Consider the following 239,917-nt stretch of genomic DNA (forward strand, 5'->3'; position numbering starts at 1 on the left):
TTGTCCTGAGCTATTTTTGTCCTCCTGTCACCATCCTGAGGCATACAGGCTTTTGTATTGCTCTGGTGTAACTTTACCCAATTCCCCATCCACTCTACACTCCTCACCCTTCCTCATATTTACATTTGTTTTCTCAATTTAAATAAATAAATGTGGAGCAGGCAAGCCTTCTGCTCTGTAAATGTGTTTTGGCTGAAGGAGGTAAATGGAATAAACTTGACTGACAGAATAAATGAATACGAGATTAATTCATTTTCCTCAAATATTGTCAAATCTTTTCACTGATGTAAGATTCAATTTGAGATATTCTCTCGTTAAAACTCACAAGGAAAATCATGCTGCTTTTTCATTTTTACTTCTATTAAGGATTTATGTGAACTAAATGTGGTAACTCCCCAGTGTTTCTGCACACTCTGCAGCGATGCTTTAAAAAAAGACACAACAGGAAACGGCACGCAGTGACAGGACTGCATGCAGCCGAGTTTACAACAGCTTTTGTTTTTAATGTCGATGCAACAAGATGTGAAAAAATGAATAAAACGCTTTCCAGCGAGAGAGATTTAATTCATCTTTAAAATGTGTTTTAGGTTCATGAGTTTTCACCCATTATTGTGTAAAAGGAAAATCCATCCACAATCCCAACGTAAACCAAACTCTGAAACACAGAATTAAATCTGCTGTTGCTCCCTGATTGATTGGCAGGTCTTCTAGTAATCATTAGATATCGACAAAATCTAAGCCACTGTGTTTTCTAATGAAGCCCCTGAAAACTCAGTAATATTTCTCTCTAACTTTAAATATTTATGACCAAATAAATCAAAGTTCAGGAAAAACATCTCTGTCTATTTTGAGTTCAGAGCACTTCATCAGTATGGTGTGGTTTTATCAAAAGTTTCTCACACCACAGGAGTTGCTGATTAGTGGTGACCTGGCTTGCTAATTGGTGTGGAACCAGTTATTCAGTGGTGGTGGTGGTGGTGGTGGTGGTGGTTGGACCGAGCTGGTCGTGGCATTCAGATGAAGTTTCGGTATAAAGCCGGCCGCTGTAGTTTAACCTGAGCACATCAATGTAAGGTCAAACTGAGTATCTGCGCTTTGCTTGGGCGAGTCCAGGAGTTAAAGGCAGCTTAAAGGTAAGTGGGGTCAGAGCTGGAGGGTGCTTTTGTCTGTCGGGGAGCTCAGAAGATTAATGCAGCACAGCCTGTTACCCGCTGCACGACCTAGTGATGGTTCAAAACATCATTTAACATGAATACTTCCCGAGGAAGGCTCACCCAATGCTTTACTGTGCACATTTGATTACTGACTTACTGTGGCAACAACCACAAACCCTTAATACTGATACATTCTGATTAATCTGATTCTGATTGATAAATCAATAGATACTCTTGAACCATTAGGGCTACTTGCATGATTTTGGTCTCTTAGAGAGGTAACACTCTGAACTTTTATCCCCAGCAGTCAGAATCACTGTAAGTGCTAAAGGCATTGAGTAATAGAAGTTTGAACACAGTGAAGGGACAGGTTTTTATTTCTGCCTGAATAATTTTGCACATAGACGCTAGCAGATAATTAGAACTGGGCCTTATTAGCTGGAAAACGCAATGGTGCCACAGCATGAAGCCTCACCCCAGTCCAAGTTCAATAAAAAAAAGAAATAAAAGTACTGAGGAAACTGAACATTTTCATGTTTTCTCTAATGGTATTTTTAGGCATCCTCAGGCATTTTGGCCAATCTGTATTTATTTATTCAAGGTATCTATACCTATATTTTGACTACCTATCTTTATATTGAGGCCATTTACCATTGTCATCACTTCAAAATATGTGTTAGATCCCTATTAGTACTGAAATCATTGATTTGAGGTGACTGCAGACGGTAAATGATCCACTGAAGGGCATATTGGCATGTTCAGAATTTCATTGGCTAATCAAAGCATCACTCATCCACAAAATCAGTTGCGATTGGCTCAATCTTCACATGAACAAAGAGAAGGAGCCCTTCTGTTCAACTCAGACTGTTATTGGCTTGTCTAGTTGCTAGGCCTCAAATGGCAGACTGTGATTGGTCAAGTGAAGTTTCTATTGAAACCTGAGTCTTCACAGTTTAACTGGAGACAAGATGGCGCCCGTTAGCTTCCGGAAGTTGTAACAAGGGACAGCACAGAAGACAAGCGGAAGACGAGCACACTGCCTGCTAATTTGAAAGGAGAAAACATCTTTTTGTGGATTATTGTCGTGTTTTGGGCTAAATATTTGTACTGCAGCGGATCGTGTGGACCTTTGTGGATGTTACCAGACCGTGTTTGTGGGAGTGCCATTGGTGAGTTGCCTCCATTTTGAAAACTCTTACTGTTCTCTTGCTGTTGGAGTTCATTATTATTATTTACCTTGTATGTTAAAGTGGTTTGATTCAATCGATTCATGAGGATTTTAGCTCTCTAATGGTGTTTAACGTGAGGAGAAATGTGATAAAAAAAAACATGCTCCAGCGCTCTGCGGCCGGGCCGTTGGAACGGTAAGGCGTTCTAGCTTTAAAGTCAGTTAAGACAGGCGAACTTAAATGGATTTATCAGCACGTGTTCAGTTGAATGTGCCTATAATAGATCTACATTTTTAAAAGTGAGTGGGAACAGTGTTTAGCTTCGCTATGTTGTGTTGCTCTGAGCCACTGGCTAACATGGCTGCTAGCCCTGTAAGCGGTTGCATGTGTTTTCATCATTGTCATTGTTACTGTCTGGAGTGAGTCCCCATTCTGCACTAAAAATACGTGTCGTCTCACTCGTATATTCTGTTTGCAGCCCCCCCTCGAACTTAAAACATGTTCAGTGTGCCTGGCACAGACAGAAAACTCTCATCTGAAATGACAAAAGTGTTTTAAGTTTGGCAGAACTTTTTGTGGTTATGTGGACTCCATCGCTCATGGAGGGGAAAATAGGTTGTCAGCACTGTGTGAAGTAAGCTTTTAAAGGATTATCAGTGTAGGAACTCCAACTTCAGTTTTTTTCTTATATATCAGGCTTCCGTCATCAACACAAATCCAGAGGTGATTTAAATAAGTGGTTTTGTGCCTTTGACTGTGTAAAGTATTCCTGCAATTTCTGCATCATTTTCACACATTGCAGCAAATTGCTTGTTGAAGACCCATTAAGATTTCTGTAAATCTTCCACCACAGTCCAACAAAACAAAAGCAGCAGTGTGACAGGATAAATCACACCAAAAAAAATAAATAGCATTAAGATATAGCATTCAGACATATGATGGTTTTACAAAGAGCTGGTCGACTCTTTTCACTTTGATTTACCATCGCAGGAAAAGCACAGATGGAGCATGAATGAAGTGAGCCGTCAGCCACAGCTGCTGGGGTCCTGGGAGGGCCAATTAAATGCTTTACAGCAATGATTAGTGTTATTATACAGTATATACCTGTGCTTTTTGTGTCGCGACATGCTGAAATGTTCGGCGTGAAAAAGCCACTCAAGAGACGCATTTCCTCTATGTTCAGGGAAAATGACGGTATTTTATTTTGAATTTCTTGATTTAAAGGACATAAATTAGTTTGTTCCTTCAAACCCCTGAGTAGGTGAATACCCCCCACCCCCAAAAAAAGTTTCCATAGAGGGCCTTTGTGTGAGCTCAGATTATAATGACTCTGACTGCGTCACACCAGAACTCAAAACAGCATCAAGCAGTGTGACTTCTGAGCTGTTTCCACCTACACATGCTGCATATAACCCACAGCTGGATCCGAGTTCAGGTGTCCTCTCGGGTTCGCCTTGAAACTTTGCATTTAAGTGAAGCGAAAGTCAGCGACAACAGCGAGGAATTGATTCAAACTGGATACACCACAAATTAAAACACGTCCGAAAATAACTCCGCAAACATCACAGATGGGTGATATCATCTGTGTAACAGGCTCTCAGGGTGGGTTTTAGTTTAAAGGGGAAAAGGAAGGTCAGCCATGCAGAACCGCCCCTGGGAAATGTCCAGTACAACCACAGTCTCGTACTGATTAAAGCGAACAGCTTCACTGGAGCAGCTGGGAGGCTGAAGCACATCATTTCACCTCGGATTGTTCGATGTGCGGTTATCTGCTGAGTCTAAGCAGGTGTCGGGGAGTCTTGCTAGCTCTGCTTTGGCTGCTTTTCACTAAGTTTTTAAGCACCTCAGCCTGTTCTGGCTCCCGGCGACACATCACATCTTTTAATCCCACTGAACTGGAGCCAGAGGGCCATCCTGGCCGGTCCTAGCACCAAAAGGGACAGAGTCTTTGATGTTGGGTCCCCAAAGCCTTAAAACAGCACGGCCCCACGAGCTTTAGCAGCCAATGTCAGGTAAATATTTTGACTGAACTTCCAGAAGACATTTTTTCAGTCTTTATCTCATTATCTGTGCTGGTTTTAGTCTACCGTCACCGCTGTTGGATCAGTTTGTGGTCGTCTTTCTGTGAGTTTTAAAAAGCACTTTGCTGCCTAGTTTAGAAAAGCGATATTAAGATGCATCTCTCAATACAAGTGTCTGTCTAATTTAGACCCTGAGAATCATCAAAAATTGCTTTCAGTTTTGTTTTTTTGACGGATTTACAGTTGAGGTTTTTGATGATACTGAGGTTTTTCCAGGTCAGTGAACGCTGATCAGTGTGGGAAAACTTGACCACACCTCAGTGATTTCCAGCCTTTCCAGGAGATGAAAGGATAACAAAAAATAATTCTATATTTTGCTTGTTAGCAACAAATCCTGTTGAAAGACAATCTCACAATACTTTCTGACTTGGCCACCCTGCCTGTGGCACTCAGCCCCTGGTCCATTGGGGACTATTTTCAGATGTGGATTTATACACTTCTGGTGGATTAGCGAGTTTTTCCAACAGCAGGACAACGTAAATGTGGTCAACTCAAAATGAATTGCACTGGCTGTTTTTAGCAGTTTTTAATCAACAATTTAGGGACACAGAGGAATGAGCTGCATCAGGAATCTGCTGATAATAAAGAAAATACAGAACAGCACCACTCTTAGTGGAGCCAAACAAGTCTCTCACGGTGGGGTCAGCCGTTCTGATCCAATACATTTTTTTCGTGTCAAATTCAGTAAATGTCTCTTCACGGTCCGCTAGCTGTCTGTTCTGCGTGTCCGCGCTGGAAAAAACATCCAGTTTTGCTTCACGGCTCGGCCTGTAAATGGGAAACAAACCGAGTGACTGAGCCACACACCTCTATTCCAGCCAATCAGCAACAGGTGGCATCTCATGCACAGGACATGTTCACGCCAAAATCCAAAAACATCTCCCCACTCTCACCTGTATTGCTGTTTATCCACTTAGATGGAGAGATTCTCTGGAGAGATCGGCTGCAGACATGTTTGCCTTCTCGCAGTGATACGTTTGGCAGGTGTCGTTCGGGAGAGAGAAAATAGTTCCCACATGCACATGAGTTTTTCCAATGGATTTTTTGGTGTATTTCCCATCATGCATCTTGATATAATCTCTTTTTTAGACCCTCTCTGCCTAATGAACACCCATGTCTCCACCTTGTTTGGCTTCCTGTTCGGTTCCCTGAAGACTTAATGCTGAAGCTGAGAGAGCCCTGATCATTAATTAATCAATATGATCCAGTATTTCACAACAACATGTAACACAGAGAAAAATCTGAAAACATAAACACATGTTCAGTTTTCTTACATTTTGTCTTGCTATTCATCTCAAAACTCCCCAGCTTGAGGTCGAGACCTCCTCTAGGGGTCCTGACAGCCAGAGTTGGAGCCACTGCACAATACCAAGTCCAGTTTTAGACCCCCAAAATTCAATTTCCATATACTTTTCATGTGAAAACATCCTGTTTTCCACCAGCCGTCTGCTCCTGATTCCCCTCTCAGAGGTGCAGCACTCACTCAAAGTGTGTTTCAGTCGTTCATTGGCTCGTTCACCCAAAGAAATCCTGAGCTCTTTGTCACCAATTCAAGTGAGTGAAACTCCACATTGTCCCTGGAAGAACTCTGTGTTTTCCCTGAGGACACAAGTGGACTATTTTATGGAGTCTAAACAGCATGGTTAATGCATTTGGCCCTGGCAGGGGGCCCCCACTTTCTGGCACATGATTTGTTGCTGCCATTCGGGTCCTGCAGCAGCTGAGAGGGAGTCTTTCCCTGGTTGCTGTACCCTTCTGCATGTCTATGATCCAGCCGGAGTAAATCTGGTCCGAGGTGTTTGTTTATTGTCTTTGTTCAGTTTCTTCTGCCTTAAAGTGTTTTTCCACACTTACCAGGATGAGACCACATTCTCTCTGCTTCTGCTTTTGGTATGGCCTTGCTTTGTTTGCAGGATTTTGAATCTTATGTTATCTTATGAAATGGATTCCTTCCGGTTCTGACTGAGAGATTTTTGAATGGAGAAATATCGAGATATTTTTTCATTCTGCAGATGCGCTGAGACTTGAACACCCTGCAGAACTATTGTGGAATTGGATTACAAGAAGATTGCAGTGTTGTCTTCCTTAAAGATTGTCTGCTGCCTTCCCATACCCACAATAGTCCATAATAACACAGGAGGAGGAAGATGTATACGAGCGCTGACACAGTGATGTGGAGATTTCAGGGTTGAACCACACGATGGTCCAGCTAACAAGGAAGCTGAGGGCTCCTCTGCATACGAGGAGTAAGAAGAGCTGACATCTCTTTAAATGTAGGGGCTGAAATGACCAGAGCTTACTCCATGAAATCACATTTCATTGTGGAGATAAAGTTTGATGGAAAACTGTTCTCAAGATCACAAATACACACTCTCTGGAATCATTTCCACCCAATTGTGTTAATAATGTAGCGCCTCTAATCACATTAGCTCGACGTAAAATGGGATTGGTTTTGATGCTCGGGCTGCAGACTGCATGAAATATTCAAATCGAGGTGCCCTACATTAGGCAGTGAATCTTAATTTTTTTTTTTTTTTAGCACACTGGAGGCGAGTGTCTGATAACACAGCCTTTCTCTGATAGCCATGTTGAGATGCTAATCTGGTTGTCCAAACATATAATTATGCAGCGGAGGGAGAACCTAGCCATTTCCTGCCATTGTTTAATTACAATATGGAGATAAGTGTGCGCTTGCTAACAACAGAGAGACAAAACAGTGAGCTCGGGATGTAGCATGTTTTTGTCTGGGCAGAGAAAGCTGCCTGTGGTGTTGGGTTTTGTCATCACGATGACCTCTAAGTTAGTTTTGTCTTTCAGAAACAACACTAAAAGAGTCTAACTGTGCTCGTGGCTCTATGAGGCTTTGCCAAGGCCCTTTTTGCTTTGAGCTAAATGCTAATCAGCACTCTAACGTGCTGATTTATTGATGAGTTTATGTGTTCAGTTGGTGTAATGTTTACAATATTCAACATCTTAATTGATCTTAGCATGCTAACATCTGCTAATTGGCATCATACACAATATAATGGAGGCTAATTAGCCTTTAATTTTGCCCATATGTCGTCATAAACAGCACTGAACTGATAATTGTGACTTGATGACGGCGTCAGATGAGTTATGATGATTCATCCTGAGGGGGATATGAATGCATCAGATGTCATTGCAATTCTGTTGTCAAGACATTTCAGTAAAAACCACAAATGTCAACCTCACAGAGGCACGAGATGAACCCTCAGGGATGACCAAGATCAGACCAAGATGCCGGATTAATCCTTTGAGGAACATGAAAATTTAATCTTAATCCATCCGATAGCGGTTGGGAATGTTCGGTTGTGTTAACGGGACAAGAGGAAGCGTCTCTGGTTTGTTTGTGGTCTTGTTCTGCTGTCAGGCGTCACTGCAGGATTCACTTTCATTGGGTGGTTGAGAGATCTCGAGCATACAGGACTTCTTCCTCAGCTGTCAGGCAAGCTTTGGTCGGATGCTGCTTTGTGGATAAATATTTAAGACCGTGAGTGTTTCCTCACGGAAGGTGAGCAGCTACTTCAGGGGATATAAAACTGGATTTCAAGATGTGTGTAAAATTATTTTAGCAGCGTCTGATATTTGTGAAACCAAAGCTGTCGGAGCCAAGATAAATAGAACAAGGGCCAGTTGACTTGGAGACTTTAATCTTCTCTTTCTTTTATAAATTGGTAATTTCTTTGCATTCACTGTGTTCACAGAGCAGGGCTGAGTCTGCTTTCAGAGGAAGACATGACCAAACTGATGATTAAAGACTAAAGATTACAGATAATCTCTCCTCACTTGTTGGCTTAAACTCTCACATTTGGCCGTAACATTATGACATTATAATGTTTTGCCGCACAGAAAATAAGAGAAAAGGTGAAAATATAAGGCAGCAGTTAACAATGATCTGTCAAATAGCTCATTACTGCTCATATTATTATCAAACCGTGCAGTAATTTGGCCTCATGAATCCAAATTAATTAAGAGAAGCTCTGCTGACTCTTCAAGGTTTTGCCAAAGCAGCGATGTCTGTTCACTTCTTGGCAGTATCATCGACGCTGGCATCACACTTACACATACGAAGAGAATTAATGGATTTGGGTTGTGGATCAAAGGTTGCACAAAACTCACATTATGTAAAAGCAACTGGAGTATTAAAATGATGACTAACGCGTGTTTTCAGCCTCTCGTCTTGAAAAATGTAAACATTCATTCATGTAGGTTATTTTCTGCTGCTTGTCATTCGTTGTGCCAGTTGATCGGTGGAGATTCAAACAAACCAGGCCAGAGTTTGACGGATGGCCATGTGCAGGAACGATTTGGACACATCTTTGAGGTGATCATCAGAAATATTTAGGCCCTTGATTTGTAAGCTGTTTTGAAAACTGGGAAGTTTCCTTTATGAATTAGTGGCCACCGGCCCAGCGCTGCTCCTCTGCTGCGTATGAAGATCCATGATGTGGCCAAACTATGTGGCTAATCCTCGTAATTAGTAGATTCAGCTGCCTCAGCCACTGCCTTTGCTAATAGGTGTATAAAATCACTGTTAACAGTGGCTCGGCTCCATCCTGTGTCCCAGCAGGCCATGTCAGTGAGCCAGCATTAGCATCCACCCTGGAACAAATTCACAGGAATGAAATTCAGCCATTTTTTATGTTATCAGTTCTGCCTGTGCGTTTCCTGCTATGACGAGTCAAAATGCCTGCTTTGAAAATCATCTATTGACACACATTTGCAGTGGAGGGCTCAATAACTTTCAACATCGCGTCACCAGAAGCTGCCATCTCTCCAGTGAATCGCGTAGATTTGCTGAGTTTGCCAAAGCAGCGCGAAGTGAAAGCGTCGAGCAGCTGCAGCTCAGAACAGGCCCAGAGCTGATCTGATCGACGTGAAGACTCTTGACATGCAGTCCACGAAATGACTGAGGAACCAATCAGTGACGGTCTGATAACTGACCAATCGTTAATGAGTAGCTTCTGAATAGCTTTGAATCAATAATTATGTAATTGTGCTGGAGATAATGATGACCGGGATACATTATATTCATGAATAATGAAGTAATGATTAGTTCATAAATCTTTGTGGATCTTCACCCTGAGCGCTTTCCTCGCGAGCCGTCCCGATAAACTCTGAAAGACTACAAAACTACTGATGCCTCATTAATTACTAATCACTTAAAGATCCCCTTCAGACATGTTTTAAGATATATAGAAAACGCAGTACTTTGAATAATAGTTTAAAAGTTCAGTTATCTTTTTAAAATCCTTAAAATGACATCTGCTCCTTCCCCCTCATTTAAAATGCAGAATCTGTGATGAATGAATTTCCTGAGTTTAACTGAGAAGTCGAGCCTCAGTGTTTCCACAGTCACTCCTGTGCAACTTGAATATTGGACCAGAACTGCCTTCCAAACTGTATGTGATGCCATAAATCACTCTGCTAGTCCCGCCTCTTTAAAACTTGATTTTCAGTGAGCGCAGAGAAAATTTCCACCTTCAGCAGATGAATGTGAAAGCAGCTTTCAAGAGTCAAACTCTGCACATACATCATTCTGCACAGCCACGCTCAAACATTCGACTGCGAAGAAACTGGAGGGCGACTTTAAATATTACTTACTCTTTGTGTGCCCCTCCAGTAAAGTCCTACATGCTTCTGAGTAGTTATTAAGTAATCCCTCATTACCTCCATTAGTCCCTCATTACTTCACGATTATCTCACTGTTATCTACCCAGTTTGTGCCCCCTCGAATAAAATGGATGAGCTGTGTGCCAGCTGGTGAAATGAGGCCATCGCAGGCCAGACCTCACAAATCCCTGCAGCCAGGTTCCAAAATCTTGTGGGGCGGGGGGGGCTTCCCAGTAGAGTGGAGGCTGTTATAGAAGCAGATTAATGCCCAGGGTTTTGGAGTGAGATGCTCAACAATCACATGGAGCTGCACTGTTTGGCGACTTTGTGCTTTTGTGCTGTATAGAGTTCGGCAGTCAAGTCAAGATTCCAGTTTGACACTTCTGTGTGAAAGAAATGAGGGATTTTCTATGCCGGCCCTCCCGGAGACAAATGACAGTTTTCATTTTGCTGCAAATGCCTTCAAGGATTTCCATCAGTTCAAGTCATCATTAATTTCAAACACAAGAGCGATTGTGTACGTGGGCATGTCCTCTCCAGCAAAGTCCACATAATGAATGCAGGCGTTGAAGTGGAGTACAGAGCGTGTGTGCTCGACTATGAGTGGCGCAGATTACGTTTGGTCTGTTTTAATACTATAAACTCCATTTGAGTGTCTGGAGCGGAATGTGTTCACCTGTACTCAGCAGAGCTTTAGCCAAGCCAGCTGCTCGTAAACTTATTCTGCAGTGCTAAAATATTCTGGGCTGTGCCTCCTCTTTGGAGTGTGACACACACACACACACACACAAAATATCTCTTGTAAGCGTTTTTTGAGGAGACACGTCATTTGGATTTTGGGGGGGGGACTCTAAGCCAGTGACAGTGGCAACTACAGCTCACGCAGGCGAGAGAGGGCCTGAATTGTAGTCATTTTCTCCCAGTTTGAAAAGGCCATCCATCTATGCTGTTTCATCAGCTCAGCGTGGGCTCACGGTTTGGCTTCAGGAGCAAGACGAGAGGGTGGAGAGGTGAGGGAGCAAGAGCATGGGAATGTTTTATTGATCAAGCACAAGATGGGAGAAAGCCCGTGAACATGAGAATGAATAATTCATGAGACAAGGGGAAAGGAAACAGATCTGCTGAAGCGGTGAGGTGAATTCAAGAGGCGACGGAGGGACAAGAGGAGGCGCCGGGGTCTGGAGAGGCCGCGCTGTTGGAACCACAGTTCCCACAGCGATGGAGTCAAACCGGCACCTCATCGTGTTTGCAGGACGTTTGCAGTCGTTTGTGTGGTCATCAGTGCAGGTTGAAAGTTTTGTCACTCTTGTCATGTGTTGTTTGTTTCAATCCAGGGTGTCCCACTCTGACCAGGGGGCCTGAGACAGTGGGTCCCTGAGCAGAGACATGTAAAAGACCCCCCCCCCCCATTCCTACTACGCAAAAGCAAGACACGCAGACTGAGAGCGACGTGAAATGACAGAACAACAAAATCTTTTTGTGTCTATGGGCATTTTCTGTCTCTGTGGTTGTTTTCTGTCTCTCTGTGATCACTTTGTGTGTCTCTTTGTGGTCATTTTGTGTCCCTGTGTTCTCTTTGTGTGTCTCTTTGTGGTCATTTTGTGTCTCTGTGGTCTCTTTGTGTGTCTCTTTGTGGTCATTTTGTGTCTCTGTGGTCTCTTTGTGTGTCTCTTTGTGGTCATTTTGTGTCTTTGTGGTCTCTTTGTGTCTCTGTGATCACTTTGTGTGTCTCTGTGGTCACTTTGTGTCTCTGTGATCACTTTGTGTGTCTCTGTGGTCATTTTGTGTCTCTGTGATCACTTTGTGTGTCTCTGTGGTCTCTTTGTGTCTCTGTGATCACTTTGTGTGTCTCTGTGGTCATTTTGTGTCTCTGTATCACTTTGTGTGTCTCTGTGGTCATTTTGTGTCTCTGTGGTCACTTTGTGTCTCTGTGATCACTTTGTGTGTCTCTGTGGTCATTTTGTGTCTCTGTATCACTTTGTGTGTCTCTGTGGTCATTTTGTGTCTCTGTGATCACTTTGTGTGTCTCTGTGGTTATTTTGCGTCTCTGTATCACTTTTTGTGTCTCTGTGGTCACTTTGTGTCTCTGTGATGACTTTGTGTGTCTCTGTGGTCATTTTGTGTCTCTGTGATCACTTTGTGCGTCTCTGTGGTCTCTTTGTGTCTCTGTGATCACTTTGTGTGTCTCTGTGGTCATTTTGTGTCTCTGTGATCACTTTGTGTGTCTCTGTGGTTATTTTGTGTCTCTGTGGTCACTTTGTGTCTCTGTATCACTTTGTGTGTCTCTGTGATCACTTTGTGTGTCTCTGTGGTCATTTTGCATCTCTTTGTGCTTGTTTTGGGTTGTGGGCCCCATGACTCCCTGGCCCCTGGGCTCGTACCTGCTAGACCACACATTTTATGTTTTATTTATAAGCCTTAATCTAGGCACCCTTACTTTTCAGCTTCACCACATGCTCTGTAAAATATTTCCACTGTGTTTTTAGGGTCACGTCGAGCAGTCGTGTTCAAGGCTAATTTTCATGAGCAGAATATCTTTTTTCCATGTCATGGCTGCTGTAGTAGAGTCACACTCTCTGAGCCATGCTGGCACATGCTGTACAGCGGATGGTACTGTACTGTGAGAGCTTGTGCTCATTTGTTTTTGCTGTTTTTCCAAGTTTTCCTTGAAGAGATACTGTGGGTCTGCTTCGTGTAATGAGGGCTTTTCTTGCTGTTATGGAAGGCCTGAGGTTGCGGATTGTCATTTTCATTTATCGTTTTCATTTATTGTTTCATAATGCAGACCCACTAAAGCCTGCTTTCAAGGGCTGTACACATACACTTGACTTACACCTTAATAAGAGCACTGAAACGCTGTGTGAAAACAAAGGTGTAAAGGTCCAGAGGTTACCTCTGGCCAAGCACCCAAAATGAATATGTGAAAAGCTGATATTTGGTTTGGTGGAACGGGGGCTGAGGAAGAAGCAGGACTATAAGCTTGTGGATATGACTGTGCCTGGTCCAGGGGTCCAGGCCCATTAGCCAAACCGACACCTGACATATTTGTGTTTCCAGAAATTGCAAATTCATATTCATTTATTCAGTTTTAGTACAACCGACTGTGATCTGACTCAATCTGAAGTCCCCTCGTAGACTTGTCTGTGTTACATATTTCATGAAGTGTACGTAGGGCACGTCTCCCGCAGCCTGACCGGTGTCTTGGGCAGCTCGTTAAGTTTAACAGCATGTTCCTGAAAAATGGAGGCAGCTGTTGCCATATTCTGTGGGTAACATCTCGTGGAGAATCACTCAACTTAACAGGATTATGCTGTATAAATAAGAGCTGTATGGATGTGAGGGTGAATGTTGTGTCCGTATGTCAGAATGTGAGACTGGCTGTTTCCCAGCGCATGCTGGGGTGGGAGGCAGCCCCCTGTAACGCTGACCTGACGGGGGCACGATAAGAAAGCCGTGCTGTCCGTCACCACTGGGTCTCATGAGTCCATGGTCACTGCTTTCAGGTGATTTTTGGCGTTTGACAGCAGTCAGAATTGCAGGGACACCATTTCCTAATAGGCCTTTTCTCAAATGCAATCAATGAATACATCTCACGCTGTCACTGTACACTCAGTGAAATAACTCTGCATAATCACAGTTTGATCCACTCGGTACAGTGAGACTCGAGAAGTCCTGGAGAGCCCTATCAGTAAAGTAGCTTTAGCTATTTTTATACAATTCATATGAGCTGGGAGCCAGCAGGAAGTCAGCCAGCTCAGCCAGAGGAAGTCTCTAATTAGAAGCCTCTAATGTTCACACTCTGTGGGCCCAAAAAACATGGATGCCAAAGAAAGCCTGATAAATGCTTTCAGTGTATGCGAGCGGTGAGCAGCTCGTATCGGTTGTTGCAGCCGGAGGCGGAAATGATGAGAAAAGTATGAATTACTTGAATTTACTTTACATCTTGTTCTGTGATGTTCAAAGATTTGTGCTATCTCCAGACTGCGTACAGGTGTACTGACTGTCGTCGCTTCAGCGCTAACATCAGTGGCTTCGCTTCAAACTCTCACATTCAGCTGAGTACAAAGCACAAGCACTGTTATGTGTTGCCATTTTAAATTCAAGTCTCATTTTCCACAAAATAATTACATGGCGAGCGTTGAAAAACCCAGAAGGCGGTTTAACAACACTCGCCGTCGTCGCTCTGAAGACATTATCCTTAAAACACGAAGAAGTCTGGATATTTGACGTGTTTCTCGAGCTGTGACAGCGATACCTGTCCAGGTAGCCACAAATAACATATGGTCTCGCACATTTTGTGAAGCACAAGTGAAATATTGAGTAAAGATTTGTGTCGTTTCCATTTACCATCCGTGTTTGGATTAGGAGCAAAGAGAGGCGAGATGGGTTAAAAATCCTCTTTGTCTTCCCACAAACAGCAAATATTTTTATCCACATGATCAGAGGAGTGTTTGAAGGTTCTTAAAATACCTTCACATCACTGGCTAAGTGTTGTTCAACAGCCTTTTCAAAGATTAACTGGTATTTATTTTTCAGAAGAAATGGATGCTTAGATCTCACATGTAATGTGCTACATCAGAGGCTCAAACTAGGGAAATCTGTACGACTATTAGCTGCACAGCTACATATTTGCAAACTGGCTGTCACCTCATGATCGATGAACTGAGCTGCGCTTTCAGTCGCCGCTGACGGGCTGAAAGCTTCTGACTCTGAGGCTTCAGCATCGTCACTTCAGTTTGAAGACTCTGCGTCAAAGCTTTGTTCGCACATGTTCTGAACACCTGCAGCTGCAGCATCACAGCGGGTTATCCAAGCTTCACTGCCAGCTTAGCGTTGTCCCCGTCAGTCCATTTGCGTGATGGCCAAACACTAATCGAGAGCATTTTCAACACAACTCCGCCTCTTTGAAACACCCCGATCTTCACTTTTCAACACATGGTGATAATCTCAGCATGTGTGAGGAAACTATTAAGAAAGATGTTTATTATATTTTTTTAGCCAAAATATCAGAAAACCTTCTGCCAGGAGGAAAAAATGGTTCCCATCATAGCTCCACCTGCTGACTGATCTGTGCACCGTCTTCAGGAGCAGATCCGAAACGCTTCCACAGATTTGATTCCTCTGGGACTTTTGATCTCTCAGGTCCAGATTGTTTGAGAAAAGAATAAGTCAGGGAAGAAAAGTCCTTACAAATACAAAAAAAGGGCTGCAGCAGCTGCAATGACTGGACCTCAAACTGCAGCTAAAAACACCTCTTAATGCAATTTTCCTGCGGGGCTATTTAATCAAAGTGTGTCTCTAGTGTACTTATGGCCTGGATTATACTTGACGGCCCAAGGTAAAAAGGAAAAGAACTTTAAGAGTCACAAAAGGGCCAGAGGAGGCTTCAAAGACTGCAGATGAATCCTTGTCATTGGAGCTCTGATTGGTGCTGGGAGGGAAATCGCCCCAGGCCAGTCTGGAGGATCCTGCTACTTGTTCATTTAAATTCGTCTGACAGAATCTTTTTGTTGTGGTCGCTGCAATTCTCACGTCCCGTGTAAATCCACCACATAAAAAAACCACGTGCACGAAGCTGCGAAGCCGCGAAGTGGCGAAGCGCTTCGTTTCAGTAGATTTATCTAATTAATGCCTGATTAGTTAGGTGCTGCACAATATTTTAATGACTCCGGCGTGTCTCAGCGGCGGGACCACACAAACGATTTTGCATAGCAGTTCGTGGCAAATTTCCCCCGTCCCCCGTGTTTGTCATTGGGGATGTCAGGCAGGATTACACATAAAACCCTTCGGCGATCCCGGCTGAGCAATGACAGGATGACGTGCGCTTTTTAGTCGAGCCAAAACATTTAATACACACCATCGCAGGAGACATGCACTTGCAGCACTTCACACTGTGCACTTTCCCAACTGTTGCTCTCATTTTGAAAACACATACAAACCATAAAATAATTTAAAACAGAACACATATTTAAAAAAAACAAAAAGGGGGTTACACTTTTTTTTATACACGTTCATAATACTGCTTCGTAAAATGTATCACAGAAATTAGCTTTTGACACAGAGCAAACCATAGGAACAAACTCAGGTATTACACTGACACTGTGCTTGTTGCTAGTTAGCAGAAAAACTGTGAACTGGTGACATCTGAGAAGGAATGTCACGGAGAGGACAAGCGTTGGAAAGAAGAGTCTGTAGGAGGAGGAGGAGGAGGAGAGGAGGAGGAGGAGGGTGGGTCTATATCTGTCCCCCTCTGATGAGAAACAATCCAAGTGTGCTGAAGGGCACAGAGGTCAATCGCTAGGCGTAGAAGGTCTCTACTTTCACTGACTGACAGAACATCGTCATGGAGAAGACCAGACCCAGGATCTGCACAAACACAAGAAACCAGTCAGCCATGAGAGGGTTCAGATGTCCACGGGTGAAGTCACAGTGAAATGAGGAGGAGCGCTTCTTCCTCCTTGGCTCATTCTCAACCATCGTAACGTACATCTGTTTGACAGCAAATGCCAAAAGCATTAACTCTCTCATACCGCTATATCCAAATCTCATTACGTTCATTTCTTGGATAACAATAAGAGGTTCATCCACACACTGCAAGCTGTGCAACATTCATTTATTACACAGATTGTGAATCCCCCTTTTTTTTTATTATTATACATCATGTCTCTGCTCCAGCATCTCCAACACATCAAGTGATGTTTGTATTTCTTTGATAACCTCAAAAGCTTTTCAGTAGTTTGTGAGTTTTTGTATTTTCAAGTGAAAATGCAAATATCTATCTATCTATCTATCTATCTATCTATCTATCTATCTATCTATCTATCTATCTATCTATCTATCTATCTATCTATCTATCTATCTATCTATCTATCTATCTATCTATCTATCTATCTATCTATCTTAAAAAACAGCTAACTGCAGCTCTGATTCCAGAAATGTCCACACTGTAAAACATAAATAATATTTATTTGCAATCATTTGCAAACAAACTGTGTTTACCGACAGCAGTTTTATGAGGTGTTTCTAAGCTCATGTAATAACATCCTTTATCCAATCATGTGTTCACAAAGTGGTGAACTTCGCTCCATCCTTGCTTGTGAAGGACTGAGTCTTTCCAGGATGCCCCTATCACACCCGATCATGATACACCAAACAGGTGTTTTTGGAGCAAGAAGCAGATATGTACAAAAATCAATGAAGCTGAGGAGCTCAAACATTAAATATGTTCTTTCTACTGTGTTCAACTGAGTCTATGTCACGAAGGACTAGCAAATCATCACATTCTGCTTTATTGATGTTCTACACAGTGTCCAAACTTTTTAGGAAGCAGGGTTATAAGTAATAAGTGAGTTCAGCTCCACAAAATTCAATGTTGCATTCGTTATCAAAGCATCAACAGTTAAATAGAAATGGAAACATAAACTTTACTCTGCCCATAACACAGAATGTTTCCTCATATTCATGAAGCGAGCTCGAGAATACGTCCACATTAAGCCGATTAAATGTGTGAACTTTTTCTCTCTGTTTAAGCCCTGCGTCCAGACCAAAACAGCGTTTTTCTCCCCCCAAAGTGCAGCTTTACCAAAACAGCCTCTGGGGTGCGTAAATCCTAAAACGCTGGCTTGGTGTTTCAGTGCGTACGGGGGAAACGGAGCTTTGGCAAAGCGGTGATGCAAGCCAGCCCAGTGAGGGTCCTGCTCGTAAAGCTAAGAAGTCGCCTGCAACATTAACCCTGGTTTTTAGGATGAGTTTGTCAGAAGCAGCTCGGTTGCTTCCAACTGAGAAGAGGGCAAAGAAGAAGAGATTTAGATGTTTTCATTCAGGCTGTGGTATTTCACTGTGGATGCAAATTGTCCTCTAAATTTCAGCCTGAAGGAATTTAATGACATGGATCCAACTTTGTGCTGTGCGATGAATGTGTGCGTCATTTGAATTTTGATTCCATACATCTTACATAGGAGACTCATGCCTGAGCCGGTTTACACTTCACGGCTACTGTTGATTGGATCTATACGGGTTGTTTTAGCGCTTTCCTGCACACCCTCCAGTGTTACTCCCATTAGCCTCACAGTCGGTTCTTGTGGGAAATCATGATGAAACACTTCCTTGAAGGCTTCTTTCCCAAAACTTCTTCTCAGTGCACGGCCAGGATACACAATATTAATACTGCAGTTTCCTCACCATTCATAGGAGGATGTTTTTAAAGGGAACATCTGTTTTTGGAACAGATTTTTGTCAACATGGCGTCTTGAGATGTAACTGCTTTTCATTTCAGTTCCCTGCATTTATGTAAATTAGTGAGACTCTCTCTCCAGGTGAAATGAGGTATGTTTGAACTTTCTATTCCCCATTCTTTCTTTTATTTTAAGGAAATATTTGGATTGATGCACAAAAATATTCTTAGATCCATTAGAAGTTGTTTTCCCATCCCTATTCCCTGTGTTTAATGCCTGAAAGTACATACTAGGGTTTATCTAAAGATCACAACAATCCTCAAACGCTCTGAAGTGTTTTTTGAAATGTGCACTTACGTTTTCTGACACATCTTGAGTTGTAAAAGCTGCTGTGCAACAGCAATTAAATAGCTTCAATTTGCAAGCTAAAGCCTAAAAACAACACAACGTGTTTTGCAGCATCAACTGTTGCCACAAATAATAATTAAAAGATATTGATTAATCTCAAAATGTAGTGTAACAGTAGCACAAGTATTCAAAAAAAGATGGACTCAGTGTGTGCTGTTCTGTAGTGTGCTAACATTAGCCACCATAAGCTACTGGTCATACCAGACCAGGTGAGGCTGCGGCAAGTAAACGCTTTAATGCATTGAGCTAAACTTTAATTTGCCTTCCTTGCTTGAGCGTAAAGCATAATTATACAATTCTTTGTATACGGTAACACTGGGAATCAGCTGGCAAATGTCACAGGTATTTGAGATAAACCTGGCAGCGATTAAATCTTTCTGGTTTTCATTTCGCTGCATGTAGGATTTTCAAAGAGGTCACTGACAATCTAACGGGTGACAAAAACTGAGCCTGCAGCCTCACAGGAGCCTCGTATGATATTCCTCCTCTCGGATTGTGGAAGCATATCACGTAACACCTGGCTGGAAAGGAGATAAAGGAGTTTTGTGGAAAGTCAAACCCTCCTATGTGGTCTTCAGCGGAGACACAGGAGGCTTACACGGGCCCCTGTTGTCCGGAGGAGCCCTGCGTTTGGAGCTTAATGCAAAGGACGCTGCATGCATTAGCTTTATTTATCACAAAGTGAGAGCTTCCGTCTGAGGCTGCAGCTAGCAAAGGCTGAGTTAATGACTGCTGGAAAAAACAACAAAAAAACAACAACACACAACTTAAAAGCTGTAATTACCTGAGTAAGTGCTGTGCATAGAGCAAAGATCCAAAGTGCCACCAGGTTCTCATTAAGCCAGTCCTTCACCCGCTCGTAGCACGGCTGTGGAGACGCACAACACACACACACACACACACACACACACACACACACACACACACACACACACACACACACACACACACAGAAAATGGGCAAAGATTAGCTGACAATTGTAAACTCTCCATTTAATGTCCAGTGCCATATCAGGCGATGTACCCTTCACAGCGACTCCTCACCTCCTGTATTGGGATGCTGTTCTCTGGCTAAAAGATCCCCTGTGGCAACCTCCTTATCTCCCACTCCTCCTCCTCCTCCTCTAACCTAATATTCTTTGGGTAAACTTCCAAAATTCGAGAAGGTCCCCGCTGTCCTTGTCTCCCTTCAGCTGTACAAACAGGCTTACAATGTGAATACGGGAGCAGCACATACACCGGAGGCATCATTTAGACATGAGAACGGGCTGAATTTTTCATGTCTGACATTGCTTGAATACATTCTGAAGCAACTTGACAATAAAAAAAAAGAAAAAAAATCTCCACCTGCTCACTGCTTCACCGTTTTTTTGTAACTAAGGCATTCTCACCACCTGGAGTACATTTCAAGATCTCCTTTCAAATACTGGAAAATGTCCCTGAGATTCGAAGCACCCAACATGCAGAAAGAAAGGCAAGACATTATTATCAATAGAGGGAACAGAGCACTGCCCTTTTGGATCAGGCATGTAAGCAAGTAATGAAAAGGAGATGAATCGTCAGAGCTGGGACAGTGGCTCTCTAAGAACAGCCGAAAGCTGACATTAAAAGTGACGGGAGTGGCATTTGCCTCGAGCGCAGCGTGGCACATGGTCCCTTCCTCCCTCGAAGACAGTTTAAAGATGTATGCTCAAAACTGCAGTGATGCAATGTAACTTTGACGTACTCGGACGCCACTTTCAAGGAAATATTGGATTTTTTACTCCACTACTTTTTGATTCAGTTTAGTTGATTTAGACTTTAGTTACTAGTTGCAGGTTTAGATTATTAACACAAAATATAAATCATCTGATAAATGATCCTTCATTATTACAGGTTAAGATATCCAGCGGTCTAATTAAAATGAACTCCACCTTTACATGTGATACGCACATTAATTCATCCGTAATTATACAGTAATGCAGTGATCTTGTATGTGTCATATTGAGATGAGCCATTATGCATAATGGATACTTCAAGTTTTGGTACTTGAAGCATATTTTAATACTAATGCTTTTCTACTTTTACTTCCAGTCCAGTGTGTAGGTCTCAGTAGCATCTGATAGTGAGGTTGCACATTACAACCAACCTCTTCTTATCCTAGGCAGACTTTAGATTTTAATCTGGGAAGTTGTTTTGTTGCAGTAGCAATGAACAAAAGATATACCATAGACTAAATACAAGAATTTAAAAAAGTAAACAAAAAAAGTGACAAAAAATATATGCAGAAAAAGCAGCAGTGAATTCAAGATAAAACTAAATGTAAATATAATGTAAATATAAATAAATGTTGTGAAATATTGCAGTGGTGCAGATAAAATGTAAAGTATTGGGGTTGTGAGGTTGGATAAGATCTACACTAAAGAAAACATTCTTTAGTGTAGATCCTTCACACTGGTTCTTTAAAGTAACATTTTGAATGCAATCAGTATTTCTACACTGCGGTACTGTGACAAGTAAGAGATCTGAGTACTTCTTCCATCACTGTCAAAGCTTGTGCTTGACTATGTTACACTGGAGGAAAAAAAAACTAGCAAAAGGTAAGGTGCTATCATAACAGGCTGTACTGCTGTTCTAATTTAATAATTCATTTCTGCAGACATGCCTTCCTGATTGTGCTATTTTTTAAAACTCCTCACATCAAGAAGCTGAGTCAGAGCCCGGGAAGCCAAACATAATATACTCTCTACGATCTACTCTGCATTTCACTGCTGCCTGAAACATCGGTGAACCAAAAAATATATTTTCTTTAGCACAAGGTGAAATAATTCTGCGCTGGATCAATATGGAAAGTCATGCGGTAAGCCAAAATTTACAGCAGCTTCAGTGTTATTTATCAAACTGCCGCCAGACTGCAGCCCTCCTGGACCACAGAGCTGCAGCTGAAAATATATAAATTCATATTTTTATTGTTTGATGTGCACTGCAGGCTGGAGACATAAAATCAGGAGAAGAAAACACAGACAGGTAATCCTGAACCTGCGGTTCCAACACAAGGGCTCATCCACAGTGCTACAAGGCTAACAAGTCATCAAAGCTAAACAACAAAGCAGGTCTGTGGAACAAAATAGGCGAAGATCAAGGACCCACTTAATGGCTTTTCTGAGCATTCAGTCGCATCTTGCAGCCTTCATCTGTAAAATGAAGTAGCTCACATGTCATCATAAGAGGTTGTGCATAACTGCTGTCAGTCAGCGTCCTCCTTGATCTCCTTCTCCAGCCCCGCGCTGACTCCTGGTTGATGACTTTGACCTTTTCACCGCTGTTGTCTGTTTCTGGTGTGCATTCGGTCCTTCAGGTTCTCGCCTTTTTCAACAATCTTGAGGTGGTGGTGGTGGTGGTGAAAGGTGGTGAATGGTTCGCAGGGTAAATGTTGACTCCCTGTGATTTGAAAACTCCTGCCGCACCACCGCCTGTCTCTCTATCCTCCTCCTCCTCACTGATAAGGTGTTCTGCTCTGTGTAGGGGGGGGCTGAAAAAACACCTCCACAGGAAGCTTAGATAAGATGACTGTAACTGGGCTTAGATTATTTTGTGGTACAAAGGTCAAGAGCGAACTTCCATCCCTAATGAGTTAGTTTTTAGAATCTTCCACATCTGTGATAAAGGTTTACTCAATGTCAGAAAAGTACTTGTTGGAGAGAACGATCGGCGTCATGGTTAAAGAATAACTTAAAGGATCGGTTCAGTTCAGCAATGAGAGCCCATATGAACACTGAAACAGCTTTTGCTTGCAGTAATTATTCCTCCTGTTCGTCCTGGATGTTCACAGATCCTGAACATACTTCCAATGAAAGAGATGGGCTACAAATACACAGCTCTCATTCTGAACCTGTTCAAACGCTTATTTGAAGCTCATATGATTCTTGCGCAGTCAGATCAATCTTCCAGAGTTTGTTTCTGTTCTGAGCTGCAGTGGAGGGACGGTAACACAAAGACACCTGCTTGATGTGTCTAACTCAGACTGCTGAAGCCTCACAGTGACTTCAGCTGAAGTTTAGAAGGTGTTTTTTGCTCGGAACAAAGACGGTGGATGTTGTCCCACATCACTTACACTGGGAGAGCATTAGGAAGGGATCTCTTAATGGCCAGTCTGAGCAGGAGAAGCAGGATGATCACAGCAAGCAGAAACTGTTCGAGTGTTCACGTCGGGACCTGATGATGTTCTTAAAAATGGTTTGAAAAATATCAACCTTAAACAAAATATCTGCGTTTTTGAGGGAGGACATGAAACAACTCTGATTGTGAAACAGTTGGGATGCTGTGTAAAACATCAATAAACCACAATGGGATAACTTGCTAATCCTTATTAGCATTTTCTCATCAACTTCATTGATTTTTGTAAATATCTGCTTATTCTGAATTTGATGCAGCAACACGCATCAAACATGTTTGGACAGGAGCGACTAAAGACTGGGAAAGATGTGGAACGCTCCAGAAACACCTGTTTGGATCATTCCACAGGTAAACAGGTTCACTGGTAGCAGGTGAGAGGATCATGATCAGGCATGAAAGGGGCATCCTGGAAAGGCTCAGTCGTTCACAAGCGAGGATGGAGAGAGGTTCACCACTTTGTGAACACATGACTGTTTTCATTCATGTTTTGCACCGCATTAGAAATTTAGACTTGTTCTATGTACACTCACTTACTCTACCAGTTGCTCTTGATCCCAGTCTGTAGTGTTAATTTTATTTTTGCGTTTGAATGCCTTTTCTTAAATTGTGAATGGTGTTCAATCTAAAATGAGGTGCTCTGCTGCTCTTTGAAAGAAACCATCGACTGTTGGAAGGAGATGGGACACAAACCGTCTTTGCTGAAGTCTTGCAGCTGTACAAAGTCACATCTGGGGAACGTAAACTTAGATTGTACATGGATTTTGTGGATTTGCGAACTTTTATGGACAGAGCCTTCAGTGTGGCAGCCCCCTTCCTTTGGGACTGTCTCCCAGAAGAGATCTGCGACGCTGCATCTGCAGACATCTCAGAAAACTGTTCTTCGAGGCCTGTTGTTGTGGCTAATTCTGTCATCCCTGGCAAATGTTGCTGCTATTATTTTCTTGTGTTTTGTCTGCTTTCATATGTATAAAGCGTACCTGGTTCCTTTGAAAGACACCATAAAAATGCAAGTTATTATTATTATTATTATTATTTGAAGGCTTTCAAACTGAGTGTATATTTGCGTATGCAAGCCTCTATTTGTGTGTGTCCTTTTGTGTATTTTTCTGCTTCCTATCAACGAGAGAGTGAAGATTTTTTTTTTTTATTATTTGTAGAGAATTCATTTGCACAGCTCGTGCATTCACAAACAGTCGGCTGCCAATGACAAAAAATCACAAGAATCAAAAGCCGACAAAGACGATCAGGCTTCAGTCCAACTTTATTCATTACTAAACTATTTACTGAAGAGAATTATGAGGCATTTGTAAGATTTGCATCTGTCAAAGTCAAAATTTCATTAACGCAATCTTTTCGGTGGCCTTGAGTGACTTCATTGACTTGTTTTTGTCACTTGGAGCTCAATGAAGAAGAAGAATGATTTAATCTCATGAAGAAGTGAGGGTTAAGAGTGACGCTCAAACTGGACATTAATGATTTTCTGCGGGAATCACAGAAACATGAAGGCAACTGAAGTAAATACAATGTGTATTTAAAAAAAGAAGAGTGGGTAGATATAATTGGTAGAGAGCTTCAGCGGCTGAATCCTTGATCTGCAGGGTAAATATCAATCACAACATCAAACTAGCCAGATGAATTTCTTTTCAACGCGTCTTTCACACCAGAAGGGCCAGTTGAATTCACTGGTCTGTGTGAAGGCTGACAAGCTGTCATCTGAAGGACATAAATATGCGTACTTCTAGAAAAATGGTTTGTGCACAACTGTGTTTCAGGAAAAGTAATGGAAAGACATTTTAAAAGGTTACGTCTTTCATTTTTAAAATCAAAAACAGCTGCAGCTTGACCTCAGCTTGACCCGCTGAATGGACAAATTAAATCGAGCTGCAAACAACAAGAGTAAGAGGTTTGTACTTAAAGATGAGCTCCCAGGTCTGCACCCCTGACCGCAATGGCATCACATCTGCCCTTTACTGAACATTGACTTTAGAAACTGAAGATTGACATTTAGCAAATAGCAACCCTGACTCCTTTGACCGAGTGTGTCTCATGATACTTCAAAATGTTTAATCACAAAGATAATGATAATGATTATATTCAGTTATGTGATCTCACCATGAGGTCCATTCAGTGTATCGCATTATCTTCAGCAGATGGGATTTGCCTTGTTGTCAGAACATTCAAAGCAACATGTTAAAGTGCTCATGAACAGCTGGACACTTCCATCTGCCGATGAAGACCATGTGATATGATCGAAAGCCCCAGAACAGCCGGTAAACTGCCCTTGTGGTGAGACTGTGTCAGCTCAAATTCTGTGATGTGAAACATGTTGTTATGTCTGGTTTTAAAATTGCAATCATCCAACGAGGGATGACGTTTTTAAAGCAGATGTGTGACATCGACAGCATCTGGCACATTGGGTATGCTTTTTGAGACAGGCCCATTTACCATTTCACCACACTGACTGAATAACATCTGAAGCCACGCTGAAATCGTTGCCATTACTGTTCATCATCGTCACTCACTGCGATGTGCGGTGGCGGCTTAGCGCTGCTGGATGACAGAAGCACACTTCTCGCTGTGTTAACTGGTCCCAACATGTTTTGTCCTTCATGACGACATTATGTTGACATCAAAACTTAATTTTACTGACCGTGCCATCGCATGTTTTCGTGACACCTGTTTTTCTTATCTGTCGTGTTGCCGGCTGCGAATAATGTCACAATAATCAGCTTTTGCAGCCGGCCGAGCTGAACAACAGCTGTTGTGTCGGTTTCCTGCAGTTGTCTTTTTCATATTTTATTTTATTTTTTTTTTAGTGAACTGAATAATTTATACGAGAATTGAAATGTTAAAAATTTGATTTCCCAAAGGGGATAAATAAATAAATCTCTCCTCTCCTTCCTCTTTTAGTTGATGCAGTTTTCAGCCCATACACCTTGTTTACCAGGTGTCTGAATGTGGAGTATGTGTGTAACTGAATAAAATGCTGTTGTCGACATGTTATCGGATAAACTGCACATATTAGACACTGGACAGTGTAATGTATTACAAGTTAGCTGAGGTGGGTTTGAAGGTTGCAGACTTTCAAGGCTTACTTGGTGTGAGATTGACAAAGACTGACCAAACTTTTTGACGTGAGGTGAATTCATTTCCTTGCATGCTAGTCTGAGACGGCACTGAGGTGAGAGGACTGGGCCAGTTTGACCTCTGCTATGATGTCCTTACTGACAATACCCAGATAGCTTCCTCTCATGGCTTATTGTTGGTGGTGTGTGACAATGTGCCTTTAACTCCTAAAAAAGAACATTTGGAGAATCTGGTACATCAACAAGAAAGTCAATTAAAACAGCCATGGTTGAAGCACAGATATCAAGGAAAATGACCAGAGCCAGAAACTGAGCAAGTCAACAAAATCAGACAAGCAAAACGCTCTCCTTCTGAAACGTGCCCAGTGGGTTTGAGGAATCTCGGGGTCAAGCGCTTGTCACTGGAAGTCGTACCCCAGTTGGACAGTACAAAAACAGGGGTTGGGGGCACAGAGTGGGAATTAAAGAGGCGCCATTCTCCCTATTATTAGTCAGTGTACCTTCAAATGACTTTGAAGCTGTTACTTTAAGGTAAAATAGATGCTGTTGCTTTAAACAAGGAACTTTTAAAGTGATTCATGCCCTGTGTTTATTAGTACGTACTGTTCTTTGAGAAAAAGCAGTGCAGTCTGAGCTGTTAAAGCAGTGAAGAGACACAGAGCATCAGGAAACACTTGTAGAGGCAGACTGAGTAACAGCAAACAAAAATCAGCCAGCTTGATACTTGAAGCTTGGTAGTTTTGAACTTGATGTGGATAAATCCATGCAGGAATAAAATAAAGATGCCCTGATCAATGTTTTCACATTGACCATTAAACACATGACTGCTGGTACTATAGAAGTGTATTATTGTCCAACCCACAGACAATCATCATCTCCCCTCGTCTCAAGCGTTCCTACACATAAGGCTGTTGTCATTAAATTCATTGATATGGTTTTACAGCTAGCTACTTCACTGTAATGGTTCACTCACTGCTTACATCAGCCTTGTTTCCACCTGCTGCAGGCAGCTGTTTTCAGCAAAAAAGCTCTGATTAACCTACTGCACCTTTCCTTTCGAGTACTAAGCAGCAGACAAAGTTACCAACAACTGCTGAACATAATGGAGCGTTAAGCAGCTAAAGAGCCAGATACTTTAGTTGGTGGAGACAAGGCCAAAGCTAAAAGGAGACTGAATATTAGACTTACATTTGCAAGATTTGCAAGATGGCCTGGAACACAGTTTTAAATGAATGCAGATGTTGCTCTGTACATGTAAATAAGAAACTCTTGACTATACTGTTCATATCAGCATTATATGGTATGTTAGTGTTGTGTTTCCGGCTTGTTTTGGCAAAAAAAACAGAAGAATTAATGCAGGTTTAAGCAGTTCTTTAGCGTTGCTACCAACTTTCAGATGAAGGTAAACCAGCTTATATGTAACGTACTTAAATGCTCTGCAGTTGTCCTCTTAAAGCCTAATTTTGGATCATGTAACTAAAATGTTTTCCTAAGAAACTGTAACACTATGGAAGTGACTGAAGATCCCAAGTAAAATGGTGGGAGCTAGTGGGAGCATGAATTGTAAAGAAAACAGGACCTAAAATCGAACTCTGAGGGATCCCGCAGGAATCAGTGGACTTGAGATAAAAATGAATTTTCAATTCAGACTGAGAACTTCAGGATAAGTCTGATGAAAACCAGCCAAATGTTGAGTCAGACTGACCTACCCTGTGTGTTAGCATAAGAACTGTGGAGTCTACTGCGTCAAAAGCTCATATGAAAACTAGAGGATGGTAATTTGATGCATCAGCTGCCAATAGATCGCTAGTCAAGAGTGCTGATTCTGTTTGATGGAGGTCGACCTCGGAAACCAGACGAGAATTTTCCAAGATGGTGGTGAGAAGCAGTTCAGCTGAAACCTTTCTCCTGGACTTTGAGCAGAAAGGGAATTTTTGATGATGAGGCTGTGGTTGTACAGGAGTGAGATTTCCTTTTTTGAAGTACAAGCTGAACTCCTGTACTGGAAAGAAAATGGGCAATTGGGGTTTTCTAGCTCTAGCTGCATTTAACGACTGAAACGATGCTGGGACAAATTTTGTTAATGACAAGTTTGTCGGAAGAGTGTCAAGAGAGCAGGCTGTTGCTTTCATGTGGGACACAATTTGCTTCAGTTCAGAAATGCTAATGATACTGCAGTAAAAGAGTTCAGTGCAGCGGACTTTGCCAAGGGTGACGAACAGGTCACAAGTAGGTGAAGTACTTTTACTTCTGAATGAATGTGTAATTAATACCAGCTGTCCCTACATATTATCTCAGCACACTCAATTACCTCTACAGCAACAACTTCCAGTCTTTTGCATACCGCAAGAAGCACCCAGCGTTAGATATTCATTAAGACAAACCTGCAAAACTGATATAGCTTGTATTTTTTATCTTTTGACTGATGCAATCCTCTGCACACCCTGTTCAGCTTTTTCACCAGCGCTAATAGTCATGCTCACACTTACGCAACATGCAACCCCTCTTAGCGGATAGGGCTGTTTTTCCACAAGTTTAAAATGAAGGGCAAATCCTTTTTATGTCTAATTTAGCTGAAGCAAAGAATCATAAATTGTTGGAAAAGTGGAGACTTAAAGAGGTGCATCACAGGTGTTTTGTCTGGTTTTATGACATAGAAGCTGTGTCGTTTTGCTTCTCTGAAGGTTATATCACAGTCCAACGGGAAAACAACTCTGCACAGTGCAGCTGCTAAAAAATAAAAATATGGGACTTGTACATCAGATGAACATTAGTAGCACCAGCAGCCACATCCTTCCGGACAGAAATAATTAATTCAATATGAGTAATTATGAAGATAAATCTTTCAATGTCCTGCTGTTTGCTTGTAAGCTAAGGTCCAAAAAAAAAGAAAAGAAAATCCCCAAAAAAGACAGAAAAATAGCAGGGCTTGTTTGTTGGCTTTGCTGAATTAGAAAATTTGTGAGATAAATTGTTTTTCAACAGATAACTGATGAGTCATGTCGGATATATATAGTCATATTAATTATGGTCCCGTAATGAGTGCAGCTCCAATTAGAAACAACATTCCAAATTTGCATTTAAATTAAATATGGCCGACTCTGTGACGGCCTCGTCCTGGTATCTTCTCTTCTTTCTTTTATGGCCTTTAGTGGGATGATATTGAAAATTGGTTCTCCTGAACAGGTAAATTAGACCCTCACCAGTCCAAATGACCACTTTAATGTGTTTAATGAAGTGGTACATAATGTCTGTATTAGTTGGTCATTTGTTTGGTCTGCCTTCAGTGTCTCAGCTTTCTGCTCTCGGTGGCAGATTTTCCTCAGAATTTCGAAACACTGGATTCCTGATTCCAAGGAGACGTTTCCAGCTGATCACTGTCAGATTGGTGCGGTGAAATGGGAATTTACTGCTGGTGGATTTTATCAGCTGTAGGTAGCTACCAATAACAAGTTGAATTAAGATGAGTTGATTCCTCTAAATTCCAGTATGATGTTCGCCCTGTGGTAGAGCAGCATTTAGCTCCCAAAAATGTTAACTGTAATCCTGCAAAATACTGTAGTGAGCTAATGATAGGCTAATGCTTATAACTGTAGTAAGCTAGTTTGCGGGACATGCTAACTTTAGCAGTTTACAGTAGAGCAGATAAACACACTGTTTAATGCATTCCTTACGCTTTTGCTCTTGTGTTTTTGTTTTCGGAAAGGCTAAAAACAAAAAACGCACCACCCTCTGAACTCTTTATATACCAACTTTCTCTGTTATTATACCCCCATGCACGCCACTTCAGACCTGCTGTGCTTAATACAGCTCCAAGGTTATGATTTGATGCTGCTTGGGAAAAGGGTTTAGCATATGGTGAATTTATAAAGCTCTATAAATATGAAACACTTGCAGCACTTTTTGCAGGTATGCTTTGATTTCCAGTACTCACCGCTGTCCACCACGTGCCCGGGTTGTCCAGGCCACAGTTGTCGCTGTACTCCAGGCAGCAGGAGTCCGGCACACGGCTGGCATTATAAACTTCAAACCAGTCTGTGTGGTTGGTTACTCCACAGCAGCGAAACTGCACCAGAGAAAGACAATGAATCAAGAAAATCCAGCCTTTTATTATCATCATGCTGAAATCCTGATGCGGAAACCGAACAAACACCCTCCACTGATGGAAGCTGAAATGATTTACATGCCAAGAATGAGATTTACCAGACAAAACAAGTCACATGTGCTGAAAAGGCTTCATCATCCTGTTATTGAGCCGCAGCCCATTTTGTACAATCCGCATCTCGTTTGTCTCAAAGTCCTAAAATCCCACTCTAACTTTCCTGCTTCTTTTTTTTTATCTACATCTTCCCCTTTGTGATTGGTATGGATTTTTGATAAGGGATCATGGCTTTCACCACAATTCAATTCATCAGTGTATGAAAAGATAAAGCACCCCTGATGTTTTGCTCATTCAGTGGACCTTAATTCCACACAGGAATAATGCTGGCCGAGCCGTTCCCGACGCCGCTCCGTGCACAGAATCAGGGATTGTGTGTTAATTTAAAACTCCTTCACCCGCTTGAACAATGGATCAAGTTTGCAATTTATCATGAGCTACAGCAGAATTCAAATAACTAGAAAGTGTTTGAAGCATAGTTTTAATGTGTGAGAACAAATCAAAGGCTAAAAACCGCATAGAGTCACAATATTCAAATGTTATCGCCTCTGAACGTTAACAACCAGTGTGGCATGTGACCCTTTGTGATTTATTGCACTGGCATTTGGCACCTTGTGGACGCTTTTACTGCTTCTTCTCATGTATGTAGATCCTTTTCTATTCCATAAGCGGCCATTAATAATATTCAGGCTGAACTTTGCTCCAGGGACATCTGCTGTATTATCTATTCAGTGACTCAGCATGTATGAAGGAGGCTTGGGAGGGAGAGCGGTGACAGAATGAGAGCTGCCTTTTAATGGTCTTCCTCTCAGCCAGACTGCATGGAGCCCCATACATACACATCATCTGACAAGCAAAGAAGTGCACATTCACGCTTGCACACATACATTTTCAAATGGTGCCTCATTCAGGCAGGTTCCCCTCATGCTATCATCCTAAAAAAAAAAAAAGTCTGCACATTAACACCCACACATGCAGACACACTCGCACATTTGCATATATTATGTGCCTGGCAATACATTTCTCTGTCATCATTTATGCCTTTTCAGTCACCGCACACACAGACACACACTCCGCCTGCCAGACACTCGACACACACTTGCACACAGACACAGACCATCCACACACTCAGTGTTTACTGCACATTTGCTAATGGGACAAAACTACAAGCCATAACAGTGGATCTGTGATGTGAAAGCGGTCCAAGGAGCCCTGAAGTCTCCGATCTATCATTCGCCGTCTCCCAAAGGCATTCACTGGCAGCGGCGTCCATCCTCTGCAATCCCTAATTCCAAATCTCTGCTCCTCACATTGTGTTTTCTTTCAAATTTCCAAAATATATATAAATTATACAACGGACAAAGCACATCAGAGTGAGAGCTGGAAACAAAGATTACCTCAGAGAGTCTATGATGTTTGCATTAATCTCTCTGACAGCCTTTTACCAAAGCTTTTAAACTTGAAAAGCTTGGAGTGTTTGCTGCTGTCGGTGGAACATTTCACACATTTTTTAAGATGGCCAGTTTTTCTCACCAGCCTCCTTGTAAATGTCCAAATCACATTAACTACAAAAGGGATTGCAGTGTTTTATTCAAATTTTACACAAAATGGAGAAATGTAAAATCAAATGGCCCTTCACCATTTCACTACTCCCTTTTAATTTAATGCGATCGCAGTGGTACAAAGGAAAACTTGCCCATGGCGAAAGTAAGCACTGTCATGATGAATAATGCAGTCAATATGTCATGTATCTCAGCTTGTGACGAGGTATTTTGCATGACTTGACTTGCTAAATGGCACTGAATTTAATATTGAATGGGCTGAGATGTTCACAACAGCGTGTTTCAGTTTTTTAAAGCAACCTGACCTCAGCAAACTGTGACTAAGAGAACGAACCATCTGAAGAACTTCAGGGTGTTTTAAATGTCTCCCAGCCTCTAGATCACCGCCCGCCCCCTCTGTTGATCTCACATCTTACATCAGTTTGCACTATCATCCAGGCGTTGGTCAAACCCACGTTGCCCTCTGTGCCGAAGAGCTGCAGGCCCTTCTTCAGATCCCTCTGGGCGTAGTGATCAATCTGGGAACGCAGGACGAGAGAAAAGGTCGGATCAGAAAGGAAAATAAGGATAATTCAACACATCTCATTTCCACCTGCGTGAGTTCGAGTGAGGCGTGATGGAGGGCGAGCTCTTCTTAAGCATCAAATGTTTGGAGAAGCTTGTTTCCATTTTCACGAAGAGGGAAAAAACGAACTCAAGTGGAGCAAACTCAGCTGTCTTCTAAGGAAACTGCAGTGCGATCTGTGAGAGGGAAAGTTTGTAATGCAAACTTTCGATCATTTGACAGCAAATAGAACAGAAAGGAATGACATTTTGTTGTCTCATCAGGCTTTAGCTCACAATACAGACACACATAACTTAAATATAAAAGACAACACACATCAGAAATCATCATCAGTGCAGCAACATATGTGCAAAAGTTGGTACAGCTCATGAAATCTCTTGGCACGGGGTGTTTCAGTGCTGTTTGTTGTATTCATTGCACACCACCGCACAAAGGATCCCTTACGTATCTTTGTTTACCAAATGTGCTCATTGTTCAGAGGGCAGAATGTCAGCGTGGAGGAGACAATCAGCGTAATTAGAAACAGCACGTTTTCCTGATTACAGCAAAAAATATACAGAGCATCTGATGATCTATTGTGGAAGAGGTGTTTAGATGTTAGAACACTAGTTTCCATGGTGTCCATTTGGACTTATAGTTTATGTAGCAGACCTGTGATTTTCACATCCAGCGTCGGTGTAAAACAGGTTTACCATCAGTTTTGATCCAAAGTATGACTGAAGCAGAAGACCTTGTATAAGTGGTTATGTTTGAAACGTTACTCTGATGTGGAAATTGTTGTTGTCTCTCAGGAATGTCTGGATTTTGGTGATTTCCCTGCTGGATATATAGCGGTATTGCAGTTTGGGACACATATGTTTCCAAGGCTGAGCTTTGAATGAGTTTCATAAACATTTTCTCCAATGATTGCTGCGATGTGCTGGCTCATTTGGGAGGGCTCAGGCATGTGAGACCCCCCCCCCCCCCCCCTTTTGCCATAATGCTGTGGTTGTGTATGGCCGTTCCTTTTCCCCTTGTAGTTTCAGGTCAGCCTTTTTCTTTTTAACATCAGCCACAGCTCTCTCTTCCCGCTTCACCTCGTTCACTGCAGCGGTGACACTCACAAGCTGTGTGTTTGCCTTTGTTTTTCAACCCACTCTTTATTCCACTGAATAATACGTGTTGCCTGGCTTCGATCTGCTCTACCATCGCTGTGATCTCCGCCTCTAAAAAGTTTGTTTTTCTCTTTTGGCCCATGGCTATTTGTGACTAAACCCTCATTTGTACTGGCATTGTATAAGGGGGAATTGCAAGGCAGGTGTTGATGTGAGATTTGTAGATCACAGGTGGATAAGTTACGAATGGGACTCTTAGAACCTGATTATGGAAATGCTTATGCTCACCATCTTTTCTGAGTTAAAGGTATAAGCACACCGTCGGAGATGATCTTAAGGCTTCGTTCAAGTATAAATCTAAGAACGTTTTTCTAAATGAGGCCCAGGGTTTGACAGGTAGAACAAAGTGGATGTTGATGCCTGACCGTCCGCAGTTTCTCCTCCTTAGCGAGAGGCTGCAGTCTGTACTGATGTTCATACTCGGCTCATATTTCCTCAAGTGTTCTCACATGACATTAAGACTAATAAACCAGAGTCAACAGCGGAAACAAGTTCACTTTGCTGAACTTAAAGGGGCTGAATTGGATTTGCTTTGCCTGAACCAACACACCGCGGGACGGCAGGTTACTGAGCCGTTGTTCAATAAAACAAACAAGCTATATTCAGATCCATGTGGGTTTAGTTCAGCAACATGAACCTAAACAAACAAGATAAAAACATTTAACAAAATCAGCTTTTGCGGTGAGCTTTGAATCAAAAGAGCAAACTGTAAATGTGAGCACAGTCACAGACATATAAACACGCTGAGATACACTGAAGCGTCGAGCTGCTGCATCTAAAATACATTCATTTAAAATCGGCAATACAATCAGAGAGCTTGGGAGATGTATGCAAACAGCAAACACAAACTCAACGTGCACGCACACACACACAGGAGCAGCTCAGCCTTGTTTACACATTTGGATGGTCAATCCCATCAGACATCAATCGCATTGATCTGCGCTGACCTTGCTCTCTCCTACACTGCAGCCTTTTAGCCTGTGAGCTGCTGCAGACACCAAACACCTTGTTAAATCTCAGTCCTCAAACACAATGAATGAATACGGCCTTCACTCGGCCAAACAACCTTTAGATGTTGAGCGCGGTTTTGCTGTATGTATTTCGCTGTGATCCTTGACACTGTGTTAGATGCATTAAAGGGATGAACAGGATGTTGCCTGCAAAGCCTTTCTGTGAATTTTGCTCGCTGATATCTGACATGAGAGTTCCTTCTAAGTAGGCGGTACAATATTAATTAAGTTCTCTACTTCACTCAGATGTGAACACGCTCTGCCTACACCTGATGGGATCTCTGACACACAACCCTGATGAAGTTAAGAAACAGGCTGTGCAGTTGCAGAATCCTGCTTTCAGGTTTCTCCCGTGGGGTTCTTGGCCACTAAGAGCGCCATGGAGCCGTGCTCACTCATACAAGGATTTGATGATGCAATATACACCCCTGCCAACAATTTCACTCCATTACGCTAATCGACAGCTGGTGGAGGGAGCATGCTAAAAAATGCAGCAATGTGCCGACAAAGGTACGAAAGAAGAAGAGCGCAAGCGAGCAACCGTAGATGTAAATGATGGAAAATACTTCAAAAGTCACCTTTGTGTGTTTTGTGAGGAGGGAGATGTGCTCAGCATGCTGAATGTGTTTCTGTCTTTGGCTCATTTTCATGTGTTTATAAGAAAACTCCACAGGCTATATGATAATGACTTACTTTACATCTGCAAAGAGTCGCTTTAACAGCTGCTAATGCACTAATGTGGAAAGGTGAGTCACTTTACCAAAAAAAAAAAAAAAGAGACAAATTTCCTGAATTTTACACAACTTGTGAATGCAGCTGGTTTGTTAGGTGAGTTGAGGCATTTCTTGATCCCTCTATCAGGCAGCTGTTCATAAACTTCATCACAGTGGCAGATTTAACCCTCAACTTCACACATTCAGCGTTTTTCATAAAAAGATCGCGGCTCTCTGATAACGCATCAGTGGTCAAAATGTAGTTTTACAGCGTAGTAAAACACCAAGGAAAATCTGAAGTGAAATATGTTTCATGTAGTGTTTGTTCATTATATTTGTATTATGCAGTAAGAACTGTTTTAGTCAATGCATTGATCTGAACTGATTATGCTTCCTTTGAATGCCCCTGCCTGTGAAGTTCAGTGCATATGTTCATACAAAACATTGACCTTCATTCATATTTATGTCCCATGACAAGTCCTTAAGAGGCTCACACACATGCAGGCCTTCATTTTTTCCACTGTCAACTTGCGTCCCTTTCAACATGCAAAAGACTGATTCTTAGTCATCATTTCTGCCGTCCAATCAGACCATGTGTGCACTTCCCCTGTCCCCTGAAAGGAGCTCCTTGTCCCTCTTCATACACACCCACAACGGACTGTTTATTAACACAACAACACATTGACATTTGTAGGAATAAAAAAACATGTTTGCCTGAGGGCAAACATGTTTAGTGCAGGGTTAAGAGAAAGCGTTCCTTTCCCGTAATGTGATGGACGAGCTCACATGAAGAAAATCTTAACAGAGCCACATGGAGTAATGTAATGCTTACCGCAGCAGGTAAGTTCATCATGCTAAACAGTGGTATCTACCTGCACATAAATGCATTGGAGGGTGTTTTACCAATTAATTAAAGATCATTAGCATGATTGCAGGTTGTAGTAGTCATGTGAAGCAGTATTGTTAAACGTGTGCCTGCGGGGTGACACGTTTCATACGCCCTGCGGCAAGTTGAACCAGGTGTTCTGCTTTTACTCTGTTCACTGTCATTACATTGCATTTCCACAAGTGCTGTAATGTAATACTGCAGAACAGACAAAAAGGGGCTCATAATGTTTCCAACAAATAAACCAGCTGAAACAGAAAAAAGACAAAGTTCCATTAAGTTATATTGAGGAATAAAAGATGAATGAGTTATGACAGAAACACAGGACCAATCTATCCCTCAGCTGTCTCATCTGAAAACTGTCTGTGTTTTTGTTTTTGTCCTTATGAATGTGATTTAACAAACAAAACATGTTTAATGCAACAAACCACGGTGACGGTTTCATATTTTCACTCAAAACAACAACTGTGAAGATTTGCTCAATAAAACTGCCAGGCACAATTTTTGTGGAGGTGTGGTGACTAGATTAAATCCCAGAATGCCAATGTGACACTTGCATCCTTTTCTGAGAGAATAAAAGTAAAGAATGGAGAAGCATTCACACAGTTCGAGACAGACCGTGTACTTGACAACCAAATGTTTCAAGCTGTTCCAAACTGCTTTTCAATTCTATACGGGACCATTTACTGAACAATAACAAGCTCTTATGTACCTCTGAACCATTTTCAGCGCTTAGTCTGTTTCTATTGCCATGGGAAACAATCAAAGAATCAGATTTTTAGCCTCCAAACAAGCCTCCTTGGTCATCCGGTCAATGCCTGCCGAAAAATTGTAATTGCACAGAACACAGCTGCCAGATCAGTTCCTCGTTCTGACCGTACCACCGTACCGAGCCTGAAATGCAGAAACGAGACTCTATATCACATGTGTCAAGCTCGTTCCACTAAGGGCCGAGTAGCTGAAGGTTTTCTTTCCAACCAAGCAGCAGCACACCAGACTTGACTCAATTCATTAGCTGATCTCAGTGTTCAGGCAGCTGATTGGTCAGACTGCGTGCTCTTGATTGGTTGGAGGAAAAACCTGCAGCCACACGGCCCTTCGTGTCTCCTAATCATGTCAAAAAGGTCAAAAATAGATTTTCCTTCAGGAAAAGTAACTTACTGTAGATATTGGTTCTATTGCTGTTTTGGTACCTATTTATTTGTTGCATTTTGTGTGTTTTTGTGTCTATGTCTACTGTTGGTGGCTTTATGTGTAGAGTTATTATCTAATAGGTTTTCTGATTTTTGCTAAAACTGTAGTTTTTAGTCTCAGTGATTCAGTGCGATTTTAATCTGTTTTTTTGTTGATGTGTCAGTTAACACCCCATAAAGGATGCAAGAATGAAAAATAATACTTAAGAATAATCAGACAAGTGAACATGATTAAAGCTGCAGTAGGTAAGATGGAGAAGAGAGCAGACAGCATGAAAATTTGAACCAACACAAGTTCCACGTCGCTCCCCCTCCCTCTCCGCTGCGCTCACGCCCTGCCTCCAAGCCCCTCCTCCCTGCTGCATCTGAGTGGCTGCCGTGACAACCAGTAACGTTAGCCTTAGCATCGGAAACAAGCTAACTCTGCCCAGCTGCTACATCACAGTTGCTAACATACCGTACGTGCTGAGTGTTACTGTAACAATCACCATATTATCTTCATGGTTACTTGTTGTCTTAGCTGTATATGCTGTTGTAGGCAGCGGCGGTATCGGGCAGTTTCTCCTTTGCGGGTGGCTGTTGCGCCGCCATAGCTTTCACTAGCCTCCTGATGCCGCTCACAGAGCTGTCTGTCTGAGCGGCAGCCGGCAGCATGAGCAGAGGGTGATTGACAGATGTCAGACACTCACTCAGACGCTCCTCTGGCTCTGATTGGTTGTTTTGTGTCGGGCACAGTGGATTCTTGTAAATCACAGTAGGAGCAGTAGGTGGGACCAATGGAGCCTTTTTTTTTTTTTTTTTTCACAGATTACGTTTCATGTACTGCTGTCTGGGCATAGGGACAGTTTTAGCAAATATGACAAAAAATTACTTTTATACAAGTTACCTACTGCAGCTTTAATGCTGGTGAAAACCTTTCTAAAGGAGGACAAGTAAAGTCCTAGGTTGGGAAGTATTGTTAAAAAAGTGTTCTTTGCAATTCTGTAAGCAAGCACAACAACCTTAAAGCTGTATTAGTTTATTTCAATCAGAGCCCCATTAGCATTTATCTGGAGTTGTGTTTCTCGCTCCCAGGTGAGTTTAAGTCCAATCGTCCCACGCCTTTTAACTCTGGTTTGGTCTCCACCGGCTCTTAAGCAAAATATCTGTTTGTTTGTTTGCTTTTTTGCTGTCAGCATCTGTCTGGTGCTGAGCTGGTAGTGTCTGCTTTTTAGAGATTACTTACTGAGGGGGCTGATGAGAGCTGTGAGAGAGTGAATGTGCTGATAAGAGGCCAAAAAGCTGATAGGGCATCAGAGTTTAATGATAATTCCTGGTGCGTTAAAATGAATTCACAAGTAATTTGACTTAGCTGTTCAAATTACTGATGAGTGGAGCTTTAATATTGTGCACATTCATGTTTCTTATACTCATTATTTCACTTATTGCACATCCACCTTTTTGCTGCATAATGCCATAGGTGGGATCCCCCTCGGCCAGTCACGTTGCTCAGTCAAAATCAGATGTTGCATTAGGATCTGTAAACACGATTACATCACAATTTGGATCCCTCCAAGAAACAGAGATGAAAGAGAATTGTGAATGACAAGAGAAATGACACAAAACGTAATTTCTCGCAACAATAAAGAACTGCTGATCTGATTTCTGAACTCACTATAAGCTACTGCATGGCAACATGCAAGCTATCTCCAAACTGATGTAAGAAGCTAGCACAGGGAGCCCTTATGTCCCATTTGAGTGGACTGGATGAAGCCGTAAATCTTCTGAAGTTGTGCAAACAAAAAAAAGGAAGAGAAAAATGCTTTTTATTCAAATCTAAGTAGGTCATTAGTAAAGAGTGTCTCCTGTGCAAGTGCAGCAAGCAGACTCATAACACATAAGCCACTGCTGCACTTTTAGCTCAGTATTGATGTTGTCCTCTGGACTTTGGTCGCCCTTTAACTACACCAGGCGAGTCAGAGATGGGCCATCAATTATTTATATGGCAGAGATACAAGGAGAGATAAGAGACGTATATAGAAAAGAGAGGGGACACCAGACAGAGAGATGTGGATTTAAAAAGGAGATGAGAGATGGAGGTGGGGAAGAGAGTTGGGGGCTGATGGAGAGGATGAGCCAGAAGGCGATGAAGGGCAGAATTTGTAAAAGCAAATACACTGCGGGGCAGATGAAGCGGTTATATGGCTCCCGGACTCGACTCCACTAGATATGACACTGACAGTACAGTGAGCAGAGAAAGGGAGCGCTCCATCTGTGACAGCCCAGGAGAAAGGACATTATGTTTGAAAGGAACTCAAGAAAGGGATTTCAGAGGAGAGGAAATAATGAGAGGAAAAATGGCTCAATTTTCTTGCTTTTTCCAAACAGTGGGTATCCATTACCTGTGTCATAAATGTAGGAGGAAGACAGAAGCAGAGATAGAATAAAGTGGATAAAGGCATTAAAGAAAGAGGAAGGATCTGTGATCATATTCCCTCCGGATTTCCCATGGACACATTATTTCACTGCAAGATGCCAAACTGCATGAAACATGCCGTGTTTCATCTCCTACAATGACATTACCGATTCTAAAAAAGGAGGATTTTAACATTATTGATTCATAGCTTAAATTTCTGCCTTGAAGTTTGGAATTCATCGCTGTGAGGCTGGCGGCTGTATACTGCAGGATCATCCCAAATCAAGGTCTTATTAAACGTTTGATTTCAACAGTCATGTTTCCGTCGTATTAAGTGTGTGTAATTTGGTCGCCCGGCCGTGTCTGTATTTTCTGAATGTACCTGAATGTCCCACTGGGTTTCTGCATTCCTCATCTCTTGGGTGCCCACGCTTATTGGCGAGGGCTGGTTCCCTGCAAATACTTTCATTTTATCCTTCCTCTGAGGGAGCCCAGATTACATTCCCTGGACTCCGACCCAATTTAGACCAAAGTCAAGGTTGTGCAATGACTTGCTACTCTTTATTTCCCCTTGCTTGGGATATGAGCTGAAATCTTTGGAAGTGTTGCACTGCATTTCAAAAAGGAGTTATAGGGGTTCGCCACTCTTCCTGTAGCTCAGGATGGATCGGTCAATACGTAAAACTTAAACAACTCTTCCCTGAAGCTGTAAACTCAAGAACCTGCCCTTAAATATGTAAAGTGGGACGTGAAAATCTAGCGGTGCTCCCCTGATAATGAGTGGCGGTACCAAGTCACAAATTCAAGGCTTCTGTCTCTGACTTGTAATTCTGTCCTGGGGCACAGCAATAACATGCCTAAATAATTAAAATTGTGTGGCATTCCCCTTTAAGTTACTAATCTCACTCCTTAGCTGGGGTAAATCAATTACAGTGCCAGCTCAGGCAAATCAATTACAATTTCCCTCCTCTGCCTCTAATCAGTTCCTGATTAACACTTGGCAAACCACGTGAGTAGACAATCAATGCCGCTAACGGGGGAAAGCAATGAACCGGCAGAATCGTGGCTATAAAGGATGATACTTGAACTGCCTTAATCAAGGCAGGAGTAAGCTGAAGGATTTTAGACAAGATGTTGGACAATAACACAAGGTCAAGGCTCATTATCCCAGAGGCTGAACAGAGACTTCCATTGTGAGCTTTCACTTACGTATTGAAACCTGAAAATCGACCAAGAGATCCTTTTTTTTTTTGGTTGTTGTTGTCACGGCCAGTCCTCCGTGTAGTTGCACCAAAAAAGTGAAGAATGAAACTTTTTTGACAGACACATCTTAAAAGCTTTCGCCTGCGGCTGCTGACAGCAAAAGGTGCATTTTTCTAAAGTTGACACTGGATTCCCTCAATTTGTCCTGAAATGTTTTGTATCTCGGCAGACTTTTGTCTGAGGTTTTGTCATATGGGCTGCTTTTCCTTTCCCACGGTAGTTTAATCAGCCAACTCACAGGAAATGGATTATTATGAATTATATAGATGATGCGCTGTGTTGATATTTGGCACCTAGCCTTCGACCTCGTCACTCTTCACCAGGAAGCTTCAAGCAGCGAGTGGAGATTTGTGATAAAAAGATAATGACTTCCCTCCCAGGGGGACGTAGACCCAGAGCAGGTGGATACTGCAGGACTTTTGAAATGCTGTGGAAACAGCAGCGGCTGAAGGCAGCATAGCTTTCAGGTGAGCAGTGTGGCAGCAGGCCTGACAGTGAACGAGTCAGCGGTGCGTGGTGCATTGGATGTACAGTTTCCTGCACATGCCGCTGAGTGTAGAAGTGCAGAATATGAACTCCCTCCCAGGTCAATAAAACCACCACTTCTCCAGTAACAATGCTGAGGAAGTGACCCTGGTGTTCTCAGAGCAGAAGCTAAACATATCGCAGCCCACAAAACATTATGTCCGCCTATAAGCTGAACTCCAGATATTAGGAGCTAATGGGAAAGTCAACAGAGCTCCTTTGTAGTTTGCGCACAACTGACAGCTCCTCATCCACATTTCTTTTTCCAGCGTAATTAAGTCTTGTGTTGTGTGCCTTTTGGAACTCATTGGGATGAATAAGCTGCACAAATTTGCCAAAACTAATTTACATCTGGCAAGACGTATTTAGAAGTGTTTTTAACCTCAGCACATGTAACCAGCCACACTGAACAATTTTCTTTTTTTTTTTCAACACAAACTAACTCATTTTCTCCAAAGCAGCCCAGTAAATTCAAACTCTGTATCCACTGTGATTTCTCCTGCAGTCAAACGCTCAGACTGTCAGTACTGGTGCTCTGCTCTGTCTGTTGCCATAAAGAACCAGTGGAGTCTTGGAAGATCCTGCAGCTCACCTGTGGCTAATGTCTGACAGTGCTGTGAGTGGGTTTTAACATTAGCATGAAGCCCTCTTTGGATTTCAAGTATAACCCTTCAAACGGTGCTGTTTTATCATTCATGCTCCAGACAAGCCAAGACAACAGTGAGGTTTTCTTTTCAGCTAAATAACCAAACTTTTTGTTCATATAAAATCTTTTCTAATGCACAAACCAAGAACATGAAATTAGGATGTAACAGACATCTTGAAAGAAGAAAGAAAGCTCAAACTGGGCAAAAGCTGGTAATGCTTCAGATTACATCCCACAAATTACAGTGTAAATATTGTGTATACAGGATACCAGTGAAGTGTACGCTGCATCGTGGAGAGTGTAGGAAGGGTCCATAATGGAGTTTCTTCCACATTTCCAATGCTTTGTCTTGGTGGAAATGTATTATCACTTAAAAGCACTCAGCTACTAATGATATGACAAGACCCAACAAGAACAAAGAACAATTTATACCAACAGCACATCTGTTGTTTCAGCCAGGGCCCCAAAACGACAGCCATTTCAATTCAAGTGACAAAACCCTCGAGTGGCCTTAATGATTATGACATAAGCAAAGGAAGAAGACAGGTGACGTAAATATAGAGCCACAAAGTCCTCGTGGAGGAGTTCAGGATGGATGATGAGTCAACAAAATGTTTTTCTTAAGCATGACCATGATTGTTCTCAAACTCTAAACATGTGTTTATTATTGCAACTGTGACGGCAACCATGAGGTCCCTGAACCTTAACGAAAAAGCCATTTTTACCCAAATCATGATCTCTTTCCGAACCCAACCAAGTTTCTGTGCTTAAACCGAACCAAACCTTAACCAGAGCATTGTCTCATCATGAACCAGGTTTATTTTCAGCATTATTCAAAGTTTTAGGAAGGCACAGATGAAAGATGTTTTGCGGATTGGGGCGTCGGATCAGAAAGAGCTTAGGTGTCGCTGTGGAGGCTGTGGACATTCAATTCAGAGGACGTCTTGGTTTTAACAGTTTTAACAACACAAAACTAGTTTAATTGGAATATAGAAATTGTGTTAATATAATCCCCAACTTCACCGACTTTAGTTTATAAAGGTTGTCCTCTTACTCTTCAGCTATAATCCACGAGAGTCAATAAAAAGGTTTACACGTTCATCTTGAATTATTGCAGCAGCGAGAGATTTTTATGACTTTTTTGTTTTACCTCGCAGACAAGGACTACCTGCAGACACTAATTATGTCTTACAAGTACTTTAATCTTCTCTGCATGTTTTTAGAGTAAAACATAATTATGTAGGTAATATTCTCTTAAAAAGACGTTAGAACTGAACGCCAATCAAAGATAAAGCACCAATGCAGTGTTCTCTGCATCAAAGATGTACGCAACATCAGATCTGTATGAAAGACCTCTTCTTATTGACAAATGCCCAACTATTTAAACATGATCCTACGATCTGAATATCAAATATTGATGCACTAAATAATTCAACTTTAATTTGTGGCCTGTAATCTAAAGCACTACTGATTTGAGATCAGTTTCTGCCTGTATCTGGCTGACGTAATGTTTTCATGTTTATTCTAATGTATTTTTGGAGCGGTTGCATATTCCAGTTTGCTTCCTCCTGCAGATGCTTGGCTCTCCTGTGTTCCCTCCTCATATCAGTATCTTAGCCAGATTGCCATTTAAATCATTTATTATATTGTCTTTGCACTTCCTCCACATTATCTGCAGCCCTGCAAACTGCACATTCCCTTGTCACATATATTCCAAGGCTTCATAAACAAATGTCTGTTTGCTGATCATCTCAATTTGTCTCTCATATTAACACTGCCCTGATGTGGGTGTATTTTAGCAACGTGATTAGCCAGGGGTGTTTATCTAATTGCATTTCCTCTGTCTACATAAAATGAAAATTTCTGAGGCTTGAAACGTATTCAGACAGGGGCGCAGCGTTTTGATATCTTGACAAGCTAAAATGTTTTGACGGCTGATGCTGAAACTGTAATGATGTGGAAAAAGTGGAGCAATCAAGCTCAAAATGTAGTTTCAGTGGGTCTCACGTGTGCATCGTCTGCACTTTTAGATATATGATACTTGTAGTTTGCTTTCCCGCATGAGCGGTCGCAGTTATAGTCTGTTCACAAGCGGTTACTTTTTCCATTTTCGTCTCCTTATCAAATTATTTCACAATTTCCCCTGTTCAGTCCAACAGCAGTGGATCAGGGTAAAGAAGAGAGTACAGCGATGTGAGAGTGAGGCTGACAGCAGAAACAGGCCGCGGCTCTCCAGAGAAATGATGCATGTCAACAGAATTTACCATGAGACATCTTCTCACTACAAAAACTGGATTTTAGTTGCAAACACATCCAACGATATGAAACAAAGCGATTGACAGCAGAAGCAGACTTAAGAGGGAAGGTGCCTGCTCAGATAAGCATGAAAGATCACTTCAGCTTATTCAGTAACACGCTAACAAAGAAATATATGTTTGCAGCACATTGTATTTTAGATTTAAGCAGATATAAGGACATTTTAAGTGTTTTCAACAGTTGAAACTTATATGAACCATCCATAAGGGGTGTATAAACAGCTTCATGAATAAATGATAACACAGTGAAAGAGCAGAGCAGAACAAATCCTCACTGTGTATCATAAAATAAGCAGTCACGCCGGCCGCTCTGTGAGGCTACGGGATAATGCTAACATCAGCATGCTAATGCGCACACAGCGACAGTGCAAACATGTTCAGCTGGTAAGATGTTTACACGTTTGCTATCTTAGCGGAGCATGTTAGCATGCTAACATTTGCTAATTAGCGCTAAACACGACACAGCTGAAGATGATGGGAATGATATCAGCTTTGTGGGTATTTGCTCTTAAACGAGTGTTAAACATCTTAAAACTGTGAAAATTTAATGGATCACGCTCAGAGGGACATGAACCAAACTTCATCCATCTAACTGCTGTTGAGACATTTTACTTAAAACCACAAAGACCACTTGAGGCAGATTTATGACAATTTAAATAAAATTCTGTGATGTGTTGATTTGTTAAGATGCGAAGTGGTGCCGGCATCCCTTAACGTTCCCTTAATTGACTAATTTCCTGTGCAAAGCATCACTCTGCCTGCCGTGCTCAGATAATTAAAAAGAACCAGCAATTAGGGATCCAGCATCACTGATTTACATTTATATTTTTAGTTATTTTGAATTTTTTACCTGGAAACATCTGATGGGCCAAACTGAACCTTGTGATGGGCTGACTTTGGCACCAGAGCCCCACTTAGGGCAGCCCTGCTCTAGACTTTTGATTAATTCTTCAAGTACTGCTTGCAAATGCTTAGCAGAGGAAGTTAAAATAAAGTATTACTGATTTTTATCATTCAGGCATTTTCAAAGTTTTGCAAATGGCACCATCAGAACGAAACTCATGGTCACCACGTCCGCTGTTTTAGGTGTACTAGTGGCCATGATTCATTTTAATGGCTGCGGTGCCCTCAGGGTTAGTGAATGAGATCTTTTGGGGATCCAGCCTGACTGTAGCTCTTCGTGACTTCCTTTTTACAGCGGCATTACCTCACCTGGACTCGTCCCAAAGCACAGCAGCAGATAGGAAATCACCTCCACAGCTGCCCCATGACAGGCCCCTTGTTCAACCGTGAGCCGCCGAGCAGCAGAGGAAAACGCTCATGCTGCACTGACCTAATGACTAACATCACGAAGAGGCGAGAACACAAATGATCCTGGCAGGACGAGCCACGCGGCACAAACACTCCGACGGTAGTCATGTAATGATGCAGCTGCAGCAAAGTCAAATGAGAAGCTGTTTTATGGTCATTGTTGACTTTTGTGCTTGTTTTATTTGTGTTTTTATGAGACAGGTGAGAGGGACGGAAGAGGCTGAGTAAAGAACGGCCATGCAGGCCTGACGCAGATTTAGAAACTACATGAATGCTCACTTCAGAGAGAGGTGCATCCACAAGGTAGGAAAACATTTACAGTGCGTTACTTTACTTTGAATAATATCATCTTAAAAATAATCTTATTTGTATTTAACAGAATAAGTCAAAATGCATGTTTCAAGGAAAACAACACAAGACCTTTCCCTAAAAACAGCATATAACTTACTAAATTGTGATTTAAATCAGCAAATGTCTCATCAAACAATAAGAAAACAAGGTTCAAAATGAGTGAGTGAGCATCTGATGCTAATTTTCAGTACTGAGCAGTTTGTGATACGCACTGCTATGGACACATTAAGGTCACAACTCAAAAAGTTTGAGGTTCGATAACCAGCTTCAGGTCTCATCATGAACATAAATACACCGTGGATCTAGTTTTGGCTTCATGCATCTCGGTTCACTGAGCGACCAGGATGCTATTGTACAGCATCTAAAGGAAATTACTCCACTTGCACCATATAAACACTGAAAAACAGCTATTGGCGTTCCACCCAGTTGTTGTTTAGCAGCGTCATGTTCTTATGAGTGGGCATCAGATTCGGTAACATAAATTACATAAATTTACATAAATTTTTAGCATAGAAAAAAACTCAACTTGCTTTATATAATAACCAAAAAAATAACCATTGCAGTTGCATTTCTGGGCCCATTTTGTTGTTTGTCATTTCTCATGAGTGGATGTTGGATTTGTATGATTACCTAAATACAGATTACATTTCTATCATGTTATCACAGTTTCAGTGAAGCCAGAAGTGATTTATTTGTCTTAACAGCAACATAAAGTTGAGTTTCAAAGTTCATTTTGGCAGAAGTGAGTAGGTGAATGTACAATCTGACCCCAGGTCGTATTCAGTACCTGTCCTGGAGATGTGGATCATATCATATGTTAATTAGCACATGGCCTTTTCCCATTTGTTGTACATATTTGTAAAACTCTCCTTTTTTCTAAGCCTCGGAATTAAAGGTGTAAGACTATTTTCTAGCAATGTTCAACAAAGCATCACCACCTCTGCTCGAGGTACCCTGAATCATTTACACTAGACTACAACCACAAGACACGCTGCTTTCTTATGTAAAGGTCACAGCTCTCGATCACATAGCAATTTGTCTCGTCACTCCTCAGTCGACATGTAAAATCCACTTTTCACACCTGCGGCCAGCTGCTTGTCAGAAGCCTTTGCTGTGAGTGCAGGAAATCACTAACTTTAGCAGAAGCAGATGAAGCAAGTTGGGGTGAAGTCAGTACATCAAGAAGGTGAATAACAACTGCCGTGAAAATCACAGGCTGATGACACACGGCGCTTTAAAGGCAGCCTTTTTTCTTTTAATTTTAACCCATCAATGTCAAAATGAAACCTTTTTGCTACGGGCCCTTTGTTGCGAACAGTGTTTGAAGTCAGAGATCCCAGCAGATGCAGAAGTCTGCGGTGTATCACTGTTGGTGTCAAACGGGTATTGGATTTGAATCTTAAATCAAAGAGTGCTCATAGTTCACAGATATATCTGTTTGACTGATGTCTTCTCAGCTGCTCACACAGCACAGCGCGAGCTGAGTGTGCGTCTACGTCTGAGCACCCACAAGCAAATATTGATATTTGGTTTCATTCAACAGTGGATGGATAAAACTATTACAGCACAAAGAGGCCTGTTTATACATCTGTTGCAATGTAAAGGATTCTGATGTAATACACCGTTTAAATCAGTGCACACAGAAAACAATTTTTCAGTTATTGATCTGGATTTGGATTATTTATATGACAAAGCCCAAATCCTATCAATACATAATTTCATAACAGCTTTACATGCTCCTCAGGGGTACCTTACCAAGGAGCTAGAGCCAGGATAGCCAATAATTTCTATTCAAAGCTATTGAGTGTCATTTTTCGATCGGTTGATTTTCATTCACTCCATTACCTGTGCTTTCGTTGAGACCTTTTAACATCCCTGCAGGCTGTTTGAAGACTAAATGAATTTACTAGTCTGCTGCCATAAGTGCTATCACTACCACCAACTACTGTTACCACAAATACTATTTTGTATTTTTTAACTGTATATTTAACATTTTGATGTAACGTGCATACAAGAAGTGCACATAACAGCATGTAACCTTTTCTCTTTGTTGCCTTCCCAGACCTCTTTGCTTGTCACAGCAAGTACATGAGCAAAAAGTAAAGTAAAAAATGGGAAAAAAATGTATTTCACAGGCTCAGACAAACTTCGCACATCTCGCGTAAATCATCCCAGCGCTCTCTTACATCAGCACATTCCCTGAGTCACCATGTTGCACAGAATTCTTGGTATGTCCCCATATCTTTTCATACAAATTCAATTTATGTCTGAGTGTAACTTTTTTCCATTGACATGCCTTGAGCTACGTTCCAAGCGTTTTGCTTGCAGCGTGCACATGTCAATAAATCTGAAATCTTCTTTTCTCCAAGGAAGATCAGGAGGACTCAGCCCCAAAATAATAACCTGAGGTTCCATGGCCGCCTCCACAGACAGAATTTTATCAATCACACAAGTCACCTCGCTCCGAAAAGTTCTTATCTTGTTACATTTCCATTCGTGGTGCATAAATGTTCCTTGAAGAAGGCGACACCTAAAGCAAAGGTCTGAAATCTGAGTGTTTTGGCTGGTGTCAGTTAACTGTGTATCAACCAGTGGTGCTGAGGAAGCTTCAGGCTAGTATTGGCTCTTTGCATTTTGGCTTCAGCACAGGTCTCACTACGTTCCTCAGTTTCTACATCTAATAACAGTATTTAAAAATATAGCTGAAAGCACAGAAGTAGAAATATCAGCTGAAAAATGTGCTGTCAAAACGTATAATATTCATCATTCAGAATAACCTCTTTTATAGTCTGTGTTTTCACTCATAGACCTTTTCCCAGCGGACATTTTGACATGTCACGGTAGGACAAGCACATGTGTGTAGTTAATACTTGCTGTGGCACTAAATGGAGCCACAGTTAATGGAGGCTTCTTATGCCTGATTAGACCTCTCCTCTGGACTGTGTGGGCGTGTACAGACTGTGTTTGATGGACGTGTCCTGCTGCCTCTTTTGTTGCACTTGTTAGGTAGAGGAAACATACACCTTTAAGTACAAAAGAAAGTGAACTTTTCAACTGTTTTCATGCAGACCTTTTGGTTTGAAGCACCTGTCCTCGGAGGCTTTGTGAAAGTACACACCACTACTCTGACCTATCTTAGTAGGACATGGTGCTATCTCACAAGTCTGTGCAAATATCTGCCCAAGCCTGACTGAGCAGAGGTCTAATTGGCCAGAGGAAGCGAGAACACCTGTGCGAGCATGCAGGGCCTGAAATTGTTGATGTCCGACTGTTTTCCTTGTTCCTGTTGCCGCTGTTGCTCACATAGCATTAACATAACAAGCTAGCCATTCAGCAGTCCTGTTGTTTTGCGTTAGGGCAGCTTTGAGTGAATGTTAAAGTTGCACACCCAGTTTTGAAAGAAGTCTAGAGCTAACCAGTACTGTGCTAGCTAATATCATATAGTTAGGTAGCACTTTACTAGCTGGGCTACAGAAATATGAATGTTGTGACTCAGCTAATGAGATCTTTCAAAAAGCCTCCAGCTAAAAGTGGTTTCTGTATGTTGTGATAGCAGCCTGCCCCCATGGCCTTATTATCCAGAGCTCACTCCAACAAGGTAAACATGAGCTGTTTGTGCCAGCATGTACAGTATATGATGAATTAAGCTCTGCTGAATGGGTGCTGTGAGCTGGGCATTGTTTTCTGAGGCTGTTGCTGCCGGCTGCTTTAATGCTGTCATGAAGATCTGCTTGTGGGCTTGTCTTTGGGTTGCTCGACTGCTAATTGTTTGCTTTTCTGCTATCTAGCTGCCATATGAAGCATCTGTGCTGGTGTTAATTGGAAGTCGTTGCAGTTATTTTGGGGGGCTGCCCGACTGACTCATAAGAAGCTCTGGTCTCGAGTTGAGGGTTTTGTTTTATACTGACTTTAAGGATGTAAATATTTGACTGTTGCACACACTGCGAGTTAGTTAGCTAACTACTGCCATACTCCTAGCAAAGAGGCTTTATTTATGAAGCAGACTGAATCCAAAACAATCAAAACATATGCTAAAAATCAAAGACAAGCACACATATTGTGGTAACAAGCATTAATTAACTACTCCTCAGTGGTCTGAGAGGCTCATTAACTCAAACCAGTAGTTTGGACTGTTGCGATCAGACTTTCTCTATAGTACTACTCCTGCTACTCCTACTGCTACTACACCACTGGTACTACAGCCACAAATTGAAAATAAAATAATACAAATGATTATTGTTATGAAGATAGCTGATAGTTCCCTAATCCTCAAACAGAATATCCCTGTTGGTCTGCTGTTGTTATTGCTATGTTTATGTTTGTCTGGTGGGGTAATTTTCCCTTGAGGTGATAATAAAGCCAAGCAGACAAGGTTGTAAACTCATGCGGAGATGGCTTAAAACAGCCATACATCAATTTTCAATATCATGCTGCTGAGTCAGGCTCATTTTTATCCACTTTGACACGTTGAGTCGCGGTGGCTCCGCTGGGGTTAACATCATAGGACCTTTTCATCATCCTTAGGAACCAACAAAGTGAAACAAACGGTGACCATTTCGGCTTCACGGATGATCTGCGAGCTGTTTGAAGTTGCTTCCAGCTGCATCACAGAGCTTTTTATCAGGTCTAAAGCAGGTGTAATAAACTGGACCACTGAGCGTGACCATCCCTGAAGCCTGAGATGGAGTTCATCAACATGCACCTACTGCTGCACACACTGTTTAAGTTGTGGCATCTGGTTGCCTCTGCAGACCGGTGGACTTGCAGTGGCTTGCACATCAACTGCAGGACTCCTTCCAGGGAGTTACCATGGTGATGGAGGAGGCGAAAAGCGGCGGGTCCTGATAATCAGAGATAAACTACAGCTCTAAAAACCGTGGGACCCTCTAGAGGATAAAAATCAAAGTAACACTGACAAGGATCTCATAAAATGTGAGTCCAAAAATATTTTATATGCATGGAAAGATGTATGGGCCGATTTTGGCTGGGTTGAGTGTTTTTTTTCCCCCCACTAAGTTTATTTATGCCATTTTCAAAGTAAATTTCCCAAATAATAAATAACCCCAAGTATTTATTTAGAAGCAGCTCTAGATGATAAACTGAACTCTAAAACGCTACACTGTGCTCTTCATCTTCAGCCTGTTTAAACTGTGTTTCATGAACAGAGCCAAGACAACACTAAAATGCAGTTTAATTCATGTTTAAATGCCCTGAGTTTGATTTAAAGTGTGTTTAATGTCATAATAACAATTGGGAATGAAATGGCATCAGTACACCTGGAGTTAGATAGAAGTCATAGAGGGTGGCGGGCTATAGCGCACAATCTGGTTTTGAGCTGATAACAAGTAATACAGGGCCAGAATCACTGATGAGAATACAGAGACATTTTATTATTTAAAGCAGCTGATGTGCTGTCATTTAAGAGAGAGCAAGGTGCTGTGATTTATGTGGTGCATCATTGATAGATACAGAGTACGTTTTCATAAGGCTCAGTCAAATATGAGCGTTTCTTTTCACTGTTCTCAGTTAATTTCTTCATCACATCCATGAGAACAAATGATGTGCCTCTTATGTTCAGTGATTATTCCACTTTTGTGTGTGTTTCTCCCCTGAAGTAACGAGGTGAATGCTAAACACATCGGCAGCAGAGCAGCAAAGAGTGCATTCACTGAGAGGTCTTTTCATGCCCACAATGTGATCTAACATCACAGGAAACAGTGTTTGCAGATATAATTCCCTCATTCTTTCATGAAATAACTGTAACAGGACAATGTAGAAGAGAGAGACGGATCCTTTTGATTTTGTGTTTGTCCAATTGATGCCAGTGCGGATGCTCAAAACAACACTTAGTATTGGTAGTGTATCCTTCCATCCCTAAATCACATGGGATGCAGCTGACAATTATATATGTCATCCTCATATATTCTCATAGCACGTGCTTTAATTATCAAACTGAGGATTTGCATCTTGTCTCCTGCATTGTGCAACCTTAACCAAGTAGTGACTTCACATGGTAGGAGCAGTTTTTGAAGTTACTGTTTTCTAGTGCAAGCTTTGAAAGAGTGGACCATTTTATTCATCACAGATAATAAGAGTCTTTGTGGTAACGGGTCATACACACTACCTAATGGAAACATAATACCAGAGTGACTGTTTAAGTTCAGCGAATGTGCAAAGTTTCAAAAAGTCCTTTCTTTGCCGCATAATAAACCGACCCATGATCTTAAATATACCGTGTGCTATTACACTGGCCAGCTTTTGTTCCATTTTCCAGCAGTCATCACATTCAACCATTTACAAACTAAACAAGTCCCATGCTGTTTCAGGAAATATCAACGGCAGTTCTGGCAATAGCCTCCATTCTTTACTGTGAGCAGTTTCCCCAGTGCACCAGCTCTGCTGAACATCTAGACCATCACTAATTTTTTACTCTGTTCTGTCACTAATCGCCTCCTGGGTAGACAAAACTGAATTATTCAGAGGCTGAATAATGGGGTGCACGGAACATCAGGGAACACAGTTCCTAAGAGAAAAGGTGAGGCGTGACAAAAGACAACATTCATTAGAAGCTAAACAGAGCAGTGCTGATTGGCTGAGAGCCCAGAAGAACGTGCCTCTCCACAAATACATGGGTTACGCCACCAAAGACAAATCAAAATGGAAACACATTAGGCAATCATATAATCATGCCAGAATTACAATAACAAAGAGATAAAAGCCAGTACAAAGTACATGCAGGTCCAAGGTCTGTGGACGGAAATATAATTCAGACACAAATATGGAGGAAAAAAAATCAAAGAAGGTTGTTTTCAACCAAAACATACAAAGACAGTAGAGTCACGATTGGCCTTGGCCTAAGTCTCCAGAGATACTCTTCTCTGTCCCAACACATGAATAATGTAACGCAAGTGGTTGAAAAATTGCCAATTATTCTTGATGGGGCTCTTAACTAAGGTCCACTGCGCTAGGCGGCGGTTGATTTAAGTGCCTCTAGGGGGCGCACAATACACTGTTCACTAAATGAGATTAAAGAACCTGCAGCACTTTTTGATGGATTCTGTTATTTCATCTAGCTATGCAATACTTACAGTACAATACAGAGTCCTGATTGGGATGAAAAAATGTCTAAACTCAACTCATCCAAACTGTCACGTTCTGAATGAAACATGCAGAAATGATCGATCGATTCATCACTCAGTCCATCGGAAGAAAAATGATCAGCAACTTTGATAACCCATTAATCACCGAAGTCATTTTTCAAGCAGAGATGCTTGAATATTCTCAGACTCCAGCGTCTCAAATGTGAGGATTTTGCTGTTTTGCTCTATTTTCTGCATTGTGTACTGAATATCTTGGTGATTTGGGCTGTTGGTCGAACAAAACAAGCAATTTAAAGACGTCACCTTACGCATTGGAAACGATTTGAGCTTTTTATTGTCTGAACAATTAATCAGTCCAAGAGAAATTGACATCTTAAGCCACAATGAAAACAATCGTTAGTTGCAGCCCTGAATGCTGTCCAGATTTGGAAATGGTAATTTACTTGCTAACTGATAAAGGATCAACCATGAAATTAGAGGCGGTCATTTGTTCACGGCTGTTGTTCTTGTTGTTGCTGCTTGTCATGTTGCCTGTAATTTAATGTGACTAATAGTTTAATCAAAACACAATACACGCTTTGCACTTCTGATTCTGTCACTACAAAACAGTTCAGTTCTCATTCAAACGAAACCTGCAATTAGAGCGCAAACGATCGGTCGATCCATCAATTAGTCCATCGTAAGAAGAGTAATCGCCAACGATTTTGATAATCAGAAAAAAAATAAAGTCAATTTTCAAGCAGAAATGCTGAAAAATGGCAAGAATTTCATTGTTGTGTTTAATTGTTTAACTGGCTTTGAAGGAGTGTTGGTCCACTTGGATCATATTTTCAAACTTTTGAGTCATTCATCGCATCAATCCAGAATTTTTGGATGTAATTCTCTCCAGTGGTCAATTCTCACTAATCTCACACTAATACCCATTGTCAGGATGATGTTTGTTATTCTGCGTTTGACAGACGTTTTTGGACAGAAGACACCCTGTCACTGCTTTCACAGGAGTCTTTAGGGTTTAATATTTGCAACGCCATGTAACAATAAAACATTGTACTCACTGTTCGACTTTCACAACAAATCCAAAATCCAGCCCGCAAAGCCTTAATTAAGATTAAGATGGATGGAATTTAACATGCCCTTTCAATGCGTTATTAAAAACTTTGCTAAAAATGTGAAGGGATTACAAATTCATATTAGGAGAGGGACAGCTCATCCGCTTCTTTTCTCCTGCCCGACTCGTTTATTTACAGGGGAGATCATCCAAAATGGATGAGCTGAGACAAATTGAGATTTATTAACAAGGAAAGGAAATTGTGGACAGTGTGTATTTTCCGTGGTCGTAGCCCAGAGATATCTCCCCAAAGATGTGTGAGTGTGTCAACCAAAATAAAACCATTTCAGTCCCATTAAGCTGTCGTTTATGCAGAATGTCAGCTGACAGGCTTTTTTCTTTACCAACAAACAACAGAGCTTGTATGAACTTCAAAACAACTTTGCTGCTGAGACGCATCCTCCAGCTTCTATCTGAAACATCAGCAATGTGCATGACATACTAAGGGCATTACCACAGCCACTTATTATCTTGTTCAGCTGAAGAAAATCACAGGATATAACATGTTGAGCGCCATCAAGGTGTCTCACCTCGTCTTGGTAGATGAAGAAAAGCATGATGGACAGAATCTCCAGGAAGAAGATGAGCAGGAGGAGGATGAAGAACTGTGGAGACAAAAAGGGAAGAGAGAGGACAATTTATCAGTGCGGAGGAAAAAGGCCACTGGGGGATAATAGACATCTGTCTTTGATCAGTGCATGAAGTATAAATTGAGGAAAAGGGAAAAGGCAGCAGACACCAGAATGTGAGTGAGTGAAATGACAAAAATAAGAAAAGAAAGAAAGAAACGACCGTAGACCTGCGAGGAGAAGCGAGTACAGATTATTGAAGCGCTGCAGATTGTTCAGCCTCGATATTTCTAACTGACAGATCAAGAGAGCAGAGAGCGCCGGGGAGGTCGGACAATCGCAGCAGGTCGGACACACCGTGAGAGGTGATATAGAGTTTTCCTCTATCCACTTTTGAATTTGTTAAAAGAGCCACATTTTACAGTGGCGGCCGGGATGAGGCGCTTGATGGGTGATACATCTTCTTCCTGCGGGCCCATGTGAGTGCTTAAAGCAGTTACGACCTTATCCATCAACTCCTCTGCTGGGACGTGGCTCTCACACATGGGAGGGGCTGTCTGATCCAGGGAGGGAGGACATATTTTCAGAGACAACGGTACGACGTTCCAGAGGGTCACGAAAAGATCTCAATGACATGGCACCAGATGTGGAGAATCGGCTTTATTGGCCAAGTACGCGTTTACATACAAGGAGTGTGACTCCGGTTTTAACATTGTACTCAATGTACTTGAATAGGGAAAAAAAGAAATACATGCAACTCAATGAGGACCAAAAAAGGCCCCAAAAGACTGAACAATAGGTGAAGAAGTGCAAAAATATTAAATAAACAATATATACAAAGAATGCTGAGACATTAAAAAATATCGATATGGATCAACTTGTATGAAAAAAGTTCATGTTTTTTTTACTCCTAGGCTATTTATTGCCATAACTTGCTTTTAAAATTATCATAATTTTGGGGCTTTGTGGATGCAGCGAGGAGGTCTTGTTACCGTAGAAGCACCCACAACTTGAGCACCATTTTTTTAGTCCACACTTGTTTACTTTTTTTTCCTTAATTTTTTAAAATTTGGAACCTTATAAAAGTATGTAAAAGTAGCTATTAGCAGTTCATGTTTGAAGTGTACCCATGGGCATACAGACAGATCACTGCAGTACTTTGATACTGGCAATTTTAACCTTTATTAGATGAGAGAGATTCAGAACAAACACGCAGATCAAAGACCTGATTTAAGCCTAAGAACGTGGTAAACATTGTACCTGCTAACATCGTCACTCCGAGCATGCTGGCATGCTGGCATTAGCATTGAGCTCAAAGCACCACCATGCTGGAGCGCAGCCTCACAGAGCTGCTGGGCCGGCTGTTGACTCGTAGTTTTGGTTTTTTTGAGAGCGAGCCACAGAAAACATGAGACCATCTCAGAGGGTCAAAACAGATTTCAAAAGCAGAGATGTTGTTTTTCAAAGACATCGTGGCTACATGTCCTCTGTGTATTCCCGGCGTTTGCTTGACAGTGGATGAGAGTGCTGTTAGTTCACAAGACTGGCATCGAGCAGGGCTGCCAGTTGCCCCCGAGGTCTTTTTGGCAGCACCTGCATGAATGAATCACTAAGCATGGCAACACTGGAAGGTGAGACTGGCTTGGTATAACAGTATATTGCCCACAGTGCCTTTGACTCACTCGTGCTTCTTTCAAGAGGTGCTCTTAAATAACCGTCTGAAATCAATTTATATTGTTCTGTCAGACTTCGTTGCCTGAACTTAACGCTCCGTGTTGTGTGAAGTTCTAGGCAACTCCAATTAGGTGTTTATTTAAACTGAAGAAATCTGCTGCACTGTGAGTTTTGGGGGCTGATGACATCCTTTAACAAGCCAGCAGATAATGTCAAACTACAATTCAGTCAAGTGAAGAAAGACTCTGAATATTTGATATTTTGAAGGAGTTTTTACTCCAGACAGTCACTATATTTGACTTTTTTATTATGCACCACAGCTCTGCAGCCCAAAAAAAAAAAAAAAAGTTATATATAAAATATGCAATGAGGGAGACCAACAGAGACACAGAGGTAGATTTTTTTTTTTTTTTTTTTTTAAAGGCAAAAGTTAAGTTTGAATCTGTGCCTTTTTGTCTTTTCGTGATATTTCTTGACCTGCTGTTGTTCCTTTAAAGAAAATCTTTTTCCTCTGCAGTATTTGGAATTTCCCCTTGCGGGACAAATAAAGGTATATTGAATTGAATTGAATTGAATTGAATTGAATTGAATTGAATTGAACTGAAAAGACTGAGTGTCGACTGCAGCTTCACAGTGAGAAATTTAGTTTCCACCTCTGGTCAAGAGTTGTGGAGCAGATTGATGATGCCACGAGCACTTTAACCTTCCTACTGGATTACGTTCTTCCTACTTCGAGGTGCATTAATCGATTCTTGGCCAGATGGCAAACCTAATCCAAAACAAGCAGGCACAGCTCAGTTGTCCTTCCAACTGGAAAAACTGTAAATGAGAAGAACACCAGAACTATTAGCAGCAGACAGCAGAACATTAGCCTTTATTTGGATCATCTTTCCAGCCTTGTCAAATGAGGTAATGAATAATCACTTTCCTTCTCGCGCTGGTCCGCCTCCTTCAGCTCCTGCAAGATGTTCGCATTTCTTTGGCAGCTTTAGTCACTATCTGTCAGTTTGTCATTTGGTGCTGGGCAGGTTGATCATGAAAACAGCTGCCTGCTGCAGCTGGAGACGATACTCAGGCGTTTGATTTAAAGTTGATTTACAAAACTTTAATTCGTTGCTTCGCTGCATTGTTTGTTTGTCAGTCTCTGATGGCTCATGAACACATCATGTAGGTGTTCCAAGCCTTTAAACTTTAACATTTTCAACACTGACAAAAGAGCAAAGAAAGAAAGGAACATTAAAGGCAGAGACTTTGATATTCTTTGCTTTCTCTTTGCTTTTTATCATTTGACTCCCTGCCTCTAAATGCCTCTTTGCTCCGCTGCTTTCTTTGGTGTTTCTTCGGGACCATGAAGTGACACCAGAGAGCGCAGGGACATCGTTAAGAATGAGAAACTGATACTCACCAGCACTTGGAAAACAAACAGACCCATTCCCTGTGGCTCTCTGAACATTTCCCCATTAATCTGCTCCTAATAAGAAATTTGACTCCTCTTCTTTAGACCACAGGCAATAACCAGACTCAATGGCATCATTTCATGGCAAAATACTGCATTTTGCTTTTATGATATACTACAAAAAATTTCACATGATGAAGATCCATTTGTGGACTTTGTAGGAAGTCTAATGATGATGAAGGCAATAACAGTGTGCCAGTTAACTCAAGTGCTGAGAAATCGCTGAGAAGCTGTTGTTTTCTTGATGAAACATAATTCATTCATAAGGACAGATGCAACTTCCCAGTCTTGTTAATAATAATAATAATAATAATAAAACCTCTGAACAGCTGGTTGCAAACAGGTCCTTTTCTCTCAGTTTAAAAAGTTTAATTGAGATGTAAAACAAATAACAACACAATTTGCTCCAAAGTGCTGTGAAAGGCTGTTGCTTAACAAGTCTGTAAAGACGCATTTGTTTATGTGACGGACGAAGCAGGCGGCGCATCCACTCCTCTGTTTTAATGGTAGTTTGTGTTTAAAGTAAAGTTGGAGTAAATGGACATGAATATCGTATATCTCAGCTGGAATCTAACGCTGAACCCGGTGTGATTTCGTGCTTGTGCCTCGGTGTCTCACTGTGATAATTTATTATAAACAAAGACTCATATCCCATTACAAAAGGACCAGAACAGGCTCGATATGTTTTTCCGGTATTGTCATCATTCAAACTGAAATACGTTACTCTGTGCCTTCCAGCAGCATAACTACAGGAAAGATTTATATGAGATCAGAATGAAAGGACACAAAAAAGGGCCATAAACAGGTTTTCTATGGAGCGAAAAGCTTCACAGCTTCCTGAGCTGTTGTCAAACAACATTCTTCTGATTTTCAAACTTATCACTATGTCCTGTCAGTGGTGGAAGTATTTAGACCCTTTACTTCAGTTAAAATACCAATGCAGCTATCTATACATGAACCCCATTACGAGTCCTTCATTTGATAAGTAAATAACAGTAGTTTTAAATATTTAATAGAAAGAAGAAGAAAAGAAACATACTTTTATCTATCACACACTACATGCACAAATACATGCACACGCCATGCTTCATGAAATTAATCCTCCGCATTTGACCCATCCATCGTCTGTCTTCCTCTGCGGCAGACCAGGAGCGGTGGGCTGACAGCTGACAGCGGCGCCCGGGGACCCAGTTCTTTTCCGTCACCACTGGTCAGGTGGTGATCTTCTTGCATGTTTTTAGTGGGGGTATTTTTATGGAGGATACCTCAGGTGAACACAGGAAGAACATGGAAACTCCACACAGAAAGGCCCCTTTTTCCTCGAGCAGCAGACACTGATGATGATAAACTGGAGAGAAAACATAAAGCTCTGCTGCACAGATGCTTCCTCATATTTTTTACTTTGCTTTAATCTTTGTTTTTTGTGAAATATTGGACAATTTGACCTCTTTGGGCCTCTACTGTAAAGGTTTAAAGGGGAAATCTCACTTTGGTAAACAACTAGGACTAAGAAATTTGAAATGTGACAAAGGGCTCCAAGGAAGAAATGTCAGGAACCACCTGTTTAATCTTTAGCAATACACTCTATTTTATAAGGTTATCATCTATCTTTAACATACAGTCTTAAAGTAAAGTGTGAAAAGTAACTAATAATTATTGCAGTACAGTGAAGAACAAAGTACAATGTTTATCCTATGAGATGTAGTGGAGAAGAAGTAGAAAGTCCATCCATCCATCCATTTTCTATGCCGCTTATCCCTTTCAGGGTCGCGAGGGGGCCGGAGCCTATCTCGGCTGTCAACGGCGAGAGGCGGGGTACACCCTGGACCGGTCGCCAGCCGATCGCAGGGCACATACACACAACCATTCACACCTAGGGGCAATTTAGAGTCACCAATCAACCTAATGAGCCTGTTTTTGGTCTGTGGAGGAAGCTGGAGTACCCGGAGAAAACCCACACATGCACGGGAAGAACATGCAAACTTCACACAGAAATGCCCAACCCGGGAATCGAACTTTTGACTTTCTTGCTGTGAGGCACGCGCACTACCTGCTGCGCCACTGTGCAGCCCGTAGAAAGTCTAAATATATAATATATAGATATACTGCGCCCTGCGATCGACTGGCGACCGGTCCAGGGAGTACCCCGCCTCTCGCCCCTTGACAGCTGGGATAGGCTCCAGCCCCCCCGCAACCCCGAAAGGGATAGGCGGTATAGAAAATGGATGGATGGATAGAGTCTATGTGCCTCAACATATAGTTCCTCCACATTGCTTTCCACTACTGTGGACTGCATAGTGTGACATCCCTTTATATAAACCATCACACTTGCCAGTACACTCTGTGTGTTGTAGGCTGCTTTCATCCCTGAAATCCTTACCCTGATCATGTAGTCGCAGGCAGAGAAATAGCAAGAAAGATTCGTTTTTTGGCCTCAAGACCTCTCATTTCTCACCACCAGATAACACTGAGGATTTGAAACCAGGAAAGCTGTAGCGTATTTTTTCTTGCTGCTGCTCTCCCTGTGCAGGCCTATGAGACAGAGATAGCACTGACACGTGTAATGGTGTTTATTAACATGTCACTCTCTCACAAGAGAGATAAAAGTCAGCCAAGTGGCCCTTTAAGACCTCTCAATGCTGCTTGTGTTTGGCCGGTGCCCTGCAGGTTTTTGCTCCATTACAGTTTTTGTTCCATGAGGGTTAATGAGCCACAGCGGGTCTGTGTCTAAATGACGTCTTCAGGGGGGACAAAAACCTGCAGGACACCAACTTCTCAAGCGAGCTCCTCTCGGTTCAGCTTTTCTCTAAGTATTTTCCTGTTTGCAGCTTGTTTTATTGCATTAGAGTGTTGGGATTTATGGAGTAATATTTACTCAACATTTAAGTAGACTTTCATATATCTAAAGAACACTGGCTTTTATTGGCCGCTAACGTCTAAATGCAGATTGCTCGCATTATGAAAATTTATATAAGACCCTCCAGAGGCCCCCTCGCATGCACTCATGTTATTTATGTGATGTATTGTTCGGCCAGCAGTGCTGAAAACCCTGTTTAGCAGAGACTGATGGCTTGGCAGGGCGTCAGGAGGAGAACTGTAAGTCCAGGCCCGGGGATTGATTCCTTCATGTGTGTCCATGCTGTGATTTCCACGCAGTGTTAAAGCTACAGTGGCACATCCATTACAGGCACACAGTCCTTCAGCGCTTCCAAAATCAATACCTTTTGGGATCTTGCTGCCTTGAACATCTATGGAGGGAAGCCTTTGAGGTGATAGCTGTGTTCTTTTTATATGGTGGGTCTAATCATTTTTACAGGCACTATATCTCAGAGCCTTGTAAGGCTGCTCAGGATAAACAACCTGCTTCCATTTACACCGCAGCGATCTCACCTTTGAGACAAATTTGTGAGCAGATTAGGTCACAGACACAGACCGCAGCACACCTCCTCTGTGCCTTTTGCCTTGCACTCGCATTGGCTGTCCAAAACGGGAACTTTAATTGCCCATTACTCTGATGATGAAATTCAGTGTTCCCCAAATAGCTCTTATTTACAACTTAAAAGGATGTGGTATTGGATTTTGTCCCAAAAGCTGTTTTAATGTCATCGCTGGTGCAGTGTACTCAAATGATGAAATATGAAGCTGGAGCCAGCAGCCAGCTAGCTAGCTTAGCTTAGCATAAAGACTGAAATCAACCAGGAATAGCTAGACTGGCTTTGTCCAAAAGTATTAAACTCTGCTTGCCTGCACCTCTAAAGCTCGTTAATGAACAAACCAAAGTGGAGAAACAGCAAGCTGTGGTTTTACGGGGGGTTATGTGCCTGAATATTTCTCGGCCTGTGACTTCCTGAGGTCTCTGCTGGCTGCCAAGCAACCGCACTGTGATGACAGTACTCCAGTACTCTAATGTTACTGTGGAGAAGAAGCCAACCAGAAGCACAAATCAAAGCTGCATGCTAGAAGTGCTTTGGTATTGTAATTGGAAAGAAAACATCGCACCATGGTTGTTGAATTCATCCAAAGTTTTACCAAACTGCCACCTGCACTGATTAAAGTGCCTGGATATTTGTTCAGGTTACTATACAAACTTTTAGCTTTCACTCGCTGTTAGCAGCAGACACAACCAGATTTCATGCTCAGTGACTGGATGTGACACCTTGCGAGTCATATCTGACTTCTTTCCTTCAGTAGGCAGGAAAATATATAAATACTGTGAAAGTGTCAAAATGCTAAGACATGCACACAGCCTTTTATTCAGAAACTGTTCCTTTTGTGAGGTTGTGATGTCGCATCGACACAGTCGACCCCCTCGGCCACGCCCACGGTCGTGGTTATAATGTGTTTTTTGAACATTAAAGTGTGTAAACATCTTGTAGTAGACACCAAAGATAAATGTATGAACCTGAAAATTAGCTCAATGTGGGGCCTTTAAGTATGCGAGTGCATAGTAACACACAGCTGAGATGATGTGGCTTCAGCCAGGCTCAATCATATTTTGACGTGATTCTATTAGTTGTGTATAGCCTGACATATGTCATGGTTACTCTTGCACATTTGCATATCATAGATGAGCGGACTTTTAGCCTTCGTGGAGGTCTGCGACCTTCGAGCGCCCCTCTACTTTGTAATGCAGTTATTCACCTGATGAATAGTGTGAGTGTTTTGCGTCTGTTCGAGACCTTGGACGAGCTCAAGCAGTCACCTAATATTGTCGATACAGAACAGGATGAAAAATGAAAAGACTTAACTTCCAGACCCCTGGACACCTGAAATACCTCCTTAGATCCATTTGCAGTTCTATACTTCTGACTTTGGCAGACAACAGTGTTTTCATCACTCACAGTATGAAGCATATAAAAAAATAGGTCTTCTGTTCTTTTAAGGGCTCCTTTTTGAGTGATCACACAATAATACAGCGTTCCTTTCCTGCGTACGTCGACCAAACGTCACGACCGGAGCTTAAACGAGGAACTGACTGGCTGCGCGTTAAGAACGTCTATGCGGGAAGCTTTAGATTCACACAAAAGCTGAAAATGTCATCAAGATCGCAGAATTAAAAGCATATTTTATCAACTGTAAACCATTAGCTATGATGTTTGCTGCTACAAATTACGAAAACACACTGAAGGCAATAATACTTTTGTCAGCACAGTAATTCCTCTAATATCTCACAGTGATGTTGCGTCCCTCATCACTGATCAACATGCTAATTAGCCCTGAAATTTGATGGGGGAAAAGTCTTTTCTAATCTCCATGAAGAACGGGCGGCTCTGTCACTCATTAGAGCAGACTTATAATTCGCCCGGCCTCATTATATTGACATAGCGCAGGAATTCGTCTGGTCACTGTGGGGAAAATGTCATGGATCATGCTAATGATCGACACTCAAACTTATTCCCACAGAGCTCATAATTGCTTTCTCCTGCTGTGCCATTTTTCTTATGATTAATGCTATTTTTTTCCCCCCTCCCAGAATTATTCTTTCTGATAAATGCTGCACACTGTTGGTGCTTGATTACATGAGCTTGTTTGTTTATCAAAATACTTCAGTCTTGTAAGGCTCTGGGGTCACATTTATCAGACATGCCTGGTTTCAAAGTGGAGCTCAGCTCTACATTTGTATAAATTAGAGCAAAAAAATGTTCAATATTTCATGTCAAACACTTTCACACCTGTGCCCTGATTTGCATATTAGTGCGTATATACCTCTTTTTCCCTATGGCCAATTCAGGTCAGCAGAGTGTCAAACACTCCTGCTGTAAACTCATATCATAATTCATTGTGGCACACAGCTGCTAGAAATTCATTTTCTACACATCTTGCTGGTTGTTTATTTGGAAATTCTTTTACTATATTGATAGGAAGTATGTAAAAAATTATAATATTGACCAAAAGAAGGAAAGTTTGGGAGCCATTTATAGTCCTTAACTGTAGGTAATATATGGACTTTTTTAGTGTGCTCTGAAACTGCAGATAGCCGCACTACACTTGAAGCTCTTTGCTAAATTTGAATGCTGAATAGTGGGAGGTTTCCACACTTCTGCTGCTGATTTAGCTTTCAGAACAACCAGCACACCCGATCAGAATCAGAAAAAGCTTTATTGCCAAGTACGATTTCACACATACGAGGAATTTGTTTTGATGAAGTTGGCGCAAGACAAATCTACTAAAAAATACTATTAAAAAGTAAAAAAATATAAGAATATAAATATTGTTAATACAATAATACACAAAATTTAGATGTAATTTTGACTGACATGGGGAGAGTAGATGACTTGAAATGGGATTATGCAGTGGACATAAAGCAGTTCAAAAACAGAATTGGCTGTAAATCACTGCTGTGATGGACAGTGCAGCATCTGCTTCCACTGACGCCCTAACAAGTTACTGTCAGTCCCCTTATTGCCATTAAGGAGGCTTTAATTGCCCTTGTCAGCAGAATTGCTGCTGTAGTTACATGAACATGCACACATTGTTTAAGTTATGCAGGTTATATTGCATCTAGTAGTGACTCCTCGACTCACCCCGTAGTTGCCAATAAAGACCTAAAAAACATGCAAGGCCGTCTCTAGAGCCAGTGTTTGGTTTGTCCATTCTGGGCTACTGTAGAAACATGCCAGTGCAACATGTTGGATGTGGAGGAGCTGCTCCCTCTGTAGACATAAGAGCTCATTCTAAGCTACAAAACAAAAACAATTCATATTTTCAGGTGATCGTACCCTAATGAGAACATAACTACGAATATTATATTACATTTCTGCCTAAATCCAACACACTGGCCTTGTTTACCTTGATTTAGCTGTCTGTGTAATACTGCAGGCATACAGCACTGAAGCTGTGCCAGCGCAGACCATCTGCACACAGGAAACATGGATGTGGCTTTGAATAAAGTTGGAAATTCCACAATTTAGCGATTGTTTGCAGTCAAGTCACCTTTTCGGCAGTGTGTCATTGTAGTTAGTGTAGCCTTTACTCATCATTTACATTAATATTAATATCTCAACGAGCTGTTGGCAGACCATAATTTCCATACTTAACAACATCTTAACAAGCTGAAAGTGAGCATTTTTGTTATGACAGTCAATTTTAATGGCAAATTTAAACAGCTGCACCTTATTAATGTTAATGCTGTGGGTTTGTGAGTGAACCACAAAGGTAAACTCTTGGCTGTTATTAACATGCGCGTGTCTGTACTATTTAAGCTTGGTCAAACGTAGCTTCTCTGAAAAACTGCATCATTTTGCCGTTTGAAGGGACAGAGAGGCTTTTTTCCCAGTGGCGGGTTTTCCTCTTGATAAACGGTATTAGATGATTATTTGGCAGACAGGCAGTTGGCAGCCACCTCTGTGGCTGTTGGATGTAAACTGACAGCTGGTGGATAGCGTTCTGCAGCCTGACTGTCCCCGTTCCCTTATTAACATATCATATAATTACTGAAAGCTTAAGTATTCTGAATCCTGACCTTCAAGCAATCCCATCAGTCCGTGGCGCTAATGTTAGTGTCAGTATCTTTAGCGGTCTGTCAGATGTAAAAACCTTTACATTTTAACTGTTACATGGTACAGCAACACAGAGGGCACAGTAGAAATACATCACCATGCTGTAATTACTCAAATGCTTCCTCCTTAGATTTAGTCTTGATGAAGTTTTTCATTTCTGTCAGTGCCGTCCCTGAAGCCATGGTGATTATTGAGACTCGTAATAACTGTGCAGTGCTGCTTCTGTTTATCACAAACAAACCCCAAATGTAAAATCAAAGACTTCTTGTCCTCTGTGAAGCTCGCCCAAACTGCTCACAGCGCTCAGTGGAAAAGCTTTCATGAAATGGGTTGATATGATGTTGAATCTCCAGCACGCCCTGTCGATCAGCGATTGACCAATACCAAACCAGAAACGAGTGACAAGGTTTTTAGGGAGACTCAGTGATGTTTTTTGTCACGCCAACAACAACAAAATGAATGTAAGAACGTGACATCATCGCATCAACACAGTCTTGTCTTCAGCAATAGCATCAAAAACCATCCTGGCAAATAACTTACCGTCAGCAGCAGAGGACGGCTCTCTTTGACAGCTCCCACACAGCCCAGACAGCCAATCACCATGATGATGGTCCCCACCGCGATGAGCAGGTTGGCTGCCGACAGGGAGGGAAGGGATGATGATAGGGTGGCAAAGTTTCCCTGGGTCACTGAGAGCCAGACTCCCACCCCCAGTATGCCGCATCCTCCCAACTGCAGAGGAAACACAAAGGGGCACGAAACTGTCAGAGCGCTAACAACACAGCCAAACTCATCTTTAACACAAACACAGTCAAACAAGGTGATGCATAGAAATATGTGCGCACTTGTTGTGGCTTTGGGTTTGTTTTTTTTTTAACTGCATGCCAGCAAGAGCGTACGAAGATTGAAGAGGGAACACTCTTGTCAAAAACTGGGATATAAAATCAACAGCGGTAGCAGAGCAAAGCATCCTCCACCGAACGCAGTTTAAAGGAATTGTTCTGCATTTGGGAACTTTTCTCTGTTTGCTTTTTCACAGCGAGTGAATGAGAAGATTGATACCGCTCTCACATCCCAACACAAGGCTGTAGCTGGCAGCTGCTTAGCTTAGCTTAGCATTAAACTTGGAAACAGGGGGAAACAGTTAGCCTGGGTCAGTGCAGTGCAACAAAATCTGCAACCTGACACTTCTAAAGCTTGCTAATAAACATGTCATACCTCATTCACTGAAGCTGTGCAAAAACCAAGTGAAAAAATGGCATCTTGTCACAGTTTCTTGCCAGCAAGCGGTAACTTTGTGAAATTTTCAATGGTTGCCTGGCAACTGGTCTCAGTCAGTCACTGGAATTTGATTTTTGACATTAACGAGATGTTTATTGGTGAGCTTTAGAGATGGTGGTAGGTGGAGGTGCTAAGCTTCCCAGCTGTAGCTACATATTGACTTTACAGGCATGAGAGGGGTTTCTAACTCCCGGCAAAAACAAGAAATAAGCGTATTCCCCAAAATATCAAACTATTCTTTTAAGGTCGCTTTTACTGTTCAGTTCACATCGTCCTGATGAAACGAACTTTCACAGTCAATACGTCTTTGTTCTTTAATGTATTTCATATTCCTATTAGTAAAAGCAAACAAGAGCTGCAAACATTATCACACAGACTGACAGGCCTCACATTCACTGATTAGAGCATCCTCAGCGCTGCATGGACCCATGTGGCAAAATCAAACACGGGTGACTCACAGCAAGTCATGCAGAACTTCACTGCACCTCATGATTTCTCTGGTGTCACCAACAGCTCACAAAGACTTAACTGTGCATGAGCATTATTAACCTGACTGTAACTTCACTGAATGTATGATGACTAATGACGAACAGGTGGAAACAGGACAGAAAGTCTTGTACATTAATATTATAGGAGGTGTAGTTACTGTGTGGCTGCTGTCTCACTCGCTCCTTAATGAGGAACTGCTCTTTTATCTTTCTGATGTCTGTGGGAAAATCCCTGCACTCCTGTGCTCACATGTTAGCATGTTTACCAAATGGTGCTGCACAATTATATAGGTGTTCAAACAGAGCTCTTTGAATATTCTTTTCTTTACAGTTCACACAATAAAAATGCTCATTTGATAATGCTTAAGCTTTTAAATTCACGTTAAATCACTCAGTCCAGTGGTTAGTTTGCTTTGCTTCACACCACAGCAGAGAGCATCCTTTTCAAGAGGCCTCCTCTCTGTTGTTTACGCCGCACTGGAGTTCGATTGACAGCCTTCACACTATCTGAAATGTACCAAACCAAACGGGCAACCGCGTCTCAATTTGTGTGAACCACACCAGACAGGTTAGACGTGAAAGCACCCGAAGAGATTCAAAAACAGCGCTGGTACAGAGACGTCTGACAGCAATGAAACGCCGATCGATTTTTCATGACATCACGACGGATTGGTATTGGCAGTAAAAACACACTTTCCACTGTGGGCTTTACTTTGGTTGAGGTTTGGCTGAAGTATTTTGGTTCAGTTGCAGTTTTCTTCGCATTTTTTCCTCTATTAGTTGAGTGTAGACGGTGGCAGAAACAAACGGAGAGATAGGTCAGTAATGAGTGACAAAATCCCCCCAACTGCGATTTTGTATCGCAAGATCACATATTTTGGTGGAAAACAAATTAAATAATTAGCAAATGAACGTTTTACTGATACTTAGAATCAACACTTTAACATTTAGTAATCTATGTTAGTTGTATATAAACATCATTTCTAGGAGACAGGGTAGACCCACAACTGGCCAGTATTAAAGTATGAATTTCCCACTAAACACACTGAACTGTGATACTGTACTAATTATCACATCCACCACAGAGGTTAGGTTTCAATTTCTGAGGCCAATTACAGTCAGTCAGTGCCACTATTTGAAGAATTCAGCTGCTCTTGGAGGAAATCTGCACTCTTTGGAGTCCAAAGCCAGCGTAGATCCTGTTCATTCCTCCTTTGAATCATCTTTTCTGTAAGAGCCACAGCATGTTTGCCTTCAGAGTGACAGTGCAGCAGAAAAACAGTGACATTTATGATGGACATCAATAAGGATTTCCAAATCCGTCCACAGGAAGCATTCATCATACACACACTCACACTGTCTGCGGCCACTTGACAGCACTCCCAAAGGCAATGAGATTTACATGGCCAGATACACGATTATTGTTTTCCCCCAACTTTTCTTTCTATTTCCAGCTTTAACACAAGATCTTATTTAATGAGCTCTTGAGCTATAAGTAGGGCAAGGCGGAAATAAAAAGCGCTCATGTGGGGCTCCATTCGCTGAGGCAGGTTTCTGTTCACTGCCTCACACGGTTGGGAGACTTCAGCAGCTTGCAAATTAAGGGTCTTTGGGTCACTGTCATTCACAGCGGACCCTTATTTCGCCCCAGAGTGTATTCTCTAATGAAGATTGGCCGCAGTGAGAAGGATGAAGGACAAAAAAGGGAACGCTGGGAATTGATGGTGGTGCACATTTTGAGGTCAGATTTGCGAGTTCGGTGGAGGGACGGGCACAACAACACGGGTGCATTTTAGGTTTTATGGATGTACAGGGAACGTTTATCCACTTTAAACCAAACTCCCCTAAAAACTACAAGATTATCAACTGCAGAAACATTGATGGTCACTAATTTCACAGCTGTACATAGAAATTAACCATGATGCAAATGTGATTAATGGACAGAACTTGCTGCTTTTTTTTTTTTTCAGATTAGACATAAATGTCCGTTACGCTTTATTTAAAGGAAGAAGGGTGATGTCTGTTGTCACAAGGGCTGCATCAGTTAAGACTTATTTTGTCGTCAAAGCCTTAGGTAATAAGCAGTGTGAGCGTGGGATTGTTCAGAGACTGTCTTCTCCACGTTGAACCTTCCTGCCGACAGGAGCTGGATCAACCAATCAGCTTGCTTGACACGCAAATCCTTTGTGAGACATAGCAGGTGCGTGCGAGCTACAGTTACCCACAACACTCCCCCTGCGGGGGGTTGCTGAGACCTTTACATGTCTTTGCAGAGCTGTAATTCCACATTCACGAGTGAATTATCTCATAAGATTTTCCTTCACTTTGTCACCACCTTTTCTGCGGCCGACAGTGCACAAGTGTACAATTAAACAATTTAGGTTGTGCCTCTGATTTAATTCCACTTCGCTATATACAAAGCACTGAATGAATGAAAATGGAAAAACCTAGAGTTTACTTAAGATTATTATATGGTGATTACATGGCTGTACGGGGGGCTTCTTTAACCTGTCGCCCTGCACCACGAGGGGAAAAATACTTTGTATAGACTCATCTGACATGAGAAAGAAATGTAGAACTTTTTGTGTTTGAGGACATTTATTATATTTTCCTCATGCACAATCCTTAAGTTACGCATTTATTAGCAGTTTCATTTACATAGACCGGTATCACAAATAAAAAAAACAGCGTACAGATCCTTAGACCGTCTGTTCACATAAGGCCTCGCTTCAGTTTCTCGCTGTGCTTTTTTGACCTCTTGCTGCAGCCTTTACATTATGTGACACATTCAGTTCTCCATTATTCATTCCATCATTCATGTTGGAAGTTTCTGTAACGTTTTACAGAAATGTTATGTACGTGTTTAGACTAGACTACTGAGTAAAAGGGGGCTTAATAGGACATGAGAGCAAGACTGCCTTCATATTTCTGTAGAGGCCGACAAACTTTATACTGCAGAAATTATAGATATTATTATATATTAATCCCATCAAAATGATCTGTCTAAAAATAGCCGTCATTACTTCCCAAAGCCACATGTGACAACTTCATTTTGCACACTTTTTCTGACCTACAGTCCAAAATGATCTAATCTGACATTTTGAACAGCTGAAACCAGCAACTGTTGTTCAACTTATCAATGAACGGATTAATCCTTCCAACACTAGAACACTGAGCAAAGTGTGAAATATTTCTATGTAATGAAGCACCGACTTCTTTCCAAAACGTGGTCCTGTTTGTGCAGCTGGTTTTGAAGTCTCATAAATCCTTTCATGCAGCAGCTTTTACAGGGAGGTTCGCTCTCACTCTGATCACAACTGGTCTTGATTAGCACCCATACCGAAAACAGCAGTTTAAACCTTTACAGTCACACTGATTTGCTGTGTTTCAATTGATGCAGCCATCTGGACCGCCTCCTCTCACAGCAGGTTTGTGTTATTTGAAGCAAAGCCTCAGCAGAGTACATACAGTGGAGTAGATGTACTTACCTCCTGACTTTTTAATGTACTGTATGATACAGATGGATGTTTTAATGACCACGTTCAAAGAACATGACTGTCAGTGCTCTCATCTCATTGTAATTACGAGCGCTCCTTCTAGATCATAGGTCTTATACATACATGAATGAAGTGTGAAGCTCTCGGTGCCAGAGATTGGTAGCCATGAAGGAATGTTTTCATGGGCAACACAGCGAGGAATGTTCTTATGAATTCACCTGCTTCATGTATTATTTCTTTTGTGTCACTTTTGAAGTGTGAATCATTTATTCAGTTTGTCCCAAAACAGTGTAACGTGCTGTATTAAAACCTGATCAGGTTTAAAGGTTGTTGCCTTTCGCTATGTGCTTTTTATACTTCAGATCTGTATGTAGTGGAATACCCTGCAGGAGGCATATATTTCTGCACTTCTGCAAAGGTGATTGGGGGTCAAAGTTCTAAATCTGACCACCACTTTTTGGGGGATGTCTTTCAATAAGGGATGTCCTGATCAATGTTTTTGGCATATAAGCAATGCTGATTAAACATCTATCTGCCACTTTGAATAACAGCTTAAACCCGCTGATCTTTCATGAGCCACCTAATCCAAATAACTGAAGGTCAAAACTATTCATTTGATACTCTTAACTTCTTGATGTGTTGTGAACAAGAGGTGAATGTGACCCCTGAAATTGAAGTGAGGCGATTTGCAAGAGAAACCCGTTCTAACTCCCAGCTCATCACATCCGGACGCTCGATCAGGACCCCTTGGCAACCTGCAGGGTGGTCCGATAGACCTCTACAAGCACCTCGTTCCCACTTCTGATGCATCAAATGAAGCACTTTGAAATACAAGAAAAGTCCATGTGTGGAGGTTGGACAGCTCAAATGCAGGACCTTGAGCCAAAAAAAATGCTGATTTGTCGTGCAAGTGATGTACGTGACTTACTGTACGTAAGTCACGTACAAATTTTAAGCCAAACGGTCATCTTTTTCTAAACCTAAAGAGTTACCATTTTACAATGTTAACCACGTCATTATTGTTGTTCTCAGCAAGCTTTATTTTGAAGGTGTAACCAACATGATTGCAGACCCCGGCATGTTGAAAAATGATGCTAAAGGGGACAAGGGATCCGAGCGAAGCGTCCATATCTGACGAGCTGAGAGGGAGAATGTGTTGAGTGAAGACGTGTCACTGTGGTCGAGCTGCAGGTGGATAAAACGCTCTCAGGTACTGCAATGAAAGGACCCCCCCACCACCACCACCACCTTTTATAATTTGACAGATCAGCAGCAGACTGACTCACCAATGCCTATTTAATAATAGAGTTGATGCAGAGCAACATGGATCAGATGTTCTGCCATCTGATGAATGTGTGTAAACAAGCGGACAACCACAAAATATGCCTTTTTGTGACTGCAGTCCAGAACATCACACTCGAGCATTTTCTGATCTGAAATCATCATTTCTCAGCAGCCTCTAAAGCCTTTACACGTCACCGTATTTATGTTTTCTAATTAGGTTTGGTTCGGTTTTGGCACAAAATGACTTGGTTAGTTTTAGGAAAAGATTTTGGTTTTGGGTAATAAAGCTGCGTGTTTCTGGTTAAAAGAAACCAACACACTGGTGGTAAGAAATGTGAAGCAACCAGCGCTCTTCTGTGCCAAACCCCAGTGTTTCGTGGATCCATCCCACCGCGCTGACGTCCTCCCTCTGCAGATTGTCACTCTACAACAGTGTCCCACTATTTACTGCTTTCATCCCAATGGACAACAGTCACAGTTCCTACAGCCGCCAGAGGGCTTTGCCACTTGGACACAAACTCGTTTTTTGGGCATTTACTGGAACAAGTGATGGTGTCGTTTTTTTGGAAGGGCCATCTTGTTTTAGCTCTGGCTCATCTACGCCAGCTTTGGCGAAAAATATCTGGCTCTTTAACTGTTTGACTTTGTCCACTAGCCACTCGTTTGCTTTGGCCTCTCTGCCTTTTGGTGCTGGACCGTAGTGAACGCTTGGCGTGTCTAAGCTGTTTTCTTGAAAACAGCAGCGTTTGGTTTTATATGGGAGAGTTGATGTGCGCCTCAAGGTTCAACCATTAACTTTACATGCAGCTTGAGAAGCCAAACAGTGAGTAAAAGTTGGCTAAAATCTGTGTAGAGTCCTTTGATTTGATATCAAAAATGGAACTTAAACTCATTTGCTTGATGAGCCACAAAATTAAACTTCAACATTTTAAATTCTGAAAGGCCATTAAAGTCACTTACAAGTTTAATTTTAACAAAATTCAGCGAGTTTATTGGCCCGAGGCGTCTGTGTCATTTCTGAGGGTCGACATGTTTCATTTGGTAAATGTTTTTATCTGACATTTTTATTTATATCCCCACCCAGCCCACATGCTTCTCGAGTGTCGGCACCAAGCAACTTTTGAGAACAAGGCAAAGCTGCCAACAGAACATCCTCTGCCGTGTGGCTGTAGATCATGACTGAAGTAAACTGCTTGATAATATTTTTGTTGTTGCACCATCAGTATGTTGCAGTGTGAAAAGCAATGCCATGTATAATTCCTCAAGTTCTCATGCTCAAATTAACAAGAAAGGTTGTTTGAAAGACACCAACAAATGATGATGTGCTGATTTATTTTTATCTCTGGAATTAGGGGGTTGTGGTTATCCACGGATTGTTAAATTACATAACTAATTCAACCTAACATGTGGTGGATATTCTGCTGCCTGATTCCACTTTTGTTTCAATTTGACTACAAGATAACAACAACAAAAAAGATTCCTTCTAGATTTTCTTTTATTTCTTGTGCATTGGGCTTTCAGGCAGAACTTGGACATTCATGCCGGAGGGGAAACAAGCTGCACAAAAACAAAATTCAGTAGTTAACTGAATGTTTCCACTTTTCACATACGGAGGGAACTTGGACTCATGACCTCAGTCTATCTAAGATCCTGGCTGTGCTCCTGATGGACATGGCAAATTAAAAGGGTTGAATTTGGAAGCAAACTCGAAACAAATAGCATTTCTTCCAAATCAGTTGATATTATCTAATTGCCATCTCGGCCAAATCTCATTTCACCACTTGTGTTTTCTATCCATGCCGATCATTCCGGCTGTATTTTCTGAGGTGAGGTTGTGCTCTCTGCCACTTCAGCTGCTGACCAAGTGCCAGGAAATTAGATTTCATTTGTGATTCTGGTTTGAAAAACTCAAAAGCAGCACAAAAAAAGCAGAAACAGTGTCCCACATGTACCTTTAGAATACAACATTTCAGGCCACACATACGCTAATTTCTTAAAATAGATGTTTTTCACCTCATTTTATCAAACATCTCTGGACACGAGGGAATGCTGAAATGCTCAAAGAAGCATGTCGAGCCAGTAGGTGGCGATAAAGTCTACATCAATGATACTTCAGATAGCGAAGAAGAACATTGTGTCTGAGCGTGCTTAGTCTTATTTTCCTTTGGTGGTAGTAACTTAAAAACAAACAATAAACAAACACTTATTTATTTATTTGTAGTTCTTTAACACCTTTCCAGCAGCGCTGACCAAACGTAAACTAACCAGTAGTCTGTCGCTGCTCTTTCAGTGTCAGAGAGTACATTTCTGATTGAAGATTTTTACAATCTTTCAGCTGCAGCAGGAAAAGTCTATAAGCCTACACATGCTGAATAATGAGGACATTTGGAAAAGTGAAGTAGAAACGTCTCCAGGACAACGGCAACATTGTGGGGGTGATGATTACAGTTTCCTGACACAGCAGGGAGGCGAAGGACGACACCGGTGATGTGGACGCTCTACAGATCAATGCACGGCTCTGCTTATTGATTCTTTATCAGCCATTGACACCAATCGTCCAATCACGTTTGTTAGCTGAAAAGCAGAATGTGAACTGAGCTGGCTGGAGAGCAGATTCTCTTTCTAACAGGTTGAGTGTTTGACAGTAAAAAAAGTCTTTTCATCCACCCGCTCTGCTTTCACGATTAAGACACAAAACACTTTGTTATAAAGTTCGCTGATCATTCAGCTTACTGTGCACTTCTGCTGGAGGCAGACGATGGACACGGCCCTTTTTTTTAATGATCTTGTGCTCTGGTGTGATGACCTTTGTGAATGTCTCAGAGACCAAGGACGGCGTTATTGATTTATGACAATTGTATTTTACCTTTCTGAAGTTAACCTGACCCTGTTCAACAGAAAACCGGCTTGAAAGGTGGAAGATCACTCAAGTTGGCCTCAGCTGGCTGAAATCTTTGAAGGGCATTTGCTCAGCAAGGCAAATGCCATCCCTGATTGTTGTGGTGACCCCCTCGTAGAGGAGAATGAATTGCTGCTCTGTGAGAGTCGCCTCAGATCCCTCAAATGCCGCAGCAAAAAGAAGAAACGCTTTCTTTTAATAAGAATTTCACCTCCCCTGCACACAACTTAAAGCATTTGTTGCACCTTTAACATTTTATTATGTATTGTTAATAATTCCTTTAGATTTTACAAAGTTTTATTTGGCCTTGAGTTGCCACGTTTCTCCTTTTTCAGTCCATACACTGCTGTGTTGTTAATGCTGTTATTTGTCTCTGTAGACCTTCATTATGTGCAACATGGAGCGCTCTGGTATCAAACTTTGAGCTGTACGAGTGGTCAAAACTTCCAATCCTCTTTTTCCAAATTGAAATATAAAGTACAAGCTAATAAACAGAAAATCATGCATGTTTTTGCTAAAATTGTGTTTTTGGTGGTAAGCCATTGTGTAAACAGGAAACCTTAGGCTGTTTGCTGCCTTCAGATTGAGAATTTAAATATGATAAACATCCTGCCCCTTGTTGCTGAGGAGAACAAAAACACCAGACTTCCCTCCAGCACTTTCCTCTCTGGTTCTCAGCGCTACAGCGCAGAGGGACGCTTCAGCGCTCAAACCTGTGCAGCTAAGAAGGCATTAGATAGATGTCACCAGCAGAATATTCCTCTAATTGGGCCTGCTAATGAAATTATGACAAACCAGCATCTTTAAGCCAGTGTGATTAAACATATGTTGTCCAAATAAAATTGGTAATTGAAAACGTTGCATGTTTTGTCAGCGAGCGTAACTTATTTCCTGAATCAGTGTGAGCCTATTAGCACCAATCAAGCTTCACACCAGCAGCCCATTTGCAAAGACAGATTTAGTCATTTGAACTAATTTAAAACTATCCCCCCCGTTCATTTTTCATTTGAACTAATTTATGAGTGCACTCGTTCGCACCCCATCTGTTCATTTCTAAAACCTTTTTTTTTTTTCAACAGGCGGTGAGACAGGTGAAGAGAGCAAAAACACTGTTTGCAGCATGAATGCAACATCCTGTTCTTCATGACTCAGTCTCACATGAGCCTCAAACCAAAGAGTCGATAATGGAGCGGTGAAATACGTACATCCAGGTGTTATTCTCCCATCATTGATCTGAACACAAACATGAAGGGAAAGGTTGAGGTTTCCTTCTAAACCTCCGACACCAAAGTCATTACATTCTACATGAACAGCAACCTGTTACAGTTCTTTCATAATCTTCCAATCTAGTCGCTGTGCAACCATTTTGAAATGAGAAATCCTGGGAAGTACAACCAACAGTAAATCGGCTGTGAATGTTTGCTTTCTGAGTAGGCGACAGAATGTATGATGAAATTTACTCATAACCCACCCTCTCATGAAGTGAAGCACAATGTGAGAGTGTTTACCAAGTACGCATTGTCACTTTTGCACTGTTGGTATGTGAATAACTGTCAAGTCTGGTTAGGTATAAAAAAAATCCAGTCCTTATCCAGTACCCAGTCCTCACTGTATATAAAGAGATTTTAGGGACACAAAATCTCATCCCACAAGTCTCTTATTTGATCTTCTTCGACTTATTTGCTTTGCCAGAATTCTGCAGTTCATGGCACAAAGCAGAAAAGATTAGAGCCCACAGAAAACCTGCTGTAGGAGGTTTATGTGCCACAGTAACAAGTCTTCCTGCCACCCGAGACTCTGCAGCTCCTCACCTGTCCACTAGTTGCCTACGTTTTACTTTTCCCACCTCTGACAGTCATTTCATCATTTTCCACCTGTGCATCTGTTCTTAGTTCAGTTATCAGCTTCACACCAAAGAGCAACTCAAAGCTTTTCTTAATGAGATGTTGTTGGGGGAGAGTCTGTGAAAGCAGGTGGAAGGGCACTCTTGAATCTTTTTTTTTTTTTTTTGGATTAGTTCAGTAACTGTGATGGTGCTTTTTGTCCACAAATCTTCACAAATCTTCCATTTTTTAAATATGCTGTGAGAGAAGCTTCTAGCAGGAGTTCTTGTAAGCTTTAGAGCTCGTTCGCTTCCCTATTTTCTGCTGTTTTTGCTGAGATCCTGTAGTTTGACGTCTCACCTAGCTAGAAGTGTGCTCCAAGGTTTGGTCAGTTGTAGTGACCTCTAGTGGCCATAGTAATGATAACAGCAGCAAAAGAGAAGTCAGGTGATGTAGCATAAAGAGCAAGAATGCCTAAATTTGGAGGGATGCGGGGTGGAGGACGGGTCAAACAGGACTTTCACCCACGACTGATCACATCCTGTGTGAAAATGGAAGTCAATGCTGATATTTGTCAATATTTTATATTTTAAGTTACATTCATAACAGTGACGTTTTTAACGATTTTAACTTTTCCTTAACCAAGCGTTAAGGAAACCTGCGTAAACCTAACCAAGTGTTTTCAGTGCCTAAAAGTGAGCAAACTTTTGCTTCACAGTCAGACTAATAAGGGCCGGTATGACGAAGGTCTGCCTTCAAGGTCCAACCTACAATCCTACATTATATGCTGTTTTAGGTGTCGTTAGCAATCTACGTAGTCAGTTGTTCAGATGTGAGGATGTGTTGGGGTCAACCACAGCTGTGCTCTTTAGAGACCGCTCATCCTCTCTGCTGGTCAGATCGCTGATTCTGACTTCCCCGCCTGCTTATCTGTTCCAGTACATAACCTCGACCCGCCTCACAGAACTGCTGCGATACTTTCCTCCACCGCTGGTCTAATTTCTGCTGCCAGTAACATTGAACTCCGACATTATGCGAAGGAGTTTGTTGGCAGGTCACATCTCGGGTTATTTCACATCCTCCTCATGTTTAAGGGTAGTCACAAGCTATTCTGAGCTTCACACCGGAGCCAAAGAGGCGTCCTGTCAGTGACTCTGAAGTGCTGCACTGTCACCGTGGGTTTACCTGGTGTGGGTGTGTTCTGAATGTGCCTCTGACAGTATGCAAGTTTGACTAATCCATTCCCGCCCCTGACTGCCTCATCCAGCAAACAAATCTCTCCTCTTTTATTTACAGAACCTGTGCACAGCGCGCACAGATAGAGCTGGTGAGATAAAATGTAGTAAAAGCCGGGAGGATTTAGTGTTATACAATCAAAGTTATACTGATACAATAAAGCCCCTGTTAAGTGGAATTAAAACACAGTATGATGTAATATAAGCTGTGATAAAATGGCAAAAAAAACTTAGCAGGGTTCAGTAAAGGCACTCAAAATTAGTTCTTGAACAACAAAACATGAACTACAAGCGTGTAGAGAATAACATAATGTGATAAAATGACTTAAAGACAAAGAGTTCAAGTCAAATCTCTGTTCCTGATGTGTTTTTTGGATGGTTTCCAGTCGCTGCTGCTGCGATGTGCATTTTTAAACATTATATTGTTAGTTCCCAATTGTACATAATGGAACTAATAGAAGGATAATGTTGAAGCTCACAGGGCCAAAAGGCACGTCTACAAAGAGCAGCGCAAGAACAAAAGCCTGTTCATTTCCTAATAGCTAAAAAAAGGCATTAAGAATTACTATTTTTCTCTTCGCTTTAATAATTTATTAATCAAGCGTCTGGGGTAGAAATTTGCCCACAGCTCTTCCACAACTGTCAAACAACCGTGTGATCTTTATTTTCCTTTTTGAAGTCTTGATTTTTCAAGAGGTAAACAAACCTCGCCGCTTAACCTTAAACGCCCTTAAAAATCCATTTTCACCATTAGCATGAAGATGGCTTTTTGCCAAATTCAGTCCAGTTTTGTTCGTTTCACCTGCAAGAGTTTTTGCATTTCTATTTGTGTGGCTGCTTTTCTCACTGGTTTGAGGTTTGTCATATTATATTGTGTACTTCTGTACACCAATCAGAGTTTAGCAATATGTGCTGATGTTGTCAGCAAACCACACCAACACAGTTCTGATATCAGAGTCGAGTTTTTGACTATTAATTTCTCACTGAATAATTAAATTGCCAAGTTTGTTAAGGCAGACTTTGACTTTCATTGTTGCAGTAATGAATATTTTATGTTTTTTGTTGTAACGACTTACATAATAGTTTTGCAATTCAAGTAATTAGTTATTTAGTTACATTTTCAAATAAGCAATCCATTACTGTTAATGGGATGGCGGAGAGGACGACCTTTATGTCGAGGAAGAATTCACATTATTTTCAATTTATGGATGAAAGGGGTAGCCTCACAGTCAAAGGCAAATTGTGCCCAGGTGATAATTGCCTGTCAGCTGCGAAGAGCTCTACTTCAAATTTCATGAACCACCTGCAGTTCCACTACAGGGAACTTTGGATTCTATTAACTTTCACGTACTTCAAATAATTCAATTTTTTTCACTGCGGTTCATTTGCAAAAAAAAAATAAAAATTACATTTTGTAGGAACTTGTTCGGCTATATGCATTGAGCCCTGGTAACCTTTTTTTTTTATGTTTGCTTGTAATGAGTCATTACTCCATGCTTCATATTTCTTTATTTTAACAGGAACAATGCACAAAGAAAAATACTCTCCTGATACAAACAGAGATGTCATGTGCCGGGTTTTAACAAATCGCTATTTTCCGACAATGGCTCCTGGGCAGCGAGGCAGAATAATAAAATAGGACAGAATTTAAGGAGTACAAAGTACAAAGGTGGTCGATACAAGTATACAAACACAACCATATTGATTTTAATTTTAGTATCTTGTTCAGGCACAGTTGCAATTTTTGTTTTTATTTTCTAGTCAACAAATCATAATTTAAAATGATTCATCTGAGTCTTGGATTTCCTTGTTGACAAAAAAGAAATTGAAGGAATATAATAATGAATATTTGAAGGTAAATATGTAGCATGTCTGCATTAAAATATCTAAAACCTTAGTTTTTAGTTGTTTAGTTGACGTGTGTACCTACATTATGCAAAATGTTTATTGTATATATATTTTATTGTATATTGTTCAAACCCAAAGAAATCTGTGACTTCATTAAAGGTAACAGCCTTTCATTTGATGCCGTCACATCCTGTTTACTCCCTCCAGCTGCTGTAAGTTCCGGGGAAACACCAGATGAAACATGAGCATCAACATGTACTGCAGGAAAGTCGAAGAGCGCTGGTTAAATGAAACATGGCTACGGTCTGCAGAGTCTGCAAGACGCCACTACTGACACCTGAACCGTAACCGCTCTCAACAACGGCTAACTGATTGAGCTGATCGTCACACAAAAAGAGAAACTGAACTCAAGTCCTTCTTGCTGGGAGGCCTCGAGATTAACCACGGAGCCACCATGACAACATACCATTATGAATAATACCAGTCGCTCTTTAGTTGTGCAGCTAGTCATTGCAGTCAATAGAAACTCATTAGTCTCATTTGAGTGTGGGGAAACAGGAACCTTTTGGGGCTTGAAGAGCACTTCCTGTGTCTGCTGGGGCTTTATTAACCGCTGTCTAGCACAGAGAGAGTGTGAGTGAATTGTTTTTCTTCCACTAACTGTGAAGAAATGGAAAAAAAGAGTTAAAAGAAAAACACCTGAAGCATTTTCGGGGTAGCAGTGCCAAGTGGAGCCAACTCATCCGTCCATATTAACATTCACATACAGTACACGTATCCTGGGATTTTCTCTGTGGTGGAAGAAGTGTTCAGATCCTTCACTTACATAAAAGTATAAATACATTAATGTTAAAGTACCCCATTATAAGTGGAAGTCCTGCATTCAGATTTGTATAAAAAAAATATGAGCAAATTGTGAGCAAAATGTACTAACTGAGGAACTCGTTCCACAGAAAAATGTGCCATGTAACTGATCTATTATACATATATATAATAGATCCTTTATATCTACATTACATCTATTATGCAGCTATATTATATCATATATGACATCATTAGGTAATACTGATATGTGTGTGAGGAGCGTTTTACTGTTGTTTGAGATGGAGTTAGTTTTAAATACTTCATACACAGTTAGAGGAGAAGTTCAGTGGTTTCCAGCGTACAGTTCAGGTTTGTGTGTCAAATAATGAATCATTTGGACCTTGAATAGTTATTTAAATGAAACCATCTGAGAGGTTTAGAGGGGAAACGTCTCCTTGATGGAACTCATAAGCCGTGTTTCCTTCAAGGCCTCTTTATGCGCATTTTGATATATGGCATTCGAAAAGCTTGGTGGAAACCGCAAAATTTGAAAAAACTTCCTCGATTTCGCAGCTTTTATGCTTGCTTGAGGTGGTGTCTGCCTTTTCTGAAAAAGTGATAATTAGCTAAATGGGAGATGGAAACACCTTTGCTGAGGAAGTTCTGACATAGTGATAGTAACTCAAATGATGACTGAAGTAGAATAAGAAAAGAAGACGACGCTGTTTCCGTTGTCATCATCTTCTTCGATATTCCCACAACACGCAATTACATGGCCAATGCTAGCTGACATGAAAGAACAATTACAACTTGCCCAAACAAAGCAGACCTCGCTCCATTTTTCTCTCAGGCGTCGAAGGCGACTTGTGTTGTTTCTGGTTTTTCTTCTTCTTCCACTCTGTTTATTATAGCCATGCATAATGCTGCTTACATGCATTGCATAGCCAAGTTAATTCGCTCCAAGCCAGTTTACGGAAATACGCCTAATTCGCATTTTCTTTTTTCTTTTTTGTGACATTTCAATATTTCACTTAAAATTCGCTTGATAATAAGATGAAAACGCGACTTTTGACATTGGAAACATGAAAAGGAGCCCCAACGAGACCCTGTGTTTTATAAAATGTCACATGGCAAAAAGGTTGTGAACAGCTGATTTAATCTCTAACAAGGCGCTGGATGTTATCAGCTCATCATCTGTCGTTTATCACACGTTTCTGCGTAACATTACCCTCTGATGTGTAGTGAAGTTGAAGTATAAAGTCACACAATCAAGTGCAAGTACCTCGAAATTGTGCTGAAATTCAGCACTTGAGAACACGTACTTAGCTTTCCACCACTCTGTTTGTGTTGTGCAGCAGTTCTCTTCAGAACGTGGCTTCCTGCCATCACACACACACAAATAAACATACATACACACACACAGCGCGGTAGCGTTAGATTGTTTGTTAATGCTGAAGCCTGCCTCTGGCGTCCCACCATCCCCCTGACTGATTCTTCGGCATCTCGTGAAGCCTGGCGAGCTCACAGACAGCGCCGCCTCTCAGAGCTTGTGTTAGCCGCTCCGTACCTGGAGGAAAGGGCACACTTGGCACTCACACGCTGACCTACTTTCTCCATAAAAAGCCTGACAGCTTCTGCTCCACTCGCAGGAGGAAGGAGTGTTAAAAAGTCAGACAGTTCGGTCTGGTCAGCAGAAAACAGGACTTACAGGATGTTGGAGAGGAGGAGCAGACAGGGAGGAGAACTGGTAACTTGTGCAGCAAATGAACTTGTGATCTTGAATCATGGCAGTCAGATTTCAAGCGCTCCTTCCCAGCTCCCACCTTTCTCTTCCCATTTAGCACATTTTACATTGCCATTTCAACCACGCTGAAGTACGACAATGGTAAAAGCTTCAATTACATCAGAATTTACAAGCAGCTAGGACTATTACAGGGGCTCTGACTTATGTGCCTCCTGGATTAAAAAAAAAAAAATCCAGCTCGTTCCACTTCAGTTTCTCCCAGTATGTAAATCAAAAAAGGTGTTTAACCTTGCCGGTCAAACTGTGCTGCTGGTAGATTATTCCCAAGGTGCTGTGTGTGTGTGTGTGTGTGTGTGTGTGTGTGTGTGTGTGTGTGTGTGTGTGTGTGTGTGTGTGTGTGTGTACATGTGTGCAGCCTCTTTATCATCCAAATGAAATCTCTGCTCTCAAACTACGTTAAAAAACCCATTAGTGGATACACACAGGAGGGAAGCTCGGTAAATGTTACAACGCTGCAGATGTCCGCCGCCCGTCCAAAATCCATACTAACGCATTCGCCTGGATGGAGCGGGAATATACTGTATCTGCATCTGACTGTGAAGTAGACTCACTGTGTCATTTTCTATTTAATTAAGTACATAGATTTTTAACCCGGCTGCTCTGCTGGGGCTGCCAGGATTTTCACTACCGCATCTGTGCTCTCCACAGAATTGCAAAAAGACATACTCAGACACTTAATATCTTCCGATCTATTAGGGGTGTGCAGCGGGACATAAGAAATATACATCCCCTCAGGTGTTTTGATATTCTCACACAAACTGAGGCTGAGAATTATTACCGCAGCCTCCGCCGTGCTGTGTAGCATCCTGCCGTCATCTTCCCACTCCTACTCAGAAAGTCTGGGACACATTAAAATACTCATTTGGGCTGGAGGCATTGTCTAAATCTGGCATGTGTTGCCAAGAAGGAGAATAGGCAATTTCTGAACCTGCAGGGTGTTTGGATGGAGGCTTGACGTCTCTCTTGACAGGTACAAGGCCGGACTAACTCATGACCTCCCTTCGCTGCTCTGGATTAGACGTCCTTCCTCCTTATTGCTTTATTTTCTCTGCTCAGTGGTAAGCAGGGGAAAACTGTAGTAATCAAAGACTGATCATCCTGCTCCTGAAAATGAATATCCTCTCCCTTTATGAAAGTTGGCTATATAATGATTTTCCAGCAGGTTCTCAAAATGAATCAACAAAATGTGTTTGTAACTGGCCTCTGGCATGTCACATGCATATTCCTGTAAACACCTCTATCCATCAAATCACTGCTGGACAAAGTGCTTCGGTTTAGGGAGAGATGTGGTTCAAGTCACTGCTTAGGAGACCTTCATTGTCACTGATATCAACCTACACTGACTGTCAGCAGTAAACAGGAAACAAACAGTGGTCTCCTGTGTTAAAGTCCCATGTTTTGTTGTTGTTTGTCCTTCCTACGCAGTCTTTGTGGCTCCATAACAATGTCAGCCAACTTGCTCTTGTGCTCCCGACAGATAACAGTCATAATTACTCAGCCCCTGGAGGGCTTTGCCACTTCAGTATGAGCATATGTCATTCTGGGGAATTTGTCTAAATGGCTGGTGCAGTTGTTTTTCTTGGGAGAACAGTCTCACATTTTCTGCTCATACTGCTGTTGAGCAGATTCAATAATGCAGGTCTGTATTATACAGTAGGTCTGCCTCTATGGGAAACCAGCAGAGCCAACACACGCTGCTGTAGAAAGCCTGAAGCCTCCAGTGAATCTAAACACGAACTGCCAAGTCTCAACCAATACCTGCCCCCGCACCCTTGTCCGCCCCAGCCGCCCCCTGCGCTTGCATTCATTCGTATTCTAAACATCAGTATCAAACAGCGCAAGCACAATCATCTACAAGTCTACATTTAGCTGGTTTTCATGCCCATCAGAGATGCTGGGGCAGGGTGCATCCTGCATTTACATTTGTTCAAAGTGCAGATGTGCAAGACGTCATGGCTTATTCATTAAGACTGAAAGAGGAGCGGGCTTCTTTGAAACAGTAGCTTAATGCCTTCGTGGTCTCCCTCCATTATAAGGACATTGACTGTGTACTCGATAAGCCTCTGGAATGATGTTTTAAGAGGAGGTAGGTCACTAGAAGTCTGTATCAGACTGCAGAGCCAAAAACACTGCCCTCTACAACCCTCTATAAATAAACTGGCAGAGAATGGTAGACCAGGGGAAGAGAGAGGGAGGGAGAGGGGAGAGACACTGCAAAAGGGTAATCAATAAATCTCTAATCTCTTGAGTATTCTCTCCTCCTCTCTCCTCCCCCATCCCTCTGTGCAACCAGGAACACACACATACATAAACACTGATACACTCTCACACACACACCTCTAGCTGCCTGCAGGTCTGGTCTCATTATATCGACTGGGATTGGGAGGAGACTGATTTGTTGCAGCGGCGCCTGGTTTGTCAGACATGGTGACAGCAGTCATCCAGTCCCAGGGCAAAGTCAGAGCGGAGGCACCAGCTCGCACACAGCTAATATGCTCCAGCTTATTTCCCTAACGCCAGGTGCTAAAACTGCACCATAAATCATGCACAACACATGTTAAAGCCAGCAGCTGTGCAGGAACACATTTTTGTTGGTTATCTAACATTACACATGCTTATCTTATGAGTAAGTAAGTGCTAATTCTCTCCTCTGAATAAGCGAGAGAGGCCGCGTCATGTGACCTGCAGAGATCGCTTTCTCAAGACCCAAATTGGTGACTTGGTTTCAAAGCCACAGAAACCATCAAGGCTCTCATTTTGGAAATTTCCTCAATTTCTGAGCAGCCATTTTTGAATTCATTATGAGCAAATCATATTGAAGTAAATTACCCTCAGTCCCTGATCCCCTCAAGTGTTGTATGATCATAATGTGCCCTCGTTTGAGAACAGGTTCTGTGTGCTTGAGTCACTTTGCCATATGCACACAAATGTATAAAACTCCCCCACAACAGGGATGCATTGGATAATGATAAAAACGAAGGTACCAGCCACACAAACATAAAGAATCGTGACTACCTAATGAGGAAAAAGACTCTTTGTCTTTAGGATAATTGCAGTTATAACCCTTACTAATGCTGTATTTTCAGATTTGTAGCTCTTTCATTTGTATATTTATTGCTTGTAAGACATACAGAGGTGCAATAAAGCAACAAGCATAGAAAACTCACAGTAGTCTGGCGATGTGGAGGAGGACTTCTTACCATTTGTAATTTTAGCTTTTATTTTTATCTATTTCTGTTTTTTTATTATTAATTTTATCCCATCATTCACATATACAGAAACTGGGATGTCTGAGACCAACCAGCCTGTATTTTAGTGAGAATTATTTGCATTTTGAAACTGTTTCCCACAGTCCTCTTCAGCTAAGCAGCAGAGGCTGGTAGTTTTTTTTGTAGTTTATGGATTATATTGATGGCGAATTGACGAGAAGACTGTCAACATATAGGGTGGCTTTTATCTAGTGTTTCTAGAATAATGTGTTTTTTCAGGCACATAAGGGATTGTTAATATGTCATTTTTTAAAGGGAGTTTGGTGTTATATTTTCCCCAGAGAGTGAAGGGAGCTTCAGTTTAGATCAAATACATTATGTGACCACCACAGAAACACTAGGTAACTGCCGCAGTATGATAAGGTTGATGTTATTCATTGATATAACCATTGGTTTGATTCTAAAGCCTGTTGGTATCGATAACTGACGGTGGCTGATTAGGCTAATTGTCAACTCATTGTATAGAGTTTCTAACAGCAGTATACAGTTAATGGTTGCCTTATATGAATGTATTTTTAAACTACTTTCCGAAACATGATGTGCTTGATGGTGTTATTAATGACTCCTGATAAAACTTGAAAGCTCAGCATTCTCATTGCGCCATTTTTTTAGCTGCCCTTTAAAAGTGACATTAAAAATTATTCACCCACAAAAGGCTAATATTTCTCTCTATAATATGACCTCCTCTGGCTGTCAGCGGCTGTGTGTCTCAGAGTACCTGCTGAGGAGATGATTACCAGCGGTCTCACCTTGAGAAGTTTCTCATCAGTGATCTCAGACTAAATGAATGCTAATCGCTGCATGAGTGTTCAAACTTGTTCGGCCATCTTCATCACCCTTAGCCCATTTATAGACTTTATTTTATCATTTATCAATAACAATATAATCAATCAGACAGCATTTTGTGGAAAAGTCAAACATTCAGGTTGCAGTTTTAATAAACTCATTACTGTTTTTCAATACACTGACTCCCATAAATTTGTATTTATCAAGTGGCCTCGCTGTAAAAATGCTACTATATTAATGTATTAAAATTATTCCAGGCCTGCAGAAATCTAAAGAAATACACAGCAGAAGACAAGATGTGAACACTAGAGGGGCATTCACCAGTAGACCATTGACCTTCAAAAAAACCAATGGTCCACTCCTCTACGGCACATAAATCTGAAAGAGTCAAAATTATTGCTTATTCAGACATTTTTCTTTAATATCACTGCTGGAGTTCATTGCAGGCAATTCACATTTCAATGCGAGTGAGAGTACAATTAGTGGCAAGACATGCATTTCTGCTTCCATAGCCACATCTTCGTTTGAGAATAAAGCGTTCCACTTCCTGCGGTGTTGCAATTGGACCAGTTCCTCCATGAAAGCGGTGTCCCTGAGGGCTCCATAATGGCTGCTTTCTATATTATGTTTGAGCACCTACATGTGTCGACCACACTGAGGATTACTGGTACACATGAATGGATGCTTTGATATGGAGTCATGAATTTTACTACCATCTACTGGATTCGAAGATGTACAGACATTTCCGCCGTGATTCAGATCCACTCTGAAATTAAAATGGGCTCTTCCTTGACCCATGCTACACTTTTCCACTAAGTTTCATCAAAACTGGGCCAGTACTGTTTCTGTAATCCTGCTGACAGACAAAAAACCCCAAGAAACCGGACTAAAAACATAACCTCCTTGGCAGAGGCAATAAATCAATACCAAAGCAATCAGGCAACTGAGACATCAATAAATGAAAAACATATAGAAGCAGAGGTGAAGGATATATTGCACAGTTATCAGGAAAACCATCATAAAGTGCAGTACCTAAATCTCTCAAACACATCAATACATTCAATTTATAGCAATATAACTCAAGAATCCACATTTGAACCCTGAGGGTGCAAAGAGCATCATATGTGTCCACTACGGTGGTAAACAATGGCCAAATTTAATGACTAGCACAATTTAGCGAACAGCTGAATTGCAAGAATGAACTTAGATACCACAGGGTTGAGCTCTTCAGTCGCTCCTTTATTATAAATGTCCATCGAGCATCCAAGCAGACCCAGAGAGCTTTATTGAGAGCTTTATTTTAAATTGCACTGAGGTCCCAGGATACCACATACAGCACGAATTCCATAAATAAATTGATATATTTCCCCCAATATAGGCATCACGTAGTTTCACTGCAGCAAGCGATGGGGAACATTGACACAAAATGAATTTCTGACGTCGTAAGACTCTTTTATCTGACTCTGAGGGGGAAATTTCACATTGAACGTTTGGGTTCAGGTGGTTAATCCAATCTGAACTGCGCAGCGAGGTACTGATCCCTTCTTCATATCATCATCCATCATTGATGGATAGAGAAAATGGACATCGATGTCATAAAGTATTTAGAGAAGGAAAGAGGAATTATGAAAACATGTGTGCATCCTCCGTGTCTGTATGCTTTCACCTCCACCACCACCTACTACGTTGTACTGTGTTTGCCATAAATACTACAAAACTTCCTGCAGGAACAGTAAACAAATAAAGGAAAGCCACTAAGTGTCCTCAAAGCCACCCTTGAATTTAATTCTTAACAAATAAATTTGTGGGAGTTGATGTCTGAGGAGTCGAAGAACACCGAGAGGGAGCAGCATTTGCACTTCAAGGTGCACCTCATGCTATAAAATGCCCTCATATACCTCGGCCTTTATACGACCGTGCAGAGCAATCATCAGACTTAATGACTCCCGTGAGATGGACGCTCGCACCAGCACTGATCCGCCCCCGTGTTTAACAGTGGCAGCAGACATTGACAGACAGAGTGAAAGCTGCTTCCTATAAACGTAAACCTGCGTGGATGCCAGAGAGACTCATCAGACCACATTTACGGTTTCCACTGAGCTGTGGTCCAGCTTTGTCTGTTAGCCTTGGATAAAATTGATTTCTGAATGGCAGTGCTATGACACAATGTAGCTTACTGAGGCCATGACATACTGTATGTTGTCCCCATACTAAGACAGAATAGTGTGCTTGTAATTGTCTTCAAAAATGTCCCATATGAGCATTAAGAAAACCCCAAACGTGTGAGAATTTAAAAGCCCCACCACTCATCCCCCTATATGCTTTAATATGCTATAACCCTTCTTTTTGTGTAAACTGCTCAAAAAACTAGCCATGATTTACAGTGTGTTTTTACACAAGAGCTGCAGATGGGCCTAAAATACACATCTTCATTGGCTAACTTTTTGCCTGATTAGCAAAAAACCTGCCTAGTATGCTAATGGCTGACAGGAAGCCAGCGAGGGTCAGCACAGGATTCACACTCTGAACACAGTGGAGCCTTTTGGCCTCAATGAAAAACTGAATTTGACATGTTTCCTATAATTTAATACACTTCATGGACGCAGCACTTCTATGGCTCCCACCCTTGGATCAATTTTCCAATAGATTTGAAATCCTGTTCAACCAATTATCTGATGGTAACTTTTCTGGTCAGTTCTGTGTATTTATCTCATGTCTTGTCATTTTGACTGAAGACTACAGACTGTATAAAACATGGTGGTAGCACTTTAGCACTTAGCAAGTTAGTTAGTTACATGAAGATTCACCCCCTGTAAAGTTGCCATGAACAGGATATTAGCTATAAAGAACCAGTTTTTGTACCAGGCTGATATGGAGGTCTATGGGGAGTGACTCACTTTTGGAGGCAGGCTCAAGTGGCCGTTTTTTGGAACTGCAGTTTTGCGTTGCCTTCAATTTTTAGCTGCTTCATGGAGACACAGTAGCGTTGAAACATTAGTCTGTGTGGAAAGTTAAAAGGTACAAATCAATCTGTTTGCGCAGTCCCTTTTTTCTTTAGAGCTTTTCTGCGCTCAAACTGAGAAGCAGCTGCGTATCGCTGGAAGACGTGTGGAGTAACCTGACCTGTTTCAGGAAGCCAGTTAGCTCGGTGAGCCATGTGCCTGGCTAGCATTTGTTTACTTCTTACTGGCTAGCATGTTCCCAGTTATGTTTTGTTCATGTCACATCAGACTAAAATTAAGGACAGCTGAGTGGGAAACACACATCTGCTTCTGAGTTGTAATTCTGAGTCAGGAGAGATGTAATAATAAAATCTGACCACTGCATTACTGAGCAAACCTGTAGCAACATGGCTGCAAAGCCGCTGTCATGGGCAGCTACATCTAAATACAATTCATTAGAAACACTCACAGAATTAAGCTCATTGAAAAGGAGTAATACACTGTTTGTGTCTGGTTTCTCTTGACCGCCATACTGTAAATAAGTAACACAGAAAAATAAGTTGATTTGGAATATTCATGTGGTGTTGCTGCAGTGTTATCAGTGGAGGTAACCATCTCTGAATAATGCGTTAATGCTCAGGATCCAGTTTCCTTTCCTTTACTGTGCTGATATTATGTGATATCAGCACCACCTGTTTCGCAAGATGCACAAATGAATTCTGCTTTGTCACGTTTTCTTTCGACCAGATTGAAAGATTTTTTTTTTTTTACAACAGTATAACAGTGTCATGCTATTTCTGCCCTTCCTGCAGACAGTCATTACTCCCACAGCTGCAAGAGATCGTTCTTCAGCAAAGTGTGAACATTAGTCATTTGAAGTGTTTGAACAAACAAGTGCTGCTGTCATTTTTCTGGTGAGGACATTCGCATTCAGAGCACATCAGAGGGATCAGTGTCATTTTCTTTCTAAAGAGGTTGCCATCTATACTGTCAAATATCTGCGAGCGCAAGAGATGAAGACATGAATTGATTTGAAAGTTTGTGTGAAACTAATTAGTCCCTTAAGAACTCTTTGAAAACTCACATGTTAATGAGACGCCTGTTACGCGTCTTTTTAAGCCGACACCTCCTGCTAATTCACTGGGAACTGATTTGCCTGTGTAGCTGCTTGTTTTAGTGACTTCAAAGATAAACTTCCTCTGTTATGAGTTGGTTTTTCAATAAAATTGTCCTCATACTCTTTACTTCCTCAAGCACACTGTACACACAAAAACACACACACACAATCACATCTAACGGGAAACAGGAGTGCAATATTTCACATGGCATATGCCTTCTCTGTTTTCCAATAATGGCCCCATATTCCCATTTGCCCTTCTAATATGCCTCCTGGTGCATTGAGGTGATACTAATGACAGACTGAAAAGGCAATACCTGCACAGTGTGTGTAAAACTGACTAAATAATTCCCCCTGGATGGAGATATGGGCAAAACTGAAGGTGCTGGCCTCCTGATGCTGCACACCCTTTGTGTTCTCTGATGATAAAGGAGGCGTCGCACACGAGTAACACCTCCGTCACACGCTTTAGGGAGAAACAAATCTCTGACAGCAAGAGTATGAGATCAAACAACACGGAGAGGGGGGTGAAGAGGGAGGAAGGCGAGAGAGAGAGAGAGAGAGAGAGAGAGAGAGAGAGAGAGAGAGAGAGAGAGGGTAATAGAAAGCTCAGCGGACAGTGACCAATGAGATGTGTACGAGGGAATGGCAGTGGCATAACAAATCAGACGAGGAGGAGAGAGGAATGGAGGCCAATGAGAACTGCCCTGCAGAGCAAGAATGGCATAACAAATTATTAATGGAAAGAGAGGTGGGTAGGAAAGACAGCAGAGAGGGAGGGGAAGGGGCAGCAGGCAGAAAGAGTAGCAAAGTGTCCCGTGAGAAATGCACGACAAAATGCAGCGGCAGGCAGTGTTAGCCACCTTAGAGGCAGAGCGGGGGGGCAGGGAGAGCAGCGAGATGAAAATAATCAGGCAGGGTCAGCAAAGAAGAGAGAGGTGACAAATAGACCGGTGGGGTCGTTCAATCAGACGCTTGTTAAGCAGCGGGCGGCACTCATGAGGCTGTCTTTACAGTAACAGATGCTCCAGATCCCACAGTCCCCAGACAGAAATCTGCTCCGTGTTGAAGCTCCTGGCCAGCATCTGAAGAGCTGCGATCACATCAGATGTTTCCACTGGTCACGATTTACATCTAGTGCCAGTGCGGAAATGAATGTGCCCTTTAAGTACGGCCATGGAGGTTGGGGTGGCGGATGGATGCGTCTGACCTTCCTACAGGAGACCAGAGTCTGAGTCACAGACCTGCAATCAATGTTTACTTACTTTTACCCAACCATGAGCTTTCCATAAGCCTAACCCTGCCAGAGCGTCATGCACATCGTTCAATGAAAACCAAGGTTTTTCCAGGAACATCCAATACCAGCGTTACGTCCAGCAATAGGCTTTGAGACACGTGCTCGATTGTTCGGTTTGACTTTTGATTCATTGTTAAAAGGCTAATTTCTGTTGGTCGTATTTTTGTAGTTTTGGCCATCATGTCTCTCAGTTATACATAACTGTGAAAGTCAGGGAAAGTCTCATTTTTTAAAGTTACCTTACAGTCTGTTCACAGATTGGTAATACAAAATTATTAATACGCGTAAATTCCTTCAAATTCACAAACACATGATCAGACACAAACTTTTTCAGAAAAATGTAAAATCGTTTACCAAATGATCTGCGGTGGACATTAATCACAGTTTACAGACTTCCTGGTCCCGCTTTGACTCAAATACATGCTGTAGTTGTGTAGTCGTTGAGGGATTATTAGCATCGTTTCAGGTGTGCTCACCTGTTCATGACTGGCCCTTTAATTATTTCAGTGATTACAACATTATTATAACTGATAGAAATGAAGGGCAAACCTATAAAAATAAAACCCAACTTCAGGTGGTCTTTTTTCAGTATTTTTAATGCCTTCATCACCAAGGCCAGATGACAGGAAATGAGATGCAGCAAAGCTCCCTGACCGGACTTGAACCAGAGTCGCTGCGTTTTATGGTGGTCATCTCATCCCAGAGGCCTCAGGACGTCCTTTAAATCATTTTTTAATTCATTCAGAAAAGCCAAATGTTAACTTGTTCCAGTTTCTCAGGTGAAGATTTCTTCTGTTTTACATCTCTGTGAGTTGAGTATCTCTGAGTTTATGACATCACCACAAGTTCTGGGAAATATTTTGTCATTTGTAATTATTTCCTGACGTTTTGTGGCCTAAATAAATAACGATTTAATCATAATCACCAGATTAATCTATGATGAGGTCAATCTTCAGTTTCAGTCCTGACTCCGACACACGAGCCGGCCATCGGCAGCCCTCCTCTCAGGCGAGGGTGTTTGCTCTCCTCTGTCACTCAGCCTCGCTGCCTGAAGCCTCGTGTGTGTGTGTTTGTGAGTGTGTTTGTGTGTGTGTTCACGCTTCAGCTGAGCGAGGCCATCTATAAACCCCCTAACACTCCTTCACTCTGTCTCTCTCTGTCTCTCTCGTTGTCCCAGTCGACTTCTCTGACATTTTAATTCCTTGTTTCTTAATTGTGCTGCTCTTTCCCTTCTTTCGCTCTTCTTCTCCCCAGCTCCGATCATTAACACCTCATTCTCTCAAGCCTCCCCTCTTGTTGTGTCGCACCTCAGCCTCTCCTCCTCCTCCTCCCTCTTCCTCTCTTCCCATCATTAGCTCTGTTGTCACCAACAACTCACACCTCCCTCTCTGCGCATCGCTGTCCATCTTTCTCATTTTCTTTGCTCGCCTTTATATCCTCGTGTTGTCATCCTTTACCCTACCCACCCTCTCTTTATCCACCTCCCCTTTCATCTCACCCTCCCTCCCGTCTCCTGTCCCCCATCTTCCTTCGACGGTCATCGGTTCAAATCTCTGGCGTGTCCACCAGCCCCCTCAGTGTGGCAAATCCACCAGGGTGAGAGGGGCTTAGGCTTGAGCAGGCTCAACCAGCCCGACGCTGCTCTGAAGAGCGGACATAGTAGGCCGTGTTAAGAAGAGGATTAATCAAATAAAAGATGGGCTCTGAGCTTCTTCTGCTCGCACACACACCCACACTACAGCTGCATAGCAGGGAGCCTGCTGCCACTCCATATCCAGTTTGATACGCAGGTAATAAGATGGAAGGGTTAGCACTGAATATTTCAAAAGGCCTATGCATCAAATAGAACGGGGCCGACCAGGAAACATGTAGCAAAGAAAAAAAAAGATGGGTGGGTTTGTGTTGTACTTTGCAGAATCAAACGGCTTTGAATGTGCCAGGGAAGTAAAACTGGTGCACGAGAGGAGTGAGAGGAGTGATCAAACGCAGCCCAGTTCCTGATCAGCCAAGAGGGAGCACTGACACGGCGTACAGCTTTAATAGCGTTGTGTTCTAAATCCCATCAGTCCCTGCAGTCCAGGTGCAGGCGGTGTTTGTTTAACGCGCTGACCCGACCAGAAGAGCCGAGACTGATTTTAGAAACATCACAATTTGGTTTAATTGCCGCTCAGCTGAGGAGTCCAGCGCGATTATATGAGTCTAATTTGAGTCAGGAAGAAATCGTCCTGGAAAACCCTGAAACAGGCGGCTGGTCGTCGTGGCGGGAAAGAATTTGAGCCGGTAACAGATGATAACAGACAACATGCCAGAGAGACGGAGTCATTTTGAGCTATGATAAATTAAAAAGCCATTGCGATAACACCCATTAAACTGAGCTATTCTCAGTGTCATCAGTGCAGCTACATGAATGTCAAGGGGCCAATCAACCTCCAAAGAAATGGTGGTCCCTGTTGCCTAATTAAAGAGCCCCTCCTGCCTGCCCAATCCCTCCCCCAGTCTCTTTCGGTAATTATCCAGATTAGGAAACCTTTTTAGTCTCAAGTGAGTTTCACAGCTGCAGATACACCCCTGAAGTCTCTACATGTTGCATGTGCTGTCTCAAGTGTCACCTGATTCTACTTTTTTGTGCCAAAAAAAACAAAAAACAAAGTGAGAAACGGAATGAGACCTCTGTGGGGGATCTGCAGTGTTGCTAATCAATACTCTGCAAAGACTTTTTCTTGCTTGCAACACCTCAGTTTGCAGCCTTGCATATTTTCACTTCTGGAAACGGGGGAGCTGAGAGAAATTGGCACTACAGGTAGAATAAAAGTTTGGTGACAATTGAAATGTCAGAGAATAAAACCGCAGAGCTCTGAAAATGAATGACGAAATTCAAGTTTGCAGCCAGCAGTGATTTCAGTGAAAAGCACTTCGCAGCTCTCTCGCCTCCACCTCTGGCCAACAGCTGCCACCGGCGGGAAACACTGCTGCTTTATTGAATTGTGGTTTTTGTTTCTTTCATTTACTGGACAAATTGCCGTGTTCCTCTCCTGATACACACGGGGTTAGCAGCCGGGTCCTTTCACCTGGCAGGAAGGGATTTCACCACAAAATGTGCGATTATGCAAAAGCACTCTCAGTGGGTCTCCTTTTGTGATTAACAGCAGACACGCTCACCTGCTGTTTGTAAGCTTCCCACAACAAGCATGTGCTCCGTTCAGTATATGATTACATTTCCTTGCATTTGTTTGTCAGGTCCCAAACTTACTAAGACCTCAAATTACCGGTGATTTCTTCAGATGAAATGAGGCTGTTTGTGATTTCCCTGCAGAACGACACATAAAAGGGTTTTTTGATCAGCAGGGCTGCGTCACTTGACTGCCTCTCAAAATCGCTTCAAATCGCTGTTGGAGAAACAAAAACATTTGTTTTCTGATCTGACACTGCTGTTGGCAGATACCTTGTTGTTATTTTAACCCAAACCACGCTTTTCCCTCGTCCTAAGCTCGATGTCTTGGTGTCTAAATTTAACCAAACCTGAGAGGAACAGTTTCACATTTTAGAGAATATGCTTATTTACTGTCTTGCAGGGTTTGATGATAAGACTGACGCCACACTCTTCAGTCAGAAAACTCAACTATTCACACCTGAAAAGCTCACTGATTGACACGTTACAACTTGTTTGCTTCGTCTATATAGAAACAGAGTGTAAAACCAACAGTTTGCACTTTTATGGGAGTTATGTGCTGGACTGTTTCTTGGCCAGGCACAGTAACTACCTCCACAGCTCAAGGAAATGATATAACACCCCCCCTCCCCCCACCCCATCCCACCCCACCCCATATGACCACCACTTATCCAATTAAACAAATGAGATATAACATGTTAATTAGTGAGCTTTCTGGGTGCTGCTGGGATGATTTTTTTCCCCTTTGGACAACGTTAGGCTCACCGTTTCCATTCTCTCTGCAGGTAGGAGATGGATTAGAGCAGATATGAGGGTGAAACTGATCTAATCTAATAATAACTCTTGACAAAAAAAAGCAAATAAGTTTATTTCCCAAAACTGTTCTTGCATTTCTTGGTTGGGATTGGGGAAAGATCATGGTTTGGGTTAAAACAGCTGTTAAGGATGGGTTAATAAAGGGTGAGATGGACAAGAGTCATACTCATATGACCTCTAGAGGCCTTTCTCACCTGGAAGCAAACATATGTTCTTTAGGAGTCTACAAATTACATATTTACCTGGCAAAAAACAACAGAAAACAGTCTGTGGTGTATTTATATAATCGTATAATCCAACTGACATTAATTTCATGCGTATTGTGACAGGAGATATTTACTCAATCAATTAGCAGTGGCACTGTCTTGACTCAAATTAGAAATCTTGTTATGAGGACAGCGCCTCATAATTTGTGGTCAGTGAGAGATTGGAGAGAAATGACATGCACCAGCATGTATCAGAGCATCAGTGTGACGGGTGTGCCACACGCCTTAATTGGTTTCCCAGGCATTTGGGGAAAAAACATCTATAATTAAAACTGGTGATCTCCGGCTGCTGTATTTATCAGCGAACCACATGGGAGCCTAATCAACGTGACAGATGGTATACTTGCTAATGCACAGTTGCTTATTTTTTATACTTTAGTTTAGCATAACATTTGGAGAAATTATTTGAAAAAACAGACAACATACAATTTTTAGTGCCTTTTTGGTGAGGCAGACTACTTCCTCTGTGCTTTACTCTTCCTCTCATATCTTCATCACGGGCAGAGAAACTAGATTAATGCATAATACACAAAACTTATTTCGTCTAAAGATGAAACAGTTAGTCTATTAACAGAACATTCGCTGCTTCCAGCCTTGTTTTATAGAATTGTAGATGAACTCTTGTGAAAACGCCTTTTACTTCCTCATCTTCAGGGTTGTAGAAAAGCACTGAAGCCACTGAAACAGCTTCAGAATACAAATGGCAAACAGAATACAGAAATAGTTATTACACCAAATCAGGGAATATTTCATGTTTTATATGCTGTGCAGGCTTGGCTTGAACAAACACGTATTCATTTTGTGTGACATGAGTCATTGACAGACAAAGATGTACAGTATGTTATCCTATTGTGAAGTTAATTATGTTTGATGTCAGTGAGACCCCAGAGAGGGTGAAGTCCCTCTTACGAACAAACTGCTATAAAACTCCATTAGCAGAAATCCATTGAAACTTATCTGGGATTTGGAACGGAGGAGTAGTGATGCGTAAAAAGTCATTTCAACACCAATCACAAGAGCATATGAAAGTCCCGCATCAGAGTCAGAAATAGTGTGACGCTGTCTGTCGCAGACGTCTGACACGTCATCAGTTCAACATAATGTTGGAGAAATGCTCCTGAAATGAAGAAAACTCAAGAATCAGTGTGTTTTTGAGCTGATTTAACTTCCCAAGGTCTCCAGGATCCCAAACAGAGCATTAACGTTAAATATCTTTGGGGTTTTGGACTTGTAGGTTCAACAAACAATGGATAATAATTCTCAATAGTGATCATGAAAACATTAGTTGCAGCCCTGATTTCATTATGATCGAACGCTAAACCGAAGCCGAGATCACGGCGTTGCTCCATCGTCATACTTTTCGTCATAAAACGTCCTGTCACTTCAAAATATCTGCAGGAAGTGTACAGAAAGTACCGAACCGTGGGGACCGCTGAGGGCAGTAAACAGCATCAGATCAAACTGCTGGAGTGCACAGCCAGCCTGCAAAGAACATCCAGTTTTGTCATCATAGCCTTTGCTCGTATTATGAAATAAGGCCACTGGTGGATTTTCATGTTTTATCACTCACAGCACACAGCCTTTTAGATAAACATGCCCCGTATCCCTTTGGAAAGATGCATATTTCATGAGGACATTTGGGTTTGGGCTCCATGTTTATCTTGTCACCAGTTAACAAAGCTGTCTTAAAGGCTGCAGCGCCCCGCGGTACCACTTCACATCCCATTGTGTGGCCACGCAACGCCTGCCCCAAAGACTCGGACTTGTCTCAATAAAAGGCAACAGGGCGTTTAATAAGAATGGATGTCCTTCATTTTTCTTTAAAAGATGGAGGGAATGGCCTTTGATCAGTACATGACTCCGCTGAGGATTTCATTGTGGCAGCTACAAAGGAGAACAGGGCAGGAGTGCCTCTTGGAAATATTCAGGCGGAACCCTGCTTTGTCGTCAGATTGATTGGACCAGCGCTCGTCTCCTTAGAGAAGCAATTTCTCCATCTTCCTGAGCGTATTATTGTGTCTAAGGCTGAGCTGCTGTCCTGTTTTTTTTGCCAGGCCAGACAAGAGCATGTGGAAATGATGAGGCTGGCGATAGCTCAGATACCTTGGGAAGACACTTGAGCACTAAGTCATCTGTATGTGTCGAGCGCAGCAAGGTCAAGTTGAACCCTTTGGCATGTTTCCATCAGGGTGTGGAGAGACAGATGGCGCGGACTTGATAAGTGTGACAGCAATATTGAGTCGTTTTCAACATAATCAAACCTATTAAGGACTTCTTAAAAAATATTAGGGAGAGAGGAGGTCCAAAAATGTTGGGGGGGGCGGCATTTTTTTTTCTTTCCGCCAGTGGATGAAATTTATATTCCAGCCTTTCCTCTAAAAAGAAACTTTCTCCTACACAGAGGACAGCAATCATGTCACTGTTTTCAGGCTTATTTCTTACATGTCAGTTATAAACACAACACTTTGTAATACAGCCGGCGATTTGTAGTCATTTCCTGCATGAATCAGACACCAATTATACCAGCTACTTAAATTAAGGCACAGAGGAAGAAAACAGGATTATAGAGAACAGGAGACAAACATTTGGGCCTTTTAGAGGAAAATAACGCTGATATTCTGCAGAGCCTTAAAAGGAATTACAGTAGAACGTATTCCACAGGTACAGTATGCTGTCAGTACTGCAGTGGTACATTAAAGCACCGGGATGGGCTTCAGCGAAGGCTCCCATTACTCGGATGATGAAGAACATTGATTCAAACAATGGAAAAACAAATTGCTCTCATTAAATGTTCTCTGCCAGCCTGTGCTTTAGTCTGCATCACAGCAGAAAATCCAAGAAAGTCAAATGTCTCGCATGAAGTTGATCTGCTTTATAGTTTAAGTCTCTTTACTCTGAAATTCGGAATTTTGTTATGTTTGCCGCAAATTTGGAAATCGCTGATTATTATTCCATTAATATGTGAGATTACATCATGTCAAATGATTGTGTTTCCTTTCCCTAAAACATCATCAGACAGTTTAAAAAGAAAAGTTTAAGAGACATCACCGTTTTTATTCCACGTGCTCCTTCCTTGCAGCCTATGTTACCCATAATGCATCTCCATCGACCGCACTTCTATCAGATGTTTTTGTGTGTTATGCTAGTCGCGACTGACGTAGCCTCGAGCTGCTAGCCTCCAGCAGAGAGGAGCAGCGGGCCGCAGAAGTCTGGTGGAGGGAAGAGTCCGAAGAAAACACTGATGGGGAGGAAAAAAGTGAAAAGATTCAGCCCTCATCTCAAGAATTTTCACGCTGTCCCTCATGGTCAAACTGTCGTGGAAGGACGAGTTTAAATACAGCGACATTAGGGAACAGCTGAAATATCATTCTCAATTTTAACGAAGGCGGTTTTTAATTCCTATTTTTTTTTTTTAGCTCTTTTTCCTCGAAGAAGCAGGTCATTAAAGCATCATCAAGGTACTTTATGATGCTGGGCTGCTACCAGGCCTTTTTTTTTTTCCTTACCCCCTCACCACCTGCTGTTTCCCCACCTGTTCCTGCAACCTCCACATCTCCCCTGCTCCCTCCTTCATCCCTCACTCACTGCCCCACCCCCCGCCTCCACCAGCTCTTCTGGCTCTGCACCACTCCACCTGCATTCAGCACAGGTCCCAAGGTGCGCAGGCATCATCCGGTTTGTTCATCCACGCTGTTAGGACTCTGCCGCACCACACTGCAGTCGTTTTTTCCACGCTGCTACAACCAAACCTCGATTACACGAACAAGGGTGGTAAAGGCACCCCCCCCCCCCACACACACACACACACACACCCCTCACGTCCTTCCATTCCCTCCATCTGTCTTTCTCCCCTTCTCTAACTCACTGTGGTAGTTAGCGTTCTTCCCCCACTCTCCATCTCTCAATGCCCGGTTCTTTCCCCCCTACCATCACCATCTGGTCCTCTCATTGTCCAGACTCATTCTGCTTCTGTTTGGCTTCACTATAATACAGATACTCCCATCTTTCCCCCCCTCTGCACCCAAATCATCTCCCTTTCTCTCTTGGTGTCTCTCTCTCTCTGCCCAGCAGCATCCTTATTCTAAGCAGCGCTGCAGCAAAACTCTCCCGCCCTTCTCCGTTTCCCCTGTCGATAAGAAGATGGAATTTTTTATCAGTGTTAATAAAGGCCTCTATTTTTATAGCCTGCTGAAAAGAGCAGGGCCTCATCTATGCATTTTCTCAACGCTGCTAATGGCGGAGGGTGTTAGAAATGCTTGCGCGTGTGTGTTATTCTGAGAACGGGTGTGTGTGTGTGTGTGTGTGTGTGTGTGTGTGTGTGTGTGTGTGTGTGTGTGTGTGTGTGTGTGTGTGTGTGTGTGTGTGTGAATGGAGGTCTGAAGTGGCGAAGGAGAGCTGGTGTGGATGGTGTTGCTTGCTGTCCTGAAGCTGGGATGAAAACCACCTACATGAGCACTTGAAGCTTGTATAAGTCTTGCCCTTGGCCGGCAGCACAAACACACTCGCAGGGACTTACAAAGGAAGGTGGAAAGTTGAAAAATTCAAAGAGGTGTGATAAAAAAAAAGGCAAAAACATCTGTGCAGCGAAGCAGCAAATTTCACTGAATATTCACCGCACTGTTCTAAAGCCCCAACTGAAGCATGAACAAATGGAACAATATGGCACTGAAAAGTGTGTCAGCTGCCTCATTGAAAAAAAAAAGAATCACACATGTTAAGGCGATGTGAAAAGAAATTTTGAGCCCCTCAAGGTCTAAAATGTCTCCTTTGACAGAGTTTTATTTTGAAAGGCTATTATTCCTCCAAAGTGAAAGACGCAGAATTACAAACACGTCATGCTCAACAGTAACAGTGGATGTCAAGCCGGTGCGTGCAGCTGATGAGGAAATAAAATAATGAATGCATGCAAATGGGAAAAATGTACCACCTTTCTCTGCACCTTGACTGCGATTTTGAAGGAGCATGACGGCGGCGAGCAGGTGCTGGGCGTAATTACAAAGCGAGCATTGTTGGCGTAGTCTAATTAAACTGATGCAGGGCTCTTGGTGGAGAAACTGGCTTCAATAAGCTCCCCTGACAGGAAAAACTTATGTTTGTGTGATTAGCCATGACACACCAGGCTCCACTAAGGAAGTGATGGGAAGGCTGTATGTGTGAGAGTGTAGTGAGAAGCTTTTCAGTCTTAGTGGTGCATAGTTGATGTGGGGGCGTGTGCTGTGTCAGTGCCAAACTTACTCTGTGTGAGGAAGGAGTTGGTTTACTCAGTTTACTGACAACACTGACTCATCGCAAGAATCACACCACGTCTACGTACACATGACACTTTGTTGTCTTGCTCTATTTTCTACTATAAAAGAGATTTTTATGTTCCGAAATAGCATTCGTTTGGTGTCTTTAAGTGGATTCAGATGTTTGTGTAGAACTATTGATTGTTCCAATACTCCTATACTGGCGATGTGTATTAAATGGGGATTTTACACAGAAAGGTCAGTTTACTTGACACTGGGAGTACAACTCAGCCTGCGAACAGTTGTATAATATTGTTTGTGGCTCTGGAGCAGTTTTGTCATATCTGAGAAAATAACCCTGGCAGTGTCTTCGGGGGTTATTTTGGGGTTTGGAGACCATAAATATATGAGAGAAAGCCTGGAGCTTGAAAGATGTGGGCTTTACCGGTTAGAGACGGTTTAAAGGAATGATGCTACGAGCACGTCAGCATCGACCACACGAGGGACTACAAGTCAGGATATCTCAACCTCTGCTGCTTCAGTCCTGACTGCTAGAAATCACATTTCCATACAGCTAATTTCAATCATTTTAATTTGTATGCAAATACATTTAGAGACAAAGGTTATCACTCATGGAGAATGTTTAATGGCAGCGTTTTTCTCATGGAGAAGCACTGTGCGTTTGACAGAAGTGGTAGGAAAGTGAAGGGCTTTAACACCTTAAACCTTAAACTGAGTTTGCACCCTGAATCCTGCATCTGGTTTGGTTTGGTTAACGTCAGGGAAAGATGATTTGATTGCCGAAACATAACCTAAAGCAGCAACAGGGTTACAGATCAGATACGACCATGAAAACATTTCCTAATGATGTTGATGAAAACCTTACAGCGTAATGTTTCTCCCTAAACATATTTGCTGCTGCAAATTAGTAATAAATAACATAATTTCAAGTGGACAGGGGTGACTGCTCTCATCTTGCCCTTCTTTGTGGTTTTAATTTGTCTTGATGGCGGTTCAGCACTGACTCACTGGTATTCCTGTAATCACTGAACCATAGCCACTGTCAATCATCATTAGAAACCTAAAACACGTATGGTGTGTTGTTGTGTGCAGTATTGCATACGAACATCAGTTTCTCATATTGAATCTTTGTACTTTTACAAGCGCTGCGGGGCAGCGATGTGCAGCACGGTGCACTGTTTACTGCATGTGTGCAGACTGCCTTTGACTGTCTGTTTATTGTTTTACTGTGCAGTTTTTATTGTCTATGTTGCAAACCAATTTCAAGATGTTTCCATTTGATGGCAAAGCCTTCCTGCAGCCCAGTATTTCACTTAATGTACGTTTGACATGACTTCAATGGAGCACTGGATCAGGCGAGTACAGAATATATATGTGGCAAAGGCAAACAGTGCAGATTTTGGAGTGACTGACTGTGAAATTGAAAGGAAAATCATTTTCTTCTTTTATTCTTTTTAAGCCTATCTGTGCCTCTTTCTTCTGTTCCTTTCAAACATATCTCTGCCCATTGTTATGCATTTTAAATGTTTTATGTGAAGCACATTGTGTTTTCTTCATGCATGAAATGTACTGTATAAAAGTTTGACTTGCCTTGCCCTATCTTACACTGAGTAAGCCCTATAACCAGAAATATTTCCTGTTAGTATGGAGAGCACAGCTTCTCCGCAGACGTAATAGAGACCATGGAGAGGAAGGAGAATATCAATAAAAAGGCACTTTTGCAGAGAGAGAGAGAGAGAGAGAGAGAGAGAGAGAGAAAGGCTAGCAAGTGCGTGGGAACATCACAACCACATATCAGAAAGCAATTCTGTCTCTCCTCAGATTGACATTACTTGTACACCGCTTCTACGTCTTGGGCATAAATGACTTGTTAGTGAAGATTTGCACCCGCCTCCTCCATCCTGGTGTCTTTCCTGATTCTTCCTGAAAACGTCTCACCATGAATGGAGCGGAACAGTGAAAGGAGCCTCTTTTTGATTTCCCGAGAGGATCCTGAGGTGCCTTCCACCTTTTTCCACCGTGCCCTCAGAGCTATTGATAATTAACATTGATTTCGGTTTGATTTGCGTCACAGAACAAGAAGTTTTGCTCCTGCTCAGTCCCTCCAGCGTCTCCTCAGCAGCCGCAGCAGGATCGGCTCAGCTCGCCTCCGATCGGTGTCACTTTGCTGTTTATGCATTCCACTTGGGACTCCGCTGCACCCTAAAGTAAAGCTCCTTTCATGACACCACTCTGCCAATTAGGTGTATCGAGCTGCTTTTCATCCTCCCTACGCCAGCCAAGTTGGTGGGGTGTTAGAGCTCGTTGCCTCCATCTGGTCTCCGTCTGTAATGAGACAGACTGACAGAGGTTCCCCTGCTCATGCGAGGGTTAACCGCCCGCTGCTGTATGCTAACACAGGCAATCTCTCCATATGCACATCTTAGATACGTCCTTGTCTTACACGTCGTCCTCCGTCTCAGTTGCCAGGCTTTTCAGTGAAACCCCTTCAACCTTTCATCGCTGCCTCAAGCTGCTACACATGGTCAGCTGAGTGAAACAAAGTAGAATTGGTGGGATTGTGCCGATGGGAATGTGATTTCACTTATACGGATGATTATTGAAACCACCTGGGCAAGCTTACGCTCATGTACGTCGACCTCAACAAAGAGCGACGACCCACCTTTACACTGCAAGAGGACCCTGTCACAGCAGTGCAGCTACATGCTGCTTTTACAGTGTGCTGCACATCACTTTGACACATCCAGCCCTCAAGTGTCCTTCATGAATATTTAAAAATGTTCATGATTCAGATCTGTCAACTGTGATTACTCAATATTTATTAATTTTAGCACACTTGCTGAGACCTCTTGAAGTAGAGCAACTATTTTCTAAAATATTGGCCGCTGCATTGGCTTGAAGAAGTGTTATATACATTCAAAAATAGACACTTATGTGAATTTTAAGTGCTGTCCTTTGTTGCCATGAGAAGACAAGGCTGTCTGTGTACAGAGAGCAGCCTCCCTGCAGTCATGCCTGACTGATACAGTGGGGGGAATAATTCACTGTCAAAATAGTAAAGGATGTGCTCAGTATTCTTGCATTCAGTCCCTGGGCTACTCTAGAAAAGTGTTGCAGAGATGTGAGAGCTCTTCTTCATCAGTAAAGTGTAGCTGACAGTGAGTCTTCTCTTGAATGTGAGATTGAGTGAATAAACATTTACTGTTTTGGGGCACATTATGTGAAGAGCTGTGGTATTATGGCTGTAGAGAACAGTAGGAAACATAAATGAAGGGCTGTTTACATGTCGAGGAAGCGTGCAGCTCATTTGATGAGGAGATTGATGCCACGCTCATGTCTGTGTGGCGTGGGCACTTGAGTCACATGACTTGACTTGAGTCAAGCTTGAGTTGCAAATTTGAGGACTTGAGACTTTCTAGACTAACACTGATAAAAGACTTGAGTTTGAGTAGAAAGGATTGGACTTTTTAAAATTGAATATTTGCTTTTTTCTTGATATTGAGAAGTTTTTTAGTTCAGAACATGATTGGGTGATTTATAGTGGAATGCATGCAAGACTGGCAAAGTATTAGACCAGTAGAGGCCAATGCACGAGGCATCTATCATGGAGGGGGCTCATCCAAAAATTCTGATGTTTGGATATGAGGACTGTTTTGTTCATGACGGTATAAGAAGAGAGCAACAGTATGAAAAGACCTTTCATAGGTCAAAGCTCAAAAATCAGTGACACGACCACCACAACATCAGACGTCATCCATCACTACGCTGAGGTCAAGGATATGTGAAAGTGTCTTTTTAGCTAACTTACTGGCTGGTCAAAGCTAGAAAGCTAATGTAGAGTTTAAGCTATGTTAGCATTGGCTTCAAATCAGTTGTGCACTTTATTGAGAAGACATATCGTAATGTATAAGACAGTTGAGGGACTGACTCTGGACATTCAACCAGTCAGACTATGTTGACTACTCTCACCTCTGTAACTCGAGATTTGCATGTGTGTGACTTACTCACACCTCTGCACCCAGCAGCTGGCTAGCTTAGTTTAGCATAAAGGCAGGAAACGGGGGGAAACAGCTAGCCTGACCCTGTCTGAAGGGAACAGAATCCACCTTCTAGAGCCTCCAAAGCTCACAGATTAACACGTTACACGTTGTTTTCGTAATCCACCATACTAGATGCTAATCAGCCGTATTAATGAGGCTGATTTAACACACGTATATGCTGATTTAACAGCTGTTATTTCTGACCATAGATTTACAACAACTTGCACATGCGTCTGTCTCTTCTTAATCCTGCCTGCTAAACTCTGTAGGAGGCAACATCCCCATAGTCCTAATGTCAAATTTGATGAATATATCAATAGTTTCTACTTTAATGTTTGCATGTACCCAAGTCTCTGAAGCCTTGACATTAATATGTGTGTCATTTTTCATAGAAAGTGAGAATGATTGAAGCACTGGGGGGGTTATCATTTCAGAATCGCCTCTGGGTGATTTTTATGTGGCTATCAATAAGATGTGGAAAGGGAAATGTGTATAAAAGGAAGATTTCTGTGAGGGCGATTTGAATAGACTGTGATGTGAGGTAAGCTGGCAGCCCACAAAGGGCATAAGTCATGTTATAACTTCTATCTGTACAGTCTGCAACGATGTTCAGCTCTTGAAAAATGACAAAAAGTCAAAGTACTGTTGGGGAGTACAGGTAAACAGGCAGAAAAACAACCAGCTAAAACAGACCTGAGATCAGCAAGGTAATCCGGCTGCAGACATTCTTTCTGCTGTCAAGAGGCTTTCCAGGATGCCTTCACATAATTCTTTAACTTTAACATCATAGGAGGAAAAAAACACATAGTGTACGTTCGTTTAGGCTGCGGCAAAAGTCGAAAGCAAAAGCAATTTTATGCCTGAAATTCATTCACTTATTTCTCTGCTTATATTTAATTTCTATTTTTTTTTTTTCCAAATATCACTTAGAAATGGAAGGAAGGCATGACATTTGTTAACCTTTTGCCTTTGTACGCTGAAGTAGTTCTGTAAAACAGAGTTGAAGTAGTTCAATTGTAGAAACAGTCAAAGGACAAGCATGTCTAGTTTCCTCAAGCATGATGACGGCGGATTCAGTCTACGAACGTACAAAAGCAGTAAGAAACTGTGCCAATCCTTTCACAGCACAAGAAAATAAAACTGCTCACAGTTCAGTGCTGAGAACAAATAAAGTCATGACTTCATACTGACAAATTCATGTGGCCACGGCTTGTCATAACCATGGAAACATGGGGAAAACTGGATTTTAAAAAGCTAAAGAATGCTTAAAGTAGGTCAGTGTTATGGCAATGCCAAAATCTGGTGTCCATGAAAGCTGAAGACGGGAATCAAAGGGGTTTGAGTATGAGACTGGCAGCGATAATAAAGCCAGAGCAGCCTCACTGAGGCACCACCTAAGCCTCTTTCTGAGCCAACGGAAACCCTGGAGAGATTTATTAAAGGATGTTTTCAACAAAATCGGTCAGAAAATAAACTTGTAACTGTACTTAGGAAATGTTTCATTACAAATATTCTGATTTCTTATTCAACAGTAGCCATGTATCCCAGCACCAACCTGACAGATCTGCCAGACCTAAGAGAACTGACGGTGTTTCCACACATACACGTCATCGTCTCTGAACATCATGATGATTTATAGAAAGAAAAAGACCTCCCCAGTGCCCCCTCTTTTTCCCCATTTCCAGTCGTTTCCCCTCAATCAAAGCTGGATGTGACAGTGTTGCCTGCGAGCTTTGTGCACAAACGTGTCAAACTCAGCAAATACAAACTGCAGGCCTGTTATCTGGACCGCTCATGCTGCGCACGTCCCGCTGTCCTGCTGCGAATCGATGGACTGTGTGACGGCAGGGGCTGGGCGGGGCGGGGCGGGGCTGGCAGATCTCAAATCAGTACAAAGACAGTTTCTATTGATCTGGCTAAATCAGCGCAGACAGATGCAAACCATTCACAGCTCCGGCAGTCTCCTCCATTGGGCTCTGACCTACATTACGATGACAAGTAAACACAACTTCAGAGGACACGTCTTCAGTCTCTTCCTTCTGCCTGCTGTCTTCCTATGTTCTACTCTCTGTCCCTGGCTTACCCACTGCTGCATGGGTTTCATCCCCTCCCCCCTCCCCCCTCCCCCCTCCCCCCCATGGTGTGGGAAAGCCACGTTTGTGCTAACAAGATTAATTAAAACGTGGCTGTAAATGAGAAGTCTTATTTTGGTATTTTGGAGCTGTGGGGTTCTTTTCCAGCTCCGCGCTGGTTTCCGCTGAAGACGATTAGTGTTGTGCATCGTTGCATATTTTTGAGTTGCCCACTGTTGCAATTTTATGTTTGAGTCATTGCTGCTACGTTTAGGGGATAATCAGCATTTGGCCTGGAGCGCAGAAATCCGTCTCGGCCTTTTCAGTTCTTTTTTTTTTTTTTTTTTTGACGCTTTGTCTGGGAGGAAGTGATACCCAGGCTTCTCTCACCCACACAGATGTTGATGTACGAGGTCAGAGCGCTGAGCTTCCTCCACACACTTACAGTGACGGGAGTTAACACACGAGTGTCTGACTGCGGCTCCGAGTAAGTGAAGAGTCACTGGATTCCAGGCTGAGCGAGGCGTGTTAGCAGCTTTATTGGCAATCAAATGTCTGACATGTAGTATGTGATCACGCACACACAAATGCAGACCTTGTGATTCCTTTTACTTTTACTCTGAAAAAGATTTGTTTCCATGACAATCTGCGAGCTGATGCACCTTTTAAAGGCATGAAAGCATGAAATCGGAAATCAGACTGAGCACTGGCTTTGTTCCATGTTTTCACAGAGACACCAAAAGACATGTGTGATAATAACTACCAGCACTACTGTAGCTATTATTGCTATTATACAATTATGTAGTGTGTATATACAATATACAATACATGGGGTGCATTATTCATTATAAGCAAGTGAAATAAAAATAGAAAATTTCAGGTGGAATCAGTTTTTAAAAATACTCTTTGCAGCACAAACACTGCAGTTTAACTTCAAGGGACTCTGGTGCATAATTAGCCTTCATTTGTGTTTTCTCCCCATTTTCTTTTCCCTTTCTGTTACCAGAAACGTTGTCTGAGCTGTCAACGCTGCAAGAGGACTTTGTTTAATGTAAACAGAGCTGCGAAATGTCCACAGCAGGGAACAAAACTTGGGTGCTCGGGGACGTAAAATGAGGGCGAAACCAGTTTTAAACCAATCAGCTCTTCAAATAAACAAACAAAAAAAAAAGCTAATTTGTTTACGGAAAATTTGTTCATAACAGAGAAAGAAGAATGGAACAAACTTGAAGAGTTTCAAGCAGTAATGTCATTGTCGTTGGCTTGAAATGAAAATGACAGGACTGAAGACAACAAGACAGTGATGTAAAGGCTAGCAGGTTTTAGGACAGTTCTCTTAAAGTTTTCATTTAGATTCGACCTGCAGAAAAACATCATTAAATCTGCTGGACTCATCAGAGCCCCGTCTGGACCAGCGGACACTGTCCACTGCACGTTCCCATAATCCTGCCTCCTTTAGCAGCTGCAGACCAGCAGCTCTGACCTCAATCATAACGACGGTTCTCACAAACCCGTCACTGTTTGACCCCTTGACCTCTAGCAGTCGCCTCGGGAGCAAATTAGTCAACGATACCGACACGAGCAGGCAGAACATCTCGACACTTCTGGCTGCACTGACTGAAAGCACGACTTTCTTTTTCACGACTTAACTCTATTTTCCAAATGATAAAATGATAAACGACGACGTTCACTTTTCTGCACATGTAATCATTCAGACATTTCTAAATATTTGCCAAATGGTATTTGTGCTTCCACCCAGAGAGGGGTTTAAAATTTGTTTGTTATTTGATGGTTTATATTGATGCTACGCAAACGATTAATTGATGGAATCACTCAGTCAGAGTGGAAACAAAATAAGAAGCCAATAACAAACACAAGGTGCAAACCCATCTCATATGGTAGATAGCAAATTTATGGTAAAATCCATAGAAACCTCCTGCCTCAGCAAATGAAAGAAATAGAAATAGTATATTGAACCCAATTTACTGAACTACAGCTTTTATAACCCTGATTCAAAAAACGTTGGGAAGGCGAGAAGTATTTATCCAATCATGTGTTCACAAAGTGGTGAACCTCGCTCCATCCTCGTTTGTGAACGACTGAATCTTTCCAGGATGCCCCTTTCACACCCAATCATGATACTATCACCTGTTACCAATCTACCTGTTTACCTTAACTTTCCCAGTCTTTCGTTGCTCCTGTCCCGACTTGCTGCATCAAATTCAGAATAAGCAGATAATTCCAATGAAAATCAATGAAGCTGATGAGCTCAAACATTAAATATGTTGTCTTTGTGCTTTTTTCAATTGAGTTTATGTCGAAAAGATTAGCAAGTTATCACGCTCTGGTTTATTTCTACTATCCGAACTTTTTTGCTGATGTTATGTCATCTGTCACTGCAAAGCAGTGTTCAAGCTGGCTTGACTTCCTGTTAATCCATCACTCAAGCTCACTTTTGAATGCTACGATCAACACTGGGCCTGAACCAAGAGAAGAAATCCACCTGTTCAATTAATCCAAACAAGGTCAGAGTTTTATATTCTCTGCTCTTTACTTTACCAGCCAACGGTAACCGAAAGCATCCTGATGTCTTCTGCCACCGTTTGGTTCAGCTTCACCTCCTGCTGCTTTCACTGCAGCGCAGCGGGGATGATGGGCAGTTTGCTGCCCACCACGAGGGAGCTGCGTGGTGCCAAGCTGGGAGGAAAACAGAGCATGGAGGTCTGTCTTCAATCCTAAACACCCAGCAACTCATCTGACCTGAAAGCAGCGCACTGGGAGATAGTTCATCCTCCACAAGGCCTCTAACATCTCTGTCACTTCATCTAGTTTGGGGTTAATCATTGTTCACAATCTGATTTACGCAACACAGTTGTGCTACAAAGATAAACAGATAAACAGGAGAGCAATGGAAGCTGGGAATTTTGCATTTTTTTGTTGTGTTTTGGTGAAAATCCAGCAAAAATTGGTGGAATCACTGCTGTCCATGTGTGAATGGTCGGTGTCTGTTGATGTTTGGGTGTTTTTCTTTTGCCGTGACCCTGGCCCATCACTGCAGTTGTACCTGTCGTGAATCCAAGCTGACATCAACTCAGCTCAGGTCCAAACTTTGTGGAGCCACATTTTAAGCCTGCAGGCATTAAATATTTTATATTGAAAACAAGCTGTACTGTATTTGCAGATTGATGGGTACAGCCTTCTTCTGTCTGTCACCTGTGTCACACCGTCTCCTCACAGAGCATGCGGAGTCATATTTACTCTCTACCTGCACAACAAAATTGTGTAAATTTTACAGTGTTCAGTCGATGCTGTCGAGGTTTATGGACATCTGCATATATATTAACACTTCTTCTTCACTTCATGTTCTAATCTAGTTGTCAGTGCGTGTCTGCAACGTGATCGCTTGCTGGACATTTAATGCACTCAGCAGACTGACTGAGTTTTGTTGACTGTTTCTCGATGCTGCTCTCCTGGTGAGGTTTTTATATATGTTACACGAGAGGTTTTCAGTGCGTTTAGTCAGTTGTTTAACTGGTGAGACTCTCTTATTTATGTATCTTCTTCAGTGCTCAGCGCTCGTTGCTATGGTGTGTTTATTTTTGCTCTGCAATTCACAGAGATCATCTGTCAGAAAACAGTCATGCCTGTGCTGTGCTGTCTTTTTTTTGGCCCTTTGCCTTTATAGAATACTGCAGATGAAGAGACGGGGACGGGGGGTCATGAAGCGAAGGGCGTCAGGTTGGAGTCGAGCTCAGGCCGCTGCAGTATGGGCACAGCTTTAGTACTTGGGGCTCAGGCTATACCAGGTGAACTGGCGAGGAGCCCTGTGCTATTTTCTTTATCCTCATACTGAGTTTATCTCAGCTCCACTTTTTTTTTTTTTTTTTTTTTTTTGTCATTTCAGCCAAAGCTGTCACTGCACATACTAAAACTTCCCAGTTTTTTTTTTTTCTGTTGCTGCCTCTGGAAGCAACAGACTTCTTGCATAACAGAGAACTTTTGGGTCTTGTGTCAAAAAAACTGGAGGGCGACGAAAAGGATTCTGGCATTTACTGCTCAAAAAGATCTGCATCAAATGCATTTCTACAACACAAACACAGGAAGGGGAAGGTGAATGTGTCAGTGACAGTTCAGGACATTTCACACTGTTGTCATGCATGTGTTTAAAATGCTACAATACTCATAATCATTATTGATGCAATGTAGTTTTTGGCCACTTGGGGCAGCAGTGAGCACAGCGGAGCTGAGCAGGACGCTAACACCTGAATTCCACTGGGCACGGCTGCGTTGCATTCGTGCTGCAGTGCGGTCGCCCGAGCTGATCGCGCCGCAGTGTGTTTAAGAAGCTGTGCCTCTCCGCTCTGCTCCACGGAGAATACGAGTCTATTTCAGACGGATGTCACATCAAGCTGCACAGAGCAGATCGAGCCAAGCAGGAAGTCAGACACAGGCATAGAGAAACCGGTAAATTTTCAGAATAAAACACCCAATCGTGTATCAACAATAAACACAATCAGACTAAAAAGAAACCTTACTGACCCTACTCTGCCTCTGATTGGCTAGTACTCATTGCCTCCACTGGTTGGATTAGTTGGTTTAGGGAGGGTATTAGGGTAAGCCAATCAGAGGCAGAGTAGTGGCCATGGTAGGATTCCCTACCCTGACCTTTTGGCACCTTTCCTTGCTGTATCCTCATTTTGTTCTTGCTGCTTGCTGTTTCACCCATTATCACAAATATAATATTAAAGTTTATAGACCAGCAACTTTAATGTGGGATAAATACATCACATCTCTGCCCATTACTCTCAGTAGACTGCTCACATTTCTAATCCTGTGAGAAATTTCAAAATGGAAAATTATTTTCTTGCATGGCCACCGTCCGAGCCGCATACTCCTCTGATGTCTGTCATCTTCACAAATTTATACAAAATCTCTTTCTGCAAAATACTTCTTTGATGAACTCTTGACCAACCACTTACTTTACTAGTGTTGCTTTCGTCAACGAAAATTATGACTAAATATCGTGACGCAACGTAAATGCTGGTCATGTGACGATATAATTAAATATATAATGCAATATTGTTTACAAAATAAAAACTCTGTCTCTTCATTTTTGTTGACTAAAACGAGACGAGATGAAATGTTCTAATGTTATTTTGTTTCGTTTAGTCGCATTATTATTATTTTGCAGTATTTCTGTTTCCTGTGTCTCGCATCAGGGGCTGCATCAGGTCGCACTGCGCAGTCGCAGCGACGTCACGGCATTAGTTCGCACTCGCGGCGTTATTTAGAAGATGCAGCTGCAGTAGGTTAGCATTAACAACAGACAACCGACACAGAACGGGACCGATGGCCGGCCAGCCGGCTTTGCTTGGTAAAATAAATATGTTAGAAACTCAAATCAGAGCCTCTTCGTGTCTGGAATGGATGTATTCTTGAGTCTATAAGGTGACAATAATGTAATAATGAGACAACCTTGTTTGAATTGTGAAATGGGTTCGACTAAAAGAAAATTTTGGTTTTGTCTATACTACTAGATACTATATTGACTGGGTTAAATAGAATTGCACTACTAAAAAGAGACTAAAATACAATTTTCATTGACTAAAACTCGACTAAAATGTCCTCAGTTTTCGTCGACTAAAACTAGTCACGGATAATTCTGACTAAAATAAGACTAAAATGCTCAGACTTTTAGTTGACTGAAACTTGACTCGACTAAAAAGAGTATGAAAGTGACTGAAACTAATAAAAACTAAAATGACAGTTTGACACAAAGACTAGACTAAGACTAAAATTAAAACAAGCCGCCAAAAACAACACTGTACTTTACACTCCTAAAAAAAGCAACCAGCTTATGAGTCCAGTCGTAAAACGTCTTTTTGAGGCTGCACAGAGCAGAAATTTCTCCGTACATGACCCTATCGGCTCGATATTAAGAAACGCACACAGAGTTGAGTTCACACAGATGTAAAGAATCTATATAATAATAATTTAAGTGAGAGTTTACGAGAAATCAAACATTATTGGATTGGATCAGTCTTCATATAATCTGTTTTGACTGTTGGCTCATCCCATTCACTCCACTGTCTGCAGAATATCGAGGTCACACTCGACACCTTTGAAGCCACCCTCTTACAAGTCAAAATTTCGAATGAGACGTGGAAAAACTGGGTTTGGGTGAACCAGTCGACGTGTAGCAGCTTGCAGATTGTTCGTGGAATGGTGGTGACACTGACGTCTGGCATTAGCCATGAGCTGCTGCTGAGACTTATTACGTCTTATTTTCAAAGGCAGCCTTTAAATTGAAAGAGCTCCTCTGTTCTTACCTGGAGGATCATAACATGATTGGCTTTTCAGGAAGAGAAGGCTCGTTGTGGTCATGTGGTCATTATTTATACCCAGTGGTCACACACACGCACACACACACACAGAGTACGCTAATAACAAGCACTGCGCCCCCTCTTTGACGGCGGTTTATAGCTGACAGGAGATGTGGAGGTGAAGAGGTCACTCGTTTCCCGAGGGAAATTGCATCTTGGCCGCTAGATTGCATTACATAGTTCAAGGCCTCATCTCATTCCATCACGAATAAGGCCAGCAGCGTGACAAATCAAAGTCATCCCAGAAAGGTAACCACAGAGACCAGCATCTTCTAAACTCTGTGACAAGTTGTGAGGCGTCGCACAAAGGGAGCGCGTGTCAAGAAAACACCGCTGAAGCAGACATCGAGGTCTTTATATGTGAGGCGCAGCTGTGGAACATGACAGGCTTCACAGTGCAAATGAAAGTGATCTGTTGTGGGGCTATCAGAGAGGGACTGATCAGTCGCAGACAGACTACGGAGCTCAAACATCCCCACGGCAAACAGATACGATCGGCCAGATAGAGCAGATTGACAGCAGATGCTTAGCCGGGGCTGGGAAACGTTGTTGTGCAGGAAGGAGGGTGAAGCAGAGGCAGGTGAAGAATTACAGCACAGCGGTAACACTGTGATTAACTAGTGTACAAACAATGGCAGCTCCAAATATGCCAAAGCTTAACACAGCAAACAATACAGTAAACACCCACACTTAAAGTACTGTATAGGCAACAGAAAAAGCTCGGCTCACCCACACAGTGGGCTTTGTACACATGATCTAAATGCATGATCTGTCTCTTTCTCACACTCCCCCCTCCTCACTCCTCTCACTCTGGCTGCACAGACACACATAACAGAGCTCCCTCTGAACAAGATGAAAAAAAAAAAAAAGCATATGAGTAATAGAGACACAGAAAAAAAAAAAAAAAATCAAGAAAGCCAAACACCACTTTCTGCTCGAACAAACATCCCCAAAACACACTCAGATAGGAACATGTAAGATCAAGGACTCACCCAGAAAAGGAGGTTGAAGAAGACCATTCCGTATCGCAGGGCCATCATGCAACCCTCAGCCATCCTGCAGCGCCGCAGTTCTAGAAGGAATATGAAGGAGAGGTCCAGGTAAAACACCACATACTTCTTCCCCTGGGCGTAGCGCCCCTTGGACGTCTGCGGCCCCTTTGTTGTGTGGAAGCCAAACGCGAACGGCGGCCGCTTGTACTCAAACTCCCCACTGAAGCGGTGAAAGCCAGAGGTGAACGGTGGCGTGTCGGGTTTGCTGTCCAGAGACGGACTGCGCCGGTACGGAGTTTCGTCTGTGCTCGAACGTCTCATTATGAAAGCTGAACGAGCCTCTCAGAGTTAGCAATCGTCAGTCTGTGTAGTTTAGGTCTGAGCAAAGTCCACAGTGAGGGACCAGAAGTTATTCCACTGAGGGCTGAGACACGGATTTCCAACTATCCCCCAAAACAATTATGACCCCAATCAAACCCTGGAATGGCTGATTTAATTATACCCCAAGCGTGCTCGCACTTGATCTGACTTAATCTGTGGAAGATAATGTGTTGCCATTCACTTGACTGGAGTTCCTCTCTTTAATCCTATAGTGCCACTATATTCAGCAGGAGACTTTGTATAATCCTGCTGCAACACCTGTGAAATTCTGTGTCTTTAGGACGTAATCCTAACACACACACACACACACACATCTGCATATCCCTGTTTCCCTCCCTGTAATCACTCAAACACAGGTGTCATGCTCTGAGAGATAAGCTGGTTTGCAGTTTCATCTCGTAACAGTTCAATCAGGGAAACGACTGGAGGGCTTCGGCTCGACCGCTCCAGCTGCTTTGGCTTGGCGAAACGATCCAGACACGTCCTACCTGGTCTCATGAGAAATTCCTGAGCAGGTGCTCTCGGCTGGAGGTAATGGCACCCCCGCTTCAGCCAATCAACTTCTGTTACTCAGCAGCGGCTCACGCGTCCGCTGAGAATGAGACGCTTCGCTGTGGCTGAGTGTTCAGCATGTGCTTGTGGCTGTCGATGTGCTTTTGCTGACATGCAAAAAATGGAAAACTGCACGAGAAGAGGAGATGAGAGGGAAGGATGGTGTCAGGGACGTGAGAGGAGGGTTGAGAAGCATGACGGGATGAATGAGGCGTGTGAGCGGACCATGCTTTAAATTTAGATTAGTATCCCCTTTCAATGCACGCTTTGCCCAATTTCTCGCTTCTTTTGCCTGCGCCCTAACTTGTCCTTTCTGTCTCTGAAAAGTGTCCAGGGGTTACTCTGCCTTTCCACTGTCTGCTCTTCACACATCTAGCAATTCACCCTCTTCAACTCCTTCTTATTCTCCTCCTGCACCTCACTCTGAGCCCCTCTCTGCGCTCCCCCTTCTCTGCTGACGGCGGTTAATTAATTTCCAGACTCTCATCAGAGAAGCAAAGTGTGCGGTGTCCCCTCTTCTCCTCCGCTACAGCATTTCTCTCCTCTTCTCTAGGTGGGCAAGGAGAACAAGGTGTCCGCCGGGGTCATGGCCAAGCAGCAAGAAAAGAAGGAGCAAGGAGGAGAGACGGGCAGGGAGAGGAGAAAGACAGTTTCCTCAGAGAAGCAAAAGAAAGACTGCAGCGTTTGAGCGGTATTCCAGTCCTGCTGCCTGAAGCTCCCTCCCTCTTTCTCTTTCTCACAAGCTCCTGTTCTCTTTCTCCCTCCCCCTTTTCCTTCCTCCCTTCCCTCACCAGCTCCGACGCTCTCCCTCCTGCACGCGCAATCTCAAACACCCCATCCCTCCTCAGTAACTGTCCCCAAAACCTGGCAGCGCGAAAGGCAGGAGCAGTCATTCATATTCTGGCCACACCCTATGAGGAAGCACGACCAATCACTGTCTCGCAGCCCCATCCTCCCTCGTGCTCACGCCAATCATACCCTACCAACTACCAAACAGCGCACACACACACATACAGAGTACGTGCACGCACAGATGCACACGAAGCCTGGTGTGTTGTTAACATACCAGTGCTCTTGCGCTAGTGCTTCCTCCTCTCCTCTCTGCCTCCTGCCTGGAACTCATTCCACATGCAGAGGTTGTACTTGCACACAACCCAGGCTGCTCTCTGCACGCTTGGCTCCAGTCATGTTCTGCACCCCCCCTCTCCCTTTGGACCTGGGCTCAGGTCATACAGTAGCCGTGTAGCCACGCTTTGCACAGATTTCCACTCTAAAACAACTCAGCTACAGTGTGTCTCTGTATGAACGTAGCGGGAAGCGCACAGCGCTGCCAACATTCACGCAAAATAACTGCACGCTCTCCGCGGCCGGGCAGCCATCTGGGTCAGTGGCTTGATGAGTCCACAGGGACGTTTCAAAGCTGCAGAGGTACTGACTTTATTCACGACCGCATCAAGTATTTAATGGATTTCTGTTTTGTCTCCTGTGTGTATTTTTGTCAGACCATGGAGGTGGCGGCCGGGGAGAGCGACTGACTGCAAAGAGCTATCGTAACAGTTTGGCTAATGGGGGTTTCTCCATTACAGGGTATGAGGAAATATCAGAAAGATAAGAGACATTTTGGACTATATCTATGAAAATGGTCTTTTCCCAAAGATCTTAGAAGTGATAAGTAACCGGTGCAGCGTTTTAGTCTTTTGGAAATACAGAGCTAAAGTCCCAACATCACGCCAAGGTTGGCTGCTATATAAATGAGCATCTTGAGCATATGCTATTTGAATTTCAACTCCTTTTGATTTTAACAATGGTAAACGATCAATTACAAGAAAGGAAAAGCTGCAAGTTGAATGATTTCTGGAAGCTGTGTGGTGATTTGCAAAAAAATGACTAATGACTAGTCTATGAGCAGACAGGAAATCAAATAAAAATCATACAACTTGACCACTGGTCTTTCACAATCTTACATTAGCTGCTAGAAAACTGACAAGACGCGACACAGGAATCAAAATAAACGAAGAGCTCTTTAAAAACAAAATATCACACTCTTCTCATTCCCAGATCATCACATACCATCACATATACCTCGTCATAAAGATGCACAAGGTACCCTTCAGCGTCTGAATGAGGTGCACCAGGCTTTCAGCTAACGTCAATGTAAACCCATTTGCAGCAAGATTAGACTCTCAGAACAAGGTGACATCGTATAAAGAGTGAAAATGTCTGTGTAAGGAGGAGGTTGGCGTGGATGGATGTGTGAAACACGCGACTTTGACCCAGGAGATCGGGTTTGTGTGTCATTTGAGTCAAGGCGGACTTATTTTAACTGACCTAACGTAGTTACATCACATACGTAAATGTACTTATTTACCACACAAACTATGATTTTTCCTAAAGCTAACCAAACAGTGAACGTTTCACACAAGGCTTTCTGGTCAACGTGATGTCCTGGGAATGAGAGCAGGTTGGAAAAATCCAGCAAACTAAAGGGAATGACAGTATGAAATCATCTCAAACTAAATAGCACTGCTCAAAGTAATAGCTTAGCTTTTGCAGCAAACTTTAACAATTACTTTTTAAGTTCTGTCCTGAAATTGGGTCTCTGAGGATGATTGTATTTGTATGCTTTTATTGATTATCTCAGCACTTTCTCTGATTCAGTATTTTATGATTCTACCTACCTGCTCAGGAAATGTGGGTGGAAAATAGCAGTTTGCTAAAGCCTGGAACATTACATCTGTCCTTGTTTATAAGGTTTGTGTTCTCTGTGCACATAACATAGTTTTTATCATTTAATTTAGCCTGTAAATTAACAGCGTGTGGTTCTCGTTAGCCAGGTTTCTATCCGAATGTTGCACAAATTCAAACAGAATTCACAGAAAATATGCAAATGATGCACATTTCCAGCAACGTGGCATTTGTATTTTTCATCATGAATTATTCACGATGTGTTTCTGTTGCATTTTGTCGCACTTTGCTTTTACTGACGCGTCAGCTTTTCCGCCTCAGACAAGCCTAAAAAACATTTCTGCAACATTTAGAGATTTGTTTCAAATATCGTCATTTCCATCAAGCCGTTTTTATGAGCAAACTAGAAAATGTGAATGACAACAGGTGCATGGAAACACGCCCACAGACGCACGCTTCACCTGCAGCTCAGTGTGTAACAGCTAAACTCTGTTCTCTACAAATATAAACCATATCCGTCACCTCTTCTGAGCGTGCTTATTCATACATGCTCCATACTAATGAATCACAATACATCTGAAAAATAAGTCTTACTTTGCACTTCATCCCATTCAATCACACCAGTAATTTGCTGTCACTTTCATGAGGAATATGGACTGCAATGAGCGCAGCAGGAAACTCATTATACCGTTGTGTCCGTAAGTGGCTTCAATTAGCATAACGTGACAAAGCAGAACACTTCACTGCTAGTCATACATGTCATTGTCTCACCTAACACATCCACCACCACGCCAGTACAATTCTACCCCAGATTCTTACACACACACACACACACACACACACACACACACACACACACACACACACACACACACACACACACACACACACATAAACCAGGATACAAACAAAGTAAATGTGCAGTTGCACCCCCGGGGGTGGCGGCGGCTTTGATGTCCTCAGCATGTACAAACACACAGATGGGAAAAAGGTTTCGGCCGCAACGAGGAAACATGACACACAACATGATGCTTAAACCGAGGCTTTCGAAATAAGGCCACGTATTAAATGTCCTCATGAAGCGCTGCGATGTGACAAAAGGACGTAAATGGACTGATGTGCTCAGTCAGATGCACAAAGTGCGCCGTGCTGCACTCCAGTCTCCATGCAGCCATAAAGGGGTAGGAGTCTGGCTTGCTTTCCCTTGTTTAAAGCTGGAATATGAGTCTCCTATGAATATCTCCGCTAAATGACAAAGCAGACAACAAGGATAACTGCAGTGCGCTCACAGCTGCACATGAGCATATGAAATGAGAATGGCTTTCCACAAGACTGGCAAATTATTTAGAGCTGTTTGCCTCGTAGAATTTTGGCTTATGCAACCACAAAGAATCATTTCAGTTCACGCTTTTAATATGATGCTATTTTGGGAAAATAACATCTTCAGACTTTATGTGTCTCTTTTAATGCAAACGGTTTTATCCTTGGACATTATTAGGAGGCTGCAAATCAAGGTTACAGCGTCACGATTCAACCAAGCATCCATTATGTGAATTCTGATGGAAATGCAGCTACACAGAAGGCAAGAGCAGCTTTGCTTGCTGTCAATTTTTTTTTAATGAACTTGTTATTTCTACACCTTAATCGTCATGTTAACGAAAATAAACCGCTTTCTCTTGATCACAACTCAATGCTTTCATGTTTACAAGCCCACAAATTACATTTCTTACTGTGATCATACTTTAAGGCCTTTTCGCAAACTGATCGATATCCTCAGGTATAAGATATAATTTGATGCTGTATATTTATACAACAAGATTTAGTCAAATTTGTATTGGCCTTAAACAAAATCCAATGTTGGTCACGTCAAGTGCAGCTGACAAAACATCTATCACATGCTGTCACCTCTACATGTTACTGTGCTCGCAATACAACACTAATTGTACCTAAAGGACCTAAATGGATCCCCAAATGAAAAGTCCAGTGTTCAGGATTTAGTAGCATCTGGCAGTGATTACATGTCAGAGGACCCTTCGTGCATCCTGCTGGATCAATGCAGCGCAGGTCCTGATACCTGACTGATGGGTTACTCTGATATCCAACCAATTACCTTCTAAGGCTGCGTTTTCACACATGCAGTGACAGACCTGCTCCCTCTGTAGTTATAAAGGCCCCAATCATAAGAAAAACAGGTGATTATACACTAATGAAAACATAATTATGAATAATTATGAATAATATATTCCATTATATTCCATATATTCCATTTCTGCTGCATTCATAGATGAATGCAGCGCAGGTGGCACAGTGGACAGTGGTAACACTGTCGCCTCACAGCTAGAAGGTCCAGGGTTCGATTCCCACCTGGGGCGCTGTGGGCGTGTCCTCCACCTCCACCATGCCATCGGTGCCTGCTGCCCCTATCTCGAGGAAAAGGGGCCTTTCTGTGTGGAGTTTGGAGATGTTCTCCCCGTGTTCACCTGGGGAATCCTCCATAAAAAAATGAAACCCCCCTCTAAAAAACATGCATGAAGATCACCACCTGACCAACGGTGACGATAAAGAAACTGGGTCAGCCCACCGCTCCTGGTCTGCCGCAGAGGAAGGACTTACCAAGGATGGGTCAAAAGTGGAGAAGAATTGCACCAAGCATGGCGTGTGTGTTGCCTGTACTGTGTGCGTGACAAATAAAGGATGTCTTCTTAAATCCCACACACTTGACCTTAAAAGTGTTCTAGCTTGACTCTTTCCTTGAAAACAGCTTCATCGTTAACCTTAAAACTCCCCACAAAACACCTTCAAACGCTGCTTTTCTGTAAGTCTGCACAACAGTTCCTGCCATTTACTGGCCTTGAATAACGTGCAGACCAGAATATCACATCGTGACCAGTGTTTAATCATCAGAACCGGAGACTCTGCCAGGCTCAGGTGCTGTCAAGATGTCACTGTCCAAAAACACAGCTGTGTGTGAGGCATATGAGCCAACTGAAAGCACATTTTCACAACAGCATGACGGAAAAGATCATTGAGGAATCAGAGTCATGAAGATTAATAACAACAGCTCTGATGGGAAATAAACACATTTTACCCAACCGGGCCGACTTATGAGGCATTTAAGATCCACTTCACTGACAAAATAGAGATTTATGGGTAATGAAAGTAAAATAGAATGGAAGATATGACAAAGTGATGGTAAAACCTGAGACCTGCCTTGCAGAATTAATAAAAGACGAATATACAAGATCAAATCATAAATGATGTAAAAGATTTCTAGTAGAAATGGTAATATAATATAATAAAAGATTTCTGCTGTATCTTTTGTGAGTCTTCAGAACACAACAGGGTGATGTTTTTGTATGTTATGAATAAAAATCTGATCTAATTTTGATGCACAGTGACAACAGAACAAAAAAGTGAATTTGTCTGTGGATGTGCGCTATTCAGGACCAAAACTATGGCTTCCACTGCGACTAAATTTATCTGCAAGAAGATGTAGCCTCACATACTTGACAACAGTGAGGCAGGATTCTAAATTGGTGGATTTATTTGGTGTCGCAGGAACATTTCTGAGTGGTGTTGGCATAGCAATATGGCTGCACAGGCATAGTGTTAATAGGAAAAATGTATGCACAATGTGCCATCACAGCTTTAACGCCTTATAGACAAACATCATGAGATCATTATCCATTCTTGTCAATCAGTGGGGGAAACAGAGAGAAAGGCCAAGTGTGGAATTTGTGACAAAGTGTAACACACTGTGACAAACAGGGTGAGTGTGATAGGGCAGCATGAACATGACATTTTTTTTTTTCTAGGATGGCGATGGAATGACCCGGCCTATTCCGACTCTGACTGGCTGGTACTCGTTCCCTTTGTTGGTTAGGTGTAGGCATGATGTTTGATGATTAGTTAGGGGAACAACATCAAGGTAAGCTAATCAGAGAAGGGCAAGTCTTTCCATCACCATCCTAGGAAAAAAAAACTTGCTTAAGGTGCTGCCGTTCGCTTCCTGTTTCAGCTCACAATCAACAATGCTTTTTTTTAATCATGACCACAGTTGTTCCGCAACCCTAACCGTGTGTTTATTGTTGTAACCATGACTACAAACATTAACAAAGTAGTCATTTTAACCCATGATCCCCTATGGTTTGGGTTACAGATTGTCTGTGAAGGACAAGAATAGCTGAAACGAGAGAAAGAAAGTCTGCTCCAAGATAATTGGAGCCCGGCAAAGAGACTTGTGTTCCCTGTGGGAGACACAGGTGGCCCAGAAGGCAAAATGAATTATCAGCCAATCTGACCATGTTCTATCCAGTGAATTCGCTGTAATGCCCTCATGCTGGTATTACAATGTACCCTTAGGAGAACAAACCACTGCTTCAAGTCCTTCATTCCTTCTGCTATCAGGCTATTGAATGGCTGCAGTAGTAATTTTAATCACGCAGAAACACAATGCTAACCAGAGCCACTCAGCACAATGAGAGCTTTCACTTTTGACACATTATGTAGACTTTAGTCCTATAACTTATGGGCTTTTGCTCAAGTAAAACTTTGAATGCAGAACTTCTACTCACAGTGGAATATTTTTATACTTCAGTAATGATCTTAATACTTCTTCCACCACAGAGGACCATAAACGTCTGTCCTATATTTCATGACAGCTCATCCAGTAGTTGACGATGTTTGGCTCTGGACCAATGAACTGATGGACACGCTCATACTGCCCTCCGAAGAGTCACACCACTGTCACAGTGAGTCTGCACTAATATAAGCTGCAGAGCTGTGACAAAATCACCCCTACATTACCAAGTAGCTGTGAATAAATCATGAATTCAAAAATGAACGCACACATTAACCATTGTGAATGAATAATACGACTCCACAAAGCACAAGAGTGAAAAATGAATGAGTCACACCTTGATCACCATTAGTCCGATGTGGTGACTTAATACCTTTGTGAAGCACGATTTTGCATTAATTACTGTTGTTAACTGAAAGATTTAATTAATGTATATTAATTCAACAAGGGGATTTTACATGAGGAGACACAAAGCAATTAAGTAACCATGGAAAGCATATGAGCCAACCAATTGTTCATCAGGCGAGATGTGTTTGTGGATGAGCCCATTGATGTCTGTAGTTAACCCGACACGGTGAAATGTAATTACGCTGTACGGCACACTTACAGCCAAACAAATATACTGCTTATACAAAGAGTTTGGACGTGGGTGGCAGAAAAGAGTGTTTCTATACGCCTACCTGCATTGACTGTGGAAAGAAGAAAACAGAAAGTGTTTTGTATTCTTGTGCATCAGTACAAATAAATATTAAAATGTCCCCGCTGCCCTGCTGTTGGCTTGAAGCTGGTTAGTTGTGTTAGTTTTTGCCTAAAGTAGAAATTACTCTCCGAGGACAAGGCCGCCCACAGACCTAACAGCCAACACATTGTGCCAGGCCGTGCACTGTTAAGAGGATAAGGCTCGTCAGAGTCCATGTTGTTCTTAAGCAGGAACGTTTATTCTTGACCGTGAAAGAGTAGATTGACAAAGAAATGCAAATTTAAGATCCAGATTTTTTCAACCGAGAAGCTGATTTTATCAAAATGTTTATACGGCCAATCAAACGTAATCAAGTGTGTAATGTGAAATGGGTCGCTCACAGTGACAAACCAGTTAACCCCATTAATATGGAGCATTTTAGCACCTTTCAGATCATTGTTTTGGCCGTCCCTCTCACTGCTCTCATGGCATTGTTCTTTGGCCGTACCAGGCTGCTGTTTTCAGGGAAAAAGCTCTGATAAGTTGCTGTTTGTGATACCAAATGACAGAGAGACAAAGTTAGCAACTAGCTGGTGATCATAATGCAGCATTTAGCAGCTTAAGAGCCAAACATTTCCCTTGGTAGTTGGTGAAGACCAAAAACGGAGCTAAAAGAAGGGTGAATATTGGATTTATATTCACCCGATGACCAGAAGACTTCAAACGAATGCTAACATTGTTCTGTGTCTGCCGGATGTGTAAATGAGGAGCTGTTTGCCATTTTCCAGTGTTGTCCACTGCTGGACAAAAGGCCAAAGCCTGACATGTTTTATTCCTTTGTACCTTCGAGCTCCTTTTTTGCAAAAAAAAAAAAAAAAAGAGAGAAAGAAAAGAAAACACACTGTTCCTTTATTACAACCAACGTGGCCACTGTAGTTAATTTTAATCCCAGTGTCATTTGTTCCCCGTTCAGGTAATATTAACACTTAAATTTCAAACAACATGCAGTAAGAGAAGGATGAAGGCAGAGCAGCTACAGACCACTTTGGATGGTGTTTTTATGCTTGGGCCTGATTGGAAAATTGATTAGTTATTTATCACAGATGATAAAAGTCAATCAATAAAGTTCATCTCGCTTTGATTCGGCCATAAACTGGAAGTGATATCCACGTATCCTTCGTTAGGGGACAGTGTCAGACCTGACTGCAGCTCGTGAGCGTCATGTTTCAATACGCTGCACAGTTTAAAGTGTCAGAGCTGGAGAGCGTGCAGCTGTCACGTCAGAGATAAGCGGGAGGCGTTCAGGGTGCACTGAGTGCTAAAATAAACACATCAACTTGAATATGATTAGCAGTTTTCTACCAGCACTTGCAGCGACAGTGATGCTTTGTGCTGTAATCATTTCCATCACGACCATCGTTGCTCTCCATTATAACGACGTGTTCCTCTTGACTGAAGCAGGCGGCACGCGATTGGTCCGCTTTTATGTGGAAGAAGAGTCAAATGACGCACTGACCGGTCATTTTTATGGGCGCACGCAAAGAGCCTGATGAAGAAGACCTGGATGGTCGTTCTGTGACCTAAAGATAGTCTGACTACGTCGAACTTACCTCCCTGCTAGCTCGTACATAGTTGCTATTTGTAAATGCTAGATTGTAAATATGTGGCAGCTAGTAGCAGTTTGGTAGGAGTGAGAAACTTTTTGTCTTGTCTGTGGTTCAGGAGTTTAGACATTTGTCATTTGCTTAGATTTAGTTTTCTTTGCCAGGCCGGCTGTTGTGGGCACTGCTCAGTCCTGAAGTCTTAATAAACTGAAATGTGACTCGGACTGCGCTGCCGGCCTTTCCTGGGAGTGGGAAGAGTGTGGGAGTCATGCAGGATGTTATGTCTCGGGTTCCCATAGACCGGGGACATAACACCAGCTGTTTTAGGAAATTAACTATTGATTTTAAAGCTCTTTCACACCCACTGTGTTTTTACTCATTTAGGCTGATTTTACGTCTTCTTTGTAGCTCAGGCTGAGATTGACATTTCCTTCATGCTCCGGTTGCAAATTACTGGTTCACAAGTTTATCATGCTGCTCCGACCATAGCATGACCGAACTCAGAGCCATAAGAAAAGATGTTTGTGAGTGTTTGCAGGATTTTAAAATGATTTTTTGTGACTATTTTTATAGATTTTTGTCTTCAACAAATCTGCTCGTGGAGTGTCACAGATAAGCAGTGCTGAGATGTTTTACCTAAGTAAAAGTGCAGATACCACATTAAAAAAATATTCCATTACAGGAAAAAGTCACACATTAAAAAACTTAAGTGATGGTACGGAAGTACTCATGCAAAATGTCCCCATTTAGAGTGTTGTGGAATATTATTAGTGATGCAATAACATGTAAGAAGCATTTCAGTGTGGTCAGGGCAAAGCTTATTTTAACAACTTCCTGTGGTGCTGGGTAGTTTTTGCAGTGTTTCCTCTACATTCATTTAGGAGTGGCGGGCCGCCATTCCTAAATCCTAGCCACTGCTCCTTCAAATTTCTTTTTTTTTTTCTTTTTTATTGTTGCAAATACACACTGCTGCATGTCTCCACCTTCACAGCAGAGTCCGACGTTAATTACTCACTAGAGCGCGGCCTTGAAAGTGACATCACGTCAAGCACCCAGGCACCAGGTCAGAGAGTCAGAGGAGGGTCGTCTTGGAAAATAGGGCAGCGACTTACTGGAGAAAAGGTAGACTTATTAGCTTAAAATAACTCCTAATAGATTTTAGTTAAATAGACATTCCCAAAATATTAATGGCCAGCTAACGTTATGTAACATATCAGCAGCTTAAGTTAACTGGGCCCGGTGCCAACTCAGTGTCGCTAACGTGAGTAAACTAATTGATAGCATCAAGCTAATATCTACACGCCATGATGTAACTGCTGACTGCATTTTCAGATGAGCTTGTTCAAATATTTCTCTAAGAAGAGAAAGACAGCTGATGAAGACGATGCTAGTCAGTAGTGATGTGTCGGTCGCGAACTGAACGGCTCTTAGAGCCGCTCTTTGAAGTGAACGATCGGAGCCGGCTCCTGCCTGGGAGCTGAAGCGAGAGCCGCTTTGTTTTTGTTTTGTTTTTTTTCTCGACTTTTTGTGTGGTGGATTCAGTGTGTACGCACTGAGCAGGAGGGGGAGGAGCGGGGTTACAGACACAGCAGTCAGGTGTCATTTGAAATAAACAACTAGAAATAAATAATCACGTAAAAACTTTATTTGTAATAATAGGAATACAAATAAAGTGTATTGCTATTACTATTCACCTCAGAAATGAGTAGAAATATAAAGTAGCATAAAATCTATACAGTTAAAGTACAAGTACCTCAAATATGCACTTGAATGAATGTAATGTTCCATTCCACCACTGCAGATAAGACAGGTTGAAAAGTATTGATGACTGACGCGTTGTCGAATAACGTCAGCCTCATCGTGAAAGGAGTCATTTCGCTGAAACCATCATGTGAATTTTCGGTCCTTCCTATCGCTGCTGGTGAGTGTTTAGCGGCAGCTGGTGAGATCAACCAAACACCCAGCCTGGGTAAGAAAGGATAAACATCTTCCATTCTTTATTTTGGCGCTGGTGCAGACTAAAGACCTAAAGGTAAATTACCTATCATCAGGGAAGGTGAAGTGAGGAAATTGAACTTTAATTATTTATACAATGTTTATAGCGCAGGCTGCCTCCACAGAAAACTAATTAGATTTAAAGTTGTTATCAGCAGGTACGTGTCCCCTTTTGTTCTCAAATGAGACAACACAAGTAACAATGGGTAGATCTCGCCTCAATAAAGTACTTAATAACAGACGTGTGCATAATTCCCATGAATATTTAAAGAAGGCCTGTCAACTTGTGATTACACTACAAACACGAACTCAAACAATGTTTGTGTCGTAAAATATTCATACATCCTAGTTGCTGCATGCAGAGCTGTCCCTTGCTTTTCAGTGGCCAAGCTGGTTACAGCCACATGATAAATAATAAGACTGCAGCAGCCAGACGAATAATAGAAAATGACTGTGACTTTAATTCTGAAGTAATTAAATCACTATTAAAAATTTAGCTCAGTAGGTAAGTCAAGATTAGAGCTAATCAGAAGCATCTATGAGCGATGAAAGAGGTCTGGTAATCAGCACCTTGATTTACGAACGAGCTCCAGGGGCCAAATCATCTGTGACCGAACTACAGCTGCGTCATTCAAAGCAAACTGCATGATTCTGATATGTTCAAGGGGAATGATCCAGAAAGTCATGACAAAGTGTGTGAAACACGAACTGCTTTGACAAAGAGAAGCAGCACTTACTGACTGAAACGAGCGAAAAAGGACATGAGGGACCCGGACCTCATATAAAACACCTTTGTAGCTGCGTGTGCTCCGAGGATTTAATTACTTCAAACTCAATCCTTTCTCAATAAGCTCTTAGAATATTTTTTCTGCCCCTGCACCTAAATTTGTGCTTACACATCCTCTTTCTCCTTTTTGTTGTCTCCTCTGTGCATCACAAATTACTTTTCATCTTAAGGCCATTTTTCTCAAATATGTGCTTTGCTTTTTTGACAAGAATTATTATGAGCGGATCAATGTGGCTGTCATCTCTGCCTCTTAAATAACCAATTAGCTTAGCTTAGCACAGGCACTGGAAATGAGGGGAATCAGCTAGCCTGGCTCTGACCAAAGTTAATAAAAGAAAAAAAAATCCACCTACCAACGCACCCACTAATTTGACGTGTTATATCTCATTTGTTTAATCAGCACAAAAAAAAAACAAAGTGTGAAAAATACAAATTGAGGTCTCTGGTGGTTGCCTGGCAACCTCATAGTGACAGGAAGACTGTACTGGTCCTTGCCAAGAAATAGTCTGGCACATAAACCCTCATCAAATCGCAGTGTGTCAGTTCCACATTGTGGTTTTTATACGGATTAAACAAACGAGATACAAGATGTTAATTAATGACTTTGGAGGTGCTGCACATAGATTTTGTCAACTTCGGGGTGGGGGGGTGGGGGGGGCATCTTCATGCTAAGATAAGAAACTGCTGGCTTCATATTTACTCCGCAGGCATGAAAATGATATCAGTCTTCTCATCGAACTCTCAGAGCATGCATCCCTAAATGTGGAACTATTTCTTTAAGATGCATTTTGGACATCCTCACTGAGCCATGAGTGTGCAGCATTCTGAACTGGCCACCAAAATGTACATACGCACATGAATTGATTACAGTACAAGCTGTGAGAACTGACTGGAACACATGACAACATGCCAGATTAATGGTTGGTCATATGTGTGTACATTAAGTAATGTCACAGGCTAGTGATTAACATATCCAAGCCGTTAACAGGATAACACTGTTGACAACTGTTTTCCATTATTTACACCATGCCGCTGTCTCATTAGTCCGGTTCATGTGATATAATTACTCATGGCCGCCGATCACACAATAGCTAATAATCGCCATCTCTGACTTAATCTCCTGATCTCATAATTTCTTTCACTTTACAAACGGATAGGGACATGACATCCAGATGCAGCATCAGTCAGCCTGCGACAAACAGTGAGGAAATCTTTCAAACCTAATTTACAGCTGCTATAAATATTTCCATCCATTAATTTTCATTAATACCCCATGCATTGATTCATCAAACATCTCTGTCATATGTGGTGTCAGGAGCCACACGACTGATTCTGATCTCTTCTCAACACCAGCTGGCGTGAAAACCTCCACACCTGCAAACATGATGTATGCGTATGTGTCATATCTGCCATTTGCATTCTGCTACTAATCCCTTCTAGTGGAAAGGTTATTACCCTGCTTGCCAGTCAAACGTTGCCCAAGAAGAGACAAATATTCTTTCTGTGTGGACATGTATTTATGGACATGAACGGAAGAAAAAAATCCCCCCGGGAGGAAAGAAGCAGCGTGGGCTCGCTGTAAATGTATCCATCCATTTCACAGACACAAACATGCATCTCACACAAAGCTCATTATGGATCACATGTATGAACACGCGCCCCCGTGCTCTGTTAGCATGGAGAGCTAGGTGACAGCTTCATACATGTAGCACATGACGCCAGATCATACTCCTCAAAAACAAATCTATTCACGTCCCACTGCGTTTAACAAAATCCTCTTTCACTGAAATTATCCAACTAATACAAGTCAGATAATATAATGTTTGCAAGTAAAAGTGGGTGAGCTGTGTTCCTTTAGAGGTTTACGTCTTGAGTGCTTTTTCTTCTTTTCACTGTGTATCAAATGGTGTTGAGTGAAAAGCAAATAAGATTGTCTCATTTCAACGCCATACATGCCCACGCACACAAGACGCTCTGAAATCTGATTTCCGCGGCCAGGCTGAGACACACGTCTTTAAATCTGAGTCGAATATCAAATCATTGGTTTAAATCTGATTTGTGGAAATCAATTTCTGCGCGCGCGTTTTGCTTTCCAGTCTGAAAAGCATGAAATGTCTCAAATGTAACTTGGGCTGCCAGTCGGGTCTTTGATTGTCCCCTTGGCATCGCTCATTATACAGAAACATTCACTGCAAGTGAGTATGTGGACTCGGGTGCTTAAAACCACAATGCATGTGGGTGGATGTCCAATCACAGGGTATTCAGAGAGTATTTTACTAATCAGCATCTTTGATTATGAGACATGCTCTTATCTTTTAATGTCTCATAGTGTTTGGACTGTTTCACAAATGGTTTTGAAGCAAGTTTCTTTGTGTGGAGATTGAATGTATTAATTTAGCTGAATGAGTGCATAATGCACTGAATCTAATAATTTGCATTTGCTCCAGTCACTGTGCTATAATTTCCTTGAATTCACTGAGTATATAGTAATAAACAGGCATAACATTTCGAATAAATCCACCGTTTCTTTTTTTTTTTCAGCCTGGCCCACATACACACACACAGACATCTGTCCTCCCTCATCCGCAGCATTACGAGAGTATCACATCAAAACACATGCACAAGAAAATGCAGCCAAAATCCCAGTGTGAGTAATCTCATCAGAGGAGTGTTCAGAGAGGTGGCTCTGCAGTCAAACCTGTTTGATCCACAAGACAGAGAGCACCAGAGATATAACCAGCAGTAAAGTCCCCAGAGCAGACATGAAACACCTCAGATCAAGCTCCATCAGTTGATACGCCTTTGTGCAAGTCTGTATTTGTGTTAGGGTGCACGTGTGTCACCTCCATCTTCCCTCAAGGGCCTTGGACCATTGTGTTCCCCTGAGGCTGTCAATAGTGTTTAAAACACAGATACAATACACCTTGCTGCACTTGGAGTCCCAAGGGCATCCACTGTTGCCTTATTTAACCTGACAGGCTGCGGGGAGCAGAGCAGGTTATGTCTGTTAGTGTTAAAATCACATCATGTATCATGCATACATTTTTATCTTAAAGGTATGAGAATACCTGTTGCAGAAGTATTTTTAAGCTACAGACACAATCTGATCTGGAGTTTTCTTTTGCAAACTGACAAGGCTCTAAAACTCTCCTTGATTTAGCACAACCAGGAGTAGCTGCAACTCAGTGGCTGCAAAATAATGAGACAAAGCATTTTTTAATGAATCCCTCTAGTGGCAATGTTTTGTAGGGCTACTGGGATAAAAGTCAGAAACAGCGGAGCTAAAAAACTGGTGGGGTAAACAACTCCTACGCCCACAGTGACATGAGGCGTTTTAGGGCTATCCATAATTTGGTAATGCTTTGGTAATTTTTTGATTGTGTTTCCATGCTGACATTAAACAACCAGCCATATAATCCTCATAATGAATTGAACAAAATATACAGATGATTGCTGTTTGTTTGCTTGTTATTACTCAGATGGAGTCCAAGAGTGAAACTACAATCCTGACAATAAAAAGTTTTAGATTCAAATTAAAGGTACACAGTGTACAATTTAGGGGGATCTATTGGCAAAAATGGAATATAATAGGCCCATGGGCCCTTTATATCATGCTGCACTGCCATGTTTCTACAGTAGCCCAGAGTGGACAAACCAAACACTGACTCTAGAGAGCAGCCACCATAGAGGAGGGTGAGGCCAGGTGTATTCAGTTGGCTGCAATATGCAACTTCACCACTAGATGTCCTTATATCAAACAGACTGGTCCTTTAAGAATTATTAGAGCAAATCAAACAGAAGGATGTCACATATGTTCTTATCACAAAAACAAACAGTATCTTTAACTGGTGTCATCCAACAGCAATTATTGTTAGCCTCAACAGGGGTGGACTGCACAGTACAAACAATATAATGTTGATTTCCTTTTACATCCAGGAATGCAGAAGATTCACAAAACAAAGCTTTTCAACTGCACAAACTGTTCGTAAGTTTAGTGTTTACTAAGCAAAGATTTGCACATCACTGAATCAAAACAGGTTAAACCACACAAACTAGTTCTTACATACAGATTAGCTGTTACTAAATAGCCTATTTATGACCAGTAACTGCCAGATGTAGCCTAACTGCTGCATAGCTAACGAACCAAACGACAACGATAACGTTAGCTTGCTAATGTAGAACCCACTTAAACTGACAACATAAATGTCTATACATCCGACTTGACACTTGATAAAATGCTGTTTAATAATGATGCAAACTGTGTTTCACATTGTGTTTGTCACATTAGCTTGACAGTTAAGTCTAATGTGTTGTATTTTGTGGCGCCATAAAACTAAGTCTGTCAACAGAAAATCACTGTAGCTTCCCAAGCTGTAACTTGTGACGCTATTGTGACTTTTTGCAGCTAACACCATTAATGAGTGTCAGTGCTATTACTACTTGCTTGTTCTACCATAAAGTATCTGCAGTATAATGAGGATAGTGATGGGAAGTTATAGACCAATTAAATGACTTTTCTCTCACCTAGATACAATCCTTGTCCACACTTTTTAAAGACATCTTCCCTTTTAGCACCAGCCCGGAAACAGATTCAAGACCCTTCAAAGAGCACCTAATCTGCCCTGATCCATCATGGGTCAGCTGGTTAACAGCAATCAGTCTTGAGCAATGAGTAATTTGCTACCAGAGAGAAAAGAGTTTGATCATCCAATGTGCTCAAATGTTGTTCCAAATGCAATTACACGTTTCACTGAACTGGATCATTTTCTTTAAGTTTGTGCAGCAGTTGACTGGTTGTGTGCCGTCCTCTGATAGGTGCTCTTTCATCTACAAAACAAGATCATGAAGAATCAAAATCATCAAACTGGCTTTCATATCAACCTCGCATTGTAAAACATTCACACATGTTGTTTCCTTTGATAACGAGCAATCACAAGATATTGTAATGTAACTCGTTGCCTCGCACGCTGTGAAACACAATGGATGTTCTTCGGCTTTCTTTCAAGAGCACAGGACGCCTCCGTAGCCAATTATCAACACCACTGTTAGCTGAGCATTTGTTGTGTGGCGAGACAGTCATGTTTCATTGTGGCAGTGAGCTCTGTGGAGGTAGGCTGCATTACGAGTGCATGATGCGTTAAATGAATTAAAACACAACAAATGAAGCTGTGACGGGTGGTAAAAATATAAAATACAGAAATGCTTTGTGGAGATCAAGAGACAACAAAGAGGCTTCCTGCACGATACTCAAACTCTCAGAAAAACTCAAAGGCAGACACTTGTTCTGGAAGTCTGCGGTGGGCTTACATCTCACAATTTAGACATTTTACACCTGATTTGTCACCCATTTGCAGATATTTTCAATGAGGATGCAACTTTCATAGACTTGGATTAAATCTCTTTTCCCTTTTTTTTCATGCCACGAGGATCAGGCTGTCTTTATTCCATGTTCCTCTCATTGTCAACAAACCAGCTGGGTGTTAGTTAGAACTCGGCTCGGGACGCATTTTGTGTCCGAGTCCGACACAGTTTATGAGACTGTGTACTGTTACGCAATTGTTGTTAGTCTGCTTCCTGCAGCCTCCTTATCGCTGCAAAGCTGAATTCCCCATATCCTTGCTGTCATATCCCATCAGAGCCCCACGCATTTTACATTTCACATAAGCCTGCCTCCTTGTTATCTGCATTGATGATTAAAGCGCCATGCCAACAGGCTAGCTGAGCCGATGTGAACAAAATCCACCCCATCCCGTTTCTACATTTTTGTGCAAACCCGTCCTGATCTGGCTGGTCCCTTCGGGCTCCGGCTGGGTATCCACACTCCAGCGTTAGTCCGTCTTTCAATACTTTCACACTTTTCTACCCTGTCTGTGGCACTCGGTGTTAAATCTCTGAGATAAAGAGGAGCATTTGAAAAAAGTCACAGCATCAATGAGTCAGTGGGCTCATTTGAGATGAATAGCAGGGGAACAGGAAGTCAAAGTAATATTTTCACCCTGTTAATTCAGTCATGATTGATTACGATGTTCATCTATTCAGCTTGTACTCCAACTTTTGATTCTGTTTCTCACTTTGACACAGTAGCCTGTTGAAATGCTATAAAGTGTTTCTGTGATCGAAATGACGGCATTTAGGATTTAACCTCCATATCAATTATTTGACATGAAACTTCCCCCTTCAAACTAATCATATTCAAAAAGCAGAGATAAAAAGAAAGACATTTAGTCTGTCAGGGTTTAACATCTGTACGTGTTATTTTAAGAATCCTTAGTAATGTTCATATTGTGAAGCAGAACTATGATGGATTATCTGTAATATTTATCAGGTGCTGACTGAGAACAACGTCTATTCTGTTGGCAATAAACCTTCAAACTGCAAAATCCAGCAAATAAAATTTAAATCTCTCAAGCTCAATGAAAAATGAAAAACCTTATATTTGTTCCTGCTGAAGATATATATCGTCTTTGCAAATATACTGTATAATTAGATTTTTAGAAAAGTCATTCTCTGAAACAGATGGGCACTGTAGTTTTTAGGACTAATTAGTGCATTCGTTGGGGGAGCAGCAGCTTTGGCGCTCAGCAGCAGGACAGTGTATGTAATATTCATACACAGAGGACAGTGTGGCTCAGTTACAGTGGAGGTCTCTTTGGCTTGAGGCCCTTTAAAACAAACTGAAGTGTACCTGCATCCCCTCACCACCTGCGGCACATGTCTACCACCTGTGACCACTCCAAAGATTTTTCCTCTCCGTCGTTCCTGAAGGTGTAAAAATTTCACGTAATTCCTAAGAACAAATGAAAGATTATAGGAAAGTCTGATAGAAGTCTTCTTCTGTTAATCATCTCATGACCCCTTCAATTTACTTTATGACTCCCTGTTGGGGTCCAGACCCCCAGGTTGGGAAACGCTGTGGTCTGTGCTGCAGAGGAATAAGCTCTGTCAGGCTTTGGCTACAGCGGTAATATCTGTATTTGGATCAATTCGTTGTTGGTTTTGGGAGTCTCACAGGATCTATTGACCACAAAGAAAAACACAGAACACTACCAACATTTTACTCAGACGAGCATCTTCAGCCAGTTTAGAGTCTCAGCTCTGCCTGAGTATGAACAGAGGGACATCATCCAGCTCTGTCCCTCCACCACAGACTCATTCAGTGGCTCATTTAGCCCCCGGTGGCCAACCTCCAGACTGCGAGCTGGCACTCCAGTAACTCCAATATCCCCACCAGGCTCTGCACTGTCAGCTCTGATCACAACTAGTCATTATGAAGAAAACCCCAAACTGTGACAGCCGTGACAAAACTCTGCGACAGAGGAAAGTGACATTAACTCAGACCGTGTTTTCACTGACTGCACAACAGGATGTCATACCTTTTGTTTTGGAAATCAGACATGATTTGCAGCACTATTAGCTATTCTTTTGAAGCGCTAATGAACTGAAGCTGCAGACTCCAATCATAACAATCTGGACCGAGTTAGTAATATGCAAACAATTCAAGGTTAAGGCGGGAATAGTACAGCGTGCTGGATAGATAAAGCAAACATCCCGTATAGCTCCTCTTTGTGAATAATTCATGAGGGAATTATCAGGTTATTAATGCAAGGTCTCCGATTTTCTGCTCTGTTTTAAACATTACACAGTTTGTTTTGAAGCTCTCCATCTGGCTTTTGGTGAATGAATCAGCCATATACCAATACCAAAACATGAAAAGCAAATGTGATGAATGAGGTCCAGAGAGCTGGATGTGCAGGGAGAGGAGAAACACGTTTCATGTCCCCGAGAGCCACCGAGCCTCTGTCAACAACACCTCAAACTTTTCTGTAACGTCTCCTCGGCTGGAAGAAGCAAACACAAGTATCGGCTAAGTATTCCTCCTGACTTCCGACAGCTTTGTTTCCATGGCAACTAATCCGCAGGCAGTAGCGGTAAAGAAATACCTTGTGAACTTCTCAATGAGAACAAGTCACTGTGGACTAAGGAGTGGCAGCCTGTGAATGTTAATTATATCACAGACCTAGATAGAAGCACAACAAATAAGGGCAGAATTAGGCGTTTTGTCCTCCAGCGCAATGAAGTCAGATCAGTGTGAGTATTAATGAACACACACAGAAGGATTCACAATGTATCTCAGGATTCATATATGAGTGACGGTCAGTACATGTTTGTGTATATATATATGTAATGCACACATAAATATTTATGTATAAATGTAAAATTGTATTTTCCTTGTTTTAAATAAATGCAGGAGAAATCCACAAAAAAAAAGCATTTGCAGTTTTCACCAAATCGTCTCTGTTTCATTCATGTAGAGACTGTTGAACCTGCATTCACACACTGCTTGCCTTGTGAACTGGGTTGTGTGGGGGGTTTTGAGTCTCCCCTGAGAAAGCTTTATAGTCAAAGGGGAATTACCTGCAGCCAATTAAATGGCTCCTTCCAGTTCAGCCAATCATGTTTGATTTAACCTCTTTAACGAGGATCAGGCTCCTTTTGACCGAGACATAAGAGGAATAAGACGCTGAGGGTTCGCTCCCACTCACTCAGATATTAGTGGTGCCGAGGTATCGTTTAGTGTGATCACGCAGCGCTACATCTGCGCAGTGGAGAGACCGAACGTCGAACGGCAGCCCGAAGGTCAACCTCACCCTGGAGCCTGGTAGCTGCTCTCCACAGGTGAGTGATAACTCTGCTGTCGTGCATGATTAAACATGTTTGAGTTATGAATGCATTAGCCAGCTAGGTAATGATCCTTGGTCGTCTGTCGGCATGTGCGCTAATGCTAATGTTAAATGGCACATCACTAACTTTGCAAGCATTCATATCTCACACGTAACATAATTCATCATGTGCGACAGGAGAGTTATTACTCACCTGTGGAGAGCAGCTAGCTGACTCTGTGGTGAGGCTGACCTTCGGGCTGCTGTTTGATGTTCGTTCTCGCCACATGTTCGAAATTGTTTTATTATTCATTGTCATAATATTGTGTTTTTGATGGAAAATGGAAATGCTTGTGGAAGAGGTTGTGTGTGTATCAGAAATACATTTGTGAACGTTATCTTTTATATGTGGATGTGTTTTATATTTGTGTTTGTTTTGTGTCTCTTTACAGTCATTTTATGTCTCTTTGTAGTAATTTTATGTCTCTTTGTGGTAATTTTGCATCTCTACAGTCATTTTGTAGCTTGTGTTTGTGTCTCTGTGTGGTCCCTTTAAGTTTCTTTGTGGTAATTTTGCATCTCTGCGGTTGTTTTGTACTTTGTCTCTTTGCAGCTGTTTCAAGTCTCATTGTGGTCACGTAGAATCTCTTTGGAGTCATTTTGCGTCTATTTGTGGTTGTTTTATCTCTCTTCATGGTTGTTTCGTGTCTCTGTGATAATTTTGCATCTCTGTAGTAGTTTTATAGCTGTTTATGTCTTTTTGTTGGCATTTTATCTCTCTTTGTGGCTGTTTTATGTCTCTTTGTGGTCAATTTGAGTCTCGTTGTGGTTGTTCTGCATCTTTTTGTAGATGCTTGGACCTGTGCCTAGTGAGCCATCCATGTCTATGTGATGATAAAACATGCATGTGTGTGTGAGAGTGTATGTCGGTTTGGTCAGGACGGAGCAGACCTTACAAAGGGCGCAGTAATCAAGGCAACAAAGGCCTCTGCATGAGGGTTAATTACAGAGCCCAGAAAATTACTGCTAACAGAGGCTAATGATGTGTGACATTAGCCACTGTGAGCTGATTGCAGATATAATTAGATGAATCATCCCAAAATGGCATGAAAACAAGATATGCTATTGGTTAATGTTATCGATGTGGCTCTGCCTTAAAACAAAAAGACACTGTAAATCAAGAGAATTCAATGACGAGTTCTAGTGAAGAGAAACAAGATGTTGTTGCTCACAGTAGTTGTGATGAGATAAAAAGGTGGCCCTCTCAGGGGTTTGTCACAGGAAAGGTTTTCTTACTAATCAGGGCAATATAAAAGACTTCTGAAAGTAAAAGTTCAGCTTACTTAGTTTTATTCATTGACAACTTCTGAAAGATGCAGCTCCCTTAACATCATCTGAAAAAGACTGAATTAGGATATTTTGCTTCTGATCTACACATGCTAACCCATAAATGCAGAAGTGTGTTCTTTTTAGGTCATTTGTATTTGTTTGCAAATGAATTGAAAATGAAAAGCTGAAATGTTTTGAGGCGATAATTATTCAAAGCCTTGCAGCAATGCTTCAAATCAAATTTGGCTACTTCCAATTCACTTTGAATGTCTTTTAGATTCGCCGCAACTTGAATTAGCTTGTCAGCTTGTGTTCACTTCAAATGGTTGGACGTGGTTCAAAATAAAACACAACATGTGTGGTCCAAAGAATGACAGCATGATAAAATACAACCCTGGTTCTAAAAAAGGCCGGATGCTTTATTTAAAACATGAATAGAAACAGAATGCAGGGGGTGCTCCTATGGCTCAGTTGGTGGGGTGCACTGGGGGTGTCAGTCCTCTGCAGCGGCCGCAGGCTCGACTCCCACCTGTGGCTCATTTGCTGCGCACCCTCAGTTGTCTCTATCACAAAGGCTAAAAAGCCAAAAAAAAAAAAAAAAACAGAATGCAGAATGAGCTCATGTGTTAATCTCCTTCATCCACTCATGTGTTCACAAAGGGGTGAACCTCGCTCCATCCTCGCTTGTGAACGACTGAGCCTTTCCAGGATTCATACCAAATGATACTATCACCTGTTACCAATCAACCTGTTTACCTGTGGAACGTTCCAAACAGGTGTTTTTGGAGCGTTCCACATCTTTCCCAGTCTTAAGTTGCTCCTGTGCCAAAATCAATGAAGTTGATGAGGTAAAACATTAAATACATTGTCTTTCTGTTGTTTCCCATTGAGCATATGTCACTTCCTGTTTTATTTCTGTTTTACACAGAGCCACAACTTTTTGTGGAATTGGGCACTCAGGGCTGAGCAGTGAAAATCTCACACAGGGTCAAAAAGTTTAAAAAAAAACACAGCAGGTGGCATCATTAGGAACCGAAAACTACATCCTCACAGCCTCTTGTTAGTGAGGCAAGTCTTCCAACAAAGTGAATGACCGAGAAAAGAAGGGCCAGCACTGCTCAGGCAGCAGAAGTACAGAGTTCCTTCGCTGGAGAAGAAAATCTTAACAAAAGGAAAACAAACATTTTGGCTGTAAAGTAGCCATGAAACAACAGCTGGGCCACATGACAGCAGTCTGCAGAATACCAGACGAGAGGCATGAGGCAAGATTGTTATAATTAACATTAAACAACCAAGTGAACTTTTTAGCAGCAGCTAGACTGAAAACATCACATGTAATATCCTTCTGTGTGTGTGTGTGTGTGTGTGTGTGTGTGTGTGTGTGTGTGTGTGTGTGTGTGTGTGTGTGTGTGTTGTAATAAACAATACATTCATTATTCTTCTCTCAGTCTGTGACACTACATAGCTGAAAGCTAAAAGATTGCGGAAATTCCTAAAGATAGCCACTCGATGCTGGCTGCAAAAAGTCATTTATTCTCCCAAGGACATCCTCGTTAACTGTTTTCCGCAGGACATGTGGGTCACTTCCTTGCTCTGAAGTAAGAATTTGTCGTTTGTTCAGTGCTAGCAATAAATATCTGTTTTTGTCCATGTGGAGGCAGCAGGAACAACCTTTACACCTTTTAGGTTGATATGAAAAGCTTGCTTGCAAACAGATACACATTCAGCAGACATGGAGCCACATTAGCATTCATTTGTCACTCCTTCACCACCTGCTGAATGTAAGTCCATTATTCACTCTCTTTTCGGTCATGCTCTGTTTTCAGTCTCTACCACCTCTTGAGGAAAAGCATCTGGCTCAGCCCAGCAAATACTGAGATGCTGAACAACCCTAGTCCAATGAAGACGTCCCTTATGGTTCAAAAATAGTCCAAAATAAAAGCACATCTGGAAAGTTACCTGGCCATCAGCTGGACACTATTCAAAATAGGACAAACAGGCAAGTTTATGTACACTGTGTGCATTCAGCAGCTTCATATGTCCTAAAAACTGACAATGACACAACTAAGTCTAAAATTAATGAGTCAACATTAACCCACATGGGACACAATGTGTGAAAGTCATGTGCTTCACCTATTCGTCCACCACAACCTCCTTCCTGTGTGTGACTTAGTCGCTCTCGATACAAAGTCACCTGAGGGCAAATTTCTCAAAGGCAGACTGGATAAAAACTTTTTGCACCACGGGCTCAAAACAATGACACATGAATATAATTTATGTTAAGATACACATAAATGGGACAAACATGTTTTTATATGTAAAAAACTAGTCTTTGTTAAGTGGAGTGGACGTCACAGTGTGAACGTCTGATCACAACCATTTCACAACCAGATAAACTGTCGATAAAATGTTGTATTAAAAAAACGGAAACGCAAAGACGCATGCCTTTGCCTTTTCTATAGAAATAATATGATCCATATGGGAGAAGCCTTTCTGTAGGCTTTCTGGCAGTAAAGCTTTTTATCACATCACCTGACCTCCTAATGGCTTTCTGGCAGAAAGGATCTACAGGCTTTCTGGGAGAAAGGCTTTTTGGGCTTTCTGCCAGAAAGAGTTTCTGGCAGAAAGCCCTGAAGGTAAACTTCCCCATAGCCCTGAGCAGGTAGTGTACCATGAGTTTTTAGTACTTTTTTAACGAGAACAGCTGCCTGTCTGCAAACAACACTGATGAGAGCAGCAAGACTGAACCAAAACAGTCAGACGGGGATAATAAAATCAAAACAACAATTCAAACTTGATCAATAATCCATCACTCATATAAAAATACAGATTAGGGGAACTGTATAGAGCAACTAAACTGGCCTAAATCTCGTTTTGCTGACCCCCAATAGTTTAACTTGTGGTACTGAAGTGTACCCTGGGATGTGTCAGGACGCCGTGACATCAGTGTTTACAGTTTCATTAAGTTTCTTTTTGTTTTTTGTTTGGCACCAATGGCCGATAGCTAATGTCATTTCTTCGAAGGTATCTCATGATGGTGACTTAAAGAAAAACATAACTATCAAAAAGAGTTAATAAATTTCAGATCATGTTTGCCTGATTGGTAAGAGTCCCACCCAGTCCTGCATAGCTCCAGTAACTTCCACAGCAACAGTTAACAGTGAACCAGAACCTGTCCCCTCTGAAACCTTGATGACGTCTCAGAGTAAACATTCGTGTTTACTACAGCCTATGACTGAGTGCCAATTTACTTTTCAACAGACAATCTTTTCTGTAAAATCTGGCAGATATCTCTTATCGAGGGCAACAACAAGCAAAATTATTGCAATCGTTTGCCCATTCATACTGAGACAACTCCATCAGATCAAGAGGAGACAGATATTTGACAGCAAACTCTTGTGTTAGGAAAATAAGCTGCAACTGATTGTGTATTACAGCTTTCTGTTGGAAAAGTGCACCAGAACCAGTCATAATACAAAACAGAGCAGCTTCAGCACTCGGATGTGTAAGTGCTTGAGTGTCTGAGCCAAAAAAAAAGCAGGCCCGATTGCACCCCATTCAAAGTCTCTGCAGTGACTTGAAAATAGCTGTTCACAGAAGCTCCCTATTGAGATGGAGAAAACTGCACATTTTGAACAGTTAAAAAGAAATATCCCTAAATCCAGATGGGACAAGTAAACAAAGACGCATCTAAGAAAAGCGGAAGCCATAATTTCACTCTCTGATTGTCACTTTTTAAATGGGATGGTGTTTTGTTTTTTTAATGGGAAAAACAAAAAAAATTAAAGCTGTGTTCAATTTTTTATCATACAGCATTCTGTGTCTATCGTCAACAACAAATCTAAATTTACTTTTGCATTCAAAGTGGCACACTTAAGGACGTCGGGGAGCTTGGAAAGTTTCTGAAGGCAGTGCACTTCAAGTCTAGTAGACAGATGCTCTCCATTTTAAAGTCATGAAAATTGATTTTCTCTCTGAGGCTATAGCATGAGCCGCGTCCAGGGAGCCAACCTCTATAAAGTTAGACTAAATCTATTAAGATCAGCAAGGACTGGCTGGACAGAAATGAATGTAAATGAGAGTGAAGCTTTTCCTCTGAGATGTTCATTCACTATGAGCTGAATGAAATCCAGTCATATCAAAAAACAGAGAAAGTGGAGGAAAGCTGAGTGAGAGAGGAGAGCAAAGATGACTTTGGCCATACAAACAAAAATGTCCGGGAGTCTGTGGGTTGCCTACATGATTAAAGAAGTCCCCATGCAATGCAAAATTACATGTTTTGTACAGATTAGTCTGCAGTTGCACCACCAAGAAGGCGAAAACCAAGCAGCTATATACAGAATGTAAATGCTTGCTGCTATTTTTATCACCTACAAAGAAAACTAAGGAGTCTAAACACAAAAACTAAGTAGAATTTATAGCCAGCAGGAGTAAATTATGGTGGACAGAGCGAGACAGAGGGTGTGAGGAAGGGAGGAAACATCAAGAAAAGTAGCACGGGGGGGGGGGGGGGCCTCCTCCCTTGTACTTTTTTGTGTTAAACTGGGCGTGAGACTGGGAGTCAGTGGCACAGAAAGAGTGTGGTTATGGCTTGTGGTTTTCACTCGGCACTAACATCTCAGCGGAGCTCTCAACAAAGAGGAACAGAGGGGACAAAATAGACCCTTCAGAATCTAAGAGGCCATGCTGGTGCCTCGCATCCTGAGAGGACAGGCGGAAAAATAAAACAACCGCCGTGTGTGACATCAAGTACGTGCAGCTGAGTGCAAATTATTGTTGCAGTGACGATGGATGTCAAACACACTCTGCCTCTATAACCTCTCTGGTTGTTGACGGCAGCCTGAAGCACGGCACGCATGGAAAAAGTACATTTCACTACATATACAGTGAAAAAGTTGTTCTGAGAACAGGTAAGTGATTAGAAGATGGACTGTTCTCCAACAGTGAAAGATGCATTACATACTACTTATGTCTAAAGATGCCCTCCAGGCGTGCTTTAAGACACACAAAAATACCCTGCTTTGAATACAAATTGTGTCCACACACACATTTTTGAGCAGAGGAGATGCCGTATTGGCTGACTGATGGATACCAGTGTATAAGTCAAAACATAACCCCCCCACCATCACTTGGCCCAGCTGGTAGCATTCAATCAAAATGTGCTTTGAATCATTAAAATGTGCTTATGACGTCCTTGCTGACATACTGTAAATACTTTTAAAAACAGAAAGTTGGTCGTCCGGACACATTTGATCTTCCTCATCTGAACTCCTCATGTTCTTGCTGTTGTTTCCTTTGGTTATGTTTCCTGCTGCTGTTGCCTAGTCTGACCCAGCAGAACCATTAAAGTTTGATGTCCATGTATTTTATTTAATACGGTGCCCGTTGGCCCAATAATTAATTTATATTGGCCTCATCATACGTTGTTGTATCTTCTTACTGTATCTGCTGTGGTCTGGTCTCATAACTAATGGTCTGCCAGTGCTGCATCAGATGTGTTTCACACTGTGTTTCAGCGCTGCCTCTCAGTGTGCGTCCATACTGAGCAACATCTGAAATTGGGCATCCATCCTGTATCCCCTCACTTCAGTCTTGATTCCCCTTAAGATACTTTTATTTTCCATTTCTGTGCTCATGCAATTCCATCTACCAGGGCAGGAGTAAAGATCAAAAAAAGAAACTAAAGGAACACCCTGAATGCGTTACCTGTATTCAGCATAACCGATATTTGTACACCCCTCAGTCCTTTCTTCTTCTGGCACGACTGGAGAAAAGTGGGCTACGAGACCATGAGGCTGAAAACTGCAGGCATAAAATATACTGAGGGAACAAAGTGAGTCAGGACCGGCTGAAATCTGGAAAAAAAAAAAATTGTTTTGAGGGAACATTGAACTGAGGGGAAACTGGGTGAGTGAATTTAGAGCAGGGCACACACACACACACACACACACACACACACACACACACACCTGCAGGCAGCAGTACAATGCAGCCTTGTTATATCCACGCTCAGTAGAGCCAGTGTTCAGGTCAATTATCCAGAGAGTCGCCACACCTACAGAAGCCCACAAGCCAGCCACAGAGCTGTAGCTGGACAAACATCAGCTGTGACGATTAAAGAAAACACTCCACACCGCCTCTCCCAACATATTTTCGCCGCTTCCATCAAAATATCTAGATGCCATACATGCTGCAAAGTGGCAAGTCGGGTTGGAAACTCTGTGCACGGGCAGGAGCTTTGTTCTTGGCCAGTGCTAAATGTTAACAGTGGGCAGCTGCCAACTGTCCAGAAGCATCAGCTCGTCAGCTCAGCTGGAGCTGATGAGATGTGGGAGGACATGGGAAAAGGAAGCTGCTTCCTTCTCTTTACTGTCTGTGTGCACATCCTGGAATGTGTCAGGGCGGTCTGACTGTCACTGTGAGTCTGTCATCAGCAGCAGTCAGACGGTTAAAGATAGAACACGAGCTGAGTTTATTTATAAGAGGAAAATGTGCTCTTAGTTAGTTTAAGACTGTTTGATTCATCAATCTGTGACGTCCAGCACAGTTCAGACTTACTCCTCCTCACTGTGGACATATACTCCTAAAGTTTCCCCCGTCTATTTGCGTTTGTTTAACAAGCTACATCTCAAAAATGTCAAAAATATTGAAAAATGGCCTTTACAAGTAGGGATGCTCCAATCCCGGATCTGCTACACGGATCAGGTGTCAGACAGATGTGACAGATTCATTTTATAGTTCATAGTTTTTTCATCAGTGTCCTTTAGTGCCACAGCAATCCCAGATGGACAACATTGTCTTATTTATTCAGAAGCAGTGAAGAAGCTGTTGTGCATATATTTAATTTTTAAAAAGAGCAATGGAATCAGGTTATTTTCAGCAGATAAAGTTTATCTATCTGAGCTGAAGTCTGATCAGTGCGTTCCTAATTACACTTAACTTTACCCAAAATACTGCACACTTAATAAAACAAAATCCTTTTTTTAAATTAACTCAGTTATATCAGCACAAAGATAAGACACTTTAATGTTTGACCTCATCAACAGGAGCAGCTAAAGAGTTGGAGAGGTGTGGGATGCTCTAAAAACACCTGTTTGGAACATGCCACAGGTAAACAGGCTCATTGTGATAGTATCATGATTAAGTTTTTGTGGAGAAAAAAAAACCTCATGAGCAAATAGTCCAACACATTTCATCGCTGCATCTACAAATGCAGGTTAAGACTCCACCGTGCAAAGCGAAAGCCAGATGTCAACAACATCCAGAGACGCTGGTGCCGTCTGTGGTCCTGAGCTCATCAGAGACGGACTGCGCTCTAATGAGTCCACATTTCAGATCGTTACTGGAAATCAGGGAGACAGTGTCCTCTGGGCAAAAGAGGAAAATAACCATCCAAATTATGAACAGAGTTTAAAAGCCAGCATCTGTGCTGGTATGAGGGTGCGTCTGTGCTCATGGCATGAGGAACTCATCTGTGAAGGCTCCGCCAATGAATCCAGGTTTTGGAGCAACGCATGCGTCCTTCCAGAGGACCTCTTTTCCCTGCTTATTCCAGATGATGCCAACGTGTTAAAGCACCGTGGCTTCACTGACCTGCCTGCACTCCAGAGCTGTCTCCCACTGAAAATGTGTGGCGCAATATGAAGCGCAAAATATGACAGCCGAGACCTCGAACTGTTGAGCGACTGAAGTCTTACATCAAACAAGGATGGGAAAGCATTTCACTGTCCTCAGCTCCCAAATGTTTACTGAGTGTTGTTAAAAGAAAAGCTGATGTAACACGGTGGTAAACATGGCCCTGTCGTGTTCCCAGCATCAGATTCAGAGGGAGTGTATATTTACAAAAACAATAAAGTTTATGAGTTTTAACATTAAATATCCTTGTGTGGTATTCAACTGATACAGGTTTTAAAAAAAGGATTTGCATATGACTGCATTCAGATTTTCTAATGTTTTACGTGGGGTTTGGAATCAGGGCTGTATGAGAGGAGAAATGGAAAAAGTCCTCATATTTAAGAGGCTGTAAGCAGCAAATGTTTTCTGTTTTACTTTATAAATGACTTTAAAAAAAACATTTACTATCACTGCTGGCTGATAAAGCTTGTCATCGTTTCATGATCCTGGTCTGATCATCAGAGTAGTGCCATTTTGTTTTGTATCCCTATTTGAACGCACTTTTAAAATCACATGTTTTTTTTAACGTTATTCTAATATGCACTCAGTTGCCAGTTTATTAGGTACACCCTAACAGTCAGTTTTTGGTCAGTTTTGAGGTTGTAGTTTGTTGTGCTGCTGCTGTATTGTGTTTCTGATATTATGTCCTTTGCATTTACATCAATGAGTTCACAGTAAATAAAAGAAAAAAAACCTCTCAGCAAAATAATTCTTCAAACTGCAAACATAAAGGACTCAACAGCTGAATCAAAACCCCAGTATTGAGGAACACTGGACAGTATGCATAATATTAGAATATGATTTATTTATATTTATGTTTATGTTGGCAGCAGTTTAGAGGTCTGGAATATGCCCAGCACTAACCAGCAACTCCCAAAGGAAGCATGTGAAAATGTAATATTCATATACATTAAATTAATATTTAGCATTGATGTAATGGGCATTGCAGAAGCTCCACATGGAAAGAGAAAGAGAAAGTTTTTCTAGCTGAGAGGAAGTCAGAGCGGTGCTTCTCATTCAGACGCCTTGTGGCTGCATTGCATTGTGGTCTACCGTGGCTTGTGTCAGTGCACGTAAAGTGGCATCAGTGACTCTCTGACCGCCTGTTTCTCCATCTATGACTGTTGCGAAGCATGTTGAGAAACATTTAGACCCCATATGAAACAAGTCTTTCTCTTTCATTCTCAGAGGCTGATGCCGGAAACGTGACATTTAGCGTTGATGTTTTTGGAGTTTTACTGCGTTCAAATCCCAGTGATGCAACAATAAGAAAAAATAGACCACAAAACAACAACATGAGCCCAGAAGTACGAGGAACGCCTCTAGTTTGGGAACGATTCCCCTTTAACGCAGCCTTTGTTAAAATTAAGATACATTTTTAATGTGCTGCATGTAACATGGAGCTGCTGCATCCGGGAGGATTTTAGACCTCTGCTAGCTCCGCATAAGGGCACATTGTATGTCTGTGAATTCTTCTGCACTTCACCAGCCAGCCATGGCTTTGAGAAGGCAGTGAGGCCTTACGCTCTTGTAACCCCTCCAAAAAAAAGCAAAGCTGATGGGAGGGAATAGCTTGAGGAATGGTTGGTATTCCGAAATGTTGTTCTTCTCCACAAGTTTATTTCTGTCTTTCATCGAAGTCCAGGAAAACATTCCTCAGCCAATCAGAGAGCCTCATTCCCACACATCACCACATTTCCACAGTCATAAAACAGCTCGTTGTATGGACAACAACTTACAAGTGCAAAAATAATAATAATAATAATAACATACTGATTAAACAGTGGTTTTATGAGCAAATCATACTGCTGGTGAACAGTGAGCTCAAGTATGATTAATGTAATCCTACCCTTAAGTAAACCCAGTGCAACGTTCATTAACCAATTCACACAAGATAAATGGAACCATGATGTAGTTTATCCCTTCTGATCTGACAAACTCAGCCTGCAAAAGCTCCATTTATCACAGTTAAATCTCTCAAACAAGGTCACTGATGTCTGTGTTGGAGCTGGAATACAGCACTGAAGAGAAAGCTAAGAAGCACAGAAGAAGTCAGAAATAAGAGCTTGTGTTGTAAGAGAAAAGTGAAAACGACTTACCACTCACTTATCTCACACTGTACACTCTCTCCCGGCTGTCCCTCTTCTTCCCTCTGTATGACAAAACTTCTCAAGTTGTTCCTCTCCACAGACTCCCTCCCTCTCTCCCTCTCTCTCGCTCTTAACATGGGCGCACATGTGACCGTCACTGGCCCTCCAAACAGCGAAATGGCGACATCTAGCGGTGGGTGAAGTTACAGCGTTTAAAAACAACAGTCCCAACAGGAATTTACAGGCTCATTTGCTCTGATTAAAAGCAGCATCTCATGAATACTAATAGCTGCTTCAAATTGTCGAATGTTTTTTTTTATTTCTCTTTATTCAAATTCCTTTCCTTTAACCAAAAGTCGTATTTAATATTTTCATAGGTCATCATATTAAAGAGGTTTTTGAATCTACCTTTGTCAGTGAGATTCAACTGAAAAATTCAAAGAAATCAAAAAGAGCTGTGGACTGGAGCTTGTTGCTGCATGTTGTAGCATAATGTCAAATCTAGTTCATTTTATTTATATAACCCAGTATCACAAATCCCCCGTGTGCCTCCAGGCGCTTCACCATCTGTTCAGAATACGACACCCTCTGTCCTTTGACCTTTGATGAGGAAAAACTCTTAATTAATATGAAGAATATGGATCTTGGAGGACATGCCAAAAGTTGCCAAACAGACCTGAGGGCTCAGGAGGCAGAGCGGTCATCCACCTATCAGACGGTCGGTGGTTTGATCCTTGGCCTCGGCAGTCTCCATCTCGAAGTATCCTTGGGCAAGATACCGAACCCCCCGATGCTGGGCCATCAGTGTGTGACTGGATACCGCTCACAATGAGCAGGTGGCTTAGCCTGCCATACGAATGTGTGTGCGAATGCAGACTTGTGCTGTAAAAGCTCTTTGAGTGGTCGTTAGAGAAGACAAGTGCATATAAAAACACTGAACCACACGACCTCCTCGCCACCAGATTGTTAACATGCACTACATGTGCAAGGTTGTGGTACACATAGTGCAAGAGTGCAATAAATGCCAGATGGATAAAAAGTCCTTACAGAAATGTGTTGATTTTGTTATGATCCAGCTCAGTGGCAATCCAAGCAGGAGAAAAGAAAGCTCTTTTTAACAGAGGTAAAAAAAATAAATAAATAAAAAAATTCAACAGCTGGAACTGGCAGGGAAAACACACTACAAAGCAAATGAAATAATGATGAATTACACAGAAAAATCAAACCAACACAACACAAGGTGGTGCCAGGGGTGAGCGGCCTCCAAACGACCAGGGTGGGACAGGCTTTATGTAACCTGGAGACAGCAGCCAGCTGCCTCCACGTCCCTGATGGCCTCCAGCTTAACCCAACCGGGCACCTGCAACCCTGAAACACAACACACACTGAGCGAGGCCCTGGGGCCATCATATTGTGCACATATTCAGAGCGAATGCACAGGATGTATGGTCTGCTCTCAGGAATTGCTTTTTGACCTCACGTGGCTGATTGAAACAGTTCAATCAACGTCATGAAGCCTCACAGAGCGTCATGGAATTTGTTTGTCGTTTGTATTGTAGGTGATTGTTTTGAGACCTACACTGCAAAAAATCAGCACTCAACAAGAAAAAAGCAACAAGATGTGGAAATGTTACCTAAAATAAGCAAAACTGGAAATGAATTGATTGAGAGTTTTTAACCGGACAATAAAAAAAAGTACATTTGTCTGGATACAAAGAAATTCTGACTTTGACAAAGAAGTTCTAACATCAAAAATACTTGTAACAAATGAAATACTAACATAAAGCTGCCTGGAAAGATTGTACATCTAATCAAACATAAAACAAGCGCATGATGCCTTGAGTTCAGATAATTCATCTTTCTTAGATTTCACTTTTTCCAGCACACTTGGTCTTGTCTGGCACAGTGTCAACTGTGAGATATTGTTAAATATTAATATGTCACTAAAGCATACCTACAAGTTGGTAATGGAGTAGGTGGCAGTATCATTATGCTGCTAAAGCCTGAAGGCTGAAGTATTGCTTTTGAATACAGGCATAGCAAGGCAATCACACCAAATCTAATGGTCTCTTAAATTAAATTGTTCTCATATTATTGCAAGTAATGTTCATGTTCAGGTAGCTGTTACTGGAGGGCAGGAGGATACAGTACACCAGGAAGAGGTGCTTCAGCACAGTTATTGAAATAATCAAGAAATCAACAGCACATAACACGACGGCACTTAGTTAAATAATAAAGTTAAATATTCCACATATTACATTTTTCATGAAAGCTCCTGTAATTCACTGAGTACTTCAAATGGGAAAAGGTTCAGGATGGCAACTGAATTCCTTCGGTAAACTTTGAGGCAAAGAGATGCCTCGACCATCAGGGCTCAAACGACATTCCTGAACCAGTTCCACCTGTCCTTTCATAGATATAAAGGGTGATGCAGCACAAAGGTCTGGACCGTGCACAGGTGCATTCACTGCCAGCCCCTCCCCCAAAACCACAGCTATTCATGCTGGCATCTTTGTGGACTCACTTCACATGAGGGTCCTGTGTACTCAGTCCTCTTTTTTTTTGTTTCCCTCAGTCCAACACCTCTGGATGTAAAGTTCAAGCTTAACAAAGGCTGTAGCTATCATTGAGGGCACCAATGAAATGTCAGCATTGCCTCTGGGAATTTAGGTTTTAATAACTTCAGCTACACACAAACTGCAGTGCTTTGAAGTCCCTATTCTTACATTTGACAGTTTTAGGTTAAAAAAAAAGTAGTGAAATCAAAGGATTTTAGTATTTCTCCAGAAGAATTACATTTCCGGCATCGTGGGGGGTGTTTTGAAGCAGCATTTAAACTGACTGATGAGAGGAGATTGACTTTAACAAAGCTGTCATGGTCACATCTCTGCAGGTACCTGATGAGATGCAGGAAGAAAAAGAAGAAAAACAAGGAGGTTAACAACAGCACAGTTAAAATATTCCCTCCCACTGAGATTCTTGCAAGATTTCCTCTTTCTTCTCACAGTGAGGAAGACGTCTGTGCCTGCTCTGCCATTTGCAATATTTGTGAAGTAAATGCCTTGTTGTTACAGTTCATCAACATCCTTAAAACTCAGTAATGCTTTCAGATGAAGTTACTGAAAGCACTTTTAGGCTGTTCTTGCAGATTGTTATTCTCATTGTTCTCAGCAAACTGTTTCCTTGTAGGAGACAAAACACACAAGTGTTGCTCTTAGCTCATTAGCCATTGTCAAGTCTTTCAGAAAGCCTCAGTGCCTGTTGCTCTGTAAATCAATCATGACAAGTCTAAGTCAAAGTTCTTATTTATAACGGAACTCAGTTTTACTTACTGACCACTTTTTGCATAACCCAGTTGATCCAAAGTGTGTTTAAGTCCACCGAGAGAAAAAGACAAATGAAGCAAAAAAAAGAAGGGAAAAGATAAAATAAAATCAGAAATAATAAAATTACACAGTGTAAACAGCAATAACACCCACAGAGGCTTCAGAAGAAAAGGAGCAGGTTAAATTATCACTTTTCAGTGCCAGTTATTGAGTGTATGAGTTATAACATGCAACTCAGTTATTAGTATCATTAATGGAATACAATTAGACACATTTACTCAAGTTCTGTACTCTTTGTGCAACTTTAATGTCCTCGTACTTTGAGTACTCCCATTTTATACCCCTTTGTTCATTGAACCCTTTCATTCTAGAGTGAAATGTTGTACTTTTTTGCACATTGTACTTTACAACATTTATTTATTGCATTTATTTCACGGCTAGTGTCGAGTGACTTTTTCAAAGGCTTTAAATGTAAAGCAAATGAAAACTGTATAAAGCATGATGCCTTGATATCTATTAGAATACCCAACAGCATGTAAAGTTAAAATGCTGCTGACATTAATGCAGCAGTATTAACATCCAATAATATACAATAGCATTCGTGTGTTGTTATGATTTGTAACACATATTTACATGGGATATGTAGAATTCTGACTATTATTGCTAAATCATATCCAAATCTGTCATACGTGGTAAATTTAATCGACAAAAGTCATATTTTCGAGTGTTTCGCTTCCTTGTTCCTGCTTCTTCGCGAGTTTCCTGCACGCGCTTCCTGAAGTGCGGTCTGTCCGGAGCGCGTTCACGATCCTTCCTTCTTGTGGTGCGCGCTCCTGTCCCTCTGACAGTACGCCTGCTCTCACGTGTTTTCTGTGTATAAAAGGGTCCCAGTCTCACCTCATCATGTCCAGTGAGTCACCAGACAAACGGCGGAAGATGGAGTCTGCGCTGAACCAGCTGAAGAAGCACACTGTGGTGGTGGCAGACACGGGAGATTTTAACGGTAAAAAACCTGCTTGTAGCACATGCTAACGTTAGCTGGTTAGCATGCTACCTAACTGACCAGGAAGGATCCAGCTTTTAATGTGACTGACCGTTGTGTCAATATCGCGCAGTCAGAGTGAGTGGGAGAGCCGCAAAAGATAACATCAGTCTCATTTAATTTGGTCCAACCGGCTGAAGTTAGCTAGCTAACCAAGTCGTAGTAGGTTTACTTGACAACCACTAAAGTTGACAATCCGACAATCCAATTATAGCTGCTTGTTGTTAAGGTTGCCTTACTTAGCAACAGTAACGTTAGCTACTTTACGTTAGCCGCGCTAGCAAACTGTGCTAGCTCACTAACTTAACGTTTTTGCCTAACTTTTGAAATTGGGAATGCACATATTTTGTGCACACAACCCTCTTATCAACCTCAGGAATGCCAAACTTGAAACAGCTGCAGCTTGCACGTTTTAAGCATGTGTACCTGCTGAAAATACAGATAATGTGGTGGCAAAACTAAGTTAAAGTCTGCCGTGCACACAGAGTTCACGCGCAACAAGGTGTAAAATGTCATGCCACACAGGAAAAGCTTATGTTTCTCAGTGGGTCAGAATGAGGAACTGTGTGTGATATTACTGTTCCTCATCCAGGATATGCAGACTCAGGATGACATGACAGAACTGGTTTGTGACTCTGCAGCCAGGCGTGACACTGGGAAAGCAGATTATGTTACAGTCAGTGCGCAGCAGGAGTCATGGATGTTTGCATGGACCCTTTTCAATGTGTTGGTGGGTCTTTGCACACTTGGTTTATTCTAGTTTAGATGAATGAGTCTGCTGAGGCATGCATGCAGGGACTGGACACAGTGACATGATCAGCTGTGTTATATAGTGCCATCCAATAGTGCTTTAATCATGTATGTAAAATAGATTATGAAAGTTTTGTCAAGTAGTCATTATTTAAAGTCAACCATCGGGCCATAATACCAGTCTTTGATTCTACCTTCCCAAAGCAAGTATTAGCAGTTTCTCTCTTGTTTGTGTAGTTTTAAGTTGAATATCTTGAGGTTTTTGACTGTATAAGCATTAAGTGAATAGAAGCAATAAACAGTTGAAGTCTAATGCACACAAAGATATGAAGATGCCACCTCGGACCGTGGCCATTTAAAATGAGAAAACAGTCGACAATGCAAATAGTCATTGGTTGCGGCTTGTGTAGTCCAGCACATCAACACAAACAGATCAGAGTGATGCTTTTTTACACAACAATGTCCTGTACATCAGCAGTGTCTGCCACTGGTCCAACAGTTCAATCAAAACACCTCTCAACCTCAGCAAATACCTCTCAGTACTGTTGTTGAAAAATACAATTCTGTGGTAGCGATAAGAGCGGCTCGAGATTAACTCAGCCATCAGCTTCTCTTTTTTAAGGTGATGTGAAAAAATGCACAGATACCTCTTTGGTTTGTGTAATGTAGGTATTTCATGAATGTTGCAAGATTTCAGAGGTTTCACCAGGTACAAGTTTAAACATGTGAAAGTCACTTCTCTTTCACATGTGAAATGCAAGATCTTGGTCAAACATGGTGTAACGCCACACTCTTGCTTCACTTATGTAAGCTGGGGGAAAGGCTCTCAGGAATAGCCTGAAAGTAATTCTGAGATGAAGAATTGTTCATTGCTGCTTTGGAAAGATGACAGACTGTGATATTGAACATTATGGAGTTTCATTTAGTCAGTAAGGGTTATTTGGAATATAAAGTTTGATTTCATTTGGTGATTTCCACTGATAGTATTTCCATGAACCAGATATGGCAGGACTAGAAAATGAAAGCACATTCATCTTATAGCACATACATTTTACCTAATTCTATCTTTTACTGGTGCTGCTGTAAATTGGAATTTCCCCTGGCGGGACAAATAAAAGTATATTGAATTGAATTGAATCACTTTGAAATAACTTTTTCCTTTATCTCATTTTGTGTCTAATAGATGTTTCCCCACATGCTTTTACACATCTCTCTGAAATACTGCGAAATCATTGGACTGTGAACACAAAGCTGCAGCTGCACTTGCACCATAATCTGGTTATTTGCAGTAATTGTGTTGTAATATGCAGGTAAATGTAATTTGTGCACAGTCATGGTAAATTTCTGAACTACTACAAAGATGAATCAGCGTTCTGAAGTGCAAATTTAAAAAGGTCTTGGGTGTCAGCTTGCACAGCAAAGTCTACATAAGTGTTATCTTATTTACAATCTTTTATTTGTGTTTAAATTTCTTATCTTAACTTAACAAGGTTTATATTTGCCCAGATGAGGACATATATTTGGGATGACTTGAATTATGGAAAGCTTACAGAACTTAGAAGTAAAGGAAGACCCTGTCTTTTGGGAGTATTGCTATAATCAGCACTTTAACTGTGTGGTGGCCCCTTGAACTGTTGATCACGAGTATCTAGTCCAATCCCACTGACCTGTGAATGATTTTTTTTTTTTTTTTTCTGGGAAGGGGGTCGAGAGAAAACTGCCTGCAAAACAAAGGCAGGCTTTGTTTTTAGGCTGAAGAGCTGGCAGCGCCGACTACACTTGGCTGCTACAATCGAGCGCTGACATGAAAGCACTGAGCTTCATGAAAAGGCCGCCCGGCTAATGCATGTCAAGTAAAAATCCCAGTTCAGGTCTGTCAACTGCAAAAGGAGTTTTTAATGTACAGTTCTATAGGTGATGGAACACGTAAGTATAGGTCTTGTCACTTTTTGCTACAGACCAGAACGATTAGTCACACCTTTCGTCAGTTTATCATAACTTTGAACATGATTTGAGTTCAGGTTCTTCAGCACTAAAGATGCTGTCAGTTACTTATTAAAGAGGTTTGCACTAGTTAGCGTATAATCAGTTTGTGTGTTCTTTTTCCATTACTTTGAAAGATGTTGAAGCTGCGGCATCAGCAGTTCTGACATCTGACATACTTATGTATGTATGAGAGTCTTAGAATTCCCAGCAGTATATACTCAACTGTTAGTAATACACAATTAAATTATTAATCAGTGCCATAATTGTTTGTCTTCATTAAGATGATGTGAAACTGTATTCTGATTTTATTGTGCATTAAAAACCATGAGCAATTCAGAAATTTTCCATTGAGAAACTGAGCTGTCCTTCTAAAGGCAAATTTATTCTTATACACTTCTTGCACATAATGTACTTATATAATTGATTTGTTACTGATTTTTATTTTTATTATTGTCTGCATCTCCTTCTTTAATCTTGCTATTACTGCTGTCTGTAGCAACATAATTTCCCCAGCGTGGGATCAGTTAACTGTGACTCTGCCTAGTTTTTAAAGGACATTGTAGCAATGTTTTTATACACCAGATGGCGCCATTGTCCACCTGACAGCAGCAGTATATGATAGGTTCAACATGACTGTTCATCCTTTACTCTTTCACCTGCAGGCAGACCTAGTTTGAATGAATGAGATCAAGAAAAAAATCTTAAATTATTGCATTTCAGTGGGATGACTGGGCTCAAACTGGTTTCTGAACTTCAGTTGGTCTTATTACAGTTTGTCAGTTTGTGGCACAGAGCTCTGGGAGGCCTAACAGCCACTGAAAGACTGGTGAAAGTTAACATTCAGGGTAAACAGTTGAGTGGTAATAAAATCCTTTGTTCTGAATGCTAACTTTGGCCTTGGCCTTTCTCTTTATGTTTTGTGCTTCTTAAATGTATCATAGAGCATTCATTGAAGTCTTGTGGTTGATTTGAATATTGTGGAAAAATAATCAGAATTAAAGGAGTGATGGGACAAGTTTAAAGTGTTTTCATGTTAAACTTGAGAGTGAGGCCTATTCAATGGATATTTTTCTGTATCCTAATGGTCAAAATTCTGAGTAAATCTTGACAGATCATTATCCTCAACATTGCCTCCATCTGCAGGGAATAAGGGATTCAGTTCACCATTTTGTGGTTATTCACTAAATCATCCAGAAAACATCCAGAAATGAGAAGAATATTGGTTCTGTAAAGTATTGGGACATTTACCACGCTCTGTTCTGGGCTTTGAGAAGCGCGTAGAAGAAGACTCTTCTGATATTTCTGAGAATACCTGAGAGAAACCAGGTTGTGGGTGTGTGTTTGCCACTTTTAATGACTTTTCTCTGTCTTTCCAACCTGCAGCCATTGATGAGTACAAGCCTCAAGATGCCACCACAAACCCCTCTCTCATCCTGGCTGCCGCTAAGATGCCTGCCTACCAGCACCTGTTGGATCAGGCCATTAAATACGGCATTGCCAAAGGCGGGTAAGAGCTGAACCAGACTCCTCAGAATGAAACCATTGTTTAGCTTCACCTGTTGGATTAGACCAGAGGTCAGACCTGGATATAAGCAGCATTGAAGTATATGTTTATGTGTTCTCGCAGATGTTGCACAGTACATGATTCTGCTGTGCAAGCTTTCTTAATTTACAGCAGGCTGTTAATTGTAATGTTTTTCTCTTTTCTGCTTAATCCTGAAATCTGTGAGGCCTTTTTAATTAATGGAGACTCGAGGTAGAGTGTGGTTAAATGTTGAAAACTGCATTTACAGTGTGTTGAGGTTGTCTCTGTACTCTTTTTGTGATCTGGTTTGTACACCTTCACCTGGCCGAGCACCCGATGATCTGTCAAATTTGAAGTCATTTCAATGTGCAGAAGTTGAGAATTGCAGCTTTAAGAACTAAACAATGTCCATTTTCACACGTTTAAATAAAGCTAACCTGCTTCATAGTGTTTGCTTCTCTGTCCAGAACTGAAGAGGAGCAGGTAGCCAACACCATGGACAAACTGTTTGTGAGTTTCGGCCTGGAGATCCTCAAGAAGGTCCCAGGCAGAGTCTCTACTGAGGTGGATGCCAGGTAGGCACAAACATCATGTCACAAGATGCTAATTATGACGTAAAGCTTGTCCCTGAACGCTCAGCACCCTTTCCTTTTTCAGAACAACACGTAGACTCAAAGGCGCTTAAATGGCATTACTCATGGGGCTAGGCTTGTAAAAGTTAACTACTGTCTGCTATTCAGAGACAAAGTTACCACTCTCCTGTGAAAGACTTGATTAAGTTTGCTTTTAATTTGTCACTGAGACACCAGCACACACACACAGCATTATGTTTCATGTCTTTAAATTCAGGATAGAAACCAGTCAGCAGCCATTTTACAGATCAATAATTAGTAATTTTAAGTAAAAGCTCCTAAAATACAAAATGTATGTTTTTCCCTGAGGGGGGAAAAAAGCTGACATTGTCCATTTTTGTAGCGCGGTCTGAGTAAAAGTGGTGTATATACCCGCAAATGCATTTCCCGAAACTAGAACTTGTAGAAAATGTAGACCGTACGGGAGGTAGAGCTAAATACTCCTGCCTGACTTGACTGTCTTCAGATTACCTTCACAGACAGTTGAGGTCATGAATGAACAGCTCGCGCTCTCTCCTGTTAAAAGTCATTGTAGTTCACCCAGTACTCTGATCGCTCTGTTTCTCCCTCTCCTTGCAATCAATTTAAAGAGTAATCCAGTCAGATCAAACAAAAATGAATTAGCAGGCATTAAAATGTCTTTTTACGTAATGAATTCATGTATTGATCCACTTGATCCATAGCAAAAATATACATAACGAGATAAGCCGCGTGTGCCACTTGTGACAAATACAAACTGTCGTGGTGAAATAATTTTGAACATGTCATAATCAGCTGGACGTACTAGTCGCCCTCCACAGCATGATACCAGTCATTTTTGTTTTAAGTGAGACTACCAGTTGGAAACAGTGTTAACTTTTGGAATTAAGAGGCCCACCCAAAGTAACTGTGGCCCACCCAAAATTGAAATCCTGGCGCCGTGCCTGATACACGCTCAAACAGCTTTACCGTGTAAGACACTGGGCTGACCATCGGGAGCAGTTGGTGTTCAGCGTCTTGCTCGTGGACATAACTGAAAGTGGTCTTAAAGAAAATAGAGTAGTTGTGTTTCAACATGGAGAGTAGCTGTGAGATTTGGGCGAAATGCTGAATGGCTGTGCTGTCTCTCTTGTCCTGACAGACTGTCTTTTGACAAAGATGAAATGGTTGCAAAGGCCCTGAGGCTCATTGGTCTATATGAGGAGGCAGGTATCAGCAAGGAGCGGGTGCTCATCAAGCTGTCATCCACATGGGAGGGAATCCAGGCCGGCAAGTAAGTCTGTCACGTAGGTGTTTGTGTCTTCTGTTTACTCTGTGAGATATAGGTGTAAGCAAACTCAAAAGATCCTTAGAAACAAAATAATAATATCAACACAACTCTGATTCCCAAACAGTTGGGACGGTGTTTAAGATGAATGCAATGATTTTCAAATGAGCTCTGTTTGAAGACACCAGTTTTACAAAGTGTCCCTGAGCCCATGCACTAATCTCTTTTCCGAATCAGAATCAGAAAAGCTTCATTGCCAAGTACGCTTTTACACGTACGAGGAATTTGCTTTGGTGAGGTTGGTGCGTGACACAGCTATTAAAAAGAAGCTATTAAAAAAGTAAAAAATATAACAGTAAGTTAAAAAATATAACAATAAGTAAAAAATGTAATAATATTATAAAATCTAACAATATAAATATATATACACAAGTCTATTTTGTTTTTTTTGTTTTGTTTTTTATACAGAAACACAGTCTGTTTTTTGAAAAGGAAGTCCAAGCAGAGCGTTAATGTAACACATAGGGTTATGGTTATGGTTATGGTTATGGTTATGGTTATGGAAATGTCAATGTGACAAGTAGAGGCAGAGGTGGGGTGTCATATCCAATCAGAGCCTTTCCAGGATGCCCCTTTCATACCCAGTCACGATGCTCTCACCTGTTACCACTGAACCTGTTAGGGTCAGGGTTAGTCTTGAGTTGCTCCTGTCCCAACGTGTTTGAAAAATGTCGCTGCATCCAATTCAGCAGATATTTACAAGAATCATCAAAGTTGAGGAGGTAAAACATTGAATATATTGTCTTTGTGCTGTTTTCAGGTGAGTTATCAGGGTTGTATCTCATTGCTTAAACATAAATATGAAGCAAGCTGCCAGGAACGTCACTAAACTGTGAGGCAGTTTTGGGATAGTGGCCAAACTCGGTCATCCAGTCTCGCGTGACACACACAGACCCAAAAATTCTTCTTCCAGTGGCAATCATTACAAAAGGTAAAACTATGACAGAATGGCGTGGAATGTCCTGTTGTTGTGTTTTGTTTTGTTTTTTATTACTTTACGGCATTCGTGTGTGACAAGCTGGCAGGAAGGTGTATGTTCAGCTAAATGTGTGGTCTTCACCGGCCCGCTGTGGGGCTCACGCTCCAGGGGCCCAAAAACACTGACGCCTGAAAGCTGAAAGGCTTAAAAACGCTCAGTGAGCAACTTTAATGGGAATAAATGTGGAACCGTCTTTGAGTGCATGTTTCTGTTTTGTTAGTGTGTCCCCACTGAAGCCAGAGCAGAGATCTAACATCTGATCTTCATGGAATATGAAATGATTTAGCCGTAAAGGCTGTGAAAACACTTCTCTCTGCTTCTTGTTGTGAGCAGTGGGGCTCTACGTTGTTCCCTGCTGCGTTGCTTTCTCTCTGTTCTGCTGACTGGTTTGAAATGGGCCGATTTCAGTTAGAAAAAGCTGATACTGGTGCTTCACCAGTCAGTTTTTGTCAGTTGTGGAGTGGTTTTCTTCCGTTTCCAGGCCGTTGTCAGTCAAACTGGATCAAACCACAAACGCACGATGAAGCAGCATCGCTGAGTTTTCTGAGCGTCGAACTCAAAACCTCAGCTACGGATGTTTTTCCCTCTTAACCTTAATTTTACTTGCTGCTTATTTAGATGTTTTAATGGAGGATTAGTTTTCTTTTGTACATTATTAAGAAAATTGTTTGTTGGTCTTTGTTTTGTTGGAATATGCGCCGTTGGCTCATGACCTGCACTCAGAGAGTTTCACAGAAGGTCCCTCATGAAGCTCAAAATATTCCAGGCACAGTATAACCAGACACACAACACTGACAAAGAAGTGCAGACACTCTGTCACTGATGCTGCTGCAGTCACTCCCTGCAAGTGGTAAGCACGTAAAACATCTCCTAAAATTGTCACAGATGATGGAAAGATGAGCCATGATTGTACAAAGTTGTTCATAAGGAGTTCAGACATATTTTCACTGATTGCCAAAGGGTAAAGATGGTATCAGCAACGTCAAAGGAAGAAAACAGGCTGTCAACAGTCAGAAGGGCTGTGTCATGTGACCTGACCAACGCATACATTTTTGAGTGAAACATTTAATTATGTACTCTGTCCTCACGTACAGAATGTGAAATATATCATGAATAATAGCAGAGAGGATGATTTATTTCTGCTTTTATTAAACATGGCTCAGATGTTTTAGCTAGTTTTCCACAAGCTTCTCACAACAAGTTGCTGGAGTTTGAGCTCCTGACAGTACTGAGTGTCCACATTTCATGTCTCTGCAATACCTGAGTTTTAGTAAAGATATCAAAACCCGCGTATCTTTGCCTCAGTTTGATTCCACATATTTAACCAGTGCAAAATAATAAGATCTGAACTCCCTCTCAACCAAAACGTCTCCATCTTGAGAAAACTGTAACGCATTCTGCAGCTTGTTTGAAGAGGCTCTGGTTGAAATGGGAAGCAGAGGATGAATACATGTTTACATCTGGACTAATTACCGTTTGTGATGTGTTGTAAATCATTTTTTGTCCGTTTATTTTTGTGCAGGGAGCTGGAGGAGAAGCACGGCGTTCACTGTAACATGACCCTGCTGTTCTCGTTTGCTCAGGCTGTGGCCTGTGCAGAAGCAAAGGTAACACTCATATCGCCCTTCGTCGGACGCATCCTCGACTGGTACAAGGAGAACACAGACCGCAAAACCTTCGAGCCACATGAGGACCCAGGTAATCCAGACCAACCCTGGTGTTATAAAACTCACGTTCTGTCGTCACCATGTTGTGATGCTGAAGGCAGAAGCGTTTCAGTTCCTCCCTGCCGCCACATGAACTGTTCTGCTTTCAGACAGCTCAGCCTTTGGTCGGTGAATATGTGTCATTCTGTTTCGGGCTGGCCAATCATGTCCGTTCCACTAATGTCCTTTTTAAGAGCCATGTTTTCTTCATCATGACATAATCAGGAAGCAAATATTCTCCTGTGGGAAATGCAGGTGCAGTTCAAATATAGCAGTTTTCTGTCACCCTGTTTTCCGTGCTTGCTAACTTTATTTGGAATAACAATAGTGCAAGCAAATAAAACACATTTGCAGTTCTAAATACCACTGTGTTTAGTAAACTAATGTGTTCTAGTGTTTTGCAGTTTATCTTATCTCTGAACTAAGCTGTAATGTTGCACCCCCATAGATGTAGAGGAAGGAACAGTGACTTATAATCTGGGAACACGTATGGTCCTTTTTCATCCTCTTCCTTGCCGTGCAAACTTCATTATTCCAATGAGCTGTTCACAGTCCGCAAAACAAACGAGGATCTGTTTGCTCTTATTCTTATTTTCATGTGACACCACTCTAACATGGACCTAACCATTACCTGAGAGCTGAGCGAATCATCGCGATTCTGCCATGCAACATTATATGCTATAGGTCATCACAGTTGAAGTTGAAGGTTTTATGTACGCCTCAACCAAATACATTTAGTGCCTCACTGCTCCTGCCATTTAATCCTGGTAAACATTGCCTGCCTTAGGTCAGTTAGGATCACTGCTTTATTTTGACAGCTATCTGGTAGGGGGTTTTTTTTGTTTTTTTTTTTAGCAAACAGGCTTTGTTGAGCCCACCTCAGGTCCACTCAGGTTCCGCCTCTTTGCGCATATTTGGATTAACTTGGAGTTTGCTAGAGTCAGCCACTGTCACTAAGCTTCACAGTGGCTTTTCAGAGACCGATGGGTGACATCACTACGGGACATTTGCGAGCATTAACTTCCTGGCTGATGTCTCAAGATGTTGCTTTAATATACCGTGCACCAGTCCTGAATGGTCCCATTGTGTGTATACTTCGGTACGGAATGAGGTGCCTTCAGGTTATTGTTTGATGTCAAGTTTTGACGCACAGACTTTAGAGGGAATGACTGAGTCTTGGTCTTGTCGCTCCCACTGATATTTAATTATATAGTCTGGTGTGCACAAGAACAGGAGCGTCGTCTCTCGGCGGCTTGTTTCTGGTTTTCCAGGTTGAATGCTCGTTCTGAGGTGTGTCTCTGTGTGACAGTATGCATTACTCAAATTAAGACACTGCGCATGGGACACATACTTGGCTCTTAATGAGAGTTAATTAGCTAAAGTGGAATGAACTTCGCGACATGAATTGCGCAGAGCATAGTGACACTGGGCATTTGTCAAGTCAAAGCAGGTGAGCATTGTGAGTTAATCCTTACATAATTATTCCTCAAATTAAAGCAGGTATTATGAAACTACTAAAGAGATGTCAGTGCCTCACATAGCAAATATCTAAAGCATACATTCAAGGTTTTATGTACTCTAAAAGGCTACAATTTCTAAAGTTTGGCGAATGGGACTTTTATCCATACACATTTCAGCAGTAACCCTACACCAGGATGAGCTTAAAACCCTGAAAACTCCAGAAACAATTTCTCCGTGACATGAGGCAGACCAACAACGCCCCAGCTGTCACCGGAGTGTCACCTTTTCCAAACGTAACGTAAAAAGGCGCAGATTGTAAAATATCAAAACTGTTTAAACTTTGTTCACGCAGGATCCCGTCATTCAGAAGAGGCTGATGGAGAAAATGTATTTTCAGGGCCAAAAATAGCGTTGGTTATATATTTTTACCCCTCCACTCATGTGCACATGTGGACATACAGAGAGAGGCAGTGAGAGCACATAGCTGTTGTAGGCTTGTGGTGTGCTAGCAGCTTTACCTGACTTTTAGCCTACCGCCTGAATTTATCTGGACAGTCAGCCACAGACTGTTATAACTCACTTCGTAGCATGCCATTTATGGTGGCTACACACATAAGAGGCACAGGAACATATTTTTTTAAGACCGATAAATTTGATGACCCATCCCCTGTTTGAACATGACACAGCTGATGATGTAAAAATGGAGCTTGCCTGTTGCGTACGCATTAGATAAAAGAGTAAGAACATCCTCTCAAACTTCAAATGATGCAAATGGACATCAACGGTACATTGCAGGTGCAGCCTAAGTACAGCAAATGTCTCTTTTCGGTTGAGTTGTTGACGATGTTTTCCATGCATTATAATTCGCAGCTTAATTTGGAACCAGAGACGCGGGATGTTGAAAAGCCGACGCTAAACTGCACTTCTGCTTTTTAAAAGTTATGGTAACATTATGTAACATTATAGTTACAGCAGTACTTCTGTAAAATAAGTGTCTAGTGTTTTGCAGGCTCTATAATTATCTTAATTTCTGCCATAGCGGAAGAAGAGAGCAGAACAGGATGACCTGATGAGGTCTTGGGGTTTTTGCACCTACTGTGGTTTGGTGCACTACAGATCTTGGCATGTTCAGCATTTAATGCATGTGGCTTGTTTTTCTCTTGTCTGTCCTTAGGTGTGCTTAGTGTGACCAAGATTTACAACTATTACAAGAAGTTTGGCTACAGCACCGTGGTGATGGGTGCCTCCTTCAGAAACACAGGTCAAGTGAAAGCGCTGGCGGGCTGCGATCTGCTCACCATCTCCCCCGGGCTGCTCGCGGAGCTCAGCCAGGACCACAGCACTGTTACAGAGATGCTCAATGTGGGAAAAGGTACTGCTCTGTGATTGAAAGCCCTCAGAAACTTTGCCAGTTGTATGTAACCGTGTAATGGGTGTCGTGAACTAGAAACAAATGAGGCAAACGCATCTGATTGTCATCTAATTTGAATTACATTGACCGCATACTTTCACATCTTGTGGAACCTGAAATCATACCGTCACCTCTGCTGTGCTGCTTGTGATGATGCGATAATGTGATAGCTGTTATCAGAATGCTGCATACCTGCATTTGTGTGCAGCTTCTGAGTGCTTGTTCTCAAGTGTCTACATTTTCCTTGTCAACACCCGAGGGCACAGAGTGACATGGGAACTGATGGTAACTAGCAAGAAGAGAGAGACCCTTTGCGTCGTTTACGGTCGTTCAGATCAGTCAAACCGAGAAACCACAAGGAGCTTTTATTGTGTGCCAAAAATTGGTGTTCATAAGAGTGAAAATGCAAAAAAAAAAAGCACCGTAAAAATGACTTGTTAAATGTCTATGGTCGTGAGGAGCCGAGTCGGCAAATGGTGGAAACATTAGTTATTGTTTTAAATCTGTGGCTACAAGCAACACAACTAGCACTTGTTAAATCCGTGTTAATGGTTTCACGAGGTTGTGGACCCCACCGCCAACAAAAGTTTGTCTGCTTTCATTTGTTTTCTAGAGCAGAGCGACGTCTGGATGTGCAGGTAGTTGTTCTATCTGCTGCCTCAGTAGCAGCAAACTTTCAGTTCAGATGAAAAATCACTCCTTCATAACGAAAGGGTCCCATCAAACATATGCTCCGATTTTCTGTTTATACCTTTCTTTCATAATTTCATCTAAACTAGCACAGTAAGAAGTAGAGACGTCATCCATTGCAGGTGAATCCACTTTTAAGTATGAAAGTTTGAAAAATGAGCTGAGCTCATCCAGCTGATTATTTTAGAATTTGAACTTGCATTTATGAAAGCATTTTCTCAACATTTCAACCTTTTGTAAATCCTGAGAGCCACCCACCTTGACCTTGATGGTTTGTTTTTGCAGCCAAGGTCTGTGACCTGGAGAAGATCCACCTGGATGAGAAGGCTTACCGCTGGGAGCACAACGAGGACCGCATGGCTGTGGAGAAACTGTCTGACGGCATCCGCAAGTTTGCTGCGGACGCCATCAAGCTGGAGACTATGATCAAAGTAAGAGTTTGTTTCTGGAGGGGCCAGATGTGTGTTAATATTTCTGTGTATCTGACCGTTTGCTTGAAGTCAGTACGGAGATGTTTCATCTTTGTACGCTGACTCTTCGATTCTTTAATTACAGGAGAAAATGTTCAACGTGAAAAACGGTCAGTAATGGACAGATTTACCGTCTTCAGCCACATTGACAGCAAGCATAAGGAGATAAGAGGCTGCTTTCTTTGTTTCCAACTCCCTGAGAGGAGGTCCAAAGCACCAGAAGGCCTTCCCTCTCATCTGACCAAACTCCAGGGACCTCCCTCCCGAATGGACACCTTTCCTCTCTTAGGCTGGGACTGACTCTGTTTGTTTTCTGACCAAACATAAATGGTGATTGATGCTAATGTGAATGTGGAGTTGTTGTATATTAATCTAATATTTACAAGATATTTGAGCAGAAAGGAAAAACTGTGCAGAAAACATCTTAATGAGGCTTTAGCCTTGTGACTACTAGAAAGGACCATGAGCACTTTTTGGCAGGAAAGGACCACAATTTTTAGCTATTAACACCATTTGGACCAGGTTGAGGACACCGCTTGTGAAAGACCATTGTACTATCATTCCTCCCAATAACACGTTTTGCTCTTTGAAGAAATAAAAATCTGTCATTTCAGTTGTGTTTCTGTCTTTGTTACCAGATTAGTGAGTTTGAGCGGGTATCAGACTCACGCTGCTTGGACAGCCTTGAAAAGCGTTTTGAATTCAAGCACCATCAGTTTAGGTAAACTGGTATCCCCTTGATGTACAACCTTTGTTACACCTGTTTTACGTCATCTGGTCGGGCTGGTATAACTCCATTCCACCTGTCCTAATTTAGCTTAACTCCACCTTCGCTCCTCAGACCTTTATAGGAAGAACGTTTCCTGAAAGCTCCTATTTGATACCAGACAGAACCTCAATATTAGGTGAACTTGGAAGCTTTTCAAGGAAGTCACACACATCTTAAGGTAATAGGATTTATTTCACTATTAGATGTTTTTTAGAGATTTTCCCATGGTTAAGATTTGTAAAACCAACAGATACATTTCAACTGCATGATCAGTGGTTTTACACAGACTCACTTTTAATAATGCACAGAGCTTGTGTGTACAGGATAAAAGATATCACCTTACAGGACTTCAGTTGCAGACAAACACTGAGCAGAGAGGACTGTGCTTGTTTTTAAGGAGGCGATATGAATAAGAAACTCTTAAGAAGCGTGTGGCAGCGATGGCATTCAGTTGTTACTTTACAGCAGCACATTACGAAATGAGATGTGCTTAAATTGTTAAAATCAGCATGTGTTGCAGAACGGAGACGGTTCAGCCAGTGTTTGGAACTGAGGGTGGACATTTCCCCTCAAACGTTTGGTTGAAAGCTAAGCATACCAGACGCACAGCCATGGTCCTGGAACGTGTCGGCTCCAGGTTTGAGCCAGGCTTTTTATCACAAATCAAATACCTGTAGCTGTTCAGCAGCTCTAATCAGTGTTAGCATTGATTAAAATCACTTAGTGCATGAGCTCGGGAAGTTGTCTGTAAACAGTTTGTTTTTCAGTGATTGCATTCTGCTTTTATTTATGCAGCATCGCAACGTTTTTGGAAACGTGGTTGTATTTGAGGTGGAGGAAGTCCCTCCTCTTCTGTTTGCTTGCTGCTGATAAGAGTGCAAAATTCTCTTTATGTATTCAAAGCTGAAACCCAAAAAGGTATTTATAGATAGTGAATCAACTATAATCAACTATAGTCAATTATAGTTTTCAAGATACTACTGCCACACTTTATCTCAAGTATTCATAATAACTGCCATGTTTAACCTTTAAACACTTAATGGAAACACTGTATTTCAAAGGATAGATGCATCTAGAGGCAGAAATTCAACATTTCTTACAAGATATTCTGATTTTGATTTTTTGAAATAGTAGATTGTATAAATCACCACTTAACTTATTAACTAAGATCAGGGATAGATTAACCTGTCAAAGGGATCTGGGCGTCCTTATCTAATGTAAACAAAGATAAGCGTAGAAATGTCACTGGGCTTCTTTCTCTAGAAATGGAAAATGGATGAAAATATTTGTTTCTGGCACTGGAGTTTAATTTAAATGTATTTAAATTCTAAGGATATATAAAATTAATCTTTGAAAACACAGGTGATTAATGCATGTGAAACTTGGCATGTTATTATTAGATGATATTAATCAGTAAATTGTAGAAGAAAATCAAGAAGAGGATAAGCATTAACGGACCACATTCATGCAGTGATTGAAGGAAACAATACAAAAGCAAATCAATTCAAATGTGTTTGTAAGGAGTGATTTTAAACGATGACACTGGTTTAGCTCCTCGAGACGGATCCAAAATCTAACAGACGCAATATAAAAGTCCGAATCGTCTCTTGTTTTAAACCAACATCTTTTGTCAACATTGGCAGTGTTAGTGTTATGATGAAGACAGAATAAGGTGACATATGACACTGTGTGTCATGTTTGGCATTCTGTCACATGCTGCCTGTGTCATCCAATCAGAAACTTCCACAGGAGCATCAGGGTGGAGCTCGCTGCATTCGGCGTCTTCAGCACTCCCACTGCTCCTCAGTACACTCCTGCTGCTGTTCACGCTCCCTGCGCTGCCTCCTGCAGCGTTTCGCTGGGTGTGTGCTGAAATAACATCTGATTGGACTGAAAGTAATCTTATTTGTCCAATCATGTGTTCACAGAATTGTGATCCTCGTGTTACTATCACCTGTTACCAATCAACCTGTTTACCAAAAAAAAAAAAAAATCAATGAAGCTGATGAGCTCAGACATTAAATATATTGTCACTGTCAAAGCAAATGATGTTTTAGTGATATTTTGCACAGCGTCTAAGTATTTTTTTACTTCACTGTAGTGATTTGACAGCTTTAGAAATTAAGATGTTTTCATTCAAAACATGCAAAGAGCATATAAAATATGATTAGGACTTAGAGTTAGTAGAGTAGAGTAAGTAGAGCTGACAGGGTCAGTTGATTAATCGATTAGTCAAATACATTTTGCTGATTGTACTTTTACTTCAGTAACATTTTCCAGCCAGGACTTTTACTTGTCACTGAGCTGGTGTGGTATTGGTATTTTCACTTTATTAAAGGATGTGAATCCTTCCTCTACTGGCCTCTGCGTAACGTCATTAATTTCAGCCTTTCAAACAGTGGTCACAAAGCACGGCGGAGGTTCCTGTCAGATCTGATCTCCACATCAGTCAACTACTTCTCTGTCGGCTTTCCCACATGTTGTTTACTATCTGATTCTTTTCATGCCCTCAGTAGCTCTCTGTCATCTCTCCAGTATTTTGTTCAAGGCAATAACTGATTACTTCCATGACGTCCGTGTCACTCATAAATGTTGCACAACAACATTGTTTCACCAAGTGTCAACACTAATTAGCTGGGCAGGTCTTTGACAGCACTAATTTACTGCTGATGCATGTGAGCTGTGTGAAAAGGTATGTTACATAATGGGAACCTTCTATATGATCCCCAAATGCACTTCAGCATCCTATAATGAGTGCTGACTGCACAGCCTTCCTGTCTCTGTCTGTCCCAGAGGTTCGTACTCACCCTGACGGAGCAGTTGAGATGCTGTACAGATGGAGTCTAAGCATCATGCTGCAGGGCCTGATGCTGTTCCTGTTCGGCCCTGCCTGCCATGCCTCTTCTCTGGGGCTGACGGTCCACGCTGTGCCCCTGGACAGTGAGAACGGGACAATGGTAGGCAACGTTATTATCTAGATGCATGTCTTTTATTTGTTGTGGTTTTTCTGCCGTCAGAGGCGGTGAACTGTGTGTGAACTGATACGAACCATTTTTCTGCTGTTTAAAAAATAATTTAAAGTTAGCGTCTCAGGACTTGTTTGTATCAATAAATCCATAGTTTTGAATTATCTTTTGGAAACATCCAAATCAGGAACTTTACATGTGTTTTTCAAAATTTCCATTGTGACTTTGTCTCTATACCATATCTCTGCCATGCAGTATAGTCCTTAAAATAACTTATTAATTTATACTTAAACCCATGAAATGTTGTTCAGGGATTCATAAAGATTAATTTTTACATGCGCTTTTAAAATAATCTCTCTGTTTAGGTGTACAATAAAGAGGCTTGAGGTCTTTACCTTGAAGTAGCACAGAACCTTTAACTGGTTTACTTTAGATAAATAAAGTGAGTACCATTCAGTGTGAAATTGAGAGAGATTTATTGAAATCCATTAATTCATTATTCACTATTCATATTAAACCCATTAATCAACCTCAACTTTAACTTTGTTTGTTGGGGAAGATGTTGTCCTGTAGCCCAGTGAGACATCGAACACAATGAATCACATAATCAGCAGAAATTGCCACCACAGTGTGCATCATGTGACTGTGTTATCTGTTATTTGTAACACTGAACCAGATCTATGATTTTACCCCCAACCATGGACACAGACAATAAAGTTAAAGTTGGACTTGATTAATGTCCCTGTGAACTACAAAATAGACAAAAGAAAGAAAATCCTTAATTACAACTGCCTTCCAAAATCCCCTAAAATTAACCCTTGCTTTTTTAAATATATGGCAGTGAATGATCAATCTTGATTTAACAGATAAATTAACAGCAACTTTATGCTTCAGTAGGCTTTTTTTGTGTTTGTTTGTTTGTTCGGTAGCCAGAATAAGGACTGCGGATGTCTGTGGTTTGCGTCAGTGCCTCAGCACAGACTGAGCTCGCTCTGCAGGTTCCTGAGCCTCAGGTGAATCCTCTCAGCTCAGTCATGTCAAAGACACTTTGTCATTTTGTCGCTTCTTGCAGGTGAGGGCTTATTTCACCGCCATCGCTGCCACTCCGTGTCCGTCTCTGTCCGGGCTGTGTGCTGAAGACGACGCGGACTGTATGGTCTACAGCACCTCGTTACCTTTCAACGGCACCAAACCAAACCCTGGCTGGTGTGTTCGCCAGTGGCACGAAACAGTCGCCAGTAATTACAGCAGCACCATCAGTTTAGGGTGAGACCTCCATGCACCACCTTTACCTTTGCCCTCAAACATCTGGAATTCATCATCCTCTTACAGCCACACATTTTTCCCCATATACCTGATTAAACATGGCTGCCCTGTTTCATCTTTAATTGTTACGTTATTCTTTATTCATCTTTCTTTGATATTATATATTCTTGGCATTTTAAAGTTGACGCCATTTCAGTTTTCCCTCCAGAATATAAACACATAATAAACAGACAGAAAAATAAAGAACATGCACATTTACAAACGTTTATTTACATGTTCGGTCTGCATACTGACGTTGCTGATTATCTTAATATTATAAAATAGCAGAGATGAAGTTTGTTTTTTTCTCGGTGTAATGTAGTTTTGTTTGTTTGTTTTTTACACAAGGTCATTCACTCAGATTAATGTGCCATTGACTGGTTTTGCATGCTTTTATTTCTGTAACACTCCTGTGTGGTAATCCTGCCTTTGGCCACATTACAATTCATTGTTTCTGCTAATGTTTGCCTTGTTTCATTGATCTCGTGTTGATCTCCTAATACCAGAGGTGGAAGTAACAAAAATGAATTGATAGAAATGGAGGTGATGAAAATACATGTGAATTGAAAGACAGACGGGGTGTGAAATGAAAGAAGGAGTGACAAAATATCATGATTTGATTCCTTTAAAGCCAGTTCTGTTTTTTTCTTTAATGTTCAGGTCCGACACAGAAATATATGTGTCTATGAATGCAGGACCGACAGTGCGGCAGAACAGTGGGAGACTCAACCAACCTCCTTACGTTGCCCTCGTTCCTCCTCTCAGGTAACACACACACACACACACACACACACACACACAGGCTACGTTTACACGTAGCAGGGTCGTTTTCAAAAATAACATCGTGCACACAACATCGTTTTTAAAAATGTTGTCGTTTACATGAACCCGGATAAATACGCCGTCGCGCGCCATCATATCTATGCCAAACCGATGGGCGCGAGTGTCAACATCGGTCCCTCACATGAGGTTAAGTGTTTTCAGTGGCATGTTGTGACGTTTCGCTGGAGTTTTTTTTTAAATGATAGTTTTCCGTGAACGACAACAACAAAAAAAACTGTTTGCGTGTAAACGAGAGGCCAAACCGCATGAAAACATGCGTTTTCCTAAGTGTAGCACAGACGTCAGACAGTAGCCTGGCTCTTTCCAAAGATAACAAAAATCATTAAGGAATGAGTATTTTGTTTGTTTAATCCATACACATATAAAGAAGCCAATAAACGAGTCGTTTGGACACTTGTCGTTTAAAATCAGCGTTTTACAGGTGTTGGACTATTTCTTGGACTTGGCTAGTTGCCAGGCAGTCAGCGCCGGAGTCCGCGGCGCGTGCCGGCTGCGGCGCGGTGGGATTTGCGAGTTACACCGGATATTTTAGCTGGTTTCACGAAGTCCACTTTGTCTTTTCTCTGTTTTTGTCTCGCTGTCTGGTGGGATCAGGGCCCGTGTGAACTGCCCTCATCACGTCCACCTGTCGGCGAAAGACCTGGATGGTGACAGGGTGCGATGCCGCTTCGCCCGCCCGGAGGACGACGAGTGCATGAACTGCACAGAGCACTCCTTCATAGAGCTGGATGAAGTGAGTCCATCCTCAGCATGACGCCAACACACAATCACACACAACACCATCATTTAAAAATGTCATCAATAACAAATCAGTTACCATCAAAACCGCATTTCATTTTTTAAATTAAACTTTGAGAAACACCAGTGCCGTAGGCTGAACTGCACTTGAGAAATATTGTTGCATAAAAAAAACAACATTTAATTGCACAAGTCTATGTAAATGTACATTATGTACAGATTCTAAAATACTGTTAATATGGATAATAAATAGTGTTTGTACTATTGCACAGTTAAAGAAAAAAACGAACAAACAATAAAATTAAAAAATCTATGTGTTGATGCTGCAGTGCAACAGTTACAAATACAAGTTCTGCTTTCAAAACTTAAGCACTTCCAGTTGAATCTACTTATTGTACTTTGAAGTACTTAAACTGTGTGTTATAGTATAGTATAGTATAGTATAGTATAGTATAGTATAGTATAGTATAGTACTATAGTATAGTGAAGTGTTATATTATTGTATATTACATTACTGGATCATTATTGCTGATGCATGAACCTGAAAGCAGCTGGTTTGAGCTACTTTATAGTCTACTGTTGGGCTCTTTAGTCTAAGACAAATCATTTGTTTTTTAATGTGAAACCTTTGTGTGCAAGCTTAGTAGTAAATATAGCCGCTACAGATAAAAGTAAAATTTTGGCAGTGACTGTTTTCAGAGTTAAATGCAAAGTAATCAAATAACCTTTCAAGTGACTGTCTCAAACACAGATTGAAGCATCAGAGCCAGACTTTGCTCTTACCTTAAGAGACTGCAATGTGACAAGCTGTCAGCAATGAAGGGCAACAAGATTAGCAATTACTGTTTAGTTGCAAGAGCAAGTTAGACGAGGACAGTCCCCATACGCACACATCTGCCAATTAACCATACCATCCGGCCGGAGGCAGTCAGGTAAACAAATGCTGATCATATTTTGTGGTCCAATGCTCAATAGCATGTTTAAGACTTTCGACTGAGCCAATGGCGGCCTGTATTAACCCTGTTAAGCTTGTTGTGGAGTTTTATCAGTGAAATTATTTCTGCGGAGTAAACCGGTTCTGTTTATTCCCATAATTCGCTCAGTCTGGTGTGTCCACGAGTGACAGGAAATGCCTCTACCAATTAATATATGAAACGTTTCAGCGTTCTTTTGCCGTTGCACATTCTTCTCTTCGTAACTGAGAGAATAGAAGTGACACTCTGTTTTCATCTTTGATTGTCACTATTTTGCAGCTCAGCCCTCAAACGTTTGTGACTTCCAGTTTAAGTCTGTCCAGAAACAATGGCGCGGGTACTTTGAATAACCAACTGACCTCGAAATCATCTCTGTTTGGCTGATCTCTTTCACCAGGAGCATTGCATGCTGACGTTCACTGGAAAAGCACGAGCAGGACAGTATTTTATCTACCTGATGGCAGAGGACCTGGTTCCAGTGCCCAAAATGAGCCAAATGACAGACAACACACCCCTCAGCGCTGTCCCTGTGCACCTCTCTCTCACTGGTGAGTCTCTCAATCAGATAATAGACACTAATGTTACCTACATGTCAGCAAACATAGTTGTGCTGAATAAGGATAATATGGTTCAATAAGATTTTGAGTTTAAGCTGTATCCCATTTTAGCCTTTTCCTTTATGAAGTTAAACAAACGTCTCTTATTTTACTCTCCTTCCAGTGGAGGAGTCGTCTTCCAGCTGCACCGATGAACCTGTGGCAGTAGGTGAGACGCCCACAGAGGACTCCACAATGTTTGTCCTGCCGTATGAGGAGTTGAAATTTAACATCAACTACATGTCAGAGCTGGAGAGGTGCGTCGCTTCGAGAGTGTGTGTTTGAGTGTGTTTGAGTGTCTATATTTTGATTATATTTTGAGTGTCTATGTTTTGAGTGTGAAATTTACGGTGTACAGAGTGCCCTCAAAAATCCCCACAATGCACTGAACTTACATGCCATGTACACAGTGCAATGTGCTATACAGTATGTTGTAGTTCTAATTACTGCTGTGCGGTTTCACGGCTGTCAGTCTGATGCATGACACCCCGTAATGATGATTCATAAGTATCGGGAATCTCAAGAGTGTTGACTGTCAAATGTGCAGTTTGTCAATCAGGGCACGAGGAAGTGATTTCAGAGGCAGCTCAGGTCAAATCAGGCGTGATAATTACAGTCACCTGAAGGGGTTTACCAGGCTGCACAAGCTCTTACAAATATATGGGTATGAAAGATGAAATTAAATGTTGCTGTCTGTGTTTGCAGTGTTACAGAAGTAGCTGTGGTCGGCCCCCCTGAACTTTACAGGGTTGGCTTCAAATCAGTCGGCTCCCTGGCAATGATGACCATGGCCTGGATCCGCTCCAAGAACCAGCTGGCCAGCCTTTTGCCCATCTGCTTTGCTGTGAATACCAACAGGTAGATTGTTCTGTGAACTGAATGCCTCTAAAGCTGTCAAACATGGCAAGATTCACACTCGGCCCCCATCCCCTCATCAAACCTGTAATCAATGGTGGACTAAGCTGAACTGAGTAACCTGTTACTTTCAGTTATACTGATGTGTGTAAGGTATTATGGCACAAAAGAAAACTGAAAAAGGGAACTTTTTAAATTGGCTCAGGGATGGATCGGAATCCAAACAGTTATTACACAGTTAGCAGCACAGTTAGCATGTATGTTTTCCTTTGTTTTTTTATACAGTTTAATGCAGTTAATAGGAATTAATGTCATTATTTGCTAAAAATAGTGGTGTAAAGTGTACTAAAATGTCCTAATTATAAATATTCTTGTTTAACTGATATTTTACTAAAACCTCCAGTTGTATATATTTGTATATCCCGTTATTAACGCCTTAACGCAAATAAATTTTAACAGCATCATTTTTTTGATTGCGAGATTAACGCCCTTTGTGACCTAGTGAACTTGTAGTTTTTTATAAGCTGTGGCCACTGCTAGTAACGTAAGAAAAACTACAGGATCTGGTTATAATCCAGAAACAAAACAATAGGCACGCCCCATGCACGTGTATGGGTCGACTGACAAGACCAAAGTTATCTGTGTGTATTGTCGGTGTGAACTGAATTATCAACGTAGCACCTCCAGTCTGAAATACCACTTGATGGCCAAACACACGGCGAATGTGAATTCTCCACCGCCTCCTTGTCAAAACCAGGTGACAATGGACGGCTTTCGACGGAGGCGTATGGATGCTGTTATGTTCAAAGGAAACTTAAGAAAGGAAAGTTTAAGCCATGGTTTAACTGCACTATAGCCTGAGTCCTAGTTTACAATGATGTGAACTTTGTAACTTTATTTTGGATCACCCTGTTTTGATCCCTTAGAAATGGTTGTTGAAGAGGCTTTTTAGAAACCAAGTATTTATTTTTTTGTCATCTGTTTATTGACAGTGTTAAATTGTGAGATTTGATTCATTCAAATGTGAATGACTGCTCAAAGTGAGAATGTTAGTGTGAAATATAGCACTACACGTTGTTTTCAATTAAAAAACATTTGCACAAAGCAAGCCGATCCACTTTTCCATGTTGATAAGAGTATTAAAATGATAATTCAAGGGACATTTAGAATAGATAAAAATGTGTGATTAATTTGCGATTAATCGCAAGTGTACTATGACATTCATGAGATTAATCGCGATTAAATATTTTAAACGACTGAGAGCACTATTATATACCAGTAAAACAGAATTACAATCTATGCTGCTCATACTTACTGTACTTACTAGTAGCTTCTCAGAAGACTCCGAAAGGTCGACAGCATAAAGTGAAAACAAGATCCTTGTATTTGGAAAGGAAATTGCATACAATAAATATATATGTGTGGAATATAAAAACCAAACACACACTGAGATGAATGGGCTTAAATCAGTTTTCACTGGGATTGTTTCACGTTTCCACAAACAAGTGAACGGGCAGACTGAAGAAAACTACGCAGGCGTACCTAAAGGCAGTACTCAGTTACAGTATAACTGGTTTCTCTCTCACACATAAATGAACACAGACATAAAAAAATGCACATAATGTACTAACAGACCTGTAACTGCAGGGTGTCCTGTTGCCTGCGGGTTAAGACACATACCGTATGACATATATAACTGTAAGGTCCTCTCTTCAGTTCTGACAGGGGACTTTTGTGTCACCTCATACACCTCTCTCATTTCCCCTTGTTTCCTTCCTGTATCTATACTGTCAGCATCCAAAGCATGCAGCTGCAGTACTTTCCAGTATATCATTGACGTGCATACCTGCTTGCACTGTCAATCAAATGTCATTATCTTGAACAGAGCTTTATATTTAGCACATGATGTGGTCTGATTTGCACGTCTTGTTTTTCCAGTTTGCAGTCAGAGCCCAGATGTGTGTGGCTGTATCAACGTAAGACATTCAGCTTCTTCAACATCATAACAATGCTGCTCATGCTTTTCAGTATTTCCTCAGTAAATATTGACTGTTAACGATTGAAATATGACTTTCTTAATCTTTTCAGGGGAAATGAAGACACTACCTGATGGAACAGGTTGAGAAAATATTACCCTCTCAAAACTCAAATTTTGAGTGTCCTACAATGTAATTATGTCCGTGTGTAAGAATTTAGCAATAATCCGCTGCTGCTATCTGCCTGCAGAGCTGACGTGTGATAACACAGAGATGACTCTGGTGCTCCCCATCACCTCCCTGAGTGGCATCGACCTGGCCGAACTGCAGCTCAACAGCCCATCCTGTCCCGTCGACTACAACAGCACGCACTTGACGGCACGCATCTCCTTGAGTGGCTGCGGCACCAAGACTGTGGTAAGACTGAGGCGTTCCCCCTCTCTGCGGTTCGGACTTACCTCCTTTCTCGCACTCAGAAACGTTTGTAACCCCTCCTGACTTTCCCGTCACAATTTTTAAAAGGCTCAAAACACTTTTCTGTCTACATTGGGATGCATACTGCAGAGGCTATAAGTGCTCAGATGCACACATTTTCACTGATGTATGGTGGTGTTCACATCCATATGAACTGTGTCCTTTTTTAGCTCTGAGGAACTATGTATAAAAAGTACAACAATTTCTAGATTGTGCATCAGATGTCAGGCTGCAACTGACTGATGAAATGTTGATAAAGAAATGTTTGAACAACATATAAAGAAAACTGCTCTTACAATAATGTCAACGTGACTAACATGTAACATGACTTGTTATTGAAGCTTGTCTTCCTGTCTCCATCTGTTGATGGAGAAGAAAAGGATGACAAAAGTAGTTGTGACTCAACACACCCTGAAAGTCTTGTCATTGTTGCCCTGAGGTGATCTAACTTCCACTTGTACAGGTGTGGTCACAGGTACAACAGAGCACACTTCTGACCACACCTGAGGTGAAACCAGAGAGGGCACCAAAGCACTCATTAAAGTCAAAAATACTTCGCACTGACACATTGTTCAGGTGAATGTGAATTACGACTGCGCCCTTCCTCTTTCTCTGTCCTTTTCCAGCACGCTGGTTCAGAGCTGGTTTACACCAACACCTTGCAAACTGTGCATACCTCCATTATAAGGCGTCAGCCCTCCCTCACCCTCCCTCTGGCCTGCCGTATCCCTGGAGCCCAGGTCAAGGGACCGCAGTACGAGATCAGCATACCCTCAGAGACGGAGACCTTCGGTAATGTTGAATTTTGGGTAGAGGTTCACTTTCCAGGAGAAGGGCCATTGTCAAACTTCACAAGTGCCCCCAGGTTCCGTACCCTCGAGGTTGCCTCAAGGCGATTGCGTCGAGACTTGGGATATCGATCAGAAAGATCCACGAACTCCACAGGTGCCGTGGGGTCCAAGCTTGACAAGCTGGATCTCCATTTATTGTCCAACTGCACCGTTGATCGAGCTGAGATGTTGGTGAGCAATTGTTCGGAGTCTGAGACGGAGGACTTCGCCGAATCCCACCCCATTCTGGATCAAGGGTCAGTAACAGTCAACTTCCTGTAATAGTTTGATGTTACCGTCTTGAAGAGGACAGATACTGTATATAGCAGCCTGAGAGACATATATATATTTAAAAAATCAAATGGTTCTGTCACTCATTTTCTTTCAGGTGTTCAGCTTCCAACAGCACATTAGAGATTGTTACAGCAAAATCCACTTCGAAGGTTTACCGTCTTGATTTGAGCAACGTGCAGACCCAAGGATCAACGGTCTGTATTCTCATGCAGCACACAAACATGCAGTTCTCATCATGTCTGAATTTGAATAGTTCTAATTGAATGTTTGAGTAAGGCACTCTTGTAGGCGACTGTAGTGCTGAGAAGCTTTCTGCAGGATTTTGTAGCCACGCTAGCGATGTCACTCTTTGGTCCACCTCTTGGAGTCAGACTGAAATACCCTAAAAACTTTTGAATGAATTGCCATAAAATTTTGAACAGAAGATGACTCGAACTGACAGTTACAATCCCGTGACTTTTCCTGTCACACCACCATGAGGTTGCCATTTGTGGTATTGAGTGAAATGTCTCAACAACTATTGGATAGAGTTGGTATACACGTTCATGTTCACCACATGATGAATTATAATAGCTTTGGTGAATTCCTCAACTTTGCCTCTAGTGCCATCATCTGGTCAAAATATCAGTTTGTTCAATGTTTTGGTTAAAATGACTGATCTCTGTGTACAGCTATTACACAATAAAGATGGTGACCATGGTTAACATTATTAGTATATTAGCTTTGTTATTATGAGCATGTTAGCATGCTGGCATTAGTATTTAGCTCAAAATACAGCCTGGTACAGCCACACTGCCAAAATGTGTGTGTATGTATGTATAGCGTTCAGTCAGTTAGCCATTCATGTTATAAAGTTCTGAAATGTTTCTGAGCTGCTGTCTTATATCTATTTATTTTGTGTCTTGCAGATGTATATCCGCTGCACAGTGAACCTGTGCATCTCTACCATGCCCTCGGAGAAATGTCCTGATCTGTGTGCCCCCGCCTCTAATCAGAGAGCGCTGGTTAACAGTCTGTTCACCAAGAGCTACACCATCAACTCAGGACCCGTTAGCCTTGTGGTCACAACTCCTGCACCAAAAGCAACTGTCGCCACTACGACGGCCGCTACCACTCAGACCACCGATCATGGTAAGATGTTATCCTCTAAGCACGCCTCCATCTGTTTTTAATTTGGGATGATTGGTGACATCAGTATCAATCCACTGACCCGTGAGTCCCCTATTTGCAATTCTAGATCACTGCTTTCAGCCTCAAAATGAGCAAATTAAAATGGTGTTTTTCAGGGTCCATTTTTATTATTCCCACAATTCATAATAATAACTCTTCTGAACATTTTTCAAGTATTGATTCAAGTCTCAAAGAATGAAAAATCTCACACAGTTAACTGTAAATGCAACTCTTTTTAACCCTTTTCTCCCCTCTTGCAGCTCCAGAACGGGCCTCAGCCATAGCAGCAGGACTGATTTTGACAACTATCAGCATATGTCTTCAAAACGTCTTCCTTTATTGAACATGCCGCTGGGTGACGATCTGTCCGAATATGGAACAGTGCATTTCACCTCTCATGTTACTTTCTGGCTCACATTGGCTGTCGCTACGACAAAGGTTAGGCCACACCTGTGTTGTTTGTGTTTAAAGCCCTGATGACAACCTTCTGTGGTCGAAACATGTTGACTATTTTAGTTATTTAGCCACTGAAATAAAGGCTTGTTAATATTTCTTTCCTCATTCCTTATATTTCCTTACATTTGAAGTGTCTGGATTGCCTTCTTGTTTGACCTACATCTGCCTTTTTGGGACATTTAAAGAGCTTCCTGGTCACTTCCTGTCAGCTTTCTATTGATTTTATAAATAAATAAATAAAGAGCAAAACTTCATTTAAAAGACATATTTAATAGAATACATTATAAGACTAATTTACTTACACACAAATGAAAACTTGATATGAGCAACAGACTTCGTTATTTTATATAGTTTTGTGTATTTGACCAGTCTGTAACTTGGATGGTAAAAACTATTGAGCAGTGGATAACAAATAGCACAGCAAGTGCACCATTTTCTCCTTTGTGAGCTCTTACTGGCTGTTCACTGTTTTAAACATGTGTTACTTTAGTGAAGGTGTGGCTAAAATGTATCTGAAATTCTACAAATGTTTAAGGTAACTCAAATATCTCATCAGGCACTTTGACCCTCTGACCTTAAGATCCAGTTTGTGCATTTTGTCTTGGACCTAAAAACCTGTTTGAGGCAGTCAAACTGTGCTTATGGTTGTGTGATGTGCATCCATCTTTACCTTAAATGCAAAAGTATTTTTCTATCTATTTTAACATGAATATATTATTAAACTACTTCAAACTGAGTTTTATGTTTAATCTGTTTTTTAGCATCTATTTCATTCATAAATGATATTCTCTTTGATAGAGGAATATTTAAAACTGCCAATCAGAGTTGAAGAACAGAAAAAGAAAAATGAAGCAACAACTTTGGAAATAAAACATGACACAAAAGAAACACCCGGCTGTTTCTACGGACAAGCTGGACAGTAAATGTAAGATTCCCTCGAGCGTCCGCAGGAGTTCTCAATAAACATCGTTTCTGTTGACACAAATGCTTCATTTTAGTTTGTGCAGATTCCATTCAGCGTTAGAAAGCTAAGACTCGTTAATCAATTCATGCAAACCACACCAGGAGCAGTGCAGCAGCAGCAGCAGCAGCAGCAGCAGTGGTAGAAGTAGTAGTAGTAACAGTGATAGTCACAGCAGTAGTAGTAGGAGCAGCAGTGGTAGTAGTAGTAGTAGTAGTAGTAGTAACAGTGATAGTCACAGCAGTAGTAGTAGGAGCAGCAGTGGTAGTAGCAGTTGTAGTAGTAGCAGTAGCAGTATTAGTGACAGTAGTAGTTGTAGTAGTATTAGTAGTAACAGTAATAGTCACGACAGTAGCAGCAGTAGTAGGAGCAGGAGCGGTGGTAGTAACAGTAGTAGTAGTAGTAGTAGTAGTAGCAGGAGCAGTGGTAGTAATAGTAGTAGTGTAGTAGTAGCAGGAGCAGTGGTAGTAACAGTAGTAGTAGTAGCAGCAGTAGCTGTAGTAGTAGTAGTAGCAGCAGTAGTAGTTGCAGTAGCAGCTGTAGTAGTAGTAGTAGTAGTAGTAGCAGCAGGAGCAGTGGTAGTAATAGTAGTAGTTGCAGTAGTAGCTGTAGTATTAGTAGTAGTAGTAGTAGCAGCAGGAGCAGTGGTAGTAATAGTAGTAGGTGCAGTAGTAGCTGTAGTAGTAGTTGTAGTGGCAGTAGTAGTAGTAGTAGCAGCAGCAGGAGCAGTGGTAGTAATAGTAGTAGTTGCAGTAGTAGCTGTAGTAGTAGTAGTAGTAGTAGTAGTAGCAGGAGCAGGAGCAGTGGTAATAATAGTAGTAGCTGTAGTATTAGTAGTAGTAGTAGTAGTAGTAGCAGGAGCAGTGGTAGTAATAGTAGTAGGTGCAGTAGTAGCTGTAGTAGTAGTTGTAATGGCAGTAGCAGTAGTAGTAGTAATAGTAGTAGTTGCAGTAGTAGCTGTAGTAGTAGTAGTAGTAGTAGTAGTAGTAGTAGTAGTAGTAGTAGTAGCAGGAGCAGTGGTAGTAATAGTAGTAGGTGCAGTAGTAGCTGTAGTAGTAGTTGTAGTGGCAGTAGCAGTAGTAGTAGTAGCAGGAGCAGTGGTAGTAATAGTAGTAGTTGCAGTAGTAGCTGTAGTATTAGTAGTAGTAGTAGTAGTAGTAGTAGTAGTAGTAGTAGTAGTAGTAGTAGTAATAGTAGTAGTAGTAGTAATAGTAGTAGTGTCAGCAGGATCTCAGCAGCTCCTCAGTGCTGGACCAGATGTTCAGGTCCAGCCTTATGTTGCTGTTGACCAGCAGGTCGGTCCTGGTCCTCGAGGACAGTGTTCAACCAGCAGAGTCCAGAAACAGACCCACAAACAGATTCAAGTTCTTAAGTCACATCGCCCTCAGCTGGACAGGAGAGAAAATATAATAGGAAAATATATTTCATTTAATATCAGTATCACTATGTTTACTGCTGAAATTTGAATCTATACACTCAAAATGTTTACACACTTTGAACACATTTATCTAAAACAGTCAAACAGTACTTTATGTACTGTGAACATTTTAATCTACCGTTAAAATTAGACACTGTTAAATGTATAATTACATCTATCTGGTGTTAAAATATGAACGTATATACTGTTGAAATTATTAACTGTTAAACATGAATCAGTATACTGTTAATATATTCATCCATATACCGTTTACATTACCATTAAAACACTTATCTATATACTCTTGAACTATTCATCTATACACTATTAACAGATTAACATATTAATCTATGTGCTGTTGTCTACATACTGTTGTCTATCACTGTTTTTATTGTGTTTGCTGTGTATCTGCTGTGCATGCTGTGTTTTTCTTGCCCTTCACTCTTTTATTTTACATAGTTTTGTGTATTTGACCAGTCTGTAAATTGGATGGTAAAAACTATTGAGCGGTGGATAACAAATAGCACAGCAAGTGCACCATTTTCTCCTTTGTGAGCCCTTACTGGCTGTTCACTGCTTTAAACATGTTTTACTTTAGTGAAGGTGTGGCTAAAATGTATCTGAAATTCTACAAATGTTTAAGGTAACTCAAATATCTCATCAGGCACTTTGACCCTCTGACCTGAAGATCGAGTTTGTGCATTTTGTCTTTGACCTAAAAACCTGTTTGAGGCAGTAAAATTGTGCTTATGGTCGTGTTTCTATCTATTTTGGCACAACATGAATATATTATTAAACTACTTCAATTTGAGTTTCATGTTTTATTGATTTGTTTTGTACAAATCTCTACAGGCTGATGGTCAGCTATTTCAAGAATTTAAGAAATGCTACAGCGCAAAGTCAGAAGGAGCTACTTTGATAACAAAACCACAAATTTTAGTGTTACTCGAGGAAAGATGTGACGTTTTAAATAAAAAAACAACAACAGAGATGCTAATAACGCAGATAAAATAATTATGCTGATGATAATAATAATGTTTAGAGCACTTTTCAAAAACCAAGTTACAAAGTGCTTCACATCAGATGACAAATTAAAACCAACAGTATTAAAAATCATACATACTAGGGTCTACAGCAGCGTACTGACGAAGATGTTTTTTTTTTTTTATCCTGGGAGATGAAGATATTTGAGAGGCTGGAGGGGCGACCCTGAATCAAGGTGTCTGTGTGGGAAACACTGCTGAAAGGATTGATGCTGACACTGTGATCAACTGTGAATATAGTTTATTTATTCATCCTGTCTGCTTGCAATGAAAACGTCAGTGATTCTGAAGTAAGTGTTGCAATTCTTGCATAGGTTTACAATGATTTGAATATGTGTTATTCGGAAACTAGAGTTTCCCTCGACTATTAGTTTATGATGAGATTAAAAAAGCTGAATTACATGAACATAGGTCTGGCAATTGGACTAATGTCTGTAACCAAGAAAATATGTTGCCGTTTACAGCAAATAAATAAATAAATGAAACATCTATAAACAGACCAGAAAGACCTGCTGGTCTGTCAGAAAACAGTCAAAATGCTCAGAACTGCTCTCCTTATCATCAAAAGCATTAAAAAATTAAACAGGCTAACCCACTGTAATCACCCAAAATGTCTAGTCAGAATGGTTTTTAACTGCTCTACTATTTAAATGAATGTTACATTTAATGTACACACACACACAGCACTGACCTCTCCTGATCTTACACCAAAATGATGTTCACTGCTATGACTGTATGAACCCAGCATGTAGGGGCTACACACAGTTTTGCAGATTTCTGCGTGCCCTTGAGACCTGCTTGCGTTCATATTGCACATATTTTATAAAGTTATCTTCAAGTTGCATTGAAGATGGCAAATCCATATGTGTCCATGTTAGTGTAAACATCCACCCATAGTGTAGTAACCGACGGGCAACATGGAGGCAGTGGTGCAGATAAACTGGCTCCATAGCCTAACCAGACGCCTTTAACCAAAGTTACTGGCTCGCCGCCCTGGCTGTATTTGTTTTCATTCTGGAGAACCGACCAATCACACCTTAGACTGGGAGGAGACTAGCCCGCCTTCGTGTTAGACACGCCTCTATGTTCAAGGAACACCGCTTCATACATACACTGTTGTTAGCGACGTAGCCTTTACGGCCAATTTCATTTTTGACATTTTCATTTGCGACCATATCTTAGAACTTCACTTTTTCGTCACGGCCAGGGGAGCACACGAGTAGCGGTTTACTGGTTGGGCCTCGTTACACTCGTGTGTCAAACTGTTGCTGGTGGCAGTCCTGCGAGGTAAGTTAAAGTAGTGTTAGCTCGTTAGCCGGATACCCTCTTCTGATGGGGGTTGGTTGTTGTGCTAACATAGCATTTAGATAGCTGCCATATAACCTTGCCGAACAGACCAGATAGTGATCTAACACTGATTACTCTTCTGTGATGACTTAACATTTTGGTGTATTTTCGTCTTCCGGCAAAATACCATGTATGATTTCATAGCGGCTATATTAGCTTGTAGCGCCGATAAGTTAGTCAAGCTACTCTAAGTAAGGCTAGCTAGCTAAGAACGGCGACCATGAATTAGCTGACATGCTAATGCTAAGTAGACTGACCTGACAACATGCATTTTTGTAGTTAGTTTGTTCTTGCTTTGCCGAATTTTACAGCCCGTGTCGGGTTTTTAGTGAGACAAGCGTTACTGGCAGATAAGCTGTTTGTGTGACAGCAGAATCTTTTTCTGTAGAACTTCTCGCCTAACTTGAACGTTTAATGCGACGTTAACGTAATGTTGAAGCTAGTGTTAGCTTGTTAGCTAGCGTTCTTCCTGACCTAACCAGCTAGCGTAGCCAGAATAAATTACTGCCAGAGTAAGTTTATTTCAAGTACCCTGGTGTCTCCGTACCCCATATATTAGAAACTAAGCAGTCGACTGTGTTGTCGCGTTGTCAGCTGCGATAAAGCATTGTTGTTTTCTTTTCGACATCTAGCTCCCTAACAGCAAGGGTAACGTCAGTTAGCCAACACGTTCAGCTCATCTGGATTTTTTAGTAAGCAGGGTCCCGTTTACTGAGGACGGTCAGCGATTACACGAGTGACAACCCGACATTCGCTCATTCGTTCTGCCAACTAACTCTGTAGTCCGCAGACAATCAAGGTTAATTTGCTTGCCACATATCTTCGAGCTAGGACGAAAACCAACGCCAGCCATCAGACAAGCGAAAGCGGTCATCTCACCGAAAACGGATGGCGTTAAGCTCGGTGTTTGGCAGAGAGGGGGAGGGGATGAGGCAGGTCTACAGCGAGCGAGCGAGAGAGAGACAGCGCCTACATGCCTGTAAAATGTTGACTGGCTGCTATATGTTAGCTTATGTAGCGCCGGTCAACTAATTTTGACTTCTTTCAATGTCTGTCGTATTCGCTTCGCGTTTCGGCAAAGAATATTTGAAGCGGGATATGCGACAGGCACGATCTCGGCGACTCGAGACTGAACGCTCAGGTACCGCGTTCTCCGAAATTGGTGGTGCGGGGCGGTGAGGCACAACGTCTCCTCTCCGCTGACCAACTGCAGTGACGTTTGCTTAGGGAACGTCAGTAAATTACTTTTCTCTGTGTCACGTACGTGTGTGCAACGTGTTGAGGACCACATAGAGTCTCAACGTCGTTTAGGTGTTCTGCAGTCGTCTGATTGGCTAAAAAAATTGTTTATTGATATATCAACATTTTTTCTGAAAGTGGACCTGTGTGAATAAAGTTTAAATACTTTATGATTTATTTTCATCTAAACATGTTGTGAAACATCAATTTGGAGGGTATATTCAGAAAAAGTAGGAACGTTAAGTAGCACCGTGCCGACGATAGTACTAGTAAATGTATCCATCTAACATTTACTTATCTACCAATATCTCAAATTCGACCTCTCCAAAGTTGTGACTTCCTTGTCTTAGTATGTGGAAATTTCTCCCCCTTCTGGCCGTGAGAGTAATTACACAAATACTGTCTACATGCTTTTGACCACATAAGTTCCATCATACTCCCAGTTACTGTTATCTTTTCCATCGCTATAGTTGCTCCCTTTCAACCAACCAAATACTCCTGTCCTCACCCCTCTGCAACCTACAGTGGTCTACCCTTCAATGTAAATGTCCATTCTGGGCTACTGTAGAACATGGCAGACTAGAAGAGGACCCGCTCCCTATATGCAGATATGAAGGGCTCATTCTAAGGAAATGAGCATACAGCAATTCTTAATTTCAGGTGATTACATACTAATGAAAACATATTTTTTACCAAAAGACCTCCACTAAAGCCTATAGACTGGTCCTTTAAAACGAATTCTATGAATACAGAAAAATGAAAGAAATTGTGGACATCTGATAAATTATATGGGCATTGAACATTAGAATTATTTTATCTATTTAGTTAATGTATTGATAACTCTGGGAACTTTATTGCATTTTCATGACAGTACGAAGAAGCCCTGAGCACCCCGAGTCTATTACTTGAAAGACGGCCCCTAACTTGCTGCCACAGCAATTCCGCTGAGCAATGATAGCATGTCCTTTAATGGACAGCCATGGGACAAGCATTTTGTCTAATCATGTCCTCATAGCCTTTTGTTTTCATGCACTAAGTTCATTTCTGCCTTTTCTGGTTTTTCCATATATATTTTTTTAATAATTGCATGGAATAAAACTGAAAGTTTTATTGGATTTTTTAAAAATTAGATATAAAGTTTAATCTCTTGATGCTGTCCACCTTGCGTTAATGTTTATTTTTGCAAGAATTACAAAGAAATATGAGTGGACTGTACATTGTTGAAGATTGCAATCATATGTTAAAGTTCACAGTTTGATTAAAACCTAGCAGTCTGTTTACTGTCAATCTTTCTTTGTCCACCTTAGCCCCTTTGAGTATGCGTATACAATGAAGAGGCGTGTGGAGGACCAGGAACTAATATTTGCGCCCCAGCAACAGCAGCCACGTCACCCCCCAGTTCAAGGGATTGCAGACAGCTTCCAGCACCGGGCCCTTGCCCCAGCCCCTACTGTGATAGAGACAGCTGCAGACAACATGCAGCCCTCCACTGGCATCCAGTATTCTCTCCCTCAAGGCTACCAGGTATGAATGGTGTCAGTGTATTCAGCTTGAACAACACCCTCCAGTGCAGGAGTTATTATGTTCATTTGGGTCTTAGATTAACTTTCATCAATCACCAAATTCCAGTAAAATGTGCTTTTAGTTTGATATATGGCTAAAGCTAAGAAGCTACCAAGGCTCAAAACCACAAAACTGATGATAGACAAGACCCTATGCTTCCTTTGAGCCTTTTTTTTAAACTTTGTCTTTACAGACCATCTTAAACTTGCTTCTACTGTGAGCTGATTGAATCAAAGAAAAAAACACTAGTGCCATATATTCGATTGGTTACCTGTTAAAGTGGCTCTCCCCTAAAAAGTAGCTGAATCTTGTATTGTGAATGTTTCACAGTGCAGGATTCTGGTTTCAAAAGATTTCTTTATTCACAGAACATGGTCATCTTTCACGTTTATGGATCCTGAAATTCATGTAATTTTGTTTTCCTAAAAAGGTGCCTACAATGCCTCAGAGCACAAGTGGACATGGACATGGACATAATAATACAACACCTCATGTTGGTCCCCATGCACATGGCCTAGCAGTTCAGTCCCAGGGCTCAACAGTCGTCCAGGGTCATGTTCACCCACCCACACCCATGACCTCAACTCAAGGACAGCAGCAGTTTCAGCGACTGAAGGTACACAGACTTTAAGATTATATCTACCAAGGCAAACTAAAAAACCTGCCGAGTGTTGTTTTGTATGTTTTATTTCACGTGGTACAAAATAAGGCCTTCAGCATTAAGTTGATTGGCAGGTTTGCACTTTTTTGGCTTTTCTGCTTTTAAGTCTATTTCTTCTCTGTAATAGGTAGAAGATGCCTTGTCCTATCTGGATCAGGTGAAGCTGCAGTTTGGGAATCAGCCACAAGTTTATAATGATTTTCTTGATATTATGAAAGAGTTCAAGTCACAGAGGTGGGTTCTCATTTCATTTCCATTTTCCTTTACGTCAAGAGAAAATCCATATTGTGTCTGTAGTTCAAGTTTGAACATGTAACATGCAGAAGGATATCTGTGGACCAAAGTACTGTCATTCATTCTGTTACTACAGCATAGACACTCCTGGAGTCATCAACCGTGTATCCCAGCTCTTCAAGGGTCATCCAGACCTCATTATGGGTTTTAACACTTTCTTGCCACCCGGATACAAGATTGAGGTTCAAACCAACGATCTAGTCAACGTGACCACGCCGGGTCAGATCCACTACATCACCCCTCATGGTATTTCGGTTCAGAACATCCCTACAAGTGGAGCATCCAGCCAGTCTGTGACCCACCCCCAGCACCAGAGTCTGCCACAGGCTGGCCTGAACACCGGTACCACCACCACCACCACCACCACCACGCCACCCACCCCCACCCAACCTGCTCCAAACAAAACCAGCAAGGTAGAATACAGGCTGCTATCCAAATGGGTTTTAAATCCATGTTATTTGGTTATGAGGAAAACTTTATTGGTCATGTTTAAGTTAACAAGTTTTTTTTGCACAGCATACTGAATCTTTAGTGAATGAGTGAAATGACATGCTTGTTCTCTTTTCTGTCAATCCCATAAGCCCATTCAGTCTCCAGCCCATACACCTACCAGCCAGCCCAACCCATCCATCCCATCCTACGCCTCACCGCGCTCACCGTCGGTTCAGTCCCACACTCCTGTGAGCAGCTTGCCGTCCGGTGGGCCACCTCTCCAGAACAACCAGCCTGTGGAGTTCAACCATGCTATAAATTATGTCAACAAGATCAAAAACCGCTTCCAGGGTCAGCCAGACATCTACAAAGCCTTCCTGGAAATCCTGCACACGTACCAGGTAAGAAAATGCACGCTGGTTAAAAAGTATTCGGCCACTGTAGCACATATAGAGCTGTTTCATGAATGTGTGTTTTCAATTGATACAACTTCCAGAAGGAACAACGAAATGCTAAAGAAGCTGCAGGCAACTACACCCCAGCACTGACTGAACAGGAGGTCTACACTCAGGTGGCGAGACTCTTCAAGAACCAGGAGGACCTGCTCTCAGAGTTTGGACAGTTCCTGCCTGACGCTAACAGCTCAGTGGTGAGTCTCTGTGAACACACTCCTACAGTGTGGCTCATGTTAGCCTGACTTGATTAAACTAGCATGTTTGGGGCAGAGATGACAAGGTCAAAGAATACTGAGTGGACCTAAAGTTGCTTGAAAATTATTGATGTATTGACATACGCTGAGGAAGTTCACTTGTTACAACAGCAGAATAAGAAGGAGAGGTAGAAAAACAGAACAAGTTCAACAAGTTGAATCTTTTGTATATTTCAATGAAATTAAACCCTGCTTGTTTTATGAGTAGTTTCCCTGGTATTTTTGATGATTGGAGAAAAAAATTTAAGATCCACTGTTTTACCATCTCACTGGAAATTTAAAACTGTCAAGATGAAATCTGGAATTCCTCTCAAGAATTGTCATCATGGTGAATGTTACAGCAAGTGCTCCATTATTATTTAAAATTTTGCTGTTTGTTTCACTCGTGAGGAAAATGTAAGTTAAGTTTTCCGTGTTTTGGGGACTAAAGTAAATAATGACACATTTGAAACAACTGCCCTAACACCAGAGTCTCTTGTTCCTTGCATTCATTAAGTTCTCTCAGTGCCTCTTACATCCTGTTAATTCTTGTGACCTCCCTTTAGTGAGATTGTGATCTGTAATGTTCTTCTCAGTTGCTGGGCAAGACCACACCAGACAGGGCAGATTCTGTACGTAATGATCACGGCGGCACAGTAAAGAGACCCTTACTGAACAACAAACAGAGGCTGAGCCAGAATGGCCTGCCAATCAGGAGATCCACTGGAGTAGGAGCCACACCACCTGTCAAGGTACACCTCACTCCACATGCTTGCTGTGTTCATATATTCAGCAGTTTGTACTCTTTATATCTTTCTGCCATATATTAGATGTCGGAAATGTCAGCATGCTGCAAAGTCTCCAGTTTGTATTAATGAGGCCAGACTAAATATTGGAAACACATCAAAGATGCAGTTCAGCAGCATGTACACCATGCTACATCCCCCAAAATGAATATTAGAATATTTACCATTTTCAAAATATGTTTTTGAGAGTTTGCAAAAATGAGTTATAATTTTGTCATGTCTGTACACTCCTGCAGAAGAAACCCAAAATAATGGGGAAAGACCACGGCATGACTGAAGTCAGCAAACACAGCACCAGCACTGAGACGATGTTCTTTGAGAAGGTCGGGATTGCTAATATTCAGTAACGGGATTGTTTTCGTATATATAATTAAGTCTGTTCATTTTATTTTATTTATTTAATTTTTGTCATCTCTGAAAACTCTTCAACAGGTAAAGAAGGCTCTGCGGAGCTCTGAGGCGTATGACAACTTCCTGCGGTGTCTTCACATTTTCAACCAGGAAGTCATCTCGCGTGCCGAGCTGGTGCAGTTAGTCATCCCATTTCTTGGGTGAGTTGAAACATACACACAAATGGTATTGATTTTATATCAGTTTCAACATCTATGTACATCACATTTAATATTTGTGTGTGTGTCAACTCCCAATGTCAGTGTTACACAATGTCGGTGAACCACGGGGCTGCAGCCTCACTATTAATTCTTTATTTCACACACATTGTGGCATGATTGACAGGAAATTCCCAGAGCTTTTTACATGGTTTAAAAACTTTCTGGGCTACCGAGAGTCCAGTCACGGGGAGTCGAGCCACGCGGAGAGCTTACCCAAGGAGCGTGCAACAGAGGGCATCGCGATGGAGATTGACTATGCCTCCTGCAAGAGGCTGGGGTCCAGCTACAGAGCACTGCCGAAGAGCTACCAGCAGCCCAAGTGCACAGGAAGGACGCCGCTGTGCAGAGAGGTGAGTCACTGAAGGAAGTCTGCTTATTAAGGGTTCTTCTCTCATGAAAACCTATTTATTCTCTCCCACAGGGCCAATCAGATATGATGGTATCAATGAATTTCAATTCAATTCAATTCAATTCAATTCAATTTTATTTGTATAGCGCCAAATCACAACAGAAGTTGTCTCAGGACACTTTCCATATAGAGCTGGTACAGACCAAGCTCTATATGGAAAGAGCATCAGGAGTACGACATGGGGTTGTGCTCATTTGGTGCTTGTAAATTGACATTCACCTGACCCAAAATCAATAATAATGAACATATTTGACAATTAAACAAAGTGGGGTTCCAGCGGAAGATTATTTTTTATTTTGGATTAAGTTTTTGGCCCCTTGATGGTCTGATGATTAATAGTCTTCTAACTAGATTATGTTACAAACGCTGTTCATTATGTAGAATTGCTGCATTTATATTTTATATAAGTGTACCTCATATTCAGAATGGCATATAAAGCATTTTCAGGTTTTGTTGATTGCTATCAGCCGGGCTTGATTGTCAAGCACCTACACACTTTGATTTTCTTATTTATTTTCCTTTTCATTTTGTGGTGCTCATGCCTGCTGTGAACTTGACAGCATTGCAGATGACATGAATGCTTTGCTGAATCAGAAACTTGAATCGAGCTGAATGTCCTGTTGCAGGTTCTGAATGACACGTGGGTGTCCTTCCCTTCGTGGTCTGAGGATTCAACATTTGTGAGCTCCAAGAAGACTCAGTATGAGGAGCACATTTACAGATGTGAGGATGAGCGTTTTGAGGTGAGTTAGATATTCACTAGAAACCTTGCTGCTGACACCAGCAGCTACAATTAGACATAGTTAAACTCACTTTTCCATAATTTCACTGTGATTGTTTCCCTTTTAGCTGGATGTCGTGTTAGAAGCCAACCTTGCCACGATACGAGCCCTGGAGACCGTGCAGCGGAGGCTTTCTCGCATGTCTGCCGACGAGCAGCTGCGCTTCAAGCTCGACAACACCATGGGTGGCTCCTCGGAGGTCATTCATCGCAAAGCTATCCAGAGGATATATGGAGAAAAGGCCCACGACATCATTGATGGACTCAAGAGGAACCCAGCTGTGTCCGTCCCCATAGTGCTGAAAAGGTTCATAGTCTCATTTTAGTTTCTTATTTTCTCTGCTCAGGTCTTAACAGTTCATTTAGGTACACTTAGGGTTGTGCTTCACCTTTTTTGTGTCTCTTTCAGATTAAAAATGAAGGATGAAGAGTGGAGAGAAGCTCAGAGAGGCTTCAACAAAATCTGGCGCGAGCAGAATGAAAAGTATTACCTGAAGTCACTTGACCATCAAGGCATCAACTTCAAGCAGAATGACACCAAAGTGCTGCGCTCAAAGACCTTACTCAATGAAATCGAGATGTTATATGATGACGTAAGGAAACATTGTGGCTCACTGTGATTGGTGGTGGGAGGTGGTGCTTTTCATACAGTAATTGCTTACTAAACACAGTTACATTGATGTTTTGAAGCTGTAAATGGAACTTTAATCCCCAGCTCATGCCACCTAGATTAATTTGCTCTCACACAGAATGCCAATGAGAGGAATTCCTCAGAATCCAGCCTAATCTCCTCCTGTCTGTGTCCTGCAGCGCCAGGAGCGAGCATCAGAGGAAACTGCCACACCGCCACCGAGCGGGCCGCACCTGACACTGACTTATGACGACAGCCAAATCCTGGAGGACGCTGCCGCCCTCATCATCCACCACGTCAAAAGGCAGGTGGGCATCCAGAAAGAAGACAAGTACAAGATCAAACAGATCATCCACCACTTCATCCCTGACCTGCTGTTTGCGCGGCGAGGTGAGCTCTCTGATGTGGAAGAGGAGGACGAGGAGGACGAGGAAGACATGGAGATGGACCAAGGCGACTCCAAGAAGCACAATGGCCTGCCGGGCAGCAGCCCATCAAAGTCCAAGCTCCTCTTCAGCAACACAGCAGCTCAGAAGCTGCGAGGCGCAGACGACGCCTATAGCCTGTTCTTTGTGAACAACTACTGGTACATCTTCCTCCGTCTCCACCACATCCTCTGCTCTCGTCTGCTGAGAATCTACGGGCAGGCTGAGAAGCAGATCGAAGAGGATGCCCGAGAGCGAGAGTGGGAAAGAGAGGTGTTGGGGCTCAAGAGGGATAAAAATGAAAACCCAGCAATCCAACTGAAGATGAAGGAGCCAAGTAAGTGAGAAAACAAGACCCGAGGGTTGAGTTTTACTAATGTTGACGTTTTGCTATAATTCACTAAAATCCTCACCAGCACTGAATTTGATTCTGCTAAGCATATCATGTTCATGTTGTGTAATTCCTCATCATACAACTCAACACATGCACTTATTTTCTGCCTGCAGTGGATGTTGATGTAGAGGACTATTACTCGGTGTTTCTGGAAATGGTGCGTAATCTTCTGGATGGAAACATGGAGCCGGCTCAGTACGAGGACTCTCTGAGGGAAATGTTTACTATCCATGCCTACATTGCCTTCACCATGGACAAACTCATCCAGAGCATTGTCCGGCAGGTCAGCACATTCAAGATCACTTGATTGCAATTTGTTGTTTATTTATGCTGCAAGAAAAAAACTGTAGAGCTCTTAACTTCTGCGCTGTATGCAGTTCAGTTCAAGTGTGAACTCAGTTTAGCTGTGTGTTTTTTCATGCTGATCTTAAGTTGGACAGAATGCATAAAAGGGATTTTAACTGTCATGTCACACAATTCATTGCAAGCATGCGGGCCTGTTTTGCATGCCAAGAAATAAGGCCTGAATTTTTTACAAGGCAGTCTGGCTCCAAAACAAGCAAACATAAAATCTATTGCTCATCTTTAAATTCTGAGATAAATGAAATGAATCTGTAACCCTTCAGTCATTGACTGTGCTGCTGTCACTTGTGGCTCTGCACTGCACTGTTACATTTGTGTGGACACAGCTGTTGCATACTAAACCTGTTGCTTTCACAGCTCCAGCACCTCGTCACCGATGATGTCTGTGCACGTGTAACGGACATGTACCTGAGCGAATGTGCCAATAAAGCTACGGGGGGCACACTGTCCACGCAGACATCCAGGGCCACAGCAGAGGGGGCCTACCAGCGCAAAGCAGAGCAGCTCATGTCAGATGAGAACTGCTTCAAGGTACGAAAACCTCGGACAGTAACGATAATATTATACATCTGTCTAAACTAAACACTTTGTTTATTGGCAGCTTCCTCTGATTGCTTTTCTTTCATCTAGTTGCTGTTTGCAAAGAGCCAAGGATCTGTCAGTCTGGCTATGGAGCTGCTGGACACAGAAGAGGAGAACTCTGATGAGCCAGCAGACGCAGAGGTAAGACTCAATGTTCAAGTTTAGTTCCAAAACTCAAGTTATCGGTTTATTGGGTGCATCTGCACAGCTACAACCTGTGTCATCCAGTACAGCAGCTCTGCAATAAAGCCAGAGTTAATGGCGGTTTTCAGCTGTTACATATTATGTTGTAATGGATTTCTAGTATTTTATTCTCCCAAAATTGACTTGAAAATTGTTCACCAGCTGTTCTGATAGTCAAAAATGTAAGTCTTTTTATGAAGTAAAATTGGCAAATCAGCTGCAATATTCACTGGTTTCAGCCTCAGAAATGTGACAAAGTGCTGCTTTACTGTGTTTTGATTATAAATGTATTATCTTTGTGGTAGTTTTCTGTCATTCTATTGACAAAAATATTGATTGTTTTGTCTATAAAAACGATAATAAAAAGAATATTTTAGTGCAACCTTATTGGCTGTGGACAAAATATAAGAAAAAAAAAAACTTATACTTATGATAGCTGTGTTTTCAGGACACCCTATTGAAACAGTATGAAAGGCCATAACCACCAGTCTGGTTCAGTAGAGACTCCAGCAGTATGTCTGTATGCTATTGATCTGCAATACACGTTTTTTTCCTCCTCCGTCCTCCACAGAGGTGGTCGGACTACGTGGGCAGATACCTGAACTCAGATTCTGCATCCCCAGAGCTGCGTGAGCATCTTGCCCAGAAGCCGCTGTTCCTCCCCAGGTGAGGCCCCAGCCATGTCTCCCTCTTGTCTGCACATTTTAAGCTTCTGTCCCGAGGCTCTAGTCAGCCGAGCAGCCACCCCACTGTTGACAAGCCAAACCAGCTGCCAAATACAACTCCTTTTCAGAGATAGAAACAGTGGCACAAGCCTGACGTGAGAAGCTGTCTCTAATCGCAAAAGCTTGGGGCATCAGAGCTCTGCCTTTTTAGTGACGGACAAACGGGGAGGGTGTGAGAAGGTGAATTTAGGTGGAGTAACTCCACAGTTATAGTGAAGTGCTCGCAGTGCCTGAATGCCCTCCTGTCTGTTGAGATTGTCATCGGCCGTGAACGTGACTTTTTCAGTTTCTGACCTCTGCCTCATGTGGAAGATTGCACTTTACGTGGCCACTTTTTTTAAAGAAATGGGATTTATTTATTCAGTGATTCAGTTCCTTTTTAATGGGAATTTTATTTATTGACAGTAAGGTTTTTTAAAATGGTTTTGGCTTGATCGTGGGTTTTGAATTTCCTCCTTAGCAGACAACGATAAGGAATCAGTAGGTTTGACTATTCACATTGTATAGAATTGAAATGATTTTCTTTGTGTAACTGAAGAACGAAAGTCATTGAATGCACAAACTGAAAGCAAAACAAATGGGTTCCACCTTTTTCATTTTAATTTCATTTTTCCAATATGTCTTTGACCAGAATTTGAGAGACTGAAGCTCTTGTGTTGGACCTGAGTGACTTTGTTAAAAGAGGACAGTGAAGTCCTGCCTTCCTTTTCTACCGTATCATGCCCTTTGTTTGTGATTGTATTCAGATCAAGGGTCCTGTATGTGACTTAATCACTGTTTGCAAATGTAAATGTTCAAATGTCCATTTGTTTAAGTCTGTTATACTTAGTGTTATGTTTGTAATGATTTTCAGTGGAAACAGTGCACTCCCGTTGCAACTTTTTGTTGTGGTTGAGGTTTTTCCACTGGTTTGACAGAGATTAGTGTTCAAGTTTTTAAAATCTCTGGTCTCGCACATTATCTGCAACACTTGTACAGAGAAGTAGGGTTTGTAAATAAAATGATTGTCTAAATTGTATGTTCATGTTGGTGTATTTCTTTCCTTACACCTGAGAGCTGTGCATGGAGGTGTGGTTGTGTTCGCTCGATCTTAAAGCTCCCGTTGAGTGTTGCACATAAAGCCTGTCTTTCATTGCTTTTTTTTGTTTCTATGAGATGGCTGTCCATGACCATAACATTTCAGAAGGATTTTAAAAACTCAAAAAACCTTGCTCTTAGCTTTCCCTTATTTAACCCATCGCATAAATCTGACTGATTTATCACTGGGCTCACCCACATCTTGTGCTTCTCTTTCTTTTCCCATCAAATCTATGAGAGATCAGCAGCACAAGAGGTCAAAAAGACTTCACAAATATCTTCAATGGCAGTAAAAAGTCTAGCAGTTTCTTTTCCAGTTGTGTTGGGTCTTCATCTCATGATCATAACACTGTACGCTGTTGGTGAAAGTTTGTGCACGTCAGAGGATTCTCAGCTCATATCTTTTGATTGGTAGCCGATCAGGCAGCAATTTTCTAGTGTTTGTTTTCAACAGTTTTTACTTGAAATTGGCCTCACTGTCATGTCTTTTAAGTGGAGCCCTAAATGCAAAAATATGCTTCATGGTTTCAGTCCCCGCTCACCTGTACCCTCAGTGGTAAGTACACATTTAAAACTTTCATTCAGGTGGGGTGAATGATTGCATTTATATTACCTGCACAAAAATCAGGATCAATATCCAATGAGAAGCATTTGTTTGCCGAGGATATTTAGAATTGAACTGAGTGGCTGTGCAACGGAAGTGCACTGTACAGAAAGATTACGACTGCTGCCTCTGCTGCTCTTATAGATCCACATTTCCCACGAATGATATGACTCCATATCTAATTCTATTACTCGGTGAGTTGCAATGCATGGGTTTAAAAATAATTGTTTAAAGGGACAGTCCTCTCAAATTTGACTATACTGTTCTCAGATTTGCTTAATGTCGTGTATCGTGCCTGAACACACCCCCTAGGCTTTCCAATCACACAGTGCATACTGCCAAACACAAAATTGTGCCATATGTAACATGATCAAGTCAAAAGTCTTAGCCGATTTTAGAAATTTGTGCGAACTTTCCCTGTAAACGTGACGCACCCCTTTGATGTGTTGAGTAATCAGAAGAATTCCTCCGGCATCGGTCAGTGTTATTCATGGTTGTCAATCTGTTTTGGCCTTCAGGAATTTGAGACGGATACGGAAATGCCAGAGAGGATGGGAACAGCTGCAGCAGGAGAGAATGACCAAGGTCCCGTTGGACAAGTCGCAGGACGGCAGCAGTGAGCTAAAGATGGAGTGCATGTTCAAGCTCAACTCCTACAAGATGGTCTATGTGTGCAAGTCAGAGGACTATATGTACAGGCACACGGCACTCAGACGGGCTCATCAGGTAAGCGCAGAAACACTTACAGATTTTGTCTGCACATAATTCATTATACGTGGCTGCACGGGTGCACTGGATGACGAGGAATGTGTCTGTCAGTTTGTATCAATGGCAGTGCGACGAACCGGCTCTGTTCACGCCCATCACCTTAGCATTGCATGTAGCATTAAGAATATTGCTATTTGATTGAGTTGAAACAGGACATCTTCGTAGGTAGGAATATTTCACTCACTCACAGATTATATTATGTTAATTATGACGAGCAGAATATGTAATCTGTGGTCCTGCTTTGCAGTGCGAGAAAATATCTCTTACTAAGATGAAAGAATTGCACAATGCAGCCAATGTGTTACAGGCACATTCAGAAAACCACCTGTTTGTACACAGAAGACAAAAATGTTTGTGTTTTTTATGCATTAGTTTCACTCTGCTGAGACCAATTAGCAATACATCACGAACATCGTTATCGCAAAAACCTTTATCATACTTCAAAGTATTGGTTTGTTTGCTGTAATCTAAAAGCTGATACTAAAACTTTGTTTGGCTTTTTTTAGCTTAAATTGATTGAAAGAGCCGTTCAGCATTCAGCCTGTGGTGATGCAATGCCCCCTAGTGAATGTGGATGGTTTGAGGGAACATCTGTAGCCAGGATGTCCTTTAAAGAACGGACATTGCATTCAAAAGACACTTCATTTATAAGCAGAGAGGTTGTTGTTGTTGTTGTTGTTGTTGTTGTTGTTGTTGTTGTTGTTAGGGTTAGGACTCTCCTCAGACTTTTTTCTGTGCCTCTTCTTGTACTCTGACCTGGCGTCCCTGTAGCTGAGCTGTGTTGTTCTGGTTGTCGTCTCTTTCAGTCCCACCAGCGGGTCAACACTCGCCTGCACAGACGCTTTCAGGCCTGGCTGGACACCTGGGCCAAAGAGCACGTGACCAGCGACATGGCTGCCGACAACCGCAAGTGGCTGATGGGAGACGAGCGAGAAGGCCTGTTGTCCTGCACCACCACCTGCAGCCCCGAGGTCCTCCACTATCTCAACATTAACAAGTACCGGGTGAAGTACAGAACTCTGTAGTGTCTCTTATCGAAAGATAAACTGTGGCCGTTTTCACGCAGCAAACTGCCAGAGATGACTTCATACACACATACAGCAGCTCTCCAAACTGCTCTTACTGGATCCACTTGCCAAAATCTTTTGGGGTTGTCAGTCTGTAAATTTTCCACTTTTTGTCAGTGTGTCAGAGCTGATTCAGGAACTTTGTCCTAACTTTCAAGCTTTTACTGCGAATTCTGCAGCATGTGTGAACTAGAAGTTTTATCATTATCTGAGAGAAAACACACCTGTCTCAAATCCCATTATTATATTAAATACAGATTTTAAACATGCAGTTAGTATACAAAGAAAAAACACTCCTTGGAGCAATTCACAGTTTAAACAAACAAAAAATAAACGTAGTTCAGCAGTTTAGAACGAAAACTCAGCAACTTAACAATAGATTGAAGTGTTTTACAGGAAGCGAAAACAAACAAGCTCAGTTTTTCTCTTCACTTCTGTTAAGATGTGTGTTCTTGGACTTCCAGCTGTAAACTTGTATAGCCTGTGAATGTTTTCCTTATAAGGCACAGTTGCTGGGCAGATGCTCGGCCTCAGTACAATGCCAGCAGTGTGTATCGAGTAATTTATGACCGCCCAAACACTTTGTGTAAATATGTTTATATCTAGATTTTTTTTTTTTTTAAACCAGAAGTTATTGATGTGTAGCGCACATTAATACACACATAGTGTCGATCTTTAGCTAGAGGTTGCCGAGAAATTTATAAAGAAAATGCAAAATTGTTATTGTTTTTTACCAAAGGATGTTCATTTGAGATCTTTTTCCTTTGTGGTCTGTTGAATGTGTTGTCCTTAAACTCTCTGTTCAGCAGAAAAATGACCTGTTTTGTACGTGTTTCAACCCCTTCCTGCGCATTTCTACCTTCTGTTGTTGGATTCATCGTCTCTCGTGGTTTTAAGATGATTGAATGTAGCTGAGCATCAGTTTCTCCTCTTTCAAATACAGTATTTGTCCGTTTTTCAAAGTCTTAACAGTACCAACTTCTTCTTGTATTTAAACTTTACCAAATGGTTGGAATCTTTCAGACGGGTTCAGTGGTCTCACAATGCATCGCTTAAGAAAACGACATGAGGTGTGTTTATTTTTAATGCTCAGTGTTGACGGCAAACACTGCCTGATAAATAGTAGGTCTATATGTGAATGTCAGCTGTGTGACTTGTGTACAGTTTAAGGATTAAGAAAACGAGCTAGCAATAATTCCTTCAGTCGCAGTTTATCAAAGCTGTCAGTTTGTATTTCTCGCTGAAATACAAATGTGAATGTTGTATTCCCTTAAAGGAGGGACGTAAGATGAGGATTTTCATTGCCTTTCCCCCCTCTGCAGTGTGTTCAATAAAACTGGGACTGGCGCTGTTGATAGTGTATGAAAGGTTAGGTCACGCTAAAGGTTGTGAAGTGTGTTTCACAGTGGAAATCATCAAACAGTCTTTGAACTTTCAGAAAACAGTCAGATCTTTGTAGTTTTTCACGTATGCATCAAAACATGAGCAGCGTGGCAGATTAAAGGAGCTGCCTGACATCCATAAACCTTTTCCTCACGTCCATTCAAGGTGACGGTCAGTAACCTAACCAGCTACAGACAATCTTGGAACAGTTTAGTACTCGGGTTTTTATTTTTATATTTACCGTGTTTAATGTGGCACGCCACAGGAAGTCCCGCAGAGCTGGTTGTACATAACATGGTTTGTACCTCGTTCAATGTGTCTCTTCTCTTGACTTTTACGATGTTGTACATGATTGTTAGTATGATGTTTGACATTAAACTATCCTTTAAATAGACAGAGGCTCGTTGGAACACTTCTTTCTCTATTTCTGCTGTTGTTTGACCAGTTTTCGGTTTTGACTGTAAGCGGAAGCGTAGATTGAACAGTATAACAGAAAGAAGTAATGCTTTTGAGCTTTTAATTGCCAATGCTAGAAAAATTATATACAAGAAGAACAAAAACAGTAATATCCAAGATCAGGACATGTGATTTTCATGAAAACACTGAATGTCAAAACAGATTATTTGAGATTTTTATGCGAACTTTCTCACACTGACAGATCACAGACAGATTATGTGTTGGAGGAAATTGTGAAGGACACGGACTTCTGCTACGCTCTCACGTAGATCCTCGTGCACACCACATCGTCGGCGCCGAAGATCTGAAATGAGATCGAGCAGAAGGGTTTTTTTTTTATTAATCTGATGGTTGCTTCGTCAGCAGCAGTGCCCTGACACCACGCAGCCAACACTTATTTCAACTCTTCACCATGCTTTACTCAGCCTTTCAGCAGACGGTGTGTGAGGGTGTTTACTGTCAAATCAGTCAGTCAAGCAACAACAACCATGAAAACTGAGAGAAGTTTCTCTGCAGTTGAAGCTTTCCAATCCAGACTGGAGAAAAATGTGTTAGTGTGACATTTATACAAATTGCAGTCAAAGTAATCGTCCCTGTACGTGTAATTTGGAATAATGTACTCCAGTCAAGTATTAACTTGTCAGATTTTTCCTCTCAGCCACATGCATTGTCCCTGAATTTCCTCTGATAAAACCACAACCAGGCCTCATTTTCTGCTCTGCTACATTTCCAACGCTAATTGCGTAAAAGCTGGCTAACATCATGATATTTATTTGACACAGCTGCCTGCTGAAGAAACAGACGTGACAAAAAGTGGTCCGAAAATGGGGAAGAAACACTGGATGCCCGGGGTTAAGGGTGGGTGTGTCGGAGTTCAAAGATTTATGGGTGTCCCAGGGGCGTAGCGTTATGGCCAACTGCAGCACCACACATCATCATTATCTCGGGCCGTGCGGCGTGGCGGGACGGGGAAACGCGCTGGCTGTGAAAAATGGAGCCGAGGCGGCTCCATCTGGCACGTGGCGCGATGCCGAGGGAGACATTAACTGGAGGTAACACCAGGGTCCATTGGCATTTCTCAACAACATGATCAATGAGACCAATTAAAGCCCGCAGGAGAACACGCACAGATTTGGACCCCCAGCACTGGCACAGCTGCACAATTTCATCTGGCTCCAGGCCCATCGGGAAGTAGCCGATGCAGGACTGCATTAATCTTTGAAAAATCAATATTTATTGGCTTGAAATGTAAAGGAAGTATATGAGGCTCCTCGCGTTGACGAGTAAGAGCACTTTTGTATTATCCAGCATTTATCCTCGTCCCTTTTTACTCGAGACTCTCCAAATGGTCGTTACAGTCCACCCAGCTTAGATCACAGTGAGTGCAGTAAGCCGCCACATGTTGTCTTCGTTAAGCTCCACATCCATCCATCTTTCCCAGAGAGCCTAATTTCCTCATGTGCTGGCCAGCGCTTTTATTCAAGTTTATGGGCATTTTTCCTGTTTACAGTGAATGATCGATCGTGTTCGTCTGTGAGCAGGGAGGAGAAGATGAACAAGCAGGGGGCTTACCAGCAACACAATACTGAACCGGTGCTAACACACACCAACAGCAGCTAACAGAGGAGGAGTGTCCCACACTGACGAAGCTATAAGAGGTGCTGTAATCCTTAATTATTCCACAGTGTTAACTGAAGACAGGGACTCCCACCCTCCGAGCCACAGACATGAGCTGCTGACCCCTTGAGGAGGTTGTGTGACTCAGCCAAAAAGTAAATAGGTTGAATAATGATTATGTCATTTTATCGTCTTTTAAAGGCTGGTTTTGTGTACAGTATCTGTGTGCAAAGTAACGTCAGTCATCACCACCTTTCAGCATTCAGCAGCACATGAAGTCTTTTGGGGTGTTTTTCAGAAACAGACTATGAAGGTTTCAGTCTGTCTCTGCCTCAGCATCATTCAGACCTTCTAATCTAAAGCAGGCCATTAATTTAGGTCTAATATGAGAAAGTTATGTTTCAATTACCGCACAGCTGGGAGTATATCTGACCTCTCCCTCCTCGCTGTCACATCAAAACTTATGATCTTTTCTTTGAAAAGTCTCATTCTCTTTCCGATGATTCAGCCCCACGTGCAGATCATATTACACCCAATCACTCGGCAACAACGCGGACAGCCGCACACACCCTTATCTTGAATAAAAACACATTTGGCCCCGTTCAAAGCTTTTTTTCCCCAGTTTGAAAACCTGCATTCTCTCCAAATTACAGCCGCCCTCAACTGTTTTCCTGCTCGTCTCTCTGCAGAAGTGAGTCACAGTCAGCAAAGAGATCTCCATCACAGCCAAACTGGACTCTGCTTTGTTGTCCATCTGGCCAATAAATCCAAGCAGGCCCAGATGTTTACAGAAAGAAAAAAAAAAGTCTTTGTCTTAGTGATCTTGAATTGCCAGGAACGGGAGGCCGAAGTGTTTCTGATGGATCCAAGGTCACGAAGTACTGTCTAACATCAAACATATGGCAGCGAAATGTTCGTTTATTCCTTTGAAACCCTTGCTGTTAGAATAATTCACTTGCTTTCCGCCTTTTGTTCCTTTTGTGTGTTTTTATTAATCACGCAGCCGATAGCAAAATAAGATCAAATGATTAAGAAAAACAAAGCTCGCCTTGGCAGAGTCTGACTTTGGCCTACATTTCAGACCTTTATGAAAACTTCTCTTTTATGTCTTTTTCCTCGAGGTGATAAAATAACGCATAAAAGACAGTTCATCATGATGCTGTGCTGCCTCACAGATACAGATGTGGTCATCCACACCCTCATCTGGCAAAAAAAGGAAACATGAGAATTGATGGTGTCCCCCATGGGAATGACGGACATTTCCTGGGAACTACGTGGTATTTTGGAAAAATATTGACCAGATCGTTTAACATTTTTGCATCTGTTGTCACCGCCCAGTTCTGGTCTCTCTTGACCATCTGTCCAGCTTTGGTTTCTGCCTCTGCCAAGATTCTGGTGGCCTGCTCGTCATTAAGAAATGGGCCTAATTGGCTTTCTGCTGAGGGTTCGCTGAAAGGATTGATACCACTCTTGTGTCTGGATGGTAAATATGAAGCTGTGGATCTTGCTTGTTGAACCCAAGTGTGAAAAGTATTTTCTTGACTTATCTTTTTTGTCTATGAGATATCATCTAATGACATCACATTTCATACAAGAAATGCAGCTCGATGAGAGGCGATGAGGCGATGATATAACCCAAACCCTAAAGCCATGCTGGCCAATCAGAAGCCTGAAAAAAGCTATTATTAATAGGCGGCCTGCGACTAAAGGTCTGTTTTCAGTGACCTAGGACTGAGTTTGTGTGTGGACGAAAGGCCAAAACACATAGAAAAAGCTATGTTTTGAAAGTACCTGTAGGTGGATTTTGCTGCCTTTGAACAGAGCCAGGCTAAATGTTTCCCCCGTTTTCAGTCTTTATGCTAAGCTAAGCTAACAGCTGCTGACTCTGGCTTCATACTTACTATACAAATATGAAGGTGCTATCACTGCTCTCTTAACTCTAACTCTCAGAAAGGAAATAAGCGCTTTTCCCCAAACGGTTCCTTTAAAAGAATAACTGTGTTTTTGTCCCAAATTGAGGACCGTCGCTTTAACCGATCCCTTGTTTTCTTCTTGGCAGAGAAAGAAACCGCTCATGTGGTTAAAGACAGCGACCTCCAAATTCGACACGTCGTCCCACTTTGCAAAACATCCAAACATCTGCTCATTGATCTGCTGAGAAATTTCAGTGGAACATGGGAGTCACTGTGTAGATTTCCTTCTTGAGTCTGATGGGATTTCTTTTAGAAAAGAAAACAGAGAAAACTTTTAGCTTTTTCTACAAAGAGAAAGAAAAGAGATGATCCTGAAGAGACATCAAGTGGGTCCAGAGGTGAGACCTAGAAATCTTAATTTCAGTCTGCAGCTGTATGTAGCGCTCCTGTTTCCTATCTGTCACCGTATTTAAGTAAATTTAAAAAAGAAAAACTCACCAATATGAGTTCATCCCCTTTGAGCTCTCGGCTCCAGAAGGTCTTCGGGCCGCTCCCGCTCAGCAGAGTCTGTTTGCAGTAAATCTTGCTTTCTGTCTCCCAAGTGGCCAAGCTCTGCAGAAAAGCAGCACTTTAATGAGGTTTCCTATATTCATCCCCTCGGCTTCACCTGGCTAACAGGACGTCAGCAGTAAAAATGACAGTTTTTAGATTGAGTGCATGTTTAGCTGCTTACTTGCATTCGTTTTCCCTTAATTTCATTAAAATGTCAGACTTAAAGGGACATTTCCCCAGAGTACTAACCCGTATGTGTTATATAATGTTACCTGTGGCTCTGGAGGAACTGTCCAAAGTCTGAAAAATAACTGATGACACTAGCAGTTGCATTATGGGAAATGTAGGATCTAGTGTTTTGTGAGTTTGACACAAATTAGACACTAAAAGTCAGTATATCTCATCGTTCTCAGATTTTGACCTATTCTTTTTCAAAACAAGATTTTAATATAGGAAGTCATAGTATGCTTCTATAATGTTCATTTTTACTTACACATAGATGTCAGAAATGGATTGACTGGAAGTAAGAATTCAGATTTTCCTTGTGTGCATCATTGCTGTTATCTCCGTCGAATTACCTTACACTTTCTCCCGTCCACCGTCTCCTCGTTAAACTCCTCTCCGACGACGAAGTTGATCTCTGTGGTGCGGACGGTGGTGGAGGTCTTGATGTAGAAGTGCTCGCCGTTCTGCTTTATCTCCACGTGGGGCTTGGAGGCAGCCGCCACTGCCACCTTCCTCAGCATGGGATTCACACCTGAGAACATGCACAAAGCCACCTGTGAGCCCGCTGTGTAAACATCAAGTAGGTCTGTGAAGTCAAAAATGGATAAAATTCCTTCTTGATGTGCAAAAACCACTTTATTGCCACTAAGTATAGACCTATTTCTCCATCATCTGACACTGAGCTTTGTCACCTCACATGTTTTCTGTCTGCCTCTGGCGCCAAAAGGATGGTAAGAAAAACAGTTTCAGAGGGAAAAATTGGCTCATTTACTTGAGGAATGCACAAAAGAGGAGGTATCAATCTCAGAGTCATACCACATTGAAAAACAAATCACTTCTTGTTGTCAGGATAAAGCAGTTACTTTTCATATTTAAAAAAAAAAAAGGATCCTTCAGCAGCTGCAACTGCGATTGTTATCAGCAGATGTTGCAAATATGGAGGATGCCGTGACAAGGTGATGAGAGGGAGGAATGCTCCCGCCGTTTGTTTAGTTCTCCTGTAGCTCGTCATCGTCTGCCCTCCAAATGAGTGGAAAAACTATTAACTCAGTCTGTCACACATGTACAGTTCAAACAATTAGACGAGAGAGCGCTTCAGTCTGTTTCCCATCCGTCCTCCTTGTTTTCCATCACTCAAACTCAGCCGCAAAGCACGAGTTTGGTGTCTCGTGCTGTGATTAAAGCCAGTTGTGCTGCACTTCTGAACACGCAGCTTCACTGTTAGAGGTGTTACAGGAAACCTCATTAAAGTGCTGCTTTTCTGCAGAGCTTGGCCACTCGGGAAACAGAAAACAAGATTTACTGCAAACAGACTCAACACGTCCATATGATAAACAAGACTGCAGCCAGAACCTGTGCTTTCACGGAGCTCAAATTAGACGCGCTGGATTGGTGGAAAGGTGGAAAACGTCACCATTAATCAATCTACTTATAGTCTCCAGTTGGTTCCTCAGGTGTGATGCTTTTTTTTTTTCAGGTATGGTTACAGATAATAGTGCAGACAATAGACCTCTATTCATTTCATGTTCAATCACTGGATGCTTTAAAAGCCCCTCAAAAACACATTCAACTCTTCATAGAAATAAGAGTAAATTGTTCTCACCCAGAGCTTTGAGCAAGTCTTCGAAATTCTCGCTGCTTTTCATTTTCCAGGTGCCTTCAAAATTGGGCATTTTGCTCGTGGGGTTTTGACTCAGCCTCCGTCTCCTGTCGTCTGTCTCCTCCGCTCCCTTTCTTCAGCTCTTTCTCTCCCTCCGTCCGTCCCCGCACTCCCTCCTTCTCTCCTCCCTGTGTGCAGTGATCCCTCACAGCAGACCAAACCCCCTCCTCTACCTCCGCCTCCTCTCCCACACATTAATGACACACACATTTACAGACACTCACCTCCACACACACACACACACACACACACACACACACACACACACACACACACACACACACAAACGTTCTTAATGGTTTATTCTCACTGGAGGTTTCTTTTAACGACCGTGCTGAATTATGGTTCAGTTGGAAGGTCTTGAGGTCTCATCTCATTTGCAGTATCAGTCATCTGATCTCATCTGATGTTTAATGGTTTTACATTTACACAAATATTTACTCTTAAAGGCCTTTTCATTTTATTCTATATGGAGGGTGTGGGACCTCGTTTTAAAGGGTCAGTTCACCCCCCAAAAGTATATTTTTTTGGTTTGTAGTCCATCCATCCATCCATCCATTGTCTATACCCGAGTATCCCTTTCGGGGTTGCGAGAGGAGCTGGAGCCTATCCCAGCTGTCATTGGGCAAGAGGCGGGGTACACCCTGAACCAGTCGATGGCAGGGCAACATATATAGACATATAACCATTCACGCTCACACTCACACCTAAAGACAATTTAGAGTCACCAATTAACCTAATGAGCATGTCTTTGGTCTGTGGGAGGAAGCCAGAGTGCCCGGAGAAAACCCACGCATGCACGGGAAGAACATGCAAACTTCACACAGAAAGGCCCCGCCCGACCCGGGGATCGAACCGGCAACCTTCTTGCTGTGAGGCAGGTGCACTACACCCTGGTTTGTAGTCATTTTTGTCTTTTCAGATGTTTTTATATGTCCCTGTTCTTCAAACAGGCTGTGAAGGGATCCATTCGTAAAGCAGTGTCTAAGTGATGGGGACAAAATCCAACATCCTGTGTTATTAAGACTCTTAAAGCTGAGCTGCTGAACTGCCCCACAGTTATGAGTGTGTTTCACTCATGCAATATGAGGTTTCAGTAGCATGTGTTAAACAAATCAAGCAGGCATTTTTAGTACAAATAAATGTGTAATTTTATTCCTAAAAGACCATCTTGAGGAAAAACACCCACATGATTCATCTATCTCCGACTGCTGGGGCCTCATTTTAGCCTCAGCTGGACTTCAAAATGTATATTTCATATATTTCATTAAGAAATAAGGCCTGTGGATTTTGTCCCTCATCACTTACATTAGAGTCACATTAGCAACCAAAAACTGTCCATGTACATATAGGCACACGTGTCATTTTGAAGGTCCAGTTTTTTGGACTGAACCAGATCTATTGGTAGAAATGGAATATGATATCAGTGTATAATCACCTGAGATAAGAATCCACCATGAGTCTGCCATGTTGCACTACCATGTTTCTACAGTAGCCCAGAAAGGACAAACCAAACACTGACTCCACAAGGTGCCTTCTACGTTTTTCACATCTTTAGCAGCCACCGTAACTTATCCTAAGGCGAGGTGATTCAACTGATTGTGATCTGCAACCTCACCACTAGATGTCACTAAATGCCACACACTGGTCCTTAAAGACAGACTTGAAAAATGTGAAGTGATTCTTTAAAGATGAAATATTTGTCTAAATGCACGATGATTTCCAGTAAACCTCAGTCTCATCCACTGCTACTGAGGATGAAACATCGACATAGATAATTAAAGCTCCTCTCACGCTTCTTTCTCCTTTACTGCTTCTCAAATTCTCATGTCGATCCTTTCATGCTTTGACTATCCTACCTTTTATCCCACACACACACACACACACACACACACACACACACACACACACACACACACACACACACACACACACACACACACACACACACACACACACACAGAGCTACCACCATTACATCCCATGAGAACGAGAGGCCCTTCCTCTAACCCCGGCCAAGTCAGATTTGTTCCCTCTCTGACAGCCCCTCATCAATCTTTTTGACAAAGCGCCTTCCAGACACCACTTGATAATTAATGTTACAGAGCAGAGCAGGGAGCACTCTGTCATCCCACCATGAAGTGTCAGCCAGAAGAAGCCTCCTTGTTTGTTTCAGTCATCACTACATTTGTCTGTTGGTCTCTGGGTGGGTTTATGTTTTCCAGAAGGGGAGAGTGAACATTTGAGGATTTGTGACAAGCACAAAGGGAAAGCGTGAGATGAGAGAGATTTCTCTGCTGCCATCTATCGCCCTGTTTAGGAAACACAGAACATTCTGTGTTTACAATAATTTAAGGTTTTTATGGCTTCAGATTGTAAATGTTGCGTTTTTTACACATGCAGTTCATTCGCCTCTAAAGTCGAAAGTTTTATTCACTCCCATATTTGAAAATTTGAGTTTACATTATAATGAAATTAATCCAAAAACACTGTAAAAATATTCTGTATTTCACAAAAACATATTTTTTCTAATATTATTAATACATTATTCTAATATTGAGGCACCAGAAGCATCAAAATTGCATTCCAGATTGAAGCTTTTATTTCTTTTGAAATTGCCTAATTGGGCTCTTTACAGTCAAATCAGCCAAAACTTTCTGGACAAACACTTGATTTAAACCGAGGTGAGTTTGCCTCAGCAGACCCTTTGATCTCATTACCTAATTAACATAATGAGATATGACCTCTGGTGTCAGAGTGTCACCTTCAGTAAGATGTATGGATGCCCCACAGTTATGAGAACATCAGATGAAGCGCATTAACTTCTCCGGCCACACAATCAAATTTTCTCCTGCCAGACCTTCGTAACTGCACAGTGAACTCCCCGAGGACAACAGGAACACACACGACTCACATGTTTTCTGCGTGTTACACTTCACACAAAGCACAGCAAAGACACTGCAGACAGCTAACAGACACGTCATCCGCCCCTGCTGTGTGTTGACTCATTGTCTAACCACAGAAAAACCTGAAGTCAGATGTGCTTTGCCTGCAGTGATTCAATGCATTGTTAAACATCTGTTTTTTAATGACTCTGCTGAAGCCTGGCCTTTATTTTATTCATGTCTGATCAGTGTTTGGGGGTTTTGAGATTAAACACACAATAAAAGACTTAGAACTACCACTGAACACCTTTAAAACTGTTTGACAGCACGCCTGACTAGTAAATAACCTGATAAATCAGACATGGAGACATTTATCAGCCAATATTAGTTTATCAGACATATAAATGTTGGCATAATAAATCAGTAAATGTAAATCAGATGATAACTAACGACACTGCAGTACAGAGGTGCCAAAGATTCGAGGAGCAGGTTTAGTCATTATAGTTTGTTCACCAGAGTGCTGGCAAGTTTAATTCTCAACTGGAAAATGTGTCATTCATTATGTTTTTTATTACCAAACTAAATTTAAGAGCTCTGTTTAAAAAATGTTTGTCAATGCCGTGTGTTCATATCAGAAAAGCATTAACATTAAATTTAAAATGTTGACGTTGGTATCTGCTTCAAAACTGTGTTGATCAGGCTCTGATTGGGCTCATCTAGTTATTTTTCAGTGCAGGTTTAAGTGATTTGGGTTTCTGAAATGACTACAGATGCACTCATATGACCCGACATCTGCTGATCAAAATACTTTAAAACTGTAAAGTTAGTGCACTTGGAAAACAGTAAAAAGCACAGAGTGACTCTTTTCAACAGCAGCCATGTTTTATTGACCGAACAGACGAAGCAAAGACACACGTTGACATCACATGATGTGAAACCACATGTAATCTGTACAGGACAGTCCAGTTCTGATTTACAGCAGAAGACTAATCGTCGCCCACTGACGACACGGTCGCATGTTTGCCGTTTCTGACAGTTCTGCAGAGACTAAAATTAATAACAGAAGTTTGCACAGATTAACTTCTCTCCCACAAAACTGGACAATTGTAGGAAAACATGGCTTTTAAAGTCCAGTGTGTAGGATTTAGTGGCATCTAGTGGTGAGGTTGCGGATTGCGAATAACTGAACACCCCTTGCTTAATCTTTAAGCCCCTCCAAATGTGAAAGCTGCTCTCTGCAGCCAGTGTTTGGTTCATCCTTTCTGATAGACTCTGATAGAGAACCAGCTCCCTCTGTGGACACAAAGAGCTCATTATGAGGTAATAAAAACACAATGATTGTTATTTTCTGGTGATTACACACTAATGAAAACATAGCTATGGATATCATGTTTCATTTCTAGACATAGATCCCCTTAAATCCTAAACACTGGACCTTTAAAGGTGTTAACTACCCCAAAGAAAAGTAAGAGTGACACTGCATGGAAATGTGTTTGAGACTTACTCTACAACTGAATCTACACGGTGTTCATTCAGTGTTTATAACCCGTCTTAGCATCGCCTGAGCAAATGCCATTATGGCTTCACTTGACCAAACCCTCAGATTTATGAATTTGCCTGCAGTTAAACTCTCCTTTCCATGTGATGAAAATACCTGCAGTGACCTCTAATGTCACATGTATGTAATACTTAAAAACTAGGATCAGTTCTACAAACTGACCACATGTGTTAGTTTCATTAAGAAAACAATCACCTTTCCTAAAAAGCCGTTAGAGGGAAGAAAAGTTACAAAAGCAACAGACTGCATGAGCCACAACACTCAGAAGTTATTCAGTTCAAACAAACGAAGAACAAACTCAACATGACGTGAAGCTCGGACACTTCTGTGGTCTTAATCCCAAAACAACTTGAAGAAAATAAATTAGGTAAATGCATTCCTTTAAGACGTGTTATTGAAGCAATTTACAAGAAATGTACAATCACATTTTGTTCTGAAAAGGATAAAACATTTACATTATTGCACTCAAACACTGACTGTCACAACAGGGAATCAGCTTTATTTCCGCTTACTGTCCTTCACTGTCTCGTCTCAGGCTTTTAAATGGCAGCTTGGCACAACGGAATACCGTTACACCAAGTCAGCCATTAATTAATTAATTAATTAATTAATCAGTCTTGATCGCTGCAGTATTTTCTGCAACGCCAGACAGACAGCGTACTAGTATGTTACAAAAAAGCTGCTAAAATATTGTACTGCGTGTGTGCTGTTTAGTAAGGGAGTGCCATTTATTTTGACTGTGCAGCGTACAGGACAGCTGGAAATTAAATATACCTACAACACAGAGGCTGCCATGACACAGACACAGATTCAAATACCTACTGTTCTTCTCACTAACGTTCAGCGAATAAAAACAAAAAGCAGATTGTCTTGACCACACTGTGAAGGCAGAGCTTTAAAAAGGCCAGCAGAAAAGAACACAGAAGCCAGTTTGATGAGCGTAAGGAAACAAACACTTGGGAGAATGTGAACGCGTCCTCGGGAGTTACACTTCCATTATACTACCATCTTCAGGAGTTATACTACCTTTCTCTACCTTTATATGAGCCCAACACTGCTTGGCTTTAGGACAGCACAAATGCAGTTACTACAGCAGCAATTTCTGCTTTTCTCCACTGCACAGACGTCTGAACGTGACAGCAGAGTGTACGCTGATGCATTCACTTTTTCGACCAAATACAGGAGATGAATCAGTTTGTCTGCATCTTCCAGTGTTAAAACATTGCATTCACCATTTCGATTGCACTAAGAAGCATCACAAACTGAACCTGGATCTGTTATTTAGGCTTCTAATCTGCAACTAATATGCGGGTATGAACACATACATGTTAATGTCTAAAACACAGCTGTTGTGTGTTTAAATTGGCCTGATCCCATTTTGTTGCCCAGGCTGTTATTTAAAACAAGCATTTCTTTCATCCACTGCTCTCTCTGATGTGAGGGTTGAAATGGCACATAGTCCATACACTGTCTGTCCAGGTGTCTTCTACCAGTGTCTCGAGTCCACAAGCTCCGGCCGCAAGCTCAGTTTTTTTAGCGTCTCATAGCCGACCACCATGACGATGGCGGTGGGTGTGGAAGAAATGATGCGTGCCGACAGTCCTTTGGTCAATCCCCAACAGCCCTCCTCTTTGATCAGCTGTCTGAATGTCTCGATGACTGAAGTCCTCCCTTCAACCTAAACAAAACACACATGCAGCACATGTTGTGTTGTTATTTGGAACAAGAAACCAGTGTCACAACTTAGCTATAGCCGGGTGATAGATAGAGTTACTTTAATTCACAGTTTTAGCTTTTGCATTATATATAAAATGTCTACTTGGAGGGAAAATTGAGTTTATTACAACGTGCACAATACTGATTATTTTCGGCCACTCATCCAAAGCTTGGCCTAAGCTTAAATATGCAGAAACAGACATAACATTCGAAGCTGAATTTGGTCATTGGTGGTTTTCATGTTGAACCTTCAGGGCACAGCTTTTCTCACACAGTATTCCTATCAATTAATATTCATTCATTTTGGTAATTGGGTCTTCAAGGCATCACTTGAACTGACATGACAGGAAAAGCTTCTCTGATATGTCAATATGTACAAATTATAGAAGAGTGGCATGACAGCTTGAAACTTTCTGCACACTTCAAAAGAGAGGTAATTATTAACATGTATTTTATCAGCTACTGAAAAATGTCTGACTAAAATGGACTGTGCACAATGGCCCTTTTCTGGCAGCTTTCTCCACATAGCCAGAGAAAAACATCTAATTTTTTGATGCTTTAGGCACCGAATGTCATTTTTCTCTAAGCTACTAGCAATATCCCAGACATTAAATAATCAAATAAATCTGAATTGTGCAAAGTAAACGATGGTTACCTGTACTCTGGCTCTGACCACATCCATTGGGTTGGTGACAGTTGAGGCAGTAGCAGCAGCTAAAGGTCCAGCCATGGCTTGTAGAATCAGATGAGGGCAGTCACTGGGAGCCAGTTTAGAGAGTTGCTCTGTAGAACATTACACATACAGATCAACCACATGACAAGGACTGGTTGAATGTACAAATACACTGCAGAAAGTGTAATTCATGCAGTGCTTTATAGTGTAGAAAACATACAAAATAAGTTCCAGCCCCTTACCAGCGTAAAAATGATAGAAAGGCCACCAGACAGCACTGTTTGGGATGTAAGTGAGTAAAGAAGCCACATATCCCCTGTAGAAGCCCCGGAAACCATCGGCAGCAAAAATCTGAGCCATAATGTTCCTGGTTTGTCCGAACACTTTTTTGGACTTTCCAGTCTCCGTGTTAAGCCGAAAGCGGGTGAGGTGCTCCCCTTGGCCCTGCATCATCAGCTGCTGAGAGACAACATCTATGGGAACAGTGATGCTCTGAGCGACCAGGGAGGCCGAGCCGCCCGCCACCAGTGACTTGAGCGTATTGTCCTCAGAATACTGGGAGACATACTTCCTCACGAGCTCGTAGGTGGTTATGTAAGCCTGGCCTGAGATTAGTGTGAAGGTGTTGACCATAAAGCCGCGATAAAGGCCTTGAACACCCTCCGCCCGCAGAATCTTGAAAAAGGCGTCGAAGGTGCCGCTGTAGAGTGATTTGCCCCTCTGCACCTGCAGCCGAGTGCGGATGAGCGTGGCCGGATAGACGGTGGCCCGGATGGTCATCGTCATGAACACCCCGAAGGAGTAGAACTTCCTTTTGTCGAGGTCCTCCCACTCGATGATCTGGATGTTCCTTTTCTGCTGCATCCTGCCAGCTGTTGGTGGCCCCTCATCAGACTGATTCCTGCCTGACAGCATTAACAACAACAGTCCAGTCAGTAAACTCATTTTTACTTTACATATCACTCAACCCTCGTGTCTACCAACAGATCCCCCCGCTCTCTTAATTGCAGCAGGGCCTGATAATGTCTTATGACGGAAAATAGGTTATAGAAAATAGGAAATAAAACTTAAATGGAAAATCCTACCACTTACATATCAGTAATAACAGCATGGCTTTATGTTATTCTTTCTTTATTGCCCTCCAAATAATAACATGACATGGCATGATAACAATGCAATCCTCAAAAGTGATGCACCAGGAAACTGACAACACTAATTTCTTCCCTGGTCTGTCATTACAGTGAAAACATCCTGCCACGGATGTTAAACTTCTACTCATCCTTGATCAATGATCTCTGTCTCCAGTTATCTGTGAGAGAGAGTTCAAGGGTCATACTCTGCTAGCTTAAGCTAACTACGCCGTATTAAATATCCCTGCAGCTTTGGCAAATACAGCGCGGCATGTTGGTGTTATTAACGTGTTCTTACAAATGTCGCTTTACTTGTCACCACTATCTTAACATCATTGACATTAGCTGATGTTACACCGGTTTGTTCTTGACCCCAGCGGCAACACCAGTCAGAGGACACCATGTTCCCGAGACGGTGTGGAGCCGACTGGGACCTAACTAACTGCATCAGTCGTGTGTCGGCCAGTAACACACATGACAAAGTAAACGATGACACCGAGTGTTTATTAAAATATGCCTGTCGTTATCTGCTGGATATGTTCGTATGGTTTGAGCTTGTGTTAGCTAACACTGAGCCTGCCCAAAGTTCCATAACGTTAGCATGAGTATGATTAGCAAACACCTACCTCTTCAGACAGTTTATTCCAAAATCATGTCCGTAATGTCGGTCAGACTAGAAACATCATGTCATCAGCCGATTAAAGAATATGTAATTCCGAATATCGTCATTCAGCTGCTTGATGTTAGAATGCTAACGACGTGAGAGTTAGCCTGCCTCTAGCTAGTCAGCTAGCTAATCATAAGGTATCTTCCCGATCCCATTCAAACGCTGCAGGTAGAACCAATGACACGCCGCAGAGCTTCTTCTTCTTTCTCCATAATTTACACGTCATAATGTGTTCCATTCTCCCATTACTGCCAACAGCAGGGCTGGAGGGGAACACCACAATTATAAAACTCCAGACCCGCTCTCTTTTGGAGTTAAATACATATACGCAAGTACAATTTCAGTGTGTTCTTGTAATTTTAGAGCTGAATGTTTTATATTTAGCCGGTCTGTATTTGCTTCTGTACTTGTGCTGCGATAACAGCTGAATTTCTCCTCTGCCGATCAATAAATTTCCTAATAATTTAAAGGTTGAGGTATCATAGTTCTTCTACTGAGTACATTTCACTAATTATTTACTTTTACCCACGCCCATCTGTCAAACTGCGCATGTACGACTTTCACAAAGTGTACGTAAAAAAATGTTTTACCTCGCTGGACACGCAGAATGATCGGTCGGTCCTCCCACTGGAAGTTGGCGCTGTTGAGCGTCCTCAACGCCGCAAGATCCCGGTGTGTCTATGACGAAACATCAAACTGAAAGTAGTGGACCTCTCAACCTGCGAAACACTCATAGGGAAAAAGTACGCAAACTTGAATCGTTTCACGTAAGGTAATGTAGTCTAAATTTATTCTTTGCTACAGCATTGTTTTATTCCTCCACAATTTTACAGTTTAAGTACAGTTCTGTCCAATCAGAGGGCTTTCTTCATTATGAACTAGCTAGCTAGCAAGCTAATGAGCTAGCATGCTCAGATACTGCAGATTCATTCTGTTCATCAGCAGTTAGCTTAGCTAGCTGTCATGTACTGAAGCAGAGAAAAGTGGATTTAAACGACGCTTGCTGTTGTGAGTTAACGTGTGCGCAAATGAGTTATCAGACAATTTGCTGAAAAGTTTGTGTTCACCAATTTGTCGGTAAGGAGATATTTCCTTACAAATATATGAAATGAGCACTATAGTATTAATACAAACAGACTGAAACGTTTTTTCTTGTCACTGTTTGGTTTCTGCTGGTCGCCCTGTCGTCTTATAACCTCTGCTGTGTTTTGCAGGACAGTTTCAGTGGCGTGAAAACATGGTAGGTAACTGTTGTACTTACCACAAATATCTCTTATGCATGTTCAAACTATGCTACTGCTTGTCTTTCACAAGTCCAGTTTGTGTTTAGTAATTCCTGTTGTTTCTTCTTCTGTTCAGTCTCGTAGATATGATTCCCGAACAACCATCTTTTCTCCTGAGGGTAAGTCTAATTTCATTTTACCCATTTGATAATCAATGTGATATTGACTGAATTTATCACATACAAGATGTTTGTTACTCCATTACATTACGTTTGGAAAAACCTACATATCTTGCTCATTATTTTATGCAATTTCCACATAAACTTGACATTCGAAATGGGAAATATTTCCATGATTGTGTGGTTTTGTAATGATGAACCAACCAGGGGGTGTGTGATGTTATATATGTTGAATTAAATTCAGACTGTTAAGGTTAACTTGCTTTGCCTAATACGACCTTTGTGGCTGTATTTTACAGGACGCCTGTATCAGGTGGAGTATGCAATGGAAGCAATCGGTCACGCTGGAACATGTCTGGGGATTCTGGCAAATGATGGAGTGCTGTTAGCCGCAGAGAGACGCAACATCCACAAACTGCTCGATGAGGTTTTCTTCTCTGAGAAGATCTACAAGCTCAATGAGTGAGTGAACTGAAGTACAGAAGGAAAATACAAACCTCAGTTATCACTCTTTCTCAGGCTAACGTTGCACTGTGGTTTTGTCTGTGTGTATGCGTGATCATCTTTTTTCAGCGACTTGGCTTGCAGTGTTGCTGGGATCACATCAGATGCTAATGTACTGACAAATGAGCTGCGGCTAATTGCACAGAGGTGAGTTTTCCAAAGTGTTTGTGCTCCAGTTTCTACCAGTTTATCACACTCACCAGCAACTGTTGATCAGTTTAATTTCTCTTCAGATTTTTATTGCAGTACCAGGAGCCAATACCCTGCGAGCAGCTGGTGACAGCCCTGTGTGACATCAAGCAGGCATACACACAGTTCGGAGGTAACAGCAGTCTCCTCTTCTTGTATAAAACTTGTATAACACAAGCTACAAGAATACTGACAGAGTTTTCTTATCTTTGTGTAAAGACACAGATGGATTTTGGCTTTCTGTAGCAGCTGTGTGTTTTGTGTTGACAGGTAAGAGGCCGTTTGGTGTTTCTCTGCTGTACATGGGCTGGGACAAACACTATGGCTTCCAGTTGTACCAGAGTGACCCAAGCGGCAACTATGGAGGCTGGAAGGCAACCTGCATTGGCAACAACAGTGCCGTAAGTCTGAAATGATGAAATGAAATCAGTGAGATGATTTCAACAGGTGCAGCAGATAGTGTCATATAGAAGTGATTTTACAGTGGTACTTCTGGCTGTGAATAGGATCCATAATACTTTGTTTTCAGAAGATTTAGCTTAGTTTTACTGGTGTTGTTTTGGCTTAGATGTGTTCGATCTGGCAGCAGAGGGCCTGGTTGAAACATGTTTGACTGTAGGTGTTGTAAAACTGTTGCTAGTACTGAAGGGTTCATTCATCCCACCTCACTTCCACCCACTTCCACAGGTCCTCAGAAACCTATCAGTGACATCATGAAGACTACGTCCATGTTTAATACAGTCTATATATATGTGTTTATATATCATGTGACGGCAGAAAAAGTCTTATATTTCACATTATGCTCTATCATTTATTTCGTGTTGCAAAATCAGGCAGCGCAAACAAACATGGAGCAGAGTGAATGTGCAGCAGTATGGGGTATTTCTGAACAGGAGAACCTCAACCAGCCAAGACAAAGTGAGGAGCTCGTACCTAAAAGAGGGGCTGCTTCTGACACACGGATGTGGTTTAGGCATAAAAAGTGTGACACGGGCCAGAAAACTAGATTATGCAAATTATATCACAGACCGGTCCCCACAGCAGGCTGAAACACGTCTAACCTCTTTTACCACCTCTGCATACTGTTTACCTTTTTATATTTTAAGCATTAATATTTCTATTTTGTTTCTTGCTTAATTGCAAATTTGCACAAAGGTTCTAAATAAAAGGAGAAAAGTAAATATGAGTAATTACCTTTTATTTGTTGAGTATATACAGTTATTCAACATGTAGTATTAATCAGGCCTTTTCTTGTGGTCATTTTCTATAAACTGTTTATTCATTGAGTTTATAGAAAATGTGCTATATCATGATATGTAGCGTTATCTAGATATAAGATTACATAAAATATTGAGATTTTGTTTGCAGTGCTGTCGGTGTAATCAGTGTATATTCTAAATGTCAGATATAATACGACATTTTCAGATGTCAGTGTAACTTCAGTGACAGTTCAGAGGTCGAAACAATAAATATATCCATATATGAAGGTGAATTTTGACTGTACTCTTCCCCCTGTGTGGTGTTTGATGCGCCGACTTCTTGGCCTCAGGCTGCAGTGTCCATGTTGAAGCAGGACTACAAAGAGGGAGAAATGACTCTGTCCTCTTCTCTGGCTTTGGCTGTCAAAGTCCTGAACAAGACAATGGATGTCAGCAAGCTCTCAGCAGAGAAAGGTGAGGATCAGATGTACTTTCTTCAAGTTTTGCTTTCATATTGAAACTATTAGTGTCTCCTAAATTGGAGACACTAAACTGTTATTGTGTTACTGCGAGAAATATGATACAACAGAGGTAACACCAACCAAACGGCAAGCTCTGATGAAGTGTTGATTAGCAGTCAAGTTAGTAAAACTCTCAACTCTTAGAACTTCCAGCTAGACGTACAGCAACAGTTGCTCAGTAATTAATGATCAGACTTTGTTTACTGCCTTGATGCTAAAGATTTTAAAGGTGCCAGTGCTTGATCTGTTCAACACCGCATTGACTGTTTCAGTGGAAATCGCCACCCTGACAAGAGAAGATGGGAAAACAAAAATCAAGGTGCTGAAACAGAAAGAAGTCGAGGAGCTCATCAAGCGGCACGAAGCTGAGGAGGCCAAGGCTGAAAAGGACAAAAAGGAGAAGGAGCAGAAGGAGAAGGACAAATGAGCAGTCATTTTTTTCCCCCTCATGTCACCAGATGGTTTATTGTTTTGTCTTTTGCATTAAAAATTTTGAAACTGATCAACCTGCTGTTGTCTGTATCATTGTCGCAGCTTTTAAAAGACCTTACAGATATAAATGGGATGGATAAAATATTATATTTCATACAATTCAACAGCTCATAAACGACAGCCTCTAAAATGATTTTTATTCTCATCCTACAATTTTAATATTACTTAAAAGCAGACAGATGTTTGCCTGCTGCTGCTCCTCTTATTTTTTCATTTTGCAGGTTATAATGTGCATATTTGCTGTTATGGCCACATGATGGAGCTATCAGTCCTGTGGATGCACCTTTATTGTGTGCGTGTGTTGGATAAATATGACAGAGCTCATGTCCCAATAAATCTCACATTCACCCTCCAGTTTTATCAGAACCAGTTATCTATGATGCTGCACTTTCAAAAATTATAACAGCTGAAAATTATCTGAGTACTTCTGCCACCAAAGGAAGTCAAAAGAATTGCGTTTATTACAAATGAGCTGAACGAGAACAGAAACGTGTTAAAGCAGGCGAGTGGTTCAAACTAGAACTTGATGCCTTGCTGTGGTTTTATGTCTTTGGATCCAGTAAGACAGGAGTTGTTTCACAGGTGAAAATTAAACAGATTTTTAATGAACTACAGCAGATTATACGTTTATTTTGGTATAAATCCCAATATAAAGACTTTTCCAGACAGGAAAAGAAAAATGACTTAGTGTATGTCTGATATATATTTATGGACTGTGTAGTCTGTGTAGTCTGGCTGCTAATGAACTGTCATCTGTTGACAGGTCTAGTTTGCATCACACCCCTCAGTTTGCAATTTCCCCTTGCGGGACTAATAAAGGTATATTGAATTGAATTCCCTTGCCGGAGTTGCTTTTAAGTGTTATTTCCTCTGCTCGCCACTTGATGGCAATGGTGCTCACCAGTGAAATTTCTTGAGGTTTGAGATATCCATCTGTGTTAAAAAAAAGTGCTTTGAAGTATTCTTGTAGTATAACAGCATTGATGCATAATGAGGTATATTATCTCCAAATAATGCACAACAAGCACCATGAATTATGGAAAATAGAAACTATATTTTGGTTTAAGGCCAGCAGTTAGTCTGGATCCAATCAGCAAACAGACGCTGGTCAGTGACATACAGATGTGGTGAAAAGACAAAGACGCAGCATCTCAACCAAATTTTGTCACTTGCATTAAACTTCATGTCTGTTGTCTATTAGTTGTATAACAAGTGATAAGATGGTTTATATGAGATGATCCCGGTTTTGCATATTGATTCAGCATATTGTTGGAGGTTGTGATATGAATGTCTTTTGGTGACTTTTGTTAAGTGACACAGCAGGTGGTGAATGTGACAGCGACCGAGTGTGTGTGTTTTATTGATGTGCAATCAGTAATGGGCACTCAGTTACACACTATGTAGGTGGTCACGACTGGATTGAAACCAGCTGTTGTTAGCACACATTGCAATGACACGGCCACTGCAGGTTCAGCACGCTCAGTTTTGTGCCCAGCAGCCTTTCGCCCTGATGCTTTAGGATCTTTGCATTTTAAAGGATGATCCTGAAGAGACATTTACATGATTCTAGCAGTCATTTTACCCAAACGAAAATGTGAGAAACTGCTACAGAAAAATGCTGATTTCCTGACATGTGACACCCTGGCATCAGCTACATGAAGGCGGGCAGCAGCCAGGATTTTGTAAATAATTATTGTGAATTCCCTCCACCTATGAATTATATTTTCTGATTTTGATTAATTTATTTAGTTGACTCTACAGTTATTTTATCTCCCTTCTGGATGATGTTTTAAAGCCTTTTCCTCAACACTAGGAAAATAATTCTGGTGTAAAAATAGTAAATCTTTTTGCTTTACTGAATATTTTTAATGATTTTTTGCCACCAGCATATACATGAATGATTATTCCATCATGTGAAGGGCTCACTGCATGGTTGCAATAATGGTCTCCATAAAAAGTCACCCTCAAAAATGACCAAAGGCACACTGTACGATTTGTGAAAAATGAAAATTCCTTTATTTTACACGGCAGCCTGCATTTGAAATGACCAACAAAGGTCTTCAGCAGGGTCATTGAAATACATGAATTTGAAAACCCATCAATGTCAGCTCCTCCTCAGCGCGTGCATTCCCTGAAACAATGCTGTGGACGTGACCTCAGTTACTTCCGCCCTGCATGAAGGCACTCTTTCCTGAATACAGCTTTTCACATTTTTCACATTCTGTACCTAATATTTATAATAGCACAGCCGTGAACAATATAGTTATAATCACCCATAAGTGGAAATTTTCCTGCTGTCCATATTTGTTTTAGAAGTGATTTCATTGCAGTAAGTTTATTGAAGCAGCAACACTGGTCTTTAATCTGAAAATAATGGTGATTCATGTGGTAATACATAACCTCTGCCATTAATATTGCAATAAAAGTTGAATTGAATTAGTTATCATTGAATATTGAATGAACTAGCACAGTAACAAGGAAACGACAGTTAGCTAGCTGTCAGATTAACACAAATTAGGCCTGCAATGAGACAGAATATTAGCACTAAAGATCAACATTAAGTCCCCATAGGAAGTACAAGTAAGCATAAAATACACACAATCCACAAGAGTATAACGCATAATGGTTAGCCTAACTGTAAATTAACAGTTAACTAGCTATTTAGAATGAGGGATTAGCTGAACGTTAGCCTCAGAAAGCTAACATATTTAGCAGCTAGCTTGGTTAGCATAATCTGAGAGCAGGAAACCAAATCACAAAACAGCCATAATATAAAAAGTACCAACACATAATGAGGAGAAGATAAAAAATGTCTCTTAATATTTGCTTTATGGTCACAGATTTGACAAAATGGTGGATATAACAACTACTTTATGTGGTTTTTGCCCGCCTTCTGAAAAAGTCAATATTCCTCCTAAGATGTTCACATGGCTCATATTTACTCATATTCTCATTAACATGTTATCTCCTGTTAATGAACACAGTCTTCATCACATTTGTTTGATCACAATCTTGTGGTCAGCATTGTGATATTTGCACATATCCAAACACCTGTTGATATCCAAGTTTTTCTCAGTGTTGATGCTAGAAATGTTGCCTTTCGGTTGTGCATGCGTCTCCACAGCAGAGCACAGTCCTACAGACTGTAGAGACAGCAAGAGGTCATGTGTTGCAAACTGCAGTAAAAATCCCAATTTTGACGCATATTAAGGCCTAATTTGACCTATATAAAATAAAAATGTCACATTTGAAATAATAGTGGAATATTAATGTGCATGTAAACATAGTAAACTACAGCTGGAGCTGGGCCTGCCTTTAAATAAACTAACAAGTTAAAAACAAACAAACAAACAAAAAGCACTTTCCCTCGCCAGGTTTCTATTAGCAGTCTCCGTAAGTGACATCTGAGATATTTGAGTGACATCCAGGATGAAGATTTGGCCAGCAACCTTCAATGAAAACTTCATTTGACGTCAGTCTTACGCTTAGGATCTTACATGGACTTCAACTGTGAATCAACAGCGCTAATTCATTAAAGGGCAGACGCAGTGAGGTCATGGTGTTCACATGAGCTGTCCCAGTGTCGAGTGGGAGGATCTTGGCATCTGAATGACGGGAGCAGGCCTCCCATCTGATGCTGAGCATGAAACAGATTTCCAGTCCACTGACCTCCCTCCGCTCAGTTGCTCTAAATCTGTAAGAATTTAATTTCCGTGCCCACTGACACTCATGCTCTTGAACACAACACTTCCTCTTCCAGCTCTCTTCGAACAACACCAGCATACAGGGATGACCGTGGACTCGAGGCCCACCACTGTCCACTGTGGTGGAGCAGACCGGGAGAGCAGGGCAGTCTGTTGCAGTGTAAACACAGCCCCAGAAAAGCACTGGAATGTCTCTGCAGTGGGAGCTGGAGGACGAGGTCAGGCGGAGGCCAAGGCAGGTGGTATACATCAGAATCAAGGCTGACATCTCAGCATTAACTTATCCAAACAAGAGGCAGGCGGTATGTTATCCTGCTAGCGCTGGAGGAGGAGCGGGAGGAGGAGGAGATAAGGGAGGAAGGAAGAGTGAAGAGAGAAAAGGGGGAGTATGAGGGGCCGAAGCAGACAGGAACGAGGGGGAGTGTTCCAACCATGCAGTCATCTTCCCATCTCTCCTTCAGTCCCGGGGGGGCGGGGGGACAGTTAGCATTGGAGGCTAAACATGACATGAGACTTGCTGCCATCGCGAAGCCTTTGATCTCCATCCCGTAACTGATCTTGAGAGTTGTGGCCACGTATCACTGGCAGCAAGTCCAAGACGGGTTAGAGCACAGGAGCTTTACGGCATGTTGGACCCCAGCCAGCCGACGTTCAAGAGCAGGCCTTCCTCGTTAGCTAATACTTAATGTGTTGATTTACTGTACACTCATTGTTGTATTGACACAGCCAGCCAGACTAATGGCTGTAAAGATCTCCTCGAGTCATAAATATCTTAAAATCTGTCCGCTGGCCATGTTCTTGCATATCATCAACATCATCACAGTCAAAGATGATTCATAGGTCTTGTCATTGCGCTCATTTATAACAGTTATCATTGCTGCAGAACGTTGTTGTTGCTCAGTGTAATACCTTTAACTCCTAATTTGTGTTAAAGAAAGTTCCTTGCCGTTGCAGCTTAATGTAATTTATATTGAAAATGTCATTTTTGGGGAGTCAGTGTTTTATGATGCGTTCAAAACCAAGTGGATAAAATGAAATACATAAAATAACATACTTTACAGTGTTTTTATTTAAAGCAACAGTACAACAGTGGTGAAAAGGCCACTTAATAAACTTGATGCAGGTCTTTTTTTTTTTTCTTCATTTTTCCTTTATGTCAAGTGTGTTAATTAGATTGCGGACAGCTGTGAGATGACAGGAAATGAGAGAGAGCGATTGGTAATGACGTGGAACAAAGGAGAACACAGTGTTCATGTTCAAGTTAAACCAAGACAGTGGGTGTTATGTTATTACATATACTCCATATGAAGCATCCAGACCTCTCAGGTCATCAGGGACAGGTCTATTGTGTGTTCCCAGAATGAGAAGCAAACAAAGTGAATCAGCTTTCAGTTATTATGCTCCTCACCTGTGGAACATTCTCCCTGCACACCTGAGGTCTGCACCAACAGTCAGCTCATTTAAGTCAGGGTTGAAAACACTTTTATTTACTACAGCTTTTACTTAAAGTAAATACATGTGCTCAATGACTCCAATCATTCTAAATGCTAAATTATTGTCTTTTACTGGCTTCCGTTTTTAATTTTCCTTTTAATGTATTTTATTTTATTTTTCTATTATCTTCTTTCTTTATTTCTTTCTTTGAAATGTATGATTTTAATATATTTTTATGCTTCTGTAAAGCACTTTGAATGGCCTGGTGTATGAATTGTGCTATACAAATAAATGTGCCTTACCTTATTTTCCTTATTATTATTCAACCAAGTGGAAATACTGAGTAAAAGTATCAGTACTGTGTGTTGTAATGTACTTAGTGTAAATGTACCTCGCCACAACTTTGCATTCCAGTGTCCCAGTGAACAGCGTCCTGAATAGAAATGTGACACAATGCAATAGAAATAGCAAAAAAAAAAAAAGCTATTGTACAATATTTATGCTTTACTTTACTGAGACGTGCTACAGAAAATAAATCAGTTTTAAAAGTTTCACGCTTCATTATGAGCAACGAAAGTGAAGTAGAAGCAGGTGTGTTGTTCATTTTTGGGACTCATTCATCTGCTGAACTGGACCTGATTAACATCTCTGGATCGGCTGAATGAAGTGTGTATGTTTTTGGCTACAAAGGACTTAGTGGTTAAGCCTGTAGTTCACTGAGCGTTAATGCCAATGAGAAGTAATGTCAGGCTTTATTATTCCTGAAGCAGGGCAAAAACAATCCCAGTATTCTGGACCAGCGACTGCACTGAGCTTCCATGCATAGAGGGAAAATAACAGACCTGTGGTTGCACTGGATTGTTGATATCATCAGAAAGTACACATGCGGTGCCAACAGTCATTTTCATTTACCAACTGTAAACTGCTTTAGGACACTAAAAACCCAAATCCATGTGACCTTGGTATCCTGAACAGAAACACCTGCAGTCCGACGGCCGTGCATGTCGACACAGGGAGCGATTCCACAGTACTTCTCGTACTGACTGTACCGTTTACCATCAAGCTCCTATTTAAAGCCAAGGCCACTCACCGGTGTGTGAAATCCTGACCTTACAGGGAATCAGGAATTAAATAATCTTCTCATCCATGACAGCAATTTTGTGAGCAGCCTGAAAATCCCCGAGATTACAGACTCACTGCTCACCACCAGATCAAGACAATTCACCATAAATGGAGCCGAGCTGCAGTAAATAATAATTACAAGCCCTGCTGCTGATATGACCTATTATGGAGAGGTATATGAAGCTATTGTTGCTGCTGGCATGTAATAGCAGGTTGTGTGGTACAGTGCAGTGTACTGGCAGGGTTGGATTTTGGGGCTAAATATTTACATGGCTTTGAAATAATATTACATGGCTGTTGTCAGAAATCCTGGAACTCCAACTTTGGTCAGTTTCCTGTTTTATCTTGAGCTAAAAGAAAAAATTAAAAGCTCTCAGGCTTCAAAAAGCTTTTGCTGACCCTGTTGGAAAAGCCCAAAATAAAAACACGAGGTCGAGCTGATATCAAGCTGATTTGTAGAGAAGGTCTTCATCCCACAGCTTTGGAAAGCGGTGTCAAGCAGAACAGAGGCAGTTTGTTATTATTGTCAGTAGGTATTTATTTGAGACTGTCGACTGTTTAGATGGGCCGTTCTCATCGTTCTCACTTGTTTTCGTCACAGTTAAAACGTTCGCGCAGACGTGCTGGTCTGTTTCTGCTTTGGAACCGTGGCGCTGCTTAGTTAATGAGGCTGTGTGGATGAACTGTTTTGTGCGGAGAGGCGATCGAGTGGTAGCGTCAGGCAGGGAAGGTTCACAGTCAGGCTCTCGGTCCGAGTCTAAAGCCTTACACCTCATTCACACCTGGAGGAAACAACACATTCAGAGTGGAGTCGTGCGGTTTCAGCAACACGTTCTGTACAATAAACCTGAATTTAGCTGTTAGTGTTCGCTTCCTTATCTGTGCGCCACACACGGAGCAGATTTAGAAAAAAAACAAAAAACATAATAAGTGTTTACGTGCACACATGCATCCTAGTTATGATCAGGGTTTTGAAGTGTACCGGTTATGTGTTGTCAGTATAAACGTATCCTGATTTCAGACACCCATATTTTTGGAATATACCAATGGAAACCACAATGATATTCAGGTTTCTGGTCATTGTGCACAGGTGCAAACTGGGTTTTTTTTTTCTCAGTAAAATACACAATATGGCCATAAATCATGTGATGATACTTTACATGCTGAAGTTAAAGTAAAAGTCTGACTCTTGATTAATTGTTCTGTCGCTCTTGTTTTCCATCGTAGTTCAGAATGAGAGGCAAAATCCAGCGGTGTGGTGAAAGCAGCAGCGTCCAGACAGCTAGAAACCAAACCAGGTTCGCCTTTAACAGCTGAGGTAACACAGTCAGGACTGAATGTGGAGTTTAAAAAGGATGATGATGATTAGAAACCAGGGTAGGAGTCAAAGTAAGGTCACTAGTGTGCATGTAAACACACTCAGTGCATCGCTCGGCTGCTTTGGTGCTACTCAATGTAGTTAATCTGCAGCTCAAAAGGAAAGTGAGCAGTTATTACTGGCTCAGATGGCACGTTTTCTGCTGCTGTGATTGATTCGATTATGTGAAAGCACTTAACATGAAACAAAAACAGCTCACGCTATACAGACTGTAGCATGCTAAGCGAGCAGCGGAGCCGGTGTGTTGAGAGTGAATAAGATCAGTAAAGGGCACTACAGCAGCACCTTGATCAGCATTAAATCTTTGCTGTGTCCACAGGAAACAAGCCAGGCATGAGGTCAAAATGTGCCTGCACTGTAAGTTCTTCCACATCAGCAGTTAAACACAAAGAGAGCGAGAAAACAACGCGACAAATGTCCTTAATGCAACAGAAATATACTGACTTAAATTAACATACATTTATTTCAGTGCATTGTGGAGTGTTCCTAATGAGCAGCAATGAAAGAAGTACATCCTTGAAATAAGTACAATTAGCAGTACCACAGTACAGGTAAAAGTCCTGCAATCAAAATTCAAAAGCATTAGCAGCAAAATGTATTTAAAGTACCAAAAGTAAAAGCAGAATGGCCCCCTTCAAAAGGATCTATATGTCATATGATCGCATTATAATTTGTGATAAATGTTCAAGAAGGTGGAGCTGATTTTAATTCTACAGCCAGGTAGCTTAATCTATAATAATATACCATAATCTAGTATTTATATTAATCAAAACCATAATAAATTAAATCATTAACACAATTATGCATTAATAGTTCATCTACTCAGTAAAGAAACACTGCAAAAAGGACAATATTGTCCTCCAAAATGTAGTGAAGATATTTTAAAAAATAAAAAAATATTTTAATCTACAGGAATATGTCAACATATGGATTTCATATATTCCGATATTTTTTATGCATTATTGTTAAATACTGCATATTCTTGCTTCCATGTGCCCGTTCAGCCACATTGTTCACGTTGCGCCATTAAGCTTGTTTTTCACATCATGCAGAGGTGTGATCCCTCTGATTTGTTGAATATCCATTATCTTCTCACTGTTTGCTGAGACCTTTGCCGCGGGTCGCAGGTCTTAGAATAATCCAGCACATGACAGCACCGATTTGGCTGATTTAACAAATAAAAAACAGAATTCCTTCAGGCTGAAGTGGATCTTCATATTTTCACATTTATTATTTCCTCACATTTCCTCGCTGCTGTGTTGTTCTCTCTGGTTTCTCTCTCGTCTTGTACAAAGAAGGAAATCTTCTCGGCCTCATCAGTCTAGACCTGTGACAGACTCCCCTGACGCTGCTCGACCGGTCATCTTTTCACATCCTGTACGCTCACTGAGTTCTGCAGTTGGCCCACATCTGCCTGCGTTTTCACGTGTCCATCCACCAAGAACTTATAGCATGCATTCAAGCTAGAAAAATGAAGGGAAAAAGGCATTCTCCTCATTCTTATTAAGAGTTATGGACAGTTGAAGGAAGAGCCTGTGAGAATTTAAAAATATGCAGAATTTAATGAGGCTTATATGAGACTGAGATATGATCACATAGAGTTTTTGGACCAGAAGATTAGTGCAATTCACCACATGACAGTTTTTTTTTATAGTTTCAGGGAAGTGGTCAACAACACAGAAATAAAAAGATTTTTTTCTAAACTTAGCTGTATTCCCTAAAAAAGTGCCAAATGTCCAGCTCACAGACACAGCAGCACATACAATGTGACCCATGTCCTTTCTTTAGTCGGTGAAGTAAGATATTTTCAGCAGGTGTTCGTCCGTCTCTCTTAAATGTCTTTCTTCTCCTTGTGATCTCATTCACCTTGACCTGCCCGACTGCAGCTGGCCACATCGGCTGCACGAGCTACCCTCAATGGGCCTTTTGTTTTCCTTTAGCAACTCCACTGAAGCAATGCTCTTGATTTATTAAATATGCTACACTGTGATCCTCCCCTACACGCACGTGCTCAGAGGCATCATTTCATATTTAGACATCGTAGGGCGAATGTTTAGTCTGCCAAAGTAATGACTTCAAATTTTTCTCCAAACAGCTGAACAGAGCAACAAAAAGGCAAATCTCTCAATCAGAAAACACTGAACATAAATTAGCGTCGGCTTGCATTAAATTCACATCCTCTCGTTAGTCTTCTTAAATTAATCCGAACATTTTTGGCTTTAAAAATGCAGAATGCGTCTCCGCTCCTCGTCCTGTGTGGAGGTTTGTGTCATGTATGCATGTGAGCAGTCAGCCACACATGATACTGACGTCACCAAAAGTTTCACAGAAGAAGTTGGAGAAGTTTTGGCCCACCACGCCTCGGCCCATTGTCTCAACAGGAACATCTTCCATTGCCCCCTTTAGATAAAACTCCCCCAGAAACTCAGTCTGTTCCATTTTTGATAAGAGATGAGCCTTAAAAACAGCGGGCGGCATCTAAATTATGCAGCCGTTCGCATCCTCTTAGGGGAAAAAGTAGAGTTGGGCAGAGTTGTCGAAGGGAACAAGCCATGACAGGCCTGTGCATGGGGGGGTGCTGACCATGCATTATGAATGGTGCTAAGTACGCCTCAGCTGGAGGAGTTGAGTGGAGGCGATGGAGGGCGATGGGATAGTGCCAACCTATTGGCTGCCCGCGGGTAATGCACTTCACTCTAAACCCCCCCCCCCCCCCCCCCAAAAAAAAAAAAAATTCTCTCTCCTTCAGTTCCCCCATTACTGCACCCGCCTCTCAACACAGCACCTGCCACGGCCCTAAAATGTCCACCTGAAGCACCAACCTCCATTTTCCCAAATAAAATTCATGCAGTCGCTCTGCAGCAGGAAGAGTGCGCAGGATGACTAATAGATCGTAACAGACTGCACTTTCTGGGGGCGAGGTGGATTTTCCGAATGATTCAGATTTAGAGCCCTTTAGATAACTTCCACTTAAGACGTTCTTTGCAGCAATGGAGTCTGTTTTTGTTTAAATGCTTCAAACTTTCATCGTGTCCGTATATTTTTGGGCATTTATCTTCGTGAAACTCGAAAACTGCCGGCACTCAGCGTGAAGTGCCTTTCTTCCACCGGCAAGAGGAAATACAGAACAGGACTAAAAACTCTCAGATGTACTTTAGCGTCTTTGCTTCTGCAGGAAGTTTTATTTACAAAGCAGGAAACTGAAAGTGACTGCACTCGCACTGGGCCATGCAATGAAGTGCTCGGCTTCACCTTTTGTTCGTGTCACAAAGCAGGATTAAAAAAATGAATAAATAAAAATAATAAATGCATCTAAATACTTAGTTGTTTTTTTTTTTAAGCAAAGTTAGTTTGAGGCTAGTTTTCCCCAACAGTTTTTTCCTATTAAGTAAATCAGCTTCAGTTTCCCTTCTGGAATCAATAAAGTTTATCTTGTATTATCGTCTCTTAGCTTTCATGCTATGATGACTGTATTTCAGTATGCACGGACAGTCATTGGCTGTAACCTTTACAAGTGTTTTCAGTAAGATTCTTCTTGTTGGATTAAATGTTCTGCTTATTTTATATTTCTGTATGCTACAGATTATTCCAGTAAACTGAAAACGATGCTGCACTGACTTGCAAAATGAGTCAAATCAGGTTCAAAAGAATTTTTCCCTGAACACATAAACTGTAATAAGACCGTGTGTCACTTCCTCTCTTAATATTTAGACGTATTAGATTAATGGCAAGTGCTTTAGAAATCATGTCATTACAGGATATGAACCCTTTTTTTAAAACGGAGGAAGAAATCACCTCATGACCTCGTTTCACGTGTCCTGAACGTGCAGCTCGGGTGGACTGGCGGTACTGACACGGAGAGAAAAGATAAAGACTGCAGGTTCACTGAACGAATCCGCTTATTCAAACACATTTCGTCATTGCTTTCGATCCTCTGATTTTCTGCTGAAGGATGGAAAAATTAGCAGAAAAGTGAAATTCTTATTCAAATTTTGCTTTTTCATGTGTTGCAGGTGCAGTCATGTGCTTTATTTTTCAACATGCACGCGGTGCCCCACATCTTTCATAATACATTTTCCTCCGGCTATCCACTGTGTTTGGCAGATAAGGCGTTTTATTTAACCCGGCAACTTCACTTTAACTTCTTTAACCCCCTGTGGGTTTGTGTAGATGTGTCTGAACACAGGCAGACTGCGTTTTAAAATGCTCATTCCTGTTCTGAACTCGGACTCCACTGAAAAGTTCATGCTCTTTTTTACTGTGATGAGGCTAAAATGTCCAGTTTCATTTGACTAAAAGTTGGCTAAAAGTAAAAAGGATAAGGTTTGTTACATATGACTGAAACTAACGTGGATTTGCTCTCAGGATTTAGACTTAACCTAGAAATAGCTGACAAAATGAACAGAACACGCTGTCATACATAACTGTTTCATAGCACATCTGCAAGTTGACGTATGCATGAGGAACAAGATGTATGGGGCTTGAATAATAGAAATATGCTCAAATGCTAACTGACAAGCATATGAGACGTGCGTTAGCATCTTATTACCTAGACACAGCACTGAAGAAGATTAAAGATTTTCCAGAGGCCAAATATCACCCGAAGGCACAAAATATGTCTCTGAAGAAGGTCGTGGGTTACTGTCAAGAAGCTCCTAAAACAGGCTTGCGAGTGAAAATTGACTCTACCAAGTGTATTAAAGTAGACGAGACCAGATCTGATATTATGTCACAATATTTGTATTCATTACTTTTCAAAATGGCTGCCACCAGGTAGAAATGTCCCATGATTCTCCAGCTGTCCTCATGCAGCCAGACTGCAGGGAAATCCCACTGGAATCCAGCGCTGCTCAGCTGAGTCTCCTAACCAAGTTTAATATTTGATGAAATTAGTTCTGCTCGCTGCTTCGGCACTCTTACTTCTGCTGAATGCCTCCCAGCACTGACCTGAATGCTCCTCATCAGTTAGTGGTCGGTGTTTTTCACGTGTAATGAGTGACAATTTAAAGCTATTTGCAAAGGAAATTTTACCTAGAGATAATATGGATTGTAGCAGCAGTGTATTGTGCAACATATTAAACAGACAACTTTAACAAGACGCAGCCTCAGCCTCAGTATGTTTTCTAAAACAGTAAATATGTGTTTGTGTTTGCATTATTTTTGTGCAAAAGGAGGGAAAATCTGAAGGGCCAAAGCTGTTAAAGGGATAGTTCAGGTATATTTTACAGCCTGTCAGGCAGAAAGATACAGATGAGCCAGTTAACAAAATACTTTTAAACCACAGCATTAAAAATGAGTTTTAGAGTGTTTACTGAACTACTGGCTGCTTAATCCTCCCCTCAAATGTTCTTGATTGTACTTTTAAACAAACCAAATCGATGCAGTAAATCTGTGTCCACTGCCTCTGCTGTATACTCACAGGCTGAGGTGTTCCTGAAAGCATCTCCAGCTTCGTAGAGACGATAGATTAGCATTTATTTCATGTTGAAGAAGTAACAACTGTGGTGTACGACTGTAGAACAATGTGTCACATCACTGCGAGTTATAACAGCAGCTGGATTAACCCGCTGTGGCCCCCCCTCCCCCAGCGCCTCCCACTCTGTGCATGTAGCGGTTAACAACTCATCAATAGTTTGATTTGATTAAGCTCAGATTTGTTCAGTAAAATGCACCTTGTTCGCACGGCAGTCTAAAATAATAATTTAGAACTGCACTTCCATACAGTTGGTGAGCTTTTGATAGACGGATTTAAAAATAAAGTGTAAAGCCGAAATACCCTAAATTTTAGTATCTAGCTCGGAAAAAATGCTGCATCCTACAGTTCCCATGATGCAATTCATGTAAACCTGCCCTTTAAAATCCCACCTCTTTAAAACTACATCCCGACTTTTTAATGCAGGTTTGCTTTAAGATGAGATAACCCTGATGACATCACTGTCACATCATCACGGTCAGTTTCTGAGGGTCAAAGGTGTCCTCATACATGTGTGTTCACAGGTTAAGTGGTTCTCCTCATCACAGGTTAAGGGGTGTGATTAGATTAAGATTAGATGTTAATTGCCATGTGAGGCCTCACAGTTAGCTAATAATGCAGGTGTTTCCTTGAGGCTGATATCAGTTCAGTTTATGTTCTTCTGTTCTTTAGTTTATGTTCTTCTTTACTGGTTTGCAGTAAAGATGAGTTTTCCATTGATTAAATTACCATAAACTAACTGCCACACAGTGAACCTTTGGGCCCCTGGAAGGTCTGGGGCCCTGGGGCCCGTTGGTTGCTCTGGCTGGTTGGTAATCCGCCCTGTTTACAGCAGGTTTAGAAGGATGATTGTGATTTAACTGTTGGGTCTCTGTGTGTCAGGAGAGGAACATGACCTGCATATATCACATTCCATGTTGTCTTTTTAGACAAACACGTTTCTTTCTTCAAGTTGCCGTGTTTTCAGATTACCGCCGTGGAATCTATACACTCGATCCCGTCCCCTGGAAATTATGTTGAAGTACAAATCTGTCTTTCCCAAAGAAACTTCATCATGCCTGGATTATTTTCAGTGGCAGTGTTGTTTCCAGATGTCCTACATCGGGAGGAGTTGCTTGGTTAAGCAAACACATCACGTCTCATGCTTCATATCAGTTTTTCAGTATTAAATCCAAACATAATGTTTTCCTAACCTTAGCCCAGCGCTGTGAATGCTTAAATATCGCTACCATGCTGTTGGGAAAATCAATTAAATCTGTCGTCGGTGAGCATTTTGCAGATGATTGGGCAGATATGTCATTAAAAATGATCCTTGTTACACTGATAAGAAATGCAATTCAGCAGGCGTTACATTTCTCTCAAAACACAGGCTCTGCTGCAAATTAGAAGTCTTTAAAGATTATTTTTAGGGGACATGGTGGGTGGACTACAACCCAGGCCGGCCTGCTGAGGCAGAGCTCAAACATTTCTGACAGGAATGACTTACAGGCAGTTATTATTAAACTGCCTGCAAAATAAGAATTTGACAGCGTCTCAGTTTGTTTAAGAAAAGAGAAAAATATAAAAAGAGAGAATTCCTAAAAGGGCTCCTCTTCAATGCAGGAAGGAATATTTCGATTTCACAGCTCGGGCAGATGATTCGTGATAAGGTACGGAAATATGAGGACGAGTGAAGATGTTTTACTTTTACCAGCACACAAACTGTATTTTATGCAGGTAGAAAACGTCGTCATCTGTTTCTCACTAGACTGTAATAAATTAGAAATGCCACAGTCCAAACTCGGGTTCCAGGATGAGCAAGTGGTGTAAAAGCCCGATGTTTATTTGGAACTGATTGATTTAGTGTCTCTGAGTGGGACTGAACTATGTCCTGCTGTTATTAACTGCCTTGTTATTGTCCATTAGATGAGAGCCATGCCTCGGATCTGCGGAGCAGAGAGGGAACAATGTGCTCTTAACATGTGTTTGGATTGGAGTCTAGTGATTGATGCTCTGTGAGATTTACATACCAACACTTACTGAGGTCGTGCTGCACTGAAGGCTGCACTGCAGGACCAGCTTAACTTTAGCTATAAGAGAGAGATGTAAAGGGTGCAAAAAGGCCGTGTTTAAGATGCTGTGGAGTAGTTGCAGGGCTTTGGATTAAATGCTGTGATTTCCCTGACAAAGGTCCAGTTTATCTCTGTATTATATCTGTTTATCATTATGTAATGTACTTGCCAACATGTTCATCATCTTAGTTTAGCTTGTTAGCATGCTAATGTTTCCTAATTAGCACTAAACATAAAGTACAGCTGAGGCTGATGGGAATGTCTTGAAGTCATTGGATTACTGGACACGTTGAAATTCTTACGCGATGATGGAGCTTAACGAGAAAAGTTAAGGCATCACCAGAGCCATTATAATTAATGCTGAAGGGAAACTTCTGATGTCTGTAACAGATTTCGTGGCAGTCCATCCAGTGGTTGTCAAGATATTCACCCTGAAAGACAAACATTAACCTCATGGTGGTGTTAAAGGAGAAGTCAGGGCGTCACCGGAGTCAGTGGGATTCATCATCTGGGCACCATGAATGTCTAAAAAAGTTAATGCAAACCATTTTATGGTTACTGACATATTTCAGTCTGTGAAAGTGGTGGAGTGATCGACCCAAAGACACTGACTCCAGAGAGCCGCACAACCCAGTCCCCAGAATAAATGTTGGCATTGTACGTCACTGCAAACCACAAATATGTTCAAACTTTACGCTTCAGTTTTATGCTGTGACGGCGCTGTGGATAAGATCTGGTGAGGTTTAGGTGCAAAAAACACTTCATGAGGGTCAAGAGAAGATTGTGTTTTTCCTTGAAATACCTGGTTTTGTCACCACAAATACGGCTGGAAAATGTTGAGCATCACGCTCTATTTGTCATGTTTCTCACATTTTTGCTGCATGTAAAGCATCACATCGCAGGTTAAAGTCCACAATGGTACTGAATGAAACTTTAATATCACCTCCACTGTTGCCTCATACCTCACGCCACAGAAATAGCACGCTGCAGCTCTCAGCTGGCACTGGTGGCAGACAGAAGCAGGTTGGGCTGTCATCACAGTGCTGAAAGCCTCTTACAGTCTGTCTACATGAAATCTCTGTATAGAAAAATTTAAGAATGATGTAGTTGTGCTGCAAAGTGGGAATCTAGGTCCTGGATCACATTTGCATTTCACAATAATCTGCAATTAACATTTATGAGCTCAGGATTTAGACACTCACTTTGTCGATCTTCCAGTCTTCACTTGTTTTTATGTCCGCAGACAGTTGCAGGAAATTGAACTTTGAGGTTGGTTTGTTTGGTTTTAATCACTGTGAGGTGTCTGCAGAAATATGCAAAACATGTGGTGTGAATCCATCCAACGCAGATGAAGAACAGAAAGGAAAAGTACGCTGAGAAAAGACGAACTAGTTCAGTGCGGTGGCTTCAGCCTTCAGCATGACACACATTATCCTCACACAAACATAATAAACACACGTCTGCGTCGAAGTGAAGACCTCAAACACAACGTTTGTGATGATAAAACCAACACAAATACACACACGCCGCTAATCTAATAAGTGGAGGAGACCACGGTTCATTGAAAGAATTCCCCATGAGAAATAATATCCAGCAGCAACAACGACTGTTGTCGTTGAGTTGAATCCAAATTGTGTAGAATTCAATTCGCTTAATTCATCATGTGATGTTTTTACACTTGAAACTGCATTTCGTTAGGCTTCACAACATCGCACATTGGTTATGCAGTCATCTGTGTTTATGAGCGGGTACTTTGCATTCCAGGGACGCTGCCCAAAAACACAACACAGCCAGTACAGCTGAGCAGAAAGTGTCCAAACATCATTTAAACAGAGTGGAGAGGATGGTCTGCTCTGTGCCTGCGGGCGGAGGGCGTCGCAGGCATGGTGGCTCTGATTCTTATCAAAAGGCCTTCCTGTCTTTGAAATCTGTGCCCTGGTTGAATATCTACAGGCAACTACGCACCAGCCTCATAATGGGTTTTACATGCAAACATAAGAGAGAGCGTTCACATTAAAGCGTCCAGCAAGAGAAGTCAGACAGTTTTCTTTTGGTCTCTGGAGAGATTTCAGATCTATCGAGGGAGTCCGCTTTATTTACAGATGAGGCATTTTGGATTGAGGAAGCCTCAAAGTGGTTCAGTTAAACATGTCTTTCCTCAGTCTGCAGGTTTCAGCACTCACATCTGCTTTTCACGTGGTTTTTTCCGTTCACTTATCTCCACCAAGGAGGCTTGGTTTTGTTTATCAGTTTCTTATTTGGCAGAATATCTGAAAAAAAAAAAAAAAAACTTGTTTAGAGGTTTCAGTACAGTTTTGGCAACATGTCAAGAAACAAGTGATCTGTAGTTTTTGGTGCAGATCCAATAATGTTTTTAAGGATCACATGACCATTTCTGAAAAATTTCACTATTTTCTCGTTGCACTTACTCAAATGAAAGAAATCACACTCTTCTTCCACAATCGCCTACAATGACATTTTCAGCGTCAGTGGAATACATTCTAGTTTCTTTAGTCCTTCTTTAATGTTTTTAGAGATTCAGTCTTTATAGAAAATACACTTGGTTTTCCCTCTGAGAGTCAGATGAGATGATCACCATATTTATTGTAGGTCTGCATGTTAAGAGGGAGCAGCAGTCAGGACGTGGTTAGCATAGCTTTGCATAAAGACTGGACGCAGGTGGAAACCGTTAGCTTGGCTCTGTGCACCTCTGAAGCACCTCAGTTAACATGTTGTATATATCAGTTGTTTAATTGTGCAGGTTGCCAGAAAAACCATGTAACCCCCTGAAAAACAAATTGTATCTTTGTGTTTGCGTTTTAATGAGATTTAAAGGTGTTTGCTTTTGCTTGAACAGAGCCAGGCTTGCTGTTTGTAGTCGTTATGCTAAGCTAGGCTAACCGCATCCTGACTCCCTCAGTACTTAAAGGTGCCCTGTGAAGTCTTCTCATAAACAAACAAAGGTTGTGTTTAGATTTAGTGGTACTCACCCACCCTCTTTGAGGTCTAACAAACAGCTGTTAAATTTCTTCATTTCTTTCCTCATGTTCAAAGACAGTTTTTTTAAAGACTGCGTCCTCTGTGCGTTCATGAGACAAGCAAAGTGTGGACCCTCTCACTTAAAGACTGCTCCATAGCGCTACAAGAGGCAGAGATTGTCATAAAGCTTTTCTGTTGAAAAGAAAGCAAAGAGGTTGAACTATTTCTTTAAATGGCCTTTTATCAAGGAGGAATTTGGTCATTTCTGATTTTTATTTCCTGATCTTGCAATTGCAGCAACATCCACAAGCACAAACATATATTCTCAAAGCCTGATAATTAAGAAGGAGACGCATCACCATGCAAAATAATAACAACACTGCCCCGTGTTGTCCAATAGTCCAGTTTAGTTACAGACTGCTTTTAAAGATACTCAGTTTAGATAAAACCTGTTGATCACAGTATCAGACCCCTGCAGATACACTGTGGACATGTTGCTCTATAGAGCTGGAACTTCTTCCACAGATCGGATATCATGTCGTGTCTTCTGTCTCACAGTTCCATGACCAAGCAACAACCCCCTCCTCTGGCTAATTATCCTTTTTTCCATTCTCTTTTGCATGATTATCTTGTTTTCCTTCTTTTCCTGCTTTTCCCACCCACTTTACGTCCCCTTGAGAAGCTGGCAGCAGCGTTTCAGATCCCACCAGCCTCTGCTAGCTGGGAATCTGCTGCCCTTTGGTTTAAATAGCGTAACCCTCTGCGTCCCATATTCCATACACAAACAGGAAGTGAGGACCTTATTGCTGAGGGGGATGTTGTGAAAGTGTTTATTTTTCACCAAGTTCACAGTTATTTTGTGTTTCACATATGTCACCTCTGACATATGAAAAAATCAGCTGTTTTTTGTGTTCATTTAGTTTGTAGCCACTTGAAATGAAATTCATTAATTAATTAATGACCTCTTTCTTCTTGCGTGCTCTGTGCTTTAGGGATGTGATTCAGAAACAGGTTTTTTTCATGTTTTTCCCATGTTGAGGAGAATCTCAGTGGAGTTTCTTTTTTATCTGCTAGTCTCACTTCATGAGAAAATTACCATTCAAAAGGTCCCAGTGGGTTGTTTCTTCACCATTTCCTCTTGTTAGGAATGCTCAGAGTGGGAGTGTTTCAGTGCAATAGGAAATACTTTGATTTAAGTCTGTTTCAACAAGTTAGAAAATCAAGAACAAGATCATCTCCGGCTTGTAGTTTCTCGAAGATCTAAAAAAAAATAAATAAAAATAAGTGTGTGAGAAAGACAGAGACACAGACGGACTGCCAGAAAGAAAAAAAGATTTGTTTTTACATCTGAGTTGCAAACAATATGAAACACACAATCTCACAGTAGTCCCTCGATCTGGCAAATCTTTCGGAACATTTTTTAGCTCATAGGTTTTGTTTTGTGCTTTGCATGAAACAATAAACACAGTCACTGCTGGCACTGACTTTGTTGTCATTGTAGAAAACATAACAGTCCTGAGATCCAGGAGCGGTGGAGGCAATGAACTGGGGTTACTGTGTTTGAGACGTTTGGAAGGCGACTGACGGAATACATTTTGAGCCTAGAAGTTCTGATGTAGCCGAGACCTTTTTATCCTTTACGAAAGATTAATGCTGATGTGCAAAACACAAACACAGCCTGCATGCATTCGATGGTTTATATAACCAGCGTCAGAGAGAAACCTCATTCAAAGGCCTCTGCAGTGAAGCTGTGAAGTGTTTCTCATAGTGACAGATAGTCAGTGGACATCTGGACCAGGAGGTGACAGACAAAGAAAATGGTTTGTTCCAGCTGCTGTGCAGAGGTCAAGACTCCCAGTTCAGCTGATTGAGGGTCAAGTCATTATGGGGGTTGGTGCCTAAAGCTGAGAATGGGATCAACTATTAAAACACAAATGATGCTTTGGTTCATGAAAATTACTCTTCCATTACTGTATTGGATAGTGACAGTAGTTAGTAGCTTTCACAGGCATATTACTACTACATACATTTTGACCTGTCATAGTGGGAAACGTACACTCCAGTGAGCAAACCCCAGATGAAAGCAGTGATTATTACAGCATGGAGCTAAAACGATTAATCAGTTAAGTTATTCGACAAATGTTATTAATAATCGATCAAAAATGCCAAATATTGACTGCAAATGTGATGATTTTCTGCTCTATGATTGTAAACTGAGTATCTTCTGAGTATTTTCAGCCTTTTCAGACAAAATGATCAATTTTTAATTTGACTAAAAGTTAAAATAGTTGTTAGTTGCAGCCATGTAAAAGTTTTTATTTACCTGTGCTTTTTATTCCTTACATGTCAAAGTGTCTGCCGTGAAAAAGGTCTTTGGGATTAGTGTAAGTGTTGTTTATCATGCAAGGTCAGACAGTTGTTAAATAACATATTTTTATCAGGGTTTAGCAAAATGTATGGTTTTATAAAAACTGATGTGCTGTAACTATGAGTGTGTTTACATGTGCACTATTATAATGCTTATGATCACAGGTTGTTTTTTTGTTTTTTTTTTGAGAATACCGGTTGTTGTGGTTTCAGATACCTGTATGCAGTACCTGGAGTACTCCGGTACACTGAGGATACTGTGGCATGTACCTGATCCAGGTTTCTGAACATTCCTTTGCACACAGATGATCAGAAAGCAGAATACTGGTCGACTGGTGCGGGATGTGAATGACCAGATGTTCCATGTGTACATCA

The 239,917-nt window shown here is 41.6% G+C and overlaps 6 protein-coding genes across 9 annotated transcripts; 3 read left to right on the forward strand and 3 right to left on the reverse strand.

Moving 5' to 3' along the window:
- Positions 1-15,863: 15,863 nt before the first annotated feature.
- On the reverse strand, positions 15,864-147,759 carry tspan4a (tetraspanin 4a). Of its 3 annotated transcripts, none has more exons than XM_070967408.1 (8): positions 147,701-147,759; positions 114,677-114,756; positions 65,856-66,047; positions 54,648-54,722; positions 31,999-32,100; positions 29,796-29,927; positions 19,405-19,488; positions 15,864-16,404 (listed from the first exon to the last, which is right to left on the reverse strand). In XM_070967408.1, exons 2-8 carry the CDS (start codon positions 114,737-114,739, stop codon positions 16,336-16,338), a joined length of 717 nt encoding a protein of 238 aa, XP_070823509.1. In that variant the 5' UTR covers positions 114,740-114,756; positions 147,701-147,759; the 3' UTR covers positions 15,864-16,335. The 3 variants fall into 3 exon arrangements, with proteins under 3 accessions (XP_070823509.1, XP_070823500.1, XP_070823493.1); XM_070967399.1 differs by lacking the exon at positions 147,701-147,759 and adding an exon at positions 115,546-116,474; XM_070967392.1 differs by lacking the exon at positions 147,701-147,759 and having other exon boundaries at positions 114,677-115,340.
- A 4,084-nt stretch (positions 147,760-151,843) lies between these two features.
- On the forward strand, positions 151,844-165,588 carry taldo1 (transaldolase 1). The gene is made up of 8 exons (XM_070970168.1): positions 151,844-152,020; positions 156,179-156,302; positions 156,788-156,895; positions 158,073-158,204; positions 160,760-160,935; positions 163,579-163,776; positions 164,791-164,936; positions 165,061-165,588. Exons 1-8 carry the CDS (start codon positions 151,921-151,923, stop codon positions 165,091-165,093), a joined length of 1,017 nt encoding a protein of 338 aa, XP_070826269.1. The 5' UTR covers positions 151,844-151,920; the 3' UTR covers positions 165,094-165,588.
- An 18,131-nt stretch (positions 165,589-183,719) lies between these two features.
- On the forward strand, positions 183,720-200,069 carry LOC139347454 (paired amphipathic helix protein Sin3a-like). 2 transcript variants are annotated; one of them, XM_070987123.1, is made up of 21 exons: positions 183,726-183,929; positions 186,536-186,752; positions 187,222-187,407; positions 187,580-187,686; positions 187,823-188,159; positions 188,328-188,579; positions 188,675-188,827; positions 189,463-189,618; positions 189,909-189,995; positions 190,105-190,223; positions 190,408-190,633; positions 191,319-191,435; positions 191,542-191,780; positions 191,883-192,066; positions 192,284-192,866; positions 193,037-193,206; positions 193,644-193,817; positions 193,917-194,009; positions 194,623-194,717; positions 196,976-197,183; positions 198,032-200,069. In XM_070987123.1, exons 2-21 carry the CDS (start codon positions 186,558-186,560, stop codon positions 198,248-198,250), a joined length of 3,900 nt encoding a protein of 1,299 aa, XP_070843224.1. In that variant the 5' UTR covers positions 183,726-183,929; positions 186,536-186,557; the 3' UTR covers positions 198,251-200,069. The 2 variants fall into 2 exon arrangements, with proteins under 2 accessions (XP_070843309.1, XP_070843224.1); XM_070987208.1 differs by lacking the exons at positions 196,976-197,183; positions 198,032-200,069 and having other exon boundaries at positions 183,720-183,929; positions 194,623-195,793.
- A 194-nt stretch (positions 200,070-200,263) lies between these two features.
- Positions 200,264-206,175, reverse strand: LOC139347583 (cellular retinoic acid-binding protein 1). Its single transcript, XM_070987327.1, has 4 exons — positions 206,042-206,175; positions 204,792-204,970; positions 204,160-204,273; positions 200,264-200,435 (listed from the first exon to the last, which is right to left on the reverse strand). The coding sequence occupies exons 1-4, from the start codon at positions 206,109-206,111 to the stop codon at positions 200,385-200,387; spliced, it is 414 nt and encodes a 137-aa protein (XP_070843428.1). The 5' UTR covers positions 206,112-206,175; the 3' UTR covers positions 200,264-200,384.
- A 3,675-nt stretch (positions 206,176-209,850) lies between these two features.
- slc25a44b (solute carrier family 25 member 44b) lies at positions 209,851-214,906 on the reverse strand. The gene is made up of 4 exons (XM_070969555.1): positions 214,687-214,906; positions 213,173-213,835; positions 212,913-213,040; positions 209,851-212,219 (listed from the first exon to the last, which is right to left on the reverse strand). Exons 2-4 carry the CDS (start codon positions 213,792-213,794, stop codon positions 212,028-212,030), a joined length of 942 nt encoding a protein of 313 aa, XP_070825656.1. The 5' UTR covers positions 213,795-213,835; positions 214,687-214,906; the 3' UTR covers positions 209,851-212,027.
- Positions 214,907-215,378: 472 nt separating this feature from the next.
- Positions 215,379-219,044, forward strand: LOC139329638 (proteasome subunit alpha type-4-like). The gene is made up of 9 exons (XM_070960003.1): positions 215,379-215,499; positions 215,942-215,967; positions 216,087-216,129; positions 216,429-216,591; positions 216,703-216,780; positions 216,867-216,955; positions 217,093-217,223; positions 218,372-218,495; positions 218,815-219,044. The coding sequence occupies exons 2-9, from the start codon at positions 215,965-215,967 to the stop codon at positions 218,967-218,969; spliced, it is 786 nt and encodes a 261-aa protein (XP_070816104.1). The 5' UTR covers positions 215,379-215,499; positions 215,942-215,964; the 3' UTR covers positions 218,970-219,044.
- Positions 219,045-239,917: the final 20,873 nt, after the last annotated feature.

This window comes from Chaetodon trifascialis, chromosome 1 (genome assembly GCF_039877785.1).
Source record: "Chaetodon trifascialis isolate fChaTrf1 chromosome 1, fChaTrf1.hap1, whole genome shotgun sequence".
NCBI lineage: Eukaryota > Metazoa > Chordata > Actinopteri > Chaetodontiformes > Chaetodontidae > Chaetodon > Chaetodon trifascialis.

Coding starts and splice junctions, on each gene's coding strand:
- tspan4a (XM_070967392.1), bottom strand. CDS start 114,997: ATGAGACGTTCGAGCACAGACGAAACTCCGTACCGGCGCAGTCCGTCT. Junction 54,723..65,855: donor GCCGTCCTCTGCTGCTGACG/GTAAGTTATTTG, acceptor TTGTCTCCACAG/TTCTTCATCCTCCTCCTGCT. Junction 16,405..19,404: donor TATGCACAGCACTTACTCAG/GTAATTACAGCT, acceptor GTGTTTGTGCAG/ATCCTGGGTCTGGTCTTCTC.
- taldo1 (XM_070970168.1), top strand. CDS start 151,921: ATGTCCAGTGAGTCACCAGACAAACGGCGGAAGATGGAGTCTGCGCTG. Junction 152,021..156,178: donor AGACACGGGAGATTTTAACG/GTAAAAAACCTG, acceptor TCCAACCTGCAG/CCATTGATGAGTACAAGCCT. Junction 156,303..156,787: donor TACGGCATTGCCAAAGGCGG/GTAAGAGCTGAA, acceptor TTCTCTGTCCAG/AACTGAAGAGGAGCAGGTAG.
- LOC139347454 (XM_070987123.1), top strand. CDS start 186,558: ATGAAGAGGCGTGTGGAGGACCAGGAACTAATATTTGCGCCCCAGCAA. Junction 187,408..187,579: donor AGCAGTTTCAGCGACTGAAG/GTACACAGACTT, acceptor TCTCTGTAATAG/GTAGAAGATGCCTTGTCCTA. Junction 188,160..188,327: donor CTCCAAACAAAACCAGCAAG/GTAGAATACAGG, acceptor CAATCCCATAAG/CCCATTCAGTCTCCAGCCCA.
- LOC139347583 (XM_070987327.1), bottom strand. CDS start 206,111: ATGCCCAATTTTGAAGGCACCTGGAAAATGAAAAGCAGCGAGAATTTC. Junction 204,971..206,041: donor AGACTTGCTCAAAGCTCTGG/GTGAGAACAATT, acceptor GCATGTTCTCAG/GTGTGAATCCCATGCTGAGG. Junction 200,436..204,159: donor AAGGGGATGAACTCATATTG/GTGAGTTTTTCT, acceptor ATCTCATTTCAG/ATCTTCGGCGCCGACGATGT.
- slc25a44b (XM_070969555.1), bottom strand. CDS start 213,794: ATGCAGCAGAAAAGGAACATCCAGATCATCGAGTGGGAGGACCTCGAC. Junction 213,041..213,172: donor TTTCTATCATTTTTACGCTG/GTAAGGGGCTGG, acceptor AATGTTCTACAG/AGCAACTCTCTAAACTGGCT. Junction 212,220..212,912: donor TGGTCAGAGCCAGAGTACAG/GTAACCATCGTT, acceptor TGTTTTGTTTAG/GTTGAAGGGAGGACTTCAGT.
- LOC139329638 (XM_070960003.1), top strand. Junction 216,130..216,428: donor AACCATCTTTTCTCCTGAGG/GTAAGTCTAATT, acceptor TGTATTTTACAG/GACGCCTGTATCAGGTGGAG. Junction 216,956..217,092: donor GGCATACACACAGTTCGGAG/GTAACAGCAGTC, acceptor TTGTGTTGACAG/GTAAGAGGCCGTTTGGTGTT.